The sequence below is a fragment of the Balaenoptera ricei genome, chromosome 1 (genome assembly GCF_028023285.1).
Source record: "Balaenoptera ricei isolate mBalRic1 chromosome 1, mBalRic1.hap2, whole genome shotgun sequence".
In the NCBI taxonomy this organism is placed as follows: domain Eukaryota; kingdom Metazoa; phylum Chordata; class Mammalia; order Artiodactyla; family Balaenopteridae; genus Balaenoptera; species Balaenoptera ricei.
The window spans coordinates 95,622,788-95,833,676 of NC_082639.1; the positions used below are offsets into that span (position 1 = coordinate 95,622,788).

Sequence of the window (210,889 nt, forward strand, 5' to 3'; positions counted from 1 at the left end):
ATTTTCTCTCTCTTTCATTCCAACCCCTTGTCTTTATCTTTTTTTTTAACTTTTTTAAAAATTTATTTATTTTTGGCTATGTTGGGTCTTCGTTGCTGCGCGCGGGCTTTCTCTAGTTGCGGTGCGTGGGCCTCTCATTGCAGTGACTTCTCTTGTTGCGGAGCACAGGCTCTAGGCTTGCGGGCTTCAGTAGCTGTGGCTCACAGGCTCCAGAGCGCAGGCTCAGTAGTTGTGGCGCACGGGCTTAGTTGCTCCACGGGATGTGGGATCTTCCCGGACCAGGGATCAAACCTGTGACCCCTGCATTGGCAGGCGGACACCCCACCACTGTGCCACCAGGGAAGTCCTTGTCTTTATCTTTTATTTTTCAGCCCTTCTCTTGGACTTTGGATGATTGACTAATCTTGATTTTCCTAGTATTACCCCATTAGTACACTAAGAATGTTTAAACAGACTCACTCTTATTATTTTTTTTTTAATTTTAAACTTGATTTTATTTATTTATTTATTTATTTGTTGGCCACGCTGTGCAGTTTGCAGGATCTTAGTTCCCCAACCAGGGATTGAACTTGGTCCCAGCAGTGAAAGCACTGAGTCCTAACCACTGGACCACTAGGGAATTCCCTAAACAGACTCACTCTTATAACCGCTTCACCTCTTCATCGTCTTAGCTCCGTACCCCTCAGCACCAAAACTCAAGCATTTACTGCTTTGCGGAATCCCATTCCTGAAAGGAGAATTTCAGACAGTTGGTAAACTTAGTAATTCAAAATTTTAAAGTAAATTTATATTACAAAACAAGTGCTTTATATACATTGTTTCCCCATGGAACTGCTCAGCAATAACACATAACCTGTTTGACAACAACTAAGAAGTTGACATTAGCCAGAAATCAGTTACTAACATAAAATCATTGTACTTCCAGATCATTGTTTCTCCCTCTTCCCTGAACCTCCCAGCTCCTCTAAAGTTCATATCATCAGATTATACCATCCATTATCCCTCAGTTGTTCATGTCATTCACAGACCTCAAAAGATACTCCCCTAGTATTTTAATCCTTAGAGTTTAACAAAAGTCTCAATACCTCTTTCCTCACTACTGTTAGAATTCTTAGTAATTCCAATACCCATTGAACAATCTTTCCAATTCTTGGGCCTCTCAGTTTCTTGATCACCTGACTTCCAATGATGTTTTTCTTCCACCTGACCTCAGCTACCATCTCCCATAGTTACATCCTAGAACTGGCCCATCACCAATAACTGAAACTTCTCCAGAGTTTCCATTTCAAACATCCCATCCTCTACTCACCAACTCCTCCATTTTCTGCTTACTTCCCTCTCATATCCTTTCCGACAATACTTTAACTCCACTGGGTTCTCCAGCCTATTGCTCCTGCTGACTTTTCCCTCTGCATTGCAGTCCCCACTGCCTCCGTGGTAGTGAGACATGGCAGCAAGCCTCACTTCCTTGCCCACCCAGCTTAGTTTCCACATTCCAATATTATAAATCACTTCCTTGTAAACACTCTCAATTCCCTTGCTGCAGTCTCTCTCCATCATACTTGTCTAGTAATACCCTAGTCCTACTTAAATACAACTCTCAGCCTACTCTGTGCCTGCACATGACCAGAAAAAATACACAATCATGCTGACTGGCATCTCTTTAAATTCATGACCATAAACCTCTGGAACTCTGGGTTTGTGTGAACCTGAGAGTGGGGCCTCCTTAAATTTTGCTCCCTAGGCGCCTCTCTAGTCTCACCCTCCCCCGACCCTGGTAGATGCCATAGTGCACCGTTCAGCTCTCCCCTCCTGAAATCAGGCAAGGCGAAACTATATTTGCTCGTCTCCCAGTCTTTAGATGTGGGCACCCCAGGGAAGAGGGTGTGACTTTGAGCAAGGCAGCTCTTAGCTAAGGGCAAGCCTGAGAAAGACTCAGCTAGACAGTCAGCCACCAACACTCCGGCAGGTGGGAACGTGAGTGCTCACGTTGCTCTGGCCAAGCCCTCTTGCTCTTCAGGGCCTTTGCCCTTCCTCTTCCCTCTGCCTGGCATGCTCTTTTCCTAGGTTTCCAAAGGATTCATCCTCACTTCCCTGATGCCCATGCTCAAGCACCTCATTGCTGGAGAAATCCTCTCTGACCATGGTATACAAACTAAACTCCATCCCTCAATATTCTCTCCTGTTACTCTGCTTTATTTTTCTTCATAACATTTAGCAACACCTGACATTAGATAGTTGTAACGTTAGCTGCTTCTTTTGGCCTTCCTCTGCTAGAGTGTGTGTTCCATGAGCACAGAGCTCTGGTTTGCTTATGTTTATATCCCCAGTGTCCAGAACAATGCCTGGTATACAGTAGGTACTCCATATATGCTTGTTAAATGCACAAATAAAAATGCCTTGAATTCATAGTAGTCAACTCATAGAAGACAGAGTGGTTTAGTGGAAGGATCTTAGAGCGCTGAGTTAGACTGATTTTTGTAAACAACTTTAGTGGTGTAAAACTGACATACCATAAACTGCACATATTTATAATATAAACTCAATGTTTTGACATATGTATACACACATGAAACCATGACAATAATTCAGATAATGAACATATGCTTCCTCCCCACTTTTGGAATCCCTTTTGTAAATGGCGGGGAGGTACTGGGGATGGATGGATTTAATGTGCTCATTAAGGACCTCCCACTGTCTTTCTCAGCACAGGGACATGCTGCTGCCCTTTCCCTTTCTTTCTTCCTTTCCCCCTCCCTCCCTCCCTCCCTCCCTCCTTTCCTTCCTTCCTTCCTTTCTTGAATGTAATTGACACATAACACTGTCAAGTTTGAGGCATAAGTTTGAGGTGTACAAGTGTTAGTTTGATACATTTATATATTGTAATATGATTACTACAGTAGCATTAGCTAACATCTCTATCGCATCACATAATTATCATTTCTTTTTTGTGTTGAGAACAGTTAAGATTTAGTCTCTTAGCAACTTTGAAGTTTATGGTACGATATTGTTAACTATAATCACTATGTTGTACGTTAGATTCCCAGAACTTTTTATCTACTAGTTTTAAATTTGTACCCTTAAACAACATCTCCCCAATCCCGCCACACCAGCCGACAGCAGAACCGATCACTTTGTACTGAAACAACAATAAGAACAACAAATAAAGGTGAAAAAGAAAAAATAAAACTGGTCAGGATCCCCAAGTTTAAAAGGATCATTTCACTATGTCAATAATTTCTATACAGCTTCGTAAAATTTTTATTTAGAAAAGAATTTTTAATAGAAAAGGGGAGCATTCTACACATCACCTTGAAACCCATGTTACAGTAGCATTTTGACCCGGTTGGCATAGCTTTCTTCCACTCTCTTCTTTTTTTTCAGTCTTTGCAATACCTGTACCTGCCAGTCTCCAGGTGCCCCTAGTTACAGGTCAGCTCCACACACAGAAGGGGAGGAGCTACTTCCCGGGGTCTGTTCCCAGAATCACAGCCCCACATCCCAGCGACAAACAGTGCTGCCCACCTGGGGACCAAAGAGGACCCTGCCCACTTTGTTGTGTGCCATGTGAGTGCTCAGTCCAACAGGATGGCTGGTGGACAGGTGAAATGTTTGTCTGTGATTGGATTCAGTCTTATCTGCCTTAAAATGGTGAGTTCACCATTCCGACCTACCTGCAACTATTTAGGGGGAAAAAAAAGATACATTCAATATCTTTCTCTTTTTTTGAGGGCCTCAGTGGTGGGGAGATGGAAATCAAAATACTTTGGAGGCATACCAAGATTGTATATGTTTGTGTGTTTGAAATTTAATGCAATTTACTAGTGAAAGAAAACAAGAATATCATTATGTTTTAAGAACAAAGATTTCTGAAAAATCCATCAGCAGCTACTGACTTAGTTCAATAGGCAGATTCAGGGAGAGAAATGAAACAGTAATGTGATCTGTCTCCATCCTCTCAATTTCATTTAGGATTGCTTTGTGGTAGATTTGAGTGTTGGGAAATAATTTGTGCAAATAAATACTGTGTGTGGATTGGAATATTGCTCACATTTTGTATAAACATGTTGTGCTAAGTATATTACTGCTCTGATTTAGGTTTTACATTTCCCCAAATGGTGTTTTTCTTTATGGTTCTAATATTCTAAACTTTCCTTTTCAGGTTGCTTCAACAAAAACAGGTAACATTCTCTGAAATGCAAGTTTACCCTCCCCATATTTGATTTTTTTTTCCATTTTTTTGAGATATGTCAGAGCACACGGTTCTTTTTTTTTTTCTTTCTTTTTAATTTTATTTATTTATGGCTGTGTTGGGTCTTCGTTTCTGTGCGAGGGCTTTCTCTAGTTGCGGCAAGCGGGGGCCACCCTTCATCGCGGTGCGCGGGCCTCTCACTGTCGCGGCCTCTCCCGTTGCGGAGCACAGGCTCCAGACGCGCAGGCTCAGTAATTGTGGCTCACGGGCCTAGTTGCTCCGCGGCATGTGGGATCTTCCCAGACCAGGGCTCGAACCCGTGTCACCTGTATTGGCAGGCAGATTCTCAACCACTGTGCCACTAGGGAAGCCCCCCATATTTGATTTTAATTTCCATTGTTAATTCCTGGGCTACCCTGAAATATAAAGGCTATACCAGGAAAAATATTCAACATTTTCTGAGCACTCACACTGTAAGTGTAACTGGTAAGACAAATACATGTATCAAAATTTAAAGATACATCCTCATAAGATATTCTTCTTGAGTACTGAGATGTATAGAGTCATGCAGTCATAGATTTTTCTCAAACACGGTTAACCATTAGTAAAGTATTACAATGATCATCATTCCAGTCAAAGAAACAAAATTTTAGTGAAGAGCCTAATTTATATAACTTTTCTTATTTGTCTTCTAAGGAATTAGAGGAGAAAACTAGAAACAGTTTTGATCAAAATTCTCTAATAAAAGATGCTCTAATAAAAGATTCTCTAATAAAAAGATTAGATTCTCTAATAAAAAAGGTTTTATACTTCTAATATTGCATCCTTAAAATATAGACAATGAAAACCCAGAGCTGGAAAAAGGCTTTCTTTTAAGAGATTTTATCACCATTTTTCTTGAATAAATGACTGAAGGCAAGGATAATTTCTCTACAGGCCTCTCCTGGTTCATGCATTCTAGAAATTTAAGTCCCTAGAATGGAAACTTATGTTCGATGGAATTTAGATGATCTGAAGGAACCATATAATATCAATTATATCACCAATAAACTCTCTTAGTAATTCAGCACAAATAAGAACAAATTTTATTTCTTATTTTGTATATACCACAGAAAAGGAAATATAAATAAGGCAATTAAAATGTTTGATATAGATTTTTGGCTGAGCCATAAAATCCGTGCTATACAATAGGTTTTTAAAAATTATTATTTCACGCTTTATTCTTACTCACTTATTCTTGAGACACCTTCAGGATTGACCAGGAAGCTGTGAGAAGGACTATTTGGCCATAAACAAAGTGATTTTTAAAAAATCAATGGCCCTTCGATTGGACAAAATCTAGTTCTGCTGTCTCTTAGAGGGTCCCAGGACCACAGGACACACTGAGCCCTCAGAACGGGCCCCTTTTTAGTCCCACGTTATCCACACTATTTGAGAGAAAGAATGGGGCAGACTGGATATACTGGTGATGCTGTTAATTGATTCATTCTGTCTTTTCAATAGATGTGATGTGTTTTATCGATACTGTATAGGAGGTTTCATTTGGGGTGTGTGTATTCTGATTCTTTTTGGGCTCTGGCATCGGCTGTTTATCTGTGTCTGGCCACTGGGGCCACATGGGCTAATTTAGATCTCTGAGTTGGTAGAATGCACAGATGCTGTGACTCAAAGGGTTTCATTTTTGACTAATCAGAGTGGTTGATTGCAAATCTAGGGAATAAATTTTTCTCTTTCATCAGTGCAGTTAGCGGGCCAAATACAGAACAAAGAAAGAGTGAAGAACCGCTGCTGATTTATGGAGACTTACATGTCCTGCTCAGTCTTCTCATCTCTTTAAGGGAAACATAGTACAGAGGTGTTGATCTTCTTTCATTGCTGTTACTGGTCAGATCCTGCTCTAGAACCATGTGTAAACAGGCAATCTGTCTCTCCAGCCTGTGCTTACCCCAGAGTCTCCATAATCCCACCTTCCCTGGCAGCACCCCCTCCATGGCAGTGCCACGCAGCCTGGCTTTTCCAAACCCCAAAATTGCTCGTCCTGGTTCACACACACACACATACACACACACACACACACACACACACACACACACACTAACCCTTCCTACCTTTCAATGTGCCCTTATATTCACTATTTTACTTAATCTTTACCATCTTAAGATGTAAGTATTTTACATTTCAAAGTAAACTCAAAGATGTAAGAATTATTAATATTCCATATACTCAAGGAAGAAAACTGAGACTAGAAGAGGTTAAATCACTTGTACGTGTTCATAGACAGAAGTAAATGGCAGAGCCAGGGCTCAAGCCCAGCATTCTGAAATCCAAATCCTTTGCTATTTTCCCATCATGAAACCCCGCATTTCATCCTGCTGATACTGGCTTCATGTACTACCATGCTTGGCAAATGTGCCCCTCCCAGCTCAATTCAATACGACAAATTTTGTGGAGTCCTCAGGCCCCTTGACAGGCCTGTGGGGAGATAGCCGGTGCCATGCCAGCCTTTTAGATGCCTTTCAAGCCACTCCGTGAAGGCACTGTCACAACAATGTCTAGTTTGGTTGTCATTTGTCCAGGAAATTAGTCCATTCCAATGAGCAGGACTGGCTAACTGGAGATAAGATGAACAATGGGGACAAAGGAAGCAGCAGGGATTGAGAGACACCGCAAAGTTAGAGGAAAGAAGGCATTAACAGAGAACAAATAACTGGGCGAGCAGAAAAGAGATGAGTGTGTAGGAGGGATAAATGTGAGACCCCTGCGGGGGCTTTCTATCTTACAACAGGGAGGGGACATAGGCGCTTCCCGCAGAGTCAGCTTCTGCTGGCAAATGGCTAAGATGAGCCCCTGCAACTTTTCCCCAGCATTTATAACCATCATAGTTTTCTTTTGATGGCAAAGGAGACAGTCCTGGGTGATATTGAAGGAACGTCTGGCCAGTGCACAGTGGACTCTTTGTTCATTCTTGCAGCATGGTTATTTCTGAGATGCTGCCAAAGCCAACTTTCTGGGCTGTGGGTACAGAAAGAGAAGTTGTCTGTATCACGCACATGGGGTTTTGCAGGTTGGGGTCTGTTGGAGGGAGGGAGTTGATACTGACAAATCACACATTTGGACAGTGTTTACTCTTTGCCTCTTTGCCCTAGAGTTTTGTTTTGCACTTTAGTTTTGAATTTGGCATATAGTGATTTTACCCAGCAAATGCAGTACTTTAAATATAAAAGACCAATTGCCAGCTTCAAACCTAAAACCCAGATATTTTTGTTTGACCTTTTCTTCTACTTGGACCTCCTACACCCAGGGCATTTTTGAGTCCGTGGAGTTTTGCAGAGTAGTAAATCTGATTACCATGTTGTATCTTCTACCCCATGCCCAAAGTATAGGAATGCCTTGTGTAAACTCATGACATAAGCATTCACGGCCTCCTGGCAAACCATGGCCAGGCCCAGGTGAGGAGGGACCCTGGCATCTCATTCTTAGGCTGGGGCAGATGTTTTGATAGAGAAGGAGAGAATAAAGTTTATTTTTATTTTATATAGAAGAATCTGAAAATTGTTACACTCTGATAATATTAAAGACAGTACGCTCAATTATGAAGCAAAGAACTCAATTCTCCCCCTTCCTCCATTAGATTAAATGCCACTTGGAAAATGTGCAAAGTGCATGAGTGGAAATCACAGCCTCGACAGAGGTGGGAGATGGAGGTGGACCCTTGCTGGAGACGGAGTCGCATAGAGGTGGGGCAGGAAGGGGAGACCCAAGACAAAGCATGCCGGGGGATTCACAGGACGCCAGACTGGAGTAGCCTCCAGAATGGAAGCCCTCAGTTACTCTCTCCCTCCCCTCAGAGTTCTTCTCCCAAATCACTCCCTACTCTTAGTTAACTCTTTTAAAAGTACAAAAAGTGCAAATTATCCGAGAGGCAACTGGGAAAAACCTCTTGGAAGTCCCATTCCTGAATGGGAGGTTTGAGCTTTCTTGCTCTCTTCTGGAGAGTAGCTTTGCCTTTCTTTTCCTCTGTTTTTTTGTTTGTTTGTTTGTTTGTTTCTTGAGCTGGAAAATAAGGGCAAGGTTTATGTCTGAAGGATGACATGAGAATGACTTAGTTTGAAAGTAAAATGATGAAAGAAGTAATCCTTACAGGTACCCTAGCTAATGTACACCTTCAAAATCTCTTTCAGCTCCCAAAATACCCACTATTGATCAGGCGTATTCAAAAATCAGCAACAGTATCACTGTGGAATGGGCTACAGTGCCAGGGGCCACCGGTTACCTCCTCACGGCCAGAGATGGGAACACTGTCATTGAAACCGTGGTGGCCAATTCCCCAGGCACTGTGACGGGCCTGAAGGCTGCAACCTTGTACCAAATCACCATCAGATCCATCAGTCCTGCTGGGAGAAGCCAGGCATCGCCTCCAAAACAGGCAAAGACAGGTAGCTGGATGCTCATCCTCTGTTGAGCAATTGCTTGTGACCTGGATCAATTACACTGAGGATGCAAATGCATGATGTAATTTTGTATCATGTGAATGTCTATGATTCAAGGCTCAGAAGTGAAAGCCACCAAGTGACTTTTTTTTGGGAATTCACATGTCTGTGGAGGAGGTGGTATGTAAATTCCAGATGCTTTGGAAAATAAAACCCATTTCTGGGCATCTTTAAAAGCATCCGTGCTTTCAAATCTCTGAAAAAGGGATTTCTGTTTCATTTTGTTTGTTTGTTTGTTTTATAAATGTATTTATTTATTTTTGGCTGCATTGAGTCTTTGTTGCTGCACGCGGGCTTTCTCTAGTTGTGGAGAGCAGGGGCTACTCTTCGTTGTGGTGCGCAGGCTTCTCATTGAGGTGGCTTCTCTTTGCAGAGCATGGGCACTAGCGTGTGTGAGCTTCAGTAGTTGTGGCACACGGTCTCAGTAGTTGTGGCTCGCGGGCTCTAGAGTGCAGGCTCAGTAGTTGTGGAGCATGGGCTTAGTTGCTCCGCAGCATGTGGGATCTTCCCGGACCAGGGATCAAACCCGTGTCCCCTGAATTGGCAGGCGGATTCTCAACCACTGTGCCATCAGGGAAGCCCAGGGATTTCTGTTTTTAACCTCAATTATCAATAAAACCATGTGGAATAAAGAACACATAGAAGAGATTTTGCTGCACTTTGACTTGTTTGAAATAAAACCATTTAGAGTTTGTCATCAGCATGACTTAAATTGATTTGATAAAGTTGTACCTCGGCATATTTCTGAAAGGTTGCGTTCAAGTTAAAATAGTATAAACTATCATTCCCCCCATTGATTTATATTATGATTACAGGGAGGTTTTTATCTAATTTCTTACCAACTTCCAGTTGAAGGTATGCCTAATATTAGAATTTCTCTGTTCCCCCTTCCTGTGCTGAGTCATCTGTAATTAATACACATTTAAATAACAATTGTTTAATGGAACTCTGCCATGAACCCTATTGCAAAGCAAATAATTTTTTCATAATATGGATAATCAACCTCAAATTACTATTCCTAAATTTGAATTAGCCTCTCTTGCACTTTCATAACACAAATGCACAGGTTTTTGTCTTTGTAGTGCTGGCTGCACCAATTCTACAAGTAAGCTCTCCAAGTCCAGACTCTATTCTTGTGCAGTGGAAAAGCGTATATATGGCAACTGGATTTTCTGTGTCCATTATGCGAGCTAATGGTTTGGGGAGAATATGGAAAGAGAATACCACCAACACCTCCTTGACATTCACCAGTTTAGATGCTGGGACTCTCTACACCATAAAGGCCTATGCGTGGAATGCCAGCGGAACACCTGGGGATGACTCCACCTGCAATCAGAGAACAGGTAAGGACTTCGCAGCTCAGTCCCAACCTTCTCCTTTTTGATTAGTGAGAAGGGCTGTGCATTGCAGTCACTGAGAGCAGCGTTAAGTGATAAGTACAGAGCAGCTGGCAGCAGCTATTTAAATTGATTATGAGCTTATTTATAGTGTCCTGATAATTCCTCCTCGGTGGTTTAAATGCTTATGGCACGTGTAAAGAAATGCTGCTCAGGGCTTCCCTGGAGGTACAGTGGTTGGGAATCTGCTTGCCAATGCAGGGGACGCGGGTTCGAGCCCTGGTCTGGGAGGATCCCACATGCCGCGGAGCAACTAGACCCGTGAGCCACAACTACTGAGCCTGCGCGTCTGGAGCCTGTGCTCCGCAACGAGAGGCCACGACAGTGAGAGGCCCGCGCACCGCGATGAAGAGTGGCCCCCACTCACCACAACTAGAGAAAGCCTTCGCACAGAAACAAAGACGCAACACAGCCAAAAATAAATAAATTAATAAGCTAATTAATTTAAAAACAAAAACAAAAAAGGCAGATGCTTGCTTAAAAAAAAAAAAAAAAAAAAAGAAATGCTGCTCAGAGTGCACAGAGCATGGCACCACCCCCTCAGAGCCAACTTATTTTCAGCTTATATGTTCAATATCACACAGCAGGAGATAATTCTTATTAGGTTTACCAGTCACCTCTTGTCCCTTCATAGGTTCAGACCAAGAGTAGAGACAAAAAGAACTGAGCCAAACAAGAATTTATTCAGCAGACATTTAATGAGTGTGTCCCAACTTTCAGCTGGCATTGCTCTAGAGGCACAGCAACAAACAAAACAAACTTCCTGTTATGGCACTTTGTGCCGTGGTGGGAATCCATATTTCAGATATATTTCCCAAAGTCCTCAGTTTGGGCCTGAGGTCAACGAGGGGTTTCCCACCACCTCTCCTCCAGCTGTAGGCTGAGAAGCTGATGCATCGTGTGTGTTCTCACAATCCCCATTGCAGGGATACCTGACCAGGGCGTCCTACTGCGTGATAACTAGATGCCCAAACTGAGCTGCTGCTCTGAGCCAAAAGAACGAGATGGAGAGAGAGGGAAGAAGAGAGATTTTTTCCTTCTCTTGAGGCAGAGTGAGTCATCCTCTGACAATATGGTCTAGTAGATGCCGGACTCACCAACCAGATTAGCTGTTTCATCTCTTGGGGAGGACCAAGGAGAAAGTGGAAAGAAACCAGAAATGTTCTCTCCAACAGTTCCTACTTTGGAGGGGAGTGGAAGCCTCATTGTCTATAGGCCAAAGCAGAACTGTAGGGAGAAGTGAAGGGTTTGCCTTTTATATTACTTTTCCAGGTAGAAATCAGAGCAAGGTGGCCCTAAGGTGATTCATGATGGGCCTGGTGAGTCAGGATGTCTGTAACAAACCAGTCTCTCTGGGCCTCTTCCAAGGCATTCACTCATTCTTTCTCTCCACAAGCATTTATTGAGGGCCTCAAGCTTTTTTAGGAGGATAAGCCTGAGGAAAGGAAGGCATATTTCTAAGACTGCAGAGGAAATCGTTTTGGAGATGCTAAAAAACTGCCTTCCTGTGTGACCATCACACTTGATACTTTCCTTCTTTCCCTTTGATTTAGAATAGAAAGTCTGCTCTTCTGTAAACAGCTGTGACCTAAAAGCTCTTACATGTCTTAGCATGTGTCAAAAGTAAAGAAGGAATGTTGTTGAAACTAATCTGTTTAACTTCATCAATCTACAATAGAATATTTGACCTACCACTTGATAATATACCCACATGGCCCTCTTAGCCCTTCACATTTATAACTTCATTTAATTATTTCTATCACTTATCAAATTGTGCATTCACTCATTCATTCATTCAAAATGTTTATTTAGCACCTATATGTGCTAGGCTCTATTTTACAGATGAGAAAAATAAATAAATAACAAAAAGATTAAATAACATGGCCAAAGTCATATAGCTAGTTATGAGTTTGCATAGTTAATGGGAGATGTGTTACCAGTTCTCAGGTACCCTAAATCCCAATTTTATGCTTTGTACACTTGCAAGTATCATGTGATTGGAGTACCCCATCCTCCAAGCTCTGCAATATTGTTAGGCCAAATCTTACTTGGGTTCTTGAGGTTACTGCAAAAATCTTAATTGTTTCTCAAAAATGTAGGTCCTCGTGCTCCTGCCAACATTCAAGTCTCTTTTGATAGTGGTTCTCTGAAGGCATCTGTTTCATGGGCACCGACAGAAGGAGCTTTCAACTATACCGTGATGGCTTTGAGTGACTCTTCCAGGCTGAGCTGTAGTACGACTTTCAGTTCCTGCACCATCTCCCCTCTCCAGTGTGGAACCAAGTACCTGATTTCAGTTTTAGCAACTAATGATGCCGGATCTAGCAGATCAATTTCAGCAGTGACCCTGAAAACTGGTATGTAAACAAGAGTGAGATCACTGGGGGGTTGGCAAGCCAAAGTGACTACCATTAGGGAAACAAATAATCACATGACAGTGTTCCAGAACACTCTAGAACAAGCAAAAATGAAGGCCTGGTCTAAATGAAAGTGTTGAGTTGGACATTCTGATGAGTTTGAATAATGTTGATAGTGAAACCAGATCTCGTGCATTGGAAAAAACACTGAAATTTAGGAAACCTGGTTCCTATTCCAGATCTTTCACTAATTAGTTTATTTTCTTTTGCATTTGTAAAGTTGTAAATATTCTAGGACCCAGTTTGAGTGATACACAACTCTAGCTGTGCAGTACAGATAGTGGTCTCTTATTTACATCGTGTTTCACAGACCTAGGCCTGGTGGGAGCTATCTTTTTAAGATAAAGATGGAATGTCTATAGTTTGGAATATGTGTTTAGATATCTTCCCACTTTCATTCTCATCAAAGAGACAAAGAGATACATATGTGGAGGTCTACGCTTCAATTTAGAAATATCTGTGTGTTTTGGGGATGAGAACTAACATTTAGTGAAGAGCTACTATGCAAAGATGCAAAGAAAATCTCTTGCAGTACTCTCACAACTGTTAATTATTTATCATTTCCTAGTTGCTTGTGCACCTGGAAGGGTGACAATCCAAGAAGATCCCCCTGGCCACCTGTCTGTGGCTTGGTCCAATGTGCATCTGGGTGATTACTATGTGGCCTTTGTGAAGAGTGACGATGGCTTGGAAGTACACTGCAACACCTCCTTCACCCAGTGCAATTTCTTATCTGAGTGTGGCTTCACTTACTTTATTAGTGTTTTTGCCTATAACAAGGCAGGACAGAGTCCTTTGGGTGATGTGTTTAATTATACCACAGGTGAGTTGCACTTGATGCTTGTAAAGGGAGTTGAGTTCTGAGTTCACTAAACTCAGCAGCAGAATGGATCATCCATTGCACTTATTGACTTACCTAGACCACCTGGGAGCCATTCTAGGGCCAAGAATGGAAAGTGAATCTCTTCTTTCACATTCTTTCCAGACTAGGGAATTTGGACTTCGTGGACTCAGGCTTAACAAGAATGCAAGGTTTAGGAGTGAAAAGAAGGGAAAGAGTGTTGTTATTCAAGCCTGCTCTGAAAAGTTGAACCCTCCACCAAGATCTACTCAGTGTTCAGGCCTGTGCTGGAAGCTGAAGGGGAGGTGATCCTTAGGTCTCAGAGTTCACTCTTTCCCCAAGCCCAGAAAACAGGGATGCAATGGCAAAGATTCTACATGGTGTGGAGGGCTTTGGAGTAGGACACCTGGGTTTAAGTCCTAACTTGACCACCAACTCATTTGCAAAATGGGAATAATGATGTCTACCTTGCTAAGTTCCTTAGTATCTGCTATTGCAAAATGGGACAAATAATAATGAGAACATGAATATGAAAAGGTCTTTGTATGTGAGAAAAGCACAATGCAAATATTTTTATTAACATCATTATTATTGTTACTATTATTCTCCACTAGGCTTGGGTCTTCAAAGGGCAGGGATTGTATTTTATTTATCTCTTCATCCTGAATGCTTATCATAGTATGACTGGCATATGGGAGATGTTCGATTTTAAAAGAATGAATGGAGTGAGTGACAAAATTAATTAACTATATTTACAAACAAGAATACTATAATATAATTATATAAATAACAATACATTTTTAATATTTATGTATTTATTTGGTTGCGCCTGGTCTTAGTTGCAGCAGGCGGGCTCCTTAGTTGTGGCATGTGAACTCTTAGTTGTGACATTCTTGTGGGATCTAGTTCCCTGACCAGGGATTGAACCTAGGCCCCTACATTTTTACCAAGATGAAGGAATCAAATAATTGGTGCCTTTGGAATTTAGAGTCAGAGGCTATCAATAAGGTCTCAAGAGCACAGGAGGGTCTTCCTGAGGGAGTGGCCTTGAACTGGATCTTTAAGGATGGATGGAATGTAGGTGGGGCAAGAGCATTCCAGAGAAACCCCATGTGAGTTAGACACTTGTCAGAATTTGTCTGTGAGGTAGTGTAGGGCCTCTTCTAAAATCTACTAATACAATGCTTCTTCCCCTCCTCCACCCCCTAGTTTTATCTAGTTTAGTGTCTGGAAAGACTGATAGGATCTAAAGTTAAACTAAACATGATTTTGTCAGGCAGAAGAAGGGAACCGCATTCCAGTAGCGTGAACACAATCTTTGAGGCATAGGGAAATAAAAGCACGTGTGGGAATTGAGGGGTCTGGTGAGGCAGGGGATGCGGGAGGGGCAGCTGGACATATCGACTGGGTAGAGCTTGTAATAACCTTGCATGTCATGCATAGATAATTCACCCTCTACGTAGTGGGTGTTAGGCCAGGATTGGAGCTGGACAGACCTGTAGGAGATTGTTGCAGTGACTTAGGAGGGTAGTGCAGAGGCTCTGGGCACGGAGACGCCAGGACTCAAGGCCACTCTGACAGCATGGCTCCTGCACTGACCTCTGCTCTCTCTCTGCTCCTGCTCTCAGCTCCCTGTTGTCCTGGTGACATTAACCCTGTGTTGGTGTCCAGTGACAGAGTAGAGATCGTCTGGTCTCCCGTCCGTGGTGCCGAACTTTATGAAACCAAGGCTGTAGATGGGTTCAGCGTGGTTGAGTGCAATGACACTGTTCCGGCTTGCACCCTTTCTGCTCTAGAGTGTGACACCAAGTACAACATCACGGTGTATTCCTTCAGTGAAGTCCGGGGCAGCAATACGTCATGTGCTTCCCGATTTATAACCACAGGTATGATACAGCAAAGATTTCATTCACTGATGTCTGAATGGCTCCCCCCAGCTATGTCCCTCAGGAAGGGCATTCGGCAAAAAATGGTAAAAAGGCTAACTGCCAGTAGCCACCCTGTTGTGGTGACCCTGAGAGCCCCTGTCTTACTAAGGAGAGGCAGAAGAGGAGGTGGAAGAGGGAAAGAGGACAAAAAGGAAATAGGAGACCATGGGGAGAGTGGAAGGTTTTGCTAGTGATTACCTAGCCATTCACTTCCTCCTACCTTTGGGGCACCTGTCTGTATTCACACCATGAAGGTTAAGACCACAAATGTTTGTCCTAATTACTTTCGCTTTTGGAGTTCAAACGGCTCCTTAACATTTTCCAATTAGTCCGACGCTATGGGAACCCAATACCATACATCAATGTCAACAAGGTTTCCACACAAAAGTTCTATGAATTTGCCCTACGTGCATGGTATGGTCGAAAGTAATGATCTCATTTGGGGGGGGGGGGGAAGGTCAGTTTTAGACCAAATGGCACGTGTGATATTTTTGATTCTGACTGTTTCCATTCATAATCTAAAATCTCTCAGCTCCTTGCAGTCCTGAAATCAAAAATGTTTCGAAGGATGCCTTTTCCATGATTAACGTGTACTGGCAATCCACTAACGATGAGGCCACTTACACGGTGACTGCCCAGGGAGAGAAAGGGCTGCACCGGTGCAGCAGCACGGGAGAGTCCTGCACCTTGTGGGGCTTGCCCTGCGGCTCAGTGTTCTCCGTCACCGCTGTGGCTGAAACACCAGCAGGACGGAGCCTGCCCAGCTACAGTGTGCCCTTAGAAACGGGTATGTAGCAACCACAGCCTGAACCTCCACTTCAATGGGGTCCTTAGGAATTGTTTTAGGACACGAACTTTCTTATTTGATTCACCCTAAGTGTGATAGAAATACCTTAAACTCAGAGAGGCCTTTCAAAGAGCCCCAGTCTTAGAAAACTTTCACACACGTTCTGTAAAAGTATCTGAAGGCTCTAATATATTCAAATACCAACATCAAAGGAGGAATACATTGACTCTGCAAAAACATTTATTTGAATTCGTATTCCCCCATGACACAACCTACCAAAACTAGCAAGTGGCCAAATGAACTAGTTTATTATTTATTTCTTTGGTTCAGCCCTTTCGAATCTTTCTCTAAAAAATGCTTTCTGAGTTTCAGTTTCCTAATTGCTAGAAGGGGATAATGGCTTTATCGGGTGGCTGTGAATATTACGTTATTTATGCTGCAGAGCACTTAGCGTGCCTGATGCACAGTAAGAGCTTGATAAACGAAAGCTGTTATTGCTTCATAGCATTGTGTGTGAATGAAATTTAGCAAATTACTTAAAGCCTTTGGACATTATTTTCTCTTATATACAACGATAGATGGCACCTTAGATAAGTTGAAACGTAAAGAGCGGCAGAATAGAGACAATGCCAAATACGCAAGAAGATTCCAGATATTCTATATCCTGTATAATGGATCTTTGAAAAGTTGAGAATTGGTTGTGGTACTCTTAGGTGGCTAAGAATATTTTGAGCTTTTATATCAGCTGTGTACTATGACATGCATGAGAAAGGCAAAATACATTTCATTGCAAATGTAAGATACATTGGGAGAAAAGGTGAATGCAACCATTGCTTTAAAATTTGCAATTGGAATTGTTAAAGTTGGAGAACAACAAAGCGTTTCTCAATTATTCTGAAAAAAATTGGGGAGAATCTCACATTACCCATAGCCAGTTATTGCACTGCATTCTTGAGGAAAGCACCTGCTATATACAGTGATGTTAAATAATGTATCAGACGGAATGAGATTTTACTTAACAAAAGAAAATTTTTAAAGTTTTTTTTAATTTATCTTTTTATTGAAGTATAGTTGATGTACAATGTCATAGAAGTTACAATATAGTGATACACAATTTTTAAAGGTTATATTCCATTTACAGTTATTAAGGACATTTTGATTAACAGTTGAAGGTTTGAGAAATTTAGGATATTGAATGAAACACAGGCAAAATACCATACTTGGTTAGTTTTCACAAATAACCCTCATTGGAAGTAAATCCCCAGTGTTTTCTCTTTCCTCATTTAAGTGCCGTGCTGTCCAGCCAGTCTGACAGTAACTCAGGTCACACAATCGGTGATCAACGTGAGCTGGACTGTTGGGACCGGCGCCCAAACCTATGTGACAGTTCTGGAGTCACACACTGGACAGTCTAAGTGTCACACCCGTCAAAACCACTGCCTCCTGGGATGCATCACATGCGGCATCAATTACACAGTGGCATTAAAAGCAATTAGTGCCACTGGGCTGACTGCGGACTGTGGCTACCAAAGTTATTCCTCGAGTAAGTGAATTCTAACCTCTAGCTCTAGAGTATCAACAAGGACCTTGACTATTATAGATCCAGACATAACCTTTCCATCTCATTTTAAAAGATGCTGCATCTCCACCGAGCTTGCATGGTAAGTTCAGATTACTTTCTAAAATGTTTACAGTTTTCCTCTTGACTTAGGACCTCAAAGGTTCAGAGGCTTCTGTTAGTAGTTGGTGAATTAACTCCCCTGGTAGCAAGGTTCAGGTATACTTTTTCTGAAGGAAGGATAGGTTTTTATATGACCCAGCTACCTGCAGCACAGAGTAACTCAGTCTGGCAGAGTTTTCAGAAAGCATTTAGATCACACATCCTATTTGGCTTGAATTTTTCTTTCTTATTATTATTATGCTACTACCTCACTCTTCTAAACCACTCTAGCTTCTTCTATGGTTTCTTATTTCAACAGGTTAACAGAGCACAGTATTGCATCTTGTTCTTCACAAAGACCAAGCCACTAGGAAATAGCGGGAGAAGTAGGGAGTGGTACAGGGTTAGCAAATAAGATTTCGCTGGTGTAATTCTAGTCCACTGAAGTGGCTGCTTGGAGAACTGTTTTGAAAAAATCTTCTGAGGATGCTTCTCAGGCTTAATGGGAGACAGTATGATGACCAGTTAGCTGTATCTTCCCCGAGGCATGGGGTGGGAGAGTTGAAATATAATTTTGGCATCCCAAAGGTAGTAGAGTGAGTCTTCAACTAGGCGTTTAAAGACCTGGCTTCTTAAGCTGCACTGTGTTACCTTATTCTCTGATTCCGTTTCCTCATTGGTAAGAGAAATAGGAATGATCATGATATGAAAGCATTTAAAATGTGCTACACATACATAAGCTGGATTATCATTCCTTTTGGCCCATTAGCTTTCATTAGGTTTGCTGCCTAATTTCTCACCTTGATATCCAGTTCTGGAAATATGGCCCATTGCTTACCTTCACACCTAAAAAACCTTTTTTTTTTTTTTTAAAGAATAAACCAAAGAAGTCTATCTGTAACTGAATTTTTTTTTATTATTATTATACAATAACATTTTTATTTTAGTTACTGAGGAATCCACCATTTGACACCTAATATGTGGCCTGCTCAAGGTATTCAAGAAAGGAGAAAGGAAAGTACCCAGTCAGCTAGCATTGGTGAAGAGTGGACCAGCGACAGGCATCATGCTACTCAGCTCAGCAAAATAGGTCTTTTCAGTTAATGCTGAATGCACTTAATTATATTTAAATTGAATCCCACTAAAATCATATGAAAATAGGGCATTATGAGGGATCTTGACAAGAATTCTGTGCATTTGACTCATAAAGTTTGAGTCATATACAATACATATCTGCCAAGCGTGGACTTTTGGCCTCACCATTGTTCTCTATTAAAAACTCATGCCCCACCTCACCCTCACACATGGATTTCTAATCATGTGACCCACCACAGAAGGAACTTGAATACTCCCTCAAATCTTGCTCTAATCATTTATTATTGAGTAGGCTACTTATGTTGTTTCCCCGTAGTAACAAAGGCCAGGTTTGTGGTGATGGTGGAATAGTGATGTGTTTGTTTCTGTTTGTTTTATCCTTCAGGTTCCTGCTGCCCTTTGGAGGTGAAATTATATAGGCTGGGCCCTAATGGCATCCGGATCTACTGGCAGGCCTCCAGGGGCTCCGCCAATTACAGCACTGACCTCTATGGTTCCAAAGGCATTTTCACGTGTGCCCCAAGCGCTGGCCTCAGTTTCTGTGATATCACCGAGATACCCTGCGGGGATGTATATACCGTGATGGTCTCCCCAGTTGCTGAGACAGGACTGAAGCTTACTTTCTGTCCAAAAAAAATATATTCAGGTAGGGCAAATTATGACCCTTTATTTAAAACTAGCCCTCAACTCAATCTGTGAATTAAGACTCAGAACAATCACACTTATCTGCTATGTAGGAAGGTCAAAGAGGGCATGGCATTTTGTACATCCTACAGGCAGATTCTGGCTACTGGGGACCCCAAGCCTCTTTGGAATTGTGATGCTTTATTATTACTTGATTTGGAGACACTCCTCTCATCCCTCTCTCTCTTTTCTCCTTCAGAAAAAGGACCAGATGCTTGCTGCTTAAACAGTAAAGCAGATTTAAAATGATTTTCTGCTTGAGATTTGGGGATAGGTTTGTAACATAGTGTTAGAGATAATGACAAACAACCTGAATGTTTGAAATAAGAGACTTGAACCTTTATTTGCACAGATTCAGACTTATGACTGAGGGAGAGTTGGAGGACCAGGAAAAAAACAAATTTATAAATCATAAGCTAGGTTTGGAAATATGAGTGGGCAGACAGTCTGTGATCACAAAACACACGAATGTCAGCCACTGCCATCTCACCAGAGCTGGCAGAAAAACATTAGCAATTCTCCTGCTCTGTATTCCAACGCGTTCTGCTACCTTGCCCAGGGCATAGTCATGTATTTTTCATATATTTCTAAAATAAAATAAAATGAAGAGGTGATGAAGCCCTAGAACTTTGCAGGTGAACACAAGAAGAGGAATAAATATTGGCTCAGAAACTTTACTAATGACCAGGATCTAAAATTTCCAATTATGGGTTGGTGACAAGAAGGTTCAAGATGGCTCCTGGTGATGGAACCAGGCCCGGTCCTCTTCAGGGGGTGTTCTTGCTGTCCTTGGTTGTCATGCCCTGATTCCTTGCTTTTTCATTATCTTGTCCAGAGGACAAGCTGGCCCAAAGCATGGCCCTATGGGAAGGGCCAGGAATAGGTTGTTGGGCTGAGGATGAGCTCTTAGGAAGAAGAGCCTACAGGTCAACAACAATACTTCACTATATTTGCATAATGTTTTGAAATTTATCAAGCATTTTCATATTCAATATTTCACTGAATGCTCAAAATAACTCTATGAGGTAGGTTCAACAGATTTTATTATCTCCAATATATAAATGAGCAGACTGAGACTCAGAGGCTCCCAAATCTCTACCTGCAACCCTTCTCTTCTTCTAACCTCTAAATCCATATGCAAATGTGTTATCTCTACTTAGAGATATGACCCAGGCATTTCAACTCCTCAAGGCCAAAAGGAATTTCTGATCTTCTGCAGTTTTTGATCTTCTGTCATCCTTGTTTCAAGTGCTCAAGCTGAAAACCCAGGAGTCAGCTTCCCTCTCCTTCACTCTCCATGTTTTAGTAGTCTCCCAGCCCTGTCCTGTTCACTCCATGATGGTTTCTAAACCATCTTCTAAATCCAACTTCTTCTCTTCATTCTTATAGCTACTTCAGTATTTCAGGGTCTTACTACCTCTCCCCTATACTACTACACCAGTCCTGTCCTCCTGCCCTCTTGCCAGAGTTGTCATTCTAGGACACTGACCCAACTGTCTTTCTTTCATGCTTCAAAATCCTCAGAAATGTTCTATTGCCCCATAGAATAAAATTCAATCCTCTGAGCATGGCATTTAAGGTCCCTTACAATCTGTCCCCCATCTGTCTTTCTACACCTGCACTATCCAATAGAAATTTAATGCAAGTCTAAAAAATTTAAATTTTCTAGTAGCCATGTTAAAAAGGTAAAAAGAAATAGGTGCAATTAATTTAATAGTATACTTTAGTTAATTTTAATCCAATATATCCAAAATATTCTACTTTTCAACATGGAATCAATATAAAAATTTTATATATTTTTTTCTATACTAAGTCTTCAAAATCTTGTGTGCATTTATTTAATACAGCATATCAGTTCAGAGTAGCCACATTTGGAATGCTCATAGCTACATGTGGTGAGTGGCTACTGTATTGGACAGTACAATTCTAGGTTCATTCCGCAACATCTCTCCTGAGAAGACTCCATTCTCTAGTCTAGTCACATGGAACAATTCACACACATCTGCCCTTGCCACACACACACACCATGGCACATCATGTTTCTGAGGTAATGCAGCACTCCTCTCTTTGCCTGGATTTCCACCCCACCTCAACCAAGGGAACTCCACCAGCCCAAACTCCCCCTCCTCTCTGAAGTCTTCTCCAATTCTCATAGTCTGAGTTCGTCTCCCTCCTTTATGACTCCACCTCACTCTTATCTTCACCACACCATATTACTGTGAGTTGAATGTGTGTTATTTCTGCTAAATGGTAATCTCTTGGACTCTCAGTACTTTGCATGTAACTGTTGCCCAATACATTTTAAATTTAAAAAAGAATGCATAAAAGAGTGTATGTGTTTGTCTATGATTATACAACCAATAAGTGAGTGATGGAAGTCTTTGTTCTTTCTCCTACTTCATACTCACAATTCAAAACTTAGAGAGTCATTCCTCTGATGGTTTGTTAGTTGGAACTCTAATACCTTTGGTGGGGTGTTATCTCAAGCCTGTAGCCATTTCACTTTAGTAAGGGTTGGGTGTCTAGACTCAAGTTGAGGAATCTACCTTTGCTCTGTCTCCCTAGTAAACACCATGCATCTGGGGGAAGTTTTTGGTTTTGTTTTTTGGTGTGCGTGTGTGTATGTGTGTGTGTGTGTGTTTTCTCCAATATCAATGCTGCCTTAATCCTATAATTAGGATGATACTGTAAATGATAATAATGACTAATATTTATTGAGTGCTGTGTGCCAGACACTATTCTAAGGGCTTTACATGTATTAACTCAGTTGACCCTTATAACAACCCTATGAGGTTGACATTTTTTTTTTTTTTTTTGGCTGCATTGGGTCTTCGTTGCTGTGTGTGGGCTTTCTCTAGTTGCGGCAAGCGGGGGCTACTCTTTGTTGCGGTGCACAGGCTTCTCATTACGGTGGCTTGTCTTGTTGCGGAGCATGGGCTCTAGGTGCACGGGCTTCAGTAGTTGTGGCTCGTGGGCTCTAGAGCACAGGCTCAGTAGTTGTGGCGCACGGGCTTAGTTGCTCCGCAGCATGTGGGATTTTCCCGGACCAGGGCTCGAACCCATGTCCCCTGCACTGGCAGGCAGATTCTTAACCACTGCGCCACCAGGGAAGTCCGAGGCTGGCATTCTTATTCTTACCACTTAACAAATAAACTGAGGCACAGAAAAGTCAAGTAATTTGTCCAAGTTCATACTGTTAGCAGGTATCTCCTTCTCTTATCCCCTAAGCTGATTCTTATTCATTCTTTGGTTCACTTTCCTATTATTCTTTCTTAAATTATATCTTCACCATCTCAAATACATCAATAAATGTATTTTAAATACTTGTGTTTTTATTTATTACAGTAACCTGCTCTGGAAGTACACTTGGAATGGGTAAGTCATTTTTCTCATGGATACAGTAGAAAGGAATTTTTTTGTTGCTCTTTAAGGTGACTTAAGTCAGGATCAAAGCTGACTCTTCAGGGACTTCCCTGGTGGTTCAGTGGGTAAGACTCTGCACTCCCAATGCAGGGGGCCCAGGTTTGATCCCTGGTGGGGGAACTAGATCCCACGTGCATGCTGCAACTAAGTCCGCATGCCGCAACAAAGATCCTGTGTGCCGCAACTAAGACCTGGTACAGCCAAAATAAATTTAAAAACAACAACACCAACAACAAAGGCTCATGCAGCCCTTGATATTAAAAAAAAAAGCTGACTTCAATTAGAAAGGCAAACGCTTTCTTTCTGTGATGTGAGGGGTCCTTGCTCTCCTCTCCCATAACATTTTCTCCCCTATTAGATAGTCTCCCCTCAGATTCCACCAGTGGAGATGAACTCCTTTGGATTCTGAAATTTTTTCAGTCTTCCAGGGTCCCACAGGAAAATGTAAATATGTTTCAGAGAGGCAGCCGCTTCATCCCTCACTTCAGAGAGTGGTTTCCAACCCTGCTATACACTGAGTCACTTTGAGAGCTTAAGAGTAATTGATGCCTGGGCTCTATCCCCAGAAAATCTGATTTAATTGGTTTGGGGTAAAGTCTGGGCATCAGGGTTTCTAAGAGCTCTTTGGGTGATTCTAAAGTGTAGTGTAGCCAAGGCTGAGAACTGCTGCTTTAGAGCAGACCTTCTCAAACCTTATTGTGCATCCGAATCACCTGGGGCCTTGTTAAAACCAGATTCTGATTTGGTAGGTGTAGGAAAGATCTGAGACTTTGCACTACGAACAAGGTCCGGGTGATGCTGGTGACGCCAATACTGCTGGTCTGACCTCACTTTTTTTTTTTTCTTTAATTAATTAATTAATTAATTTTTGGCTGCGTTGGGTCTTCGTTGCTGCACGCGGGCTTTCTCTAGTTGTGGTGAGTGGGGGCTACTCTTTGTTGCGGTGCGCGGGCTTCTCATTGCGGTGGCTTCTCTTGTTGCGGAACACAGGCTCTAGGTGCCCGGGCTTCAGTAGCTGTGGCACGTGGGCTCAGTAGTTGTGGCTCACGGGCTCTAGAGCACAGGCTCAGTAGTTGTGGCGCACGGGCTTAGTTGCTCCGCGGCATGTGGGATCTTCCCAGACCAGGGCTCGAACCCGTGTCCCCTGCATTGGCAGGCGGATTCTTAACGGCTGCGCCACCAGGGAAGCACCTGACCTCACTTTTAGTAGTCAGCTGTTGGAATCTGTTAACAGCCTGCAGAGAGCTAGGATGTCTGCTTCCAGTTTGCATGGGTGGACATGGCCAGCAGAGGAAAAGGGGTGCTGAAAGGGCAGCTGGAGTAAAGATAACCCTCACTGCCACTCAGGTGTGCTCATGGCTGATCCTGTCTAGGCTATTCAGGGTGCCCCACAGAGGCTACCCATGGTTGGGGCCACGGAGATGACCACACAGAGCTGTGTGTGCTGACCCAATAAGTAGCATGTACTGCTTCACGAGGAAGGCCTGCTTGATTTGGGGTCGTGGGAAAACCCCCAGGGAATATTATCAACCCCAAAGTACAGACGGGACACGAAAAAACACACATACACATACACACAATCAGACATGGCTGACTTCAGAGAGTGTGAGTGGAAATGAAGCCTTCCTACCAGTAAAGCCCACCAGACAGCCTCCCAGCCTGGGCCAGCTCCCCTCCGACACTTCCTTCCACTGGCAGGACACATGCTTCTCTGCGCTGCCTGTTCTCTATTTCCTCTCCCAGTCTACTACTTCTCTGAGCACAGCAGGACACATGCTTTCTAATTCTTGCCCCACCTGCAGGTCTGAAATAAGAATAATCCCTATTAATTTTTAAAGAGTTTCTGTTTCCAGTGACTACAGGGAAACAGACCTGGCTTATTAAAAACAAACTGTGTTAGCATACGGTTTTTGTTTTTCTCTTTTTGATTTCACTTTGTTATACAGCAGAAACTAACACAACACTGTAAAGCAATTATACTCCAATAAAGATGTTAAAAAAAAAAAAACTGTGAGGAAAGTTCTAAATTATTAAAAATTATTTTTAAAAACTCCCGAAGTACTAATGACCATAAGCCCTGGTCTTCAGTGAAATGTACATGGGCCTGGGTCTGCATTCTTGGAAACTATTTCCAGTATTATGGCCATTTTAAATCAGTGTTTCCCCTGAGCCACAGAGGGGTAGTAGAAGTGTCTTGGGGGCCCCTAAGAGGTGAGGAGTGGTGTATTGTATTCTGGTCTTCCCTAAGATTTTGTTTTGTTGTTGTTTTTGGCCACGCCATGCTGCATGCAGGATTTTAGTTCCCCAACCAGGGATTGAACCCGTGCCCCCTGCATTGGGAGCATGGAGTCCTAACCACTGGACCGCCAGGGAAGTCCCTTCCCTAAGATTTTGTTAGAGAAAGAGTCACAATACTTTTTTTAAAAAAATGCTTGAAAACAATTACTCTTAAAACTTGCTGTTCATCAGCATCACCAGAACGCTTGTTCAAAACGTACAATCTTAGGCCCCATCCAGATTTACTAAATCCCCAGATGATTCACATGCATGTTCAAGTTCGAGGATCACTGCTTAGACAGTAGTGTTCAAACTCTGGTGTGCATCAGAATCTCTTGGAGAGCTAATAAAGGATGTAGAGAACTAGGCCTGCTGACGTGGGTAAGACCTGGGCCTTCGTGTTTCTGTCAGGTTCCCAGGTGATTCTGACTCTCCAAGTTTGAGAAACACTGCTCTAGGTCACTACTCTCCCCTTCCTCTGTCCCTCTGGGCTGGCCCTGATCGTTGCTTCCCCCTTCCTTAGCAAGTTTCAGTCTTCAACCTGAAGAGATCTGACCCCCTCTTTAAGGAGATCCTTGTAGAAATCCTGCAAGACTCTCAAAAAATGAGTATTTGGGGGCCTCTACATCATACAGAATTCACTGTATTAAGGGAGAGATTCTAAATTGCTTCCAATTTCAGCATTTCTCCTCTCTGTACACAGGACTAGTCAGGTGAGGTCCCTGGCTTACATGGGGCCTCCAGATATGCTAAGGGAAGCCTTGGGAATCTTTTTGTCTAGGACTTTTGGTCTTGCTTGACTCTTGGATTATCCTAAAGCTTTTCAACAGCATGAATGGATTTTTTTTTTAAGAGACAGATCTGGGTTCAAATTTGGCCACTATCCCTTACCCTGAGGCAACTTGCTTCAATTCTAAGTATAGGTTTCCTCATCTGAAAATTGGAAAAAACTCCTCATAAGATGTTATGAAGATTAAAGGAGATATAAATTGTAGGACACAATGACAGGCCCAAAGTAAGCTCAATTAATAAAAGGACTGGGGGTGGAGAGGAAAGTTCTTTGTCCTGGGTCAGTAATCTGAGCTCAAAGAGACTCTTGGGGAGGATTCATTTCATCAAGCAGGAGAGAGAACACCCTGCTTAGTTAGAACCTGCTGGTCAGTTTCTTCTTGCCCTTTGAACAGTTCAGATTCTCTTAATTTTCTGTTTATTTTCTGTGAAGTGCTGCAAAAATAGCATTTCAAATCAAAATGGTAATCTGAACCTCAGAGACATTTAAGGGCTTTTTAATTTAAGAAAATGTCTGCAAATTTAATGCATTTCACTTCTTCCCTTCTTTGCCTTTTCAGTGATTTACAGAGGGAAGAGAAATGCGGAGTGACATAGTGAATCATGGATAAAAGCAGAGACGACTAGTGAGTAATTTAAATTGAAATGGTATGATTCAAAGGCAAAGTTTTTTTTTTGCTTTGCCTTAAAAAAATTCTTCCCATATCTTTTGCAGAGTTTCCTCAATTGTTAGTGTGATTAGAGATGGAAAAGATCTATTAGAGTACAAAATGCCTCTAGGATAGGACAAGCCCTTTTAGCCTTTAGAAGAACCACTCTAGCTCCACTTCCTGCAGGAAGGTGTGTCCTCACCTGCACAGGAGTTCAAGATCGGCTGCGGAGAGGACTCAGTAGAGAAATGAATCAAGAAAGTCCTCTGGAAGGCTGCCAGAGTGAGCCAGCACACTGGGAAAGTCCTGGAAATGTGAAAGTTCTGCTTAGCAGAAATTCTTTGAGATTTCACATCCAGACATACTACAGACTTCAGCACACCCACTTCATAAGCATTTCATCGACCCCAGCACTTGATGTGCGGTGATCTAGCCATTCAAGAGTTGGACACGTCCACTCCCAGAGAAGTCGAAATCAAGCCACCACACATAGACAGCGCTCACCCAAGACGAACCTCCACCAGGACTTTGGCCGAGGTTGGATAGCAGCAGCTGCCAGGGCCACCTGTAGTAACAAACACCCTCAGCTCAAGTTAGGAGGAAGCTGAGCCACTTGCAGCCTTCGCCAAGCCAAAGCATCGTGTGATGAGACCTCTGTGTGTGTGTCTGGGAAAGCAGAGCTGTTGGCCTGTTGCTGGAAGGACTGTGGTCATGTTTTTGAATGAGCAAAGATTTCAGATGGAGGGACAGCCAGGACCAGAGCCTCAAACGGTGGCAGAGCGACATAGGGAAGGACCATCAGTCTTGCTGGCTGTATCCCCCGCTTACACTCTAACTGCTTTTTTTTTTTGAATCTTTGGAGAGAAAAGGCAATGATATATAATATAAATCTGTTGTACCTAAAAAAATTTTGTCCTTCAAATGCCAGTAACCTTATTAAAAGATAGTGCGAGTAGGACTTGTGTAACACACACGTAACTAAAGTGTTTACTCCCCAGAAGCATAGCTGTGGAACTAAGAACCTCTGTTGTTAGGAACAGCCATAAAACTCTGCCCAGAGGGAACTGGAGCGTGGAATTAGGCTTGAGGTACACTAGGAGGGAGCAGCAAACTTCCTTTTCTATGTCTGCTTTCCCTTTCTGTGTAAGACTGATGAGAGATACTCCCCAGAGCAACTGCACTTGAAAAGGACATAGACAAAGACACAGATCCCGAAAAATGGAATTTGCTGTGTCACAGAGCACACACAGAGGAAGGCAGAGTTTTAGTTCACTTTTGTTCCTAAATACCAGTGTCTGAACAGGAGTCGGGCTAGGTGTATCGACATCAATTGGGGAACCCATTACTTAATATAGATTTCTGGGTACCACCCCTGGAGTTTCTAACCCAGCAGGTTTGGGACCAGGCCTGGGAATCTATATTTTTAACAAACTCACCAAGTGATTCTGACATGCAGCCAGGTTTGGGAACCTTAAAAGGCTTGCCTTGGTGAGTTCTTCCTTGAAGCAACATTTCAGTGATGGGAAGCTGAGACGTGTTAAAAGATAAACTGAGGCATATTAAAAATTTTAAGAGTTTATTTGAGGAGAAATTGATTCAAATTCAGCAGCACCAAAACAGAAATGGTTAGGAGCGCTCCACTGACAGGTGCTGGGGGCAGGGGTTGGTGGTGGTGGGGCTTTTATTGAGAAGAGGCAGAAGCAAAGCAAGGATATTATTTGATTGGCTCTAAAGCTATGGCCAATAGCTATATAGCTACAGTGGTTGCCTTATTTGGGAAACCCTAGTTGGCTGTTTGTGATTGGTTGTCCTTAGATTTTGATTTCTTAACCTCGAGACCCTTACAGATTTAGGTTTTTGTTTGCTTACGAAGGCAGCTAAGGTATGAGAACGACCTCAGTCTACTGGCCTCCTTGTTTAATTAACTTAACAGAAGATAGAGGGCTGTGGCATGTGAGGAAAGATTGGTGAGAAGATCTGGAGGGTTCAGAGTAGGTCCATGCCCTGTGAGGGCAACCATGAACTGAGGCAGCGTTCTGGGCTGTGGTTCAGAGCCCCATGTGAGACTGCATGCTGAGCCCGGTTGCTGGCAGGGTGTGCCCTCTGAAAAGAGTTGTGTCCATGGCTGACTGGAACAGCCAAAGAGCCGAGGGCAAAGGCCAAATGGAAGGCCAGGATCCCTGGTTCTAGGACACTAGGGGGTTGGGACCAGTACACTCATACCCTATAAATACCAGAACACAGAAAATGAAATGGCCTGCCTACTTAGCTAGGCATCTAAGTCTGGGCTGCTTTGGTCAGAATTCCACAGAAGACAGTGTGGTCCCCACTGGGTGAACATAAAATCAAAACATGGACGTAGCACATACTACATGCTTCTAAGTGCTTTTCACATACTCATTTCATTCTCATAACAACCCTGTGAGCTAGATAATAATATTATTCCTTTATACATATAACAAAACTGAGACCCAGAAAGGTCAAGGAATTCATCCATGTTCTCACAGCTAACCAGTTGAAACACAAATTATCAGGGGGCCATTGATCAGACCTGCTAATCCATGATATTTTTATGGAAAATATTTCTCTGGGTTATCATGATTAAGTGATAAATTATTAGAGAAGAAGACCTGGGAATAGGATGGTGAGAGAGTGATCTGCCCTAACTCAAGAGCTTTTACATTCAGCCCTCGATCATTGTAGCTGTTTATCAGCTCTACAAATTATGCAAAGCAGATTTTTCATCTCTGACCAGCGTTGGTGGATTTTACCTTCCATTCTGCTGTGTCGTGTTCAGGGAATTCAAATTCCTTGTTCAATCTGTTTAGGCAAAACAACTAAAGGAGACTAGAGAGACAGCTCAGGGAGGTTATGTGAAACTAGGGGAGCAAGTGAGGTTAGGCAATGTGGTACGACGGAAAGGGCAATGGTTTTGGAGCCATCTTGAGGTCTTACGTGATTTAACTTCTCTGAATCTGTTTTCACATCTGTAAAATGGCAATAAAGATTATCATCTTGTTGGGTTGTTGTGAAGTTTGAGATATACTCACATTCAACAAATAAATGCAATGACACTGGAGTGTTTCAAGTCACACTATTAATTAGAGGCAAAGCCAGGGTTTGTGGACCCATGTCTATATGCTGCTAACACCCACATTTGCTCCACTATTTCACACTGCCACCTTGCAATCTGGCCTTCAGGGGCATGAGTCACAGCTATACCCCATGTGACCCAAGTCAAACTTCCAACCCAGAAGGACCTTTCTTTGTTATCCCATGGCACCTGGTCATTCTCCTCAAGGGTAGAAGATGGAGGCATTTCCACCCACATCACTCTTCTGTCTTGGTTTGACCCTCTAGGGCAAAGAGCTCCATTTTAGAAAAGTGAGTCTGTACTTTGTCTTTTTCTTATCCCTGGGCCCTCAACCCGGGTATACTAAGTAGAATCTGATTTAAAATTGAAAAGGGAGAGGAATGTAATGTGTGCATTTGTTTAAAATTCTGACCACCTAAGTCCATTCAAAATACGTTTGAAAGAGGCCAGAGCTCCAGCTTGGCCCATACAAGACTTACATGGAAAAACCATTCATGCCATAGGTTTTGCTTGACCCCATTTTATGGCTGTTTTTATTCTTCATTCTCCTTCTCTCTCCTAAAAAGCTAAAAAGCAAAAATTGCCAGTTATCCCACAGACTGCCCTATTGCTTTCTGCGTAGCTCAAGCCTGATTTCTCGTTCCCACTGCACCATTAGCTGTGCATCCTTGGCAAGTTACTCAACTTCACTAAGCCTTAGGTTCCTTGTCTGTAAGGGTTGCTTTGAGGATCAGTGAGAGAATCCACTTAGCGTCGTGCCTGGCATATAGTAAGCCCTCAGTAAATGTTAGCCATTGTTATTACTAGTAGTGACTAACCATTTGCACTTCCCTATGTGACCGACTTGAACCATTGGTTCTTTGCAAATGGGTGTGGGAAAGTCTACTTTCCACCAGTATACGATGGTTATGTTACAGTTGGGGGGAGCGGTTCTCAGCAACTAAACTCTTTTAATTCATGATTGACTACTTGTTTTTGTTTTTATCACGTAGCTTGCGGCATCTTAGTTCCCGGACCAGGGATTGAACCCACTCCCTCGGCAGTGAAAGCAGGGAGTCCTAACCACTGGACCGCCCGGGAGTTCCCCTATGATTGCCTTGATTTCAAGTCTCAAAAGAAGCATGTCAGGAAATAGATCTCTGCCTAAACTTTCCAAGTCTGAGCTCCAATCACCTCCTTTGTGAATCAGCAATAATTCCCTTCTTTTAAATCCTAAAGCATTGATAGCCCCTCCCACATGAATTTATGTTTGTTGAATAATTATTATTTTATTGGTTCATTTGTGTATATTGTCACCATTAAGGCATTCGCTACTTCAACCAGTTTTTGACTTCCTTCGGCATGCCAGGAATTGAGCTAATTAGATTTTCAATTCTTCATTAGTGGGTCTCCTTTCTTTGACTTTCCTGAAAGGCCTGCAGAGTTCTGGGCACAGTGGACGGCACCTCTTAGTTCTATACAATGATTATGTCCTTGAAAAATGAATAAAATAAACTTTTGGGAGGCTAAATTTTCTATTCGGTAGCTGACTGAGTGAAGAGTCTACTACAAGCCGCTTCGCAAAGTGAAGAACTCTTTTGTAAAGCGAAGGATCCCTTCCTTTTTCATGAATCGTATGCGTGAATTCGGGATTTCTTAAAATGGTATTAGCTCAAAATCCATCGGTACGCTTTCGCTTTCTGACGTCCCAGGACGTCGAAATTCGGTTGACAGCCTCCCGCTAGAGGGCGCGCAACTGCCCAAGGAGATTCCACCCGCACTGCGCAGCCTCAGTCCAGGGGTGGGCGGGAATCCCCTTACGGACGCCCGTGACGTCACCGGAGGGCGCGGCCCGTGGGTGTGGGCGGGGCCTTCTCCTCAGCGACGGGCGGGGCCCGCCCGAACCCCCTCTAACAGCTGAGGTGGGTTGCGAGTGGGAGGCGGCGGCTGGTCCTCAGCGGTGTTTGGGAAGATGGCGCCGCCGGTGACGGACCGGGGGCTGAAGAGCATCGTGTGGCAGAGTGAGTGCGGTGGGGCAGGGGCTGAGAGAGGGAAGGCCAGGAGGCCGCGGCGCCGGGCCTTGCTTTCCTGCCCCAGACCAGCAGTCTCTTGGGGAGCCGCCACGGGCACTCGTTGCTTTGGCTCCCACGTCCATGTTAGCACTTCTTCCTGCTTTCCTTCGCAGCCCTCGTTCTGGCAGCACCAACGATGGGCGGGGTGCGGGAGGACGCGGCCTTCTCGCAGGCGTCCGGCATCCTCTGGGCTGGGCTCGGCCGGGCTCTGGCCCCGAAACCCCGCCCTGCGTGAGCGGCCCCGGGCCCGGCTTTTCCGCCGGCGGCCCCTGCGCGGATCCTCGCTCGCGCTGCCGCCGGGGCCCCACCAGTCGGCGATGTCTCTCCACGCGAGACAGTCTGAGCGCTGTGTTTCTCTATCCCGCCCCTCCCCTTCTCCCCACACTTGAGTTTTCCAGGACTGCTTACTCTGCTTATTCGTCTTAGTATCAGCGAGAGTTTTACTAACCGTACTTTACAATGCTTGTCCTTTAAAAAAACAAAAAGAAGACCTCACTGTTAAACACACCCTTCTTCCCTTCTAGAAGAACCCACTTTCTAAAGAGTTCTTGAGAAGGGACCATCGGAATGATTAAATCTCGGGGCAAATCTGCACCTTCACCTCTTCCTTTCACTCTCGGAGCCACTCCTTTCTGCTAGGACTGTACTATAATACTTATTGGTTACTGATATTTTGCCATTCTGCTGTATCATCTACGACTTTCATAAATATCACTCCAAACCTAGGTCTGCCAGCTTAGAGAAGGAATGAAACCGCCAAACAGGAAGAACCATCATTGTTTGGCATTGCTGGGCTCAAAGTAATTCTGGTCTAGTAGGGGAAAGAGGTAACATCTAATTAGTATTTCTGGCTCCAGCTTGTTGAGCAAGGAACAGAAATAGTGACTGAGTTAACAAAATTATGGGAGTCACAGAGTTCCGGTGTAAAATTAAAACTCCAAATCGGTAACTGGCATACTGCTTAACATACTAAAAACAAGGGTATAAACAGAAGGGGAAAAAAAGTTATGAAAGTATTTTTTTAATTGGATAATTATAAGGTTAGCATTTTGTTTTTCAGAATTTACATGGGTCCCTTTTAAGGTTTGGTAATGTTTTAAAATCACAGTGGCATTTAAATACATTTATATGAAAATGGGTAATGAATTGTGTTGTATAATTTCCAAGATGGTCCTTAACATCAGCATTTATCAGAAAAAAAAGGTTAATGATAGTAACCTCGGTATTGATAGCATGGAAACTAGGCAAGAGGGAGCGTTTACAGGTAACAAAATTTCCGTCTTGTGCTGTTAACTTGAGGTAGCACCAGGATACCCACATAGAGTGTAAGATAAAGAAGAGGGGACACTGAATGGAAGGAAGTGTTATACAGATTAAAAAAAATAGTTCTTCGAATTTTTGTGGCAATAGGAACATAACTAAAAGATAAGATGATATTCATTCAATACTTAGTTTAATTAGAGAGAGAAAGAGAAGTGGGAGCCTCTGAGTTCTGTTAGCAAAAGATGACAAAGTCTGAAAGAAATGATGGAGGAATCTCCTCAGAGGTAGGAGAATCATATATTTGACTGGGAAAAGGTTTTGCTAGGGTGAAGATAGTATAGTTAGGTCAGGTTAGAAAGATAAATAACTTAACCTTCAATTTACCTGTAAAGTAGGGAGAAGGGAATTAATGTTTTTTGAACATAACTCTGTGCCAGGCACTATTCTTTACAAATATCAAAACAATAAGAATTACTATCTCTTTAACAGATGTTAAAGCTGATACATCTATTATCATAGCTGCATAATTCTTAATAGACAAAAAGTCAAAAACAACCCAAATGTCCATGGACTGGTGAATGGATAAATAACATGTGGTTATGTCCATACAATGGGATATTATTGGGCAATAAAAAAGAAGGAAGTACTGAAACATGCTACAGTATTGATGATCCTTTGAAACATTATGCCAAATGAAAAGAAGGCAGTTGTAAAGAACCACATATTGTATGACTCCATTCATATTAAATGTCCAGAATAGGCAAATCTATAGAGATTAGTAGAAAGTAGATTCGTGGGTTTTTTTTTTTAATTTATTTTATTTTTGGCTGCGTTGGGTCTTCGTTGCTATGTGTGGGCTTTCTCTAGTTGTAGTGAGCGGGGGCTACTCTTGGTTGCCGTGCGAGGGCTTCTCATTGCAGTGGCTTCTCTTGCTGCGGAACGCGGGCTCTACGCGCATGGGCTTCAGTAGTTGTGGTGCATGGGCTCAGTAGTTGTGATACACGGGTCTAGTTGCTCCGCGGCATGTGGGATCTTTCCGGACCAGGGCTCAAACCTGTGTCCCCTGCATTGGCAGGCGGATTCTTAACCACTGCACCACCAGGGAAGCCCTCTTCTAGAGCTTTAAATTCCAAACAGGCCCTGGCAGAATGCAATGGATAATAATGCTTGTGAAAAGTAAGCAGTGGGGAAAAGAAAACAGTAGATCAGTTTTGTAATTTTCCCCCATTATTCAATAAATATTATTGAATTCCTATGGGAATACGGCAATAGAAGGCAGACAAGTTCCCAGCCTTCTTGAATCTTGCATTCAAGTGGGGAATAATAGAAAATAAGTATGTAAACAAAGAATAAACTTGATTATTTCAGTCTGTGATATCTATATATAGAAAGGGACTGGTCCAGGTAGGTGGATCAGGAAACGTTTCTCTGTGTAGGTGACATTTGAGCTGAGACCTAAAACATGAGAAGGAATCAGCCTTTAGGGACCACAAAACATGAGAAGGAATCAGCCTTTAGGGACCACATTAAAACCCCTTTTAAAACATGAGAAGGAATCAGCCTTTAGGGACCACATTAAAACCCCTTTTAAAAATTTAATATTTGAATGCAAAGGGCTACATTTATTTACAAAACTAATTCCCGTACTTAAAACCAGTAAAAGTTTCTAGTGCTTGGTATTGCTCATTTGCCACTTTTTGCTACAGGGGGAGAATGGTAATAAAAATATCACTGATAAAAGGTTTTAAATAAAAATTTGATGAACTTTATTTGAAAAACGCACAGCAAAATGATAATAATTAAATCGACCATAAAGCAAGTTGAAGCCACCTATGACGTTTTTTTCCTTATTCAGTATAGCCTATTTTCTTTCTTGTCTATAAGCGATAGTCTAATGTCTGTAATTCACCTTGTATATTTTAGAGGAAATGTTAGAGAAAATGAACCTAGTAAAATTACAAATAAAAGTAATCAGAATGTATTTATCTAAGCCAATTCTTTACACATTAAATCATAAGCTTTTTGGGTTTTTTTCACATTTTTCTTCTAGACCTTATATAGCTTCAGATATATTTTTTATTATTTGTCATTTTGTGACTTCCTTTTTTTAAACAGTTAACATTAACATAACTTTTTCCTCCTCCTTCGAAATCTTTGTAATTAACAATTTTAATCATTGTTAAATACCTTGATGTGGCAAAAAATTTTGATAACAGAAAAGATTGTAAAATAAAATTAATCTTCATCCCTACCGAGACCCCAGACTCCATTTCCAGAGACAACCACTCAGGTTTCTTATAAATTCCTTGAGAACTTATTTATGCAAATATAGGCATGTATAAAATATATTTTTGTTTTTTGTTTTAATCAATTATCTTTGTTTTATGTCTTTTTTCATTCTGGTCACTTCTTTATCTTGTTGAGCAAAATTCTCTTCTTTTACTTTTTGGATATTTGCAGTCATGTATTCTTTTAAATCAGTATTTATTGACTACCCTGTGCTGCCCACTATTCTAGGTGCATACTCCTTGACCTCCTGGAGTTTACAATTCAGTGGGAGGAGACAGGTACATAGGTACTAAGTGCTATATTAGCAGCATGAAGAAGTTTCATGGGAGAAGAGAAGAAAAAGGAATTATTTCCTCTCTGCGAGTGGATCAGGGAAGACTCCAAATAGGAGGTAACAGTGAAAGGTAGTAGGATTTTGCCAGACAGGGAAATCTGAGCCAAGACCCAAAGATGTGAAAGTATGTGATTGTTTATGGAAGAGGGAATAATTCCTTTTGTTTGAGTACAGAGTATTTGTTGCAAGAAATAGGGGGATGAAGACTAAAAGGTAGGTTGGAGCTAAATTGTTCAGACATGCTGTAGCAGTGGTGAGCTACTAAAGCTGAAAGGTTTTTTTTCCTCCTTCTCAAACAGCAGTCATCAGCATTTTGGGGACTTACTAGAACAGTGCTGAAAGGAAGTCATTTTCTTGTTCCTAAAGTTTTCATTAAGTATAATGCTAGCGTAAAGTGCACTAATGCTAAATGTGCAGATGGATAAATTTTTTTTTTTATTTTTTTTTTATTGGGGTATAGTTGATTTACAATACTGTGTTAGTTTCAGGCGTACAGCAAAGTGAATCAGTTATACATGTATGTATATACACTTTTTTTTTTTTAGATTCTTTTCCCATATAGGTCATTACAGAGTATTGAGTAGAGTTCCCTGTGCTATACAGTAGGTCCTTATTAGTTAGCTATTAGTCCTTATTTATTTTTGGCTGCATTGGATCTTCGTTGCTGTGCGTGGGCGTTCTCTAGTTGTGGCGAGTAGGGGCTACTCTTTGTTGTGATGTGCGGGCTTCTCATTGTGGTGGCTTCTCTTGTGGAGCACAGGCTCTAGGCGCGCAGGCTTCAGTAGTTGTGGCTCACGGGCTCTAGAGCACAGGCTCAGTAGTTGTGGCGCACGGGCTTAGTTGCTCCACGGCATGTGGGATCTTCCCGGACCAGGGCTCAAACATGTGTCCCCTGCATTGGCAAGTGGATTCTTAACCACTGCGCTACCAGGGAAGCACAGGTCAATCTGTTTTTATTCGACTAGTAATGAGTATTACTTTTACCTCTGTCCCAGGCCCCTGGGATTACCTTTATAAAGATTCTTACCTGTTCATTTCCTGTTTTCCAGGCAAATCAGTTTTTCTTGCATTTTTATCAGGTTTATTAGTTTCTCTGTGATTAAAGATAGTTGTGCAAGTATACCTTGGCATTGCTGATGCTATACACTACTTTGTTAGTTCTCCTTTTATTTTTCCTTTCAGTGTTTTCACATCCTCTTTCGTGTTACAGTTTTAAATACATTTCCTTTTATATATAGGAGAAACAGAAGGAGCAAAGATAGAGTAATTGGTATTAATAGGTCATTAATTGGGTACCATCTGGACTGGTGGGAGATTAATTTAGCGATTAGGTGGAGGCCAGTTGATGGAGGATGTTGAATAGTAAGAGTCTAGATTTTATTCTGTAGATAACAGTGAGCATTTGAGGGAATTTTGAGGTGGGTATTGATATAACAGGGCTGTGCCTCAGGAAGATGACTCTGACAACAGTGTGAAAAATGGATTGGAAAAGGTAAAGGGGTTGGAGTTAGAAAGCAGGAAATCCAGACAGGAGATTATTGCAGTAGTTCAATGAGAGATGATGAGAATCAAGGCAATGCTGGTGACAGCGGCAGTCACCAGAATGAACAGTCAGTACAGCCTAATGATTAGAAATGGAGGAAAGAGGAAATAGCCGAAGACTATGACTAAGAAGATGACAATAAAACTCATAGAAATGGAGAAGTCTAGAGCAGTTTTTAGGGCACTTAATCTCAATTTGAGGCACATAGGTGCTTAAACCTGTATTGTGTAATGGAAAGAAGTCCAAGGAGAGATGAGGATTTGTGGAAAATTGAAGGATTCCTGTGGGTTAGGGGGAAATAGGGAGAAGTTGGTCAAAGAGTACAAACTTCCAGTTAGAAGATGAGTAAGTTCTGGGGATCTAATGCACAACATCGTGATTATAGATAACAGTACTGTACTATATAATTGCAAGTTGCTAAGAGAGTAGATCTTAAATGTTCTCACCCCAAAAAAGAAATGGTAATTATGTGAGGTGATGGAGGTGTAAACTAACACTACAGAGGTAATTATATTGCAGTATATGTGTATCAGATCAACACATTGTATACCTTAAAGTTACAAAATGTTATATGTTAATTATATCTCAATAAAGTTGGGGGAAAAATTAAAGGGCAGATCTGTTAGAGGAAACTTTGATGATGAGTATGGTCTCTGAGGAAGAGTATAGAGCAAGCAGAGCAAAAGTAAGAGAATTGAATCTTGGGATGTATCCATATTTAGGGTGCAAGAGAAATGGATTATAAGGTTAAATAGTTCTCATTAATAATTAGAGGAAATACCTTTTTAGTTCTGTAATATTAGTTGATGTGATTTCCTTTGACTCCTCCAAACACATTTTACCTGTAACCACATCACTTTTCATGTATGCCCCTAATCTCTGTCCACAAAACTAGTTATCTCTTTATCATTTATTTTTGAGATGCTAACACTGACTGGCTTGGTATCCTCAGATTCTAAGGTATCCTCAGATTCTAGTTAGAAATAACGGCAAGCCACATATGTTACTTAAAGTTTTCTGATAGCCAAATCAAAAAAAAAAGGTAAAAAGAAACATGAAATTAATTTTTAAAATATACTTTGTTTAACCTGATCTATCCAAAATGTTATCATTGAAACATGTAATCAACATACAAAATGATATTTTAAATTTCCTTTTGTACTAAGTCTTTGAAATCTGGTGTGTATTTTATACTTGCAGGACATCCCAGTTCGGGCTAACCACATTTCAAGTGCTCAGTAGCCACATGTGACTAGTTTCTGCCATATATGACAGTGCAGTTTCTAAGGTGGTAAAGACTGTAATGAATTCGGCTAGGGAGCTGTTCAGTCTGTTCCATCATAAATTCCATGAGCATTCATTTCTTAAGAGAAAGACATAAATTCGGCAAAAGTTAGCAAGATGTCTTTGATTTTCAGCTTGTTTTAGGTATACAGGAATAAAGCAAGCTTAGAAAGGGAAGTACCATAATGTTTCAGTGCCTCAGTGCTACTTGAGAAAATCCTTCCTCTTTGCCTGTAGAATACCAGAATCCACTGCTTTAGGCTTAAATTATGGTTAAATACTTCAGGCTTTTGCCATAAATCTTATATAACATCATAATCTTCCCAACAAACATATATAAGCCTCAATATATCTTAACACTTTCACACCTTCTCAATCACAATAAAACCTTTCAGATCACAATTCTTATGATGAGTATCAGTAACCCTTATTAAATATACCCTCTGCTTGGACATGTCATTTTTTAACATGGTGCCAAAAACTTGTTGGTAAATTTCCAAAAGCATTAACTTAAATATAAATTAAGAAATAGAGAAGTTTAAATGAATTATATAAGTATCTCATTATCAAGAATTAATGGGGCTTCCCTGGTGGTGCAGTGGTTAAGAATCTGCCCGCCAATGCAGGGGACACAGGTTCGAGCCCTGGTCTGGGAAGATCCCACAGGCCACAGAGCAACTAAGCCCATACGCCACAACTACTGAGCCTGTGCTCTAGAGCCCATGAGCCCCAACTACTGAGCCCGCGTGCCTAGAGCCCGTGCTTCACAACAAGAAGCCAACGCAATGAGAAACCCACGCACTGCAACGAAGAGTAGCCCCAGCTCGCTGCAACTAGAGAAAGCCCACGTGCAGCAACAAAGACCCAACACAGCCAAAAATAAAAGTAAACAAAATAAATAAATTTAAAAAAAGAATTTATGAAAAACAAGAGTTACTGTAATTTACATTTAATTGTATTTTATGTGTTACATTACTACAGTTTTCAAAGTTAACTGAGAATTAATAAAACATTAAATGTGGGAAATTTTTATCTTACAAAGTAGAATAACAGGTATTTGTGTGAATTGCCTATGTGTATTTTATTTAGTAATTTAAAATATATGTTTAGATTAATTTTGAAAATCATTGCAAGGAACACATTAATAAATATTTACTGATTATAAATAAATTCTGAATATTTGTATCCTAATGCTGTGACACATTTTTGAAAATTGTAGTAAATCAGGAAGAAACTTACTTTATCTAGTTTTGATTGTCAGATGTAATTTAGCAATGGGCCAGTTAGGGCTATTCCTGTGGGTTTTTTGTTTTTGTTTTGGCCAGGCCACGGTGGCATGTGGGATCTTAGTTCCCCAGCCAGGGATCGAACCTTGCCCCCTACAGTGGAAGTGCAGAGTCTTCACCACTGGACCACCAGGGAAGTCCCAGTTTCTTGTTTTCATCTTGTTTACTTAGGATTTAAGTAAATAGGAAAAACCAAGTCAGATACTACTTTCAGAAATATTTTCCAGATATGTTTATATAATTAAATATGTTTAAATTATATAATAAATATGTTTATTAATATATAATTAAATATGTTTTAAATATGTTAACCTTTTTTTAAAAAATTTATTTATTTTTGGCTGCGTTGGGTCTTTGCTGCTGCGTGCAGGCTTTCCTTTAGTTGCATCGAGTTGGGGCTACTCTTCATTGCAGTGCGAGGGCTTCTCATTGCCGTGGCTTCTCTTGTGAAGGAGCATGAGCTTTAGGTGCACTGGCTTCAGTAGTTGTGGCTTATGGGCTCTAGAGCGCAGGCTCAGTAGTTGTGGCGCATGGGCTTAGTTGCTCCGCGGCATGTGGGACCTTCCCAGACCAGGGCTTGAACCCGTGTCCCCTGCCATTGGCAGGCGGATTCTTAACCACTGCGCCACCAGGGAAGTCCCTAGCCTTTTTAATAATATTTTTATTCTCAAAGATTAAAAATATATTACAGTTTAAATGTACCATATAGGTTATGTATTAAAGCAAACTGGATTTTTACTTCGAGTTTAACAAGTGAATATGCTTTTTATGTAGCCGAGCAATTCCAGTTGATATTTCCCCAGCCATCTTGGACATTTTGAGTAGTTATTCTGACTGTTGATTAAGATTCCTAAATAGTTCTCTTTTTCTTTGCAGAGATAAAAGCAACAGTGTTTGATGACTGCAAGAAAGAAGGCGAATGGAAGGTAGAATTTGCATACTCACATAGAATTTGCATGAAGCTAGAAGCCTTTATTGAGGACTTCTATATATTTTACTTATTATACTTCTATAAAAGTATAGGGTCTAGAACCATACTGCTTGCGTTCACATCCTAGTTTTACCTCCTATTAACTGTGGCTTCTTGAGCAAATTACTTGACATCTCTGTGCCTCTGTTTCCTTATTGATAAAGTGGGGATGGAAGTACCTCATAGGGTAGTTGTAAATATTAAATGAATTAATCCATGTAAAATGCTTAAAACGGTGCCTAGAACAATTATTATTCTACAAGTGGCATTTTATAATTTTAAGAAAATTTGATGTTAAACATAACATACATTTAAAATGAACAAGTTCTCTCCTTCAAAATGAGAATATTTCTATTTGCTTACTTATGTATAATATCATATGTCCGTATATTGAGGAAATAAATTTCTAGGTCATGCAAGTTAAATGAATTGAGATAATTTTGCCCACTGTCCTAATATTTTAATTTTATGTTATAAAAAGTTTATAAGTTTGAGTAGGTTTAATGCATTAAATTCTGTCTTTTGTGAATTCTTGGCAGTCAAATGCTGATAGTATTTCTTAATTTATATTCATTTTAAGATAATGCTTCTAGATGAATTTACCACTAAGCTTTTGGCATCGTGTTGCAAAATGACAGATCTTCTAGCAGAGGGTATAACTGGTAAGTGTTACAAATACTCATCATGAAAAATTTTTTTTATTGTGATTGGGAGAGTTTGAAGTATTAATAAATTTTAGTAATTGTGTTTCTCAGGGGGTTATGTTTTATTTTTTTAGTAATTCTAGCCATAATAATTACACTGGACATTCTTTTCTTTGTGAATCTTCAGAATAACCTCTGTAAGTCAGAGTTTTTTCCCTCAGCTGAGACATACAATTAAGCACCCCTAACCAAAACTAAGTTGCCTTATTGAGTTTGTTCTTCAAATTTTTTACTCTTATGTATTTGTTACAGTTTTGTATGCTGATGCACTAGGTTTACCTTAGTATTTTGATTAATGTTTGTGGTTTTCATATATTGTTTTTAAATGAATGGTAAGATTTATGTCATAAAATCAACTTTTGTACATATTTACAAGTGTATAATACTGACTTTTTAAGTTTCTCTTTATTACCTAGAAATGAGGCTATTAATTGTAAATTTAAATCAGCATTAGTGTGGGATTATGGAAAAAAAATCACACTACCACAGTTGCTATCTTCCACTGGGCAGGATTGTGTTAATGAGATTTTAATTTCTCTTACATTTTGGGGAGAATACCAATATCTTATAACATTCATAATCATATCATCATCTATATAACTCATCTATTTAAATTTGCCTTCATAACAGCCCTTTAAAGACAGATATTAATACCCCGATTTGTAAAGTGAAAACTGGGACTCAAAGTCAAATATAATTCTTTTATATTTTGGATTCTAGTATAGTATCTGTATCCTCTGTCACTCCTAACTTGTGAGGTTCAAAAGTACACCCAGTATTCAAGAAAGCATGAGCATTGTGTAGAATGAGAGGATTACCTAAAAAATTTAGCAATGTTTACTTTTTGATATTTATTAATAAAATAATCTTTTATTGTTGATTACATATTCAGTTTGTGGTCTTTATGACCGTCAGCAGAAAATTAAGCTCTGAACTAGAAATTAGAAGATTAAAGCCTTGATTTTTCTACTAACTAGATAAGTGTAATATTGATTAAGCCACTTAAGTTTTTTTACATTCCCAGAGGTCTCTCTGATGTGCAGTTAGAGAACCATTTGATAATATGTGTACAGCACTATGAAGCTACAGAACCATTTTGCACTGTAAGGAGGTTTTATTGAATTTTTATAGACCATTGTTTCTTACTGTGTGTTCAGTGTTGATTGATATTCTTCAAGGAAAGGACTCTGTGGCCACGTTAGTTTGGGAAACAGCATTAAACAAAGCTAACCAGGTTTCTTTAGGACTTTTTGGAGTTTTTTATATGCTAGCAGATAATGTGGATCCCCTGCGAATAGGTATAGTATTCAGTTTTCTAAACTTAATTGACCACAGAAGCTTTTTTTGGGAAGTGTTATATAGGACTGTATATCATGGAGCATATTGCTGTGGATTGTTCTCAATATCCTCCAGTCACCTAGGTTTGCTCTGATTTAATCATAATCATATCTACTAACTTGAACATGTCACATTTCTTTTGAGTTCCACATCAGCTCACCTGCATTGGCCGTTCAGTGATCAGACTTTCTGTCTGTGTTCAGGTCATTTGTGAACATGTTCAGTGTGTCTTGGAACTTTTAAAAAACATGAGAAAAAAATACACGTGTGATGCTACCTCAGTGTCTCCACTAAAGTCAAGTAAAAACCTTTTAAAAAAAATAGACTGGGAATTAGATTATTCCTTTGTCACTATTATAGGAATAATCATAAAAACCTTTCCTTTTTTATCATTTAATAGATACCCACTTTTCAGTGAATTGAAGAAGTGGCACTTTCTGCTATTGATAACCAGACATTTCAGAATCTTTTCAAAGTCTGTGTTCTAAATCATATTACAACATTTTAACACGCACGTTACTCACCAAACATAATACATAGTATGTACAGCGTAAGATGACTGTAAGACACTTTATTTTGGGCACTAAGCAATAAAAGTAAATTAACACAGATTTAACCATAATCTTTTAAAGGTGAAATTACAATTGTTGAGAGTGGAGATAAAAATAAAATTAACTGTTTCCTCGGAAATCTTATTTGATATCCTCTCTAACAGAAGCTATGATAAACCTATACTATACTAGTATAAATTTAGGGATGAGAAAATGAATCATCGTATTTAAAAGAGAAGTCCAACAGTAGCCTTCCTTGCATGTCAGATTAATGTTTTAAATTCTTTCTAGGCCCTTTGCCAGCGTGAATCTTGAAAGATGGTTCTCTTGATTTGTAGAATGATACTTTAAGTTAGTATTTTTTTAATATAGCCTTCATAGTTAATTTGACAATTTAGGGCCTACTAGTTTTAAATTCACTTTGTTTTATATTAGTTATTTATAAAGTTCTTAATTTCAATAATAAAAATATAATTGATTAAATTATGGCGATATTTCATTGTTGAAAAAATAATTTATATTAATGTGTGGTTTTAAAAGAAAAAGAGTTAATTGGCAGTTTATTTAAAGAATGTTATAGCAGTTAAAAACTTAGACTCTGGAGTTGGACAGATGTGGGTTGGAATCCTGTCTCTTCTTTCTTACTGTGTAACTTGGATAAGTTTCTTAACTTTTTTAAGCCTCAGTTACCTCATTTGTAAAATACATAAAGGGTTATTATGAGGTTTAACAGATAATTCATGCTTAGCCTGATTTCTGATATTATATTTTCTATTATTATAGTAGAATATTTTTTTAAAGAAGTACATATTTTAATTTTAAATGCATTTTCTTGGTTTCTTCATGGCATGTTGATTGCTTATGCTGGTAGACCTAACTACCAAATAGCTGCTTTATCTTTTTTTCTCATGATGAGCACTTAGCCCAGAGTTTAGGGAAGACACATTTTCAGGACTTTTTAATTTTTCAAATGAAGACAAAGAAAATGTTAAGCCCAGGATATACAATTGTGTTTCTATATTATTATAAATAAAAAAGTACGGTGAATTTCATTTAAAAATTGTTTCAAGTGTATAAATATTTGGTTATATAAAATGACTTTTTTTTTGGTTAGTTGTGGAGAATATTTATAAGAATCGAGAACCTGTCAGACAAATGAAAGCTCTTTATTTTATCTCTCCAACATCAAAGGTGAGTGTTTTGAATCTTTAAAAAGTATGTTCTTCAAAATTTTCACCATTGACATGATTTTCTCTTAGAAAATTCAAAGTAATAAAATGTCCTTTATTAGATGCTTAGGAGAGTCTCCCTGTGTTAGAAGATTGTTTCATTTGTATTCTTCTCAATGAGGATATTTAAGTGAAAGAATTCCTTTCTCCCCATCTATTAAAGCAGAATTTAATTATATAAAATGATAGAGTTTCTTTCAATAATTTGTATCCATGCAGTTTCTATTCAACCATAATTTTTAGGAGGATGGAAATGTATGTAAAAGAAATGATCTTGGATTAATCTTTCATTTATCTTAGTGACTTCCCTATAGTATACATATATGTATGGGTGTACACACATATATGTATGTATATATGCATATATGTATGTATATATATATTTTTTATGGGAAAGGAATTTCTTTATAATCTAACCATGATTTAATTCATACTTAAAGCCAAAACTTTAGAGCTATATAAAGTATCAAATTCCTTTATTCTGTATAGTATCTGAGAATGCATTTTCCAACACATCCTTTGGCTTATTCTTAGAATAAGAATGTTAATTTGGCAATTCCAATTTCATTTCTTCTAACTCTAGCAGAGCAGACAGTAGGGAAAAACCCAGACGTTTACGGTATGGTCTCTACATATTGGCTGCTGGTGGATTTTAATGACGTTTTATATCTTATCCGTAATATAATTTTATAAGATAAAATTCATGATCGGAAAAAATGAAAGAAGCACCATTTTCACCTATTAAATTGGCAGAGGGATTAAAAAAAAGTGTGTATATGTAGACATTTATTTATTTATCTGTGTATCCTATTCTAGCTGTCAATACCCATTATCAATGGTTAATGGAGTAGAAACTACTATGTACTGCTAGTGGGAGTATAGATTAATACAGCCTTTTTGGAAAATAATTTGCCATATCAAGAACCTTGAAACGTTCTGAATCTTGGAGTTTATTGTAAAAAAAAATCAAATAAATGGTCAAACTAAATTTCAAAAGCAATAAGATATCCAGATAAATTCTTAGCATTAACAAATACTGGTATGAAAGACCATGAGGCCATTGAAAATGAGGTTTCTAGAAAATTTTAATGATTTATATAAATGTTGATTTTTAATGTTAGTGACAAAAGCAGGATACAAAATTATGTATTCAGTAAAGAATCAAAGGATTCAGAGAAAATGGTACCTGAATGTGACTCCTTTATCTACCACAACCGACTCCAGTTTCTCCTCCTGTCCTGAATCAATTACCTCTTGGGTTCTGTAGGCCTCTGGGTGCATGTGAGGCTTTGGGCTCCTTGGGTACTTGTAGAGAAACTTGGTGTGAGATTTCCTTCCTCAGGGGCTGGGTGAGCACGTGGAGACCAGCATCAGAGAGTTCCCAAGCAAGGGTCATAAAATGACAGATTTCAGGAAGAGTTTGTGTATAAGAGATCTGTGAACCCTAGGGTAAAGGTCAGTTGGGTGGTTTTTTTGCTTTTATACCTACAGCCCTCAGGAGGAGAAACTTCTTTGCCTTCCTCTTCGCCTTCCTCTTCTTATGGTACTGCCTCTATTCAGGATACTCCAACAACTAAACCTAAGCTTCAAGTGAGCTGACAAAGAGAAGCAACCACACATCTAGGTCAGGTGGCCAGAGAGAGACGGTTTAGTAAGAATGAAAGAAAGGGCACATCTAGCAACATATAGGGGCTTGGAGGGAAGGATGATAACCCAAACAGAAAAATAGTACACTTAAGGAGAGTCTGGTATAGCACATAAACTTTCTGAAGCTCAGAAGTGTATTTTCTCAGTTAAATAGTTAATTGAAGAGGATAATCACTATGGAAATTTGAATTAATAATCTAAAAGATAAAAATAGAGTATCTCAAAGCAAAAAAACAATCATTGAAATCATGAGGGGAAGGATAAGAGACTTGCAGGATAGATTCATGAGCTCTAACAGAAATATACTAGTTCTAGGAGTTGCAGGAGGAGAAAAAGGAACAGATGGATGAGAGAGAATTAAATTGTTTGTTCTTCATTTTTGCTTTCAGGCTACTGTATCTTTAAAACTACCAGCATAGAGGCAAATACTATTAGACTATATTACCTGCTCTCCCTCCTCTTCGCAGTCTGCCAACCTTTGGCTTTTTCATTCTAATCCCCTTTGACAATTTTAGCTCCTAGCTCACTGTCAGTCTCTTCAACAGTTCTCCAGTCATAGTCTGGATGGTTTCATTTTCCCTGTAGGTAATACTTTCAGTACGTTCATTGACTTCTCAATTCCTTGATCTGTTATCTTCCAGTGGTCTTGTCTTTTACATTGCTTCGGCTTCTCAGTCACTTGATCATTCCTAGAGCTCCTCGTCACCAAAACAGCACTCTGTTCATACATTTTACCTTACTACTTACTATGCTTCTAGCTATAACTGGCTAGACAACATAGCATCTTAAAAGATCAGTTTATAAATTAATCTTTTGACAGTTAAGGTTTTACTTTATCATCAAAATAATCTTAGTTATTTCAAAAGCTAGCATATTAAATTAGTATTTGATAAAATGTATATTAACATCTAACCTTTTTTAAGTCTGTAGACTGTTTTTTACGTGATTTCGGAAGTAAATCAGAGAACAAATACAAAGCAGCGTATATCTACTTCACTGACTGTAAGTAGCTTTGTAAAAGTTATTGCTTCATTATTTCAAATCCTATAATTATGAATTATTTCTTGTAATGCTATTTTAGTACTAGTGACTTTCTATTTATTGTTTGTTCTAATTAGGTTAGAAAGAATCTAAAAATATAAGATTATTTCTATGCTAATTCATGGTAAGGTGATAGAAAATTAAATCATTCCAAACTAGTTTCAAAAGATAGTCATTTTTGCTGGTATACAGGGGTGAGGGGGTTGATGGAGAGGGCTATCCCTCAAATTCTGTGCCAATAACAGGAAGAATTCTTCTTTAAATAAAAGTTTCAACTGGGGATTTGATTATATAATAAAAAAATAAGACCCTTTGGGAGATGCACTGAAGAAACTGCCATCTGTTTGCTAATATTAAGGGAAAAAACCTATCACATTTCTTTTTCTATGCTGTACATTCAAATAAAAAGCAGCTTTCTATATTATTTTTCCTGTAAATTTTTATTTATCTCATACCTAGTAGTAGCTTGCATTTTTTAAAAGGCCATATCATAAGTATTTGTCATTTAAGTAACCTTATTATACAGAAATTCATGTTTCTAGAATTGATAAAATTTAATGAGTATGAAGCCTCTTTTAATTTAAGGAATTTTGAGGGTAAAGAACAACATGTTAAAAGACAGCAGAAGCCAGTGGTTGATACTCCAACCTAGTTTTAGTGAAACTATATAAGCAGTTAAGTAAAAGGGGGGAAAAGACAGGTTCTAAGGTCCAGAACCTACTAGTTTAGAGGCTGAAAATTTCCTGACACTAGAGGATATCCTGTAATTCAAGGAAAAATTAAAAATTTGTGTGGTGTGGCTGCACTTAGTGGCAGATTTAGAAAAGTAGTATAAATTCCTAAGAAGTTCTGTAAGTCCTGTGAAAGTTTATTAAGTCCTTAGTTTGGACTTGATTTTCCTTCCTAACAATTTTAGTTTGCTGTGTTAGCAGCTCTCTAAGGAAATATATCTTAGGTTGCGGTGGATACGAATGGGGAAAGTGGAATTTGTATTACAGCCCTCATTACTAGAATGCATCTGTTCTATAAAGTGAAAAACAGTATTTACATATTATCTCTGTCCTCATAGTAAATTACTTTGTGAAAGTCAGTAATTATATATAAAAAATAAATATTCTTGGATGTTGGAATGATTTACTCAAAAGAATGAAAATTTAGATGCAGTTATATGCTTTGATTTTTTTTTTTTTTCCCCTCTCAGTTTGCCCTGATAGTCTCTTTAACAAAATTAAGGCTTCTTGCTCCAAGACAATAAGAAGATGTAAAGAAATAAATATTTCCTTCATTCCACTTGAATCGCAGGTACTTTCTATTTTTATTTTTTTAATTTATTTTTTATTAAAAAAATTTTTTTTTTGAGCAGAGAAAGGTTTGTTATAAGGGTCAAGCAAGGAGAATGGGCAGCTTGTGCTCAGAAGACCCAAACGCCTTTTATTTTTAAGTTTAGTTTATAATGGATTTTAAAATTCAGTTTTATGAGCTTATTTGTTAATAAGGTTTATCCTAAAGATGTTTTATATGTTATGTATTTGGCGAAGTTTGAACAATCCACAAATAAACATTTCCTCTGATGAAGGGAGGAACATTAGTACTAAATTGGAATATAACGTTAATAATGAAAGTGGACTCAAATTTCACATCTCCCACTAAGTCCTGTGTGTGTCAAGGTTTACAGCCCTATCAGATTATGAAACCAAAAGATTTTTAGCATAATGTTTGTTAAATGACTCCAAAGAAATAAATACTTTTAGCTTCTGTAACCATTTGTGATATTAAAACAAAGTTCTTTAGTAAACTTTTTACGTAATGTTATATAAACTATTATTTATTTTAATTTATAAAATGAAGGATTTTTGTTTTGCCTTTGGAATAGTTAATGAGCCTTCAATTAATAATTGCAGGCACAAAGTACTTTCTCTGTGTCAGACACTTTCCTAAATGCTTTACATAAATGTACGCATGTAATCTTCACAATAGCCCTATGAATAGATGATAATTCTATCTACATTTTAAAGATGGGGAAATCAAAGAGGTTAAGTAACTTGCCGTAATCACACAGCTAGTGCATTGTTTAGCTCTGTTCTCTGTGTTTGGATTCCAACATTTCATAGAATTGAAATAGTTTACTGTTGTTTGGAACTCTAAGGTCAATATTTTAAGAAATAGAATAGTCCTGGATAATGAATTTTTCTGTTAAGCTGTTGCTGGGTTTTTTGGGAGGGGTTTTTGTGTGGTTTTTTTTTAATATTATTTATTTATTTGGCTGCGTCGGGTCTTAGTTGCGGCACGTGAAATCTTTGTTGAGGCACACGTGATCTTTCTTTGCAGTGCCCGGGCTTCTCTCTAGTTGTGGCGTGTGGGTTTTTCTCTCTCTAGTTGTGGCATGCGGGTTTTCTCTTCTCTAGTTGTGGCGCGTGGGCTTAGTTGCCCCGTGGCATGTGGGATCTTAGTTCCCCGACCAGGGATGAAACCTGCGTCCCCTGCATCAGAAGGCAGATTCTTTACGACTGGACCACCAGGGAAGTCCCTAAGCTGTTGCTGTTTTTGACAAAGAAAGACCATAATCAAGTTTGTAAAATTCTAAGATATCTGCTTAACATTAAACTGTTTTCCAAAGGTTACCTTTAGATTTATTCTTTTTAATATGATATGTAAGTTCAGTGTAGGGTGAAAATGGGCTTCCTAAAATGATGTGGGATTAAATAGTGATGTGATAAATATTACAAATGTGTCCAGAGCATCTTGCTGCACAGAAGATAAATATGGTTTTAGCCTCAGAATTCAGTAAATTTCAGTAATTGCTGTATTTGAAGGAGAGGTTTGTGTATATATCTGACTAATTTGATGGCTGATGGAAATAACTTGTCTTTGTGTGTATAGACAAATCTCATGAGACTCTTCTACTTACCAGTCTTTGCAAAATGTTGTGATTATTTAAGGTCCTATCTGTTGGCTATGTTTTTCCCCTAAGAAGTTTTTTCTTTTAGTTTACTTCCTTGATAAATATCTTAAGGGAGTTTACTTAATAAATTTAACTGTTATGGGGAAATTACAGTGAAAATTGTAATTTTCTCAGTTTTGTATTGTGACCTTTTGTTTGTTTGCAAGTGAAGATATAAATGAAATACTGCTAACTGCTTTGAGCTGTAAGCAAAGGCCTATGTGAGCATTTATCAAGATCATGTGCAGTGGACATTGTCTTCTAGATGCAAAGAGTATGCTATGAAAAGATGATCAAGATATGTGCCCCACCCTCATCTGAGAGCTGTGAAAGGGATACAAAGTATTACACATCTTCAAAACAATATCAGTTAAGATTAGGTTCAACTGCATATAACAGGACAACTTAAACTTTCAGTGTGTAACCAAGTTGGAAATTTATTTCTTGCTAATATACAAAAAGTCAGGAAGTGGGCTATGTAAGGCCAGTATGCTGGCTCTACAAAATTGTCAGGGGCCTGGTCTCTTAGGGATGGCCCTCATGATCCAAGATGTCTGCAGAGTTATTACATTCTCATTTGAGGAAGGAGGATGAAGGAGAGAAAGAAGAAAGTACATTTTCATTTATATCTTATTAGCTAAAATTTAGTCACATGGCAATACCCAAGTGCATGGAAAATGGAAATGTAGTGTTTCAGCCAAGCATATGGCTGCCTACCCCAAATAATTGGTATGATTACTGAAAAGTAAGGGAACAATGGTTTTTTAGGAGGCAGCTCATAGTCTGCCACAAGAGGAGATTAATTCTTACTAGGAAAATGAGAAAACACTTAGAGGGAAGAAATATTCTAAGAAGTGAGAATAGCGTGAGTGCAAAGATACAGAAGCAGGAAAGTGCAGGGGAGCAGCAGGAATAAGGATTATAATGGGTGATGGTATGATAGATACGGCTGTGTCTGTAGGTAGGTTGGGACCAGGTTGTAGGAGGCACCAGGTTCCATCAAGAGTGATGGCAGAAAATGGGCTGGTACAGAAAAGTCCTAAAGTCTTTAAGGAAAAGTAGAAGTCGGGTGATCGTTGAGGAGAAATTGGTAAAGTCAGATATGATAGTCTTCCGAAGAAGAGAAGTTGGACATTCATCATATTTCAAAGTTGCATAGAGAGGAAAGTGGTTGACTCCTCCTGAATCCATGAGTCAAAGGGATTAAAGAAAGCTCTCTTTCCCTTTCAAAGGGTTTAAGGCAATTAATGCTGTCACATATACCTTAGGGCAATTAGATGGAAAGCATTAAAGAATATAAGGGAGTTTACAGTGGACCTCAGGGAGTACAAAAAGTCTGGTATAGTTAGTGGAGAGGGTGCTAGATTGTATCTAGGTAGAAACAGCGCTAAGCTGGCTATAATTTAGCAGGAAAAGTAGGTGGAGGTTGTGGGGCGAGAGTTCCTATATTTAAGGAGCTGATTGTGGGTCATGGAGATGAAGAAAGCATTTAGTAATAGTCTAAAGGAACATGTCATGGTGGTGATGGAAAGTGGGGGGAGGAGAAGGAAGGAAAGGGAAGATGTGAGTGTAGAATGAAAACCAGCTCCAAAATTGTATTTGGTTCATTAGAGTATTAGATAATAGCTAAGATTAATTTAAGCTGTGGTAACAACTCCCCAAATCACAGTGCATTACAACAACAAAGTTTATTTCTCCTTCATGTTAGTGTCCATTGTGGTTTGACTGGGGCTTTGCTCTACATCCTCTTCATTCTGGGACTTAGGCTGAAGGAGTAGCCCCTGTCTGGGACATAGCAGAGGGAAAAGAGAAATGGTGGAGCCATACAATGGCTTTTAAAACTTCTGTAGGGAAGTGGCACATGTCACTTCTACTCACATTCCAATGACCATAGCAAGCCTGATATCAATGAGTGGGAAGTATACTCCCATAGGGAGAGGCCCTGTAGGGAGGGCAATAAATATTTTTGAACAGATATTATCTACTGCAATGGGATAGAATGCTATGAGAAAGCCACAGTCCAGCTGTAGGGTGCTTGTTGGCAGTTAATACAGCAACTAAGACTTTGTTAATACAGCAACACAGACATAAGTGGATTAGCTTCAGCTAAATCTCAGTCTATGTTCAGGCTGCTGCTGTTAGTGATGGGTTATGTTCAGAGAAACGAATTACTTTGTGTGAAAGGAAGTGCAGGGAAGTTTATTCATAATTCATTAGTAAACCTATAATGTTTATTACATGTCTACTTTTACACTCAGTACATTATCCTAGGCTAAGGGGGATTACTATCATTGTTTAAAAAACAAAATTAAAAGTAATTTAATGGGAAAATCTCAACTCCAATTAGAGAGCTTTTTCTTTTGTATTCTTCAAATAACACAATAATAGTAAATCTCTAATCCAATTCTTTGCATGTAAGTAAATGCTTTTGTTAGTTGAAAAATGTCTGTGAGGTTTCACTGTATATATTGTAAGACCAGTACTATGTCTGGCACAATGCTGTGTCTTTTGGGGAAGTATGTCTCTATTTTAAGGACATTAAGAGTATAAGCTAGAGTTGAAGATATATATCAACTTTGGAAAATTTCTAGGTTATTCTCTAATGGGTTAAGATTTTAATGTATGTCAAATATATAGACCAATTTTGGCTTTGTTTTATTTCTTTGTGCCAGGTTTTAGATTTTTATTTTTGTTTGACTACCTCAGATTTCTTCATCTGCTGCACAGGTAGAGAAAATCAAAGAGTACAATCTATATATGAAACAAGAATTGAAGGAGAGAGGTAGACTAAGCAGGAAAGGAGAGTGAGAAAAGAAATAAAGGATGAAATCAAGATGACAGAGAAAATGAGATTTGATTAAGGTAAAGACACAGTTGTTTCAGGAAACAGCATGGTTGGTGCAAGTATTTTTTTTTAGAATCCCAAGGAATAGCTGTGTTTTTCTAGATATATATTTTTAGTCAAGTTTCTAAATTGACAGTGTGACTTTTTTTGGCCTAACTTAGGTATATACTCTTGATGTACCAGATGCATTCTATTACTGTTACAGTCCAGACCCTAGTAATGCAAATGGAAAAGATATCATCATGGAAGCGATGGCTGAGCAGATAGTTACAGTATGTGCTACCCTGGATGAAAATCCTGGAGTAAGATATAAAAGGTAAGACACTCAGTGGTGCCTTTATATGTTATGCTATCTGTTTGCTCTTTGGTACAGAGGTAAGTAATGTCTCTGTGCTTTTGTGTGTTGGTTTGCAGAATTTATTTTCTTTATAAAATTATGCTGTACATATAGGAGATTTAAAGTTTAAGGCTTAAATTTCAGAGTAACTAATAGCCTCTATTACTGAATTTCAGAGCTTAAATTTGGTATGGTTTACATGTATATTTTTCATGAGTTTAAGGAATGCTTAGAAGAATGTCTTTGTTGTCCTATGGGGAATACCATCTTACATTTAATGTTTTATTGAATTTCCACCAAATTGAAATAGTCATAGTATCTGGATACTGGTTATAGTATCTAAATATCTATGGTATCTAATTCCAGTAGCCATTTTAAATAGATTTTTGGAGGTTTTTTGTTTTTTTTTTTTTAAATTATTATGATTTATTTTATTTTTGGCTGCATTGGGTCTTCATTGCTGTGCATGGGCTTTCTCTAGTTGCGGCGAGCGGGGGCTACTCCTCATTGTGGTGCGCAGGCTTCTCATTGTGGTGGCTTCTCTTGTTGCAGAGCACTGGCTGTAGGCGTGCAGGCTTCAGTAGTTGTGGCACGTGGGCTCAGTAGTTGTGGCTCGCGAGCTCTAGAGCGCAGGCTCAGTATTTGTGGCGCACGGGCTTAGTTGCTCTGCGGCATGTGGGATCTTCCTGGACCAGGGCTCAGACCCGTGTCCCCTGCATTGGCAGGTGGATTCTTACCCACTGCGCCACCAGGGAAGCCCGATTTTTGGAGTTTTTTAAAAGTTAAAGTTTGACTTTAGTACTATGTACCTTTATTTATTTGCTTCTTATTAAAAATAAAGTTTACTGTAAAGTGCATAAATTATATTTATATGGCTTGATAAATCATTCCAAAGTGAACATACCCATCTAACTTCACCAAGGTCAAGAAATAGAATACTAACAGTATCTCAGAGGCCCCCCTCATAATCCCCTCTAGTCGTCACCCCCTGTCTCCTCCCCAGAGGTAACTACTATCTTGACTTCTAACACATATTTTAGTTTTGCCTGATTTTGAACTTGGTATAAATGGGGTTATGATGTTTTTCATTTCTGGCTTTGTTCAGTATTATGTCCTTAGACATTCATGTTGTTCTGTATAGCCAGACAGCTTGGATTTTAATCTCTGCTGCTTACTGGCTGTGTGATCCTTCTGCTCTCAGTTTCTTTATCTATGAAATGGGAACAATCATAGTACTCACCATATAAGGTTGTTTTTAGAATTAAATGAGTTAATATCTGTAAAGAACTCAAAATAGTGTATGACACTAATAAACTAGTAGACGTAAATATACTGTACTACAACTAATAAGTTATGTCACTTGTTTCTGTTTTAAAAGTTTCTTTAACTTAAACATTGACATTTGTCAAGGTAGTTGGATGAATTGTTTAATTTCAAATTCATCTAGTACTTTATATTTAAGTTTCATTATTCTTGACCATTTAAAAAATCTTCTGTTAATTACTTAGAAAGAATATAGTAAATCTCCTTAATTCAGATGTGACCAAACAGGCTCTTCACTCATACCTCAGGTGTTGGAAACATTCTTTTTCTTATAGGTGATATGCTAATTACATTCTGAACTTAAGTTGTTTATCTCCTGCTAGAGTTCAGTCTCTGTTCAAGCTTCTGCTCTTGGTGTTTGGCTCTGTTCAGGGAAATGAGTATGTAATATAGTCGGCCATATATATCCACAGGTTCGGCATCCTCAGATTCAACCAATCGTGGATTGAAAATATTAAAAAAACAAAATTCCAGGAAGTTCCAGAAAGCAAAACTTGAATTTGCTACATGCAGACAACTATTTACATAACATTTACATTGTATTTATGACTATTTACATAGTATTTACACTGTATTAGTGTTATAAGTAATCTAGAGGTGATTTAAAGTATATGGGGGATATGCATAGTTTATATGCAAATACTTCGCCATTTTATAAAAGGGGCTTAAGCATCCATAGATTTTGAAATCTGAGTGAGGTCCTGGAACCAATCCCCTGTGGATACTGAGGGATAACTGAGGCCAATTTATAATTTAATAGCTCACCTTTGGACCTGTTTGGAGTTATTGTAATAGTTAAATAATCAGGCTTTTAGAATCCTACTTGTTCTTTCACAAAGTATTCTTTTATGCCTCATGGACTTTTCAAGTGTAATTCTAACATGAAATTATTTCCTTTTGAAAATATTTTAAAGCAAAATGTGTAATAAATTATTCTTTATAGTTGCTGCTTTATTTACTTTTGAGGTATAAAACCTAAAGGTCATTTAACACTTTGAAACTCTTTACAAGGAGAGCCTCCATTTTTGAGGTTGGTGTGCTAATTGAAGAGCCTTTTCCAACAATTTCTTGTAGACTCGGAAGTTATACTAATGTCACTGGTCATGAAGTTACAATTTAGAGTATGATTTTATCATTTTAGAGACAGTGGTATATAAGATTTTATGCAAAAGACTATATTGGAAAGTTGACTGCATGTTAGAGAGCATGTAGGGAGATCTCATACTGCTAGTGGGAGAGATAATTGGTCAAGTAATTTGGAGAGTAATATGGTAATATCTGGAAAAGTTGAAAATGTACATACCATATAATCTAGCAATTATACTTTTAGAAATAATATATCTAGAGAAACATGTACATGGAGATGTATGTACAAAGATATTTGTTTCAATGTTGTTTGCAATAGTATAAAATTGAGAATGACTTAAGTGTCCATCTTTAGGGGAATGAATGCATAGAATCCAGTATAAATCATATGATGGAATACTATATAGAACTAAAATGATTAAATTTGATATGTGTGTCAACATAGATCTCACACATATATATAACAGTAAAAACATACTGTTAAAACACATATAAAACAGTAAACATATGTATAATAATAATGACAGGAAGAATACACATCAAATTCATGATAGTAGTTGCCTTGGAGTGGGGGTAGCTAGGGGTGGCGGAAAAGACCAGGAATTGGGAGGGGAATAAAGGGACTGCGGTTTTATTTATAATATTTCCTTCATATGAAAAAACATCTGAAGCACAAATGAATGATAAGGTTTACATTGATAAAATCCAGACAAATTGATATAGCATTATATTTGATGTATTATCTGAACTTCTCCATGTTTATAAAGTCTTTTAAATTAATAAATTTATGGTTTAATTTTAGAATTCAACTTGATGATATTGTAAAGTGTGTCTTGAAAGAAAGATAATTGTTTGAACATTTTTTCCGTTTCTAGTAAACCTCTAGATAATGCCAGTAAGCTTGCTCAGCTTGTTGAAAAAAAACTTGAAAACTACTACAAGATTGATGAAAAGAGCCTAATAAAGGTAACATATAAAAGACAAATAGTGGTTATGCATAAAGTCTGTCTTATTTCTTTATAAACCAAGGAAACTGTTCATTCATTTTCCAGTATTGATTTGAGAATCATTAACACAGATCCCCAATTTTGATTTGGGAATCACTGATATAAGTGGTAGTAGAAGTCTTAATAGACAGTGTGGCTTAGAGGGGAAGATAAGGGTTTTGAAGTAAGCACTTTGTGTAAATCCTGGCTATGCCATTTAATTCATAGATATGTCAATTAGCAAATGATGTAACTTCTCTGTGCCTACGTTTTCTTATCTATAAAATGGGGATAATAAGAGAATACCTGTTTTATAAAATAGAGGATTAAATGAGTTAATACATAAAAAGTTTTTAGAATAGTGCTTGCAACTGAGTAAACAGTTAATAAACATAATTTTTCCTGTTATCACCAGCTTTGTATTCTTGGACATATTATTTACTCTGAGTTGTATTTTCATCTATAAAATGGATCAGATGATATGTACCGTGCTTGGTTGGTATGAAGATTAGGCAGATTAGCTTGTGTTTGGCATATAATAGGAGTTTAATGAATGATAGCTATTACTATCTTATCAAGGTAATATAAAGTAATCTAAGACTAAGATTAGAACCTGGGGAATTCTAGCATTTGAACTTGGGTTGGAGAGTGAAGAGCTTGAGTAGACTGACAGAGGTGGTGCCAGAGGGCTAGGAAGCCATATTACAGTAGCTGAAGAATGAAAAGAAGGAACTGTTGATAGTTTAGAAGAGGAGATGGGCAAGGAAACCACCAATTACAATGCATGTAGTAAGAGGAATGAGAGAAGAATACATGAAATGTAGTGGGAACATAGGCTGGGGCTTAATCTTATTGTAACTGGAGTCTTGGAAGGCATCCTAGAGGAAGAGGCCCTTGAGCTTGAAGAATGAGTATAACAGAAGAGGGAGTTTTTTTCTTGGATAACAGGATTCTTTGGGCAGAGGCATAGAGAAAAAGGCAAAATTCACAATCAAACAACTTGGCTAGAATGGAGGGTGTAAGATTAGATGTAATGTTGGTTTAGAACTTTAAAAGTTACTAGGTTTTGGTTTGGAGGACTAGTGAAATCTGTTGTCCTGGTTGTAGTTATGAAGATAATGGCTTGGTATACATAGCATAGTGGGTAGTCAATAAATGTTTGTTGAATGAGGAAAGAGATAAACGATCATTATATTAGTTAATATCCCTTTAGTCCTTCATGATTTCAATGAGAAAAAGGAAAATCCACAAAAACCAAACTTGTCCTTTCCATTCTTTCTGCCTCAGAAATTATACATCTTTCAAATGCTTGATACCTTTTCTTCATTCAAGGACCTGAGAGAGTGTCACCTCGTTTTTGTTTTTTTTTTTTAATGCTATTCTTATCTGCTTACATTCTTTTTTTTTTTTTAATGTATGTATGTATGTATGTATGTATGGCTGTGTTGGGTCTTCGTTTCTGTGCGAGGGCTTTCTCTAGTTGTGGCAAGCGGGGGCCACTCTTCATAGCGGTGCAGGGGCCACTCTTCATCGCGGTGCGCGGGACTCTTCATCGCGGTGCGCGGGCCTCTCATTGCCAAGCACAGGCTCCAGACACGCAGGCTCAGTAATTGTGGCTCATGGGCCGAGTTGCTCCGCGGCATGTGGGATCCTCCCAGACCAGGGCTCGAACCCGCATCCCCTGCATTGGCAGGCAGACTCTCAACCACTGCGCCACCAGGGAAGCCCTGTCACCTCGTTTTTGAAGTCTTTCCTCACTCTTCAGGTCAAGCGATTCTTCCTCTCACATACTTTCATAACCCCAAGCCCTGATATAGCACTATTTCTGAAGACTCATAACTTACATGTATTGAGGGCTTACTAAGTGCCAGGCACTGTGCTAAGTGTTCATGGTATTATTACATTTAATCTTTACAGTAATCTTATAGGGCAGAGGTTCTGATTAAATATATATATTTTTTGTTTGTTTTTTAATGAGAATACTGAGATATTAACAAGTTAAGCAATTTTTCCAAAGTTGTACAACAAGAAAGTGGTCAAGGCTGGGAATTCCCTGGCGGTTCAGTGGTTAGGACTCCACGCTCTCACTGCCGAGGGCCCAGGTTCGATCCCTGGTCAGGGAACTAAAATCCCATAAGCTGTGTGGCGTGGCCAAAAAATAAAAAAAATTAAAAAAAAAAAGAAAGAAAGTGGTCAAGGCTGGATTCAGACCCAGATCTACCTGATTCCAGAGGCTGTGCTCTTAATCACTATACCATACTGTCTCAAGGTTTATTTAAATGAGTGAATGGTTAACTAAAAAAAATTTTAAAGATCTATTCTATGTAGTTTACCTTTGTCTGCTGTAAGTAAATAAATAAGAAATGTTTGTCTTAGTTGTGGTTGTCTCTTACTGCTCCAAATAATAATCCAAAGAATTTATTACTTTTTAAAATGAAGTATGGAAGATACTGATATTAACAATGATTTTTCCCAGCACTATTATTCACTGTTTAATGATTAGTGCTGTTTGTGAGTTAATGATAGCAAAGCTTTCATTGTAATTTACCATCTTAGCTGGCATCAATGTAATCTTTTAAAATGTGTAATGGCTAAGAGTACAGGCCATGGAGTGAAGCTGACCTGGGTTTGAATCTCCCTTCTACCACACACTAGCTAGCTATGTGATTTGGGCAAGTTACTTAATTTTAAGCCTTAATGCCCCCATTGTCAAATGGAGTTAATAATCCCTGTCTCACAGGGTTGCTATAAGAATTAAATAATATGGATATTTCTTGCTTAGCGCAGTGTGTAGCATAAAGAGCTCAAGTAATAACTACTATTCATAATTTATATCAGTTTTAGTGTTTATGGAGCTGAATTCCTAAGGAAATAGATTTAGTGCAGGCCAAATGTTACTTTTTTTAAAGGAATTTTCACAATATTGTATTATTGAGTATAGCCTCTTACTCTAATTATGAAAGCTTTTGGTTTTGTAGTCTTATTTTCTTCCCTGTTATACCACTCAGATTTTTCTGTTTTAATATAGCTTCACATTCTTAGGAATGGGGCAGAACTTAGGAAAAGTCTGCTTTTGTTTTCTAAGATACTAAAAATGTGTTCACACAAAGAAATTGAAGTTTCTTAAGATAATTTTATTTTGTTATTCCAGGGTAAAACTCATTCCCAGCTCATAATAATTGATCGTGGCTTTGATCCTGTGTCCACTGTCCTGCATGAACTGACCTTTCAGGCAATGGCATATGATCTACTGCCGATTGAGAATGATACATACAAGCAAGTATAACTTGAAGGGAATATATAGGACATATACAAACAGGATAGGATATTAGCATTTAATGATTCCTGCAGGCACCAGAAATCTAAAGCCCCTGTAACCTTTTTTCTTCAGAGACTTTATCCTTCTCTTACCCCTATAATCATAATCTATTAAAAATGTCTTGACCTTGTTAGTTAATGGGTAATTTAACTGCTTTGAAGCTTTTTCAGTGTATTTGCTTCCTTAACTGTGTCTACAACAAAAATAGATTTTAAACAGCTGGAATTTGTACTTTTCAGTAAATACCAGGCCCACTACTATATTTATTGAAGTGGAAACCATATTCAAATTGGTTAGGCTGTGATTATTCTGAATCACACATCCAAAAGTTATCTATATGTGCGTCTTGTCAACATAGTGTATTTAAAAAGATTAGAAGACTAGGAACCTAATTAGGATGGTTACTGAGAATAGATACAGGTTTACCAATTTGGCACCTATTATTGACTTAACTCTGATATAAGCATATTAACTTTAAAAGTAATATCAAGTAGCTAAATAAAAAATGAAATCACTTTTCTGTTAAGGAACCATTTTATTGTACCTTTGTGTATCATTTATGAGTGTGTGTATATATATATATATACACACACATATATATACATATATATATATAACATGTTATTTGATATCATAATTTCTAAATCCAAATTGGCATTTTTCAGCTAAGATTTACTGCTTTGAGCATAGTAATGAAAAAGAAAATTAGTTTTCTGAAATTTTATGTTTAAATTAATTTAGTAATTTTAATAGATTAAAAAGATCCAAAAATTTGTGCCAATTATAATACTTAATATTTTTCCTTAAACCAAATATTGTTAAACTAATTTTGTATTTTCTATTGTATTTTTATTTGCATTCTGGTCAAATCCTGGCTTCTGAGTTTTTCTTTGTTATTTGTATTAATGTTAGATGACGTAGATCAACATTTTTCTAATATAAAAGTAGTTTTTCTAATATTAAAGTAGTTATTCTAATATAAAATTAGTTTTTCTAATATAAAAGTAGTTATTCTAATATAAAAGTAGTTTTAAGCAGTTTATTCAGAATTTTCAGAAAGCATGTTGTTTACCTCTCTTATCCTTTAGGTCTCTAAACCTACATTGCTCAAGAGATTTAGAAACGACTTAAACTGATGGCACTTAAGAATTTGGTTCCAGACTATTGACATAAGTTTCCAACATTTCTGACCTAGCACTTTTTTTTTTAATTTATCTCCCTAGGTTTGCTGGCAAGCAAAGCAAGGTTTAATTTTTTAAGAGTAATGGAGAGACTTATTTAAAAACAAAAACAAAGAAGTCAGAGATTTTTTGAATGAATCAAAAAGTCCAGGGATAAGACTAGATGGAAGCATGAACTCCCTGTGGATTGTGCTCCATCCCAATTTTTAATGGAAATAATGCAGAGCAGAAACTTCTAAGTATCCAGACTGTGTTCTTCATCTTGGTCACCTCTTCAAATGTACTCTTAGGATTGTCATCATCTTTCAGTATTGTCAGGCCTGCTACCTTAATCTTTGTTTATAAATCAAAGGTTAAAGAAGTACAAAGTGGCATTTTAAATGACAAAAAGGCTTCTGTCCTTAGTGCAGTCTTGTAATTAAGCACAGTCGTTCTGCCTTTGGACATCTGTAATTAAGACCAAATAGGTAGATGGTTTTATAGACGGGGCCTGAAATTTGGGGGATTGTAGAAATGATTATATTTATACAGCAGAAATCTCCATTTATTGTCTGCTATCCAGTGCTAGGAAAGCTCAATGCTGTCCATTCTGATCTTGGCTCAGGACGTTGACAGTCCCAAGGATGATTGAATTTTCCAGCGCCACAAATGGAAGGAGGCTGGCTATTTGCATAAAAAGAGAAGTGAGGAATTACATTTGGGGAAGCAGTCAGGAAGCCCATTTTGAGTAATTTCATGAACCTCTTGAATTGCCTCTCAGTTCAGTAGAACTCATTAAAGCAATCAAGGTTTTTAATGGCTACACTAGTTTTTCTCTCATTTCCTTTCCCATTCTTTAAAGGAGATGTGGTTATAGGATTAGGGAAGAATATAGAAACAGATGATATATGTTTGTGAATTTTGTACCAACTCTGAAACACCTTCAGTACTTAATAGGCTACACTAGGGGGTGACATTTCTTTTCTTAATGGATGTTTGATAGTTGAGTTGATGGTTATTAGAACGTCAAAGTAGTGTTTTGAGCAACTAGAATACAAATTGTTAGTGTATTCACTCTTGTTCTTAAAGTTGATTGTGGAACGTTGAATTTTTGTTTCGAAGATACCACTTTGCTGAGATAAAACTCTATAATAATGACAGCTAAACCTAATGTTGGAAGTAAAAAGGCCTTGGTAGACATAGCACTTTGATCTTTATTGTATGGATAACAATATGCCTTAGTTTTGAGCATGTATTCATTATCCCCCAAAATAGTGGATGTACTCTTCAGTTTCTTGAGCTGTATCTTAAAATTATTGTTTACAAAAATGTTTCTTTCGCTTTTTGGGTGGGAAAATAATCCAGAAGTTCATACTTCTCTCTACTTGTAGGTATAAAACAGACGGGAAAGAAAAGGAGGCAATCCTTGAAGAAGATGATGACCTCTGGGTCAGAATTCGACATCGGCATATTGCAGTTGTATTAGAGTATGTGAACTCATTTTAATTTTTATTCTACATTTTTAAAATACTAAATACATGATAGTACATTTTGTAATCTTAAAATACTTTTGTAAAGAATTACACCTTAGAAATTTAAAGAATTCTCTCACAATTTGACAGGGAAATTCCCAAACTTATGAAAGAAATTTCATCAACAAAGAAAGCAACGGAAGGAAAGGTAAGAGTGTTATTTAACTTTCAAGATAATGATGAAGGTGAATTTTAAATTTTGTATAAAATTTTTTATCTATTTAACTTTCCATTTTGGGAAATTTCTAACATACACAAAAGTAGAGAAAATAAACTTTCATGTACCCATTACCTAGCCTCAACAGTTAGCAACATTTTCTCTGTCTTGCTCCATTAAAATTTATTTTTAAAAGGCCATTTAGCCAATTGCATTAATGCATTCTTGTTAGGTTTTTTATATTGAAGTATAATTTACCTAAGTAAAGTGCACAAATCTTAAGTGTATAGTGAATAACTTTTTACATACATATATATGTATTCATACACACACATACCTGTGGAACTACCACCTAAATCAAGATATAGGACATTTCTATCATTTCAGAAAGTTGCACAATAGTTTCTGTGAATGTAGAAAATTTAGCCTGATCCTTTCGAATCCGTATACCTTTTAAACTAGTTTTCTTAGTAGTTAATACCTCCTAGCTGTATAATGTAGAATAGAACTGGTGACAGGATATCCTTGTCTCATTCCCAACCTAAGGGGAAACGTGTTTGATATTTCATCATTGAGTATTATGGTAGTTCTAGGTTATTTTAGTTATTTACATCCTTTGTCAGATTAAGACGTTCCCTTCTATTCCATATTTGCCAACAGGTTTTTTTTTTGGTTTTGTTTTTTAAATCAGCAGTAGGTGTTGGATTTCATCAAATGCTTTATCAGCACCTATTGAAATTTTTTTCCCTCTTTTATTCTGTTAATGTGATAAGTTACATTCATTGATTCTCTAACATTAAACCAATCATGCATTCTTGGAATTAGCTCCACTTAGTCATGATACTTTATCCTTTTCCTATATCACTGGATTCTATTTGCTAATATTTTGCTTAGAATGTTTACTTCTAGGTTTATGAACAATAGTATTTCCCTGTAATAATTCTTGTGTGTGTGTGTGTGTGTGTGTGTGTGTGAGTGAGATAATCTTGTCAGGTTTTGGCAGCAAAATTATATTGGTCTTTAAATGAGTTGTAATGTTTTCCCTCTCATATTCTCTGGAAGTGTTTGTGTAAGATTGTTATTACTTGTCTCATCATTGCTTGGAAGACTTCACAACTGAAGCAGTCTGGGCATGGAGTTTTCCATTTTTATGGGGAAGTCTTTACGTACAAATTCTTTAATAGTTACAGAACTATTCAGATTTTTAATCTTTTTTATATCAGTTTTGGGATGTTCATTTTTAAGGGATTTGTCTATTACATCTTCATTTTCAGATATCCTCTTATTATCTTTTCAGTGTCTGTAGAACCTGTAGCTGTGTTCTATTTATTTAATCCTAATATTGTTAATTTGTGTTTTAGCCTATATACTATTAATATGCCCTATATGTATAATTAGTATTTCAAAGAACCAACTTTTGGCTTTGCTGATTTCTCTACTGTATGTTAGTTTTATGTTGAATTGATTTCTACTCATTTTTATTTCCTATCTTCAGCTTTCTTTGGCTTGTTTTTCTTTTTCTAACTTCTTGAGTTGGATGTTTACAGCATTGATTTTCAACCTTTTTTCTCTTACTATATATATTTATTTATTTCCTTCTTAACATTGTTATAGCTGCATTCCCCAAGTTTTGGAATAACCTATTTTTATTTCGATTCAGCTCAAAATATTTTCTAACTGTCATTGTGATGTCTTCTTTGACTCATGTGTTATATAGGAATATGTTTTTTAATTTCAAAGAGTTTGGGAATTTTCTACTTGTCTTTCTGTTATTGAATTGTAATTTAACTATATAGTGGTCAGAGAATGTGCCGTGTATGATTTCAGTCCTTTGAAATTTGTTCAGACTTGACTTGTGACCTATCATACGACCTATTGTGGTTAAGTACCCAATGTGTACTTGAAAAGAATACAAATTCTATGTGTGTCAATTAAATCAAGTTGGTTCATCATGTTATTCAAATATTCTATTTCTTTACTCATTTTTTATCTGCTTTTTATATCAGTTACTGAGAATGGTATTGCTTATGGCTGTGAATTAGTCTATTTTTTTTAGAATCTTGTCAACTTTCAAAGCTGTATCAACTGATGAAGCCATGTTAATTATAGTCTTTATAAATTTAAGATAGTTATCTTTCTGTTGAATTTATCTTTTATCAATACAAAATGTCATTTTGTTTTTCATTTGCAATATTTCTTGACTTAAACTCTACTTTGTCTGATTTTAATATAGCCATACCTGCTTTATTTTAGCTAGTGTTTACATGGCATATCTTTTCTCATCCTTTATTTTCACCAATTTGTGCCTTTATGTTTAAAGTGTGCTTCTTAAAAAGAGTTTGTATTGATAGTTGAGGTTTGTTTGTTTATTCAATCTGACGATCCTTATCTTGTAATTAGAATGTTTAAGTCCATCTGTATTTCATGTAATTATTGATATAGTTGAATTTGTTACCATCTTATTTGTTTTCTATTTATTTTATCCTTTTCCTTTTCTGCCTTCTTTATATATCGTCCTTTTTTTTTTTCTTTAAACTATTCCATTTTGTCTCCAAAATAAACTTTTGTTTTACCTTTTGGTATCCTTCTTGTAGTCATCATGTTGGGTATTACAAAATGTATCCTTATATTATCACAGTGTACCTTAAAGTATACTTTTGCCATGTCCTAAAGAATTCAAGAACCTTATAATAGTTTAACTCCATTTACCTCCCTTCCTCTTTTGTGCTATTGTTGTCATATATTTTACTTTACCATGTGTTATAAAGTCAGGATGTTATTTTTGTTTTAAATTCTCAATAGACTTTTATATTATCCACGTAAATTTGAAATTGTTGTTATTTATTCCTTATTGCTCTTCAGTGTTTCCATCTGGGCTGGATGATTTCTCTCAAGTTTTGTTTTTATCTAAGAATATCTGTGTTTTACAGAGACACTTGCTGTATTTAGAATTCAAGGTTGGCAGTTCTTCTTTTCCTTTCAGCAATTTAAAGATTTCAATATGTCACCTTTTGGCTACCATCATTTCTGTTAAAGAAGTCAGCTGTCATGTTACTGTTAATTTCCTGAAGATAAAGTGTCTTTTTAAAGATTTTTGTCTTTATCTTTTAGTTTTAGCAATGTGACCATAATATGCCTTACTGTGATGTGTTATTGTTGGTATTTATCCTCCTTGGGTTTATTGAGCTTCTTGAATCACTGGGTTTGTAACTTTCTTCATATTTGTAAAATTCTTGGCCCTTATTTCCTTACTTCTTGATTTTGTCCTAGTCTGTCTTTCCTCTCCTTCTAGAATTCCATTCACTTGTGTTTTAGATTTTTGGACCATATTCTACATCTCTTCTATTCCGTTCCTTATTTTCCCACTTTTTTCCTCCTCTGTGCTTTAATTAAATATTTTGTATTAACCTGACTTTGAGTCCCCTGCTTTTGTCTGTTGTATCCAGTCTGCAGTTAAACCCATTCAACATATTGTTTTTTAAACTGCATTATAAAGTAAAGTTCCCCCTTTATAGTATAAAATTCCATGAGTTTTGACAAATGTATACTCTCATATAACCACAACCAAGATATAGAACAATTCCATCAACACCTCCCCCCCAATTGCCTTGTGCCACTTTGTAGGCAACCTCTCCATTCAACTCTGATCCCCTCAGAACCACTTATCTATTTTCTGTTCCTATAGTTTTGCCTTTTCCAGAATGACAGCTAAATAGAATAATACAATATGGCTTTTTCATTTAATACAATGCACTTGACATTCATCCATGTGACATGTAACAGGAGCTTCAACACTTTTTATTGATGAGTAGTATTCCACTGTATGGATATACTACGTTTTATCTGTTCACAAGTTGCAGAACATTTAGGTTTTTTCCAAGTTGTTGACAATTACGAATAAAGCCACTGTGAACATTCAGGTTTTGTGTGAACAGATGTTTTCATTCAGTTGGATAAATAAGAGTAGGATTGCTGGGTCATATAGTAAATGTATATTTAATTTTCTAGGAAACTTGCAAACTGTTCTCCTAATTTGCTGTACCATTTTACAGTCTCACCAACGATGTATGAGTCATTCATTGTGTTTTTAATTTCAAAGTTGCATTTAATTCTAGGACATCCATTGAATTTTTTTTTAATAAAGTCTATAATTCTCTATTGAAATACTCCATCTTTTCATCCATTTAGTTCATCTTTTCGCCTGTTTTCTTTAACGTAAGTATGATATTTTAAAGTCCTTGTCTGCTAACTCCAGCGTCTGGATTATCTTGGGTCTACTTTTATTGACTGTTTCATCACTTGAGTATCGATCACTTTTTCCTGTTTTACATGTCCAGTAATATATTACTGTATGTTAGACATTGTGAATGCTATGTTGCAAAGGCTCTTGATGATGTTCTCTCTACAAAGAGTATTGAGTTCTGTTCTGGCAGGCAGTTAATTTGCTAGTGAATAACCTTGATTCTGTTGAGACTTCATGTCAGGCTTTTGTTATGTTGAGTGTATTTCACTTTTGCATTTAGTCTGAAGATACAGTCCTTCCAGGACTAAATGTCTGGGATGTTCACTTAGAACTGTCTACTTTGTCTGGGTCAGAGAATGCCAGTATTGTCTTGCATTAAGACTCCTCTGAAATCTCTGCAGTTGTTCTCTGCTAGGCCTTTAAGAGTTATGCCCTGTACATGTGCAGCTTAGTATTTGGCCAGGGATGCTAAGGCAACCCTTTGACATGTCTTTGAGTTATGTTGTGACTGGCTCTTTTCTCTATTAACCCTGGACCCCAAACCCTACCTCAGTAGCCCCAAACTCTGATCTCTTTTTCCTCTGCCCAGAGAGACTTGCTTTCTACTTAAACTCTACTTCCTTTCACTGTGTTTTGGAAAATGTTTCAGGGAAGAGCCAAGATGAGTGCAGGGATCACCGCCTATGCTTTCCTTTGCTCAAGTAACCTAGCTTTGAGCTATTTTTGAAAAATCCTTTGCCTGAAAGCTGTTGTCTTTTTTATTTTGTCCAATTTTGTTTTTGTTTATGGAGGGAGAATAATTTTTTATATCAGTTACTTTATCATGGCTGCAACTGGAAACCTCTTGAATTTGTTTTCTTTTTAAAATTGCCAGATATTTAGTAAATTAATAAATATTTAAGACTACAGGATTTTGAAGTTGTTATATAAAAATAACTGAATCATAAGTTTGTTTTAAAAAATGTTTTATTTTTCCTAGACATCACTTAGTGCTCTTGCCCAACTGATGAAAAAGATGCCCCATTTCCGTAAACAGATTACTAAGGTAAGCGGTATCATATATAAGATGTGTTATCATTTTTAGTTTATTAGTCCATCCAGTTCTGTAGTCAGGTTTAGCAGTGGGTGTCATGGAATACTTGGTGTTAGTTGTCCGCTAAAACCTTACTCTAGGTCTGAGAAATACGCCAAATATCTAAGCTCCCCAATAGAGTTCTCTCTATATATACTCTTGATTTATTCAGATCCAGCTTAAATTTTTTTATATCTTTGTCTTGAATAGCCAAACAGAAAAAGTTTAATATTTATCAACTTAATAAGAAAATTCAACATTGGATTGACAAGTGGTTGTTGTTATACTTGGTTCATTGAATTAATAGTTATTTTTTTAATTTTATTTATTTATTTATTTATTTTTGGTTGCATTGGGTCTTCATTGCTGCACACCGGCTTTCTCTAGTTGTGGTGAGCAGGGGCTACTCTTCATTGTGGTGTGCGGACTCCTCACTGTGGTGGCTTCTCTTGTTGCGGAACGTGGGCTCTAGGCACGCTGGCTTCAGTAGTTGTGGCGCACGGGCTTAGTTGCTCCACGGCATGTGGGATCCTCCTGGACCAGGGCTCAAACCCGTGTCCCCCTGCATTGGCAGGTGGATTCTTAACCACTGCGCCACCAGGGATGTCTGAATTAATAGTTATATATCGGTAGATTTAAGAGCAATTAAAGCTGTGTGGGCAGGTAAAGTTTTGGTTTTTTGCTGTTCCAGTCCTTCTTACAAGTAATTATCAGAATAATATTTACATATTTTTTATTATATTGCTCCCTAATCAAGAATCAATAACATAAATTCACACTTTTTCTGCTTGACTTTAAGGATTTCACTTTTTTTTTCTCACCTTATTTTTCACTACTCATAAGCCCAACACAAATTCAACCCTTCCATTCTGTTTTTTTGTGGTCTGTTGATTATCCCCTGTAGATCATGGTAATTTTCACTTTTTTCCTTTCTCGAGATGTTTCCCTTGATTTACATGGTACCTCCTTCCCACCTAAGCCCATACTTTCCTTCAGGCCCATCTCAAAAGTTTAATATTATCAGTTACACAGAAAGAAATGAAAATGCTTTAAATGATTGATTTCTTCTGTTTTTCAGCAAGTTGTTCATCTTAACTTAGCAGAAGATTGCATGAATAAGTTCAAGTCTAATATAGAAAAGCTCTGCAAAACTGAACAGGTATGTGCAGAATCAGAAATACCTATGTTCAGGATAGATTTCCAGAATTAACTTTGTCAGGTAAAATCTAACTTTTTGTTCAATACAGTGCACTAAATCACAGAACCTCTTTTAGAAGGAGACTCACCCACTTGGTTTAATACATCATTCCTTACCAACGCTAACAAGTAGCTACACAGTGTCATAGTAAGCAGTCCCTCCTAATCCATGATTATGCATTTTTGGTTGAATGGGATGATTTAAGTGTTTGGAGCATTAATTCAGGGTAGCACTGTTGGCAGGCCTTTTTCAGTGGGTGCAGCATTTAAGGCAGCATCCTGCAGAGTACTGTGTAGGCACGTTTAATTAAAGCCTCCTCTATAATGCCAAAACTATTTAGATCAGTGTTGTCTAATAGAAATAGAATGCCAGTCATGTATAATTTTAAATATTCTAGTAGTCACATTAAAAAGGTAAAAAGAAATGAGTGTGGTTAACTTTAATATATTTGATTTAACCCAGTACCTCCAAAATATTATTTCAACATGTAATCAATATAAAACAATTATTGAAATATTTTACATTCTTTTTTTCACAAACAAGTCCTCAAAATCTGGTGTTTTAACTTAGAGCACATCTTAATTCAGACTAGACACATTTCAAGTGCTCAGTAGCCACATGCGGCTCATGTCTACCATATTAGCAAAGGTTTAGATTAATGATTTTCTTCTCTGAATTATTTTTTGACTTTTTACATTTTGTACAGTATTAGTTTACAAGTGATACATTTTCCTGTGAAAAGGCATCAGTGTTCCGTTAAAATTTGGCAAGTTTTAGTAATAGATTTTTTTAAACTGAAAAATGAATTTGGATCATAGACTACTGACTTTTTTTTTTTCATTTTCGTTAAGGACCTGGCACTTGGAACTGACGCAGAAGGACAGAAAGTCAAAGATGCTATGCGAGTACTCCTTCCAGTTCTACTCAACAAAAATCATGATAATTATGATAAAATAAGAGCAATCCTACTTTATATATTCAGTATTAATGGTAATGCAGACTGTTTATTTTCTTGAATATATTAAAATACCCAGCTCTAAAATCATTTTACAATCAGTGGTTTACTATTTGATCATAAGAGAATCTTAGAAAATTCAAAAGTAGTGGCTAAAGTTGGTTAAGATAAATAAAAGGAAAAATGTGAAATTGGGAGCATACTGAAGGGTATATAATTTAAATGTTTGCTTTTTTTAAAAAAGCTTTATTCTTAGGTACCTAAAACCTGGAAATGATTATGGTAGCAATTATTTGACTGTGCACTCATATTTTACTTATCTAAGGAACTACGGAAGAAAACTTGGACAGGTTGATCCAGAATGTAAAGATAGAAAATGAGAGTGACATGATTCGTAACTGGAGTTACCTTGGTGTTCCCATTGTCCCTCCCGTAAGAAATTTTACATTCTGTATATACTTATACATATGCATGTGTGGTCATTTGCATTAAATATGTTTTCTTATGAGGGAATCCATGTGGACAGTCTTCTTAATTTTACCGTTGATTTGGTAAGTAAAATATTAAAAATTTCATTTCTTTTCCATATATGAGTAATTTGGACAAGTACATTTTTCTAGTGAATTTATATCTTACAGCTTCTGTTGTAATTTGCTATTTATGCTTTTCTTTTTATGATTCATTTATAGCAGAATTTGAAGAACTCTGTATAGAATCTCACTCTTTCCCATCGAGTTTTATATAAGCACTTTGGAGTAAACATATTTTCTGATACTATCATAAATTTTATCATTAATGCACGAAATACTGTGAAGTTACGTGACCACACCTATTCAGATTTTTTGAGTAGGCTTTTCCACTCTTAGTTTTAAGTCAAATGCAACATAGTGTTTGTTGTAAATTAAACATCTTGTTAGAAAACTTAAGAGAATATCACTAAATAAAATTACTGATTTTTAATTTTTTCCTCTATTTAGTCTCAACAAGGCAAACCATTAAGAAAGGATCGGTCTGCAGAAGAAACGTTTCAGCTCTCTCGATGGACACCTTTTATCAAAGATATTTTGGAGGTAAAGTTCATTAAATTTTATTTATACCCTGAGTGCCCTTCTGTAGAATCTTTTTTACTCTTTGTATATTTATCTGTGAGTCTGAGCATATCTATGGGTCAGGAATTATCTGCAGTACTGGGAGAGTTCACAAAAGAAGGCTGTATCTGGTGTCAAGGGAGGAGAGGAAACTCTTGAAGATTCTCTCCTTAAAGACTGCAAATTCATACCACTGACTGACTCAAAATAAATTTTTTTTTAAAAAGTACACACATGCTTTATGAAAAAAACTCTGTTTGAAATAACTATGTAGCAGAAATATAAATAATTTAGTTGAATGAAAGTTCGACAAAATAACATTTGTTTATGACCACTGTTAGAAAGTGTTAGACTCCAGTATTCTTGGAAATGTATTTGTGATTAAAATGTAAACCTCCAATGGAATATTACTCAGCCATAAAAAGAAACAAAATTGAGTTATTTGTAGTGAGGTGGATGGACCTAGTGACTGTCATACAGAGTGAAGTAAGTCAGAAAGAGAAAAATACCGTATGCTAACACATATATATGGAATCTTAAAAAAAAAAAAAAAAAAAATGGTTCTGAAGAACCTGGGGCAGGACAGGAATAAAGACACAGATGTAGAGAATGGACTTGAGGACACAGGGAGGGGGAAGGGTAATCTGGGACGAAGTGAGAGAGTGGCATGGACTTATATATACTACCAGATATAAAATAGATAGCTAGTGGGAAGCAGCTTCATAGCACAGGGAGATCAGCTCGGTGCTTTGTGACCACCTAGAGGGGTGGGATAAGGAGGGTGGGAGGGAGACGCAAGAGGGAGGAGATATGGGGATATATGTATATGTATAGCTGATTCACTTTATTATAAAACAGAAAATAACACACCATTGTAAAGCAATTATACTCCAATAAAGATGTTAAAAAAAAAATGTAAACCTCACTATAGTTTGCTTTTATAGTCAACAGATGGCTGATGCCTTTAGTACTGTTTACTTTTAGAAAATAATATTCAATTATAGGAAATTAGAAAATGAACTAATAAAAATCACATTAGGAGCTCAATAAAGTCATGACATTGATTCTTCAGTCATAATCAGATAGTTCTATTTATTCCAATTTGCCTTTAACTTATTAAACTTTAATTTCTATTTTCCTGTGGAAACTAATTGTGTACAATTTATTCCTATGATTTTTCTGTTTTGCTTGACTAATTCTATGTCATTCACACATGCTTAATATAGATGAAAAGTTTAAAGGGTTTAGACTTTTTTTTCTGAAGCATAAGGTTTGTTTTTTTTTCTGATCCATAACAAGGATATAGAACTAAGTAGTTTTTCTTTGCTAGTATTTTAAAAATAAGAATTGACCTTCTCAAACCCTTTAACAAGGATTTGCATATTAAATTCAGAAAACCCACTTTTACCTCAGTGGCAGTCTACGGCCTTCAGGGTTTCTCCTGAAACTTGGTTTCTTCACATCTTGCAGTCTTATTGAAATATTCTAGGACTACTGAGTACCTTGTACCCATTCCTTGTGTCCATTCCTACTTATTGATACCATTTGTACAACCATGCTCTAATGCAGTGGTCTCTAAACTTTCTTGATCATGCACACTTAACCATAATAGATGTGATCAGGAGCCTAGAGTATATGATTATTTATTTATAAACTATATAAATTCTGTATTGATAAAACACTCTGTGTACAGTATATACAATTACACATAAATATATAATAAAACATTAACCCTAAAAAGAAGGAAAATTTTAAAAATGAAATGAAAAGGAAAGCCTCTCTCATCCCATTGGCTTGTCTTGAATACACCTAGGCCAGGATGCACATTCTGTTTTAGAGCCACCGCTATGAAGGGCAAGGCCTGGACTCCAGTAGCCTAAGAGGTCTGTCAGGATTAAGATGGTATTTAGAAACCCTTAGCACTGGGCTTCCCTGGTGGCGCAGTGGTTAAGAATCCGCCTGCCAATGCAGGGGACATGGGTTCGAGCCCTGGTCCGGGAAGATCCCACATGCCGCGGAGCAACTAAGCTCGTGTGCCACAACTACTGAAGCCCGTGTGCCTAGAGCCCGTGCTCCGCAACAAGAGAAGCCATCGCAATGAGAAGCCTGTGCACTGCAACGAAGAGTAGCCCTTACTCACCGCAACTAGAGAAAGCCCGTGTGCAGCAACAAAAGACCCAATGCAATCTAAATAAATAAATAATAAAATAAATTATTTTTTAAAAAAAAGGAACCGCTAGCACTCTAGAGATAAAGATCCTTATAAGGTGCCTGGAATTCTCACACCAAAGTGGGAACCCTCCAGATGAAGAAATAACAGGCATGCAATAAATATTAGTTTAATAAGTAAATGATTTCATTAGTTTTTGTAGCAATTAAGATTTGTGAGTTTCAAAAAAAGGGCTAACCTTATTTTATTAAATATATATCCTTATGTTCCTTAATTGTAAACACAAGTTTTGAGTTTTATGTAACACAAACAAAATCCTGGAATTTACAATATTTTCTTGATGGTTTTAATTCTTTTCTTTCCTAGGATGCCATTGATAATAGGTTAGATTCAAAAGAGTGGCCATATTGTTCCCAGTGTCCAGCAGTATGGAATGGCTCAGGAGCTGTAAGGTAAAACCTATAAATGAAAGCCAGTGAAATTTTCACTATAAAATTACAGACTAATAACTAGTAACTATAGGTATTCCTGTATTGGTAACTCTTCTTGAAGCATATAGTCACTTAAAAGGCAGTTTTTCTTTAACTGTAACCTGTTTTAGATGAGTCCAGATAAGCAATATGAAAATGTGCCTTATTATAAAAAAAACTTTCATGAAACTAGAGAAGAATTTCTCCACTCATCTTTTTTTTTCTTCACATTAGCAGAGGACATAATCCTTTGTGATGACTTTTTTTGTGATAAAATATTTGAGGCATTCAGAAAGCTGTAGACAATATTATAATGCATACCCTATACTCAGTGCCCAGCTTAACAAATGAATCATTATAAATACAGTTCAAGCTTCCTATATATCACTCTGATTTTTATTATTCTCCCTTTCTTCACTATCCTGAATTTGGTGTTTACCATTCACCTGTGTATCTTTATACATTTTCTACATATATCTGTATTCTAAATTATAGAGTTGTGTTTTGCAGGATTTTTCTCTTGGTCTTTGGCTTTTAGCAGTTTAACTATGATGTGTCTAGGCGGAGTTCTTTTTGTGTTTATTCTACCTGGGGTAGTTGAGTTTTCTTGGATCTACAAGTTAATATTTTTCATCAAATTTTGGGAAGTTTTCAGTTGCTGTTTCTTCAAATTTTTTTTCTGCCTGTTTCTCTCTCCCTCTTCTTTTGAAACTCCATTACTCATGTGTTGGAAACTTTGGCTTTGTCTCATGGGTCACGGAGGCTCTGTTTACCTTTCTTCCACCTTTTTTCTTTCTGTTCTTCAGATATGCTAATATCTATTGATCCATCTTCAATTCTTTGATTCTTTCTTCTGACATCTCAAATCTGCTATTGAGCCCATCTAGTGAATTTTTCATTTCAGTTATTGTGCTTTTCACATTTTGAATTTCCATTTGCTTCTTTTTTAGTTTCCATTTCTCTTTTGAAATTCCCCATTGATTAACATAGTATTAGCATGTTTTTTTAAAATTATTTGATCATATTTATAATAGATTCTTCGAAGTCTGCTAATGCAACATCTGGATTCACTCAGGGTCAGTTTCTATTGATGGCTTTTCTCCAACGTGTGGGTCACACTTTACTGTTTTCTTACATATCTACTAATTTTGGGTTGAAAGTTGGATCTTTTAGATACTGTACTGTAGCAACTCTATAAATTGTTTTTTGTTTTAGTAACTTGTATGGACTTAAGCTGTGGGATCACTGCCCCCTGCAGTTTAGCCACTGATGTCATTGCAGGGGTTTTTAATTTTAAATTGTATTTTTTTGCTTGGTTCCTAGTGGTTGCCCTATGTCTGAATAGTTTAGAGGTCGGCCAGTTATCTGGGCAGAGGTTGTGTTTAGACACCTCATGCCTTCCATCATCTGCTGATCAATCCGAGTGTGGGTTAAGAACTACATTACAAGTCAGAGTCAGTTCTTAAGTCTTCCCCCCACCACCACCCCCCTTTCTTTTTTTTCCTATTCTTCCCCTGGGCTTTCTCTGGCTTGTCCTGGCACAGGCATAATTTGGCAGTCAGCTAAGGATGTGGGGAGAGTTTGTCTTTGTCTTCTTTGGCTTTCAAACGTTCAGGATTTCCCCATTAAATTTCTGCCTGATGTGCCACCTATCCCGTACTGGGACCAAGATGTTGTGCTACCAGAGCTGCAGGTCTTCCTGTTCTAAACCAGGTCTGCCGTTTTTAACTAGCAAAGCTGCAGGATTTTGTACTCCCTTTGCTCCCTACCTTGAGTCAAGTCTTCCACCTCAGGCAGTAAAGTTGGCGGTTCTCTCAGCCAGCCTCAGGTCAGTAAAGCTATAGTTTTTGCTGACTGAGTTGGAAGAACAGTGCAGGTTGGGTGCAGCCTCAGGCTAGAAGGTCACGTAGTCACTATCACCATTCTTACCAATATGCTAGCATATTTTTTAAGAGTAAATGCTTCTCAATTTGCTGTTTGCCCGTAGTTGGTTTCCAAGTGACCTGAACTGGTTTCCCCCCCCACAATTTCATCCAGGTTTATGCTTGTTTTCTTGGAGGGCAATCTTCTGACCATCTTATTCCACCATGACCACAAGTTGCCTTTGACTGTGTTTTTAATCTTAATATACATGGTGTCATCTTGTATGTGTCCTCCTGCAACTTCCTTTTTAAATTTCCCTCAACATTGTTTGTGAAATTTATCCCAAATTGATAACATGCATAAATTTTCACTGCTGGTTGGTATATTCTTATGTGGGTATCACAGTTTATTCATGTATTTTCCACACAATGGAAATTTAGGCTGTGTCAAAACTGGCACCATTACAAACAATATGCAATGAGCATTCTTGTACATTTACGTGTGTTTGAGTATTTCTCTAGGGTGATTCTCTTGGTCTGAGGACTTTTTCTTTAGTTTTATTTTTCCCTTTTCTCCTGGCTTGGAAGTTATATAGCCTTTTTGTACTTTTGTAGCTATTATCCTTAGAATTTTAGTACACTTCTTTGACTCAACAAAGTCTGAGATTAGTATCTTTGCCCGTCTCATGAACAATACAGAACTTTAGAACAACTTAATTCAAACTACGCACCCTTTAAATGTTCTCTTAATTCTTTATTGTTTTCACCTTATATCTTTTTTATTTCCCAAATTAATGATGAACATTATTATTTTTTTAGTTGTGTGTGCATACTAACCAGTTATATTGCACACCACTTCTGCTTTCATCCCTTTTTTTTTATTATTAATTTATTTTATTTTATTTTTGGCTACGTTGGGTCTTCGTTGCTGCACGCAGGAGTTGCAGCGAGCGAGGTCTACTCTTTGTTGTGGTGCGCAGGCTCCTCATTGCAGTGGCTTCTTTTGTTGTGGAGCATGGGCTCTAGGTGCGTGGGCTTCACTAGTTGTGGCACGTGGGCTCAGTAGTTGTGGCTCGTGGGCTCTAGAGCGCAGGCTCAGTAGTTGTGGCGCACAGGCTTAGTTGCTCCGTGGCATGTGGGATCTTCCCGGACCAGGGATCGAACCTGTGTCCCCTGCATTGGCAAGCGGATTCTTAACCACTGCACCACCAGGGGAGTCCCTTGCATCCCATTTTTTGGGCTCATTTGTTTTCTTTTCTGAAATATATCCTTTAGTAGTTTCTTCAGTGTGGGTCTATTGGTGGTAGGGTCTCTGTGGTTTTGTCTGTCTGAAAATGTCTTCATTTTGTCATTGTTCTTACATGATAGCTTTTAATTTCTAGGCTCATGGTAATTTTCACTCAACACTTTGAAATGTTATTCTCCTGTTTCTTGGTTTCCATTTTAGCTCTTGGAAAGGTGTGTGTATGGAAATGGGGTGTTTTCTGACAGTTTTGTTGTACTTTTATAGGTAATTTGCCTTTTCTCTCTGGTGCTTTTTGTCTTTGGTATTCTGTACATTCCCTATGCTGTGTCTACCTGAGGGTTTATTTTTATTTCTTTCCTTGGGATTCAGTGTGTTTCCTATAATCTGAGGTTTCATATCTTTCATAAATTCTTCAAATATTGCCACTTCTGCAGTCTTGGTTTTATTCAAACATCTCATTTTATCTTCATGCCTTGTAATCTCTCAAGTTTTAATATTCTTTTACTTTTTGTGTTTCATTTTGGAAATTTTTCTTTGCATCTAGTTTTCAATTCTTTAGTGCTTTCTTAAATTTGTGCCTAATCTGCTGAGTAAACTATATATATGTATATATTTTTTGAGCTTCTATGTTCATTGACTTTACTTTTCCTTTATTTTAGAAGTTCTCCTTGTTTCTTTTTCAAATATGCTTGGACTTCTTTGTTCTTATTTTGTCATGCTTTCTGTTCTACTTTATTATCATTTATCATTTTCAACATACTTAATTTTAGACTATTTTTTACTAAATTCAACATCTGACATTCTTTGGGGTCTAATTTTACTGCTTTTCATTTCTGCAGACACTTATGCTTGCTTATTTCCTCGTGTGCTTCATAATTTTGGATTCTGAGCTTATTTCAGTAGCCAGGGTTGAGAGTGGGTACCTTCAGAGAGGTTTTGCATTTGCTTCTGCCAAGGTTAGAGACTTTTTTCTTTTGTGTGTTAATTTCTCAGTTGGGGTTCCCCAGCTATGAAGGTAGTGTAAATTAGAGCTCTCACGAGACAGGCCTGTGTTGAGTTATCAGGCGAGAAGCTTCTTTGTCATCTCCCCTTGCTTTTGAGGGTGTCCTGACCTTATGCAGGGGTGTCACCTCCCCATCTCTACCTTGCACAATATCCAAGACTTTGTCTTCTGTGTTCATTAAACAGGGAAACACCCAGACCCCTTGTTTGCTAAGATTAGACTAACACTATAAGGCAGAGCAAGCCTCAACTCAGTTTACCACTTTAGTTTTTAGTCTCCTTTTTACTGCTACTGGCCCTTGAAGATTGCTCTTACTTGTTTATTTTCAGCTATGCTTTTAAAAAGATGTTTGCTCTTATTTTAACCAATGCTTCTAGGTGCTTTCTAGAGTGAGATTTTCAGGATACAGGGATTTAATCATTATTTATGTGTCTTTCAGAGTGTAAAACACTAGCACAGTGTCTTACACATTTATGTGAAACAAATTAAATGTAATCCTATTGTCCTAAAATTGCTATTCAGAAATTTAAAAATCGTTACAATCACATAATCATTTTGAGCAATATTACTTCCTTTTCTTTTGCTTTCTTACTTTATTTCACTCTCTTTGGAAAGTTTTTAAACCAAGGTTGTACTTTTAGTATATCCTTGATTTATTTTGTATGGGAACCAAGAGTGTATCTTGTTCCTGTTTCATCTTTCAAAACCAGCTACTAAGTCTCTTTACTATTTCTGTTGTTTACTACCTCGTCATTCCTTAAGATGGCAGATGGAAATTACCATCCAAAAGGCTAGACTGAGAACATTATTAAAAGTTTACCTTGGACTTCCCTGGTGGCACACTGGTTAAGAATCCGCCTGCCGGGACTTCCTTGGTGGCACAGTGGTTAAGAATCTGCCTGCCAATTCAGGGGACACGGGTTTGAGCCCTGGTCCTGGAAGATCCCACATGCCGTGGAGCTACTGAGCCCATGTGCCACAACTACTGCAGCCCGCATGCCTAGAGCCTGTGCTCCACAACAAAGAGAAGCCACCGCAATGAGAAGCCTGCGCACTGCAACAAAGAGTAGCCCCTGCTCACTGCAACTAGAGAAAGCTTGCACACAGCAACAAAGATCCAATGCAGCCAATAAATAAATAAATAAATAAATTTATTTTTAAAAAAGAATCCGCCTGCCAATGCAGGGGACACAGGTTCAAGCCCTGGTCTGGGAAGATCCCACATCCCATGGAGCAGCTAAGCCCATGCACCACAACTACTGAGCCTGCGCTCTAGAGCCCGCGAGCCACAACTACTGAAGCCCGTGCGCCTACAGCCTGTGCTTCACAACAAGAGAAGCCACTGCAATGAGAAGCCCATGCACCGCAATGAAGAGTAGCCCCCGCTCGCCGCAACTGGAGAAAGCCCGCGCGCAGCAACAAAGACCCGGTGCAGCCAAAAATAAATAAATGAATTTATTTTTAAAAAAAGTTTACCGTGATATCCTACATTGCAGGGTCTTAGAGGTCATCTAGTATATGGTTTCCAAAGTGGGTAATAAGATGATCTATTGGGTATTATTTTTACACTAGAAAAAGGACAAATTAAGCTTTATTAGTATATACTAATACACATATATAATTTATAAACTAATATATATTTTTAATAGATGTATGTGTTTATTTTAAAATATTTATTTACTTTTCAAATAGAAGCTCAGAATTTTTACCAGTGGGGTATGGGAACAAAAATAGTGATTTCTATGACCTAGGGCAGTGCTACCCAATACAGCTTTCTTGCAGTGATGGAAATGTCCTATATCTGCACTGTCCTATATGATAACCACTAGCCACATATCATGACTGAGAAGCTGAATTTTTGCTTAATTTAAATTTAAATAGCCTCATGTGGCTAGTGGCTGCTATCTTGGCCAGTGCACAGATCTAGAGCAATCTAAGGGGGGAGGTAGTAGAAATTGTAGTTCTATTTGTTTAGTGCTTTCCTAGTACCAGATTCCATACTTAGTGTATTCTGTACATTATTTCATTTAATCTTGAAAACAACCCTTTAGGTTTAGAGAGAGGTTAAGTAACTTGCTAAAAATCATAGAGAATTAAAAAGAAGCAGAATCAGAGTTGAAACTCAGGTGGCTCTCTTTTTTTTTAACAGCATTATTGAGTTACAATTGACTTCATAATGTATATTTTTAAGGTATACAACTTGATGTTTTGATACATATACATTGGGAAATCACCACAAACTAGTTAATATATTCATAATTACCATTTTCTTTTTTTCCTTTTTTTTTCTTTTCTTTCTTTTGTGGCATAAAGACTTAAGTTAAGATCTATCCTCTTAGCATATTTCAAATATACAGTACAGTTTTGTTAACTATAGTCACCATGCTGTACACTAGATCTCTAGAACTTACTCATCTTGCATAGTTGAAACTTTGTGCCCTTTGAACAACATTGCCTCTTTTTCCTCTCCACCCATTCCCTGGCAACTAACATTGTATCCTCCACTTCTATCAATTTGGCTTTTTTATTTTATTTTATTTTATTTTTTTATTTAAAACCAGAACATTTATTGCGCGACTAGTCATTGAAGTCCTTAAGATGAACTGGTTGCTGCAACAGCTGCCCTCTTGGACTTAGGTGTTTTTCCTTCACGGAACCCATGCCTGAATCTGCGGTATACAATTTTTAGGTGCCTCATTTGACCAGTCCGGGTGGTACTTCGTCTTTTAGCTTTAGCACTCCAGTTATACTTTCTCTTCCGCTTGGCAGGGTAGCCACATTTGCCACAGGTCGACTTCTGAAGGTGGTAGGCCGTAGAGTCACGGCGGCAGCACAACATGTGTGTCTTATTCCGATGCTTTCCAAATGATGACGTTCCCTTCGTCATCTCGCTTCTGCCGCCGAGATCAAAGAGCAGTTTGACTATTTTAGATTCCACATATAAGTGAGATCATGCAGTCTTTCTGAGTCTGGCCTATTTCACTTAGCATAATATCCTTCAGGTTCATTCATGTTGTTGCAAATGGAAGAATTTGCTTCTTTTGTAAGCCTGAATAATATTCCACTGTACATATATACCATTTTCTTTATCCATTTGTTCATTGATGGACATTTAGGTTGTTTTTGTATGTTGACTATTGTGAATAATACTGCAGTGAACACAGGAGTGCAGATATGTGTTCGATATCTCCTATAATCATACTTTACTAGTAGAGTTCCAGCAAGGGGCGTTCCGGTACCATGTCAGCTCCAAAGCAGCACCTGTGCCTCCCCAACCCCCTCTATGTCTTTAAAGCCCTATTGTTTCAATGCCACCCCCCCTCTTTTTTTAACTTCAGGAAGTAATACACTTTTCAGGTATACTATGTCTTTATCTGAAATAAATAAGACAGGGCCTTGGCTGTATTTTATAGGTAAAAGTGCTGAGCTAGATTATGAGTCATTTGTTCAAACTCTGTAGATCAAAATTGAACTTAAAGTCGGGCTGTCCTGCCTGGCCGTTGGTGCTCCAGTCATACCATAGCTAAGTCATTTCCTTAAAATCAATGCAGTTGGTGCCAAATTTGAGTTTGCTTGAGTTGGGCTCTTTTAAAAGACTACAAGCAGTATGGCTTTGGAAATATTTTTAACATGTTTGTGTTTATTTTTTAGTGCTCGGCAGAAACCCAGAGCTAATTATTTAGAGGATCGAAAAAATGGGTCTAAGCTGATTATTTTTGTAATCGGAGGAATTACATATTCTGAAATGCGTTGTGCTTATGAAGTATCTCAGGCACATAAATCCTGTGAAGTTATTATTGGTAAGACTTGTGTTTTCCTCTTTTCTGTTTTTTTAAAACAAACTCTAAATGCAAAAATATATATGTAAAACTTTATCTTGTAATTTACATTTAGAACTAAATTGTTGAGTGCAAAAAAATATTTTTTAAATCATAGTGTGTTTTATCTGATGTACCAGAGTTTTTTCCTGGTTGACTTATTTGATTTTTTTTTTTATTAAAATTCTGATTTTGAGAGAATGAGCTTCAGAAATATTATATTCTTTATAATATTCTTTATAATATATATTATATAATGTATTATATATTACATAGTATATATTCTTTATAATATTCTAAATATTACATAAAGAATATATCCTTTAAAATATTACATCCTATCCTTTTCTTGCCCTCATGATTAAATAATTTTTGAAACATACATTTCTACTACAGAAATATTTTGAAATTTTTTCTGGCTGTGGACCTGACATTGGCCAGGCCTGTATGGAATTTAGTTTTAAGAATTTCAGTCAAAGCCACTGATACCGAAACTTTCCTGACTCGTGGAGGTGCCGCGTTTATACACCAAGCCTTGATCTGCGGCACTGCTTAACAGTGCTCTGTGACTGAACTCACAGTGCCTGTTGCTGTTTTGTCAGGAGGACAGACTAACCTCCAGTTTTGGTCTTCAGTTTATCAATATGTAGCACAAAGTGGACAAAGCACTAGGAGTGGGCAGTGTTTTTGAAGGGTTACTGAGTGTGCTCAATGAAGAGGAAGGATTGAAATACTGTAGTTTAGGCAGATTTCAGGAAGGCATCCTATAGAAATTTTGTTAAGTTGCCCCAAGCTACTGCACTTTGCATATTTGAAGGACAGGACAATATAATTAGCCAAGGAAAATTGATTTAACTGCTGGCCTCTGAAAATTTCTCTTTTCCTCTACCAGGTTCCACGCATATTTTAACACCCAAAAAGCTGTTGGATGATATAAAGATGCTGAATAAACCCAAGGATAAAGTCTCCTTTGTTAAAGATGAATAGCATTTTAGCGGGGGAGGGATTTGGAGATTCTTATTAATTTGATCAACTAAAGTAGATCAAGACATTGTGGCTGACATGTAATTTAAAAAATGTAAATATTTTAAGGAATAATGACTTTTCAAGTATATTTCTTAAGGGACTGTTTATGATTACATATCATTGGATTTGCCATTTTTAATTTAAATATTGTTGCAGCTTTGTAGATGATGAGAAGAAATGTTAAAATGCTTTCTGAAAGGAAATATTTTCAGCTTTGGAACAGAATATATTACAGTTGTGGGTAATTTTTCACAGCCACCTATGTACATACTAATTACTTATTAGATACTTATCTGTCTAATGCTGAAGTATAGTGTTTTGGGAAAGAATGATTTTAAATGAAAAGGTTGTAAAAGTAAAAACTGTGAACTTGTATGTATGATAGAATGATTTCCTATAAGTGCAGTTTTTCTTTCAACTGAAATTCATAACTTCTTTTATATGTAAAGTAATTTAGTCATTAATAGGAATAGAATGATTTCACAGTATATACTGTTGCTAGATACTTCTGAAGAACACAGTTTTGTATAATTCTGAATAATGTATGTTTAAATTAGCAAACAAAAATAATCATGAACATTCTAAGATAAAATAAATATATACTTACAAAAATTATCTGTTTTTTGGCGGGGAGGAAGGGGAAATCGGGAAATTTTAAAGTTCTAAGTCAGAGAGTTACAAAGAAGAAAAAGAATGCATCATAATCTTCCCACCAAGATAACTCCCTTTGACCTAAGAAGATAATAATGTAATCTTTGTATACGGTTGGATAATGTAAGGATATGTGTGCACATGTGTTACACAAAGGGAACATCTTCATTTCAAATCTCTCCTTTTACCTGGCCTCATAGTGTTCTATCATACAGTGGACTGTAATTTATATATCACTCATCTTCAGAGTTCTGCTCTTACAAATAATGCTGCATTGTTTGGGTACATACCTGTGCAAACTTACACAAATATTTCTATAATATAAATTTCTAGCGAGGCTGCATTGTTTGGGTACATACCTGTGCAAACTTACACAAATATTTCTATAATATAAATTTCTAGCGAGGACATAGCTGTCTAAAGTGTTTGTGCATTTAAAATACTGACAGATATCACCATTTAAAATTTTTATGTAGGGACTTCCCTGGTGGTTCAGGGGCTAAGACTCCACGCTCTCAATGCAGGGGGCCTGGGTTCGATCCCTGGTCAGGGAACTAGATCCTACATGCTGCCATGCTGCAACTAAGTGTTGGCATGCCGCAACTAAAAGATCCCCCACACCACAACTAAAAAGACCCCGCACGCAGCAACTAAAGATCCCGTGTGCCACAACTAGGACCCGATGGAGCCAAATAAATAAATTAATTAAATAAATAAATACTAAAAAAATAACATTTTTATGTAGATCAATCCATCACTTTTCCTGTGTGGCTTGCAAATTTATGTTGTACTTAGAAATATCTTTGCACCCAAGATTGTAAATTCACCCATCGATCTTCTAGAGCATTTTGATAGGTTTATTTTTTACAGGTAACTCTTTTATCCATCTGGAATTGGTTTTAGTGTGAGAATGTATGCTAGATATTGTCTCTTAGCACTTGGCATTATGTCCCATGCCTCCCCATTCCATACCACAGGGGATGAAAGCTAAAAAGGAAGTTTTGCAGACTCAAAGGTAAGGGGTTCTGAACAGGTTAGATTCTGCCAACGACTTGCATTTGGTCAAGTTTTGAAGTTAGAAAGGAGGCAGAGGCCATCTGCTGCAGCTGTGCCAATGGACAAGCAAGTTCCTGCCGACAGGAGTTGTCTGTAGCAACCAGACTCCACATTTTAGTGTCTGTCACCTGCTTCATGGGTATGAGGCAGTGCTGGTGGCAACTGGTGGCACTAGCTTCCTGTTCTCTGGATCAGATGGTGATATGACCTTGAGTCTAAAAATATGGCCCCTAGTTTCTGCCCCTACAGCTTTTTCCATGATTTTTAAGGACTTAATTCTCTATGTTAAAACACTTCTTGAAATATCTAGAGGAGTTTCTGTTCCTTCCTTGAACCCTGACTGATACAGTATTTAACAGAGATCCATCCTTATTTCTTTCTAAATAGATACTATACCAGATTTTATTGGGTAATCCCTTTCCCCAACTGAACTGAAATACTACCTTTCTCATAAACTAAGTTTGTATTTTGGTCTATTTCTGGATTCTGTTTTATTGACTTACAGTTTGTATCTCTTTTTCTCTATTTTATTTTTTTAAATTTTTATTGGAATATAGTTGATGTACAAAGTTGTATTAGTTTCAGGTGTGCAGCAGTGAATCATTTATACATATACCATTCTCTTCCCATATAAGTCATTACAGGCTATTGAGTAGAGTTCCCTGTGCTATACAGTAGGTCCTTATTAGTTATCTATTTTATATATAGTTGTGTGTATATGTCAGTCCCAGACTCCCAGTTTATTCCCTATTTTGATTCATGGTGTGTTAATATGTGGACATAATCTCTATTCCACCCATACCAAAATTACCATTATTTTTCAGAAATTCCCTGGGTATTACATTTTTTAAAAATGAACTTTAGTCTCATTTTGTTAATACCAAAAGTTATTTTGATATTTTCATTAGGTTTACAGTAAATTTATAGGTTAATTTAGGGAAAATATGACCTTAAGAATCATTATTTTCTTTATAGAGATACTGTATATCGCCATAATATTTTTCATGGTTCCATGTGAATTGGATCTTCTATTATGCTTTTCAAACAGATTTTTTTAAATTAATTTATTTTTTTGGCCGCGTTGTGTCTTCGTTGCTGCATGCGGACTTTCTTTTTAGTTGCGGCGAGCGGGGGCTACTCTTTGTTGCGGCTTGTCATTGCGGTGGCTTCTCTTGTTGCGGAGCATGGGCTCTAGGCGTGCAGGCTCAGTAGTTGTGGCTCGCGGGCTTAGTTGCTCCGTGGCATGTGGGATCTTCCTGGACCAGGGCTCGAACCCGTGTTCCCTGCATTGGCAGGCAGATTCCTAACCACTGTGCCACCAGGGAAGACCTGGATTTTTTTATATATAGGAAAGTTTCTGTTTTTGATATATTAATTTTAGAACTTGCTATTTTACTAAGTAATGATAACAAAATAATAATGTGCAAATGCTTACTTTGTGCTTTATATGTGAGGCACTGTTTTTAAGTGTTCATATTACCTCATTCAGTCTTCTCATTTAATCCTGTGAGGATAGGCACTATTATCATCTCCATTTTAAAGCTGAGAAAAACAAAAGGCACAGAGAGGTTATATAATTTAACCTGGATGACATGGCTATGTGAAGAGGAAAGGTGACAGTAATAAACAGCTCTCTTTGTTTTTTTTTAATTGAAGTATAGTTGATTTACAATGTTGTGTTAATTACTGCTGTACAGCAAAGTGATTCAGTTATATATGCTTTTTTTTAATGTATTCTTTTCCATTATGGTTTATCATAGGATAGTGAATATAGTTCTCTGCGCTATACAGTAGAACCTTGTTGTTTATCCATTCTATGTGTAAAAGCTTACGTCTGCTAACCTCAACCTCCCACTCCATCCCCTCCCCAACCCCCTGCCCCTTGGCAACCACCAGTCTAACAGACAGCTCTCTTTGAGACTGAGCATGAGAACAGTACATTGCCAGTGAGAGGGTTAATTTTTTGGTGTCTGCATTTTATCTGAGATCTTTGTATGCCTTGGTAACTATCTGTCCAGGGTTGGTACATGTGTGGAACAGAGATTCATAGTAATCCAATGCCCTGTGACAAATGGAACTAAGAGTGTGATGACAGCAAACATTGGTCCATCCATTCAGTCACTGCACACCTCAGTGATCACTCTGCCCTATCACACTGATAGGAGATCCTTTGAGGCCTACATTTTAGGCCTCAAATTTCACATACATTTTAGGCTTAGAGTTGGAGAGACCCTTTGTTTCCTAAATTTCTTACTGGATTTGAAGACATAAGAGGTCATCACACATAAATTCCTAGTATAAGCTGATTCCCTACCCCACTCCACCCTCGGTAGAATGAGCAGTTACAGATTCTGGTATCAAGACCCTGAAAAAGACTTTTTTCGTTGTTGCTCCTAACTGAAACGATTTCCTATCTCTGAAGCACATTTTTACTTCCTTTCAAACTTTAGTTTTTGCCACACTAATAGGTAAAAGTATATTTCATTATTTTGATTTCTTTTATTATGAGTTAGGAATAACATAGATTTATTTTTAAGCAAATATGTGTTGATTTTGATTTTTAAGAATCAGAGGTCCATTTTTTGTTTCATTTTAGCACATTGTGTCCCCCATTTCTTGCAGTTTTGGTGTTTTCTCTAGAAAGTCATCTTCATAAGTTGTGTAATAAGTAAAATACTTTTGGGGTGAAGACCAAGTTTTCTCTGCATTTTTTTTTAATCCTTGGTTGCCTTGAGTCAAACTAGTATTTCAGTCTATTCCTCCATCTCTGTACTTTGGCAAGATCTTCTGCAATAGTTCTAATCATTTGATCAGTAGTTTGTTTCAAAATGGTTGCTGTCCTTAGGGAATGATCCAAAGACGAGTTTAAAATCTACAGAGGAAAAGTCCACACATTTTAGTTACATAAATTTACTACTGCTTCTGTTAATTGGGTTCCCTCATTATTGAACATTGCAAAGTGGAATTTTTGGAGTATTCTGTTTTCCACCCAGTCTATTTCTGTTTTTGAGGCTTGGTTTCCTAGGAAACCAGTCTGAGATGGAATATATTTTGTAGTGAAAGGGACAGAAAAAAGACCAACACGTGACTGATGAGCATGAATCAGAGGGTGAAGTCAGCAACCTGCTGGGCTGTTTCCCTGCTGTGGAAAAAGAGATCCGTGACAAAGAAGAAAAGCTCTTGGCGGGAGGGGCATTGAAGGAGATTTAGGGGCCATAACCACTGAGAGGGCACCCAGGGATGCAGCACATGCTGTGGCAGCATTTGAAAGTAACCTGATTGAAAATAGGAATCTACTGATGGCTCTAACCCCAGTGTCCCTGGAACAAACTTGCGAGCGGCATGCCTTCAGGTCTGCGCCAGGGAATCCTGTAGCTGAGGCACCACCCACAAAACATTTTCTCCAGGAAATTTCCCTTGGAACCAATTTAGGAATAATACAAACCATGTGGCTGCTCAGGCTGTCTTTATGTTAGTGCTGAGCACAAGTTGTTTTAGCAGAGCATTTTCTGATGCTCTCATACTGTAATAATTTAAAAGCCATCAGTTTCGTGGTCATCAAGACCAAACTTACAAGCTGCAAAGACTCTAGAGTGTTTTTTTCTAAGTCCTCACCTCAGATTCCGTTTCTTCGATACCGGTAAAGTTGCTTGAGGATGTGCTTTCAGAAATCCTGCAGGAGTGGGAATGGGGTGAGGGTGTAGCAAGGTCTGAACTGTAAAAAAGGCAAAAGCACATTGATACTTGTATAAAGTGCCATCCTCAACTCTGTGGTTCAGTAGTGGCTGTGTGTGTGTGTGTGTGTGTGTGTGTGTGTGTAGGAGGCAAGGAGTTTGTGCACCCTCTGCCCAAGGACACACAACCAAGACACAAACCCAAGAACTCCCCAGTGGCTACATTCATACACACTGCACTGCACTATGGTAGTGGGTAGTGGGGTTCAGACTGAGTGAGTGTGACTGCACACAGCCTGAGCTCTGGTCACTCAGCTACACTGTCGATTCTGCCTCCTAAGTAGCTCTTGAATACTAGACTTCTCTCTTTCCTTTTCTACCACCCTTGGCCAAGCTGCCATCATTCCACCTGGATTACTGTACTAGCCTCTTACTTGGCCTCTGTGCTCCAATCCTTGACTCCTCTAATCCATTCCCTCTCCCTTAGTAGTTAGAGTGATTTTTAAAACACTGGAAAACTTTAAAAAACACTCTGGTTAAAAAATCTCATTGGCTTCCCATTATACCTAAGAGTCTGAAATCCTTCCTGCAGCCAACAAGCCCCTGCACAGCCTGGCCCTGCTCATCTCACCGCCCCATCTTTCCCCCACTGCCTCTCCCTCTTTTAGGCTCCAGCTACATTGTTCCTGAACTTGCCAAGGGCTTTTCCACACCAGAAGGCTCTCTTAGACTGGCATGTTCTTCAGTCTTACTCCTCCATCCCCTTGCTAGTTCATTCATACTTATCCTTTGGATCTCAGCTTCCCTAAACCCCCAAATTAGGTAATAGCACTCTGTATGCCCCCTTTTCCTCCACCAAAAAAGTAAGGGCAGGGACAGAAGTTGACTTCGTCACTGTGTCCTCAGCACCTGCGCAGTGTCCTACTATTTACACTCAAATATTTGTTGAATGAATAACTGAATGATTGAAATATTGGCCAGACTTAGGTTTGAATCCTGGCTCTACTACTTATGATCTAGGTGATCTTGGGCAGGTGATCTAATGCACTAAGCACATTGCATGCATCCAAACATTGGGTAGCCATTTTGTTAATCATACTTACTTTCCTGGTATGAGTTCACATTCATCATAAGAGGATTTTGAATTTGCACTCTGGAAAGTGATCCATTTTGGTTTTGAATGAGCTGAAAAATGTTAGCTGTGATCAGATTCAGAGCATCAAAAATGATCCCCAAATGGTGGATATATGGGTATCATTTCCTGAACTTTTCTGTATGAATGAAATCTTTCATAAAATTTTACTAAGTAAATAAAACTAGGGAACATGGAAAATAGCCATCGAGTATTCTGAATTCAAGAAAAGATATTCAACATTTAAAAGGAGTTTTATTAGCAGACAAGAGACCAGGACTCTAGGTTCCCTTGGTGCTAGCTGTGTGACCTGGGCATGTCTACGGGCTCAACTTCTTCATCTGGCAAATGGAGGGATAATATTTTCCAAGAGTTTGAACTGAATGGATTTCTGAAGTCCTCTCCACTACAGGAGCAAGGATTCTAGGAGTCAGAAACTAAATTATGTTACTAAGACAATTCCAGAAAATAGAGACTAAACAGAGAAGAAGATAAATGTCACCATGGAAGACAAGAAGAACGCCAGGGGAAGGAAGAGAAGAAAGTCAGTAGCCAACAAATCTGCCTTCTCTGTCGCTGAGGCTCTCTTCTCCCCCTTCTCTTGCCTCTCCTCCTCTCTTTTCTATCTTCCCCTCTTTCTCCTTCATTCTCCTGTCATATCCACTGGTCTCTAGTAGCTTGGCTTCACTCCCCCTCAGGAGGGTCCCATTTGACAAAGGAACAGGGAGAGACATGGAAGGCAGGGCAGAAGTCAAAAAGTCCAGATTTAGTCATGCTGTACCCACCCAGACTTAAGTCATGACGAACAGAGGCACTAAGGAGCTCAGTTAACCCCTTGGTCACCTCCAAATATAGTTGTGGATTTTATTTGAAACATAGAAATTCAGAGTTGGAAAGGGTCATAGGGTCATCTGGTCCAGTTCTCACAGTCTACAGATTACAACATCCTGACAAAGTACATTGTCTCTCAGTCTACAGGTGGGACTCACGACCTCCTGCAATAGCCCGCTCCATTTTCTGTCCGTTCTGGAGGTTCTTGTCTAACACTGAGCAAAAGATGCTTCCCTGGGACTTCTACCCTCTTGGCCACTATATGTTTACTAATGGAGTTCAAGATCACATTTCAAGTGACTCAGTTGCTTTCTTCATTCGTATGTTGGAATAAGAGGTCTCATGGGCTGTAGACCCCAAAACCAAGGCAATAGTAAAGAAATCTGCCTGTTGCCTCCGCAGAGTCTTAGGGACTGTCGTCTCAACAGAACACATCCAACTGGAGGATCTGGCAGCTGGGGGTAAGTAGGGGAGACATAGCTGAGGGCAGCCAGATAAACACCATTCTTTAGTCTTGGACATTGGCAGTTGTAAAAGATCAGAAACATTCTCTCTGGTGCCCTGTCCCCAGTGATGGAGAGAAAGCGCTCTGATGGTATGAACTCACCCATGAGGAAAGGATGTCAGAGAACCAGATACAGCTGTCGTTCAGAAGCAAGACAAGGGTGTTCCCTTCCCTCCTTTGTGTTCCCTTAGCACACTCTGTGCTCCTAGCTCTTATCACGTTTTTCCATGAACCTTCCTTATTTGGGTAGGAGTTCCTTTCTCTCAATAGGTTGTAAACTCCTTGGGAGGAAGGAGCCATGTTTTATTCATCTTCATAAATAAATGTTTGTGGGATTTTAGTTATTTCCAAAGACAGCAAAATTTTGCATTGAAATTAGCAATATGATGTTTAAGGAGTGTAAAATAGTCTATTTATGTGCTGAATTTTAGTGGGGATAGATCTAAAGCTTTTGCCACTTCTGAATAATAACAATAATAGTGACAGTTATTCAGTCAGTTACTTGTTCAGCAAATATTTATGACTTGTTACCAACTTACACTGGTATAGCACTTAGTAACTTTCAAAGTCCTTTATTGCTAGGATTGCGTATCTCCCAGTCCCAGCCCAGCCTCTTGCCATCCAGGTGTCAGGCTGGATGTGGAAGTGTCAGATGAGGGCTGGAGACCTGGCAGCAGACTAGACAGGGCAGGGGCTCCTCATATGGAAGCAGTGGCTGGTATGATATGGGTCTCCCACGCAGGGAGATTAGGTTGTGTACAAAGATGGGATCTTGCAGGAGAGGTACTTACAAGGTGAAGAATTTTTATTTTCATTTAAATAGCGGAGCTGGGCAAAGGCACTTCTTTTGCTGTGATTAAAGAAATTCTGTCCCGGGGTGTTGAATATGTAATGAAATTCTAAAAAGAAAAGATTAAAAATACAACTCATTGCCTGGGAGCAACAGCTGTCCCCATTTATGCCTTGTTTTCTGAGGCGGCCCAGTCACTCTCACCTTTAGATGATGCTTTACCACAGACTCTCTGGGAGTTATGAATCTTAGTGCTGCAGTTCTCACATTTATTACTCTGCAGTCCAGTCCCAGAAGCAGAATAGCAGCTGACTCCTGTATCAGAACCTGAAAAAGCCCAAGTTACACAAAGGAAGTGTGAGTTTTTTTTATTATAGTCCTAAAATATGCTCTGGAGAGTAGAGCCCTGATCGTGCAAGGTATGCATTAGGCCCCAGAGTGTTCAATTTCCCCAAGGGGAAATTTACCAAGGGGGGTTGCCAGCCTAGGGGTGACATTTGGACTTCCCTTATGACAACTGAGAGATGTTTTGATAGGTAACAGTTCTGATAGGAAAGTCTTAAGATTTGCCTAGCACATGTAGGTGTTTAGTAAAGGTCCACTGAATGGATGGATCTGTGAGAATTTCGTCCATTGAATTATCAGACGATCTTGCATTTGTAGTTATTTTTCCAGATTAGCCCTGATACATCCACATTCTCTTCTTAGACCCTGCGGTGGCCAAGAGCTTGTGTTTTGTCATCCAGGCAATTGGAAAGATGGTTTTCCTCACATCACGTTCGTAAGTCCATATGGGAACTTGAATCATAGCTTTGCCCTCATCAGTACCACAGAGAGGCTAGCAGTAGAGAGCGTGTGTGTCCGGTGCAGGTCTGGGTCTTATTCGGCAGGCTGTGGGCAGTGGAGTTCTCCAGGTTAGGCCAGAGTGTGGGAGCATGGGCCCGGCACGTGAGCACATCACACTTGGGTGTCCAAGCAACGTCTTAGCTCCAGGAGAGATGAGGCTTGGGGACAAAGCTTCTGCCAATGCTACCTGCCTTGCTGCACTCATGATTGCACTCATTTGTAACATTATCTTCCAAAGTGTAAATCACAAATGGAATGAGCTCTGGGAACGATGTTTTCTTTCCCAAATCTCAGTCAATAGTCATTGAATGCCTTCTAATCCAGAAGTCAAGGAAATTACAAATAGAGGAAGAAGGAGCTACACCCTGGGAAGGTTGTGTTGTACAGGAGAAAGGACATGGGTTCAGACAGGCCTGATTTGCAGCCTGGCTCTGCCACTTATTGGCTATGTTGGTTGACAGTATGTCCACAAATTCTTTAACATGATTTTCAAAGGATAGAGCCTAATTCCTCTCTCCTTGATTGTGACAACTCACAATTTAGTGACTTGCTTCTAACAAATAGAATAAAGTGGTAACGATGGTGTATAACTTCCAAAATTAGGTCATAAGAGACATTGAAACTTCCATCTCAGTCTTTCTCTTGGATCACTTGCCTGGGGGAAGCTGGCTGTCCTGTCCTAATAACACTCAAGCAGCCTTTTGGCCCACAATGGTGAGGAACTGAGACCTCCTGCCAGTGGCCATGTGTGTGAACAATCTTGGAAACAGATTCTCTAGCCCTAGTCAAGCCTTCAGATGATGGCAGTATTGGCCAACATCTTGACTGCAGCTTCATGAGAGACCTTGAACCTGAACCACCCAGCTAAATGGCTCCCAAATTCCTGACCTGCAGAAACTATGAGATAGCAAATGTTTGTTGTTTTGAGCTATTAAGGTTTGTGATACATCATTACACAGCAATAGATAACACACCAGGCTCTTTGACCCTGGCAAGTCACTTAATTTCTCCAAGCCTCCATTTACTTATCTATAAAATAAAGATAATAATTCCTACCTTACAGGGGTATTATGATAGTCAAGTGATGTATACTATATGTCAACCGTTCTCAGTTCTTTAATTTCAGAACACTCTTACTTACACTCTTAAAATTGAGACCCCTAAAGAGCTTTTGCTTATTATAGTTTTTATCATATATCATAATATATGAAATTTTTTATACCTGTAGTAAAAATCCACCCTCCCCTTGCACTAGAGAAGAGCTGTCATACAACATTCAGTCAATTGAATGTGGATTGGTAGAGAGGTATTTATAAATTTCAAGTCATTTTTTTTTAACTTTGGGTTTATTTATTTAATTAATTAATTTATTTATGGCTGTGTTGGGTCTTCGTTTCTGTGCGAGGGCTTTCTCTAGTTGCGGCAAGTGGGGGCCACTCTTCATCGCGGTGCGCGGGCCTCTCACTATCGCGGCCTCTCTTATTGCGGAGCACAGGCTCCAGACGCGCAGGCTCAGGAATTGTGGCTCACAGGCCTAGTTGCTCCGCGGCATGTGGGATCTTCCCAGACCAGGGCTCAAACCCGTGTCCCCTGCATTGGCAGGCAGATTCTCAACCACTGCGCCACCAGGGAAGCCCCTCAAGTCATTTTTGCTGTGTAGAATCATTCAGATTTTCCTAAGACTGAATGGGCAGTCTCAAAGCTGGTTTTTTTTTTTTAGAATTTTAAACTGAAGCACTTAAAAAATACTTTGTCATTTAAAAACAGTAATAATCCACTTCATGTTCACAAAATAACATTTTTTATGAAAAATAGCTATTTTTGAAAAAAAATCAGTGAGAAAAATGGCAGTGTTTTACGTTTTGGCAAATTTCTTAAACATCTAGCTTAACAGAAGGCAGCTGGGCTTTATAGCTGTATCTCCATTCAGTCTGTTGCAATATTGTTCTTGCACAGAAAAGAGAGGACCTCACGGCCCCCCAGGGGCCCTCTGACCACACTTTGAAAATCTCTACTCTGTTCTGGTGTCTGGTATACAGTAAGTGTTTGATCAATTAAACCTACTATTATTATTAGAAAATGTGTCATCTACAGAGAAGAAATAGAACTAAATGTGACATAACAGGAAGAATACTGAGTTGAAGGAAAAAAGCAAGCCTGGTTAGCTCTCTGGCCCCCAGCTTCCTGCTGTATAAACTGGGTGGATTAGGCTCGGGCGCTGATTTTCTTCTCAGGAGCTGCCTAAGCCAGCAGGCCTCAAATCCAACTCTTCCTCACCCAGGGCAGTCCTGCCAGGGGATGTTTTTCTGCTTAAATTATCTTTGGAGAAGGGCCCCTATGACTAAAAATCATTGGATCCCATGCACTGGTGCTCTCTGGGTCTGCTCCCCACTCTAACTTTCTTCGCTCCTATGAAATGTGTATGGACGAGTCAGCGGCAACTCTCCCGTGGCGGGTGAGCTCCCCAGGTGCAGATCACGGGTCATGCTGGGGGGCTGCCATGCAGAATTGAGGCCGCCTCGTGACTGAGTCACGGAGCCCTGTGACTCCAGGCAGAGGCAGGTGTGGGCACTTTCACCCTGCTTGACCACATCTCATTTGAATCAATTCATTATTAATTCTTTACATTTTGCAACAACAACAATAATAATAATAACCAACGGGCAGCACCCTAGTCTAAGTAAAGCTATTTGACGTGGCAGATGGTCTGCTGGCAGTGAGTGGACCCCAAGGAGAGGGATCATGACAACTGGCCCCAGACCCCTCAACTTACCGAGAAGTGAGTCTGGGTGCCGTGCCTTGTCTTGAATGGCAACAGGAAACCTTCCACGGTTGATTCCTCTGTGGCCTTTTTTCTCCATTTTTTGCTTCCTAAAAAAGGTGCATAAAATCCCATAAACTTTTAGTATACTGCAAATAGCGATAGTGAGAGGACTGGTAAAACTGAAATGTGAGATTTCTTACGCCAGAGCCTGGAATGAAGGAGGGTGCATGTCATCCTCAACGCAGCTATCCCTCTGCCTGCCTGTCTGAGAGCTGCCCTGTGAGAAAGTGCACCCAGCACAATTTGACCTGAAAAGAACATGCATACCAAACATTAAAAGTAAATCTGTTTTGTTTCCCTGAGGATACTATCTAGTCATGATACACATAAACAATATAGAAATTTGAAGTATGGCATTATAAAATTTGGAGTTCAATTCATTGTCTCAAAACCAGTTCTTCTCAGGGGAAGAAGCTGTACTGCACGTCAGGACCAGATCACGTGGCTTTGGATCCATAAGCACAAGTTGAGCGATCCAAAAAGTCCAGCAAGGTGGATTTTGTCCAGTGTCTACGAGGCTAAAGGCTATGAGAGCGTGTGGGGTTAATTTTAGCTGTGCAAGGCCAACAGGGGGCATCAGAAAGATGCCCTACGATTGTCACTTACCCGGGACACTTCCTCCGACCTGTCTGTAGCTTCTGTCTCCCTCCTTCACAGACATTCTAACTCCTCCAAAGGAATTTTAGTTGATAACAATTCTTAAGAAAGCTCTAGCTCAGCCCCTGGAATACTATGATAGCCCCTAGGGAACGCTGCTCATTCTTAGCGTGGAGGGCACCGTGCCCAAGATGTCCTGGATGTAGCCAGTGAGTCAGGAATGAGACTGATTCCCGGGGATGGAGTTTGAGCCTCAGGCCTTGCTTGCAAATGTGTGCATGTCCCGCTGTGCCTGGGCCTGCTGCTGGTGGAGAGAGGCACCGTGCTTGGAGTTTGTGAGGTTGGGGGCTGTGAAGCCAGGCCCTTTCCCTCTTCTTGGAAAAATATGCTCTCCTCATGAGTCACATATTTTCTCACACCTCATTTTCTGTCTCCACCCTCCTCCTCTGGGGCATTTGAACATCTGCTCTCCAAAGTGGAAAACTTGGATGGCACTCAAGTGAGTTTAGTCCAACACATGACTTTCTTTTTCTGCCTCCTTTAAACTTCTTTGTGCACTAAAATCTTCTTGCCAAAAACAGCTAAGGGCAGTTCTACTTGAGAAGACAGTTTTTCAACAAGACCAAAAAGCTGAAGTATACTCTTAAATCCAAAATTCTGCATCAGACATAAAGGGATAAGCGTTTTACACGTAGTATATATGTTATTTATCTGCATATATATAAATATCCTTCAAACAGTACGTACATCAGTAGGCTAAATAAAGAACACATCCCATCTGAGAGAGAGCTAATCTTCTAAAAGAGTAAAGAGTATATATAGCCCTCTGTTCAATTAATTCCTCAGGGATGATATAGTTTACCAAGATTTCAATTTATAAATCATGCATATCGCCACATCACACCCCAGCAGTTGATTTACTGTTAGATCTGATTTTACACTTGGTTGTGTTTTGCCTTCCATCTTGTTCATTATAAAAGAGAAAATGTAGTCTAGAACACCAGTCCCTGTCTTGGTACTTTAGTGGCTCTGTGAGGTCTAGACTACGAATTTGGAAGAGAAATATTTAGTACCTTGAAAGCTTAATCAAAATGTTTTTTTAATGTCAAACTATTTTTATTATACTTACTAAAACCTAAAAAAAAAATGTCAAAACCTAGGTTTTAATTCAATAAAAAAAAAATAGTGGATCTGGGATGACTCAGGGATTTGGCATCATTTGTGACCTTTGTATTGAAAGGAGAGTCAAAGCTGATGACGGACACGTTGGTTTAAAATAATGGTCCACACCAGATGACACACGGATATTTAACCACAAAACCATGCTGTTTCTTTTTTTAGAGGGCGGAAACTCAATAGGATCCTTATGACAAGTGCTCATTCCCGTGCTGGCATGCTTTCCAACAGGAAACTTCAGTCTTTCAGACCTTGTCATCTGCCTCTATTAGAATCCATTATGTTCATGTAATAGTGGTGGCCAAACAGCCCCTCCCTCCTTGCCTCTCCACCTTCCTAAGGTCAGTGAGCCAAGCTTTGGCTCCAGTCCACAGTGCCTCTCGAGCTTGGAGGAGGCACCTCTTGCTGACTGATAGAAGCTTCAAATAAATGATTCTGAATCCACGTGGGCTAACAGCTGACCAAAGAGTGTTTCAAAACCATTAAGGATTTCTCCTTAGGATTTCACATCTACAGTTTTTTACCCGATTTACAGCTTGTCACCTCTGGAAGATTTCTTGCTGAGGGATGTGGAGAAATAAACCCTGGGACATGGGATTAGGCTTATTTCCGGTGGGATTGGGGGGCAGAGGTGGGACCCAATAGGGTAAGTTTTCATTCATTATGAGGAGAGAGTAGTGAGGCTGCAAGCTGGTACACAATGGTGTATAATAATCTCCCACGTGGGCAAGGTTCAAAGGGAGCCTAAAGGCCAAACCACCCTCCATACGCTGTGGTCATGATTCTTAACCAAGAGGCCTATCAGAATCATCTGGGGAGATTTAAAAGAAAGATTCCCGGGCTTCCCAGGTGACGCAGTGGTTAAGAATATGCCTGCCAATGCAGGAGACACGGGTTCGAGCCCTGGTCCGGGAGGATGCCACACGCTGCAGAGCAACTAAGCCCGTGCGCCACAACTACTGAAGCCCGCACGCCTAGAGCCCGTGCTCGGTAACAAGAAAAGCCACCGCAATGGAGAAGCCCGCGCACCACAACAAAGAGCAGCCCCCGCTCACTGCAACTAGAGAAAGCCTGCGCGCAGCAATGGAGACCCAACGCAGCCATAAACAAACAAATAAATAAATAAATAAAAATTAAAAAAAGATTCCCACCAGGGCTTCTCCCCGGGGAGGCTGATACAGTAGGTGAGGCTGAGGCATGTGCATTATTTTCAAGTCCCCTGGTAAGGTTGATGCTCTCTGCAGTTGAGAGCCGCTGCTAGAGGGATTTGTCCGTTGGGAGGGAGACCGGGCTGCGTGTCCAGCCCTGAGGTCTGTGATTCTGTAACTCGGCCCGTGGCTGCTGGCGCCTGTGCAGTTAGTTGATGCCCATCCTCACTGGAGTTACTATCCCAGGACCGGCTCCCACCCACCCTGGGAATTTAGCAGCTGGAAGCCCTCACCATTCAAGGACCCGGTGGCAGAAGGCACAGCGTGCACCGGTCGTCTCCGCACCGTCCTGCCTCCCCGAAGTGTTGTTAGGCTCCTCCTGCACCACAAAGCACACACAGATGTGATGTGACCGAGGAAGTGACTCATCCCTCGGCTGCTCAGGCACAGCCCTGCAAGCCGCGTGGACCCCGCCAAACTCACCATCTCAGGACTCCTCCACTCTGATTTCTGGCTCAGTGGGGCCTGTGCTGTAACGGCCTGGGGCTTAGAGAAAGAAAGCTTCCACCCTGCCTTGACTTCCTTCCTTCTCCAGACATTTAAAAATCTAGTACAGATGAGAGAATACTCTCCCCACCCTGTTTTCTCTTTCCTTTAGTTTCAAATTACACCAAGCTCCACCAAGAGGATGAACCAATTTAAGATGATTTTTAAATCCTTCAATCTGACCACTGGTTAGCAGAGTCTAAAAGCCTTTCCAAAGCAATGTATTCAACTATGAATTAAAACAAGGTTTAGGGACTAACTAGAGGCCTAAATTATTGTTTATATGTCCCTGTTTACCACACAAAAAAATCACACTGTGGAACTGAAAAGGCTGACACCACCCTTACTATGGTTTTACCCTTTATGTAAACAGAAAATAAACGTACTTTTCTCACCATTATAAACAATAGTGAGAAATAAGCATCATTGTACAGACAGCTTTTTCTATATTTTGAATTACTTCCTTAGGAAATGTCTGGGTCGAAGGTTGCGAAAGTGCTTGTGTGATGATATGTGTGGCCTAATTGCTTTCCACCAAAGTTGTACAAATTACATAGCCGCCACCAACGCTGGCGGCTCGTTTGTCTACACCTTCCTCTGCATCAGGAATTATCCCTTGAAAATATTCTTGTTAATTTAAAAAGTAGGGGTGGCTCCTTGTGTTATTAACATTTCCTCTGTTATTAAAGGAGATAAACATTTCCCCATATGTTTATTTATTGGTTGTATTTCCTACTTGTGACTTTTAGTTTTAATCTTTTATCCATTAATTTTTTGGAGGGTTTCAGTGTTTTCTTATTAATAAAAACAACCATTTGTTGATTGCTCCTTGTGCCAGGTACCTCTCATATCACCTCCTTTATCCCTTACCACCATCCTGGCATGTCGTCCCCATTTTAGTGATGAATAATCTGCAGCTCAGAGAATTTAGGCAGCTCGTCAAGGTCACACAGAGTGAGTGGCAGAGCTGGCATTTGAGCCTTTCCCCATACACTTGTGTCCTTAACCACAGAGCTACTCCTCCTTCGTGCCCTTGTCAGAGCAACTTTGTATGATAAAAATCTTAATTCTGAACAGTGTTTGCTCTTACTATTTTCCAAGTTGTCTGCCTTTCTTAAAAAGATTTACTGTGGTTTCAGTTTTGCAAACATTAGTTGAAATGTTGATATTGTCAAAGAGGTGGTGAAAATGGCCAAGAAACATATGAAAATGGGTAAATTTCACAAATAGTCAAAGAAATACAAATTAACCCAGGGAGATATCAGTTTTCATTTATCACTTTAGCAAAGGTTGGAGAGAAAAAGAAAACAGATGCCCTGGTTTGGCTCGGGTTGGAAGGCACCTTCATTCCCAGGCACTGTTGTGGGCACCACTTTGCTAAAGGCCAGTTTATCCAAATTTTCACTGTGTATCTTTTGAACCATTAACTGCAATCCTAGGTTTTTATGCAAAGGAACTAATCAACTATGGCCAAAGGTTTGCATATAAAATTATTTTACTGAAGCAGTGTTTCTAATATCAAAGAACTGGAAAAAACTAAATGTCCATCAGTAAGGGATTGGTTTAATGAATCAGGGTACACCCATGCAATGAAATACAATGCAGTCCTTAAAAATGAAGCTGTAGGTTTATTCAATAACTGTTGAGAGGCCCACAATATAATGTTGAATGTAAAAAGCATATCCTAAAACAATACATGTATGGGGACTTCCCTGGCAGTCTGGTGGTTAAGACTTCGCCTTCTAATGCAGGGGGTGCGGGTTCAATCCCTGGTCAGGGAGCTAAGATCCCACATGCCTCTCGGCCAAAAAACCAAAATGTAAAACAGAAGCAATATTGTAACAAATTCACTAAAAATGGTCCACATCAAAAATTCTTTTAAAAAACCCCAATACATGTATGATCCCATTTTTGTAAAAATGCGTATGTGTATCAGAGAAAAAAAAAAGACCAGATATACACTAAAATACTAGCAATGGTTTTTCTGTCAATGAAATGTTCCTCTGTATACTTTTCTCTATTTTCTGATTTTTTTGCGATAAGCCTGTATCGCTTTTATAATTTTAAAAATAATGAGTTTTTTTTGCTTCATTTTTCCCCTGTGTTTTCTTTTATTACTTCTGGGCCTTCAGGGAATATCTCCGCACTTCACAGTTAAGGCAGATTTACATTAGCAGAATGTAGGGGGGTTGCCCTCCGCCTGAACTGGGAGACCTGGGATCCAGTGTCTCCTGTCATTTGCGCTGGGCAAATCTCTTCACCTTTCTAAGCTTCCAACTTTTCTTCTGCAAAAAGTCTATGCAAACAGCAAAGCTCCGAACAAACAGAATTATTACTGTTTATTGCTTATTATAATTTTGTCATTATTATTTTAGACCCAAGGCTTTTAATCCCAGTATTTCTGATTCCTTTATAATGAAATCATCTCAAAGTGTGGTCCCCAGACCAGCAGCATTGACATCACCTGGGAGCTTGTTAGAAATGCAGAATTGCAGGCTCACCCCAGACCTACCGAATCGAAGCCAGCGTTTCAGTAAGATCTGCAGGTGAGTCCACGGCAGGCTGCAGTTGCAGAAGCCCTGATCTAGAACAGGTACCTCAGGCAGGTTTCTCCTGAGTTCTGAAAGAGTGGAGAGGGTTAGCAATACGGGCAGCTCTCACCAGCACTAACGCCCAGGGCTCTGGTTAGTATAAGAGCCAACTGATCTTAATTATGCCAATTTCAGAGTCACGTTCAGCCATACTGGTTGGTTAAAGAGCCAAGGCAATGAACTGAACGGAGCCAGGACGGGGCTGCAGGACTTTACTCCGGAAGCCGAAGACAACCTCATGGTCATTTGATCTGGTTAGTCTAGTTTAAAAAAAAAAAAAAAAAAAAAGCAGTTAGAATTTTAGAGTCAGTCCTTGAGTTTCCTGGGCGCCCCACTTTGGGGGATTATTTGGCTTTTGTTTAATCTGGTGAAGAGTCACTGGGAATTTAATTTCAGCACTCCTGGGACAGTGAGACCAAGTGACCACTTGCCCTGTTCCCACCCTCCCTTCCCTGGGCGTCTCTATGGAGAGAGGGCCCACAAGGAAGCCAGGCTCCCAGAGGTGGAAGCGGTGGTCCAAGCCCACTTCTCCCTTCTCGGACCCTCAGGAGGGGCCCGTCGCTGCCCTCTTTGCTGGGCTGTGGGACCAGCCTGTCAAGTTCCTCGGAAGAGGGGGCCTCCTGTGTCTGTGCCGGGGGGCGGGGCGCCCTGTCCCCTCTCACCCACATGGCCCCGGCGCCACGCAGGACGGCCAGGGTGCTCCTTGGGTAACTGGGGAGCCGCATAGAGGGACTTGCCATTAGGGCTGCAGTCCCACAGGAGGTGACTCAAAATTGGTTCTGCTGCGTTTCCACACCACCCCTAAGGCATCATCACATCCTGCCTGGAGTCCCTTTCCCTGGACTCCTCACCTAGCTACCTCCTTCTCATCCCCCAGTACTCAATTCAGATCTCACCTCTGACCCTACCCTCCCACTGTGAGTTACTTTTGGTCATATCCCATCACCTAATTGTCATGGTACCTAACACCCAGGTAATGTGCTTACTGTGAGCCAGGCCCTGTTTTAAGTATGTATATTAACTCATTTAAACGTCCTAATAATATCATTAAAATTTCTAAGAAGCTGCCAGGTGAAGCCAATGCTGCTGGTCTGGGGACCAACTTTGAGATATTTCATTATAAAGGAATTAGAAATAATGGAATTAAAAACCCCTGGGTCTAAAATGATAATGACAAAATTATAGTAGACATAATAGTTCTGTTGGTTCAGACCTTTACAGTTTGCATAGACTTTTTGCTAAAGAGGAGTTGGAAGCTTAGGCAGGTATTATTATCCTCACTTTATACAGGAGGAAAATGAGGCACAGAGAGTTTATATAAGTTTCTTAAGGTCACAAAGCTGATTAGTGACAGAGCTCGTATTGATATTTGAACCCAGGCAGTCTGGCTTCACAGTCCTAAGGAATGCATTATTACTTGCAACTACATAGCACTTTTAACATTCTGTAATTCCACGTTAATTTTATCTGTTCATTGTATGTGTCCCTCATGGAAATGTAAGCATCTTGAGGGCAGGTGGTTTGTCTACCTTGTTTATATTGTATCCCCAATACCTAGAAAAGTGCCTAGCATTTAGCAAGAAATATTTATTGAATGAATGGATAATACTAGAGGTAGACTCTCTTTTCAGGGCTATTTATCACAAAGTTATAGAGTCCTCATCATCTCACAACAGTTGCTATAAGCTTGGGACCAGTTAAGAAGAGCAAACCCAGACCTGAGGGGAGTGCTGAGCAGGAGCCTGGGCTACCTCACTAGGCTCCCTCACACCATGTTGAAGCTAATTTCGGTTCAGGACTAGAGAGAGAACCAGCTGCGAACCTTGGGGATCATTTGTTAAATCCACAGTGGCTCAGAGTTTACTATACTGAGTATTCGCTCCATACCAGGCATTCAGTCAGTTGTTCGGGCTACAAAGATGGGTACAAAGGCACAAGGACAAATGAGACATGATGCTATGGGGACACAGAGGCTGGGGTGAAGAATTCTGCCTGGAGTGGGCGGCTATGCATCAAGGTTATATAAATGGGCTGACTCGGAAGATGGGCCTTGAATGAATGGGATTTTGCCAGGCAGGTAAGGGTTTTGAGGAGGCAAACATACTTGTTTGGAAGGGCTAACATTTATATAATCTTCAATATCCTGTCCTAAACTCTGACAAAAACCTATTCAAGTTTTGAATAACAGCCACGGGCTGTGTCTTCAAATACAGTCAACTTAAGGCAATTATCCAGATGATTCCATTTGTCAGAATTTTCATGTATTCTGAAATGTTCTGATAGTTGAGGTTACAAAAAGTACTATAGAAAGACACTGGTAATTGATTTGAATTCCTGGTTTTGCATATGTAGACAATCCAAAAGAATTTAACTTGAGAGAAAGAAAATGTAGAAGTGGACTCATGAGAAATGGTTCTTTCACTGAGTGTGTTATTCTTTATGTAGCAGAGATAGTACAAAACTATTAAGAAGAAAAATTATTTCTTCCAGGCACGCAAGATTTACAAAAAATGTTACTATTCATCCAGAAGAAATAGCTCTTCAGCAGTTCATCAGTTTAAGCGGCATTGTTACATCCTAGACCAATAAGAGATTTCAAAAACCAACACTTGAAATAGCTTCTAATTCTTAAAAGCTGGTTCCACTTTAAATAATATGATTCATAGGCCTTTGGAAAGTTAAATTTTCATGAAATGTTAAGATAGAATTCAGTGATTCCATTAATTAGGATTCTATAAATACATAAAAACCATTTTTCCTGGCATGAAATTAGGCTGTGGGCTGCTATATTACCTCATTTGAGAATGGGGAGGATGTGGATGACAAGTCATCCGGGTTGATTTGAGAACTCACGGGAAGAGAGACAGCTGAAGTATGTTTGCCTTTATTAATTTTCTCTTTAAAATCTTCAAGTAGCATCTCCGACGTGAAGATTTCACCTTCTACTTTTCTAGGTAAATATAAACACACAGGCATCTTATTGAGTATGCAGTCAACATTCTAATTAGTAACAACAGTTCTTGAGTATAGCATTGATCTACATTTTTAACGCGGTCTATCTTCAGACAGGAAGGATAATGGACACCTGCCCCGACAGGCATCCTGTTTATAGTTTCACTCCAAAGGCCTGGGCTCTAATACTCATTTTTTTCTTCCAGTTTTATTGAGATATAATTGACATACAGCACTGGACAAGTTTAAGGTGTACAACATAATGACATGACTTACATACAACACGAAATGATTATCACAACAATTTAGTGAACATCCATCATCTCATATAGATACAATATTAAAGAAATAAGAAAAAATTTTTTTCCTTGTGATGAGAACTCTTAGGATTTACTCTCAACAACTTTCATATATAACATACAGTAGTGTTAATTATATTTATCATGTTCTATGTTTCTAATTCTCATTTTGTTATTCATTAGCTGTGTATCCTTTGGCAAATCACTGAATCTGTGCCTCCAATGTCTCAACTATAACATGAGATAACAATACTTTGCTTATCTGGATCTGATTATTTTGAGGTCCCTTACAGTTCTAGGAGCTATGATTCTAGGAAAATAGTGATTTATATCAACTGAAAAAGAATGATATGAAAAACCTGAATAACTTAATTAACAAGCTTGATCCATAGGTATATGTACATATAGGTATATGTGTATATATGTACATGCATATATAAATATAAATATATGTTTTGCCCCCAAAGAATTAATTTTCCTCAAATTCATTAAATTTATAAAAATTTATCTCATATTACTCCACAAAGAAAAATCTCAACAAATTCCAAAACATTAAAAATTATACCACTTCTTTCCACTAAGATCAAGAACAAGGCAAAAATATTCCTTCTCACCACTCCTATTCAACATTGTACTTGAAGTCCTAGCTAAAGCAATAAGACAAAAAAAGGAAAGAGGAGGTATACACATTGGAAAGGAAGAAATATAATTGTCTTTGTCCACAGATGACATGATCATCTGTGTAGAAAATTAGAATCAACAAAAAAACTTCTGGAACTAATAAGCAATTATAGTGAGGTTGCAGGGTACAAGGTTAATATATGAAAGTCAATCACTTTCCTATATTCTTTTAATGAACAAGTGGAATTTGAAGTTAAAAACATAGTACCATTTACATTAAGATCCAAAAAAATTAAATACTTAGGTATAAATCTTAAAAAATATGCACAAGATCTATATAAAGAACATTACAAAACTCTGATGAGTGAAATCAAAGGACTAAATAAATGGAGAGATAGTCCATGTTCATGGATAGGAAGACGCAATATTATCAAAATATCTGTTTTTCCTAACTTGATCTATAGATCCAGTGCAATCCTAGTAAAAATCCCAGCAACTTCTTTAGTGGCTATTGACAAACTGACTCTAAAGTTTATAAGGCGACTTCCCTGGTGATCCAGTGGTAAAGAATCTGCCTTCCAATGCAGGGGACTTGGGTTCGATCCCTGGTCAGGGAACTAAGATCCCACATGATGTGGGGCAACTAAGCCCGCCACAACTACTGAGCCTACATGCCTCAACTAGAGAGCCCACATGCCACAACTAGAGAGAGAAAACCCATACGCTACAACTAGAGAGAAGCCTGTGCCACAATGAAAGATCCCACATGCTGCAACTAAGACCTGACGCAGCCAAAAAAATAAATAAAATAAATATTTTAAAAAATAAAGTTTATATGGAGAGACCAAAGACCCAGAATAGCCAACATGATATTGAAAGATAAGAACAAAGTTGGAGGACTCAACTTCAAGACTTACTAGAAAGCTACAGTAATCAAGGCAGTGTGGTATTGATGAAAGACTAGACAAATAGATCAATGGAGCAGAATAGCCAGCCTACAAATAGACCTACATAAAATTAGTCAACTGATATTTGACAAAGGAGTAAAGGTGATACAATGCAACAAAGATAATCTTTTCAACAAATGGTGCTGGAACAACTGGACATCCATGTGCAAAAAAAAAAAAAATGAATCTAGACACAGACCTAACACTCTTCACAAAAATCAACTCAGAATGGATCATAGACCGGGAATAGAAGGATCATGTTTATGTATAGAATGAGTTGGGAAATTTTCCCTTTTCTTTTTATGTTCCAGAAGAGTTATTTAAAGTCTTTGTTGAACTCACCCATTGTCCCACTTGGATTTGGTATCTTTTGGGGGTTTGACTGTTTACAATCTTTTCTATTTTTCTCTGGTTATTAGTCTTTTCAGATTTCCTACCTCTTTTTGAGTAGAGTTTAATAATTTATATTTTCCTAGAGATTTGTCCATTTCATCTAGATTTTAAACTGTGTTGATATGAAGTTGTCCAATCCTATTTGATCTAAAATTTTTATTCTGATATTTTTCCTTTCTCATTCTTTATGTTATTTATGCTTTTCAGTCAGACTTTCCAGTGGTTTATTTTATAGATATTTTCAAAGAAAATGTTTTATTGATCAAATTGTTTTAAATTTCATTTATTTCTCCTTCCTTTTATGAATCTCTTCCTTTTGGGGGGTTTATTTTGCTGTTCTTTTTCTGCCTTCCTGGTTTGACTACTTAGTTTTTTGGTTTTGAACTTTCCCCCCTAATAAATGCATTTTAAAACTATAAATTTTCTTCAGAGTACTGCTTTAGCTATATTACATTGGTTTTCATGTTATTTTCTCATTTATATTGACTTGTAGATTATTCCTAACATCCATTTTTATTTCCTATTTAACACAAGAATTATTTAGATGAGTGTTAAATTTTTCTTATTCGATTTTTGCTATCTTTTTATTATTAATTTCCAGTGATCAGAGAATGTGAGTGGTATAATTTTTTAATACCTTTTTTAGAGAAGTTTTAGCTTCTCAGCAAAATTGAGAGGAAGATACAGAGATTTCCCATATACCCCCTGCCTCCACACATACATAACCTCCCCCATTATCAACATCCCCACCAGAGTTGTACATTTGTTATAATTAATGAATCTATATTGACACATCATAATCACCCAAAGTCTATAGTTTACATTGAGATTTACTCTTAGTATTGTACATTCTATAGGTTTGAACAAATGTATAATGACATGTGTCCACCTTTATCATATCATACAGAGTATTTTCACTGTCTTAAAAATCCTTTGTACTCTACCCATTCACTGTCCTAAAAATCCTTATACTCTACCTAAAAATCCTTTGTACTCTACCTCCCCCCACCCTAACCCCTAGCAACCAGTGATCTTTTTGTTTTTGCCAGTTTTGCCTTTTACAGAATGTCACATAATTGGAATCATGCAACATGTAGCCTTTTCAGATTGGCTTCTTTCTTAGTAATATGCATTTAAGTTTCATCCATGTCTTTTCATGACTTGATAGTTCATTTCTTTTTAGCACAAATAATATTCCATTGTCTGGATAGACCACAGTTTATTAGTGCAGTTCATCTACTGAAGGACATATTGGTTGCTTCCAAGTTTTGATGATTCTGAATATAGCTGCTTGAAATATCCATGTGCATGTTTTTGGACACAAGTTTTCATCTCCTTTGTGTAAATACCAAGGAGCATGATTGCTGGATCATATGGTAGAGTATATTTAGTTTTGAAAGAAGCTGCCAAACTGTCTTCCAAACTGGCTGTAGCATTTTGCATTCCCACCAGCAATAGAGTTCCTATTGCTCTGCATCCTCACCAGCATTTGGTGTTTTTAGCATTCCAGATTTTGGGCATTCTAATAGTGTGTAGTGGTATCTCATTGTTGTTTCATTTTGCCATTTCCCTGATGATATATGATGTGGAGCATCTTTTCATATGCTTATTTGCCATCTGTATATTTTCTTTTGGTGAGGTGTCTGTTAAGATCTTTAGTACATTTTTTAATTGGGTTGTTTTCTTACTGTTGAGTTGTAAGAGTTCTTTGCATATTTTGGATAACAGTCCTTTATGAAAAGTGTTTCATCTTCTCATTCTCTTTACATTGTCTTTTTTTTTTTTTTTTTTAATTAATTTACTTTATTTATTTATTTTTGGCTGCGTTGGGTCTTCGTTGCTGTGCGCGGGCTTTCTCTAGTTGTGGTGAGCGGGGGCTACTCTTTTGTTGCGGTGCACGGGCTTCTCATTGTGGTGGCTTCTCTTGTTGCGGAACACGGGGTCTAGGCACCACGGGCTTCAGTAGTTGTGGCATGTGGGCTCAGTAGTTGTGGCTCGCGGGCTCTAGAGCGCAGGCTCAGTAGTTGTGACGCACGGGCTTAGTTGCTCCGCGGCATGTGGGATCTTCCCGGCCCAGGGCTCGAACCTGTGTCCCCTGCATTGGCAGGCAGATTCTTAACCACTGCGCCACCAGGGAAGCCCTTTACATTGTCTTTTGCAGAGCAGAAGTTTTTGATTTTAATGAAGTCTAGCTTATCAATTATTTCTTTCATGGATGGTGCCTTTAATGTTTTATCTCAAAAACCATCACCATAACAAAGGTCATCTAGATATTCTCCTATGTTATGTTCTAGGGGTTTTATGGTTTTGCCCCCCAAAAGCACCAAATCCCAATGGGATTATGGGTGAGTTTACCAAAGACCTTAAGTAACTCTTCTGGAACATAAAAAGAAAGGGGAAATTTTCCCAACTGATTCTATAGATAAACATTAGGATATATATTAATATATTTTACTAGATTCATAAAAGAGATTAAATAGATTTCTAAACCCCATTTGATTAAACTTTTTCCTAAATTTAAAAATATCTAATTCTAGGGGCTTCCCTGGTGGCGCAGTGGTTGAGAATCTGCCTGCCAATGCAGGGGACACGGGTTCGAGCCCTGGTCTGGGAAGATCCCACATGCCGCGGAGCAACTAGGCCCGTGAGCCACAACTGCTGAGCCTGCGCGTCTGGAGCCTGTGCTCCGCAACGGGAGAGGCCGCGACAGTGAGAGGCCCGCGCACCGCGATGAAGAGTGGCCCCCACTTGCTGCAACTAGAGAAAGCCCTCGCACAGAAACGAAGACCCAACACAGCCATAAATAAATAAATAAACTACATTCCTTTAAAAAAAAAAAATATCTAATTCTAGTAAGCTAGGAATGGAAGATGGAAACTTTCTCGATAAAGCTTATCTACTTGAACCTACAGCAGCCATTATACTTGGAAGAATTCCCAATACCATTAGGAACATGACAAGAATGATTGTTTTCACTAGTATTATTCAATGTTTTTTTGGAAAACCTAGCAAATGAAATAAAGCAATAAAAAGAAATGTGATATAGAAAAGCTGGTGGGAAGAAAAGATATAATGTATAAATATTTAAGGGGAAAAGGGAAGTTGAGGGGAACTATTATTATTTTCTGATTGTCATACCTAAAAACTAAGACAATCAACTGAAAATCAACGAAATAGTAAGAAGATTGTGTCAGGTAGCCCCGTATAAGTTAAACATACAATTTTCTTTATTTCCTGTATATGGATTAGAGAAAACATCTATTAACAACACACAGAGGGACTTCCCTGGTGGTCCAGTGGTCAAGGATCTGCCTTCCAATGCAGGGGACGCGGGTTCGATCCCTGGTCTGGGAACTAAGATCCCACATGCTGTGGGGCAACTAAGCCTGCGCTCCACAACTACTGAGCCCGTGCCCCACAACTACTGAGCCTGCCACGCTCTGGAGCCCGTGCACCACAACTAGAGAGCCCACATGCCACAACTGCTGAGCCCGCGTGCTCTGGAGCCCATGCCACAACTAGAGAGAAGCCCGCGTACTGCAACAAAGAGCCCATGCACCACAGTGAAAGATCCCGCATGCCGCAAGGAAGATCGCATGTGCTGCAACTAAGACCCGATGCAGCCAAATAAATAAATATTTTTTTAAAAGGTATGTGTATAATCTTGACTCTTTAAAAAAAACAGATAAAGTATAAAATAGCTAAGAACAAATTTGACAAAACATGTAAAATCTACTTGAAGAAAACATGCTGGGGATGTTTTCATGGGAATGGGATGGGAATACTCATTGCAAAGATTTTAGTTTTTCCTGAACAGATCTGTAAATTCAACAAAATCCTAAACAAAATTCCAATGGAATTCTATTAAAGAAATTTGGTTCCTAAAACTATATTTCTCAATAAAAGTGACTCTATCAATGAAAAAAAAAGAAATTTGGTGAGCTGATTATAAAGTTTATTAGTAAGAAGAGTGTGCAAGAATAGCTAAAGAAAGTTTAAAAAGAAGAAACATTTAAAAATATACACTAACCTATAGTAATTTAGAACTATGTGGTTAATGTAGAAATAGAAACAGAACAATGGGGAGGATAGACCCAATCCCATGTACACATAGGGGTTTTTTATATGATAAAAGTGGCTTTTCACCTGTGGGGAAAGGCTGCCCTATTCAACAAGTGGTGGGACAAAGATCTAAACATGGAAAACCAGACTGATAAATAAAATATAGGAAAATATGTTCTAGTCTGGCAGGCAGAAGGAAATTCATCAGATGACAAGGAGAGATTGAAAATTTAAAGGAAGTGAAATGATGGAGCAAGGCCTCAAGGTAGCAGGAAGAGATAAGCTCAAGGACCAAGGCTGGAGAGGTTGGAAGGTGAGTGAAGGAAGAAAGAGGAGGTGAAAACATGCAGATCTGGAGGTGGAGAAAAGACATTTTTTGAGGGAATTTGTGATCTTTTCTGTAAAATAGAAGACAAGAGTGTATGCCGATAGTATCAGGGAGGAGGGATTGATGGAGGCAGAACCCCATTTCTTGACTCCTTGGCTTCTGATGCTAGTGTGTGAAAGAATCAAATGACCATCAGACTACATTCTGACAAACAAGATACATGAAATCCAAACAATGTTTTTGAATATTACCTTTCAAAGGCAATAATAAGAAGGTTTTAATAAGAGCACAATAGCTGACTTAAGCAATTAGCCAATTAATTTGCAGAATTCTTTCCTTTACAGAAAGCCATCAACAATGGCCTTTGGACCCATCATTTAGAAGGTTTTCGACACACCAAGACCTCAAGGGTTGGATTGGGTTCTGCTCTTTGCCACATTTTGCCCATTTGAGAACAAGAAGAGCTGAGCACACTTTGCTTGCTCTGAGGCAGTTCTGAGGTGAGTTTTGGGAGAGGCTGAGTCCTTCCCTTGCCCCAGTGTTGAAAGCTTCTCCTGTATATGGGATATAATTGCAGTTGGAACTCTTTTGATTTATACTGGGGCCAGGCGCAGTGTGGGTGTAACTAAGCTATAAATAAGGCATTGCATAACTTTGGTCTTAATGCGCACAGAGGCCTGTCTTTAAGATGACTGCCAAAACAAGTGGGATTTCTTGGAAAATAAATATCCTTACTCTATTAGTTTTTAAACAAATAGTGAAAGCATGTGGAGATCCTTTTTTCCAAGAAAAAAAAGGCTTTGGGGGAAAAAATCAATATTAAAACCTCATCCTTGCTGTCTAATTACTCAGTATTGAAATAACAATAGACAGAGATTTCATTCATTTTGAAGAAATAATACCTCAGGACACTAGTGCCAAAATATAAACCATTAAAATATTTTGGCATCAAGAATGAATTCATGTTAAAATGCTATGAATAGAAAGAGCTGAACTTACAAATATTAAGCCTACTAAATGGGTTCTTTAAATTCATCCCAGGAAATTATATGGAAACAATCCTAGCCTTGAGTCCTGGACTACATCTTAAAATTATTAAGATTGGAAAGAGAAGAGCATGGTGCCATCAGAATGGCCAGCTGGAATCTTCATTCAATGTGATTGTGCACCCAAGTTTCTAATGTGAATTAATTCAGGAATCATTTGACTTCAAGCTTTAACATTTCGCCTTTATCAGGATTTGTGGGTCCCTCACCCCCACACTAACCAACGTAACAATGATTCATTCCTGCCTGCTGTCTCTCTGGAATTGTCTATGCATGAGGAAAAAGAGGGACAGAAAAGAAGAACCAGGCAGGGGAAATAAAGGCAGGAGTGGGATGAAGGAGAGGACAGGACAGGAGGAGCTTGGAGAGGAGAGGGTCCTCTGGGGTTAACACATGAGCCTTTCTAGGGTTTCTTGTACTCTTCTGAGTCTCAGAACCAATTATAATGACATCCAACAAAATGCAGGGTGGTGGCACAATGTCTCTCCTCCAGGAGACCATTGTTCATTTGGGGCACTCTATCTGGGTCAGTGCCCTGCACAGGACCTTACACATAGCAGGAATTCTGTACTGCTTGTTGCATGGGGTGACACTTATTCAATGGTGGCACAGTTTTTGCTGACCCAAGACCAATGGCTCTCCATGCACGAAGCCAGCAGCCACATCAGAATACCACCTGAAGGAGATTACCTCTGACCCTTCCACCTTACACAGTTTAAGCCTCACCTTTCTGGATCAAATTCATCGACAGCTGGGGATTCATGCTTGTGGACTTGCTGTTTCAAAGTCAGATGCTTCTCCTTATTGGCCAGAAACTCCTGTTCCAGCAGTTCAAGGTGTCCCTGCAGTTTCTGGAGGACCTGTAGCAGTGAAGTCACTGGAATCAACCACAGGTAAGCCTGTGTATGTAGTTGTTTTTCCCCAAAACACAATGAGGGTGTACCCCACAGTAGTGTCAAAACAAAGCCATCATCCTTCTCCTGGCAATTGTTTTGTTTCAGAGTCTGACATCTAAAATATAGACAACCCAAGAGCCATCTCAGCATTTACGACACCTCATAGCACATAGCTGAAAAATATGGTCACTTCTGATTTCTCTCCTAGAACCCAGTCGAAGGTGTTTAAATTTTTGTTAATGGGACATTCATAATCCTACATATTTGCAGAATACGTTTTAGCTCATAGAGCACTTTTCCATTCATTATCTTATTTAATACATGAATCAATGTTGTAAATGTGGCAAACTAGATTTATTATCCCAGTTTTATAGAGGAGGAAATTGGGGCTCTAGAAAGTATGTCAGAAGTCACATAGATCTTAGAAAAGAACTGAAGTTAGAGGACCTGGGATTGAATCTATGGCACTTGGAGATGAAATGGGGAAGGAACATCAGGAATTTTAGTCAAAAGCTTCAAATGGGTCTTCCAGATGTAGCCTCATGCAGATGAATGTTTAAACTGTACAGGTCAAGGTCTTATCTCGATGCACAGAGGCTGCAGCCCAGCAGCCCCAGTCACTAAACATTCCCTGAGCACTGCCCATGATTGGTCCTGGGCCAAAAGTGTGAGAGACACAAAAGTTGTATCAGGCACAGTCCCTGGTCTCAGGGATTTTTTCCAGTTGGGAAAAGAGACTGTGGGATGGAATACTTTGCTATGTTTCAATGGAAGAAGTGAGACTTAAGTCAGGCTTAAAGGACTCAAGAGGGCTTGGATCAGGCAGTATCTGTGAAAATGGAGAGGAAAGGATGAATTGGAGAGATATTGCCAAGGGCAAGAATACTGCATCATGGGATTACAGAATCGAACACACCAGGGTTCAAGTTCAGACTGTCACCTACTAATTGTATGATTTTAGTCACCTTGAACTCTAAGTTTCAGTTTTCTGATTTGTGATAATAATAGCCCTCACCTCATATTGTAAAAATTAAATGAGATAATGCTTAGTGCCAGGAACATAGTACACCCTCAATAGATGGTAGCTGTCATCTTCATTGTTATTAGTTCTTACTATTATTAAAATAAACAAACAAGTTTAGAAGCATACTGGCTATAGGGGTATAAAAAATGGCAAGTGTGGGGCTTCCCTGGTGGCGCAGTGGTTGGGAATCTGCCTGCCAATGCAGGGGACACGGGTTCGAGCCCTGGTCTGGGAAGATCCCACATGCCGTGGAGCAACTAGGCCCGTGAGCCACAACTACTGAGCCTGCGCGTCTGGATCCTGTGCTCCGCAACAGGAGAGGCCGCGATAGTGATAGGCCTGCGCACCGCGATGAAGAGTGGCCCCCGTTTGCCACAACTAGAGAAAGCCCTCACACAGAAACGAAGACCCAACACAGCCAAAACTAAATAAATAAATAAATAAAATTAAAAAAAAAAAATGGCAAGTGTGGTAGATGTTTTCCATTTCCCCCCACCCCAGATCCACCCTCCATCTTTCTCTGTGCCCCAGCCAGGAGGCTCGCCTTCAATGGACCGTATCAGTAGGCTCCCATGCCTCTGGCTTTGGCTGATTTCAGCCAATGGAAGACAACAGCAGGAGAGAGGAACTGAAGAAGGATGAGGTAGGGTCTTTATTTCCCTGATTTCCTCCTGTGTGTATCATCATGGATTGGCTGTGTCTCTATCAAAAGCAGCAGAACTTGTCAGCGAGCCCTACAGTTACTGCTACTCTCCTTATGCTCCATTATCTGCTCTTCCTCTGTCCCTCTGCCCCACTGTTCCTTCCATGAGATGCTTTCTGTCCCTTATTGGTTTCCCTTAACCTTGCCCCTGCTTTTGTAAAATAATGCCTTACTAAGCTCTCCTCAATAACGCCACTGGAGGAAGCCATCCTGTTCTTGCCAGGACCCTGACTGATACTATAAATATCACAGACAACATTCAGGTTTCTACTGTGGGAGGTGGGAAGAATGTGAACCCCCTGACGAAACTGAGGAATTTGGAAAGGCTAACAAGTTTGAATGAAGATGTCAATGTTGGACAAGGTAGCATTTTTGGTGAGAGTGGGAGATCCAAAGGAAGATCAACACAAACGTTTGGAGCTCCAGATGAGAAGTGAGGACTAGTAGTTTAGGAATTGGTAGCATGAAAATGGTGGTTAAAGCCATGAGAAGGAATTAGGTATTCAAAGGAAAGAGAAAAGTGAAGAAAGCCAATTATGAATTATAATTTGGGATCTTGGAATTTTAACTGTGTTCAGAAGAAGATAGGGCATAGTTTTCTTGCCATAAATGTACCTCATTTAACTCTCTTAACTAAGATAGGAAGACATGCTACATGTCTAAGCTTGTACAATCAACACATAGAACCAGGATGTTTGCTCCAAAATCCAAATGCTTTCTCCGTGTGCTGCTCGCCCTGAGAAAGTTAGTTTCAGTCCTGTCTGGCCTTCCTTCACTGAACCAGATGGGCCCGGAACTCTCAGACCAAGGCTGACACTGTAAAGAGTCACCTCTCTCCTCTTCTCTCAGTCCTGACACGAATCCCCACATACCCTCTAACATAGGAAGAAACTTCCTGAATCGAGGCCTCAAGAAGGCTAATGCCTTGAACCAGTTTCCTCTGCTTTGCTTGGCCTTTTAAAACTTTATGTTCTCCCAGTTTCTGAAAGCCTGGGTTTTAGGAGATCTCCTTTATCATTCACTCCTTAACTCCTGCAATCTGGCTTCCGTAGATCCACCACTTCATTGAAATCAGGGCTGCCAAGCTCCCTCATGACCTCTCAGTTGCCAAATCCAATGCACATCCTGCTTACCTTCCTTACTTGAAGATTTGATGGTGTGGCCCACTCCCTCTTTCTCAAAACCCTCTTTTCTCTTGGCTTCTATAGCTCTACCCTTCCAGGTCTGCCTCGACCATTTGAGTCTCTCCTTATGGATCTCCTTTGTGGACCCCTCTTCTTTTACCTACCCCTGGTTCTGCTTCCCATGATCCTATCCTTGGATTTCTTCACTGCTTACTCTGCGTGTTTGCCTGAGCAATCGCCTATACCCCACAGCTTCAACATAAAACTATACCCAAATTTACATTTCTGACCCAAACAACTCCTCTGAGGTTCAGATCCATTGCTCTAATTGCCTAGTGGACCTCTCCAATTGGATGTATTACGGGTACCTCAAAATGTCCCAAACTGAACTTGACATCTTGCCTCCTGCCTACCTGGCACACCCATCCTGAACTGGATCCTCCACTTTTATTCCTGACCTTGGTTACCCAAGCTAGAAATCTGGAATGCATCCAAGCCTCCTCTCTTATTTACCTGGTTCAATCTGCCGCCACTTCCTTAAACTCTTGGATTTCTGCCCTCTCCATCGTCACTGCCAGCCTTGGTTTAGGGCTTCATATAACTTGTTACCTGGATTATGGCTTTCTAGCCGATCTCTGTCCCTACAGTCTTGCCCCCATGGTGCTTGCTGTTTCTCAGCTTTCAATCCTCCAGTGTTGCCCCATCACTCCACCTCAGGATGAAATTAATCTAAGCTCCTTAGCGTGGTGTAAAGGCTTTTCATGATGTAGTCCTTATCTACCTCTCCAGTCTCCTCCTTTCCCCCTGAGCTCCATCTGGTCAATTACACTGCCACACAGTTCCTCACACTCTCAGCACTTTCTTGTCCCTGTGCCACTGCACCTGCTGATTCCTTTTCCTGGAATACACCTTTGCCCTTACTCTGCCATATTCTTCCTACAATGCCCAGCTCAGAAGTCCCTTCCAGGAAGCCTTCTAAAGTACCCTCTCACTGGCAAGGGTGAGCCCCTTCAGTGCTGCCATTAGCATCATATGTAACCTTTCCCAAGCTGCATGTTACTTGTTGATTTACTGGTCTGTTGTTCCTAGGAGACCATAAGTCACTTGAAAAAGAAATGTTTCTTCATCTCCAAATTCCTAATGCCTGATACAGAGCCTGAGTCATAGAAAGTACCCCACAAATGTTGTCGAATGAATGTATGAGTTATTTACTTAATATGGTGAAAGAGTAATGAACTGTGTCTCAACATTTGCCTCCTCCTAGTTTTTGTCTATACTGTTTGGTTTCTGAAGCACAGACTGCCCTGAGCTTTGCTCGTGTCTTTTACGTCAGGACTTCTGGCCACCTGTCCTGCTGCTGACCCAATGGCCTAAACTACATCTTCAACTTCACACATCCCTGGTTCTAGTAGTCTCAGCTTTTTGCCCCACTGCCATGCTTCACCCCCACTTCCCACGACCCTGACACTGATGAACAAGGCTATGGTTACAACATAAATTAGTGATTTGATTAAATGCAACAAAAAGCAAGGATGTGAAAGTCAAAGATTTTGATCTGAAAAGCATGTCTTCAAGATTAATTTTAAGTTTTCAAAGTTTTATATATTGAGTTGCCAGACACTGGCAATTTTTATAGCCTGTATCCCTCAGGACCCATCAAATCTGGATGTGCTTGCCCTTTACAACAGCTGACATATTATTCTCTTGAACTTACCATGGTCTCATATTTATTATGGGATGACTGCTGAGGAAAAACAGCCATAAGTAATAGATGCCCTGAGAAGGAGAAAGGGCTAAATACATATAGAAATAGAAAGCTCTAAGCTCTTTTAGTCCCTGTAACACAAAGATAGTGTAATCTTCAGCAAAGCATTTCTTACCAGAGCATTTCTATTCCCACCAATGTAGAGAAAATATGATACTATAAAGTCATTTGTATTTTCCCATGTCAAATTCCCTAAAAAGATTTTTAAAACTTGATAAAATTTATTACCAGCCTCCTGTCTTTCAAATGATAGGGAGAATCCTGTGCTATGCTTTTGGAAAATTCTTGTACCTGCAGTGAAAAAATGCAATATTTCATTAAGGGCATAGTGTCTTACGTTTGAATTTGGTTATTTCTATTTTTCATAATAAGCTTTAAAAGTATTACTTTAGTCTTCAGTTGATCAGTCTGTTCTTTTAACTTCTGACACATCTGTTTCCCTTGGGATATCATGTGAAATGTGTAAGAAGAATTTGAGGAAGGGTCTTTCTGAGAGGTCAATGGCATCTTAGAGGGACTTGTGTCAGATTCTATTCCTATGTAATAAAGAATAAGTTTTGGTTACCATTCATCTCAGCTGCACTGCAGTTTTATTAAGTACAGAAAACAGAAGTCTGTGGCAATCACTATTTTTAAAAAAATTTTTTTTCAAAATGTATATCTAAATCAAAGAGGTTTAAAAATGCCGGTACCGGGACTACCCTGGTGGCGCAGTGGTTAAGAAACTGCCTGCCAGTGCAGGGGACATGGGTTGGATCCCTGGTCCTGGAGGATCCCACATGCCTCAGAGCAACTAAGCCCGTGTGCCACAACTACTGAGCCTGCACTCTAGAGCTTGCAAGCTGCAACTACTGAGCCCACACGCTGCAACTACTGAAGCCTGCGCGCCTAGAGCCCATGCTCCACAACAAGAAAAGCTATCACAATGAGAAGCCCAAGCATCATAGCGAAGAGCAGCCCCCACTCACCACAACTAGAGAAAGCCCACGCACAGCAACGAAGGCCCAATGCAGCCAAAAATTAAATAAATAAATAAATAAAAGTTTTTAAAAATGCTAGTACCTGCAAGATGTTCTTGGTGGATATGTACTGTGGGCTCCATCTGCGCATTTAAAGGAGAAGAAAACATGACTGTTGATAGTGATCATGACGCCATTACTCAGGATGACTTGATGTGTTCTGGTCATCGTGGAGGCCACCCAGTTGTGGCAAGAGCTGGGGCCCTGATGCCAAGGTTGAATTCCACTCTGACACTTATCTGCCAGGTGACCCAGAGCAATTACTTCATCACTGTAAACCTCAAATTCCTCAACAGTAAAATGGGGATAGTAATAGAACCTACCTCATAGTGTTGTGATGAGAATTAAATGTTACCATAGTATCTGGCACATGGTAAGCGTTCATGTTAGCTGTTACTACTATCATGTTTGATACTATTACGAGGAATACTCACATATTTCTCCTACAGCTAGACCATAGGTTCCACAAAGGACCGTTGTTGGTCTCGTCACCGGCTCTATTGCTAGTGTTCTCACTAACACCCAGACACATGGTAGCCACACTCCAGAGAATAATAACAGTAAGCGTTAAGTTCCAAAATGCGTCAAGATAGTGATTGTTCACACAGCCCTTTTCTACTCACCACAGGCTAACTGGATAAGAGTTCAAATTCTGGAGTGATTCACATTGAGGGTCTTCCCATTGTTCCCAACACACGCAGCTCACAAACACGCTAGTGCCAGGGAGCTACTGTAGTGGTCAAACTAGGCTGTGGTTATTATGAATATCTCAATTATATGGTGGCTGTGGAACCTATAGAGTCCAGTTCTCCAACCTGAACTGACAGGACGAGAGAAAATCAGACACCTGACTTCAGAATCCCATTGCCAGAGACAGATGAACTTGATATTCATTCTGCCCCTACTAACCACAGGGCACTGAGAACTGTGCCCACCGAGGGGCGTTCTCCTGCAAGCACAATGAGGAACGTGGAGACTTCCCAGTGTCACAGGGGTACAGATTTCTCCATGACTGAGAGAAGCATCCCAGTCGAGGCCAGGTGGGCTGCTGGTTCCAGGTACGTGTGTATGTGTGTGTGTGTCAGGGTGGGGGGGGTTCTGCTCAAACTCACCAGAACGTTCAGCTGAAAGAGAAGGCAGCTGAAGCATAAAGAGGTGGAAATGGAAATAGGCAGAGAATGTTCAGTCGGGGGGCCCTTCATAGAATGCTTAAAGGAAAGATCATACAGTCCTGGCAAAGTGCCAGAGAACTACAGTGTTTACTTTGATCATTATTGTGAACTTACCTAACTATTGAACCTCAAACAATCAATGAGATCCTGAGCCTCAGCATGTTGGGAAGGTGGGTGGAAGGATGGGAAGATGGGGAAAGGGGAAATAGTATAAATTAAACATTAGCAACATTTTGTACTAAATAGTTACCAATATAACAATCTTGAAGCGTGTTATTAAAGATCTTAATTCAGTCCAATTGAGCATTCATAACCAAGGACATAATATGTGCAAACAGAAGGCTAGGCCTCTGGGGGAACTTGGGCAAAGGAAAGATGAAGACGAGGTGGCTGCCTCCAGAGTCTTCAGATCTAGTGGAAGGAACAGACGTTTCCAAATCGTTAGGATCCAAAGCGGGCTGAGATAAATGCTCCGACAGAATACTAAACAAACAAGGATGGGAAAGACTGTGACTGGGGGCTTCTGAAAAGTCCTGTGGCCAGTGGGGAATTGAAAGAGGCCATGAAAATGAGCAGGTCTTTGGTAAGCAGAGGTGGGAGGTTCCACGTGAGGCAGGATCTCAGAGAGGGCAGGGCCAGCCAGGTACCTGAGGATGACTCCTGGGGTAGGAGGGGGGAGTTTAGTTTAGAAGCGTAGGATGACATAAAAAACGGGGAAACGCAAATTCCAGGTTTGAGAACTTGGATTTTATTCTATTATGTGTTGCTGTTAGTTCGGCCCCTGATTCTTCTCAGGAGAAGACCCACTGAGCTTCTGAGAGGTCAAGGTATTGGGCCAGAACTGGAACCCAGAACCTCAGACCTACAACTCAGTTCTATGCACCCTCCAAAGACCCACACTGATATAGATGAGCCACGACCCTGCTTATATGTTTGCTGGAGATGGCTTTCACTTACCTCTATCTGTTGTGAAGGTTCAGGAGTTTTCCATTTCTGCTCTTGTTTTTCAACATCGTTTGATCTAGACATGCTTTCTGAAATATCTTGCACAATAGCTGATTTATCTCTCAATTTAGGAGAAAAGCTGGCTTGTTTATCAGTTGTAAGTGGTTTGTCAATTATGTTATTTTTAGGAGCAACTTTAGAGGAATCAGAGAACCAGTAATGAACTTGACCTTGGCCGTATTTGAACCTGTTGCCTGAACTTTCTTGTTCAGCCTGCTGTTTCTGGGGTGTTTGCCCTTGGCAACTTTTTTCTTTATCACCTGGACTCTTGATTTTAGTTAGAAAATTTGAATTTTCCTGATGGCTGCTTTCTCCAGCAGCGACTGGATCCTCTAAATCAGAGGTGTTTTCTTCTGTCGTGGTTGGAAAACAACTGGGCTTATTGCTGTTTTCACCATCGCTTTTGGAGTTGAGTTGGTCAGTGAGTTCTGAGGTTTGTTCTGTCGGCCAAGAATTCTTAACATGCTGCAAAATAATATTTTTAATAATAGCTCCGTCAAAACTGTCAGCATTAGAGATCTCTGGGAGAGTTTCACAATTAATGCCTTGACCTTTTGAGAATTCCTCTTTGCAAAGATGATGGAGTAAAACATAAGAAATGTTTGACTTTAAAGGGTCTCCTTGGTTAGATGGAATATGAAGATTTATGGTGCATTGATTCTCTTTATCATATTTTTTGCTGATAGCATTTTCAGTTGTTTTATCCAAAGTCATGGCCATATCTGCCTTTCTGCAAGTCTCTCTATGTGTGGCCTTTTCTTGAAGGTCATCTTCTGTTAAATTCATTTGATTTGAGACACCAAGGATGTCATATTTTGAGGTAAAATTGTAATCGTTGTACATCTGAATTTGGGAGAAGTCCCCATCATAAGGCAAATCCTCCTGTTTCTTAGAAGTTGCATCTTCCAAGAAATCGGCTTCATCCATGTATGTGCAGCTTGACCTCCTTTATCGGTTGCTGCCTGGTCTTGATGTTCTTAATTGTAGCAACAGACCTTCTGGTTTTCATTGATTGTCTTCATTGTGTGTCTTAGTCCGTGCAAAACAAAAAGAGCCTCATTATTAAATATAATTTATTTAACGTATGAAACCATGCTTATCCTAGTGTCTATGCCAGAACAAAATGGATGCCTTTTGTTTAGAGAAATGCAGTTATAAACAAGAAGGCAGAAAGCTCAATCAAGAGTAACTCATCCTAAAGCCTACATTAACATAATCAGTGGTATATAAGCAAGGAATTAGAAAGGAGGGGGGCTAAATTTTTTATTCATTAAAATTTGAGGGAGACATTGGTCTCTAGTTAATGACCAAATATTTACCAACTTCTCTTAGGAAGTACTATTGGAAATTTGTTCTCCCCAAATAGGAGCTTGGAATGCAAGTAAAGGATTGATCTTTTTGAAGTACCACGGCTGTCACTTGTCTACACATCACTGATGGGCCGCTATGTGTGGCACTGAAAGCAGACTCAACTAAAACAAACCACCAGCCTACTCTGTTCTGGTGCTTTTTCATCTGTCCTCCCAGACATTCTGGTCCCCTTCTCCTGATTTTCCCTTGTATATTGGAGAAAGGCAGAGAAGGACTGACAGAAATATGAGCAAGGAACCAAAAGGTCTTTTGGACACCCAGAGGCCAATCTGCCATCAAGCCTCCCTCTTCTGATTAGAACCCAGGCAGAACCCAGTTCAAGAGGCTGCCTTGCTCTGAGCAGTCCTGTCAAGCTGCCACAGTCTGGTGGTAGCAGCGTGTCTCAGGGATACTCCTGAAAATGTTCAGAGCAAAACCAGCTGCCATTTGGTATGAGTCTTTTATTATTTTAAATAAAATTTAAAGCATCCATTTAGATATCACTTCTTGATTTGTAAACTTTTGGGACAACTTTTTAGAAGTAGTATAATTACCTCCAGTTTTAAGGGAGTAACTGAGGCTCTGACTCAACCAAGGGACCCACAACCACTGGCTGGCCTCCCTTGCCCATATAATGATGGGGTTGGATGAACAGATCTCTGAGGGCCTCTTCCCCATCTAAATTTTTATGAGTCTGTGGACTTCTGCTTTATTATATAACCTAAAAAGCTAAAGCAATATGTTTGACAAAGAAAGTAAGATTAATTCTCCAAGCAAAAAAAGAATAAACACTAAATGTGGTAAAGATATCTATAAAACATTGTACAAAAATTTGAATTTATAGATATATGCCAATGTTAGAGAACTCAAATAAAAATATTTTGTTTAAAGTGAGAGGGAGAAAGAGAGAAGAAAAAGAAGAATTATCGTCATCATCATCATCACTGCAGGATTACTTTACCAGTCTAATATTTACTGTAAAGTGAAGGTCATGAACAAAATTGCCGGCTACTCAACTGAACTTGAAGAACAAGGGAAATGCTTCCCAGGAAAGTCAAAAGCACAGAGGGGAAGCAGGCATTGGGAGACCTGAATTTGAATTCCGGGTTTTCCACTCTTTAGCTCTGTGCCATCAGGCAAGTTCCTTAACTTTTCGCAGTCTTAGTTTCCTCTTCTGAAAAATAGGAATAATAATACCTAGCTCACAGGACTGCTAGATGAACATGAGATAAGCTATCTAAAGCTCTTGGCATAGTGCTCGGCACAGAGTGAGCAAACAATTATGGTAGCTTAAAAATGAAAAAACCAGTCTCAGTGTTGGAGTGCTGAAGAACGCCCAGGTATAGAAGGCTAGGTACTCTTTATCTGTGGGATATTTACAGGATAAAGGAATACATGGCATATATGAGACATGATCTCTATAGGAGCCTTAAAATGACTTTAAAAATCTACCTGGAAATGAATTTATTGTTTGATGGTGAAAACTATCACCAAATAATTTTAGATAAAACATTGTTTAAGTCATCCAAATGGCCAACAGGTACATGAAAAGATACTCAACATTGCTAATCGTCAGGGAAATGCAGATTGAAACTATAATGAGCTATCACCTCACACCTGTTAGAATGGCCATCATCAAGAAGAAAAGAGATAACAAATGTTGGCGAGGATGTGGAGAAAAGGGAACCCTTGTATACTGTTGGTGCAGCCACTATGGAAAACAATATGAAAGTTCTTCAGAAAATAAAAAATAGATTTACCATATGATCCAGCAATTCCACTTCTGGATATATACCCAAATGAAATGAAAACAGGATATCAATAAGATACCTGCACTCCCATGTTTATTGCATCATTGTTTGCAATAGCCAAGACATGGAAACAACCTAAGTGCCATCAATGGATGAATGGATAAAGAAGATGTCATATATATACATTCTTATTCATATTCTTTTCCATTATGGTTTATCACAGGATATTGAATATAGTTCCCTGTGCTATACAGTAGGACCTTGTTGTTTATCCATTCCACATGTAATAGCTTGCATATCCTAATCCCAAACTCCCAGTTCATCCCTCCCCCACCTCCCCCTTGGCAGCACAAGTCTGTTCTCCATGTCTGTGCGCCTGTTTCTGTTTCATAGATAAATTCATTGGTGTCATATTTTAGATTCCACATATAAGTGGTATCATATGGTATTTGTCTTACTCTTTCTGACTTACTTCACTTAGTATGATAATCACTAGGGCCATCCATGTCACTGCAAATGGCATTGTTTCATTCTTTTTTATGGCTGAGTAGTATTCCACTGTATATGTGTACCACATCTTCTTTATCCATTCATCTGTCAACGGACATTTAGGTTGTTTCCATGTCATGGCTATTGTAAATAGTGCTGCAGTGAACATTGGGGTGCATGTATGGAAGATGTCATATGTATATTATGAGAAAGAAGGACATCCTGCCATTTACCATAACATTAATGGACCTTGAGCACATTGTGCTAAGTGAAATAAGTCAGAGAAATACAAGTACTGTATGGTACAACTTATATGTGGAATCTAAAAAAAGCTAAACGCATAAAAACAGAGAGTAGAATGGTGGTTACCAGGGGATGGAGGGTGGGGGGATAAGACAAATGTTGTTTAAGGGTACAGACCTGCAACGAGCAGTGAATAAACCCTAGAGATCTAAAGCACAGCATAATGAGTATAGACAACAATATTGTATTATAATCATCAAACTTTCTAAGAGACTAGAACTTAAGTATCCCAACCACTAAAAAAAATGATAATTATGTAACATGATAGAGGTCTAATTATCACTAAGATGGTAATCATATTACAATATGTAAATGGATCAAATTAACATGTTGTATACCTTAAAATTACACCTTGTTATATGTCAAATATATTTTAATTTTTTAAAGTTGTCTAATTTTTGAGGGGAAAAAGCATCTTTAAATGCCTACAGAGAAAAGAAAGATGAATTCTAGTTTTGCAGGACTTTTAATGACCCAAGCTATAGGCTGAAACTCATCCTCATGCCTTCCTTGTATCTTGAGGTACTCATTGCTGAGCATTTCTTGCTATGGAAGCCCTTCTTGCTATGGAAGAAAAGACCCTTTGTTAGCCAGATCCTAATTTCTAAAATATCATTCTGTTTAAACTGATAAAGTTTAATTTTTGCCATGACTCTTCAGAAAAAGAAAAAAGAGCAACCACCAAGACAAGCTAGAAGCTTGAGGAACTCTCTCATTACACACAGGAAAACAGCTTCTGTTATTATTATAGTTATTTTTGTGTGTGATTGCAAGCTATTAAAAGGATTTTTTCTGCTAAAGGACAAGCTACATCCTTAGAATCATAATGGGCACCTTACAGGTAGCTGGAAGCAACTAGACCATCTTCCCACATCAATACTCGGCTCCGTCTTAGAATCCTAAGGTGAATCCTAAGAGGTTCCAGTCAGAACCCAACAGAACTTTTCTATAGAACCCAATTTGACTTACTGAGTTCAGGTGAACATATTTGGGGCCATGACTGCTTTTGCAGCTCTCCTGACCATTATGTGCTCAGCAGCAGCTCACAAATCACGCTGAGAGTGAATACTTTGAGCAAAAGAGGCCAGCACATCACAGCGACCTGGCCCTGTGGAAACAGTTCAGTCTGGGCCCCGAATAGGGATGAACAGCAAAGTGCTCACCATGCTGACCTCTATTCCCTGTGTGGTTTACTTTATTATGAAGTCCGAATTTGGTGCTGAGGTGCTGGCCTAACCTCACTAATATGCCTAGTTTAAGAGAAGAAAATAACCATGGCTGGGATGACTGCAAATCTGATGGATTCAACTAAGAATGTCTATAGATGGATAAACCAAAACTCCTTGGTTGTTGGAGACCAAAGATGGTCAGCGAATCATTGTTTCTGGCTGGTAGGTGATGTTTGTTCTATCTACCAGGCCCATTTAGTGGTAATACAGATGTTATATATGATGTTATGTATCAGAGGACTGTTTCCATCTTCAAAGGAAAACTGTGGGGCTGTGTGCCTGTGACAGTCTCTTAGCCTCATCCCCAATACGCTCTGTTCTGTGTTTAGACCTCTGCTAGCCTCCAACAGGGTGCACCTGGCCCCGAGGCAGAGGAGAAAACAGGCGTTGTTGCCACCAACGCTTCCCTGCCTCCTTCCACTAAAGAACTTAACACTCAGGTCCTGAACCCCACTCTTCTAAGATCAACCCTACTTTCTGTAATGGTAATAGGAGTTGACTGTTGGAAACAATGATTCAGCAATCCAAAATCTTCTTACTCCTTTATATGTGTGTCATTAAGAATGTGACTAGATTACAGTTAGGAGCTTTAAGTACATGATCCAATGATGTTTTGTGCCCATAAATCAATATGCTCTAAGTCTTCAACCAACACATGCTGCAGTCAACACGAAGAGATAAAACGACAGCAGTAGCAATAGAAACTCACCTCCATCTTGGGGTCTCTGGACATCAAGGAGTAAACTGGTTGAAGGACCTTGAAATACAGATGAGCAATCCTGTCATTCTAAATCATCTTTCTTTTTTTTTTTTTTTTTTAATAGTTGGAAGTAGGCTGCAATTGAATAATAGAGCAAAACCTGATCATGCTGTGCCTGCTTCTTCTGGGTACCTTCGACTGTAAGAAATCAGCTTTGAAGACTACATAGGGAACCTCTGATGTAATCTAAACTTGTCTTTTTTTGTTGCTGTTGTTGTTCTTTTAAGAGCATTCAAAAATACTGAGTTTGACTCTGTTTTAATTTTCAAATTCTCTCCCTCTGCTCCTAGCTCAAGATTTCTATTTACCCATGAAAGCAAATAGGAGATGGCTCTGAGTAGTATATCCTAGGCCACGCCCAGAGGTCAGGTAGTCACGGATTTTGTATCCAGTGTATGGTGTTTCTAGATTAAAATATGTTCAGAGGTAATGTGATAGAAGGCTCCCTCTGCAATGACTGCATTTGATTACGCTCTGGTAATTCTATCAGCTAACTCTATCTCAGAAATGTAGGGTGCCCACAAATGCAGTGTCTGTGACTGTAACCGCACACCATTCAGGGCGATGGTCTGGCTTCATCCAGCTATTGTTGAGTGGCGGTAGGAAGACACTGTGAAGGAGCAACAAACCAATCCAATCCTCCCTCGAGAGCCAATAGATGTATTATTCATAGTCAGCAGTGTAGGCTTAGCAATGTAGGCTTAGCAATGTAGGCTTTCCGTGAGTGTACGCAAATTTGATGAGCAGCTGCTACAAGTTATTTATCCTGAAACTGTTTTAAAAGAACAAAAAATTTTTTTGAAACTGAGCAAACTAGTGTATGGAGAAGATTCCTCTTGGTGTTGTACCAGCAGCCTTTGCTTATTTTTCTTGCCCTTTGGTGGTCAGTGCTGTCCTTTTATCCAATTTTCCCATTGACATAGCCAGGTAATCATCATAGATTGTTGGATTTGTATTGTAAACAATGGACCTTTGCTGTGCGTTGGGAACATTTAGAAAACTCTTACCAGTTGATTTTCTAAAAATAATTCTTACCACCAATTTCAAAACACGCTTGATTTAAAGAAGTATAATATTTTTAAAAATACCTCATCCTTTCCCTAAACTTTCTAGCTTGAGTTTGGCAACCTCTGCCTAGAGATAAGAAGGGCCAGAATATTTTAGGAAAATTCTTTCTCTTTTGTTTAAAGACTTGCCCTTCTTTTCCTCACATTCTACCCCCTGTCTAAGGGAAGAACATTGACGTGAAATTATCAATAAATGTTTTAAAGAATAAAATGTCAAATATATTGTACACCAATGCCTGATCTATGTTCCTCAAAATGATTTCTGAAAGTTATGATTTTGACAAAAAGTCTAACCTTGCATTAGAAAAAAATCTAAGGGATGAATCCCCAAATCTCTATGTGGTAGGATTACAGGTAAATTTTATTTTATTATTAGAGCTGTCCCTTCATTTATTAAACAGATATTTATTGAAAATACCTAGTAGGTGCAAAACACTATGCTAGGTCGTGGACTGAAAAGGAAATATAGAAAATGGTTAGGCGTGTAGATTTTGGTGCCAGACTGAGTTTGTAGCTAGACTCTGTTACTTATTAGCTGTGCAACTTTGGACAAGTTGCTTAACTTCTCTGTTCTTCAGTTTGTCCATCTGTAAAAAGGTGACATTAATAGCACAGATAGGGTTGTGAGGATCATAGGAGTTGTTTTTTAAAATCATCACTTATATAGTACTTACTATGTGCCTTACACTGTTCTAAGCACTTTACAAATATTAATTCATTAATTGCATGCAAAGGATTTAGAATATTGTGTGTTATAAATGGTGATAATTACTATGAAAGATAGGAAAAGAATGTGAGAAAGGAAGGAAAACTTTCCTGAGATAGGATAGGCAGGAAAGAGCTTTCTGAGGACATACTTTTCAAGATGGAGCCCGAAGGATGCAAAACCAGCCATGCAAAGAGTTGGGGCAGAGTGTTCTGGGCACAGGTAAAATGTATGCAAAGACTGGAAGATGAAAAAAAAACTATGTGTATTGGTGAAGCTAAAAGGAGCTAGCATGGGTGATGGAAGTGAAGATGAAAGAAATGGATGTCTTCAAGACATAAAGCATATTTTGGAGGAAAAATCAACAGAACCTGGAACTGTGCTTGTGAAGGTAGGTGAGGATAAGGGAGGAATTAATCATGACTCTTTGGTCATGCTTTCTTGTATTTCCAAGTATTTTATAATACAGATCATTTGAATCAATAAGGAAATGACCCCAAAGAGCAAAGGACATGAATTAACAGAAAAGGAAATATACATGGCATTGAAAACTATGAAAAGATGATTATCTAAACATATAGAAAAATGATCGCCCTTTTTCTATGGTTTAAACATACTTGTAGTCAAATAACATTTACTGAGTACTTAACAATAGTTCTCTATACCTCATACAGACACTTCATGCTCTGGGGACAGCAGGACATGATTTTGAATCCTGGTTCTGCCACTTTCTAGACTCACAATTTTGGGCAATTGACTTATTTTCCTACTTTGTAAAATGGTGATGACAACTCTACCTCAAAGGCTTAACGTATGAATAAAATAAGACAATGCACTTACTTAGTCCAGTGTCTGTCATGTAGTATGTCCAATAAATGGTAACCATTACTATGGAACCGAAGTCCTTACGCTGTATAAATCGTCCTCCACACTCACCCTCATCCTGATGAACCAGTTATGTATCTGGATATCCATGAAGATAGCAATGCTTTCTAAATCATTGTAGCATGTTGGGGCTGGATTATGCTTATTTTAGCTTTAATGCGTGCATAGAGTTCAGAACAGTGTGCGGCACATAATGTCTGATAAATACCACCTTTAAAAAAAATTGTTAACTATTACATAAACTATCTCTTTCAGTACTTCAAAATTTTAGCTTTTTAAACCAATCTGTAGTTTTATCTAAAAGATAAGGATTTAAAATGTAAATCTGTTAAAAATTAAACCCTTGTAGAAAAAAACAGCTGGACGTCCCTGGTGGCGCACTGATTAAGAATCCACCTGCCAATGTAGGGGACACGGGTTCGATCCCTGGTCCAGGAAGATCCACATGCTGCAGAGCAACTAGGCCCGTGAGCCACAACTACTGAAGCCTACGCACCTAGAGCCTGTGCTCCACAACAAGAGAAGCCACCGCAATGAGAAGCCCGCGCACCGCACGAAGAGTAGCGCACACTCTCCGCAACTAGAGAAAGCCCGCGCACGGCAACGAAGACCCAACGCAGCCAAAAATTTTTTTAAAAAAAGAAAAAAAAAAAAATAACAGCACTATTTCCCTAACCCCTTTCTTATAAAAAGCACAAAGCTCTTTAAATAGTAATCAATTAGACTCCCCCCAAGTAAAGTAAATATTACCTAATCCAACACCAAAATGCCAACTTTTATTGGACAGTTTTAGCTGCTATATTAAAATACTGGAAGCGACAAACACATAAAAAGTAAATAATACTCAACACTTAGCCTTTTATGATAGGCTTGTGTAGGCTTAATAAACAATCATTAATTAAGACTCACAACACTCAGGTGAGGTATCTCTTCACCCTCTCAAGCAATATCATCATCTCAGATGGAACCTCAGTACAGTGCTAAACGATTTAGGACAGGAAATAATTACCTGCTCAAAAGATAACAGCACTTTGCATCTAAATAATGCTTTTTAACCAAGAGTATCTAGCCACATTACAAACTCTAAGAGACTTAATAAACACTCTGAGACTTAATAAAAACACCCTCAGAGACTTAATAAGTATCTCTCTTTAACCTCATGGAATAGGTTGAAGGAGAGGAAGCAGTTTAGCCAAAATTATGCAGCAGGTCACTAGCAGTGAGAATTTAGTTCCTTGGATTCAAGTACTAGGTGGGAAGTAAAGAAAGTGAATGTTTATTGAGGGCATACTATGTGCTGGGCCCTTTGTGTATATCCTCTCATCAATTCTCTCCAGGCCCCCCCCCCCCAAAGATAAATACTGTATCATCCCTCCTTTAGGATGAGGAAATGAGCTCAGAGGAGCAGCTAGGATAGGTCAGTCTGACTCCAAATCCAACTTGCTTCCTCTCCTATCAGACCACATGTCACAAAATGGAAGAGGAAATAGAAGTGGTCAGACTCACCATTTTTTTTTTTAACAGTATTGGTGATTGTATCAGTTTCCTACTGCTGCTTTAACAAATTTTCACAAACTTGTGGCTTAAAACAGCACGAACTTCTTATCTTTCAGTTCTGGAGATCAGAAGTCCAAAAATGGGTTTCACCGAGCTAAAATCAAGGTGTCAGCAGGCTGCATTCCTTCTAGAGGCTCTAGGGGGGAATCCATTCCCTTGCCTTCCCCAACTTCTAAAGACTATCTGCATTCCTTGGCCTGTGACCCCTTCTTCCATCTTCAAAGCCAACATGACAGCATCTTCAAATCTCATTTTGACTCTGACTCTCCTGCCTCCCTCTTCACTTACAAGGACCCCTGTGATTACAAAAGTGGTTCCACTCAGGGCTTCCCTGGTGGCGCAGTGGTTGAGAATCTGCCTGCTAATGCAGGGGACACGGGTTCGAGCCCTGGTCTGGGAAGATCCCACATGCCACGGAGCAACTAGGCCCGTGAGCAAGAACTACTGAGCCTGCGCGTCTGGAACCTGTGCTCCGCAACAAGAGAGGCCACGATAGTGAGAGGCGCGCGCACCGCGATGAAGAGTGGCCCCCGCTTGCCGCAACTAGAGAAAGCCCTCGCACAGAAACGAAGACCCAACACAGCCAAAAATAAATAAATAAAAAAAAAAAAAAAAAAAAAGTGGTTCCACTCAGATAATCCAAGATAGTCTCCTCATCTCAAGATCCCTAACTTAATCACATTTATAAAGTCCCTTTTGACATGTAAAGTAGTATATTCACAGGTTCCAGGGACAAGGATGTGGACATCTATGGGTACCATTATTTTGCTTATCACAGTACTCTTACATTTTGGAGAATTCTTAGAAAACTAGAATCTATGCCTCATCATTTCTTCCCCAGGCAGTATCTCTTGTACCTCCAGGGGGGATTATTATCCCCAAAGCCCCTCCTAATGTGGAGCTTTGTTATTCCATGGAGCAAATTTGTTGAGATACAGTAAATACTGTAGGAGGGCATACCTCAAAAGAGGAAAGTTTTTTAAAAATGAAAAATGATAACTACTGATACATGCAACTATGTGGATGAATCTGAAAATAATTATGCTCTTTGAAAGAAGCCAGACCAAAATAAAAAAGGAGCACATATTTATATAAAATTCTAAAAAAAGCAAACTAATATATAGTGACAAAAAACAGATCAGTGGTTGCCTGGAGTTGAGATGGAGGTTAGGGGAGGGGTTTCCAAGGAGCATGAGGAAATTTTTGTGGATGGATATGATGATTGAGGTGATAGTTTCACAGATGTGTACGTATGCCATTTAAACATCAAACTTAACAAATTATGCACTTCAAGTATGTGCTGTTTATTATTTGCCAGTTATAGCTCAATAAAGCTGTTTTTTAAAAATCCATGAAAAGAAACTTTAAAATCTACCAAGGCACACAAGAACTTCATAAATGAGGTTATAGAGCCAGAGAGAAACTGCATCACATTGCTGTGACCTTATCTATATAGCTCTTCAGAAAATTCTCAAACACCTCATTCAGATATTATCATTTCAGGAGGACTGAAGATTTGCAAGTATAACACATTGGGGAGTTTCTTTTGCATGTTATCTGAGCTCCTTAGCATGGCACATGAGGCCCCTGGTGAACTGTGGCTTCCTCCCTCTTCAACCTGTCTTCCTGCCACACCTTGACTTGAAATTCATGCTTCAACAATGCCAAGCTCTTTATAGCTGCCAAGCTCACCGGGTGTTCTATGTCTCCATATGCCCTTCCTCCCTGGCCTCTTGGGCCAGGAGAGGTCATCACTTCCTCCTCTGCCAACCCCGTCCCTTGTACAACCTTCCTTAGTTGCACTTTCCCCACCGTATGGTAAATAATTGTTTCCGTCTGTCTCTGTCACAGGCCTGTCTGTACTCCCAACTTTGGCATATAACAGACTCAACAGTTACTGCACGGAATGAAAATGCTCCCTGTATGTCATGGAGACAAACATCAGAGCCATTAGGGTGTCTGTAGGAAGGACATCCAGCAAAAGAGAAGTTTGGATGTTGATAGACGAAGGGATAAAGCATGGTCATGAAGTTGGTGGCAGTGACTCTTGCAGCCCAAACTAGAGCAATGGTTCTCAGTAGGAGGCAGGACCACTCCAGAGGATTTCAGAAATCTGTGGGGTGTTTGGGGTCATCACAGTGCCTGGACTCAGGGGGAGGAAGTTGCTGCTGGCATTTATTACTTCTCTCTTCCAGGAGACCAGCCTGGAAGCAAAGTACAACCAGTCCTATACATAGAAGATTAATCACATCCAGTGCCGATAGGGCTTTCATTAAGAAACACTACTCTAAAGATCGAAAGTGCTTTCTCAACAAAGACTGAAAATACTCCTCTTCCTTAGTGCTTCAGGTGAGTGTGAGGTGCATTCAGTGAAGGACCAGAGTCCTCTCCCCCAGCTACAAGCATTCACTCCCCTTGGCCCCATCTGCCTCGCCGACCACCAAGTTTCCTCTGCCCTCCTATTCTCTGCACTTCTTTTCTTTTGTTCCTCGAATACCCTGTCTCCTTCCCACCTTGGGGCCTTCCCTTCATGCTGTTCACTCTGTCTAAAGTGTCTGCCCCACCTTCCTGCTTTCTACCTGCTTATTTCTTACCCATCTCCTAGCGTATCTCTTCCTCCAGAACCTTCCCTCATCTCCTATACTAGTTCTGGTTCTCGTGATATAAGCCCTCAGAGCACTCTGTGTATCTTTAATGGCATTTATCACAATTATAAAATATTGGTGGAAGGAAGGGGGGGAGAGAAGGGGACCAGGGGAAGAAAGGAAGGGAGAGGGGAGGAAAGGAAGGGAGAGGGGAGAGAGGGAGAAAGACCCATTTGGCTGCTTGACGAGAGTGGAAAGAGCACACGGGTTTAAAAAAACAGGCTCTTAGCTCTGCTCCTTGTTAATTGAGGACCTTGATTAACTTTTCAAAGTGATTTGAACCTCAGTTTCCTCATCCATAATATGGGGATAAAGGGTATTTGTGAGGATTAAATGAGATAAGTATATAGAGTGCCTTGCTCAGTGTCTGACACATGGGGGGTACTCAATGATTGTCCAGTCTTTCTTCCCTCTTCCTCCTCTTCCCTAGTGGAAGGATATACAAGTATAGAAATTTAATTAAGAAAGCTGGACTTAAAAATTAGCCTTTATACCTAGCTGGATAGAGAGGAGACATGAATAAGCCATCTACATGGGTTTGAGGGGCTCTGAGAACTCATGAGCAACTTAAAGAAAGCCTGTGGTCAGTGGGTGGGCGATTGTGACTGATTGTGAGTAAAAGCAATGAAGAGAATTCATAGACGCTGACGTGGTGGTGTTGCTCAATATTCTTAAAAGATCTGCTCTTTTCTGCACAATCCCTCCAGCAAGCAAGCTGGCAAGTATCTGTAGGATGACCACACCTGACTTCTTGGGAGGAATTTGAGCTAACTGGGAAGTAGGGCACCTCTCAAAAGTAACTTAGTCCCTTGTGACTGTGAGTTCTGGGTCCTATCGAAGTCCTACTGATACAAAACAAAACAATGCTTTGGGAAGGGTCAGTGACACCTATCTGAGGTAGAGTCTAGCTACTAAGGTAGAAAGAGTTCTAAGCAGATATAGTTTAGATTTGCACGATTCCGTCCTCAAAGGGAACCTCTGGGCACATTTGCAATCCCATAATTAAAACTGATAATAACGTCATAAAACAGTGGTTATTATCTTCAGAGGAGAACATCTGAGTATGCATACTATCCTAGAGGCAGACAGACTCTTAGAAGTCAGACACATGGAAGATTGCTGGGGAAGTCGAAAGAGAGTCTCGCTTCCTTTCTAAGCAATCCACCCTCCTAAAGTGATCTTTGGAATAATAGGGTAGTAAATAAGTTTCATTGGGCAACTTCTTTCACATGTGATACCATGTGAATTAAGAGCACTTGATTGCTTTGCTAACAGGCAGCATGCAGATCTGCTGTTAAGCTGTGATACTGACCATCTCAACTTTAGATAACCCCAAAAGTTAACCCTGTAAAAGAACACAGCTGTTTCCTGGTTAAAGCCCTGAACTACTTGCTTCTCTTTCTCAGGCTTTGTACACCTACCATCTTTGTTCCACAAGCCCTAAAGGTTGCCGTGCTCACCTGCCTTTACCAACTCCTGTCCTGGATTTAAGATAGAAAGTTCTGCATCCTGAGACCCCCTCAATCCAGGAATGGTTAGTCACCCCAACATAAAATGGAATCCCTCACCCCACCAAATTCCTAACCTCTCTGTTATCCCCTTACTCCTAAGCACTTAATCCCGTTTTATATCTAAGTATTTTTTATACAAAGCCACCAGAAGGAAATGGCAGAGAAGCACACTTATGGGGGGATGGGGATATGCAAATCCACGGTAATTTTTCTTAGTTTTTAAACCTTAAAAAATTCCTTTATGTTTTTCTGCTTATTACAGAAAATGTGAAAAGTAGAGAAAAGTGTAAAGAGAATGCTTCAGCATAATTCTTTCTAGTGTTTATTAAACATTTTTACATACTTGGGATCATAATACACAATTTTGCAACATGCTTTTTCACTTAACGTCGATTTCCCCATGTTATTAAAAACTTTGAAATAGTTATATCCACCCTATAGGTATACTGTAATTAATCATTTCCCTAATGACAGACATTTACGTTGTATCCAATTTATCAATGTTTTAAAATAACATAACAGTAAACATTCTTGCTTGTATTTTAAATTATTTCCGCTGGATAGAGTCTTATGTGGGAAAGTATTAGGACAGAGTGTAAATATTTTAATGCTTTTAACATGTATACCAAATTAGTTTCAAAAGGCATATATTCTCATTAGCAACCTGAGAGTGATATACTGATATATACTCTGTAACACTAAACAGTAACATTTTTAAAATCTTTGTCAATTAAAAAATAATTTCAGGGAATTCCTTGGCAGTCCAGTGGTTAGGACTCCATGCTTTCACTGCTGAGGGCACAGGTTAGATCCCTGGTCAGAGACCTAAGATCCCGCAAGCTGCGCAATGCAGCCAAAAATTTAAATAATAATAATAATTTCAGTGTTGTTTTAATTTGAAGTACTTTGATAACTGGTGTGTTTAGACATTTTTCATATGTTTACTGGCCTTTTTTAAAAATTTATTTTTGGCTGCGTTGGGTCTTCGTTGCTGCGTGCGGGCTTTCTCTAGTTGCTGCGATCGGGGGCTACTCTTTGTTGCAGTGCGCGGGCTTCTCATTGCAGTGGCTTCTCTTTGATTCAGAGCACTGGCTCTAGGCGCACGGGCTTCAGTAGTTGTGGTGCGTGGGCTCACTAGTTGCGGCTTGCAGGCTCTAGAGCTCAGGCTCAGTAGTTGTGACACACAGGTTTAGTTGCTCCGCGGCATGTGGGATCTTCCCAGACCAGGGCTCAAACCCGTGTCCCCTGAATTGGCTGGTGGATTCTTAACCACTGTGCCACCAGGGAAGTCCCTATTGGCCATTTTTATTTCTTCATTTGTGAATTATCTCAGTACTTTGCTCATTTATCTATTATCCACAATACGACTAGTTATTTTATTACAAAAGTAACTAAAAAGTAATGAACACATAAAATGGGTTAGAACGTATTAATATTTATAGTGTTTTATAACTTGCTCTTTAAATAACTCAATCCAGTACATTGAGAATATCTTTCCATGTCAACCAGTGTATATCTAAGCCATCATTTTTTTTAAACAAACAACTTTTTAAAACAATATTTATTTATTTATTTACTTTTATTTGGCTGCACCGGATCTTAGTTGTGGCACATGGGGTCTTCATTGCCACGTGCAGGATCTTCATTGTAGCATGCGAGATCTTTTAGTTGTGGCATGAGAACTCTTAGTTGCAGCATGCGTGTGGGATCTAGTTCCCTGACCAGGGATCAAACCCAGGCCTCCTGCATTGGGAGCGTGGAGCCTTAACCATTGGACCACCAGGGAAGTCCCCAAGCCATCACTTTTAATGGCTGCATAATATTCCATTGTATGGATTAACAAGAACTGTTTTCACCAATCCTCTGGACATGTAAGTTGTGTCTAATATTTCCATATTAAACATGACGGTGATGAATGTGATGAACATCTGGTTCATTTATTTTGTGTACTTGTCTGATCATTTATGTAGGTAAAGTCCTAAAAAATGGAATTATTTGGTCAAGAGGTACTGAAGTTTTTGACATGTATTACAAAATCTTCCACAATGGTAATACCAATTTCCAGCCCCAAAAGCAGCACGTGAAAGGACTAATTTCACATACCCTCACCAACAGTATTATCGTTCTTTAAAATCTGCAATATGATAGGCAAAAATGGTGTCCCATTGTTTTAATTTGCATTTATTGAAACACTAGTGAAGCTGAAGTTCACATGTGGGCTCATTGTGGTTCCTTGAATTTCCATTGTAAAGTGTTGGTCCCTGCCCTTTGCCTCTCTAACAGGTTGTTGCCTTTTTTTCTGTTGGGTTGTTTCATTATAAGAGCTCTTTAAATACTAAGTATTTAGTACTAACCCTTTGTCAGTCACATCTGTCTCCATTTATCATTTTCCTTTTGACTTCACAAGAGGCAGTATAGGCAGAGACACACTGGCTCTGCTATTTACCAGCTGTGGTGGATGCTGTTCAGAGGCCCTTTACTGAATACACATCTCCCAGCTGCTGTGAGGTTGGCTACTAAGGATTACAGCTGCCCTCCTCTCTGTAGAGTTTGCCCTAGAGGGAGCTGCCATACCTGGGGAAGTTACATTTCAGCCCATCCCGATACAGGGGAACTAAAAGCCAGCACCCTTCTCTAAAGTGCGTGAGGTTTATGCTCTAAAAATTCGACAGTGAGGTTTATGCTCTAGACTCTAGAGCCCTCTCTCTATGAATCAGACCAAGGCTAAGATTTCCTTGGAGTTATTCTTGCTCAGCTCTTTTCTGTTCTCTATTCTGTTTCACTCCTTTCCTTACAGGTGCCTCCTGTAGAGCTCTCCCTCAATAAATCATGTGTCCATCTCAGGATCTGCTTCTAGGGAAGCCAATCTAAGAGTCTGTAAAATGGGGATAATATTAGTACCTACTTCATAAGGTTGTTGTGAAGATGAAATATTAATTAAAATAATAGTAATAGCAAAAATTATCTAGTATTTATTACACACTAGGCATTGTCCTAAGCAATTTACATGTATTAATTCATTTAGTCCTTATATCAGTCAGGGTCCAGGTATAATCCTTAAACAAGTAAAGTGCTTAGAACCGTGCCTGGTACATATTTAGCATCAATTAATCTTATCTATTATTATTGATTGAGTCACTCGCCATTTCAAATCAAAGATTAAGCCTGTTAATAGGTTGTTTCCCCTGTATTTTGAGGTCTCCTTCCCATGCCCCTTTTCTTAGGTATTCCTTTGGAAAGCTCTTTCCCCTTCATTTTTTTCTCTTTTATTCCAAAAGGTAGAGCTGCCAAGTCTATATTCTTGCTGAGGAACCTCCACACCCAACATTCTTTTTTTTTTTTAACATCTTTATTGGAGTATAATTGCTTTACAATGGTGTGTCGGTTTCTGCTTTATAACAAAGTGAATCAGTTATACATATACATATGTCCCCATATCTCTTCCCTCTTGCATCTCCCTCCCTCCCACCCTCCCTATCCCACCCCTCTAGGTGGTCACAAAGCACAGAGCTGATCTCCCTGTGCTATGCGGTTGCTTCCCACTAGCTATCTATTTTATGTTTGGTAGTGTATATATGTCCATGCCACTCTCTCACTTTGTCCCAGCTTACCCTTCCCCCTCCCCGTATCCTCAAGTCCATTCTGTAGTAGGTCTGCATCTTTATTCCTGTCTTGCCCCTAGGTTCTTCTGACCATTTTTTTTTTCTTTTTTGTTTTAGATTCCATATATATGTGTTAGCATACGGTATTTGTTTTTCTCTTTCTGACTTACTTCACTCTGTATGACAGTCTCTAGGTCCATCCACCTCACTACAAATAACTCAGTTTCGTTCCTTTTTATCACACCCAACATTCTGACTTTCTTTCAGTCAAGGGAGCACTGTTATTCTCTGATAGAATTGTTGGAAAAGGAAGCAACAAGCATCATCCACCGGGTTATTCAAATTTGTCTTGACTCAATGGTGTCATTTATAACTCAGAGAAAAGTCCAGCTACCCAGCTTGAGCTTTTAAAAAAAGAAGCTAAGCTTGATCTATCCTAACAACCCAGCAGGTTTAAGGTTATGCACACTCATTGCTCTCTCCCTTCTTCAAGGCACTGGAAAATGGTCAAGTAAGCCTGTGTCAACACCAGGGCATTCATCTAGTAATGTGGAAATGGTGCAGTAAGAACCCCACTGCTGTTTCCCTAGTACCCAGCGTAGTGTTTGGCACACAATAGGCATTTCAACATATGTGTTATTGAATGGATGACTGAATGAATTTACAAGGCAAGATAGAGTAATGACATCAGTTAATAGTTGTTTATATGTATCTATTTATTTGCCACTTAATATGGTCACCATTTCCTTCCTGCATCTTTAACCATCCAAGATCATTTTCCTTCTCGAAGGAGAACCCATATAGCTTCAGTCAGTGAGGGTCTGTGATGGCAAAATCAGTTTTTGTTTACCTGAAAATGCCTTTATTTCATCCTCATTTTTGAAAGATATTTCCACTGGTTAAATAATTCTAGGTTGACAGTCATTTTCTCTGACCGTAATGTCAAAGATATTCTGCTTCTGGTTTATTTTTTTGCAGTTGCAAAGTCACACGTCTTCCTAATTGTTCCATTGGTGTTTTTTTTTTTTTTTTTTTTTTTTGTCTGCGTTCGGTCTGCTGCTGAGTGCCGGCTTTCCCTGGTTGCGGCGAGCGGCAGCTACTCTTCGTTGCGGTGCGCAGGCTTCTCACCGCGGTGGCTTCTCTGTGGCGAAGCACGGGCTTCAGTAGTTGTGGCGCACGGGCTTAGTTGCTCCGCGGTATGTGGGATCTTCCCAAACCAGGGCTGGAAGCCGTGTCCCCTGCATTGGCAGGCGGATTCTTAACCACTGCACCACCAGGGGAGCCCTCTCTCGCTGGTTTTAAGGTTACTTTGTTTTCAGTGCTCTGCATTTTTATTATCTCATGTCTAGGTGTAAACTTTTTTCTTTTCTTCTTTTTAAAAATCCTGCTGAAAGTGTTGTCTATTTCTCTTCTCATCTTAGAATTTCAATCAGACATGTGTTAGATCTTCTCAGTCTATCCTCTGTGATTCTCTTTTATATAAAAAATTAGTTCAGTTCTATCTTCCAATTTGCTCATTCTCTCTTCAGAATGTCTAATCTACTGGTAAACCTGCCCATTGAATTTTAAATTCTATTTATTATGGATTTTTTTTAAAGTCTAGATTGTTTTTAAACCTGCCCATTCATTTTTTGCAGAACTTCATTATTTATATTTTCAATCTTTTATTTCTTTTATATTAAACATACTTATTTATAGTCTATGACTATTTATAATCTATGACTGTGATCTATTCCAGTTTTAAAGTCTTTATGTGTTTGATTCTGTTATCTGGTTTTTTGTTTGTTTGTTTTGGGGGGGGGGGTTCCTGCTAATTCTTGTACAAGATGCCTTGTCTCTTTGTATGATTTCTGATTTTACTGAGAGTTCACATTTCTCGGAAGTTTTTCTGTGGAAATGTTTGGGGTCTGGCTTAAGTTGGTGTCATAGTCAACTTGGGTTGACAAAATACTGTAAAGTAAAATACCATTGCTTAAAACATCTATTCCTCACAGTTCTGAAGCCTGGAAACCCAAGATCAAGGTGCTGGCAGATTCAGTGTCTGGTGAGGGTGCATTTTCTGGTTCATAGAGGGCTATCATCTCACTGTGTTCTCACATGGTGGAAGGGGTGAAGTTGCTCTCTGGGGTCTCCTTTATAAAGGCATTAATCTCATTCATGAGGGCTCCACTCTTATGACCTTATCACCACCCAAAGCCCTTATCTCCAGATACCATCACACTGGGGATTAGGTTTAAACATATGAATTTGTGGGGGTGGGGGGGCCACAAACATTCAGCCTATAGCATTTGGATTTCTCTAAACCTTTGCCGGCTGCCTGGGGGCACCACCAACCTGAATCCACTTTAAGGTAAACTATGTGCTTGAGTTTTTCAGACAACTCAGGTAGAGAAGATAATTGCCTTTGGTTAAAAAAAAAAAAAATCTCAGAGGAGATATTTCCCCCTCCATCCTATGTTAAAGCTGATTATAGGCAATTTCCTTTTGTAGTCTTCTGGAAAGAGGCTGAAGAAGCCTTTTGGGAGATCCTGGCTTTATGTGTGGAGTGTCTTATGAGATTCCTCATCTTGGCAGGAAACTGGCCTTTGTCTCTTCTTTCCATGCCTCATGAGACCATGACAGCTAAAACTCAAATTCATCTGATTTAGCCAAGACAAAGCTTGACTTCACGGTTCTACTTATCTCTTTTACTAGTTCTTAGCTTCTGAGTAATCAATCCTTACTTTCATGCTAGCTCATTGATAAATTTTCTATTTTTTTTTTTAATATTTAAAAGCATTTTAAGTTGCTTTCAGTCTGAGTTGGACAAGGTATCTATTTCATTACTGTCAGAAATGGAAGTCTACAGATTTTCTTCCCTACTTTTTATTCTGAAAAATTCCAAATTTCTAGAAAAGGTAAAATAACAATACATGAATAGTAGAGTACAAGAATAGTAGAATAGTATATATATATATATATATATGTATATATATATATATATATATATATATATATCCCCATACATCCTCACCGAGATCCAATTGTTAATATTTGGTTTGTATTTCTCTCTGTCTTTTGCTGAGCCATTTGAATATAAGTTGCAGAAGTCATGGCTCTTTACCCTTAAATATTTCAGCTTGCATCTTCTAAAAATTAAATTCTCCTATAGAGCCATAATTCCATATCTTAGAAAAATAACAGTAATTCCATAATATCATCTAATACAGTCTATATTCAAATTTCCTCTATTGTTTCTTAAACGTCTTTTATAGTCTCTCCCTTCTTCTCTCTCTCTCTCTCTCTCTTTTCTCTTTGCCCTGTCTCTCTCTGATTTAGAACTCCATCACGATTCACGTACCTTTTTTTGGTTTGTTTTTTCTGACAATGATGTTTATGAAGAGTCTGGGCTAGCTGGCTAATAGAATGTCTCAAATTCTGGATTTATTTCACAGTGCTTTTTAAAAAAATATAAACAGATAAACTTATTTCCATGTTTAAAATCTCCCACTGGCTTCTGTAACAATAAAGCCCAAACGCGTTCCCCTGGTTTACAAAGGCCTGCACGAGCTGTATGCTCTCCTCTCCCTCACTGCACTTAAGCCACAGTGGCCTCTTTCCAGTTTCTCAAACCCACGAAGCTTGTCCTCACAGGCATTAGCTTTAGTCCTTGCGTTAGCTGTTCCCTTTGCCTAATGTGCTCTTCCCTGAGCTTGGCTGGAAAGTTGGCTCCTTCTGATAATTAAAATTTCAGTTTGAATACTGTCCTCTCAGAGTGGCCTCTCTTACCTTGACCCTCAATGTAAAGCAGTCCTTCAGTCACTCTCACACCCCCCAACTTTGAATTCTCTGCATGGTCCCTATCACAGCCTGATATCTTTCTTGTTATTTTTTTTTAATTGAATTCCAGGAGGGCAGGGCTGTGTTCTTTCTTGCTCATTACTACATTCGGGCACCTAGAACAGTTCCTGACACATAGCAAAACGGAATAAATACTTGCTGAATACTGTGATGAATAAGCTGAAAGCTGAGGACTGAAAAGAAGCCAGGCATTTAAAGAGGCTGGGGTAAAAAACTCGCAGAGGGAACTGCCAGGGAGAAGGCCCTGAGAGAACCCTGAGGCTTAGTCTATTCTAGTGTCTGAGGAATGTCCTGTGTCCTTGGAGGGAAGTGAGCTAGCAGGAGGGAGAAATGCAGGAGAGTGGAGAGGTGGGCAGGGAAAGATGGTTTAGGGTTTTGCGGGTCATGGCAGGGGATTTAGATTTTATTTTAAATCAAATGAGAAGTCACTAAAGGTTTTCAAGTAGGAGTAGGAGTAGGCCATCTGATTTATACCTTTTAAAAGGTAATTTAAAAGATAATTCAACTTGAGTAATATGGAGATAACTAATATGAGTGATAGAAAGTCATATGTGTAAGAGAAGATTTGCAAGGGGGAAATAATGATTCATTTCCGACATGATGAATTTGACATATTGTACTTCCTTTGTGGCTTTCATATCAACACCCCAAAAAGAATTTATGAGTAAGAAGAGATTATAATACCTATCTCTGAAATAGTACAGCCAGCTAATTCAGTTGTTGCTTCTAAGCACCTGATAGTAAGGGTAGTTGTTGATAATAATGATAACAGGTACCATTTATTGAGCAGTCAGGCACGATGTTAACCGCTTAACAAAACTTACCTCACTTAAGCATCACAACCACCTTTTTTTTTTTTTTTTTTTTTTTTTATAAATTTATTTATTTTATTATTTTTATTTTTGGCTGTGTTGGGTCTTCGTTTCTGTGCGAGGGCTTTCTCTAGTTGTGGCGAGCGGGGGCCACTCTTCATTGCGGTGCGCAGGCCTCTCACTGTCGTGGCCTCTCTTGTTGCAGAGCACAGGCTCCAGACGCGCAGGCTCAGTAATTGTGGCTCACGGGCCCAGTTGCTCCGCGGCATGTGGGATCTTCCGAGACCAGGGCTCGAACCCATGTCCCCTGCATTGGCAGGCAGATTCTCAACCACTGTACCACCAGGGAAGCCCACAACCACCTTTATTAAAAGAGGATTTACTATTTGTGTTTTACAGTTGAGGAAACTGAGGCTAAAGAAGATAAGGATAACTCGTTCAAGGTCAATCAACCAGTAAGTGGCAGAGATGGAACTCAAATCCGGGTCTAGTTTGATGCCAAAGCTGTTATTTTAACCCCTTTGCCATTAACACGTTCTCAGTAAGAGATACTGAAAGTGGAGTTTTCTTAACACAGCCTTAAGCCTGTAAAAACCTTTAAATTTCATTTCAGTGGAGAAATATCTATTTGAGAAATAATCCGATTAAGTTCATCAGATTAGTTAGCCGAGAGAGATTATAGTCTTAGTATTTTTGTAAAGCACAAACAGACCTATTTTTCAGTTAACTTGACGCGAAGAGGACGGGAATGGAAATAAAACTTAGCCTTCCTAGTGTCTTTGGAATGTAGTTGCTTGAAACTGAGCAAAGCTGCCACCCAACTTTCCCGGGAACCAGCGATTCTGCAGTCAACACAAGTTTGCTTTTTTAACAGCTGGGAACGCCAGAATTGTGACACAGCCTCAAGAACTGAGGCTGCCTTGTTCAGACTTTCACACGGGTCCCTCTGTTCCTTTCATAGAGCCCTCTTTTTTCTTAAACATCCCGCAAATGCCGCTGGGGGACTCATTCTCCGGGCCGGAACCAAGCCTTCAGGACCGGCGGCACTTGCTTGGGCTTCCCATCTTTTAAAATGCTCTGCGCCAGACGCCGTCTGAAGGACGCTTTCTGGACGATATTTATCGCCCACCCTTTAGCGTCTGAAGAAGAAACAGGAGGGCAGGAAAGCAACTTCAACTTGGTGGTTGAGAACAGACGCCGAGGCCGCGGAGGGACTAAGAGTCCCAAAGTCCCCCTCAGGCCGACACGCAGTCCCCAGCCCACCCCAGACGGCGGAGGCAGCGCGCCGATGACCCCGCCCCGCCTCGCCTCCCGCGCTGGCCATTGGCGTGTCCGAAAGACGCGGGGCGTTGTCGGTTTGAATGGGAGCTCCTGGAGCTGTGGGGCGCAGGCGCAGAGGAGGGGCGCGGCAGCGGGCGGGCGGCGCTGCGGGACCCCTGTGTGGCTGCCGAGTGGCCGGGAGGCGAGGAGCGCCCTGAGTTCTGACCCACGTGACCTGCGGGGGCGAAGAGGGGGTTTGCGCGCCGGCCTCCCGCGGAGCCTCTGCCTGGGGACCCGCCGGGGGAAGGGCCGCGGCCACCCGCGCGTAGCCCGGGTGGCCCCTGCTGCAGCTTCGCCGCGCGCGCCGCGCTCCCCGGACTCGCCGGCCCCCGCGAGGTGAGTTCGCAGGGGAGTTTGTGGGCGCCCCGCGGAGGGAGGTGACAGGGAGGGGGCGTGTGTGTGAGTGGGGGGCGGGCTCCTTTGTTCGGGGCGGGAGGTGCGCGGGGTGGTCGCGGGGGCGGGCGTCGAGAAACCTGAAGCTCGGGGTGAGCAGCAGCCCGCTCCAGGTCGAGCAGTTGGGTGCTTTCAGGTTGGAGATTTAAAAAGAAAAGTACATTCTAAGAGCTTCATTCCCTAGTTTTTTTAAAAATAAAAAGTACAGTAGGATACAACGACTTCTTACGTATTCGGAGTGTAACAAACATTAAAAACCCGAAACCCTGTGGAATTAAATCCGGGGTGGGTCGCGTTCACTTGTAGTCGTGAGTTTGGTGTCTAAAGCGGGCAGTCTTTTTCAGACACCTGTGTTTACCACATTGACATTCATGGACTTTGGGGAAACCAACCTGTCGACTTACCGTAGGAATTGATAGTTGCTGCAAAAAGTTTTAGTAAGCATAGAATGTCAAGAAAGCGCTTTCCTGAAAATCTATAGAATATCTTCGAATACTAAAAAGTGGAAAACCTATAATTTCCTTGTATTGATGGTAACCAGTTAGCTCACTTTACCTGGTGTCATTTGAACTCTTAAAGAAAACGAGTAAGGATGGAAATTCTATTTGCCTTAATGCATAATTTAACCCTCCCGTGGAGTTGAACGAAGTAGATTCTTGGCTTTCCTTTCAGTCGGCTTGTATTGGAGTCGCTGGTGGCGTGTGTGGGAAGCTGAATTTTCAAGCTGCCACTTTAGAAGGGTGCACGGAAGATTTCTGGCTTGATAATCACCGGTGTGATCACCTCTGATAAATACCACTTTTGCTCGGCTTGTCATTATTCAAGAAGCAGCTTTGGTTGATCGTTTAGAAGTCAGTAAGCAGCATTAAAAAGGGACAGATCGCTGTTGGTTGACCTGTGTGTGTGTGAGTGTGTGTAGGTGGGGACTCAGGGGAGGAGGAAGTCTCATACCTACTCTTCTTTACACCCTACCATGGATTCCTTCTGGCAAGCTCTTTCTCAGGCCATTATTTATAATATGAGGAGTGGAGCAGATACAGAGTAAAAAGTTGTGTGTTATTGTTTTAGAGGCATTCCCTCCAAATCCTCTTTGGCTAGATAAGCTGTTTAGTTGTATTTCCTTATGTGATTAAATCAGACATGCAGTGTTACAAATATTATATTTTAATATAAATCTCAGACTTGGTATTAGGCTAATTAAAACAAAGATAGGTTATAGTAGTTTTTTAAATGGCCTTGTTCTTAAGCATAAAATGTTAATAAGATTTACCTAAAAGATAAAAATTCTGTAATTTCTTCTCTGGAATTTTAAAACTGAAAACCTGACATAGATTTAGACTAGTGTTCTAAATCTATTCTAATAGATGTTATTTTTTATAATAACAATGGCAATTATCAGTATTACTACTCTATTGAGTACTTTTTAAGTACCAGAGCCAGGCACTGAGGTGCTTTTTATAAATCGTATCTCTAATCATCATGACACATGTTGGATAAGTATCATTACGCCAAACCAACACTGAGAGTTTAACTAGCTCAAGATCATATAACTAATAAGTCACTGTGCTGAGATTCAAACCATGGCCTGGTCCCAAAGCACATGCTGTATTGCTTCTGTGTTTGTTTAAATCTCCTCCAGGTCTCTGGATTCCATTTGTAGAGACATAATCCTACTTTTAAGATGCCTGTATGTGCTCTGTTCTGCTGTGAACTGTGCAGAAATATTTCAACCCTTCTTTTAGGACAGCTATTTTCCTTTCAATGCTTTATAAGTCACATAACATTTTCAGTGTCCTTTTAATCATCTTTATAAAAACAGTAAAAATATAAGATTAAGACTTTCCTAAGTTATTTACGTGACTATGAATATACTCTTTACTTTGGAGCAGAAATGTATTAAAGTCTGGTTTTCTCACTACCATAGGATTCTTTGCTGCTTCATAGTTCTTATCTTCTTCCCAGGCAAGAAATCAAAAAAATTTGTTGGACATCGATTATGTGCAAAGCAATTTGCTTGGTGTTGTGAGATAGCGGAGAGAAAGCTTCCTTTTCAATAATAGTTTCTGGAGTTTTTGCAGTAACTTCCTTCTGTCCTGCTCTATCTGTTGCTGCCAGTTTATCTTCCTAACACAGATCCAGCTTTGTTTTTCCTTTGTTGAAAAAATTACAAGGTTTCTCATCATATAAATACGAGGCCAAATACTCCTTCAGCCACGTACATATTCAGTGTCCCTCACAATTTAGCACCTTCTTAGACTTCTCTTTTACTACTGCTAACCCAGCGTGCTCATCCTGGCACACTATCTGCGATCCCACCTCCTTACTTTTGCTTGAGCATTCCCCATGACTGGAACACCTTTTCTGGATTTGCCTAATAAGGTTTACCCATCCTTCAAGGTGCAATACAGATTTCCTTGCTTCCAAAAAGCTTTCCCTAGTCCTTTTTACTTAGAATTATTCTTCCCATATCATCTCATAATGTCACTGAATTGAACAGAAACATTTTTGCACTTAATTGTGATAACTTTCAGAAGGAGAAAACAGTTATATTTTCCTATGAAGAATTCTGAATTCAAACTCTCTAGGGATTCTTTTTAGGCATTTATAATCATTTTGCATTTGGGATTTATTTCTCCTTAAAAATGTGTTTGAAACCAATTTTGCCATTTCATAGTTCTTCTGTTAAGAGAACTGATTTATTGTCATTTACTGACTCAAGAACAATGCTCAGGAAAAGGGACCACTTCTTTTCTCCTTCACTATTTAGTTCTTCATACATATATTAATTGATTTAAGCTGATGGCTGACCATCATTGGTAGTAATAAAGGGCTTTTGGTCATATTTTCTGGTGACTTGGTGACGAGTTTTGCTCAAAGTAGTGTTCTCCCCATTGTTTACTAATAAGTATTTATCTTTTTTTTTTCTGACATAGTAATGTCCTCATAAGATGATGTTTATTTTGCATTTACTTCTTTGAGCTCCTATTAATTGCATCATGTTTGTCCAATAATTTGTTTATTTATTAACAAAAGATTACAGATTGGAAAGGGCAAAGATTAATGTATATATTTAGGTTTGGTTTTTGTCTTTTTTTTTAAGAAATTGGACTTAGTGTGAATCATCAGTGTTTTGGGATTGCAGACATTTTCTTGTGATCACCTGGCCTTGTAACCTGAGTAGTCATTTGGAATGTACTGAAAATATAATTGGGGTTGATTGAATTTTTTTAAAAAATTATCATTGTGTCTTCTATAACCTTGATATTAAAATACTGCTATGTGTCCAATTTTATGTGTTTACAGTAATTAACTAAAAATCATTTATGTGTCTAGTTGAAACTCTTCCAAAAGGTTATTAATTTTACTAATGGATTAAAAGTACAATATATTTTAAATTGTTTTATAGGAGGGAAAATTAACATTATTTGTAGACTCTGGGCTTCAGTTTGAGGAAAAATAAAACCAAGTAATAGGGAGAAAAATACTAATTCTTTATAATGAACATATATAAGACTTTTCTCCTTTAGTTGGACATACTTATATTCTTAAATATAAATAAGTAATCTTGTTGAAATAGGATTTTTGATTCATTAACTGCTTTGCAGGGAAAAAAGGTAACCAAGATTAGAGCTGTTGCATAAAAGAATCTTCCTTTTGTTCTTGAAATTTTTAAGCAACTGTTTCATCCTCTATTAAATTATTGTAATCACTAAGGACTGTAATTTCAGAACAGCAGTTTTAATGATTAGCATAGTCACTGGCATAATTCAGATTGGCTCCATGTTAATCTAAAAATAGATCCCCTTTCTAGTTTATCACCCCCTTCCCCCAGGAAAATATTCAGTATTCAACTTCTTTCTGATTTATCACGGGCTGCCAAACCTTAAGACACTAAGAGGCTGCCTGTGCAGTAATGATTATATCTGTAGTGCTTCACGTAGAGACAGTTGGAAACTACTGTTGAACTACAAACTTTCAGCCTATCTCATAAGTAGACTCATACACTTGGTCCTTTCTCACCGTTAAACATCAATGCTAAGATGAAGGCTTGAAATATTCAAATCCCTTTCTTCTAGGTTACATTTTGTTTTAGTATTTATCTAATTTGAAATTTCATATATGGTGTTTATTAGTGTTTTGTTTATCCAGAGAACATATTCTTTGAAGTCCTTTTAGCTTTATGTGATGGATAAAAATATAAATGCTCTTCACCAAAAAAGGAAGTTTATGTATAGTGGTTTAGAATGGTGAGCTTTTAGGTGTAAACCTTGGAAAAAAAGAAAAGGAATTCTTATTTTATATTACTAAAATTGTTTTTGGATTATACAAACTTTGAAATAGTTGCATTCATTGTTTTACCTTTTTAACGTCCACAGCTCTAGACCTGAATTTCTTGTTTTCTAATCTGCCAAGAATAAATATGAGAGTTTAAAATCAATAGTGCTTTTACTTTGCATGTATTTGCTGTTTTTCAGAATGACCCATGAGGTTTAATTTCAAATATACATGGGAACCCTTCTGACTGGTGATGTGCCTTTAAGATATAGATTTACTTGGAATCTAGAACCATTATTCTAATCTATTCATTGAATTTATTCTATTTATTTAGCTGATCAGTAGTCACAGTTTATTAGAAAGTTTTTATAATGAAATATGTATTTATTTAACAGTTACACTGTTAGTTACACTTGTTTTTTAACCTAACTTGGCCTAATATCTTACAGACTTATATTTATTGTTGCAGACTTAAAGGTTACCAATAAATTGAGATGTAACCTTAATTGGAGCACATACTTTAGGATTATATATTTGCTAAAGGAAAACTTTACTGATACAGTTTTTATAGCATACTCTGTGGCAAATTCTCATTTCTCCAGAATGATAGAGAATAGAATCATCTGCTTTACTATGTACTATGATTGTTTATTTTATTAATTTCAGATTGTGTAAAGTAATTTACATTTGATATATATAATTATCAGTTAACACGAAAACTATGTCCAACACTATAGATAGATATAGATAGATACACACATGCATATAATCTTGAGTTCACAGTATTATGTGACAGTTTGATTATATTATTGGTTTAGAAATTTAGTATGTTGAGTAAAGAATCAGACCTTTTATGCATTGCTTTATTTTTTTTTCTCCCATTGCAATTTCTCCTTAATTTTGCCACTGACTCATCACAGTTTTGTTTTGTTTTGTTTTGTTTTTTTAATTTATTTATTTATTTTTGACTGTGTTGGGTCTTCGTTTCCATGCAAGGGCTTTCTCTAGTTGCGGCGAGCAGGGGCCACTCTTCATCGCGGTGCACGGGCCTCTCACTGTTGTGGCCTCTCTTGTTGCGGAGCACAGGCTCCAGACACACAGGCTCAGTAGTTGTGGCTCACGGGCCTAGTTGCTCCGCAGCATGTGGGATCTTCCCAGACCAGGGCTCGAACCCGTGTCCCCTGCATTGGCAGGCAGATTCTCAACCACTGCGCCACCAGGGAACCCCCACAGTTTTTAACATTGGAATCTCATTGGTACTTTAAAATTTTTTAGTTTTAAAGATGTGCAAAATTAAGAATTAGTCACTCATTCTACTTCCCCTCCCTGTCCTTCCCCATTTATCAAATTTTATCTGATATCAAATTTTCTCAAGTTATATTTTTGTTTCTTTCAGCTATTATTTGTGAACATAGCACTTTACCAAGTACGAGTTTGATACAAATAGTCCTTTTTTTTTTTTTCCTCTCGAAGTATCACTCTTGAAATCCAATTTGTCAGTTACTGTGCATATTGCTGCTGTTCCATCTGTCCTCAAAATTGGAAATCTTGTAAGCTCTCTGTCACTGCTTGACCTTTGCCTCTCACCTAGCCAGTGGGCATTGTTTTCATTTTTTGTAGGTACTCTTAGCTAGATTACTTAATCAAGTACCCAGTCATTCTTGATCCTGACTTCCCTTGCTTTAGGCACTAATTTCCCACATCAGTCATATATTCTAATGTCAAAATAATTTTTCTTGCCTTTGGCTCCTCAACACCTGCTACACTAAAATCAAGCTCTGAACTCTATGTTGGACTTTGCTGACTACACCCTTTGCTTTTTCTTACACTCTTCATATTCTTCTATGTAAACTTCCTGCTTTTACCTTCCTACTCCTGATTTTACATGTATCGTTCCTTATACCTGCCACCTTGTTTGCACTGTAGCTTCCAGATAAAATGTAATTAGAAATACATGTTTGGATTAGGTGACAAGCCATATTTAGACCATCTACAAATAAATTAGTGTCTGCTTACTGATACATAATTTGACAGAAAATAACCAGTTTACCTAGGGTAGTTACCTGAGTTTATAAGTGGATGTTTTGGCATCCTACTTTGCTACCCCCATTAGTACTATGATGTGTATTTGTTACTCTAACCTGTACCCTGAATTCTAATGTGAAAGAACTTTATTTTAAATGTGTTCTTCATTCTTCCTCAGTATTTATCCCAGTTCCAATTTATAAAGAGCTCCTGTATCTGATTTGAAACATTACAGCTGAAGGGACTTGGAGAATTTGAGCATTGTACCTTAGAGGGAATTATTAGGATAAGAGGAGTTTAAAGAATTTAGATTATCAAACCTGGAGGCAAGAAAAGTAAGTTATATTTATTATCTGATGGGTGTTACCACTTTATAGAGACACTTAAATGAAAAAATCAGGCCAAAAGTTATTGGCATTTAAGTTGCAGTCAGGAGTAGATAGTTTAGATTAATTGAAAGAAGGACAAAAGATACACAGCTGACTCTTGAACAATGTGGAGGTTAGGGGTGCTGACCCCCTGGGCAGTGGGAAATCCGTGAATAATTTTACAGTTGTTCCCCCATATCCGTGGTTCCGCATCTGCAGTTTCAGCCATGTGGATTGTGTAGTACTGTAGTATCTATTTATTGAAAAAATTCCCCGTTTAAGTGGACCTTTGGAGTTCAAACCCATTCAAGGGTCAACTGTAATTGTAACTGTCTATCCCTTATTTTTCACAGTCACCTAGTTTGAAGATACTTTACTGCTAATCGAGTAAAGCAGGGCTGGGATTTATTGTTTCCTCTGATTGCATACCTTGGACAGTATCTAGAAGTCCACCTAGGTATATAACGGGAGTCTGCCTGTTTTGACCTCCTAATCAGGTAATTACACATGAGGTGATCAGAGTTCTCTACTAGTTGATCTTTCTATATGCTTCTGTCAGTTTCTGGGATATGGAAAATAATTATTGCTTTCTCTTTATCTATGGTCAGACCAAAAGATGCTGTGAGCTAACAATTTTGTTAGCAGTGAGGTTTTTGGAGCATTGTTTGTTAAAACCTGGGAGATGCTATTAAGGGCATATGTGTTTCTTGCAAATTATTAGTTGTAAGTCTTAATGGAGGTTGGAGGTTAAACTCGATAACTTCTTAATATTCTTTCAAACCTATAATTTCCATTCCATTTCCTGGTCCTGTCATTAAATTTTATTATCTTAATTATTTTTAAATATTAAAAATAATTTAATATTTGTTGTAAATTTTATTAGTGTTATCTAGTAATATGTAAACTATATGTTAAATATGAAGTGGGTTTGTTAACTCCATGTGGAGCATGAATGAACACGTTAGTAAATTGGTTAGAGAGTTTTTGCAACATGAATCATTGAATCAAGAATTGCTTGTTTGGGACTTCCCTGGTGACACAGTGGTTAAGAATCTGCCTGCCAATGCAGGGGACACAGGTTCGATTCCTGGTCCGGGAAGATCCCACATGCCACAGAGCAACTAAGCCCATGCAACACTGAGTCTGCCCTCTAAAGCCCACAAGCCACAACTGCTGAGCCCACGTGCTGCAGCTACTGAAGCCCGCATGCCTAGAGCCCGTGCTCTGCAACAAGAGAAGCCACCACAGTGAGAAGCCCATGCACCGCAATGTATAGTAGCCCCTGCTCGCCACAACTAGAGAAAAGCCCATGTACGGCAACGAAGACCCAACACAGCCAAAAATTAAAATTAAAAAAAAAAAAAAGTAAAAAAAAAAAAAGAATTGCTTGTTTGTTCAGTGAATAATTGTAAGGTAAGAAATGCTACTTAGGGACTTCCCTGGTGGCACGGTGGTTAAGAATCCGCCTGCCAATGCAGGGGACACAGGTTCTATCCCTGGTCCGGGAAGATCCCACATGGGCAGAGCAACTAAGCCTGTGTGCCACAGCTACTGAGCCTGTGCTCTAGAGCCCACGAGCCACAACTACTGAGCCTGAGTGCCACAACTACTGAGCCCGAGTGCCACAACTACTGAAGCACACATGCCTAGAGCCTGTGCTCTGAAGCAAGAGAAGCCCCTGAAATGAGAAGCCCATGCACCACAACGAAGAGCAGCCCCCACTCTCCGCAACTAGAGAAAGCCCACACGCAGCAACAAAGACCCAATGACGAAGACCCAACACAGCCAAAAATAAAAGAATAAATTTATTTTTTTAAAAAATGCTACCTAATTGTTATAGAGATTGAAATTTAAGAGTGACTTTTGTGGGGGGGGATACTCTTCCTTTGAAGATAGTAAAGCCATATTATAACTTGTCTTTGGTAAAATGGTGAATTGTGTTCTCTGTTTTCGTGCTTATTTAAAAAGTTTTTTTAGTGGTTCTGTATGCAGTCCTAATCAAGTAAGGTATTTTGCAGCTCCATTTATGTACATTTGTTAATTAAATGATTACATTTTAATAAGTATGAAGTTAACATTTTTTTAACGATTGGTGAATTTGGGGATTTCATTATGATCTCATGGCTGGAAAAATATTTCAATTAAATTAAAATTTAACTTAATGCTAAGTTAAGTTAATTCTAATACCTCACCTTCTGGCCCGTAGTATAAATAACAACCTAAACCTCAAAGTGGTAGTGGAAGACAGTTTAATTGACAGTGTAGGTGTTGTGTAATTTAGATGCACTTTGGAGCTATTGCTATGAATATCTACACTAATTCCCTTAATGTTTTTTATTAAGGAAAAAAAGTACAGTGGAATTCTGAACAAAAGGAAAAGAGAAGATTTGTTGGATTAATAACTGCTACCTACCTTTTCATCTTTTCTTAAGACACTGCTTCCTCTGTTGGCCAAGAGAGAGGATAAGAGGAATAATATTTTGTATTTCTTATGTGCCAAACTGGTATTAATATGAGAACCTCATTCCCTCTAGGAAGCTTGTCAGTGTTCCCAAGCTAATCCTTTCCACCTTCCTCCTCCTGCTCTGTTCCGTACTAACCTCTCTCTAACTATACTTAATTAACAAAGCAGCAGGAGTGTATTATTTAGAGTCTAATTTATGTTATAGCTGAAATACTTAAAAGGATGTGGAAGAGGAATTAGGCTCTATTGGATGGCAGCAGAAGGGAGAAATGGGTAGAAATGGAAAGATTGCTCAAAGTGTGGAACAACTGTCTAAAAGGACTATTCAAAATTAAGATTAGCTGCCTTGTAACCTTTCTGGGAGTGTTGTAGTAGTATGTTGGACTAACTGACCTATGGGGTTGTTTATAATGCTGGATTCCAGGAATGAATGAATGAATGAATGAATGAATAAATAAATTTTATTTATATAAGCACATATATCTTAATTTTACCTTATTTGTCTCTCAACTGTTACCTTAAAGGTTATAGTTTACTTTCCTCTTTGATTCCATTGTTGACCCATTGGTTTTTTAGTAGCATGTGTTTAGTCTCCATGTAATCATTTTTTTCTCATTTCCTTTTCTGTGGTTGATTTCTAATTTCATGCCATTGTGGTCAGAAAAGATGCTTGAGATAATTTCTATACTCTTAAATTTGTTGAGGATTTTTTTTGTGCCCTAGTATGTGGTCACTCCTAGAGTATGTTCCATGTGCACTTGAAAAGAATGTGTATTCAATTTTTTTTGGATGTAATATCCTCAAACTATCAGTTAAGTCTAACTGTTCTGTTGTATCATTCAGTATCTCTGTTGCCTTATTGATTCTGTGTCTGGAAGATCTGTCTGTTGATGTGAGTGGGGTGTTAAAGTCTCCTACTATTATTGTATTCCTATCGATTTCTCCCTTTATGTCTGTTAGTATTTGCTTTATGTATTTGGGTGCTCCTATATTAGGTGCATATATGTTGACAAGTGTAAAATCCTCTTCTTGTATTGATCTTTTATGATTATATAGTGTCCTTCTTTATCTTTCTTTATGGCTTTGTTTTAAAGTCTATTTTGTCTGATATAAGTATTGTGACCCCCACTTTCTTGTCATTTCCATTTGCATGAAATATCTTTTCCATTCCCTCACTTTCAATCTATAAGTGTCCTTTGCCCTAAAGTGGGTCTCTTGTAGGCAGCACATTGTACACTCTTGTTTTTTTAATCCAGTCTGCCACTCTGTGTCTTTTGACTGGAGCATTTAGTCCATTGACATTTAAGGTAATTATTGATAGATATGTATTTATTGCCATTTTAAACCTTGTTTTCCCGTTGATTTTATATTTCTTCTTTGTCCCTTTTTCTTTTTCCTTTTGTGTTTTGGTGATTTTCTTTTGTATTATACTTATGTTCTCTTCTTTTTGGTTTTTGTGAATCTGTTGTATGTTTTTGATTTGTGGTTACCCTGTTTTTCAAGTATGTTAACCCCTTCCTATATCTACTTGCCTTAGACTGGTAGTCATATAGGCTCAAACACATTCTAGGAGAAAAAAAATCTACATTTTCTTACTCTCCACCCCCACATTTTATGATTTTTTTTTAATATTTAATTAATTAATTAATTTATTTTATTTTTGGCTGTGTTGGGTCCTCGTTTCTGTGCGAGGGCTTTCTCCAGTTGCGGCAAGCGGGGGCCACTCTTCATCGTGGTGCATGGGCCTCTCACCATCGTGGCCTCTCCCTTTGCAGAGCACAGGCTCCAGACGTGCAGGCTCAGTAAGTGTGGCCCACGGGCCCAGCCGCTCTGCGGCATATGGGACCCTCCCAGACCAGGGCTCGAACCCATGTCCCCTGCACCGGCAGGCAGACTCTCAACCACTGCGCACCAGGGAAGCCCACATTTCATGACTTTGATGTCCTCTTTCACATCTTCATGTTCATCCTTTTGCTGCTCATTGTGGTTATCATCACTTTCACAGAAAATTTTTTGATTTTTTTTTTAATCTGTGTACTGGCTTATTTAAGTGATTTATTTTCCAGTTGTGATTTTCTCTTTCCTATAGATTCTTACTTCTTTTCTATTTAGAGAAGACCGTTTAATATTGCCTTTAGTTTAGGTTTAGTATTGCTGTATTCTTTTATTTTTGCTTGTCTGAGAAGTTCTTTATCTCTCCTATTCTAAATGATAATCTTGCTGGGTAGAGTATCCTAGATTGCAGATTTTTCCCTTTTAGGACTTTGACTATATCTTGCCACTCCCTTCTGGCCTGCAGTGCTTCTGTAGAGAAATTAGCTGATAGCCTTATGGGGGTTCCTTTGTAATTAACTCTTTGTTTATCTCTGCTGCCTTTAGAATCCTCTCTTTATTCTTAACTTTTACAATTTTTATTATAATATGTCTTGGTGTAGGTCTGTTTGGGTTTATCTTGCATGGGACCCTCTGTGCTCCCGGTACCTGGATATCTGTTTCCTTCTTTAGGTTTGGAAAGTTTTCAACCGTAGTTTCTTCAAATACGTTTTCAATCTTCTTTTCTCTTTCTTCCTCTTTTGGCATCCCTATTATGCGTAGGTTGGCATGCTTTATATTATCCCATAGGTCTCTTATATTGCTTTCATTTTTTTTTATTTGACTTTCTGTCTGCTGTCCTGATTGGGTGATTTCCATTATTCTATCTTCCAGGTCACTTATTCATTCTTCTGCATTATTCAATCTGCTCTTCATTGCCTTTAGCTTAGCTTTCGTCTCTGCAAATGAGTTTTCTAATTTTTCTTGGTTCCTCTTTATAGTTTCTAGTTCCGTTTTACAATACTCTGCATTTCTGTTGATAGCCTTTCTTAATTCCTTCAGTATTTTCATTAGCTCCGTTTTGAAATCGGTGTCTATTAGACTGAAGAGGTCTGCTTCATTTTCTTCCAGGGGAATGCTCTTGGTCTTTTAACTGGGAGTGGTTCCTCTGCTTCTTCATTTTGCTTATATTTCTCTTACTCTGTGAGTTTAGGAGAAACAGTTACCTACTGCGGTCTTGGAGGGCTGTTTATAATGGGGGTGTCTCTGTGTTGCTTGTGTGGGTTTAATATATTTGGTGCGTGGGCTGTTTTAGTATGGATGTCTGTCGCCTCTTTCCTCAGCATGTGCTGGTTGTCATCCCGTTGATAGAGGGTGTGCCCATGCAGTGGCAGGTGCCCCGTCCTGGGGTCCTTGGTGGTGGTGGTGGCGGCTCAGGCACGCCCCTGGAGCACACGATGGCAGTGGAGGCGGCTTGCAACCACTCTTGGATTTCGGGCAGGTGGTTTGGAGACCTGTGACCACTCCTGGGGTCCGGGAGGGAGGAGGTGGGGACCCGTGACCACTTCTGGGGTCCGGGAGGGTAGAGGTGGGGACCCCCGACCACTCCTGGGTCCGGGAGGGCAGCAGGGGGGGTCCCGCGACCACTCCTGTAGAGGTTATAGTTTATATATGATGGTCTGTTGTTTCTCTGTGGTATATCTGGATATTGATTCATTTTTATTTGTCCTGCTTAGGACTTAGTATGCTTCTTCAATCTGCTAATTAATGTCTGTCTTTGATTCTGAAAAATTCTCAGTGTTTATCACTGAAGATTCTGCCTTTTTCTGTTTTTCTTTTTGGTGCTCTAGTTAGACCTCTGTTAGAGCCTTTCGTTTTTGTCTTCCTTTTCTCTGAAATGCTCTTTAATATTTTTCATCTCTATCTATTTGTGTATGTCTGGGTAAACTCTTCAGATATTCTTCCAGTTCACTCATTCCGTCTTTAGTTTATCTGCTGTCCTGTTTAACCAGTAATTTGAGTTACTAGTTTCAATGTACATAGCAAAACTTTTAATAGTAGCAAAAAAAAATCTGAAAAACTACAAGCCAAATGCCCATCAACAGCAGAATGAAAAATACATTTGGTATACAATGAAATGTGATACAGCAATAAAACATGCAGATTGTAGCTATGTACGACAACAAGCGAGGTGAATCTCAGAAACATAATGTTGAACAAAACCATACAAAACTAAACAATATATAATTTAAACCTATACAGACAGCTGTGGCAAAGTTATAAAGAGAAGCAAGGAAATAATGAACACAATTCAGTTTAGAGATCATCTTAGATGGGTTAGGTTGCAGCACCTGGGGGACTTCAAAGGCAGTGCTAATGTTCTTTATCTTAAAGTGGGTGCTATTGTGTCATTCTACCATACACATATTTCCTAAATTTCTTTTGTACTTGCTCAGTGAAAACATTTAAAAATCCTTAAAGATTTTAAATAGGATGTGCATTGAGAATAAATGAATATAAGTGTAATATAATTATCAGCACAAACATCTTCTTTGAAGAAATATGTTTACAGAGTTTAGGATTGACTTGTTCACATGAATTATTGAAATTTCATTTTACTTAATAGCAGTTTTTAAAATCTTAAAATATCATAATTTTAAGATACTTATATATATATTCTTCTATGTTTGTAATAGAAAATATTACATAAAATTATTTATTTCAAACCAATTTAAAAAATTAAAGTACAGGTCTCAAATAAGTATCATATACTCACATCCTTATTTATAAGCCCTCTGACAATTAAGCCCTCTGCTGTTTTTCTCCCGTAATTGACATGACAGCAGTCTGTGAAGTTACCTGTGTGATTATATACAGCTTGGAAGTACTTTAGGTTATTCTTTGAAAATAAGACTTCAAGCAAAACATCTTGTATTCCTTTTGCAGAAATGTTGCTGAAGTGCTGCTGAAAGGGCCAGAGACGCAAGGATTTGGGACACATTTTGAACCTTTAAGCTGTCTGACATTGACCTCCTTTCATTATTAATAAAGAAGAAGCAGGAGCTTAGGATGTATTAACACCAACTCATTAATATACTAACCGGACAATGTTCTGCAACAACTCTACATTGTAGAACTGGATTGGCACAAAATAAAATAATTTCTTATTATACCCAGCTTATAATATGACTCGATGGAGGAAAATCTGATAAGCATGAGGGAAGACCATTCTTTTCATGTTCGTTACAGGTAAGACTACTGCTTTCTTAGTGGGTAATTTTTAATACTTATTTAAACGTGTATTTAACTCTGATCATTTCAGATTTAAATTTGAAAGTACTAAAAATATACTAGCCATAGTTAGAATCTACTTTAAGCAGTGTTTTCTTTCTGTTGTGGTTGTTATAAGTTTTTATATTCTTTCTATAGGAAAATGGTAGTAGAGACCAATTATTTACTATAGTTTGTTTATTAATGTTCTGTGGAAGAGTTTATGAATAGTTACTTTAAATTTCGTTACTCTTTATATAATGCAAATATAAAAATGAAAGATATTTCTGAATCTCTGAGGGCAGAGGATGGATTTTGTAGTGTGGTTGGCTGAATGACCTAATTTTTCTGTTAAAATTTTTAGTGATCTTCTATAAACGAGCTTTTAAAAAATGGGTATTAATGTTGGAATGGGTGGGTACTTTCTAAACATGATAAACTAATAGTTTAATATTTAGTGGTAAAACTGGGGGCTTCCCTGGTGGCGCAGTGGTTAAGAATCCACCTGCCAATGCAGGGGACATGGATTCAAGCCCTGGTCCAGGAAGATCCCACCTGCCGCGGAGCAACTAAGCCCGTGCACCACACCTACTGAGCCTGTGCACCACAACCACTGAAGCCTGCACACCTAGAGCCCGTGCTCCACAACAAGAGAAGCCACCGCAGTGAGAAGCCCGTGCACTGCAATGAAGAGTAGCCCCCGCTCGCCGCAACTAGAGAAAGCCCGTGAGCAACAACGAAGACCCAACACGGCCAAAAAAAAAATTTAGTGGTAAAATATTAATGACATTTCTGATACATTTAGGAAGAAAGCAAGAATATCTGCATCATCATTATTTAACATTTATTTTGGAAGTTCTGGTCATTGTACTAAACTAAAATAAAGACAAACAAATATTAGAATGGAAGACAGTTATTAGTAAGGTGATTAGATATTAATAGATTCCTTATCAAAACTGTTTAAGTTATTGAATAATATTTTAAAAACATCAGAACTTATGGCTTTGAATTGTATTCAAATCCCTAATGAGTGAAGATGTTTGATACCAAATTTTGGATGTCTTAACACATGCATAGGAAATAGTGAGGAGATTTACTGTCCTTTGCTTTGGAGCAGATGGTCCATGTTAGGGCATGGTGCCAAGGAAGTTTATATAGCTAAGCTGAGAGCATTTCTATTAAAAATTTGAAAGTTTCAAATAAAAGAAAATGGAAGACATTCACCATAATTAAAATGAGCTTTTAATAGAAATGCTCTCGCTCTATCCTCTGGGGCATAGTTCCAGGAACCTCTGTATCCAGTGTGAAGTCTTGCCAGTTTTACCTCCTAAATGTTGCTCAGATTTATCCATCCATCTAGATCCTCCCCACCACTGCTACAGTTCAGTGTAGCAGTGAACTAAATCGTCTTCCCTCCAGACTCCCCTGCATTCTCCATTATCTCCACTTGGAATCTGTCTTTTAAATTTGCCTCTAGAGGGCTCTGTCTAAAAACACAGAGTTAACCATGCAACCTGTGCTTTAATCCCTTTGGTGGCTCCTAGTCACCTGTAGGGCAGAGCCACACTTAATATAGCGCACAAGAGCTTCCAGTGCCGGGCCTCTACCTAGTCCTTCACCCTCACTTCCTTCCAGTCCTCACCTTGCACTTTGAGCTCTGGCTCCCTGTGCATGACTCAGTGCCTTTGCTCATGCTACACCCTATGACTTGAATGCCCTTCCCACTTTCTTGGTTTAGCTAATTCTACTCAATATCTAAGATTCAGTTCAGAAATATTCTCCTCTTGGAAACCATTTCTCAACTCCATAGTTTGGCTATATGCCCTCTCTGTGCTCACATATCGTGTGCATATCTCTTTCTTAGCACCAACTGTATTAAAATTCAGTGTATCTGTTTATATGTTTGTCTCCTCCTCCCTGCCACTCCCTTCTTTTCTTTTTTTTTTTTAATTTTTATTTTTTGGCTGCATCGTGTGCCATGTGAGATCTCAGTTCCCCTGACCATGGATAGAACCCGCGCCCCCTGCAGTGGAAGTGCAGAGTTTTAATCACTGGACCACCAGGGAAGTCCCCGCCACTCCCTTCTTTGACCATTTAGCTCCCTTAGGGCAGCCATGATGCCTAGCCTGTGGTCTGGCTTGTAGTCCACATTTGATGGAATTGTCCATTGAACTTCACTGGACATAACCATCAGATGAACCTGGTAAGGTGCTTATCTGTCTTGCTAAACGTTTTCAAGAGTGGTTTTCCTCTTAATACTGTAACAATAATAGATAAGCAGGAGCGGATTGTACCTCTGCCTATAAGAAGGTCTTAGATTCATCCTTTTTTCATGGTATAGCATAGGTCAAACGTGGTTATACATTGATATAGGACTTCACCAAAAGAAATTTAAAACTCAACTGTTTGTAGTAAGACTATACCAAACAAATCTCTGGTTTCATCAGTGCTGTAAGATCAGCATTCTATACACTGACTGGATTATTGTATAACTGCAGGTAATAGTTTGTATCCCTTGTGTTAGGACTTACGGCCCAATATAGGTTATTTTTTTACTCTGGAAAACATTTAGCATGTAAAGTTTTATCCATCTGGTTCTTTCATTGAGGAGGTCCTCATCTATCTCTGGAGGAGCTTCTGTGGCACAATAAGTTTGTAATTTTGAAGTGGAATAATTCTTCAGACACTAAGAAACCTCCTGAGAGATATCAGAATGCTTTATGAAATAGTTTACAACTTACTTGTGGAGGCAGAGAGAAATGGAAACTGATAGTAAAATCGGATTTGTTTCTGAACTTTTAAAAAGCGTGCAATTGATTTTAAATAACTATCGTTAAATTTTTTAGGAATGATAATAGTACTGTGATTATATATTTTTAAAAATTTATTTATTATTTATTTTTTGGCTGCGTTGGGTCCTCGTTGCTGTGCGCGGGCTTTCTGTAGTTGTGGCGAGCGGGAGCTACTCTTCGTTGCGGTGCGCGGGCTTCTCATTGCAGTGGCTTCTTGTTGCTGGAGCATGGGCTCTAGACGCATGGGCTTCAGTAGTTGTGGGACGCGGGCTCAGTAGTTGTGGCTCGCGGGCTCTAGAGCGCAGGCTCAGTAGTTGTGGCACATGGGCTTAGTTTCTCTGCGGCATGTGGAATCTTCCCAGACCAGAGATCGGACCCATGTCCCCTGCATTGGCAAGCGGATTCTTAACCACTGCGCCACCAGGGAAGTCCTGATTATATTTTTTGAAAATGGCTCCTTATCTTTTAGAGTTACATACTAAAATATTTACTAATGAAATTATATGCATTCTGGAATATACTTCAAAAGAATCTGAAGTTGTAGAGTGAGGGTGGAAGTAAAGATGAAATATATATTGATAATGTATCATATATTGGTAATTGTTGATGTAGAAGGATGGATGTATCAGGTTCATCATGCTAGTTTGTCTGGTTTTATATTTCTTTGAGAAATGTCCTTGTTCATACTTGTTACTGTGAATAACAAACATTTCAGTACTTTAATGTAAAAATTAGGTTATCGCACATAAGTTGTAAAGGAATACAGTTTTGGTGTTGAATTCTTCAATTTTGATAGATAAATATAGTTGTTAATATTCTTTCTGAAGAATAGTTTGAGGTAATGTGGAGTGGTGGAAAGAACACTGGATTTGGAGGCAAAGACAGGATTTCACTTCTCAGATTTGGCATCGTATGATCTTAAGCAGGTCACTGAGCATCAGTTTCCGCTTCTGTAATAATACTCATCTCAGAGCATCATTTTGATAATTAAATTTGATATAATATATAGTAGAATCACTTTAAAACTAAGTTACCAATCAAAATTTAAATTTAAATCAAGATGGTTTTGCACTTTCCCTTTAAAAAGTAAACTGGAATAATTAGATATATGTGGTAAATTGGATGGATGAAAATTGTTTATGGGGGCTAGGACTGGTAATGGAAAAGATCCACGCCCAAGTAGAACACAGAGAAGGTGGAGCTAAGGGCTGTAATGAGAGAGTGGACTGCCACAGAAGACAGCACAATGGAGAAGGTGCAGGGCACTCTTGCTTTGATCTTAAGTCCTGAATCCCATCATTTATTCTTAATTAGTATGTAAGCCCTTAGAAGGGAGAGTCAGATTTGGACAAAATTGGTTATTAAATTTTTTTAAATGTTGTAGCGTCAAGATTTTAATCCTCTTTTGCTTTAATTGATATACTATAAACACAAGAAACCAAAAATAAGGCGGTAAAAAAAAAACTAGTTGTAGAAGAAAAGTAAAAAATAATAAAATACAAAAATTAAAATAAATTGAAATGATATGTTTGTGCAGAAGATGAGGAATTAAAGCTATAATGTTCAATCTGTTAACAAAAATGAAAACATTTCAGTCAAGGATAGTAATACTGTCTTTATAGTTATTAGAAATGTACTTTTTTGATTATGTAATTAAATAGGCCATTAGGAAGACTAAAAGAAACTTTGTATGTGGGATGTATTTTAATGGAGAGCTATTTTCCTGGCTTGTCTTCTACTCTGGGTATGTTCTTTGTTTTCAACCCAACTGGTAAACAAATGAAGTAATTCTATTCTATCATAGAGACAGAGAGGATATGAAATTACATTCTCTGTTACTATTTCACGATCTTCTAAAAAATTTATAAACCAACCTGCGTTGGCTGTTTTGCAATTAGGTATATTTGAGGTGTTGGAGATTTTGCCAGAATATTGACTTATTTTCTAAATAAGATATACCAGAGCCATAATATATGTCAAAATAAACTCTAATAAGCTAGAGAGTTTTGAGCTTTATTTTAGGCATTCGTTACTGAAATGACTTTTCTAAGGTAGGTTCTCCTGTAGCGCAGTCTCACCTCATGCACTTTAAGGACAGCTGTGTAGCCAGCAGGGTTCCAGGTGGCTATCACTGTTTCCAATGAGAATTATGTAAAATACCTTTTTAAAAATTTGTAGCTCTTATGATACCATTCAGCCTTATAGCTAACTTTTGTTAGATTCAGCAGCATTTGGATTGATGGTTCCATTGTAATGTATAAGTTTAAGTCCAGAAGGTCAAGTATTTGTGGTGAAGATATTTATTTGAAGAAAATGCTTCTCTGTTTTATATGGATATACTGTTATTAACTTCCAGTTTTTACATATGAATAGTGCTGACAAAAAATTAATCAATAGTCAATCTTAGAAAGAAAGGGAAAATTTTATTTGTGCCAACCTGACTGAGGATTATAACCTGGGAGAAAGTCTTTCAGAAAGCTTTAAGGACTGTTCTGTCTTTGAGAGGTCAGTGCACAGTCATAAAAGTTTTTGAGACAAAGGGTTTTACATCAGAGTAACATGTTGACAGTTTACATGGTCCAGCAAGGTGAGTAGTGGATTATTGTGACCCTTACAGGATTGAGAAAGGAATGTTGTGTCTTTACTGAGTTACCTGCTGGCTCCAGGAGGAATTGCTTTTTTTTTTTTTTTTTTTTTTTGGCAAGTAGGCATTCCTGTGTCTTCTAAGGGGATCTAGTTAATGTATAATGCACGTGCACAATGCACACTAAAGGGGAGAGGGTAGTGGCTCAAATGGCAAAGAAAATTTTATGTTAATTTTTTTTGTCCTGCCTTAAAAATAATTTTGTTTCATCAATAGCCTTATCTCTAATTTCCTGGCCAGCAACCTAATCGTCCTGAACTGATGGTTCTGGTGTGACTATTTCTCTATCTCTCCCTCGGTGAAATCATGTGCCATCATTAGTATTCCATTGTATGGTGGCATGTAATTTTTTTTAAACAATACTCTAGTGATGGGCATTTAAATTGTTGGTAGTATTTTGCTGCTGTGACCATCCTTTTACATATATCCTTTTGAATTTGTGTACGTGTAGCTTTAAGATAAATTCCTAGCAGTGAAATTGCTCAATATATAATATTTTTCCATAATTGGTATCATGCTTAAATTAAAATTTGTTAATAGGAAGAAAACAATGTATTTTATATGTAAAAATATCTTTTCCAATTTTTTTCCCTATGATAATTCTTAGAAGTTCAGTGGTTTTAGTAGACAAATAAAGACAAGTAGTTCAGGTACTTCATCTAGCAAAAATAAAACCACATTTTTACATATTAATCTTTTGCTGACTCATTTCTCTTCACACACGCAATACACCAGTAACCTCATAAAACCTTAAACAAAAAAAATCTTTTTTTTTAACTCTTTCATCTTCAAAAATACAGTTCCAAAGGGCAGTTGTCGCTTGTGAAAGACAAAAATAGGCTTTTTTAATTTGAAATGACCTATAAAGAAAAATAAATGCAACAATTTAAGGTTTCCAGTAAACTGATTTATATTTCCACGTGCTTTAGCTCTCTCCCCACCCCTGCCCCCTAGTCTAATGTTGAAGCAAAATGTTAAAAAGAGGTTAACTTGCATTATTTTACCTTGACCCATAAAGTGAGGGTAAAGTCACTAGTCTAACTATGAACAAACAGTAGCCTTTGGCTAAATTACCTGAATTATTAAAAAAAGATACCTGGATGTAAAACTTAAAAATTACCTGTCAGAGATGACTACTTTCATCTGCTTATTCTGAGCCAGAAGTCTGCTTTGAACCTTTGTTAATTGGCTCTATTAATCTTAGTCCAGACTTCTCATTTAGCTTCACCTGGTTCATTTTCCACTTTTACAATTCCATTTTAATTTACGACTCTAAGGAAACTTAAAGTTTTATAGACTAAAAGACAGCACCTGAAGAAACATATTAATTGACCTGTTACTAAAAATACAAAGTGTAATCATATTTGAATGAGTTTAGGGTGAGTGGTGGTTTAATTCATATTTCCTGTTAAAGCAGTGATACTCAACCCTGCCTTGTACATTGGAATTACTTGGGGGCTTTTAAACAATACTGGGGACAGACCTCACACCCAAGGGAGCAGGACCCAACTTTGAGTTTTAAAAAATGCTCCATGTGAGCTCTGCTGTTGTGCAGCCAGGATCAAGAACCACCGCTCTGGTAGAGTTGCTCAAAGCTAATTGTAGTAAGGAATAATTTAGTGCTGCTCCAAAAATTAAAATGCTTGATGAGCTAAATCAGAGTCTTCCAAAGGATGGTGTTATACCACTGGTGGAACATAAGGTAATTTTACTCGCTTTTTTATTTTAATACTTCCATATTTGTTTTGCGATGCATTAGAAAATGAACCTAAGTATCACATCAAACTCACAGTTTCGTAGATACTGCTTTGGGTGAAACTAGATTTTTTTTTTTAACGGCATGTGCCAATTTAAAGGAATTTGCCAAATTTTAGAAACACATTTAAGTGAATGATTATGTAGTACATAGACATGGCAGAAATCATGAAAATGGTGAAGAAACACAATGGCAACTTTGGTGAAGGGCACCTACTAAAGGTTAGGATTAGAATCGGAAGTAATGGTGCTTTTTCTCCTAGATATATTTATAGTAACTTAATTTTTCTGGCTTTTAAAATTCAGTGACAGACTTTGAGAATTAGAATTTCTGCAAATCTTTAAATCATTGCTTCCTAACGTAAAGTTTCTTAACACTTAGTTCTTTCATAGAACTGTACCTTGTGCATCAAGATATTTTGCTCTATTTTTCTAAGGTATAGGTGATCCTGTGGTGATAAGACGGGGAGGGGGGGGTGTGTGTGCTCGTGCACGTGCATGGACACGAGTATGAGATAGGGATGTGTGGTAGGAGGGGTTGATGGACAGGTTGAGTAGATCACCTGCATACCTGGATAGAGAAGAGTATTAGTTATAGGACTTCACCTCCCACAGGCACCCCTGTTCTCCCCAAACTCTCAGAAAGTCTGTAAGTCTGCCACAGGTCAGAACAGTTTAGGAAAAACTACTAGGTTCTCTCATTGGTAAAGTAGGTTGCTCTGGGTGAGCCAAGTAAAATGAGCTCTGTCGATGAAAAAATTAATCAGTGGATCTAAGAAAGAAATGGAAAATTTTATTCAAGCCAAATTGAAGATTATAACCCGGGAACACCTCTCAGAAAACTCCGAGAATTGTTCTACCTGTTTGAGTTATGTAAGTTTTTGAGACAGAGGGCTGTACGTTAGATGACGTATTATTGACATTTTACACAATCCAGATTTACACATACAAAGCAAGTAATGGGTCAACAAAGCAAGTAGTGGGTCATGGGGTCATCGTGGCCCCTTAAAGATTAAGAAGGAAGGTTATCTCCTAAGGAGTTGTGACGCTTGATGAGATTAAGAAGGAACGTTGTTTCCTAAAGATGTCTGGTCAATGCAGATGTGCAATACACAATAAAGGGGAGGAAGGAGGCCAAATGGTCAAAGAAAAATTTTATGTTTAAATTTTTCTCATCTTGCCATAAAACACGAATTTTATTTCATCAGCTCCATATAGAGGTCTTTAGCTATCATATAAAAAAGACCTCTGTAGCTGAGAGACATTTGAATAGGCAAATAAGCTTTTGCTATAAATAATAGTTTACTCTTTTATCAATAATGTATATATACTTCAATTATAGAGGCTGCTGTTGTAAGCAAGAGTAGCCACAGTCCACATTTAAATTATATTACTGGAAGTTAAAACACTGTGGTGCATTTGTAATGTAATCTTGTAAATGTCTGTCCTATATAATTTTATAGAATGGAAGCTTCTTGCCTAGAACTGGCGTTGGAAGGGGAGCGTCTGTGTAAATCAGGAGACTGCCGTGCTGGTGTGTCCTTCTTTGAAGCTGCAGTTCAAGTTGGAACTGAAGACCTAAAAACACTTAGCGCTATTTACAGCCAGCTGGGCAATGCTTATTTCTATTTGCATGATTATGCCAAAGCATTAGAATACCATCATCATGATTTAACTCTTGCAAGGTAATTAATTTAAGCTGAATTCTCCCTTAATTAACTGTCACTTTAAAACACATTTTCATTCAATTAAAAAACTAACAATACAGTACATTTAGTGAGTTCTAATTTATTCGCATTGAATTTTAAAACTAATCTTTAGGCTGAACACAATTTAATTAAGTAAATGAATAGTAGTGAAATGATGCTAGAGTTTAATTAAATGAATGAAAATTAATTAAATTTAAACACAGAAATGTAAGTTTAAGATTTTTATTTAAAGTAGGTTTCAAGGCTAATGGGTCTTTCTTACCTTAAGCATGTCAACTGTTCTCTAGGGAAAACTGTATTCTGGCTGCTTTATATTTTAACACACCATTTGTTTTTTTTCTTTTTTTTTCACCCCAGGACTATTGGAGACCAATTGGGGGAAGCTAAAGCTAGTGGTAATCTGGGAAACACCTTAAAGGTTCTTGGGAATTTTGATGAAGCTATAGTTTGTTGTCAGCGACACCTAGATATTTCCAGAGAGCTTAACGACAAGGTAATAAGGAAACATTAGATGGTAGGCCAAATGTTTTCATTGAAATTGCTTTGTGTTTTAATCCTACTTAATTATACTTTAGTTTATCTAAAAGTTAATACCAAACGAAAAGAATTTGTAGAAAAGTGGAAGAAAAAGAGAAACATAATGAAAAATTTTTAATAGATGAGAAAAAAGAAATAACGAGAGGTCCTTCTTTCATAAGTAGTCATGTGTTTGGTTCTGTATGGATGGCTAATGTAAACATTTCTTTCTCTTGACCGTAATATCAAAGATATTATGAATAAATATATGTGATAGCATTATAATACCTGGCCTCTGATTTCCAATTGTAAACTGCTGTTATCTTCATCTAGGTGGGAGAAGCAAGAGCACTTTACAACCTTGGAAATGTGTATCACGCCAAAGGGAAAAGTTTTGGCTGCCCTGGTCCTCAGGACGTAGGAGAATTTCCAGAAGAAGTAAGAAATGCTCTGCAGGCAGCCGTGGATTATTATGAGTGAGTAGCATCAGCAGTCATGTGGCCCACCCAAGCCAGCAGTAAGTTTTTAAGTTCGGCAGAGGTTTTAAAATCATAGACTGGTAAGTAAAATAAACCGTCAAATCATTGCTAAAATGTTATAGTGTTGTATTAGAAGTAATCCCCTCCCTCCCCAGGAAAACTTTCATTTAAACTGCAGACCAGTGCCACTTAGTGGCACAAACAAGAAGCATCAATAGTTAGTCTAAGTTATTAGGAGTAAACTTAGTCTTTTATCAATAGAATTTCATAGAACTTTTTAGCTATAGGGGTTCTAAGATTAACTCTGTCCTGGACTCTGGGCAGAAACCTATGTGAATGGTTGAGTAAAATGTTCCCAGTTATTTCCTATAATCACCCTCCAGCATAGCTATGTCTTTTAAATGTGGCACATTATGGTTGTAAGCTTATTTAAATATTTTTTTCCTGATAAAGAGTTTAGATTTGTAAATAAAGTCAATAAATGTTTTTCTCAAACTCATTTTTTCACAACTTTTTATTATCACTTAGGGAAAACCTATCACTAGTGACTGCTCTGGGGGACCGAGCAGCCCAAGGACGTGCCTTTGGCAATCTTGGAAACACGCATTACCTCCTTGGCAACTTCAGGGATGCAGTTATAGCTCATGAGCAGGTATGATGCCAGGCTTTGGAGCCAGGTCGTTTTCTCCGTCAGTGTTTTGAACAGTGATTAGATTATTCTTTAGTTTTATTATAGTTACATCTAATTAAAATTTTCTGTTTCAGCGTCTCCTTATTGCAAAAGAATTTGGAGATAAAGCAGCTGAAAGAAGAGCATATAGCAACCTTGGAAATGCGTATATATTTCTTGGTGAATTTGAAACTGCCTCTGAATACTATAGGTTAGTCTAATATTTCTGTAGATAAATGTAAAATGGGTAGTTATGCAATCCAAAGAATCATAGGCTTTGGGTTTAAAACTTTTTTGCTGCATACAAGCAGCAGAACCTTGGGCTTTCTAAGTCTCAGTCTTCTCATCTGTAATGGAAGATATCAATACTTGGCTTTTGGAATTGTTATGAGGATTGAATGAAAGAATATATTAAGCACTTATTTAGCACAGTACCTGGCACACGGTGCTCAATACATATTATCGTACCTAATATTTAATAGCAGCAGTATGGCCCCTTTATATTTTTTTTAGCTTTTATCTTTAAAACATTATTTTTAATGAGATTCTAAACATTTAAAATCCTTTAAACCTGTTCAGCATGTATGGTGTGTATAGTTATATGCTTCCACACCACCACCACCACCAGTTACGGGTTTGCAGAGAGGCCACAAGAAAGCTTGGTAACAAATAGATGCCCTAGTTTCCTCCAGTGATCACTGAATTTCCCGCCATCATCCTACCATCTTATCGAGCAGTTATCCTCCCACCCTCTCTGCCCAGCTTTGATCCTCGCTGTAAGCTGAGGCCCCATTCACTTACTCGAGGAGTTAGTACCCCCAGCTTGTTCTGTGGCAGGGTCTCTTTAATCTATCTGTAGACTTGAAGCATACATGATAGCAAAGTTTAAACTGCTTCATATTGCCTGCCCTGTGCTTTCTAGATTGTTCAGAGTTTTCTCTAATTAGTGGGAACTGAAGGCCCATACAGACCTTAGGCAGAAGCCAGTTTGACGGAACCAAAGACACAGTCTTGATTGATTTATATTTTATTGTTGAAAAATCCGTGAGAGAGTTCTGGAAAGTTTATCATCTAAAAAAACAGGTAAAATTGCTTTAGGTCCATCTAAAAAACTAGAATATCATCCCATCCTCCTTTAAACTTCAACTAATGGTTGATATTTGTTGGTTGACTAGCTATGACTAGTTAGATGTGAAATATCCTTCCAAATAAAGTACATCACTATACAAGGAGCATATGTTTTGATTTTAAATACAAAAGTTTCGTATATTTTAAATCCAAAACACATAGAAAAGTCTTAATAAATGATGTACTTGTATTAAATACTGAAAAGTTCTGTAATAAAGTGGATGGTGGCTGTCTGACTAAAGAAGCATGAGTATAAAGTAATGAAATTTACCCCTGCCCCACACACCCACAAACAGGTAGAACTCAGAACTTTACACATATTCCAAAAATATTGATTAAAAATATTTTGGAACTCTTCTTTGAAATTGTTTTCAGGGCCACACAAGAAAACTCTCTTAACATTATAGATCCATAATAGAAAGGACAGAAAGCAGTAGTTTGGTAAACCTACTTTAGTAACTGAGTTTGGTTTCAGAAAGACTTCCAACCATTTACAAATTAGCTGTACTCTCAAAGAATAACAGCGTGCCAGAAAGGGTTGTGCCACAGGGCCAGAAGCAATTCCAAAAGTCTTCCAAAAGTGTTTGAGAGGGCGGGCAATGTTAGAACAAGCGTGTAGCCTCCCAAGGTAACAGCTTTAAAGGTATCATCATTAAACATATAATTTCAGGTTTGTTTGCTTAAAAAAAACTATCACATTATCATATAGTTATAAATGATATGAAGTATTTATACTGTTTGGCAGAAATCATAGGAAAGAGTCATTTAAATTACTGGATCCAAAAAGCATCTGTAGATTTAAGCACTGATGATAATAATAACAAAACATATTAACATTTATTAGCATCTATTGTGAGCAAGATGCTATTCTAAGCACGTTATATATACTAATTCATTTAATCCTCACAAACCCCTGTGAGGTGTTTTCCCCATTTTATGTAAAAGGAAATTAGTGCATAGAGAGGGTGAGTGACCTGCCCCAGTCACAGAGCTACTAACTGACAAAGTTGGGATTTGAACCCAGTCAGCCTAGCTCTAGGGTCCATGCTCTTAATTGCTACACTAGCTTCTCGTTGATTCTACAAGGTAGAATTTGGTTAATATTTAAATGTAGCATTTAATATTTTTCATGAATCAGTGACTAATGGCCTATACATAACAATTTTAACTAAGTATTTTCAATTTTGACAAAATGTAAAGGCAACAGCATGATTGAAAAGAGAGGGTATGTGGACAAACTTACTTTACGTTATTGCACTGCAACAGCGAAAGTTTTTTTTTAATGTTAAAAATACTGTGTTAATCTTTAGAGGCACTTGATCTCATGCATCTGTTCTCCTTTTCTCTGGGGAATTAATAGGACTCCTACATTTATTCTAAAAGTCTGGATTTGCTTTTTGTGTTTCAAGGACATCTTTTCATTTTATCTAGAAGTAATGGAGAAAATATGGGATATTAGGATCTAAAACAGATTTACTTTAAAGGCAGGAGGAAAAGAGTTTTATTTTATGGTTATTATAGCCAATATAGTTATAATAGCCATTATGTAAGAATTAATTTCTTTTTTCAGAAAGACACTACTGTTGGCTCGACAGCTTAAAGACAGAGCTGTAGAAGCACAGTCTTGCTACAGTCTTGGAAACACATATACTTTACTTCAGGACTATGAAAAGGCCATTGATTATCATCTAAAGCACTTAGCAATTGCTCAAGAGCTAAATGATAGGTAAGTTATATACCTTTTTACTATAGTTATGATAAAATATAGATACATTGTTGAATCCCTAGAATATTTCCTTTAAATTTCTTTTTTTGTTTCCTTTGTTTTCTTTTTAATTCCTTTGTAAGGAATTTCCTCTGTTTCAGTAACATCCTCTGTATGTTACTGTTTGAAGGGCTAGAGTAGATTAGAATGGTTCCATATAACCTTGAACCAAGATCAGTAAATAGGTCACAAACTCAATTGCCTGCAAAGGTCCTCCTGACTAGATCAGAGTGGAAATTGTAGTGAAATTAATAGGCCCAACAGCATTAAGGGGACAGCTGCTATTCAATTCCAGCTAAGTGTTGCCTGGCAGGAATGAGGATCCAGAGCCGCCTCTTTTTTCAAGAGAAGCTGGAAGTCCTGAGTTTCATATAAAATCTTCTGATTTTTAAATGTTGATGGTTAATTATTCTTTTTTTTTTAAACTGTATGAAAAAACAGAGTATCTGTGCAGGACTATAGTCTGTGATGTTTGCTTTAGTAGGATAGATTTTTATCTCAGTATGAAGAACTCTGTACAGTTATTCAAAATGAAGTATGCTACCTCAAGAGGTGAGTTCTCTCTTCCTCATGGTGTTCAAATACAGACTGAATGATTACAGACTGAATCCTGGTAAGGATGCCATGGAAAGAAAATGGGGTAGTTGAACTGCAAGACCTATCCCTGAGACTTTACTTATAATATACTGCATGTTTAAAAAGGATGTTTTCCATTTTAAAGCTTGACTCTGAGTTCATTATTATCTGGTTATTCTAATACAGTCGTCCCTTGATATCTGCAGGGGTTTGGTTCTAGGATCCCTGTGGATACCAAAAGCCATGGAAGCTCAAGTCTCTTATGTAAAATGGTGTAGTACAGTCGGCTGTATCCGGGGGGTTTCTCAGATCACGGTTGAATCCACGGATGTGGAACCTGAAGCAGGCCAACTGTATGTCTCTAGTATTATGATAGTTTGTTCTTTATAAGAAAGACCAAATAAATCCAAAGCATTGTTTATGCCTTTAATTACTACTAGATAGATTTTATTCTTCACACAGACCTCCTTTCAGATAACTGCATGTTAGCTTTGAATTATTTTATAGAATTGGTGAAGGAAGAGCATGTTGGAGCTTAGGAAATGCGTACACGGCTCTAGGAAATCATGATCAAGCAATGCATTTTGCTGAAAAGCACTTGGAAATTTCAAGAGAGGTATGAAACTAAAAAATTGTTATCTGTGCTATTGTGATTCACAGATCTGCAGCCCTGTTATTTCTCTAGAATGCTCCTATATGGCTTAGTAATAAATTTAATTATAAATTGTTCTCTTGGCATACGAACTGCACAGAGCATTTTGAGATACAGATCAGCGGTATGTTTGCACTGGCCTTGATGTAGGAAGACAGGAAGGAAAGGCTGAGCATGGAGGAATGGGAGAATTACTAACATGTGCCTCCACTGTCCCCCCATCTCTGCGTGGAAAAGCAGCATGGTATGAAAGGAAGAACATGGCTTTTAGAATCAAGGACTGATTCCTGTTACATTTCTGCCATTTGCTGGCTATTTGAGCTTGGAAACTTTTCTGAGCATCATTTCTCTCATCTGTAAAATGGGAATAATAATAATATCCGCTTTGCAAATTGTTATACAGATTAGAGATAAAGTATATAAAAGTACCTAGTATAATGTCTAGTGCTAGCTTAATAAATACTGTTACTATAGGATGGAAATACAGTATTCTAAGGAAATTGTATTCATGTGATGCCAAGTTAACGTGTCACAGAGTAACCTACTTTATTATTTAAGGTGGTCATAGAGATTAAGAGCAATCTAATATTTAGAGAAGTAAAGAATTGGTAGAATGTAATTATCTGTCCTCTTGTCATATTTTAGTAACTTTCCTTCTCTTCTTTAAAATACTATTAATGAAAAAACCCATTTTGTTCATAGTATTATAATTTTAAAATAACTATTTTCATCTCTCTTTTTTATTTTTTTTAACACACACACACTGTATTTTATTTTTACAAGAGATAAATAGACTGACACCAAGCATTGTACATGGATGACCACAACAAAAGCAACAATGATTGCAATTACCAAACATGAAACAGTCATACTATGTCATAATATTGACATTCAGTCCAGTAATCCTCCACTGTAACAGCTCCTTTACTTTGCAGTGAAAATTGATTTGTATATTCTTTGCCTCTGAGTCCTTGTGGGATTTTTTTTTTTTTTTTAAATTCAGACAGAAAGTCACAAAAATTATACTCATCCTCATCAGTTCACTCAGTCCCATGTAATTAATTTTTTTTTTCATCTTGATCTTCTTTTAGCACTTTTATAAGTTCATCAGTTTTTCATTAGAGTTCTGAAAATGCTTATTCATTCAGTTCAGCAGTACAGTCAGTTACCAGAAACCTGTACTTGTCAGAGTCTTTTCCATGAATTTCTTGAAGGTGAAACCCTTTTATAGGAACATATTTGCAAAAACATCAGAGTACACCCATAACTGTCTGTAAATGACAAAAGACTTAAAAATGACCACAGTTAAAGATTTGATGAAAGTTCATAATAATGCAGTTGACAAGAAAATTAGTTATTTCTGAGATATACATTTTAAAGTGATAACTAGGATTATGACTTATAACATTATACCAGAACATATAAGATTTTTAGAAATTTCATGTAATGTAATCATCTCTCTATAGTTTCTTCCAGTTTTAGGTTGACAACATTTTCAACTAATCTTCACCATTCTTTACTTTAAATACTACTCTAAAGTATAAATGCTTGTGGTTGTAGGTTGGGGATAGAAGTGGTGAACTAACAGCACAACTCAATCTCTCAGATCTTCAAATGGTTCTTGGTCTGAGCTACAGCACAAACAATTCAATGATGTCTGAAAACATTGAAGTTGATAACAGTTTGCACGGTAAGTATTAGGTCTTCAAAACCAAATTTCTTTATCCTCAAGATTTACATTTAAATTACGTATCTCATGTTTACCATATCCAGAGAGATACGTAACATAGGAAGCTCAACTTTTATACTTTTTTGCTTTACCACTGTCCCATTAATATATCAGTATGGAATACAGTATTTTATAGCTTTTATCATGAACTTAGAAATGGTAAAGGTATAACTATTTTGTTTAAAAAATTTTTAAATACATTTAAATTCTGTATCTCTAGGTTCACTCAAAAATTTATAAATGTGAAGGTGTGAAAATTAAAACATTTTATTGTTTAACCTCTTTGTTTCAAATGTCTTTACGTATTTGATTTTTGTTTAGCTTTTATTCCCCCCGTTTCATTTCTAAGGGGGAATCTCTTAGGATTTTTTTTTTTTAATTCAGAAAACCCAGAAATTTTCTTTAGGTGCTGATTTGGTTTTGACATTGCTATTAGAAAAGAATATGCTATAATGTCTCTGTTTCTAAGTGAAAAAAAAAACACCTACTTTTGATTAAAAAAATAAAAAGGAACAAGAGTAGAACCACATTTTTGGATGCCATCTTTATGTAACTCTATGTGAGATCCATTTTAAAGATCCAGCCGAGGCTTAAAACATTCTCAGTCTGAAAAAAAATTACTGACACAGACAGATATTTTGAACTTGAAAGTCAGTGAAAAATCTAGCTTTTATCTTCCCAATTTCCTCCTTTAATCCATATAAAGAAAAGGAAGAAGAAAAAGAAATTAGTGGTTAGTCATCTAAGACTTTGAAAGAACATTTAACTGAAAAATGATACTGAAGTATGAACAGTATAGTAAACTGGACCATGTACTTTGTAATTGAATAATGGGCTAAAAGGTTTTCCTGTGTTTAATTTTCAAGTTGGTTAAGTTGTAATAGCTCTCATATTTTAACAAATTATCACTTGTCCTCATGGACCGCTCTAGCTATAGACCTATTCCTTTGTTCCCCTTTACAACAAAACTTGAAAATAACATCACTGTTCCTTGTCTTTACTTCCTCACCTCCCATTCTCTCTTCAAACCACTGGACTCTGGCTTTTGCCCCATCATGATACTAAAACCTTTTCAAGGTTACCAGAGAACTCCATTTTACCAAATACGTTGATCAGTTTTAGATGTCAGCATATTTGATTTCTCAGCAATATTTCCCATAGCTGATCATCCCCTCCTCATAGTACTTTGTTCGTTTGGCCTCCAGGGTTACCCTCTTTTTCTGGCTTGCCTCCACCTTACTGGCCACTCCGTCTTCATAACTCCCCTCTCTTCCTCATCTTTCCAATCCTTGACATTTGTAGTACCTGGGGTTCGGTTGCTGGACCTCTTCTCCCTTCCCTCTTCCCTCTCTCCTTCTCTATTTTCTGTCCATCCATATCCTTCCTTCCTTTCTGATTTTATCCTTTTTCCGCTTATCCTACACTCTAGATCAGTGCTTCTAATAGAACTTTCTGTGAAGATGGAAATGTTCTGTATCTGTGCTGTCCAATATAGTAGCCTCTAGCCGTATGTGACTGTTGAGCACTTGAAATGTGGCTAGTGCAAAAAGAAGTGAATTTTAAAATATTATTTAACTTTAATTAGTTAAAGTTTTAAAAGTCACATGTGGCTAGTGGCTACTATATCAGACAGCACAACTCTAGATGATTTCGTTCAGTCGGTTGGCTTTTATATCATCTATATGCTGATGATTTTCAGATTGATATTTCCAGTCATAATTTCTCTCTTGAGTTGGAGTTTCATATATTTAACATTTCCACTTGAATATCTAATTGGCATCTAAAACTTAACACATCCAGAATGCATCAATTGTTTTTTTCTCCCCAAACATGTTCTTCCTTCAGTCTGCCCTGTCTCAGGAAATGGTACCATGATTCACACCAGTGTTCAGGCCAAAAACCTAAGGGCCATCCTTGTTCCCTATCTCCCACCCACTCCTACATCCAACCTATCAGAAACCCTACCTTTAAAATATATCCCTAATCTCTCTTACAATGTACACTGCAACAATCTTAGTACAGGCTGCCAACATCTCCCAGTAGAGCATTAGCCTTGCAACTGTTTCTTTTGTTTTCTGCTGTTGATCCCTCACACTGACTTCCACAGGGCAGCCAGAGTGCTTTTATAAAATGTGAATCAAGTCATGTCATTTCTCTGCTCAGAACCCTCCAGTGACTTCACATCGTACCTAGAACCAAATATTCAGTCCTCATTGTGGCTAAAAGTTCCTGTAATCTGGGCCCAGACTGCTTTATCATTTCCTCCCACACCCCCTGCTCACTTTGGCTCCATGAAGACAGGTATTTTTTGGTCTCTTAGGTTCATTGCTGTATCCCTAGTGCCTGGAAAAGCCTGCTGGCTAAAGGAACTGCAAGAAAACTTGTATAGGGACTTCTCTGGCAGTCCAGTGGTTAAGACTCCGTGCTTCCACTGCAGGGGGCACGGGTTCAATCCCTAGTGGGGGAATGAAAATCCCACATGCCATATGGTGCAGCCAAAAGAAACAAGAAAACTTGTATATTTCTGGTGTTGGCTCAGGGTGGAGAAAAGGAGTCTCCCATAAGAATCTGAATTCATAAGCCTGTTACACACTGGTTTGGAATTTGATTTATTCTACCTGCACAGTATAAGAAAGCCCAATCCATTAAAGTGCTTTTGGGTTAGAAATGCTCCTAGGGACTTAGCAGAAGTAAGATCAAATATTTTCTGGAGGTAAGCAAGCCATCCTTTATCCAGGCCTATAAAGGCTCACAACAACAACAACAAAATTACCAAACACCTAAAGAAACAAGCCAAAATGAGTAAGAAAACAAACAAAAGCAAAATCAGGTCACCAAGATCTTCAGAATATAAAATGACTATGATTAAATGTTTACAGGAATAACAGAATTGAAACAAAGGAATAGCAAAAATGATCATGCAGATCTGAAAAAAATAATAATAGCTAACAATTATTGAGTGCTTACTATGTGCCCAGGCAGTGCTTTGCCTGTTTTAACTCATTTAATCCTAACAACTCTAGGAGGCAGGAGAGGTTAAGTAAATTTCCTGGGGTTGCCTTTGTAAGTGGTAGAGATGGGAGTTCAACCTAGTCAGTCTGGCTTCAGAGTCTGTCTTGGCTGATACTTCTAGCTTAATGTGATTTTAACATACCTCTCAGTAATTGATAGGTAAAAATCAGGAGTCAGAGATCAGTAATAATGTAGAGGATTTGACCAGCACAATTAATGGGCTTGATATGTTTTTCAAATTGTGTGTTTGACCCATTTAATGAGTTATAAAATCAATCTCAGGTGTTGGAACTAACATTAAATACACACACACACATATACATACATATAATGGGGTTATCATACATAATAAGGGCAAGTACTGTTTTGTGGAGATTTTGTCCTACATTTGTGTAAGTGTATTTAGGGTTGCAATGCAAATGTATTTTTTAAAGTTATAGTTGATCTACATTATTATGTTAGTTTCAGGTGTACAACATAGTGATTCAAAATTTTTATAGGTTATATTCCATTTAAAGTTATTATAAAACATTGGCTATATTCCCTGTGTTGTACAGTATATCCTTGCATCTTATTTGTTTTATACATTGTAGTTTGTACCTCTTAATACCCTACTCCTAGCTTGCCCCTCTCCTTTTCTCTCTCCCCACTGATAACCATTAGTTTCTTGCCTGTATCTGTGAGTCTGTTTCTGTTTTCTTACATTTATTCGTTTTATTTTTTTAGATTCCAAACGTATTTCTTAATATGGGTCACAGTTAAAAATATGGGTCACACTGATTTAATGGACATACAGAATGCTGTGTCAAGCAACTAATCAATTCACATTCTCTTAAAACATTCATGAAACAGGTCCAGAAATTTGACCACATGCCAAACCAACAAATTTGAAAGAATCTGTATCACATAGGTTTCATGCCCTGAGCACAGGCAGTTCAGTTAGAAATTAACAAGAAGGTAATGTATAAAACATATTCATTTGAAAATACACACTTCTAAGTAACTTATGGTATGATTTAAGAAGAAATCATAAATAAAATTAGAAAATAACTTAGGACTGAATTATAATTTATGTGATACAACTTATATTAGTTCTTAGAGCAAAATTTATATTGTATCATATTTTAAAAGGAAAAAGACTCAGTGACCTAGGTATCCAGCTTTTAAAAAGTTAAAAACAAACCAAAAAACAAAAAACTCAAAGTAGAAGGCAAGAAATAATAGCAGAAATTAATGAATTTAAAACAAAGATTCAATAGAGAGAATTTTTAAAAACCCAAATTCGGTTCTTTAAAAAGACTAACAAATCTACAGCAAGATTATTTGAGGAAAATAAAAGAGAGAGAGAAGGGGTTATAATGTAGATGCAGCAGACATTAAAAAGAGAAGAGATTATCCTGAATAATTTTATTTGAAAACCTAGGAGAAATGGACAATTTCTAGAAAAGCAGCTTACCAAAATTGAATCTAGAAAAATCTAATGGTAGAATGTAATGTGAATGGATGGCATCTCTAATGCCTAAAGCCATAGGGAAATTTGATGAGTCATTTAAAATCTTTCCACTGAGAAAATACCTGGCCAAGGTGATTTTACACGTGTGATCTACCAAACATTTAAGAAAATTGATTCCAACCTTCCATAAAATTTTATAGGTAACTAGAAGAGTGGGAACACTTTATCAGTCTTTCTGAGAATAGTATAACCTTGATATCCAAACTACACAAGAACAGTATGTACAAGAAAGGAAAATTACAGGCAAATCTTTACTCATGAACATAGATGCAAAAATTTTAAGCAAAATATTTGGAAACCAAACCCACAATGTATTTAAAACAAATAAACAGGAATTCAAGTGGACTGAATATCAGGAAATCAATTAATGTAATATACCAGTAAACATAGTAAAGGAGAAAATAGCTCAAATATCCAAATATATCAGTAATTCTATTCAATGTAAACGTTCCGTTTAAAGGACCAAGAGTATCAGATTGGTAAAAGAATAAAATCCAACTAAGCCTGAAAGTAAAAGGATTGAAAAAACATACCATGGAAAAACTGATCAAGAGAAAGCTGGTACAGCTGTATTAATATCAGATAAAATGTACTTTAAGGCAAAAGACTTTGTTAGAAATGAAGACAGTCACTTCACAATGGTTAAGAATTCAATTCACCAGGAAGATGAAAGCCTTAAATTTGTATGTATCTAGCAAGCCTAATAACAAAGCTTCAGTGTTCATAAAGCAAAACTGACTAAACTAAAAGGAGAAATGGGAAAATCCAGAACCATGAGGGGAAATTTAAACACATTTCTCTCAGGAATTGCACCTATCAGAAAACTAAATATTTTAAAGATGTCAGTTCTTCCCAAATTGATATAAATTCAGTGTGCTGCCAAGCAAATAATGAGTTTTTTTGTGGAACTTGACCAGGTCGTTCATGAATGTATATGAAAGAAAAAAGGGCTAAGAACTCAAAGCCAAAACATTCCTGATGAAAAACAAGAGATGAGAAGTGCTTTCTCTACAGATATAAAGATTATAAAGCTACAGTAATGAAGACAGTGTGTTACTGGCATAGAGACAAATAGACCAGTGGAATGAAATATAGAGTCTATAATCCTTGCATATATGGAAATTAATATCACACAAAAATAAATTCTTGATGGATCAAGGATTTAAATATGAAAGACAGATTTAGAGCAATAATTATGATCAGCCAGCTAACACTTGCTGAATGCTTACTACTTACCAGGCATTATACTGACCGCTTTACAGATGATGGTGCATTTATCATCACACAGTGATCTATGAGGTAGGTATTGTTGTCCTTTACAAATGAGAAAATCACAGAGAGGTAGTTGCCCAAGGTCATATCACAGTGAGTGATTAGTCTGTTCAATCAGTATGCTGTACTACCTCTGAAAATAAAGGAGAATATCTTCATGATATCAGAGAGGGGAAGGATTTCTCAAAACACAAAAACAAAGCCATTACAGAAAAGATTGACACTGAAATTAAGAACTTCATTTCATTAAAAGAAACCGTAAAGAGATAAAACACAAACTGAGAGGACATTTGCCACACAGATGATTAAAAAAGGATTTGTATCCTCAGTGTATAAGAACTCCTATGAATTAAAAACAAGACAAATAACCTAACTAAAAGATAGGCAAAAGTGATGAACAGAAGAAACACAAATAGCCCATAAATATGTGAAAAGAATCAGGGAAAACCATAGTGAGGTAATATTGGTGTATGAGATGGATGAAAATTAAAAGGCCTGATAACACCAGTATTGAAACAATACAGGTAATAGAAACTTTTATGCAGTGTTGATGGGAGTAGGAATTGGTGTATTCAAAAGAGTAGTCTGGCAATATTCTGGTAGAGTTGAAGATGTACCAACCGTATGATCTAGCAGTTCCACTCCCAGTTACATGCATCTGACATCCAGACTGGAACAAAGGCTTGCTCATGTACACAAGGAGATATTTCCAAGAATTTCTGTAGTAATATTGCTTATAATGACAAATGATTGGAAGCAACCTAAATAGCTGTCACCAAGAGAAAGGGTATATGCTTTCCTAGTCCTAAAATCGCAATGAAGATTAAACTACTCATACCAACTTGGATGAATCTCACAAACATGAGGTTGCTCAAAGAAAGCAAGTTAGAGAACATACACATTATGAGACCATTTATGTAATGTTATGTAATAAGCTCCATTGCTTAGAGATACATACATATGTAATGAAAATATAAAAAATTACGAAGAGGGAAGTTATGGGGGGAATTACAAAAGGGGGAGTTAATTTGTTGGTCATGGTTTCTTTTTTTTTTTCTTTTTGCTTCTCAAAGTTCTCAAAGTAAGCACATGATACACAATTTGACTGAAATAATTTTCAGAGTTGGAAAAGTTACAGATTTTTATGACAAGAAAACCCAGGGCAGGAACTACTTATGGAAAGAAGACAATTTGTTGAGAAACTACGTTCCCTTACCCCGCCCCCGTCAAGTAAAAATCTCAAATAAAAGGACTGAAAGGGTAGCAACTGGAGAGGTTTACAGATTCACTTTGTATAAAAAGAATGACTTTAGATTTCATTACTTTCTAGTGCATCCAATTTCTGTAAGAAAAATTTTTTCTCTTTATGTGAAATAGCTAAGAATAAATGAAGTAAAAGGCTTGTTACAGATGATGATTCTTCACAAAAATTTATAGTCATAGTTCAAATTACCTTCTCAGTGACTGTGTTTTCCAGTTAAACTCAGAGCACTACAACCAGCCTCATTATTTTGTGAGCTTATTGTTTTAGAAGATGTATTTATTTCATTCTTTATCTTCAAGAGTTTCTTATCAGGGAAGAAAATTCTTGACATCATAAACAGTAACAACCACATTATGTGAGTATTTGTTTTCTGATGGTATGTATTCAAAAGTAATTTAATATTTTTAATCTATTTCCTGCAAAACTATTGCCAGAATAAAACTGTCTGAATAGAATAAGGTGTGGGGAGCCAGTTGCTCCTATCACCATGCCTCAAAGAAGATCGTTAGAGTACTTCACATTTAAAATGGAGCTTATAGGGTTTCCCTGGTGGCGCAGTGGTTGAGAATCTGCCTGCCAATGCAGGGGACACGGGTTCGAGCCCTGATCTGGGAAGATCCCACATGCCACGGAGCAACTGGGCCCGTGAGCCACAACTACTGAGCCTGCGCGTCTGGAGCCTGTGCTTCGCAACAAGAGAGGCCGCGACAGTGAGAGGCCTGCGCACCGCGATGAAGAGTGGCCCCCGCTCGCCACAACTAGAGAAAGCCCTCGCACAGAAACGAAGACCCAACACAGCCAAAAATAAATAAATAAATAAATTTTAAAAAATAAATAAAAATAAAATGGAGCTTATAAAGTAGAGCAACAATCTTTTTTTTTTATCTTTATTGGAGTATAATTGCTTTACATTGGTGTGTTAGTTTCTGCTATATAACAGAGTGAATTAGCTATACATACACATACATCCCCATATCTCCTCCCTCTTGCGTCTCCCTCCCACCCTCCCTATCCCACCCCTCTAGGTGGACATGAAGCACCGAACTGATCTCCCTGTGCTATGCGGCTGCTTCCCACTAGCTAGCTGTTTTACATTTGGTAGTGTATATATGTCCATGCCACTGTCTCACTTTGTCCCAGCTTACCCTTCCCCCTCCCCGTGTCCTCAAGTCCATTCTCTATGTCTGCGTCTTTATTCCTGTCCTGCCCCTAGGTTTTTCAGAACCTTTTTTTTTTTTTTTTTAGATTCCATATATATGTGTTAGCATACGGTATTTGTTTTTCTCTTTTGACTTACTTCACTCTGTATGACAGACTCTAGCTCCATCCACTTCACTACAAATAATTCAATTTCGTTTCTTTTTATGGTTGAGTAATATTCCATTGTATATATGTGCCACATCTTCTTTATCCATTCATCTGTTGATGGACACTTAGGATGCTTCCATGTCCTGGCTCTTGTAAATAGAGCTGCACTGAACATTGTGGTATATGACTTTTTTTGAATTATGGTTTTCTCAGGGTATATGCCCAGTAGTGGGATTGCTGGGTCATATGGTAGTTCTATTTTTAGTTTTTTAAGGAACCTCCATACTGTTCTCCATAGTGGCTGTATCAATTTACATTCCCACCAACAGTGCAAGAAGGTTCCCTTTTCTCCACACCCTCTCCAGCATTTATTGTTTGTAGTTTTTTTTTTTTTTTTTTTTTTTTTTTTTTGGCCTATCACATCTGCTTGGCAGCTGTATTTTCTTTTTTTTAATTAATTAATTAATTAATTAATTTATGGCTGTGTTGGGTCTTCGTTTCTGTGCGAGGGCTTTCTCTAGTTGCAGCAAGTGGGGGCCACTCTTCATCGCGGTGCGCGGGCCGCTCTCTATCACGGCCTCTCTTGTTGTGGAGCACAGGCTCCAGACGTGCAGGCTCAGCAGTTGTGGCTCACGGGCCTAGTCGCTCCACGGCATGTGGGATCTTCCCAGACCAGGGCTCGAACCCGTGTCCCCTGCATTGGCAGGCAGATTCTCAACCACTGCGCCACCAGGGAAGCCCTGTGGATTTTTTGATGATGGCCGTTCTGACCAGTGTGAGGTGATATCTCATTGTAGTTTTGATTTGCATTTCTCTAATGATTAGCGAAGTTGAGCATCCTTTCATGTGTTTGTTGGCAATCTGTATATCTTCTTTGGAGAAATGTCTATTTTGGTTCTTCTGCCCATTTTTGGATTGGGTTGTTTGTTTTTTTGATATTGAGCTGCATAAGCTACTTGTCTATTTTGGAGATTAATCCTTTGTCAGTTGCTTCATTTGCAAATATTTTCTCCCATTTTGAGGGTTGTCTTTTCGTCTTGCTTATGGTTTCCTTTGCTGTGCAAAAGATTTTAACTTTCATTAGGTCCCATTTGTTTGTTTTTGTTTTTCCATTTCTCTAGGAGGTGGGTCAAAAAGGATCTTGCTGTGATTTATGTCATGGAGTATTCTGCCTATGTTTTCCTCTAAGAGTTTTATAGTGTCTGGCCTTACATTTAGGTCTTTAATCCATTTTGAGTTTATTTTTGTGTATGGTGTTAGGGAGTGTTCTAATTTCATTCTTTTACATGTAGCTGTCCAGTTTTCCCAGCACCACTTATTGAAGAGGCTGTCTTTTCTCCATTGTATATTCTTGCCTCCTTTATCAAAGATAAGGTGACCATATGTGCGTGGGTTTATCTCTGGGCTTTCTATCCTGTTCCATTGATCTATATTTCTGTTTTGTGCCAGTACCATACTGTCTTGATTACTGTAGCTTTGTAGTATAGTCTGAAATCAGAGAGCCTGATTCCTCCAGCTCCATTTTTCTTTCTCAAGATTACTTTGGCTGTTCGGGGTCTTTTGTGTTTCCATACAAATTGTGAAATTTTTTGTTCTAGTTCTGTGAAAAATGCCATTGGTAGTTTGATAGAGATTGCGTTGAATCTGTAGATTGCTTTGGGTAGTATAGTCATTTTCACAATGTTGGTTCTTCCAATCCAAGGACATGGTATATATCTCTCCATCTGTTTGTATCATCTTTAATTTCTTTCATCAGTGTCTTATAGTTTTCTGCATACAGGTCTTTTGTCTCCTTAGGTAGGTTTATTCCTAGGTATTTTATTCTTTTCGTTGCAGTAGTAAATGGGAGTGTTTCCTTAATTTCTCTTTCAGATTTTTCATCTTTAGTGTATAGGAATGGAAGAGATTTCTGTGCATTAATTTTGTATCCTGCTACTTTACCAAATTCATCGATTAGCTCTAGTAATTTTCTGATAGCATCTTTAGGATTCTCTATGTATAGTATCATGTCATCTGCAAACAGTGACAGTTTTACTCCTTCTTTTCCGATTTGGATTCCTTTTATTTCTTTTTCTTCTCTGATTGCTGTGGCTAAAACTTCCAAAACTATGTTGAATAATAGTGGTGAGAGTGGGCAGCCTTGTCTTGTTCCTGATCTTCGTGGAAATGGTTTCAGTTTTTCACCATTGAGAACGATGTTGGCTGTGGGTTTGTCATATATGGCCTTTATTATGTTGAGGTAAGTTCTCTTTATGCATACTTTCTGGAGGGTTTTTATCATATATGGGTGTTGAATTTTGTCAAAAGCTTTTTCTGCATCTATTGAGATGATCATATGGTTTTTCTCCTTCAAATTGTTAATATGGTTTACCCCATTGATTGATTTGCATATATTGAAGAATCCTTGCATTCCTGGGATACACCCGACTTGATCATGGTGTATGATCCTTTTAATGTGCTGTTGGATTCTGCTTGCTAGTATTTTGTTGAGGATTTTTGCATCTATGTTCATCAGTGATATTGGCCTGTAGTTTTTTTATGGTATCTTTGTCTGGTTTTGGTATCAGGGTGATGGTGGCCTCATAGAATGAGTTTGGGAGTGTTCCTCCCTCTGCAATATTTTGGAAGAGTTTGAGAAGGATAGGTGTTAGCTCTTCTCTAAATGTTTGATAGAAGCCATCTGGTCCTGGGCTTTTGTTTGTTGGAAGATTTTTAATCACAGTTTCAATTTCAGTGCTTGTGATTGGTCTGTTTATATTTTCTGTTTCTTCCTGGTTCAGTCTCGGGAAGTTGTGCTTTTCTAAGAATTTGTCCATTTCTTCCAGGTTGTCCATTTTATTGGCATAGAGTTCCTTATAGTAATCTCTCATGATCCTTTGTATTTCTGTGGTGTCAGTTGCTACTTCTTTTTCATTTCTAATTCTATTGATTTGAGTTTTCTCCCTTTTTTTCTTGATGAGTCTGGCTAATGGCTTATCAGTTTTGTTTATCTTCTCAAAGAACCAGCTTTTAGTTTTGTTGATCTTTGCTATTGTTTGCTTCATTTCTTTTTCATTTATTTCTGATCTGATCTTTATGATTTCTTTCCTTCTGCTAACTTTGGGGTTTTTTTGTTCTGTCTCTAATTGCTTTAGCTGTAAGGTTAGGTTGTTTATTTGAGATGTTTATTGTTTCTTGAGTAGGATTGTATTGCTATAAACTTCCCTGTTAGAACTGCTTTGGCTGCATCCCATATGTTTTGGGTCATCGTGTTTTCATTGTCATTTGTTTCTAGGTATTTTTTGATTTCCTCTTTGATTTCTTCAGTGATCTCTTGGTTATTTAGTAATGTATTGTTTAGCCTTCATGTGTTTGTATTTTTTACAGATTTTTTTCCTCTAATTGATATCTAGTCTCATAGCGTTGTGGTCAGAAAAGATACTTGATATGATTTCAATTTTCTTAAATTTACCAAGGCTTGATTTGTGACCCAAGATATGATCTATCCTGGAGAATGTTCCATGAGCACTTGAGAAGAAAGTGTAATCTGTTTTTGGATTGAATGTCCTATAAATATCAATTAAGTCCATCTTGTTTAATGTATCTTTTAAAGCTTGTGTTTCCTTATTTATTTTCATTTTGGACGATCTGTCCATTGGTGAAAATGAAGTGTTAAAGTCCCCTACTATGATTGTGTTACTGTCAGTTTCCCCTTTAATGGCTGTTAGCATTTACCTTATGTATTGATGGGCTCCTGTGTTGGGTGCATAAATATTTACAACTGTTATATCTTCTTCTTGGATTGATTCCTTGATCATTATGTAGTGTCCTTCTTTGTCTCTTGTAATAGTCTTCATTTTAAAGTGTATTTTGTCTGACGTGAGAATTGCTACTCCAGCTTTCTTTTGATTTCCATTTGCATGGAATATCTTTTTCCATCCCCTCACTTTCAGTCTGTATGTGTCCCTAGTCTGAAGTGGGTCTCTTGTAGACAGCATATATATGGGTCTTGTTTTTGTATCCATTCAGCGAGCCTGTGTCTTTGGTTGGAGCATTTAATCCATTCACGTTTAAGGTAATTATCAATATGCATGTTCCTATGACCATTTTCTTAATTGTTTTGGGTTTTTAATTGTAAGTCTTTTCCTTGTGTTGTGTTTCCTGCCTAGAGAAGTTCCTTTAGCATTTGTTGTAGAGCTGGTTTGGTTGTGCTGAATTCTCTTAGCTTTTGCTTGTCTGTAAAGGTTTTAATTTCTCCATCAAATCTGAATGAGATCCTTGCTGGATAGAGTAATCTTGGTTGTAGGTTTTTCCCTTTCATCACTTTAAATATGTCCTGCCATTCCCTTCTGGCTTGCAGAGTTTCTGCTGAAAGATCAGCTGTTAACCTTATGGGGATTCCCTTGTATGTTAATTGTTGCTTTTCCCTTGCTGCTTTTAATAGTTTTTCTTCGTTTTTAATTTTTGATAGTTTGATTAATATGTGTCTTGGCATGTTTCTCCTTGGATTTATCCTGTGTGGGACTCTCTGTGCTTCCTGGACTTGATTATTTCCTTTGTCATGTTAGGGAAATTTTCAACTATAATCTCTTGAAATATTTTCTCAGTCTCTTTTTTTTCTCTTCTTCTTCTGGGACCCCTATAATTCGAATGTTGGTGCGTTTAATGTTGTCCCAGAGGTCTCTGAGACTGTCCTCAATTATTTTCATTCTTTTTTCTTTACTCTGCTCTGCGGTAGTTATTTCCACTATTTTATCTTCCAGGTCACTTATCTGTTCTTCTGCCTCAGTTATTCTGCTATTGATTCCTTCTAGAGAATTTTTAATTTCATTTATTGTGTTGTTCATCATTGTTTATTTGCTCTTTAGTTCTTCTATGTCCTTGTTAAACATTTCTTGTATTTTCTCCATTCTATTTCCAAGATTTTGGATCATCTTTACTATCATTACTCTGAATTCTTTTTCAGGTAGACTGCCTAGTTCCTCTTCATTTGTTTGGTCTGGTGGGTTTTTGCCTTGCTCTTTCACCTGCTGTGTGTTTTTTTGTCTTCTCATTTTGCTTAACTTACTGTGTTTCGGGTCTCCATTTCACAGGCTGCAGGTTCGTAGTTCCCATTGTTTTTGGTGTCTGCTCCCAGTGGGTAGGGTTTGTTCAGTGGGTTGTGTAGGCTTCCTGGTGGAGGGGACTGGTGCCTGTGTTCTTGTCAATGAGACTGGATCTTGTGTTTCTGGTGGGCAGGACCGTGTCCGGTGGTGTGTTTTGGGGTGTCTGTGACCTTATTATGATTTTAGGCAGTCTCTCTGCTAATGGGTGGGGTTGTGTTCCTGTCTTGCTAGTTGTTTGGCATAGTGTGTCCAGCACTGTAGCTTGCTGGTCGTTGAGTGGAGCTGGGTCTTAGTGTTGAGATGGAGATCTCTGGGAGAGCTTTCACCATTTGATATTACGTGGGGCCGGGAGGTCTCTGGTGGACCAATGTCCTGAACTCGGCTCTCCCACCTCAGAGGCTCAGGCCTGACACCCGGCCAGAGCACCAAGACTCTGTCAGCCACATGGCTCAGAAGAAAAGGGAGAAAAAGAAAGAAAGAAAAAATAAAGAAAGAAAATAAAGTTATTAAAATAGAAAAAATTTATTAAAAATAAAAAAGTAATTTAAAAAAAAATGAAGAGAGCAACCAAACCAAAAAACAAATCCAACAATGATAACAAGCTCTAAAAACTATACCAAAAAAAACCCGAAACAAAACAGACAGTCAGAACCCTAGGACAAATGGCAAAAGCAAAGCTATACAGACAAAATCACACAAAGAAGCATACACATACACACTCAGAAAAAGAGAAAAAGGAAAAAAAAAAAAAATATATATATATATATATATATATATATATAAAATAAAAAAAGGAAGAGAGCAACCAAATCAATAAATTGCCAATGATAATAAGCTCTAAATAGTAAACTAAGATAAACATAAAACCAGAAACAAATTAGATACAGAAAGCGAACCCCAAGTCTACAGTTGCTCCCAAAGTCCACCTCCTCAATTTTGGGATGATTTGTTGTGTATTCAGGTATTCCACAGATGCAGGGTACATCACGTTGACTCTGGAGATTTAATCCGCTGCTCCTGAGGCTGCACAGAGAAAATTCCCTTTCTCTTCTTTGTGCGCACAGCTCCTGGGGTTCAGCTTTGTATTTGGCCCTGCCTCTGCCTGTAGGTCACTTGAGGGCATCTGTTCTTTGCTCAGACAGGACAGGGTTAAAGGAGCAGCTGATTCGGGGGCTCTGGCTCACTCAGGCCAGGGCGGGAGGGAGGGGTACGGATGCGGGGCGAGCCTGCGGTGGCAGAGGCCAGCATGACGTTGCAGCAGTCTAAGGCGCGCCGTGTGTTCTCCTGGGGAAGTTGTCTCTGGATCCCGGGACCCTGGCAGTGGCGGGCTGCACAGGTTCTCGGGAGGGGAGGTGTGGATAGTGACCTGTGCTTGCACACAGGCCTCTTGGTGGCTGCAGCAGCAGCCTTAGCATCTCATGCCCATCTCTGCTGTCCATGGTTATAGCCACGGCTGGCACCCATCTCTGGAGCTCGTTTAGGTGGTGCTCTGAATCCCCTCTCCTCGCACACCCCGAAACAATGGTCTCTTGCCTCTTAGGCAGGTCCAGACTTTTTCCTGGACTCTCTCCCGGCTAGCTGTGGCGCACTAGCCCCCTTCAGGCTGTGTTCACGCAGCTAACCCCAGTCCTCTCCCTGGGATCCAACCTCCGAAGCCCCAGCCCCCGCCCACCCCGGCGGGTGAGCAGACAAGCCTCTCGGGCTGGTGAGTGCTGGTTGGCACTGATCCTCTGTGCAGGAATCTCTCTGCTTTGCCCTCTGCACCTGTTGCTGCGCTCTCCTCCGTGGAGAAGCTTGAAGCTTCCCCCCTCTGCCACCCGCAGTCTCTGCCCGCGAAGGGGCTTCTTACTGTGTGGAAACCTTTCCTCCTTCACAGCTCCCTCCCATTGGTGCAGGTCCCATCCCTATTCTTTTGTCTCTGTTTTTCCTTTTTTCTTTTGCCCTACCCAAGTACATGGGGAGTTTCTTGCCTTTTGGGAAGTCTTAGGTCTTCTGCCAACGTTCAGTAGGTGTTCTGTAGTTGTTCCACATGTAGATGTAGTTTTGATGTATTTGTGGGGAGGAAGGTGATCTCCACGTCTTACTCCTCCACCATCTTGAAGGCACCCCTCACCACCCCACTGTGGTTTATTTCTTAAGCTGGCTATCAGGTATCATGTATTTCTTATATTATGCCTTTTAAAATATTAAAGACAATGGATATGAAAATTCTTCATATTTAATGATAACTTTTTGAAAAAATATTTTGAAGATCTTTTTATTTAACTTTTTTCCTGACTAGCAGTAAATTTGTCATCTAATGAGATCTTAAAATGGAAACGGGTTACTCAGAAGAGTAATAATATAGTATTGGGGATGTTATTTTGGTTCTTACCTCAAATTTGAAGGCCTTAGGTTTTCCTTATGTTTCTACTTACTTAAACCTCTCTACAGTTTGTTTGGGTTGTTTTTAGGAGACTGTGTGTATCACATAAAACCAGTTATTATAAAAATGCCTTTTCTAATTTAAGGGGTAGTTAGTAACCAAAGTTAGTTTCCAACCAAAACGTTAACTTCCTTACATCAAAACGTTTTAGAGGGAGTGTATATTTTAATTTAGTTGGTGTGGAAAATTATTATTCTTGAAAGAATACATGTTTCCTCCTTCTGTGTGGGTTTTTGTAGCAGACTTTAAATTTGAATAACACAGTGATGCTGAATTTTCAGTCTTAAGGGCTCCCTGGCTTACTTAAATTAACTTTTTTTTACAAAGGTGCACGCCCCAAGTTTGGACGCCGACACAGTATGGAAAACATGGAACTTATGAAGTTAACACCAGAAAAGGTTGGCAGTTTTTATTTCTTGAACTGTTATAACAAAATATTTTAGCAACTTTTAATTTAAATAATTTAAATAAGTCTTGTCATATATGGGTATCACTTTAACATTTTCCTTTGGAAAGAATCGAGTACAATGCAAAAAGAATGTGTACAGTATGCTGCCATCTGTTTAAGAAAAGTTTTATGCATATATATCCTTTGTAGATGCATAAGACATTTCTGTAAGAATATATAAGAAACTTGCTAGTAGCAATTACCTCTGGGAAAAGAATTGCTGTCTGGGTTAAGAGAAACACTATATACTATTTTGAACTGTTTGAATATTTTACTATTTTACCATGTACATGCATTACTTTGTTTTTTTAATTAAAAGAAGAACAGGAAAATCAGAAAAGGATTAGGAAGCTTTTTTCAACTAAATAACAGCAACATTATTGGCAAGATTAATGATACGTATGATCAAGCTAGTTTTTTTAGCTGCATTTTTGAAAAGCAGTTTTTTTAACAAAGAAACAACTCTGTTCAAGATGCATCTTCTCTAGGTTTTTTTTTTTTAAGTAACAGAGAAGGGACTTTATAATTGGAAAAAGGTTATTGAAGAACAAATCTAGGCTGCTTTCTTCCACCTCCATTTATCTTAATTTTACATTGTTAAGGTATGCTCTTACTCCTTTATGGTGTATTTCTTGAAACACTTTTTACAAAATGTGTTTATTGTAGTAACTTTGGAAACTTCCAACAAGGAAATTAAAATTATCAGTAATCCCACCTCCCAGTAGTAACCAAAATTAATGTTTTTGTATTTATTCGTCTTGCATTTTCATATGAATATCATATTATAGATACTATTTTATAATACATAGTAATATATCAACATCTTTCCATGTAATGAAGTATTCTTCTGCCCTATTATTATAATAGGCATATTATTTTTTAATATTGACATTTTTTGTGTAAGTAGTCTTCATGATACCAACATCTGATTTGAACTAATATCCAATATTTTTTTATTCCAGTTACAGAGTTGGTTTTTTTTTTTGTCTTTTTTTTTTGCAGATAAATTGATCTTTATAAAAATTAAAAACTTTTGTTCTTTAAGGGATACCATTGAGAAAGTAAGAATACAACCCACAGGATGGGAGAAAATATCTGTAAATCACATGTCTGATAAGGGACTTGCATTCAGAATATATAAAGAACTCTTACAAGTCAACAATAAAAAATGCAATTAAAAATAGGCAAGGAATTTGAATAGGCATTTCTCCACAGATCACATACAAATAGCTAATAAGCCATGGAAATATGTGCAATCACCATTAGCCATCAGAGATAAGCAAATCAAAACCGTAAGATACCACTTCATACCTACTAGATTGGCTATGATAAAAAAGACAGATAAAAACAAGTGTTTGGTGAGGATGTAGAGAAACTGGAAAAGTCATATACTGCTGGTAGGTATAGAAAAGAGTCTGGTGATTCCTCAAATGGTTAAACATAGAGTTGCCATATGATCCAGCAATTCCTCCCAGCCAAGAGAAATAAAAACATACATCCACACAAAAACTTGTACATGAATGTTTATATAGCAGTATTTTTCATAATAGCCAAAATGTGGAGACGGCCCAAATGTCCACTAACTGATGAATGGACAAATCTATTTATTAACAGATAATAAAATCTGACTTATGTAGATAGTGGAATATTATTTGTCAGTAAAATGTAAAATGTAATGAAGTGCTGATCTATGCTATAACATAGATGAAAGTCAAAAGCATTATCCCCAGTAAAAGAAGTCAGTCACAATAGACCACCTGTTGTATATGAAACAATGTTAGGCAAATTTTGGAGACAAATATGTTAATGGTTGCCTAAGGCTGGGATGTCTGGGATGAGGGTACAGGGTTTTTTTTGAATTAATGGTACAAGGTTTCTTTTTTGAATGATGAAAATGGACTAAAGTTAGATTATTAGGACAGCTGTGCAACTGTGGATATCCTAAAATTAATATAAAAAATTCATTGAATAGTTACAGAGTTTTAAAAAAACTTCTGGTTAACTTCTGAAGGGCTTTATGATTCCCCCCCATATATTTACCTCTTATATTGGTGAGTGGTTCTCAAATCCTTAAATCTATAGATTATTTAAAAAAAAAAAAAAACAGAACACAAAAAACTTAAGTCAATTTAGATCTCCTTAGTTTTTCTAGTAGGTAGGAAACTAGTAATAAGCAGCAAAATTAATTTGGTGCATCTGTAGTGGTACCAACAGTAAATTCCATGAGAAGCTGACCAGATTCAACCCTGTAATTTTCCAAGAGCCTAATGATGATAAAGCTTTATGTCTAATTTAAAATATGTTTAAGTGGAATTAGTTCTTTGTGATTTTTTTTTACCTCATAATAAATATTTATTTGTTTTATTTTTGGCTGCCTTGGGTCTTAGTTGAGGCATATGGGCTCCTCGTTGTGGCGCATGGGCTCTCTAGTTGTGGCCTGTGTGCTCAGTAGTTGCAGCATGCGGGCTTAGTTGCCCTGCGGCATGTGGGATCTTAGTTCCCTGACCAGGGATCAAACCCATGTCCCCTGCATTGGAAGATGGATTCTTAACCACTGGACCAACAGGGAAGTCCCTAACTTCCTGTTTGGAAGTCGTAATAAAGTCAAAGAGTTCAGTACAATTTTATCAACAAAAGATTACTACTGCTGTGTAAGTTTTAGATGTTATTTTTTAGGGTTATAAATTCTACATACATCCAAAATTTCCAGTTGTAACAGATTTCTAAGTAACTCATATCAAGAATAAAACTTTGGCTTCTTCTCTGACCATTTAAATTTTATTTTTATGGACTTTTCACAAACTTTGTTTTCTTTTCTTAGGTTTTTTTTTTTTTTTAATTTTTTTTATTTATTTATTTTTGGCTGTGTTGGGTCTTCGTTTCTGTGCGAGGGCTTTCTCTAGTTGCGGCGAGTGGGGGCCATTCTTCATCGCGGTGCACGGGCCTCTCACTATCGCGGCCTCTCTTGTTGCGGAGCATAGGCTCCAGACGCACACGCACAGGCTGAGTAGTTGTGGCTCACGGGCCCAGTTGCTCCGTGGCATGTGGGATCTTCCCAGACCAGGGCTCGAACCCGTGTCCCCTGCATTGGCAGGCAGATTCTCAACCACTGCGCCACCAGGGAAGCCCTTTTCTTAGGTTTTTAACAACCTCCATTTTAATATTTTGATAATGAGAAATCCATAACACACACATTCGGTACAAGCTGTTGAAAACAGTGAGTTAGGGACTTTCCTGGTGGTGCAGTGGTTAAGAATCCGCCTGCCAATGCAGGGGACACGGGTTTGAGCCCTGGTCTGGGAAGATCCCACATGCCACAGAGCAACTAAGCCCGTGCGCCACAATTACTGAGCCTGCGCTCTAGAGCCCATGAGCCACAACTGCTGAGCCCGCGTGCCACAACTACTGAAGCATGTACCTAGAGCCCATGCTCTGCAACAAGAGAAGCCACCGCAATGAGAAGCCCACGCACCACAACGAAGAATAGCCCCTGTTGGGCTTCCCTGGTGGCGCAGTGGTTGAGAGTCTGCCTGCCAATGCAGGGGACACGGGTTCGAGCCCTGGTCTGGGAAGATCCCACATGCCGCGGAGCGGCTGGGCCCGTGAGCCACAACTACTGAGCCTGCGCGTCTGGAGCCTGTGCTCCACAAGAAGAGAGGCCGCGATAGTGAGAGGTCCGCGCACCGCGATGAAGAGGAGGTTCGCGCACCACGATGAAGAGTGGCCCCCGCTTGCTGCAACTGGAGAACGCCCTCGCACAGAAACGAAGACCCAACACAGCCATAAATAAATAAATAAATAAATAAAAATTAAAAAAAAAAAAAAAAAAAAAAAGAATAGCCCCTGCTCGCCGCAACTAGACCCGCACATAGCAATGAAGACCCAAATTATCTTTGCAGCCAAAGATAATTAATTAATTAATTAATTAAAAAAGAAAACAGTGAGATATACTGGCAAAAAGGAATTTATTAAGAGATCTAAGCCACTCACCCCCCTCCCCATCCCTAATTACTAAATGGCAGGTTATATATAGCTTTGGTGTTCTTTTTTTCGTGTCCTGCTTTCCATTTATAATTTTGTAGGTACAAAACTGGAACAGTGAAATTCTTGCTAAACAAAAACCTCTTATTGCCAAACCTTCTGCAAAGCTCCTCTTTGTCAACAGATGGAAGGGGAAAAAATACAAAACTAATTCCTCCACTAAAGTTCTTCAAGATGCCAGTAATTCCATTGATCACCGAATTTCAGATTCTCAAAGGGTATGTTTAAAATAAGTTTTTGAGTATTGTGTTTTGAGTTTTTTATATTCATACTGGATTTTAGTAATATATTTTTAGATATTCAGTATAAAATATCTTTGTTATTCAAAGAAGTTTTCTGTATTTTCCTATCTTTTCTGTGTTCTTCAAAGCTAGAAACTATAATTACTCCATTCATAGATAAGTTGCTCCACTACTTTGGGCAGTAATTATTTCTTTGTGTTTTAAGTCACTGTTGTTTGCAAAAATAGTACCTTCATTTCACCAGAGTGTCTCCCAGTGAAAATGTCCTCCACTCAGCCTAGAAGTCAGAACAAATTAAATTCAGATGTTCAAGGAGTTTTAAATACTAATTTGAAATGAAGAGTGTCTGCATGCATCAATTTCTATTTATTTCTATTGTTAAAATTATAGAGTTAAAAATGATTTTGTTGAAAAGTGAGCATAGAAATCAGATTATTAAATATAAAAAAATATTTAGAAGTTGAAAAATACCATGGGTTTACTGGTAAGTATCAGGGGTATCTCTGGCTACCCTACACTCTGATAAAAAGATCAAAATAAATTACAAAGAAGATACTTCAAATTATCAAGTTCATTTTTCAAGCAGTTGAGAACCTTTGAAAAAATTGTTAGCCTTTTATTTTTTAACAGAAATTTCTATTGGTCCTGTTGTCAGCATTTTTTTTTTTTTGTATCTGCACCCTTGTAATGTCCTTTGCCTTGGTTTTTATCAGTTTTTTACATGTTTCTTACACATGTATGACTAACAAAAGGAAACATTATGGGGTATATAAAAATGGTCCAGGAATATTTTTGTAGATCTGGAAGGCATATCTTTGTTCAAGGTTTGAGGTCTTAACTAAGCCCACTTAGCCCAACCAAAAATGTATTTTTGGAGCCTGTCTTTTGATATTCAGAATTTTTAATTAGAGGCTTTTTGCCCCTAGGAAAAAGTCTTTTTGTTAGTGATTAAGGCAGTTGACTATAGCTTATGTACATACTTATTCCCAAACCTCAAGCTTGACATGTTAAAAATTGTGCTGTCTCAAGCCCTCCTGTTTTCCTTACTTCAGTTAAAGGTCTGCCATGTATACTACACTGTCACCCAAGCTAGGAATGCGGGTGTCATTCTAGACTCCCTCTCCTTCATTGACCACATCCAGTTAATCCCTATATCACTCAGATCTGCCCTGAGCACCCTCCCCCCACCTTTAAAAAAAACCTCTGCTACTATGTCTTAGTTCTTAATGTACTGCTTTATCTCTTACCCAGATTTCTGGAATAGGCACCTGAACTGACCCCTTTCCTTGCATTATTAACCCTTGCAATCAGTTGGAACGGCCAGTTCTGTTTCTGTACAAAACCGCTTAAAATTGGCTATTACCAGTGTTTCTCTTACATCACATAGGATAAGTCTTAACTTGTTAGCATGTCATACAGAGGTCCTTGTGTTGGCCTCTTCTTCCCCTCCCCTTTTCACCACCCCTGCATACCCTTCAGTTCATTATCCCCTAAACACTACAAAGCTTTGGAATTGCGTATTAATCAGTGTGAAACATCTCTACCCTGCAAATGCTTATTCACTCTCCAGGAACCAACTCAAATATCACATAAGTTTCTGCTGTTTCACTTAAGAATTAGTTACACCCTTCTCCCAAGGCTCGTAACAGTTTGTATATATGTACTTCTATTATAATACTATCATTATGAAAAGTAAAATAATTACTTTTATTAAACATTAGTTATTTTAGTTTTGAAGCTTTCCAAATAAAGTATAACTGGTACCCCTCTGTCTCAAATATTCATTTATTTGAAGTTTATATTTTTTCAGAATCTTCAAATCTTTAAATACAATAAAAGACCTTAGAAATCACTATGCCAGGAAAATATACATGCCTTCTTACTTAGTTTATCAGTTCTTAGAAAGATTAGTTTACTTACATTCTGTTGTAGAATCTTAGAACTGAACTTTGAACCTGGGGTACATGCCTGTATCACTGATATTTGCATAATTCATTCAGTATCTGTAGCAGTTCCCCTAAGTCTGAGGTACATTTATTTAGCTTTAGGAATACAAGGATTAAAAAATAACTAGAAATGCTTTTTGTTAGTTGGATTGAAATAACTTTTTATTACCAAGTGGTTGGCATCTTGTATAAAGAAAATGTCAATTTTTTATTTTTAATCTTCATCGTTTACCATTCACATTTGAGGTATATATGATAGTGTTTCACTGATGATCTAAGGATAATGCTGAAATATTTAGGTTTTCTCTCAATATTTTAGAAAATCAGTGCAGATACTATTGGAGATGAAGGGTTCTTTGACCTATTGAGCCGATTTCAAAGCAATCGGATGGACGATCAGAGGTGCTGCTTAAAAGAACAGAACTCCGGATCAGCTTCAACAGCAGCTTCTGCCACTCCCCCCAGAATGATGCTAGAAAGTAAGCTATCTGTGCTTCTCCTGAGATTTGAATAGTTCCCTTTGATATTCTTGTGATTTATTTCTGAGAATTTAGGAGGTACAGTAAAGGAGCCTGAATCAAGGTATATCTGAAATGCTGGTATTTGTACAGTTTCAAACAAGGTTTTGTTTCAGTTCCCCTAAGTTTATCTGTATTTCTAGCCCAGTGCACTTTCTACGAACTATATCATACTGCCTCCCAAGTTTCCTAGGGGCTGGGGAAAAAAATCTAACTTAAAAAAAATAAAAATAATGAGGAAAAAATTATAGTTACACCTACCTAATGATTACATGTAAAATGCAGATACTTCATATGTGGATTAAAAAAGAAAAGCCAAGACAGACTGAAGAGGAACCTATGGCTATGGCTGAAGCTAAGGCTTGCCTGAGCCTTCGAAAGATCTAAAATAGGTTACTTAAAATTTTCTATTTCAGCTACCAAAAGACTTCCTCCCCCATAGACCAAGACTTGCCAGCAGCACTTAACTCTAAGTTTAGTTAGTTAGCTGAATGTCCTATCCAGGGCATGGGATAAAAATACTGTCCATTCATCCTGGTCTAAGAAAGTATGTGAGAAAAACAATTTAGTTACCTTCTGAAATCTAGCCCCGATAAAGTTACATATTGGGTGGCATTAGATAAAGGGAAATATAGTCAAGTCCGAATTACCTCCAAGTGGACCATCTGAAGTACTCTGGGATTCATTCTTCCCTCCCCACCCATCTAGTCTGGCCCCAGCCTATCAGTGACTCAGTGACAGAGCTAAAGCAGGAGGGCAGAAAGGGTGTTGGGAGTGAATAAGGCAGAAAGAAATTGTATGTATACAATAAATATGCTTAAATCACTTTATTATTTTTGGATTTTTTTTCCTCTATTCATAGCACCATCTGTTTCCATGGTATCCCCCAACACAGATGAGTTTTTAGACCTTCTTGCCAGCTCACAGAGCCGCCGTTTGGATGATCAGAGAGCCAGTTTCAGTAATTTGCCTGGGCTTCGTCTGACACAAAACAACAATCAGTCAGTACTTGGCCACCTGATGACTAATGACAACAAAGAGGCTGATGAAGACTTCTTTGACATCCTTGTAAAATGTCAAGTATGTCTGCATATTTTTGTCATTCCGTATATATAGCTCAGATGTTGTTGAGAGCTTTGGCAGTATTATGATTCTAAATTGGGAAAAGCTCATTTTGTTATTAGAAAGGCAATAAGTTGATTATTCAGGGATCCATCAGACATTGTAGCTCCCTTATGATTGCTTCTTATTTTGTGTTCCTTTTGGCTGGTGAGGTGGGATGTTGCTGATGACTCCCTCTGAGCTGTAGTAGAGACTACAGGAAGAGCCCCTCTTCTGAATTTTAGGAATAGCATCAGGAGCAACCAGTATTAACATGGAGAGAGTCTAGCTGGGGCCCTTTCTAGACAGTTTACCATTTGGGAGAAATGTATATATTGAGATAGCTTTCATATTTTAGCTGTTTTAATAATTATTAACCAAAGTGGTTAAGAAATATCTCAAATGGCTTGGACAGGACCATGAGAAAAATAATGCTTATTTTCACTAAAAAGAGACATTTCCTGTGCCTAACCCTAGTTCTGTGTTCTATGTCTCAGTTTTCTCACTGATAAAAAGATGAGATGATGATCTCTCATTCATTCAATCAAAATATTACCAAACACCTTTTATGTTCTGGGCACTATTCTAGATATTGGGGATACACTGCTTTTTAAAGTATCCTACATTTTAGCGTGAGAGACATTGAATAAGAGTGTGTGTGTGTGTATAGATACATAGATAGGTAGTATATGTCAGGTACTGATACTTGCTATAAAGAAAATTAAAGCAAGATAGATAAAGAGGTAATGGGTAACCAGGGGTGGTGGTGGTGGTGGTGGTTGATGGAGTGTCTGTTTTAGACGTGGTGGTTAGGCAAGAGCTTTCTGGGTTGACACTTGAACACAGACCTGAATGAGGTAAAGCAGTCAGCCATGTGCATATTTACTGGAAGAGCATTCCACGCAGAGACAGCAAGTCCCCTCTTGGATATAGAAGCTTAGCAGGTTCAAGGAATGGCAAGGTGGCCAGTGTAGTGTGACTGGTGTAGAGTGAGTAAAGGGTAGAGGAAAGTGCTACAGGATGAGGATGGAGAAGTGATCAGTGCCTAGATCATATAGGCTCTTGTAGGCCATGATGAGGTCTTGTGTTCCAGATGTGATAGGAAGGCATTGGAGGGTTCTGGGAGATCATCCTGACCATCGTTGAAAGAATGTAGTGGCAAAGGGTGTTTGTTAGTAGGAAAACCAGCTAGGAAACTAATGTGGTAATAAGGCAAAAACTATTGGTGACTTGGACTAGCATGGTGAGAGCAGTGATGATAAGTGGTCAGAATAGGGATATAACTTGAAATTATGGTTGGTTGGCAAGACCTGTTAATAAACTGGATGGAGGGTATGAGAAAGAGAATCAAGGATGATTCCTACCTTCTTGGCTTGAATAACTGAGTAAATGGATGGTACCATTTACTGAAATGGAGAAGACCAGAGGAGAGACAGGTTTGGGGAGGAAAGCAAGAGTTTTACTTTAGATATGTAAATGTGGGAAACCTAATTAGACATTCAAGTGGAATAGGCACTATTAAAAAAAAAAAACCTGGAGCCCCAGAGGGAAGTAACTTTAGGAGTCATCAGCATATAGCTGGTATTAAAGCCCTGGGAAAGAGATTACCTAAAGAATAGATAAGGAAATAGGAAGACTAAGCCCTGGGCACTGGAAAACCACTAATTGGATAAAGGAAGATGAACCACTGAAGCAGGAAATCAGCCAGAGATTTGGAAGAAAACTTGGAGAGTGTGGTAGAAGCCAAGTGAAGAAAGTGTTTAAGGAATGTTCATCTGTGTCAGATGCTGTTAAGAAGCTAAGTAAGATGATGGCTGAGCCTACTAGATACAGCAACATTTATAATTGTGAAAGATACTGTTTTAGTGGCATGACGGGGCAAAGGCCTGAGTGGGTTGAGAAAATGGGAAATGTAAAAGGGGAGATAGATAGTACACAGAAAAAAAGGAAGGCAAAGAAATGAATCATTAGTTGGAGGGGGTTATAGGATATAGGTGGGTTTTTTCTTATTTTGAGAGTTAATATACAGCATGTTTGCTGATGGAATGATCACATAGAGAGGGGAACCAGTGATGCAGAAGAGTATAGGATAAAGAACAGTTTTTGCATAGGTGAGAAGGAAAACAGAGTATATGTGTACAGATTTGGAGGTAGAAGCAAGTAGGAATTATCTCTGGTTGCTTTTATTTTCTTAGCAAAGTAAGAAGTAGAGCTATTTAAGGCAGAAGACCTAAACAGACATTTCTCCAAAGAAGACATACAGAGGCCAAGAGGCACAAGAAAAGATACTCAACATGGCTAATTATCAGAGAAATGCAAATTAAAACTACAGCGAGGTATTGCCTCACACAGGTCAGAATCCCATCATCAAAGAAAGAGTCTACAAATAATAAATACTAAAGAGGGTGTGGAGAAAAGGGAACCCTCCTACGCTGTTAGTAGGAATGTAAATTGGTAAAGCCACTATGGAGAACAGTATGGAGGTTCCTTAAAAAACTGAAAATAGGACTTCCCTGGTGGCACAGTGGTTAAGAATCCGCCTGTCAATGCAGGGGACACAGGTTCGATCCCTGGTCCATGAAGATCCCACATGCCGCAGAGCAACTAAGCCCGTGTGCCACAACTACTGAGCCTGCGCTCTAGAGCCCATGAGCCACAACTACTGAGCCCACGCGCCACAGCTAATGAAGCCTGCGTGCTGCAACTAGTAGCACAGCTACTAGTGCCCACGTGCTGCAACTACTGAAGCCTGCGCACCTAGAACCCATGGTCCTCAATAAGAGAAGCCACCACAATGAGAAGAAGCCCACGCACCACAACGAAGCGTTAGCCCCTGCTCGCCACAACTAGAGAAAGCCCGATGCAGCAACGAAGACCTGACACAGCCAAAAAAAAAAAAAAAGACAATTCAATTCAAAAATGGGAAAAGAGGCACAACACTGTAAACCAACTATACTTCAATTAAAACAAACAAAAACCAAAAAACTAAAAATAGAGTTACCCTATTATCCTGCAATTCCACTCCTGGGCATATATCTGGAGAAAACTCTAATTTGAAAAGATAAATGCACCCCTACGTTCATAGCAGCACCATTTACAACAGCCAAGACATGGAAACAACCTAAATGTCCATTGACTGACAGATGAATGGATAAAGAAGATGTGGTACATAAATACAATGGAATACTACTCAGCCATAAAAAAGAATGGAATAATGCCATTTGAAGCAACATGGATGGACCTGGAGATTATCATACTAAGTGAAGTAAGTCAGAGAAAGACAAATACCATATGCTATCACTTATATGTGGAATCTAAAACGTGATACAAATGAACTTATCTATGAAACAGAAACAGACTCACAGACATAGAAAACAAACTTATGGTTACCAAGGGGGGGAAAGGGGACAGGGGGAGGGATAAATTAGGAATTTGGAATTAACATATACACACTACTATATATAAAATAGATAACCAACAAGGTTCTACTGTATAGCAGTGAACTGTATTCAATATATTGTAATAAACCATAATGGAAAAAAATATGAAAAAGAAAATATGTATAACTGAATCACTTTGTTGTACACCAGAAACTAACACAACATTGTAAATCAACTATACTTAATTTAAAAAAAAAAAAAAAAAAAGAAATAGAGGGACTTCCTTGGTGGTCCAGTGGTTAAGAATCTGCCTTCCAATGCAGGGGATGCAGGTTCGATCCGTGGTCGGGGAACAAAGATCCCACATGCCAAGGGACAACTAAGCCCACATGCCAGAACTAGAGAGCCCATGTGCAACTACAGCGCCCACGCGCTGCCACAACTAGAGAGAAGCCTGCACACTGCAACAAAAGATCCTGTGTGCTGCAACTAAGACCTGACGCAGCCAAAAGAATAAATGAATGAATGAATGAATGAATGAGTGAATGAATGAAAAATAGAGCCATTTAGCAGAGATTGAGGTTGGAGCACAGTAATTATGGAAAAAAAAAAGGAAGTGGCGTATAGTTGACTTGGAGGAACTAAAAGCATGCTGACCAGGGAAAATAGGGTTGCTGAGCTGTGCTGAGGTTCACAGTCATGGAACTAAGGCTGGTCAGTGCAGTTGTATATTTTCTCCAGTCATAACCAGCTGCTTAAGGAGGCAGAGAGATAGATTTAATCAAGCTTTGTATTGCCAGGAGAATAGGATAGAGGGGGAGAGCAATGTCAGGAAGTGCTTTCCATAACAGATTTTGGAACCTGGACTGTGTCTAAGAAGGGACGTAAGGGAAGGTGTGAAAGTGAAAAGTGGCAGTGGTCTCAGTGGATTCAAGAAATGCTGAAGTTACTTACCTAATAACACACCATCAACATATATAAAGCAAAAATTGACAGAACTGAAGGGAGAAATGGAGTTTTTACAATAATAGTTGAAGACTTCAATCCCCACTCTCATTATTGGGTAGGACAACCAAGCAGAAGATAAGAAAGAAAACAGAGGACAACAACACGATAAACCAACTACATCTAACAGATTGGAATAATACACAACAGAACAGAATACACATTCTTACATGTATATGAGACCCTCTCCAGGACAGACCATACGTTAGGCCACAAATTAAGTCTCAACAGATATCTTAAGATATCATACAAAGTATCTTCTCCAACCAAAATAGGATGAAGTTAGAAGCAACAGAAGGAAAAATTGGAAAATTCACAAATTTGTAGAAGTTAAACAACCAGTGGGTCAAAGAAGAAATTAAAAGGGAAATTAGAAAATACCTAGGGACTTCCCTAGTGATCCAGTGGGTAAAACTCCACACTCGAAATGCAGGGGGCCTGGGTTCGATCTCTGATCAGGGAACTAGATCCCCCCATGCATGCTGCAACTAAGTGTCCACGTGATGCAACTAAGAAGTCCGCATGCCACAACTAAGAGCCCACCAGCACACAACCAAGTGTCCACATGATACAACTAAAGATCCCGCATGCCAAGGGACAGGAAGATCCTGTGTGCTGCAACTAAGACACAGTGCAGCCTAAATAAATAAATATTTAAAAAAAAACCTAGAGACTAATGAAAATGAAAACACAATTTACCAAAACTTATGGGATGCAGTGAAGGTGGTGCCCAGGAAAATTTATAGCTGTAAATGCTTACATTAAAAAAGAAAGATCTCAGATCAACAGCCTAACTTTACAACTTAAGGAACTAGAAAAAGAACAACAAACTAAGCTTAAAACTAGCAGAAGGAAGGAGTAATAAAGATTAGAGCAGAGACAGATACAACAGAGAACAGGAAAAAACAGAGAAAATCAACAAAATCAAAAGGTGGTTCTTTGAAAAGATTAATAAAATTGACAAACTTTTAGCTATACTAAGAAAAAGAGAAGGTTCAAATTACTAAAATTAGAAATGAAAGCAAGGACATTACTACTGATTCTACAGAAATAAAAAGAAGTATAGGAGAATGCTATGAATGACTGTATGCCGCCAACAAGCTGGATAATCTAGATGAAATGGGCAAATAACTAGAAACATAAAACCAAGAATGAACCATGAAGAAATAGAAAATAGATCCATAATTCATAAGGAGATTGTATCAGTAATTAAAAACCTCCTGACAAAAGAAAAGCCCTGGACTTGATGGCTTCACAGGTGAATTCTACCAAATATTTAAAGAACACCAATTCCAAAAATTGAAAAAAAGGGAACATTTCCTATTCCTAAGTCATTCTATGAGGCAAATATTGCCCTGATACCAAAGCCAGTTAAGACTTTGTAAGAAAACTACAGACCAATATCCTTTTTGAATATAGATGCAAAAATTAGCAACAAAATACTAGCAACCAGAAGCCAGTGGCATATTAAAAGGATTATATGCCATAACCTGATGGGATTTATTCCTGGAATGCAAAGATGGTTCAACATGTGGAAATCAATCAATGTAATGTACCACATTAATAGAATGAAGGAAAAAAACACAATCATCTCAGTTGATGCAGAAAAGTCACTTGACAAAATTCAACACATCTTCATGATAAAAAGCAAACCAGGAATAGTAGGAAACTACCATGACATAATAAAAATCATTTATGAACCACATACACAGCTATCATCATACTCAGTGGTAAAAGACTGAAAGCTTTCAAGATCAGGAACAAGACATGGATGCCCACTTTGCCACTTATATTCAACATAGTACTGGAAGTTCCAGCCTGTTTGGCAAGGAAAAGAAACAGAAGGCAGCCAAATTGGAAAAGAAGTAAAATGATCTGTTTGGAGATGACAGGGTCTTATATGTAGAAAATCCTAAAGATTTCACCACAAATCTATTAGAACTAAGAAGGAAAGTTACAAGATCAACATCCAAAATCAGTTGCATTTCTATACACTAATAATGAACAGTCCATAAAGGAAATTAAGAAAACAGTTCCACTTACAATAGCATCAAAGAGAATAAAATACTTAGGAATTAACCAAGAAGGTGAAAGACTTGTACAGTGAAAACTACAAAATATTTCTGAAAGAAATTAAATATGACATAAGTCCCTCCCACTGGAAGACTTAAGATTGTTAAAAAGTCAATACTGTTTTGACACCTGACATAATCCCATCACTCCTCATTTGTGGGATAGTGTGAAGGAATGGTCAGACCAGTATACTGGTCTGACAATTATTTAATAAAATGAAAATTTTTTTTTAAAAGTCAGTACCACCCAGAGTGTGATCTACATATTTAATGCAATCCCTATCAAAAATTTCAGTGATGCTTTTTTACAAAAAGTTAAAAATCCATCCTAAAATTCATATGGAATCTCAAGGAAACCCAAATAGCCAAAACAATCTTGAACAAGAAGAACAAAGTTGGAGGAGTCACACTTCCTGATTTCAAAATTTATCACAAAGCTACAGTAATCAAAACAGTGTGATACCAGCATAATGAGACCCAATGGAATTCAATAGACAGCCCAGAAATAAACACTCTCAGATACTGTCAAACAATTTTCAACAAGGGTGACAAGACCATTCAATGTGGAAGTCTTATCAACAGTTGATGCTGGGAAAACAGGATATCCACATACAAAAGAATTAAGTTGGACCTTTACCTAATACCATATACAAAAATTAACTCAAAGTGGATCAAAGACCTAAATATAAGTGCTAAAAAACTATAAAGCTCTTAGAAGAAAACGTAAGGGGAAAGCTTCATGACTTTGGATTTGGCTATGGTTTCTGGGTTACGACACCAAAGGCACAGGCAACAAAAGAAAAAAAAGACAAATTGGACTTCATGAAAACTTAAAACTTTTATGGATCAAAGGACACCATCAACAAAGCAAAAAGGCAACCCACAGAAAATATGTGCAAATCATATAACATAAAGATTAATCTAGAATATAGAGAACTCCAAAAGCTCAACAACAAAAAACCTGATTCAAAAGTGGGCAAAGAACCCAAATAGATATTCCTCCAAAGAAGATATACAAATGGCCAATAATTATAGGAAATGATGCTTGACGTCACAAATCATTAGAGAAATGCAGATCAAAACCACAATGAAGGACTTCCCTGGTGGCGCAGTGGATAAGACTCCATGCTCCCAATGCAGGGGGCCCGGTTCGATCCCTGGTCAGGGAACTAGATCCCCCATGCATGCCGCAACTAAGAGTTCACATGCCACAACTAAGACCTGGTGCAACCGAATTAAAAAAAAAAAAAAAAACCCCACAGTGAGATACCACCTCACGCCCATTAAGATGGCTATCAAAACAAGCCAAAAAATGCAGAAAATAGCAAATGCTGGTGTGGATATGGAGAAATTGGTACCCTTGTGCACTGCAGGTGGGAATATAAAATGGTGCAGCTGCTATGGAAAACAGTATGGCAGTTCCTCAAAAAGTTAAAAACAGAATTATCATACGCAGTCCCACTTCTGGGTATGATTGAAAGCAGGGACATGAACAGATATTTGTACACCCATATTCATAGCAGCATTATTCACAACAGCCAAAAGGTGGAAGCAACCCAAGTGTCCATCAGCAGATGAATGCATAAACAAAATATGGTGTACATACACAGTAGAATATTTTCAGCCTTAAAAACATGCTGCAACATGGATGCTGAGGAATATGCAGTCACAAGAGGACAAATACTCTGATGCCACTCATGTGAGCTAGTTAGAGCGGTCCAATTAACAGTGACAAGGTAGAACGGTGGTTGCAGAGACTGGAGAGAGGGGAGAGTGGGGAGTTGTTGTTTAATAGGTTTAGAGTTTGTCTTGCAAGATGAAAAAAGTTCTGGAGATGGATGGTGGTAATGATTGCACAACAATATGAATGTACCTGATACTGAACTGTACACTTAAAAATGGTTAAAATGGTAAATTTTATATTTATTTTACCTCAGTTTTTTAAAAAATGATTTACTGGGGGTAGTACTGGGGAGCCCCTGATCTGGAAAAACAGGAGTCCATGGTCAACATGAGATATTTTAAAATCATGATTTCAAAGACTGTGCAGTTATTGAGAATGACTGTGTCTGGCCTCTGACCATGGGAGCTAATGGATAAGGCAGAGGGCAAGGATGAAACACCAGAGGAGGGGAGGTCTAGGAACTGAAGCGCCTGAGTGTTGGATAAACCTAGGGGACAGTGAAATGACCACGAATCGTGACGGGAGAGATGATGACGAGTGAACCAGGTGTGTGTGGAGGGTGGGATGGCGCTGACTAGGAATCCGGGCAGCCCCGGCACCCTCACGGGGCGGCGGGGTTAAACGCTCGGGCGTGTCAGTGCACAGCGCCTAGCAACACGGGGCACTCCGATGTCAGCCATCACATTCCTACTCGTATTCTTGAGTTACAATACCAGACACTGTCCTGTAGACTTTTAAGTGCTTTCATTTGATCAAAAACATTTCTAACGTACTTCTAATATAAGAATCGTAAGTCAGAACTTGAAGGAAAAATTCACTCTGGGTTATTTATTTCCTTAACAGATTTTATTGCCTAAGACGAGGGTAGGCAAACTTTTTCTGTAAAGGGCCAGAGAGAAAATATTTTAGGCTTTTCGAGGCCCTATGGCCTTTGTTGCAACTGCTCAACTCTGCCCTTGTAGCAGGCAAACAGCCATACACAGTTCATAAACAAACAAGCGTGGTATTGAAATGAAAGTACTGTTTACAAAAACAGTGGGCAGTGGGTTATAGTTTGCTGACCCTTGGCCGAAGACAGTATTTATAAGGTAGTGATGTAGGGTTTTTGTACCTCACATGATATTCCTAAGGATTTGGTACGTTGTATTTGGCGATGCCTATTACAGTAAGATTATAATCTTGAACTGTTATCTTGGACATAGGTGACCTTGCATCTTAACTAATCTTACCAAAGCCATGAAGCTATGGCTTCATAATACTTGTTATACACAATACTTGTTATGCTCTGATTATAGAAGTCATTTCAAAGAAAAGATCTTACTAGGTTTCAGGTCTAAAGATTGAGTAAATTTCTAAGAGGCAGTAAATGTTTAAAGCTACATTTTCTTGTTGTGAATGTCAGACATAACATACCTTGGTGTTCTCCTTCCCTGCAGTATTTGTATTTTAATCTCTCTCTTGTAAATTTTTAGGGATCCAGATTAGATGATCAAAGATGTGCTCCACCCCCTGCTGCCACAAAGGGACCAACAGTACCAGATGAGGACTTTTTTAGCCTTATTTTACGGTCTCAAGCAAAAAGAATGGATGAACAGAGAGTTCTTTTACAAAGAGATCAAAACAGAGACACTGAATTTGGGCCGAAGGACCTTTTGCAGAGTAATGCTCTGTTGGAACTTGAAAATTCAGGAAAAAAATAAATAAGCAAACCACTAGTATACTATGAATATCCTTTTTAAAGCGACCTTATTTCCTTTCAGAACACTGCAGGAAAATTCAATCTATTACTTTTTTCCTTCAAAGGAGAAATTATAGCACTGTACTGAAGCTTAAAATGTTTTTAGCATGATGTAAATATTTAACCTTTGATAGCATAGTATTAATTAACATTCCTCTGGACACTCGTTTCAGGGTAGAGGTGTCTTAAAAGGTGCTTCATCAACTTTTGTGATTACTGCTTGGGATTATGTTCTTCAGCAACTTGTTAGATTCCTTTACCTAGTATTTGTAAAGTAGGAAGTTAAACGAATCTAGCCTAGGATTTAATCCTCTTGCTGAGGCAGATTTTTTTTTTTTTACTCTTAATTGACAATGGCTCCTTTTTATACTGATGTAGTGAGAAATTATGCTATTTCATAAAAATAATACACTTGACCAATGTGTAAAAAATTATACAGTCTATTAAAAAATCTAGATTTTTTTCCACTAAGAAAATCTCTATTTTCAATATAATTTTAGGCCAAAACCATTATAAAAGAAACTCTTAAAAATAAACTTCTTTAGCGTGTTTTGGCCTCTGTGTAATTTTTTAAATAACTAATTTTTATATATATACATATGTAAGTACAGATATGTATATATGTACATTTTGTGTGTGTGTGTGTGTGTGTATATATATATAGTATATAAAATGGTTTAAAATTGCATGTTCTGTTGCAAAATACTGTTGTAAAACTTTTTAGGACCTAATGTCAGAAAATCCAAAACCCTCATGTGACTCTGTCAAGAACCTGGTTCACAAAAATTAAGTACGAAAGACGTAGGTTAAGCCCTCAGTTGTCATTAAGCCCCTTCCCTCTTCCCAGAAACTGAAGGTGGTTTACAAGGGGACATAATACAACATAAATTAAGTTTAGCAAAAGCAAGTCAACAAGGATGGGACAGAGCTGGGCCTGGACTAAGGCTGAATTGCATAATACAAATGCCCATGCCTGGAACAAGTTGGCAACTCATTCACCCCTGGTTGCTTCTGATTCTACACAGCTGGGATGGGATCTAGGGATCTGGGCCTTTCTTTGTTCTTTCTAAAAATCCTCCAGGCGATTTTTATGGGCAGTGAAAAGCACTTCTACAAATAGCCAATGTTTTAAAAAATGAGAAGAAAGATAGTTACACAATCTGGACTCACATT

The 210,889-nt window shown here is 38.5% G+C and overlaps 5 protein-coding genes across 7 annotated transcripts; 3 read left to right on the forward strand and 2 right to left on the reverse strand.

Moving 5' to 3' along the window:
- The first annotated feature begins 3,588 nt into the window (after positions 1–3,588).
- FNDC7 (fibronectin type III domain containing 7) lies at positions 3,589–26,572 on the forward strand. The gene is made up of 12 exons (XM_059900743.1): positions 3,589–3,651; positions 4,163–4,181; positions 8,374–8,628; positions 9,765–10,025; positions 12,179–12,436; positions 13,065–13,319; positions 14,966–15,223; positions 15,798–16,052; positions 17,341–17,595; positions 19,193–19,453; positions 22,837–22,866; positions 26,541–26,572. Exons 1-12 carry the CDS (start codon positions 3,589–3,591, stop codon positions 26,570–26,572), a joined length of 2,202 nt encoding a protein of 733 aa, XP_059756726.1.
- A 4,991-nt stretch (positions 26,573–31,563) lies between these two features.
- Positions 31,564–83,628, forward strand: STXBP3 (syntaxin binding protein 3). Its single transcript, XM_059927088.1, has 19 exons — positions 31,564–31,724; positions 40,651–40,700; positions 41,325–41,406; positions 44,452–44,528; positions 47,137–47,215; positions 48,456–48,556; positions 53,202–53,356; positions 56,662–56,752; positions 59,924–60,048; positions 62,643–62,738; positions 62,874–62,931; positions 68,163–68,228; positions 69,334–69,414; positions 70,305–70,443; positions 70,734–70,840; positions 71,386–71,478; positions 74,033–74,118; positions 81,899–82,047; positions 82,958–83,628. The coding sequence occupies exons 1-19, from the start codon at positions 31,676–31,678 to the stop codon at positions 83,050–83,052; spliced, it is 1,779 nt and encodes a 592-aa protein (XP_059783071.1). The 5' UTR covers positions 31,564–31,675; the 3' UTR covers positions 83,053–83,628.
- LOC132368422 (large ribosomal subunit protein eL37-like) lies at positions 80,841–81,236 on the reverse strand. Its single transcript, XM_059927093.1, has one exon. The coding sequence runs from the start codon at positions 81,132–81,134 to the stop codon at positions 80,841–80,843; it is 294 nt and encodes a 97-aa protein (XP_059783076.1). The 5' UTR covers positions 81,135–81,236.
- Positions 83,629–87,350: 3,722 nt separating the features above from the next.
- AKNAD1 (AKNA domain containing 1) lies at positions 87,351–121,741 on the reverse strand. Its single transcript, XM_059900750.1, has 13 exons — positions 120,767–121,741; positions 118,681–118,720; positions 118,006–118,154; positions 117,847–117,909; positions 112,833–112,966; positions 104,252–104,408; positions 98,615–98,700; positions 95,350–95,447; positions 91,935–92,057; positions 91,732–91,839; positions 89,576–89,657; positions 88,414–88,513; positions 87,351–87,670 (listed from the first exon to the last, which is right to left on the reverse strand). Exons 1-13 carry the CDS (start codon positions 121,739–121,741, stop codon positions 87,539–87,541), a joined length of 2,247 nt encoding a protein of 748 aa, XP_059756733.1. The 3' UTR covers positions 87,351–87,538.
- A 22,998-nt stretch (positions 121,742–144,739) lies between these two features.
- On the forward strand, positions 144,740–210,153 carry GPSM2 (G protein signaling modulator 2). Of its 3 annotated transcripts, none has more exons than XM_059900762.1 (15): positions 144,740–144,977; positions 158,925–159,227; positions 167,903–168,124; positions 168,506–168,641; positions 168,998–169,140; positions 169,672–169,795; positions 169,909–170,024; positions 172,512–172,667; positions 173,790–173,898; positions 175,495–175,624; positions 191,869–191,939; positions 196,072–196,248; positions 198,538–198,697; positions 199,599–199,816; positions 209,451–210,153. In XM_059900762.1, the coding sequence occupies exons 2-15, from the start codon at positions 159,172–159,174 to the stop codon at positions 209,676–209,678; spliced, it is 2,046 nt and encodes a 681-aa protein (XP_059756745.1). In that variant the 5' UTR covers positions 144,740–144,977; positions 158,925–159,171; the 3' UTR covers positions 209,679–210,153. The 3 variants fall into 3 exon arrangements, with proteins under 3 accessions (XP_059756745.1, XP_059756754.1, XP_059756760.1); XM_059900771.1 differs by having other exon boundaries at positions 159,156–159,227; XM_059900777.1 differs by lacking the exon at positions 196,072–196,248.
- The last annotated feature ends 736 nt before the right edge of the window (positions 210,154–210,889 follow it).

What these genes read in the sequence shown, in the direction of transcription:
- FNDC7 (XM_059900743.1), top strand. Translation starts at nt 3,589, where the DNA reads ATGGCTGGTGGACAGGTGAAATGTTTGTCTGTGATTGGATTCAGTCTT. An exon ending in CTACCAAAGTTATTCCTCGA is followed by an intron (nt 17,596 to 19,192) that starts GTAAGTGAATTC and finishes TTTATCCTTCAG; the next exon opens with GTTCCTGCTGCCCTTTGGAG. An exon ending in TGGAAGTACACTTGGAATGG is followed by an intron (nt 22,867 to 26,540) that starts GTAAGTCATTTT and finishes TTGCCTTTTCAG; the next exon opens with TGATTTACAGAGGGAAGAGA.
- STXBP3 (XM_059927088.1), top strand. Translation starts at nt 31,676, where the DNA reads ATGGCGCCGCCGGTGACGGACCGGGGGCTGAAGAGCATCGTGTGGCAG. An exon ending in CCTGGAGTAAGATATAAAAG is followed by an intron (nt 53,357 to 56,661) that starts GTAAGACACTCA and finishes TTCCGTTTCTAG; the next exon opens with TAAACCTCTAGATAATGCCA. An exon ending in TTATCAAAGATATTTTGGAG is followed by an intron (nt 71,479 to 74,032) that starts GTAAAGTTCATT and finishes TTTCTTTCCTAG; the next exon opens with GATGCCATTGATAATAGGTT.
- LOC132368422 (XM_059927093.1), bottom strand. Translation starts at nt 81,134, where the DNA reads ATGACGAAGGGAACGTCATCATTTGGAAAGCATCGGAATAAGACACAC.
- AKNAD1 (XM_059900750.1), bottom strand. Translation starts at nt 121,741, where the DNA reads ATGGATGAAGCCGATTTCTTGGAAGATGCAACTTCTAAGAAACAGGAG. An exon ending in CCACCAAGAACATCTTGCAG is followed by an intron (nt 118,155 to 118,680) that starts GTACTAGCATTT and finishes TTTATTACATAG; the next exon opens with GAATAGAATCTGACACAAGT. An exon ending in CCTCCCCATTCTCAAATGAG is followed by an intron (nt 98,701 to 104,251) that starts GTAATATAGCAG and finishes TTTGTGGTGCAG; the next exon opens with GAGGAGCCTAACAACACTTC.
- GPSM2 (XM_059900762.1), top strand. Translation starts at nt 159,172, where the DNA reads ATGGAGGAAAATCTGATAAGCATGAGGGAAGACCATTCTTTTCATGTT. An exon ending in CATGATTTAACTCTTGCAAG is followed by an intron (nt 168,125 to 168,505) that starts GTAATTAATTTA and finishes TTTTCACCCCAG; the next exon opens with GACTATTGGAGACCAATTGG. An exon ending in ACATCCTTGTAAAATGTCAA is followed by an intron (nt 199,817 to 209,450) that starts GTATGTCTGCAT and finishes GTAAATTTTTAG; the next exon opens with GGATCCAGATTAGATGATCA.